This window comes from Pristiophorus japonicus, chromosome 14, assembly GCF_044704955.1.
Source record: "Pristiophorus japonicus isolate sPriJap1 chromosome 14, sPriJap1.hap1, whole genome shotgun sequence".
NCBI lineage: Eukaryota > Metazoa > Chordata > Chondrichthyes > Pristiophoridae > Pristiophorus > Pristiophorus japonicus.
The window spans coordinates 79,816,312-80,104,669 of NC_091990.1; the positions used below are offsets into that span (position 1 = coordinate 79,816,312).

At 48.5% G+C, this 288,358-nt stretch overlaps 1 protein-coding gene across 2 annotated transcripts; it reads left to right on the top strand.

Moving 5' to 3' along the window:
• The first annotated feature begins 8,920 nt into the window (after positions 1-8,920).
• On the top strand, positions 8,921-130,714 carry LOC139279419 (CD82 antigen-like). 2 transcript variants are annotated; one of them, XM_070898529.1, is made up of 9 exons: positions 8,945-9,097; positions 33,225-33,304; positions 47,804-47,876; positions 53,941-54,065; positions 57,902-57,976; positions 105,871-105,978; positions 106,962-107,123; positions 113,471-113,554; positions 130,032-130,714. In XM_070898529.1, the coding sequence occupies exons 2-9, from the start codon at positions 33,242-33,244 to the stop codon at positions 130,107-130,109; spliced, it is 768 nt and encodes a 255-aa protein (XP_070754630.1). In that variant the 5' UTR covers positions 8,945-9,097; positions 33,225-33,241; the 3' UTR covers positions 130,110-130,714. The 2 variants fall into 2 exon arrangements, with proteins under 2 accessions (XP_070754631.1, XP_070754630.1); XM_070898530.1 differs by lacking the exon at positions 106,962-107,123 and having other exon boundaries at positions 8,921-9,097.
• Positions 130,715-288,358: the final 157,644 nt, after the last annotated feature.

Here is a 288,358-nt window from a genome sequence, read left to right on the forward strand (position 1 = left end):
CTCTCTCTCCATCTATCGATGACCGTGTCGCTCTCCAACCATCGATGTCCGGGTGTCGCTCCATCTGTCGATGACCGGGTGCCTCTCTCCATCTGTCGATGACCGGGTCACTCTGTCCATCTATCGATGACCGGGTCACTCTGTCCATCCGTCGATGACCGGGTCTCTCTCCAACCATCGATGACCGGGTCTCTCTCTCCATCCATCGATGACCGGGTCTCTCTCTCCATCTATCGATGACCGGGTCTCTCTCCAACCATCGATGACCGGGTGTCTCTCCATCCATCGATGACTGGGTCTCTCTCTCCATCCGTCGATGACCGAGTCTCTCTCTCCATCCGTCGATGACCGGGTGTCTCTCTCCATCTGTCGATGACCGGGTCACTCTGTCCATCTATCGATGACCGGGTCACTCTGTCCATCCATCGATGACCGGGTCTCTCTCTATCCATCGGTGACTGGGTCTCTCTCCAACCATCGATGACCAGGTCTCTTTCCATCAATCGATGACCGGGTCTCTCTCTCCATCCATCGATGACCGGGACTCTCTCTCCTTCCATCGATGACCGGGTCTCTCTCCCATCCATCGATGACCGGGTCTCTCTCCATCCATCGATGCCCGGGTCTCTCTCCATCCATCGATGACCGGGTCTCTCTCTCTTCATCGATGACCTGGTCTCTCTTTCCATCCGTAGATGACTGGGTCTCTCTTCATCCATCGATGACCAGGTCTCTCTCTCCATCCATCGATGACCGGGTCTCGCTCTCCATCCATCGATGACCGGGTCTCTCTCCATCCATCGATGACCGGGTCTCTCTCCATCCATCGATGACCAGGTCTCTCTCTCCAACCATCGATGACCAGGTCTCTCTCCATCAATCGATGACCGGGTCTCTCTCTCCATCCATCGATGACCGGGACTCTCTCTCCTTCCATCGATGACCGGGTCTCTCTCCCATCCATCGATGACCGGGTCTCTCTCCATCCATCGATGCCCGGGTCTCTCTCCATCCATCGATGACCGGGTCTCTCTCTCTTCATCGATGACCTGGTCTCTCTTTCCATCTGTCGATGACTGGGTCTCTCTTCATCCATCGATGACCAGGTCTCTCTCTCCATCCATCGATGACCGGGTCTCGCTCTCCATCCATCGATGACCGGGTCTCTCTCCATCCATCAATGACCGGGTCTCTCTCCATCCATCGATGACCGGGTCTCTCTCCATCCATCGATGACCAGGTCTCTCTCTCCATCCATCGATGACCGGGTCTCTCTCTCCATCCATCGATGACCGGGTCTCTCTCTCCATCCATCGATGACCAGGTCTCTCTACATCCATCGATGACCTGGTCTCTCTCTTCCATCCATCGATGACCGGGTCACTCTCCATCTATCGATGACCGGGTCTCTCTGCATCCATCCATGAATGGGTCTCTCTCCAACCATCGATGACCGGGTCTCTCTCCAACCATCGATGACCGGGTCTCTCTCTCCATCCATTGATGACCGGGTCTCTCTCTCCATCTATCGATGACCGTGTCTCTCTCCAACCATCGATGACCGGGTGTCTCTCCATCCGTCGATGACCGGGTGTCTCTCTCCATCTGTCAATGACCGGGTCACTCTGTCCATCTATCGATGACCGGGTCACTCTGTCCATCCGTCGATGACCGGGTCTCTCTCTATCCATCGGTGACTGGGTCTCTCTCCAACCATTGATGACCAGGTCTCTCTCCATCAATCGATGACCGGGTCTCTCTCTCCATCCATCGATGACCGGGTCTCTCTCCAACCATCAATGATTAGGTCTCTCTCCATCCATCGATGACCGGGTCTCTCTCCAACCATCGATGACCGGGTCTCTCTCTTCCATCCATCGATGACCGCTGGTCACTCTCCATCTATCGATGACCGGGTCTCTCTCTCCATCCATCGATGACCGGGTCTCTCTCCATCCATCGATGACTGGCTCTCTCTGCAACCATCGATGACTGGGTCTCTCTCTCCAACCATCGATGACTGGGTCTCTCTCTCCAACCATCGATCACCAGGTCTCTCTCCATCCATCGATGACCTGGTCTCTCTCTTCCATCCATCGATGACCGGGTCTCTCTCTCCATCCATCGATGCCCGGGTCTCTCTCCATCCATCGATGACCGGGTCTCTCTCTCTTCATCGATGACCTGATCTCTCTTTCCATCCATCGATGACTGGGTCTCTCTTCATCCATCGATGACCAGGTCTCTCTCTCCATCCATCGATGACCGGGTCTCGCTCTCCATCCATCGATGACCGGGTCTCTCTCTCCATCCATCGATGACCGGGTCTCTCTCTCCATCCATCGATGACCAGGTCTCTCTCCATCCATCGATGACCTGGTCTCTCTCTTCCATCCATCGATGACCGGGTCACTCTCCATCTATCGATGACCGGGTCTCTCTGCATCCATCCATGAACGGGTCTCTCTCCAACCATCGATGACCGGGTCTCTCTCCAACCATCAATGACCGGGTCTCTCTCTCCATCCATTGATGACCGGGTCTCTCTCTCCATCTATCGATGACCGTGTCTCTCTCCAACCATCGATGACCGGGTGTCTCTCCATCCGTCGATGACCGGGTGTCTCTCTCCATCTGTCGATGACCGGGTCACTCTGTCCATCTATCGATGACCGGGTCACTCTGTCCATCTGTCGATGACCGGGTCTCTCTCTATCCATCGGTGACTGGGTCTCTCTCCAACCATTGATGACCAGGTCTCTCTCCATCAATCGATGACCAGGTCTCTCTCTCCATCCATCGATGACCGGGTCTCTCTCCAACCATCAATGATTAGGTCTCTCTCCATCCATCGATGACCGGGTCTCTCTCCAACCATCGATGACCGGGTCTCTCTCTTCCATCCATCGATGACCGCTGGTCACTCTCCATCTATCGATGACCGGGTCTCTCTCTCCATCCATCGATGACCGGGTCTCTCTCCATCCATCGATGACTGGCTCTCTCTGCAACCATCGATGACTGGGTCTCTCTCTCCAACCATCGATGACTGGGTCTCTCTCTCCAACCATCGATCACCAGGTCTCTCTCCATCCATCGATGACCTGGTCTCTCTCTTCCATCCATCGATGACCGGGTCTCTCTCTCCATCCATCGATGACCGGGTCTCTCTCTCCATCCATCGATGACTGGGTCTCTCTCCATCCATCGATGACCGGGTCTCTCTCTCTCCCTCCATCGATGACCAGTCTCTCTCTCTCCCTCCATCGATGACCGGTTCTCTCTCTCTCCCTCCATCGATGACCTGGCCTCTCTCTATCCAGCGGTGATTGAGGCTCTCCTCCTCCAGCAGGCGGTTAGTACAATGGCTGTGGCCGCTCTGACCTCTCTTCCTTCCACAAAATGGACCTCTGACCATCCCAATTCCTGTTCCCAGCCAGGCCTCGGATCACTTACCATCTCACTGAAGGGCGCTGCTCAGCGACGAGCTTACGGCCCATATCTCGCCATAGGCAATTGGGTTCATACAGCTGTGCCTGGTCTCCTCTAATCTTGGAGCCCCTTGCCACAGTCCTGTTACAGAATATACTACAGTGTTAGTCCTGTTACAGGATATACCAGTATTACTGTTGTTACAGGATATACCAGTGTTACTGTCCTGTTACAGGACATGCCACATTAGTACAGTGTATTGCCAGGAAGTCTTGTTGCTCCTTCAGATATCGATGCAACATTCTACACTCTTGTCTTTTGTGTTACGCCAGAACCCGAGACTTCTGTGGCTCCGTTCCTGGAATTGAGCCCACTGGAACATGTGATCATTGGCTGTCAGGTCTCTTTAAATTGAGGTGGTTACACCGTCCCACTTATAGTTAGGTTTTATGTTGGCAGTAATCTGTGGCTGACTGAATTGTGATAAATTGATTTGACAGAAGCAGTAATAGAAGGCAGAAAATACAATTTTATACTCTGATTATTCCTGGCATTGAGTTTTGAGTTTTAGCTCCCTCATGATGCATGGCCCTGCATGGAATCAGTCACACAGGCTCGTGCCAGCAAATGTTATTTAGATGGGATTCATGTGCAAATGAAAACACATCATCAGGATTACTGCGATTTGTCAATAGACAAGCCCACACATGTAGAACTGCCCTGACACATTCAGATTCCACATTGTCTTCCATTGTACAAAGTTAGCAGCTTTCAGACAAAAGAAGATTTGCATTTATTTAGTGCCTTTCATGACCACCGGATGTCCCAAACTGCTTTACAGCCAACTAAGTACCTTTTGGAGTGTAGTCACTATTGCAATGGGGGAAATGCGGCAGCCAACTTGTGCACAGCAAGCTCCCACAAACAGCAATATGATAACGACCAGATAATCTGTTTTAGTGATGTTGATTGAGGAATAAATATTGGCCAGGAAATGAGATAACTTCCCTGCTCTTCTTCAAAATAGTGCCATGCGATCTTTTACGTTCCCCTGAAACAGCAGACGAGGCCTCGATTTAACGTCTCATCCAAAAGACAGAACCTCCAACAGTGCAGCACTCCCTCAGCACTGCACTGGGAGTGTCAGCCTAGATTTATGTGCTCGAGTCGATGGAGTGGGATTCAAACCCACAACCTTCTGACTCAGAAGCGACTGTGCTACTCACTGAGCCACAGCTGACAAAGAGCCTGCAGTTCACAGCGTATAAGATTCTGAAGGGACTGGACAGGTTAGATGCGGGAAGAATGCTCCCGATGTTGGGGAAGTCCAGAACCAGGGGACATAGTCTTAGGCTAAGGGATAGGCCATTTAGGACTGAGATGAGGAGAAACTTCTTCACTCAGAGAGTTGTTAACCTGTGGAATTCCCTGCCGCAGAGAGTTGCTGATGCCAATTCATTGGATATATTCAAGAGGGAGTTACGGCTATGGGGATCAAGAGGTATGGAGAGAAAGCAGGAAAGGGGTACTGAGGGAATGATCAGCCATGATCTTATTGAATGGCGGTGCAGGCTCGAAAGGCCGAATGGCCTACTCCTGCACCTAGTTTCTATGTTTCTATGTTTTTACCAGTGTCTGGTGTACAATGCTTAGTCTACAGAGAATGTCAAATGCTGGTAAAAAATAGATTGCTCATGTTTATTCTACACAGTTTGCCAGTGCCTCATGTATACACCCTGCTTGGTGCAGAGTGCCTGTGACTGAGATAGAGTGTCGATGCTTGGTGCAAAATGCCAGTGACAGATGCAGCGTGCCAGTGCTTGGTGCAGCGTGCCTGAGATAGAGATAGAGTGGCAGAGAGAGATACAGAGTACCAGTGAGCGATACAAAGTGCCAGTGATTGAGATACAGAGTGCCAGTGATTGAGGTACAGAGTGCCAGTAACAGATACAGAGTGCCAGTGTTTGGAGTACAGAGTGACAGTGATTGAGATACAGAGTGCCAGTGATTGAGATACAGAGTGCCAGTAACAGATACAGAGTGCCAGTGATTGAGATACAGAGTGCCAGTGTTTAAGATAGAATGTCAGTGATTGAGATACAGAGTGCCAGTGATTGAGATACAGAGTGCCAGTGTATGGAGTACAGAGTGACAGTGATTGAGATACAGAGTGCCAGTGATTGAGATACAGAGTGCCAGTAACAGATACAGAGTGCCAGTGATTGAGATACAGAGTGCCAGTGATTGGAGTACAGGGCCACACCAGGAGACACCTTCTATGTCAGGCAGTCTGAGGCACACAAGGGTCAGGGAAGTAACAACCAGTTTGCATGAGACGCTCCCTGTGGACAGGAGGCACCAGCTGGTGGCAGCACACCAGCTCCCATGGAGTGACAGAGTGCCGAGATACCCACGTGGGCACCGGGCCCCTCATGGTGTTTGTTACCGGCCCGCAGTCAGTACTCAGGTGGTATCTGAGCTCAGAAACATCACCACTTGCATCAGTGACAGCTATCCAGGAACCAGCCCCGTTGTGAGGCAGCCCTACCTGTGAAGGAGGAAAATCAATGGGTGAAGTTCTGTGTAACCATGGCGACTGACCCCGCTGCAGCAGAGACGCTCGGCCTGGGCACTGGGCCTTCTCCACCTGCGAGTAAAGTGCATCATCCCGGGGATGTACACACACTGACCCCCCCCGCCCCACCCCGCCCCATTCACAGTCCATGTAGACACACTGCCCCCATTCACAGTCCGTGTACACACACTGCCCCCATTCAGAGTCCGTGTACACACACTGCTCCCATTCACAGTCCGTGTCCACACACTGCTCCCATTCACAGTCAGTGTACACACACTTCCCCCATTCACAGTCCGTGTACACACACTGCCCCTATTCACAGTCCGTGTGCAAACACTGCTCCCATTCACAGTCCGTGTGCACACACTGCTCCCATTCACAGTCCGTGTACACACACTGCTCCCATTCACAGTCAGTGTACACACTGCTCCCATTCACAGTGTACACACACTGTACTTTCACTGCATCCTCTCCGTGCATCTCTCCTTCAGTTTCTCTCCCTCTCTCTCTCCCTCTCCCTCTCTCTCTCTCTCTCTCTCTCTGGGGGTTGGATCTGCTGCTGTCTCTCTGTCACTTTTCCTCTGTCTCAGACACTCTTTCCCCTCGCCCGTCTCTCCCTCCACCCATCTCTCGCTCTGTCTGTCAATTCTTCACTCTCACCTCATTCTGTCTCTCTCCCTCTATGTTTTTCACCTTGCTTTCTCTGTGTCACTCACCATTTCCATCTCAGTTTCTCTGTCTGCTAAGTATTTTTCTCCCTTTTTCTGCATCTGCTCATTTTCTCTCAATGGCTCCTCTCCTTTCTTCTCTCTCTCCCTTGCACGCTCCCTTTCTTTCTCTCTGCCTGTCTCTTGTTCGCTCCCTCCCTCCACCACTGTCTCCCCCTCCCTCTGACCCTTACTTTCTCTGCCTTTCACTCTCTGTCCCGCTCTCTCCCCTGCCTTTCTCTCTCTCTCCCCTCCCTTTCTCTCTGCCTTCCCTCTCCTCTCTATGTCTCCTCCCTCTCTCTTCCGTCTCTCCCTCCTACACTCCCTCCTCGCTCTCTCTTTCTCTCCTCCCTCTCTCCCTCAGTTCCTCTCTCTCTCCCATTGCTCCTCCCTACCCTCTCTCTCTCTCTCTCTCTCTCTTCCCCCTCTTCATCCCTTCCCTCCCTCCCTCACTCTTCCGCCAACCCCCTCTCTCCCTCCCTCGCTCACTCTTCCGCCAACCCCCTCTCTCCCTCCCTCGCTCACTCTTCCATTCCCCCCTCTCAGTCCTTCTCTTTCTCTGCTCCCTCCCTCTCCCCACCCTCCCCCCCTTTCTCTCTCCTCCCACCCTCTCTCCTCTTTACCCCGCTCTCTCTCGCTCTCTCTCTACTCCCTCTCTCTCTACCCCCTCCCCCCGCTCTACCTGTCCTCTTCTCTAGCTCGCTCCCTCCCTTTCCCCTTCCCTATCTCCCTCCCTTGCCCCCTCTCGATCTCCCTACCCCTCCCTATCTCCCTCCCCATTTCTCTACCCTCTTTCTCTATTCCCTCCCTACTCTCTCTTTCAACTCCCTCCCCTCCCTTTCTCCCTCCCTCCTCCTCCACTCTCTCCCTCCCCTTCCCTCTTTCAACTCCTTCCCCCCTCCCTCCCTCTCCACCTCTCCCCCTCCCTCCCTCCCCTTCCCACTCGCTCCTTCTTTCATTCTCTCCCTCCCTCTCTCCCTCACTCTCTTTCTCCCTCTCCCTCACTCACCCTCGCTCACTCGCTCACTCTCTCCTCCTCCCTCACTGACTCGCTCCCCTTCCCTCACTCACTCTCACTCCCTCGCCCTTTCTCTGTCTCTCTCCCTCACCCTCTCTCCCTCACCCTCCCTCTCCCTCACTCATTCTCTCCCTCCCTCTCTCACTCGCTCCCTCTCTCACTCGCTCCCTCACTCTCCCTCAGTCTCTCCCTCCCTCGCTCCCCTTCCCTCACTCACTCTCTCCTTCCCTCACTCTCTCTCTCCTTCCCTCTCCCTTTCTCTGCCTCTCCCTCCCTCACCCTCTCTCTTCCTCATTCTCTCCCGCTCCCTCCCTCACTCTCTCCCTCACTCTCCCCCCACCCCCACTCCCCCCTCACTGTCTTCCTCCCTCACACTCTCTCACTCCCCCTCATTCTCTCCCTCACTTTCTCCCTCCCTCACTCTCCCCATCCCTCACTCCTTCTCTCCCCCCTCACTCCTTCTCTCCCCCTCACTCCCTCCCCCACTCTCCCTCCCTCACCCACTCCCTCCCTCTCTCCCCCTCACTCACCCTCCCACTCACTCTCTTCCTCACTCCCCCTCACTCTCTCTCTCTCTCTCCCTCACTCTGCCCATCCCTCTCTCCCTCACTCACTCCCTCACTCACTCACTCCCTCCCCCTGTAGGTTGGATACGGTGCCTCTCTCTCACTCTTTCCCTAACTCCCTCTCTCTCCCCTTCCCTCACTCCCTCTCCCCCTTGCTCACTCTCTCCCTCCCTCTCTCCCTCTCTCTCCCTCCCTCAATCACGCCCCTCTCTCACCCACTCCCCCTCCCTCAATCTCGCCCCTCCCTCACCCACTCCCCCTCCCTCAATCTCGCCCCTCCCTCAATCTCTCCCCTCCATCACTCCCTCTCCCCTCCTTCACTCTCTCCCTCCCTCACTCTCCCCCTCTTTCCCTCCCTCCTTCTCCCCCTCACTCTCTCCCTCCTTCTCCCCCTCACTCAATCCCTCTCTCAATCCATCTCCCCCTCATTCCCTCCCACTCCCTCTTCCCCTAACTCAAACTCTCTCCCCCTCCCTCCCTCTCCCTCAATCTCTCTCCCCCTCCCTCACTCACTCCCTCTCACTCTCCCCCTCTCCCTCTTTCTCCCCCTCTCCCTATAGGTTGGATGCGATGCCCCTCTCTCTTTCTCTCTCCCTCCCACACTCACACTCACTCCCTCTCCCTCTCTCTCTGTCACTCTCTCCCTCCCCCTGTAGGTTGGATGCGGTGCCTCTCTCTCTCTCTGGGGAAGTAGCTGTGTGTCCGTTCCTCGGCGCTGCTCCGATCTCCGTCAGTTGCCTGTCGTGTCCCGGCCCGGCCCGGAGCGGAGCGGCTCTCGGCTCTCGCTGCCCGCTCGGTAAGTGCTCTCCCTCTCTGCCTCTCTCTTCCCCTGCCGCAGCTCGCAGTGTGCGGCGCTCCGCTCGGCTCTGCTCTGCCGGGCGGCCCGGGTTCGTGTCGTCCCTCGCCCCGTCCCACCGCAACATCGGGAGAGTTCACGGGACAGCGCTCAGTGCAGCGTCCCGGGATCAGACCGGGATCTCCCAGGGTCAGTGGTATCAGACCGGGATCTCCCAGGGTCAGTCGGGCTCAGACCGGGGTCAGTGGGATCAGACCGGGATCTCCCAGGGTCAGTCGGGATCTCCCAGGGTCACTGGGATCAGACTAGGATCTCCCAGAGTTACTGGGACCAGACTGGGAAATCACAGGCCCATCCTTGGGTCACTGAGCTGAAACTGGGATATTCTGGGGTCATGAGCTCAGACCAGGATATCTCAATATAGAGGTCAACACTAAGATATTGTAGGATTACTGGGTGAGACCGGGGTATTCGAGGGTTATGGGGGCAATATAGGGTTTTCCTAAAGTTGTAGAAATAACCTAGGGTCAATGGGAGCAGACGGGAATGTGGTAGGGTCATGGGGTTAGACGGGAATAGCCAAGGGCCACTGAGGTCAGACCGCGGGGTCAGACCAAGATAGTCTGGGGTCATGGGGACAGACCAATATAGTCTAGGGTCATGGGGTCAGACCAAGATAGTCTGGGGTCATGGGGTCAGACCAAGATGTCATGGGGTCAGAACAAAATACCCTGGGGTCATGGGATCAGACCACGATAGTCTAGGTCCTTCGGATCAGATCTGGACAGCCAGAGGTCATGGGGTCTGAATGAGTTATCCTATGGTCATGGGACCAGAACAGGATATATATGGGTCACTGGGATTAAACAGGGAATATCCAAAAAGTAAAGGAATCCGACAGGGATATTCTAGGATCTCTGGGACTAGATCAGGATATCCTAATGCCCTGGGACCAAAATAAAATCATCAGGGCTCAACGAAAGCAGGCTGGGATCAGCCAGTGATATTTTAAAATCATGAGAATAGGCCAGGATATCCTAAAGTCATAGGATTAGACTGGAATATCCTAGGATCACTGGCATCAGATAGGGATAACGTAGTGTTATCAATCTGATCAAGCATTGGGATCACTGGGATTTTACTGGGATATCCTCGGATCAAACTAGGATATCCTAGTGTTATGTGATCAAAGCAGGAAATCACAGGGTCAAGGCATCGTACCGGGTTAATGCTGACAGTGTGTGGGATATTGTAGGCTCATGGGATCAGTAATAGCTCTGACACACTTCACACACTGGGCGTTAACCCTGATACACTTCACACACTGGGCGTTAACCCTGACAAACTTCACACATTGGGCGTTAACCCTGACACACTTCACACACTGGGCGTTAACCCTGACACACTTCACACACTGGGCATTAACCCTGACACACCTCACACACTGGGCGTTAACCCTGACACACCACACACACTGGACATTAACCCTGACACACTTCACACACTCGGCATTAACCCTGACACATTTCACACACTGGGCATTAACCCTGACACACTTCACACACTGGGCGTTAACCCTGACACACTTCACACACTCGGCATTAACCCTGACTCACTTCACACACTGGGCATTAACCCTGACACACTTCACACACTGGGCGTTAACCCTGACACACTTCACACACTGGGCGTTAACCCTGACACACTTCACACAGTCTATCAGGTGCAAGTTGTTTGCAGGGTATCTTTGTGAGGAATATTCACCTTTTGCTGGGACAGGGCTGGGTCCTTTGTGACAATGAATTGCCGTGTGTTTTGTTCATACTCTTTGCCTTGGTGAGAATTCCTTGGCCTGGTCTTGGGGTTGTTTTTGTGTCTGATGATTGGATTGTCGGTGGAGAATCGGTGGTGAATATATGGGAACTGTGCAGTTCAATGCGAGGCGAGTTTTAGAATCACAATATTAAGATATCCAGCACCAATAATCTCAATAAACGAACTGTGTGAGAAGAGTGGACGGAAGTTCAATGTCAGCAACTGTATGGAGTGGAACAGGGAACAACAAAGAGAGAGGATGAGAAGGTGCACACACATGATGTCCCTGCTGTCAACCATTCACTGCAAGTGTTGCATTACTGGGAAGCAGTGCTGAAGCTGACAGTGACAGAGCGGTGAGATCAGTGAATGATTCTACCCTTGTGCACACCACTTGTGTCGTGTTGTGGACTGTGTTTCCAAAGGGCATACCTGTTTTATATAAAGGATGTTGTGTGGTGTGCGACTGTAGATTTGGGGAGAGTTGAGAAGCACGGATGATGTGTATGTAAGGGTCTGTCTGACTTGAACCAAGCACAGGCGTAGGGGACACAGGGCTCATTTTTCTTCCATCCCCTGCTAACCAATACCTAAGTGCTCTGTATAGATTCTGGTTATTGAGTCTATGACCAGCTCTGCAATTCACAATTCTCCCAAAGGTGCCAAAGATTATGGAAGCTGGAAAATCTTGGTCCCAAGTTGGACTAACCCCCTTGTCCCTCCTCACACAAGGCAACGCCTCCCATCACGTCCCTGCTCACCAGGGTAAGTCCTTGGACACCGTCACCAGAAAGCTCCTCGGCGCTCGGCTGCCAAACGTTTGCCGAAGTTCTGCTGCCCCGAGGAAATTCCCAGCGGGTATTTTCCCAAAGCTGGGGTCTAATCCCTGATGTTCCATTGAAGAACAGAAACCCAATTGGGCAAGTCCAGGGCAGCCACAAGAAACCTGAATTTCTCCATGAGAGATTTGTTCATGGAAAAGTTAACAGCCAAGGCAACAAGGAAGTCTTGATTCCCCGGAATCTTTCCGTCAGTCCATCTACTCTCCTTCCTCATTTATCTCAGCTATTCCTGTCACCCGGAGTGCCCCATCTGACAGGAGTAAGACCCTCCTTTGAGGATGAGGGCACTGGATCATGAAGGGTTAAGAGTCATATTGCAGGAGAGGTGAACTCGGACAGTAGGTAGTGATTAGATGACACCAAGGCTGGGTTTGACAGCTTGCTGACTGTCGGGAAGTGGGTGAAGGAAATGAGGCATAACACAGTGCAGCAGTCCCAGAATGGAATCAGTTAAAGTCGTTCAGTTTTGATTTCCACACAGAACTGAGGGGAGAATGTAGAGAACAGGGAGGATATGGAGGACGGGGTATTTGCAGTTTGGATTGAACAACAGAGGAAGGTTCAGAGGAACACTGACCAAGTATGAATAAAATAGAGACAAATGTTGCAAAGGAGAGAGAGGTAGGAGGCTGGAGGTGAGAGATTTCTGAACAAAAAGACACATTTTATGTTATTCTGCCCAGGAATGTGAGGGAGATGTTAGACTGGCTCCCTCAGATTAGGAAAAGCACGCAAACTTTAGATGACTTTAGGCTTTATAGAGAATTCCGATAAATGAATGTCCCTTTTTCCAACAGCCATGTCGATCCCCTCAGATAAACACAACGGATCCTACACCATGCCTTGTTTTTATTAAAACCTCGATGACATTATCCCAGGGTCAGTGCCTTCCACAGACCAGCTGTGAGAACCAGTTCCCAGGCGCTCATTCAGCAGACTTCAAGGACTCCATCCACCAAATTGCCCCAACGTAGTCACCATGTCTTTAATCAAATGTGCCTTCACCTACATTGGTTTCGTCATCATCCCCATCATAGGCAGTCCCTCGAGTCGAGGATGACTTGCTTCCACGTCAAAAAGTTTACAGGTGTTTCAATGAAGGTCTTAATATTCCGGATCCCGAACTAAACCTTGAAGGGTGGAAGATGCCTGTGCGTGGATTTTTTTTAACGTGTGATGGCCATTGCATACCAGCCACCACATGGGCTTGACAGAGCTAGGTCTTGGTCCAGTGGCAAGGATTACCCCAAACGACTGGAGACCAGCTCTGCTGCACGGAACTAGTGTGCACACATATCGCAGTGTGGGCTGACCCGTGCTGCCCCTGGGCCCTCGCCTCTTCTGGGCCCCGAACTCGCACCTCTCCTGGGCCCCGATCACGTCCCTCTACAATCTCTTGCCGCTCCTTCGCCCCGACCTCGCCGCTCCTGCTGTAGCTGCCCATGCTCCAATCACCGACCTGGATCTTGGTGACGTTCCTCTTCGCTGCCTTTGCTCGTGCTGGTCCCTGCAGTGATAGGCCGCCAAGCTGCTTCTTCCGCTCCCCGGCCTGCTCCGATGGTGATCTCTGCAATAGATGTGTGGTTGATGTAAAACTAACCAGTAGGGGTGTGTAGTGTTACAAGAGTGGAAATGGAACCTGGTTGAAGAATAACATAGGGAAATAATAACAACAGAAGCGAGGTCTGGAGCGGGAGCAGACTGAAAGCTGAAAGTTGCCGTGAGCCCTGTTGAGGCCTTAAGTAAGGCCCCGGACCCTTTAGCAGATAAGGTGCTGGATCCTGGGGCAGGATTACTGCTATGGGAAATGAGCAGGACAATGGGACTAATTGGATGGCTCTTTCAAAGAGCCAGTACAGGCACGATGGGACGAATGGCCTTCTTCTGAGCTGTATCATTCTGCCTCTTGGCACCTTGAGTCAGCTTCCCTTTTAAGTCTCTTTCTCTCTTTGTTTCATTCTTTTTCATCTTTCTGGGCTTCATAAATAAACAGAGACCATAAAATTGGCCTAACCCGTGAATTATAAAACTTTAGGAATAACGTCCTTGCTTCAGTATGAAATCACTGGGCAAAATAAACAGGTATTTTCTCCCAGTAGAGTTTCTGCCAATTCTGGAGAAGGCAATGAACTGTCTATTTTAAAACAAGAACCTCTCTTTGTTGCAGTGACACTAAAAACCTAGGGAGTATTTTCCACCTTCACATTGGTTTCATTTCCTACTAGACTGTCAAACCTACCATTCCTGTAACCTCCTGATAGCATATCCAATACATAACAATATCTTGCTGGACACAGTACAACTGAAGTGCTAGATAATGCTATTTGCCTAAATTTGATTGCCGTGTGTTGACAATGTATGCCATCAAAGTGCTTCCCTTGTATTGTGCCATGAATGCACTCTAGCAGTGAACCTAGTGCTGCTTTTACGCGATTTACCGTCTTTTAATCCCTCCATGGCCTTGCTGCTCTGTATAGAGGATTGGCTAACTAACAGAAAACAGAGAGTCGGGATAAATGAGTCATTTTCCGGTTGGAAAACAGTGACTAGTGGGTTGCCGCAGGGATCGGTGCTGGGTCCTCAACTATTTACAATCTATATTAATGACTTGGATGAAGGGACCGAGTGTAATGTAGCCAAGTTTGCTGATGATACAAAGATGGGTGGGAAAGCAAATTGTGAGGACACAAAAAATCTACGAAGGGATATAGACAGGCTAAGTGAGTGGGCAAAAATTTGGCAGATGGAGTATAATGTGGGAAAATGTGAGGTTATCCACTTTGGCAGAAAAATAGAAAAGCAAGTTATAATTTAAATGGAGAAAAATTGCAAAGTGCTGCAGTACAGAGAGACCTGGGGGTTAGAATGCAGATACAGCAAGTGATCAGGAAGGCAAATGGAATGTTGGCCTTTATTGCAAGGGGGATAGAGTATAAAAGCAGGGAAGTCCTGCTACAACTGTACAGGGTATTGGTGAGGCCACACCTGGAGTACTGCGTACAGTTTTGGTCTCTGTATTTCAAGAGGGATATACTTGCATTGGAAGCTGTTCAGAGAAGGTTCTGGAGATGAGGGAGTTAACTTATGAGGAAAGGTTGAGTAGGTTGGGCCTATACTTATTGGAATTCAGAAGAATGAGAGGTGATCTTATCAAAACATATAAGATTATGAGGGGGCTTGGCAAGGTGGATGCAGAGAGGCTGTTTCCACTGATGGGGGAGACTAGAACTAGAGGGCAGGATCTTAGAATAAAGGGCCGCCCATTTAAAACTGAGATGAGGAGGAATTTCTTCTCTCAGAGGGTTGTAAATCTGTGGAATTCTCTGCCCCAGAGAGCTGTGGAGGCTGGGTCAATGAATATATTTAAGGCGGAGATAGACAGTTTTTTGAGTGACAAAGGGTTATGGGGAGCGGGCAGGGAAGTGGAGCTGAGTCCATGATCAGATCAGCTATGATTTTATGAAATGGCGGAGCAGGCTCGAGGGGCTAGGTGGCCTACTCCTGCTCCTATTTCTTCTGTTCTTATGGATCTCCTCCATCTCTGCTACCCCATCCCAAATTCTCTATTCCTCTGACTTTGACCTCATACCCTTCCTATGCCCCACCAGTAATGACCATGCCTTCAGCTGAGTAGTCACCATACTGTGGAATTCCCTTCCTAAACCCTGCACCTCCCTCATCCCCTTTAAGACCTTCCATATAAGCCTTCGATTTGACCAACCTTCTGCTCACCTGCCCTAATACTGCCTTCTTTGGCTTGACGTCCATTTTTTTCTTATGGCCCTATGAAGCACCTTGGGATGTTTTTCCATGGCAACGTTGCTACCTTGAGCCACCCTGCTCGGCACCTGGTGAATGTCATCTCTCAGGGTGCAGTGATTGGATTTCTGCTGCCCCGTTGGGTAATGGGTGTCGCTGCTACAGCAACTGCTACTTGTGCGTTAACCACCTTGTATGCTTTCCCTTTGCGGAAAGAACATGTCGATTCTTTAAACTGCAGCAACAGATGATGCCCCGCTCACAAATGACTGCGCTCCCAATACGGCTCATTTGAACCGAACCTCGGCTGTAAAGCAGCAGATTTGGGATGGGTGTCCGTTTGACACACCGCCAACGTTCCCGTTAAGCTGCCTACCACGCAGCTGTCTGGAGGGCCTAAAGCCTTACAATAGGAGAAACCGCGCGTGTGCGGAAATTCAAATGGGCTACACAACCCGTTAAAGGGGCCACACACCCAAAAAACTACTGGGAATATTGCAGACCGCCCAATTTTACTCTCCATTGAAGTCATCGGCCTCCGAACCAATCTTTTCAGTTTCCCACTGGGAGGGAGAGATTAAACTCAGCCCTAATGAGTGGCATTATTTGTCACACAGCGATTGGCTGCAGTGGAAGTGGCTTCACATATAAATTCGATAATGATCAGCTGAGGATTTTGGGCAACATTATTAAAGGTCTAGATTATGAAGAATAGAACATAAGAAATAGGAACAGGAGTAGGCCATTTGGCCCCTCGAGCCTGCTCCGCCATTCAATAAGATCATGGCTGATCTGATTTTGGCCCACTCCCCATAACCCTTGACTCCCCTATCGTTCAAAAATCTGTCTATCTCCAACTTAAATATATTCAATGACCCAGCCTCCACAGCTCTCTGGGGTAGAGAATTCCACAGATTTACAACCCTCTGAGAGAAGAAATTCCTCCTCATTTCTGCTTTAAATTGGTGACCCCTTATTCTGAAACTAACCCCATGAGGGGAAACATCCTCTCTGCATCTACCCTGTCAAGCCCCCCCAGAATTTCATAAATTTCAATAAGATCATCTCTCATTCTTCCAAACACCATGAGTACAGGCCCAACCTGCTCAACCTTTCTTCATATGACAACCCGTTCATCTCAGGAATCAATCTCGTCAACCTTCTCTGAACTGTCTCCAATGCAAGTATATCCTTCCTTAAATAAGGAGACCAAAACTGTACGCAGTACTCCAGATGTGGCCTCACCAATACCCTGTTCAGTTGTAGCAGGACTTCTCTGCTTTTATACTCTATCCCCCTTGCAATAAAGGCCAACATTCCATTCACCTTCCTGATTACTTGCTGTACCTGCATACAAACTTTTTGTGTTTCATGTACAAGGTCCCCCAGATCCCTCTGTACCTCAGCATTTTGTAATCTCTCCCCATTTAAATAATAATTTGCTTTTTTATTTTTCCTACCAAAGTAGATAACTTCACATTTTCCCACATTATACTCCATCTGCCAATTTTTTGCCCACTCACTTCACCTGTCTACATCCATTTGCAGATTCTTTGCGTCCTCCTCACAACTTGCTTTCCCACCTATCTTTGTATCATCAGCAAATTTGGCTACATTACACTCGGTCCCTTCATCCAAGTCATTAATATAGATTGTAAATGGTTGAGGACCCAGCACTGATCCCTGTGGCACCAGACTGTCAATTTTTTGTTAGTTGGCCAATCCTCTATCGATGCTAATATATTCCCCCCAATCCCGTGAGCTTTTATCTTGTACAGTAATTTTTTATGTGACACTTTATTGAATGCCTTCTGGAAATCCAACTACACCACATCCACTGGTTCCCTCTTATCCACCCTGCTCATTACATCCTCAAAGAACTCCAGCAAATTTGTCAAAAATGATTTCACTTTCATAAAACCATACTGACTCTGCTTGACTGCATTATGATTCATTAATGTCCTGCTATTACTTCCTTAATAATGGACTCCAGCATTTTCACAGATGTTAGATTAACTGATCTAAGTTTCCTGCTTTCTGTCTCCCTCATTAAATACATTACGGTTTTCCAATCCGCCGGGATTTCTCCAGAATCCAGGGAATTTTGGTAAATTACAACCAATGCATCCACTATCTCTGCAGCCACTTCTTTTAAGACCCTAGGGTGCAGGCCATCAGGTCCAGGGGACTTGTCCACCTTTAGTCCCATTAGTTTGCCTAATACTTTATCTCTAGTGATAGTGATTGTTTTAATTCCCCCCCACCCCACACAATAGCCCCTTGATTATCAATTTTTGGGATGCTTTTAGTGTCTTCCGCCGAATGGTCCAAGTGAATTGAGCACATAGAAACATAGAAAATAGGTGTAGGAGTAGGCCATTCGGCCCTTCTAGCCTGCACCGCCATTCAATGAGATCATGGCTGAACATGCAACTTCAGTACCCCATTCCTGCTTTCTCGCCATACCCCTTGATCCCCTAGTAGTAAGGACTTCATCGAACTCCTTTTTGAATATATTTAGTTAATTGGCCTCAACAACTTTCTGTGGTAGAGAATTCCACAGGTTCACCACTCTCTGGGTGAAGAAGTTTCTCCTCATCTTGGTCCTAAATGGCTTACCCCTTATCCTTAGACTGTGACCCCTGGTTCTGGACTTCCCCAACATTGGGAATATTCTTCCTGCATCTAACCTGTCTAAACCGATCAGAATTTTAAACGTTTCTATGAGGTCCCCTCTCATTCTTCTGAACTCCAGTGAATACAAGCCCAATTGATCCAGTCTTTCTTGATAGGTCAGTCGCGCCATCCCGGGAATCAGTCTGGTGAACCTTCGCTGCACTCCCTCAATAGCAAGAATATCCTTCCTCAGGTTAGGATACCAAAACTGTACACAATACTCCAGGTGTGGCCTCACCAAGGCCCTGTACAACTGTAGCAACACCTCCCTGCCCCTGTACTCAAATCCCCTCGCTATGAAGGCCAACATGCCATTTGCTTTCTTAACCGCATGCTGTACCTGCATGCCAACCTTCAATGACTGATGTACCATGACACCCAGGTCTCGTTGCACCTCCCCTTTTCCTAATCTGTCACCGTTCAGATAATAGTCTGTCTCTCTGGTTTTACCACCAAAGTGGATAACCTCACATTTATCCACATTATACTTCATCTGCCATGCATTTGCCCACTCACCTAACCTATCCAAGTCGCTCTGCAGCCTCATAGCATCCTCCTCGCAGCTCACACTGCCACCCAACTTAGTGTCATCCGCAAATTTGGAGATACTACATTTAATCCCCTCGTCTAAATCATTAATATACAGTGTAAACAGCTGGGACCCCAGCACAGAACCTTGCGGTACCCCACTAGTCACTGCCTGCCATTCTGAAAAGTCCCCATTTACTCCTACTCTTTGCTTCCTGTCTGACAACCAGTTCTCAATCCATGTCAGCACACTACCCCCAATCCCATGTGCTTTAACTTTGCACATTAATCTCTTGTGTGGGACCTTGTCGAAAGCCTTCTGAAAGTCCAAATATACCACATCAACTGATCCTCCCTTGTCCACTCTACTGGAAACATCCTCAAAAAATTCCAGAAGATTTGTCAAGCATGATTTCCCTTTCACAAATCCATGCTGACTTGGACCTATCATGTCACCTCTTTCCAAATGCGCTGCTATGACATCCTTAATAATTGATTCCATCATTTTACCCACTACCGATGTCAGGCTGACCGGTCTATAATTCCCTGTTTTCTCTCTCCCTCCTTTTTTAAAAAGTGGGGTTACATTGGCTACCCTCCACTCGATCGGAACTGATCCAGAGTCAATGGAATGTTGGAAAATGACTGTCAATGCATCCGCTATTTCCAAGGCCACCTCCTTAAGTACTCTGGGATGCAGTCCATCAGGCCCTGGGGATTTAGCGGCCTTCAATCCCATCAATTTCCCCAACACAACTTCCCGACTAATAAGGATTTCCCTCAGTTCCTCTTCCTTACTAGACCCTCTGACCCCTTTTATATCCGGAAGGTTGTTTGTGTCCTCCTTAGTGAATACCGAACCAAAGTACTTGTTCAATTGGTCCGCCATTTCTTTGTTCCCCGTTATGACTTCCCCTGATTCTGACTGCAGGGGACCTACGTTTGTCTTTACTAACCTTTTTCTCTTTACATATCTATAGAAACTTTTGCAATCCGTCTTAATGTTCCCTGCAAGCTTCTTCTCGTACTCCATTTTCCCTGCCCTAATCAAATCCTTTGTCCTCCTCTGCTGAGTTCTAAATTTCTCCCAGTCCCCGGGTTTGCTGCTATTTCTGGCCAATTTGTATGCCACTTCCTTGGCTTTAATACTATCCCTGATTTCCCTTGATAGCCACGGTTGAGCCACCTTCCCTTTTTTATTTTTACGCCAGACAGGAATGTACAATTGTTGTAGTTCATCCATGCAGTCTCTAAATGTCTGCCATTGCCCATCCACAATCAACCCCTCAAGTATCATTCGCCAATCTATCCTAGCCAATTCACGCCTCATACCTTCAAAGTTAGCCTTCTTTAAGTTCTGGACCATGGTCTCTGAATTAACTGTTTCATTCTCCATCCTAATGCAGAATTCCACCATATTATGGTCACTCTTCCCCAAGGGGCCTCGCACAACGAGATTGCTAATTAATCCTCTCTCATTACACAGCACCCAGTCTAAGATGGCCTCCCCCCTAGTTGGTTTCTCGACATATTGGTCTAGAAAACCATCCCTTATGCATTCCAGGAAATCCTCCTCCACCGTATTGCTTCCAGTTTGGTTAGCCCAATCTATGTGCATATTAAAGTCACCCATTATAACTGCTGCACCTTTATTGCATACACCCCTAATTTCCTGTTTGATGCCCTCCCCAACATCACTACTACTGTTTGGAGGTCTGTACACAACTCCCACTAACGTTTTTTACCCTTTGGTGTTCTGCAGCTCTACCCATATAGATTCCACATCATCCAAGCTAATGTCCTTCCTAACTATTGCATTAATCTCCTCCTTAACCAGCAATGCTACCCCACCTCCTTTTCATTTTATTCTATCTTTCCTGAATGTTGAATACCCCTGGATGTTGAGTTCCCAGCCCTGATCATCCTGGAGCCATGTCTTTGTAATCCCAATCACATCATATTTGTTAACATCTATTTGCATTGTTGAGTGTGGCAAGAAGATCAGAAACCAGAGCACAAAGGGAAATCAGGGGGTGATTTTCACCCAAGGGGCAATAAACTGTGGGGCAAGGCACCAGGGAGGGACAGTGAAGGGGGCAGTGTACATGGGCCAAGGGATAACTAAGTGTGTTTGTAGTGAGATGCGATTGAGGGACACGGTGAGAATGTGGGTCGCTGGATTCATCCATTAAAGAAGTGCAAAAGTGTTGAGCTAAATTACATTTGCTCTTCCTGACAGCCTGGTGTTGTGACGGTAAGTGAGAGTGGACAGGGCTCTCTAATGGCGGGAGCCTCATACGATGGATCAGTGCATCACTCCCTGCTGCTCATAAGAACATAAGAAATAGGAGCAGGAGTAGGCCATTTGGCCCCACGAGCCTGCTCCAACATTCAATAAGATCATGGCTGATCTGACCATGGACTCATCTCCACTTCCCTGCCTGCTCCCCATAACCCTTTACTCCCTTATTGCTCAAAAATCTGTCTCTCTGCCTTAAATATATTCAATGACGCAGCCTCCACAGCTCTCTGGTGCAGAGAACTCCACAGATTTACGACCCTCTGAGAGAAGAACTTCCTCCTCATCTCAGTTTTAAATGGGCGACCCCTTATTCTGAAGCTATGCCCCCTAGTTCTAGATTCCCCCACAAGGGAAACATCCTCTCTGGATCAGGGGGAGCTACATGTGGCATGGCCCACCATTTAATATTCTTTAGCTGCATATGAACCACATTATCTGAGAAGATTCAGCTGTCGGAAAGTTTGCTTTTAATATACTCAGTTATGTGCTTCCTGCCCCTTGAACGTTCCCTGATATTCTGCAATAACTCTCCCCGGGCTGTAAACACTCTCTTCCTGTTGTGATATTTCAGTAATGTAGGGGCTTCCTCTCCTGCCCACTTCCTGTTGCTCTCTGTTGCAGATTTCACATCTTCCTGGGTCCCTGGGGTAGATGTTACTCATCTGTTGTGGTTCCCCCCTCCCCCTGCACGCATTGACCTCACCAGGCTCTGCGCACCAGCTGTCTGTACCCTGCCCCACAACCCCTGACTCTCTATCGTTGCACGCATTCCTCTCTCTTCTCATTTCACTGCTTTCTTTTCAACCGCGCCTGTCAGTGCCTTGTTCTGTCAGTGTTCTATATACAATGTTCTGGGCTAGAACATGTCTGGTTCTATCAGTGTTCTATATGCAGTTTCTGGGCTAGAACATGATTGGTTCTATCAGTGTTCTATATACAGTGCTCTGGTCTAGAACATGCCTGATTCTATCAGTGTTCTATATACAGTGTTCTGGGCGAGAACATGTCTGGTTCTATCAGTGTTCTATATACAGTGCTCTGGGCTAGAACATGCCTGGTTCTATCAGTGTTCTATATACAGTGTTCTGGGCTCAGCCTGTGGGTTATCACACGTCCGGTTCACAGCCTTGGCTGTGGCTTTGCAGGTGTTGCAGCACTGACCAGCTCGATCAGCTCCGCTGGGCGGGCCACATTGTCCGCATGCCAGACACGAGACTCCCAAAGCAAGCGCTCTACTCAGAACTCGTCCATGGCAAACGAGCCAAAGGCGGGCAGAGGAAACGTTTCAAGGACACCCTCAGTGCGACATCCCCACTGACACCCGGGAGTCCCTGGCCAAAGACCGCCCTAAGTGGAGGAAGTGCATTCGGGAGGGCGCTGAGCTCCTCGAGTATCGTCGCCGAGATCATGCAGAAATCAAGCGCAGACAGTGGAAGGAGTGTGCAGCAAACTAGTCCCACCTACCCTTTCCCTCAACGACTATCTGTCCCACCTGTGACAGGGACCATGGTTCTCGTATTGGACTGTACAGCCACCTAAGAACTCATGCCAAGAGTGGAAGCAAGTCTTCCTCGACCCCGAGGGACTGCCTACGATGATGATGGGGGGAAGGGCTGATAAGTCCTTTAGAGGGAGGGGACCCTGCTGTGTGAATTAGTGGATGACTTGTTGTTGCTTCGTACGATGGGAGAAGCTTATTATGGGATGCCTAGTTTGGCTCTCCATTCAAGGGCCTCCTGAGATGCCGAGTGGAGAAATGAGGTGCCTCCCGCAACAGATCTCAGTGAGTGGGTCGATGTGAGGTGTTCCAGGGTCTGGGACCCACAGATCTCAGTGAGTGGGTTGATGTGAGGTGTTCCAGTGTCTTGGACCCACAGATCTCAGTGGGCCGGTCGATGTGAGGTGTTCCAGTGTCTGGGGGACACAGATCTCAGTGGGCCAGTCGATGTGAGGTGTTCCAGGGGTCTGGGACCCACAGATCTCAATGGGCCGGTCGATGTGAGGTATTCCAAGGTCTGGGACCTACAGATCTCAGTGGGCGGGTCGATGTGAGGTGTTCCAGGGTCTGGGACCCACAGATCCCAGTGGGCCGGTCGATGTGAGGTGTTCCAGGGTCTGGGACCCACAGATCTCAGTGGGCCGGTCGATGTGAGGTGTTCCAGTGTCTGGGACCCACAGATCTCCGTGGGCAGGTCGATGTGAGGTGTTCCAGCGTCTGGGACACACAGATCTCAGTGGGCCGGTCGATGTGAGGTGTTCCAGGGTCTGGGACCCACAGATCTCAGTGGGCCGGTCGATGTGAGGTGTTCCAGTATCTGGGACACACAGATCTCAGTGGGCCGGTTGATGTGAGGTGTTCCAGGGTCTGGGACACACAGATCTCAGTGGGCTGGTCGATGTGAGGTGTTCCAGGGTCTGGGACACACAGATCTCAGTGGGCCGGTCGATGTGAGGTGTTCCAGGGTCTGGGACACACAGATCTCAGTGGGCTGGTCGATGTGAGGTGTTCCAGGGTCTGGGACCCACAGATCTCAGTGGGCCGGTGGATGTGAGGTGTTCCAGTGTCTGGGACACACAGATCTCAGTGGGCCGGTCGATGTGAGGTGTTCCAGTGTCTGGGACACACAGATCTCAGTGGGCCGGTGGATGTGAGGTGTTCCAGTGTCTGGGACACACAGATCTCAGTGGGCCGGTCGATGTGAGGTGTTCCAGTATCTGGGACACACAGATCTCAGTGGGCCGGTCGATGTGAGGTGTTCCAGGGTCTGGGACACACAGATCTCAGTGGGCTGGTCGATGTGTTCCAGGGTCTGGGACACACAGATCTCAGTGGACCGGTCGATGTGAGGTGTTCCAGGGTCTGGGACCCACAGATCTCAGTGGGCCGGTCGATGTGAGGTGTTCCAGTGTCTGGGACACACAGATCTCAGTGGGCCGGTCGATGTGAGGTGTTCCAGTGTCTGGGACACACAGATCTCAGTGGGCCGGTCGATGTGAGGTGTTCCAGTATCTGGGACACACAGATCTCAGTGGGCCGGTCGATGTGAGGTGTTCCAGGGTCTGGGACACACAGATCTCAGTGGGCTGGTCGATGTGTTCCAGGGTCTGGGACACACAGATCTCAGTGGACCGGTCGATGTGAGGTGTTCCAGGGTCTGGGACCCACAGATCTCAGTGGGCCGGTCGATGTGAGGTGTTCCAGTGTCTGGGACACACAGATCTCAGTGGGCCGGTCAATGTGAGATGTTCCAGGGGTCTGGGTCCCACAGATCTCAGTGGGCCGGTCGACGTGAGGTGTTCCAGGGTCTGAGACACACAGATCTCTGTGGGCCGGTCGATGTGAGGTGTTCCAGTGTCTGGGACTCAGTGTCACAGTCACACTTTGGGCCGTCTCTCACCGTCCACGTGTGGGGCAGTTGGGCACAGCGTCCGTGCCATGTGCGGATTGGGCTGAGCACTGCCCACGGCCTTCGAGGGAGGTGGAGGCCAGGGACCTGTGCTGCTGGTTCAGTGATGGGGTGCTGGTTATTTATGTTGTGTGTACCCCCACGATTCCCTCTGTCTGGACAGTGGGTTGATCCCAGCTGTCTGAATATTGGCCGCTGTTTCCCACAATGGCCGACGTGATTCTAAGCACTTTGGTGCTGGGTTTTTCAAGTCTTGCCGAATGGGAAGGTCGATGTTGCTCACGACCTTTTCCATCTCATGGAGCATCGAAGGGCAGTTGCGGCAATGTGGGACGGCACCAGGAGATGCTCGGTTAGCGTGGACATGAGCATCCCTGACACTGCCCTCATGGTGGTCTTTTTCTGCACGCCCACCATCTTTGTGTGGCGGCTGCAGGACCCTGAGGCAGAGCGGTATTTTACAGCAAAGTAGGGCCACTGTTGCGGTGCCAAGTGTTCTGGCTGTGCTCCCCCATGATGTTACAGTGCGTTTCCGGACCAGGTTTACCATGGTTTACCTGTTGAGCGGTGTTGGTGAGATGGGGCCGATGGTGAGAGTCCTGCCCAGCGGGCGCCCACGTATGTTGGGTGGTGTTCATGAGTAAGTCCCCTTGCGCAGAAGGAAACATTGCATTCTTTCCCGGCGATTATGTCGTTCAGCTGGAATGCTGACACAAACGTTTCCGGAGTGGGACGGAGACGCCAGGTCTGGAAGTAGCGGTGCAGTAGGTCCAGGTCGCTTGTTAGCGTCCAACTTGCTTCCTCTGGAATTGCTGCCTGCGTCAGTAGCGTGATGTCATTGGCATAGCCGAATTTGTGGGATTTGGTGCAGGGCATGTCTGCCATGTAGATGCTGACAAGGCCAGTGTGAGCACCAACCCCTGTGGCAGACCGATGTTGAGTGTCTCTGTTCGGCTGGTCTTGTCACCAAGATATACGCAGAACGTACAGTGACTCATGTTGATAAGCCTGAGGGTCTTGCGACACTGGATGATAATTGAAAGCTTCAGTAGCAGGCCTTTGCACCAGACAGTGTGGTAGGCCGATGACCAGTCTATGAAGGCAGCTCCAGTCTCCAGCTGCCTCTGGAACCCGGCTCCAATGTTGGTAGTGAGTTCAAGGCCCTGGTCAGGGCATCTTCTTCCCTCTCTGAAGCCGCCTGCTCATTTGGGAGGGCAGCTTCTAAAGCAGGTTTTACCCAGGTAAGGACGAGCCATTAAGCCACCATGTTGAGCGTAGACTGAAGGGCGATGGGGCCGCAGCTTTTGGGATCACTGGATGGTTTACCCGGCTTTAGGATGGCAGCGATTTTGGAATGGCGCCAGACTTCGGGGATTACCCCAGTGTCGGGGATGTTGGCAGTGAGATTGACAAGCCCCATCTGTCCATTTGGGCCCTGGTTGTTGAGAAATTCCAGACGTGGTTGCTGTCAGTGCTGTGTCCACCTGACCCACGGTGAAGGCCAGCTGACAGGTGGTATGTGGAGCTGTTTCTTGCCGAGAGATTGAGCAGCGCTTTCACTCTGCGTTTGTTCTCGGTGGCAGTCGTCACCTTTGCGTCGATCGGGAGGCAGACCGCAATGGCGGCTGCGCTGACCTTTGGCTCGTCGTGTTGCGGCAGTGAGGCAGTGCCAAGTCGCCGAGTTGAGGGAACCAGGTCCCAGTGAGGTCTCGCCATCGGGTTAACCGGCCGTCGTCCAAGGTATCAACGAGTACTGCTGGTGTGTCAGGGTCTTGAGTGACATCGAACTGTGGCGGCTGTCCCTCGCTCTCCCAGGACCAGCACGATATTCCTGCCTGTAGCCGCTCTCCCAGGACCAGCACGGTATTCCTGCCTGTAGCCGCTCTCCCAGGACCAGCACGGTATTCCTGCCTGTAGCCGCTCTCCCAGGACCAGCACAGTATTCCTGACTGCAGTCGCTCTCCCAGGACCAGCAAGGTATTCCTGCCTGTAGCCTGCTGGATGCATCTGGCAGCTCGCACTTTCAGAAGTGGAGCCACACGACCGTCGTCGTTTGAGCATTCTTCGGACTGAGGGTGGGCCAGGATGCCTTACGGAAGTTCCATTTTGGTTTGGGAGCAGAGGCAACAAGGGCCACCTCGATCCCTACAGGTGCGATGCTGGGTCGGTGTTGTGAGGGGGCAAGTTCTCCAGAACCTTGCGGCAGCAGGTGAGCTGACCTTTGCTGCCTCTGGTTGTGAAGCAGGGGCCTGCTACGTGCTCCCTCCGCCAGCCAGCAGGGAAAGGTGCCTGGTCTTTTGGCATCGCAGTGAGATGGACATCAGGGGTGTGGCGACACGTGGTCCCCCTGTGTGTGCGCCAGCTCACCGAGAACATGCCAGCTAATATCATCAAGAGACGAGTGGACCCCTGAAAGCGGCCTCCCGGTCTGAAAAGCCTGAAACACTGAGGGACTGATTTGGAACAGCTCCCAGAGGCGTAGGCAGTGATCTGTGACACTTTGACTGCTTGTTCTCCCAGCGACAAAATGAGATCGGAGGAGGGATGAAATGAAAATGGGGCTGGAGTCTGATCCACTATATCCACATGTTCCCTCCTCCGTCTCTTGCGGGCCTGGCTGAATTAGTCCTTGATCATTCTGCAATCTTACTGTGACATCCAATCTCTTATTGTTTTTAACTGTGTGTGTACCACTTTATACAAAAGCTGCCTGAAGTTCTGTGCTGAAGGTGAAACCTCGTTAACATGAGAGAGGCGTCAAAGATCACAGAGAATGAACATAGAGACTGAATGTGGAGCACGGACTGAACTCAGACTGAACACGGAGCACGGGCTGAACTCAGACTGAACACGGAGCACGGGCTGAACTCAGACTGAATGTGGAGCACGGACCGAACTCAGACTGAACACGGAGCACGGACTGAACTCTGACTGAACACGGAGCACGGACTGGTGTTATACTGGTGCCAGTGATATTATATCAAATGAGGTGGTGTGACAATCTGAAGATTAATGTGAGAGGTGGCTGGAGGGCAGGAGAGGTTACTGGAGTCAGCAGTTCAAGCGGAAAAATGCAAAGTGATACATGTGAAAGGAGTTTCCCGCCCAACAGTGACAGTAGAGTGTGGGACTGTAGATTGGGGAGTGTAGACCTTGGTTTGTTCTCCACTTTCTAATTGGCGAGAGATGAACTCTGGTAAGACGGAAGCGACGATTATTGTTATTTCAGTTATTTCACGTATACACAGTGACAGTGGCAATTGTACAGTATTTGAAACTGCTCCAGTGTTTCTCAATATAAATAACCCCAACAACACATGTAATGTTGTCCCACATAGTGCACACAACATTCACGTTCTGTTTCAATTCCTTTGGGGGCAGATCCTTAGGGATGCATCATGAAAGATGGTTTCTGTTAGATGTGACTCAGCAACAAGGGGTCAGAGAGTGAGGAATGTGACGAAATAATGAAGGGGACAGTTAGAAGGATTTATATCACCCAGAGATATTATACCACGAAATCCTTTACACACGTGACTATTGAGGCATTGTTTAAAAGGGGAATTGAATAAGTGTTTGTAAAGGACGAATATAAAAGGTTACAGGACGGAAGCAGTTCGTTTCAGATGAAGATTGTGCACTGACTAATTGTGCTGAGAATTACTCCCTTTGACACTTGTTAGCAATAGCCCCCCCAAATATTGTCACCCAGCAATCAGACAAGCACCGACAATCAACCCACGTTATATAACGGACCCTTCAATTGATCAAAGGCCAACGGGAGCTAGCTGATGCAATGAGGCTCTGCCCCGTGTACAGAGGGAGGTTGTATATTTATACACATGCACAAGCTAACCAGTAAACCCCTTCACTTCGCACTTCACAGCAAACTAGTCACGTGCCACCGCTTTGACTGCTCTATAATAAGTTGAAATATAGAATTCTTATACATTGAAAGTGAATAGATCCTCTGACTCCGAGAGACAGACAGAAAGGTGCGGAACACAGTGCCCAATCCCCAGGAACACATTTACTGCATGGCTGGAGATTCAGTGCTTGGCTCCAGCTGCCGGATTGAAAATGGGCGACCTTTGTACCCGAGCCATTCAACCCCAGAAACAGAGCGAGACGCATTGTGTGCTGAATTATAAAGAACACTGGTGCCTGAATGTGTACTGTGCTCTCTGGCTGTGGTGTACCGCAGGGAGTAATACTTAACAACAAGTGCCTCACTTTCCACGAGTTCACTCATGCTCCATTCCCGCCTCCCCCCCTCGCCCCCTCCTGACAGCAATGCCCCTGGGCTGGCACACATTGGCCCTGGCACTACACCAACACCTTGCCCACGTTGCTATTTTCATGCCAATGTAGGCAGTGAACACGGCAACTCAACTATGCAGGGCTCCACAATTGGGCCCAACCCTGTTCTTACTCAACAAATACAAAAGCAAAATACTGCGAATGCTGGAATCTGGAATAAAAGTGAAAATGCTGGAAATCTCAGCGGGTCGGGCAGCATCTGTGGAGAGACAAATGGAGTTAACGTTTCAGGTCGATGACCCTTCGTCATAGTTCGAACGTTCTGAGGAAAGGTCATCGACCCGAAACGTTAACTCTGCTTCCTCTCCCTGACCTGCTGAAATTTCCAGCATTTCCTGTTCTTACTTTTTAAACCATAGAGCAGCACCTCACCACACTGGTTACTGCACCGAGACTGACAGCTCTGGTCTCCATTCTCCCCCTCCCCCCATTGCCCCAGCTCTAGACTCCCCCACCCCCATTGCCCCAGCCCTGCTCTCCCCCTCCCCCCATTGCCCCAGCCCTGCTCCCCTCCATTGCCCCAGCTCTGCTCCCCCTCCCCCATTGCCCCAGCCCTGCTCTCCCCCTCCCCCATTGCCCCAGCCCTGCTCTCCCCCTCCCCCCCATGACCCCAGTCCTGCACTCCCCCTCCCCCCCATTACCCCAGTCCTGCTCTCCCCCTCCCCCCATTGCCCAGCCCTGCTCTCCCCCTCCCTCCCATTGCCCCAGCCCTGCTCTCCCCTTCCCCCATTGCCCCCACCACTAACAGCACAAACCAGGGTCCAACCTGCCGGTATGGTGGTGAATTTACCCCTGGAGCTCTGTGGATAATGTGGTGTGGTGAAGATTTGGACAGTGGGTGTGAGTAGGAAAGGATTAATTTTGCTATTATTCCATGCGGGGGGGAGTCAGTTGAAGGGTTTTGGTTCTTTCGAATTGCGATGCTGTCCGTGGGTTTGTGTGAAGTGGCTGGAGATGGTTTTCCGATGCAGTGAGCTGCTGTGGGCCTCAGTAATATTCAGTACCATGTGATGCAGTTTATTTAACTTCCTGTGTGAGTTTCATGCACTGTTTACCTTACAAGGTCTGTTGGTTTAAAACCCTTTTCTAACAGTCATTACCATTTTGATGGTGGTTGGCTGCTAGGTTTCACTGCAGTAAACACAGTAATAGTGAGGTGACCTTGACAGGGGCCTGCTGTGTCCTTGACACGGTTAACCATCCTCGGGTTAGTCAGTGTCTGAAGGGAAAGGTGCACAGCATGGTCGCCAGGGGAGCTCGGTTGCTATGGAGAAAGGCAGTGAGGAGAGTCCCCCGGGATTTGTGCTGGGATTGATAACAAACACGGCACAGTCGGCCAAATCATAACTTGGAGTAGATTCCTCGAGCGGTAATTTGTCAGAGCGCATTGCCCGCCCCCCTTTGAGACCGCTCGCATAAACCCCCCCTCACAGAAACACACCCCCACAGAACCCCCCCGTTACAGAACCACCCGTTTCAGAAACCCCCCTCACATACCCCCCCCCCCACATAAACCCCCCCTCCCCTCGGAGAAACCCCTCCTCACAGAAACCCCCCCTCAAAGAACAGCCCCCTTACAGAATCCCCCTCACAGAAACCCCTCCCCCCCACACACATAACCCCCCCTCACATAACCCCCCCCGCCCCTCCCCAGAAACGGCCGGTTAGAGAAAGGGCTGCGGATAGACAAGAATGGACCCAGGCGAGTGCAGTCCCACCCAGCTGGATAGCAGAGGAGAGGCGTTGGAAGAGGAATTTGAGGTCACCCTTGTCAAAGGCTGCAGACAGGCAGAGAGGGACGAGGAGAGATAGTTACCATGGTCACAGCACAGGATGTCATTTGTCACTTTGATAAAGGCCATTTCAGTACTGTGGCTGAGGCAGAAACCTGATTAGAGGGATTCAAAGAGGGAATTCGAGGAAGTATAGGCATGGATTTGGGAGGCGACAACACATTTAAGGATTTTGGAGAGGAAAGGGAGGTTAGAGATGGGGTGGTAGTTTGCAAGGATGGAGGGGTCAGGAGCGGGTCTTTTGAGGAGGGCGGTGATGACGGCAGATTTGAAGGAGAGGGGGACAGTACCTGAGGAGAGGGAACCGTTAACAATATCAGATAACATGGGGGCCAGGAAGGGAAGTTGGGTGGTCAGTAGTTTGGTGGGATTAGGGTTGAGGGAACAGGAAGTGGGTCTGATGGACAGGGTGAGTTCAGAGAGGGCATGAGAGAAGATTGGAGAGAAAGATGTGGGTTCAGGGCGAGAGCAGAGGGGAACCTTAGGGGAAGTTTGGCCGGGTGGGCTAGTGGAAGCGGCAGGGCCAGCTGAATAGATGGTCTCAATCTTAGAGACAACAAAGTCCATGAGCTCCTCACACTTGTTGGAGGTACATGTAGAGGAGGCAGAGGAGAGGGGCTTAAGAAGGGGCTTAGAGGAGGCAGAGGAGAGGGGCTGAAGAAGATGGCTTGTACTGGAGAAGAGAAGAGAAGCCAGGGATTATCTTTGCATTCCACTTGGAATAGTGAACACTTTTGGCAGCGGAGAGCAGGGCCCGATAATGCTTTACGTGATCCAGCCAGAACTGGTACTCCTGGAGTGGGCCAGACAGGGGTGTCTGACCCTGTCTGATACTCCTGGAGTGGGCTAGACAGGAGTGTCTGTCTGTGATACTCCTGGAGAGGGCTAGACAGGAGTGTCTGGCCCTGTCTGATGCTCCTGGAGTGGGCTAGACGGGAGTGTCTGTCTCTGATACTCCTGGAGTGGGCTAGACGGGAGTGTCTGGCCCTGTCTGATGCTCCTGGAGTGGGCTAGACGGGAGTGTCTGTCTCTGATACTCCTGGAGAGGGCTCGACAGGAGTGTCTGGCCCTGTCTGATGCTCCTGGAGTGGGCTAGACGGGAGTGTCTGTCTCTGATTCTCCTGGAGTGAGCTAGACGGGAGTGTCTGTCTCTGATACTCCTGGAGTGGGCTAGACAGGAGTGTCTGGCCCTGTCTGTGGTATTGGGGTTGGATTTGTGAGCTGGTTTGCAGACTTGGAGTTGTTGATAATCTCGGTGGTGTAAGTGTCTGGGATTATGCTCTGCACCAGCTTTGCCTTGGTTGCAGTCTCAGTGAAAGAGTCAGAGTGTGAAGTGTGAAGGTTCAGGGGGATGCAGGTTGGCTTGAGACCAGCCGGTGTAACCGTGCCTCCGGTCTCACAACAAACACAAACAAATGGCTGCCAAGATCTGTCTGTCTGAGGTACACGACGTGTTGCCTGATCACAGCGACCTGGAACCTGGAGTTCTTCATTCATGGGACCTGGTCGAGAGTCGGGGAATGAAATGTTTCATTGTGGCCAAAATACAGCCAATAGTGGCGAGTCTGGTCAGTCAGCATATGGGGGCCGTGCTTAACAAACTGCTTCACAACGTTCCGGGTCCCAAGAGCTCAGGCCCCTCCTCCCAGGTCCCAAGGCCCCTCCTCCTAGGTCCCGAGGCCTCCCCTCCCGGGTCACGGAGGCCTAACCCCCTCTCCCTCCCTCCGCCGTCCAGTGCTGAGAGCCCAGGACTCTTTTTCCCCCCCCCCCGACCCAAGTCCCGAGGCTCCTCTCCCAGGTCCCAAGGCCCCTCCTCCCAGGCCCCCAGATCCCGAGGCCTCTCCCCCAGATCTCGGGGGAGGGGCCTAACCCCCCCGTCTGGTGCTGAGAGCCCTGGTCCCTCCTCCTAGGTCACGGGGGCCTAACCCTCCACCCCTCGCTCCTCCGTCCGGTGCTGAGCGCCCAGGATGCTTCCCCCTGCCCAGCCGGCCCCCCAGGTCCCGATGCCCCTCCTCCCTCTGGTGCTGGGCTGAGGCCGGCCCTGCTCTGGTGCAGCAGGTTAAGGGTCGCCCAGTGGGGTTAAGGGTCGCCCAGTGGTGGGGTTAAAGGCGGGCCAGTGGTGGGGTTAACGGTTCGCCCAGTGGTGGGGTTAAGGGTCGGCCAGTGGTGGGGTTAAGGGTCACCCAGTGGTGGGGTTAAGGGTCAGCCAATGGTGGGGTTAAGGGTCGCCCAATGGTGGGGTTAAGGGTCACCCAGTGGGGTTAAGGGTCGCCCAGTGGTGGGGTTAAAGGTGGCCCAGTGGTGGGGTTAAGGGTCACCCAATGGTGGGGTTAAGGGTCGCCCAATGGTGGGGTCAAGGGTCACCCAGTGAGGTCAAGGGTCACCCATTGAGGTTAAGGGTCGCCCAGTGGGGTTAAGAGTCGTCCAGTGGGGTTAAGGGCTTCCCAGTGGGGTTAAGGGCTGCCCAGTGGTGGGGTTAAAGGTGGCCCAGTGGTGGGGTTAAGGATCTCACTATGTGCTGAGTCTAGTTGCCCTTTCCACTATCTGCCTGTGGTGCGGGTAAATCTCCACACTCCTACACCTCACTGGCCAGCATCATATCATTTCAACCTCATTTCAAACATTAGGAGGTGTAGAGATTGGCACCATTCTGTAATAAGTCTCCCTTACGTTCTCTCCACACAGGCCATAGACTGAGCAAAATGGGGAAAGGCTGCATCAAAGCCACCAAGTACTTCCTTTTCCTCTTCAATCTCCTCTTCTTTGTGAGTATGCTGTTTGTTTTTTGGACATTTACCTGAACCTATGGTGAATCAAGACCACATTTAACATTCATGGAATTAACAAACACGAGAGTTTCCCAGGTTATCTGCAGACTCTGAGATTCTGCACCATGGTTTGCTCACATATTCTCCTCCCTGCAGGAATTGTCTCACCTCCAATGTCAGACCTGCTGAGTACATTGCCTGGTGATGGGGGAGACAAATGGGGAGGGGAGAGGGATGGTGAGGGGGGGAGGGATGGTGAGGGGGGGAGGGATGGTGAGGGGGGGAGGGATGGGGACGGGGGAGGGATGGGGAGGGGAGAGGGATGGAGATGGGGGAACGGATGGGGAGGGATCACTATGCTTCCTGTGGCAGATATAAAGAACAGAGCCCACAGTATTCCCAGACTTCAGCTGCTGGACAATGCACCCTCTTTGTATTAAGCCAATAAACGTAGAATTACAGGGCAATTACATAAGAGAAACAGGCCGCTCGCCCCCAACCAGACTGTTGGTGTTTATCCTCCACACCAGCAGGATCCTAACCCCCAGGGGACTAAGTGTTCCCCCGCCCCCCCACCCCCCATCGGGACTGAGTGTGTGTCCGCCCCCCACCACCCACGGGACTGAGCCCCCCCCCCTCCTCCCCCGGGACTGAGTGTGTGTCCGCCCCCACCACCTCCCCCGGGACTGAGGCCCCCCCTCCAGCCCCGGGACTGAGTGTGTGTCCGTTCCCCCCCCCCCCCCCACTCCCCTCCTCCTCGGGACTGAGTGTGTGTCCACCCCCTCACCCCCTCCTCCCCCGGGACTGAGGACCCCCCTCATCCCCCGGGACTGAGTGTGTGTCCGCCGCTCCCCCCACCCCTCCTCCCCCGGGACTGAGGCCCCCCCTCATCCCCCGGGACTGAGTGTGTGTCTGCTGCTCCCCCCAACCCTCCTCCCCCGGGACTGAGGCCCCCCCCTCCTCCCCCGGGACTGAGTGTGTGTCCGCCCCCACCTCCTCCCCCAGGACTGAAAGTGTGTCCGCCACCCCCCCCCCCCCCCCCCCCCCCCCCCCCCCCCGCTCCTCCCCCGGGACTGCGTGTGTGTCCGCCCCCCCCACCTCCTCCCCCGGGACTGAGGCTGCCCCCTCCTCCCCCGGGACTGAGGCCCACCTCCACCCCCGGGACTGAGTGTGTGTCCGCCTCCACCCCCCCCATCCCCCGGGACTGAGTGCCCTCCCCTCCTCCCCCGGGACAGAGTGTGTGCCACCTCCGCCCCACCCCCCTCTCCCCCGGGACTGAGTGCCCCCCTCCTCCCCCGGGACTGAGTGTCTCCCCCCTCCCCCGGGACTGAGCCCCCCCCTTCTCCCCCGGGACTGAGCCCAACCCCCGGTACTGAGTGCCCCCCCCCCTCCCCCGGGACTGAGTGTCTCCCCCCCGTCCCCCGGGACTGAGCCCTCCCCCCTCCCCCCGGACTGAGCCCACCCTCCCCCCGGGACTGAGTGTGTGTGTCCCTCCCCCGGGACTGAGTGTGTGTCCGCCCCCCACCACCTCCTCCCCCGGGACTGAGGCCCCCCCCCTCCTCCCCCGGGACTGAGGCCCCCCCCCCTCCTCCCCCGGGACTGAGGCCCCACCTCCTCCCGCGGGACTGAGTGTGTGTCCGCCCCCCCCACCTCCTCCCCTGGGACTGAGGCCCCCCCTCCTCCCCCGGGACTGAGTGTGTGTCCGCCTCCGCCCCATCCCCCTTCCACCGGGACTGAGCCCCCCCTCCTCCCCCGGGACTGAGTGTGTGCCGCCTCCGCCCCATCCCCCCTCCCCCGGGACTGAGTGCCCCCCCGCTCCCCCGGGACTGAGTGTCTCCCCCCCTCTCCCGGGACTGAGCGTGTGTCCGCTCCCCCACCTCCTCGCCCAGGACTGAGTGTGTGTCCGCCCCCCCCCACCTACTCCCCTGGGACTGAGGTTCCCCCTCCTCCCACGGGACTGAGTGTGTGTCCGCCCCCCCCCCCCACCTACTCCCCTGGGACTGAGGTTCCCCCTCCTCCCACGGGACTGAGTGTGTGTCCGCCCCCCCCACCTCCTCCCCCGGGACTGAAGCCCCCCCTCCTCCCCCGGGACTGAGTGTGTGTCCGCCGCCCCCCACACCCCTCCTCCCCCGGGACTGAGCCCCCACTCCTCCCCCGGGATGAGTGTGTGTCCGCCCTCCCCACCTCCTCCCCTGGGACTGAGGCCCCCCGCTCCTCCCCCGGGACTGAGTGTGTGTCCGCCCCCCCCACGTCCTCCCCCGGGACTGAAGCCCCCCCTCCTCCCCCGGGACTGAGTGTGTGTCTGCCCCCACCTCCTCCCCCGGGACTGAGTGGGTGTCCGCCCTCCCCCCCCCCCCCACTCCTCCTCCCCCGGGACTGAGGCCCCCTCTTCCCCCGGGACTGAGTGTGTGTCCGCCCCCCCCACCTCCTCCCCGGGACTGAGGCTGCCCCCTCCTCCCCCGGGACTGAGGCCCACCTCCACCCCCGGGACTGAGTGTGTGTCGCCTCCACCCCCCCATCCCCCGGGACTGAGTGCCCTCCCCTCCTCCCCCGGGACAGAGTGTGTGCCACCTCCGCCCCACCCCCCTCCCCCGGGACTGAGTGCCCCCCTCCTCCCCCGGGACTGAGTGTCTCCCCCCTCCCCCGGGACTGAGCCCCCCCCTTCTCCCCCCCGGGACTGAGCCCAACCCCCGGTACTGAGTGCCCCCCCCCCTCCCCCGGGACTGAGTGTCTCCCCCCCGTCCCCCGGGACTGAGCCCTCCCCCCTCCCCCCGGACTGAGCCCACCCTCCCCCCGGGACTGGAGTGTGTGTGTCCCTCCCCCGGGACTGAGTGTGTGTCCGCCCCCCACCACCTCCTCCCCCGGGACTGAGGCCCCCCCCCTCCTCCCCGGGACTGAGGCCCCCCCCCCTCCTCCCCCGGGACTGAGGCCCCACCTCCTCCCGCGGGACTGAGTGTGTGTCCGCCACCCCCACCTCCTCCCCTGGGACTGAGGCCCCCCCTCCTCCCCCGGGACTGAGTGTGTGTCCGCCTCCGCCCCATCCCCCTTCCACCGGGACTGAGCCCCCCCTCCTCCCCCGGGACTGAGTGTGTGCCGCCTCCGCCCCATCCCCCCTCCCCCGGGACTGAGTGCCCCCCCGCTCCCCCGGGACTGAGTGTCTCCCCCCCTCTCCCGGGACTGAGCGTGTGTCCGCTCCCCCACCTCCTCGCCCAGGACTGAGTGTGTGTCCGCCCCCCCCCACCTACTCCCCTGGGACTGAGGTTCCCCCTCCTCCCACGGGACTGAGTGTGTGTCCGCCCCCCCCCCCCACCTACTCCCCTGGGACTGAGGTTCCCCCTCCTCCCACGGGACTGAGTGTGTGTCCGCCCCCCCCACCTCCTCCCCCGGGACTGAAGCCCCCCCTCCTCCCCCGGGACTGAGTGTGTGTCCGCCGCCCCCCACACCCCTCCTCCCCCGGGACTGAGCCCCCACTCCTCCCCCGGGATGAGTGTGTGTCCGCCCTCCCCACCTCCTCCCCTGGGACTGAGGCCCCCCGCTCCTCCCCCGGGACTGAGTGTGTGTCCGCCCCCCCCACGTCCTCCCCCGGGACTGAAGCCCCCCCTCCTCCCCCGGGACTGAGTGTGTGTCTGCCCCCACCTCCTCCCCCGGGACTGAGTGGGTGTCCGCCCTCCCCCCCCCCCCCACTCCTCCTCCCCCGGGACTGAGGCCCCCCTCTTCCCCCGGGACTGAGTGTGTGTCCGCCCCCCCCACCTCCTCCCCCGGGACTGAGTGTGTGTCCGCCCCCCCAACCTCCTCCCCCGCCCAACCTCCTCCCCCGGGACTGAGGCCCCCCCTCCTCCCCCAGTACTGAGTGTGTGTCCGCCCCCCCCCCCCCCACCTACTCCCCTGGGACTGAGGTTCCCCCTCCTCCCACGGGACTGAGTGTGTGTCCGCCCCCCCCACCTCCTCCCCCGGGACTGAAGCCCCCCCTCCTCCCCCGGGACTGAGTGTGTGTCCGCCGCCCCCCCCCACCCCTCCTCCCCCGGGACTGAGCCCCCACTCCTCCCCCAGGACTGAAAGTGTGTCCGCCTCCGCCCCCCCCCATCCCACGGGACTGAGTGCCCTCCCCTCCTTCCCCGGGACAGAATGTGTGCCGCCTCCGCCCCATCCCCCCTCCCCCGGGACTGGGTGCCCCCCCCCTCCCCCGGGACTGAGCCCTCCCTCCTCCCCCGGGACTGAGCCCCCCCCTTCTCCCCCGGGACTGAGTGCCCCCCCCCCCCTCCTGCCCCCGGACTGAGCCCACCCTCCCCCCGGGACTGAGTGTCTCCCCCCTCCCCCGGGACTGAGCCCCCCCCTTCTCCCCCGGGACTGAGCCCAACCCCCGGTACTGAGTGCCCCCCCCCCCTCCCCCGGGACTGAGTGTCTCCCCCCCGTCCCCCGGGACTGAGCCCTCCCCCCTCCCACCGGACTGAGCCCACCCTCACCCCGGGACTGAGTGTGTGTGTCCCTCCCCCGGGACTGAGTGTGTGTCCGCGCCCCACACCTCCTCCCCTGGGACTGAGGCCCCCCCTCCTCCCCCGGGACTGAGTGTGTGTCCGCTCCCCCCACCTCTTCCCCCGGGACTGAGTGCCCTCCCCTCCTCCCCCGGGACTGAGTGTGTGCCGCCTCCGCCCCATCCCCCCTCCCCCGGGACTGAGTGCCCCCCCGCTCCCCCGGGACTGAGTGTCTCCCCCCCTCCCGCGGGACTGAGCGTGTGTCCGCTCCCCCACCTCCTCCCCCAGGACTGAGTGTGTGTCCGCCCCATCCCCCACCTACTCCCCTGGGACTGATGTTCCCCCTCCTCCCCCGGGACTGAGTGTGTGTCCGCCCCCCCCACCTCCTCCCCCGGGACTGAGTGTGTGTCCGCACCCCCCCCCCCCAACCCCTCCTCCCCCGAGACTGAGGCCTCCCCTCCTCCCCCGGGACTGAGGCCCCCCTCCTCCCCCGGGACTGAGTGTGTGTCCGCCCCCCCCACCTCCTCCCCCGGGACTGAGGCCCCCCCTCCTCCCCCGGGACTGAGTGTGTGTCCGCCGCCCCCCCCCACCCCTCCTCCCCCGGGACTGAGCCCCCCCTCCTCCCCCGGGACTGAGTGTGTGTCCGCCTCCGCCCCCCCCCATCCCCCGGGACTGAGTGCCCTCCCCTCCTTCCCCGGGACAGAATGTGTGCCGCCTCCGCCCCATCCCCCCTCCCCCGGGACTGAGTGCCCCGTCCCTGCCCCGGGACTGAGTGTCTCCCCCCCACCTCCCCCGGGACTGAGCCCTCCCTCCTCCCCCGGGACTGAGCCCCCCCCTTCTCCCCCGGGACTGAGCCCCTCCCCCGGGACTGAGTGGCCCCCCCCCCCTTCCTGCCCCCGGACTGAGCCCACCCTCCCCTCGGGACTGAGTGTGTGTCCCCCTCCCCCGGGACTGTGTGTGTGTCCGCCCCCCCCCCCCCACCCCTCCTCCCCCGGGACTGAGGACCCCCTCATCCCCTGGGACTGAGAGTGTGTCCGCCCCCCCCCACCTCCTCCCCCGGGACTGAGGTCCCCCCCTCCTCCCCCGGGACTGAGGCCCTCCTCCCCCGGGACTGAGGCCCCCCTCATCCCCTGGGACTGAGAGTGTGTCCGCCCCCCCCCCCTCCTCCCCCGGGACTGAGGCCCCCCCCTCGTCCCCCGGGACTGAGGCTCCTCCCTCGGGACTGAGGCCCCACCTCCTCCCGCGGGACTGAGTGTGTGTCCGCCGCCCCCCCCACCCCTCCTCCTCCGGGACTGAGCCCCCCCTCCTCCCTCGGGACTGAGCCCCCCCCTTCTCCCCCCGGACTGAGTGTGTCCCCCCCCTCCCCCGGGATTGAGTGTGTGTCCACCCCCCCCCACCTCCTATCCCGGGACTGAGGCCCCACCTCCTCCCCCGGGACTGTGTGTGTGTCCGCCGCCCCCCCCACCCCTCCTCCCCCGGGACTGAGCCCCCCCATCTCCCCCGGGATGAGTGTGTGTCCGCCCCCCCCACCTCCTCCCCCGAGACTGAGGCCCCCCCTCCTCCCCCGGGACTGAGTGTGTGTCCGCCCCCCCCCACCCCTCCTGCCCCGGGACTGAGGCCCCCCCTCCTCCCCCGGGACTGAGTGTGTGTCCGCCCCCCCCACCTCCTCCCCTGGGACTGAGGCCCCTCCTCCTCGCCCGGGACTGAGTGTGTGTCCGCCCCCCCCCACCCCTCCTCCCCTGGGACTGAGGTTCCCCCTCCTCCCCCGGGACTGAGTGTGTGTCCGCCCCCCCCACCTCCTCCCCTGGGACTGAGGCCCCTCCTCCTCGCCCGGGACTGAGTGTGTGTCCGCCGCCCCCCCCACCCCTCCTCCCCCGGGACTGAGTGTGTGTCCGCCTCCGCCTCATCCCCCCTCCACCGGGACGGAGTGCCCCCTCCTCCCCCGGGACTGAACCCCCCCCCTTCTCCCCCCGGACTGAGTGTGTCCCTCCCTCCCCCGGGACTGAGTGTGTGTCCGCCCCCCCCCCCACCTCCTCCCCCGGGACTGAGTGTGTGTCCGCCCCCCCCCCCACCTCCTCCCCCGGGACTGAGGCCCCCCCTCCTCCCCCGGGACTGAGTGTGTGTCCGCCGCCTCCCCCACCCCTCCTCCCCCGGGACTGAGGCCCCCCCTCCTGCCCCGGGACTGAGCCCCCCCGGGACTGAGTGTGTGTCCGCCTCCCCCACCTCCTACCCGGGACTGAGTGTGTTTGCCCCCCCCACCCCTCCTCCCCCGGGACTGAGGCCCCCCCTCCTGCCCCGGGACTGAGTGTGTGTCCGCCTCCCCCACCCCTCCTGCCCCGGGACTGAGGCCCCCCCTCCTCCCCCGGGACTGAGTGTGTGTCCGCCCCCCCCACCTCCTCCCCCGGGACTGAGGCCCCCCCTCCTCCCCCGGGACTGAGTGTGTGTCCGCCTCCGCCCCCCCCACCCTCCCCCAGAACTGAGTGCCCCCCCCCACTCCCCCGGGACTGAGTGTCTCCCCCCCTTTTCCCGGGACTGAGCCCTCCCTCCTCCCCCGGGACTGAGCACCCCCTTCCTCCCCCGGGACTGAGCCCCTCCCCCGGGATTGAGTGCCCCCCCCTCCTCCCCCCGGACTGAGCCCACCTTCCCCCCGGGACTGAGTGTGTGTCCGCCCCCCCCAGCTCATCCCCCGGGACTGAGCCCCCCCTTCCTCCCCCGGGACTGAGTGTGTGTCCCCCCTCCCCCTGGACTGAGTCCCCCTCTCCCGGGACTGAGTGTCCCCTCCCACTTCCCCCGGGACTGAGCCCCCCCCCCCCCACCCGGGACTGAGCCCCTCCCCCGGGACTGAGTGCCCCCCACTCCTCCCCCGGGGCTGAGCCCCTCCCCCGGGACTGAGTGCCCCCCACTCCTCCCCCGGGACTGAGCCCCTCCCGTGGGACTGAGTGTCCCCACCCCACCTCCTCCCCCAGGACTGAGCCCCCCCGTCCTCCCCCATGACTGAGTACACTGGCATCGATCCAACAATGTGGAAAACTGCTCAAGTATATACCATCCACAAAAAGCAGGACAAATCCAATCCGGCCAATTATCGCCCCATCCGTCTACTCTCAATCATCAGCAAAGTGATTGAAGGTGTTGTTGACAGTGCTATCAAGTGGCACTTACTCACCAATAACCTGGTCACCGATACGCAGTTTGGTTTCCGCCAGGACCACTCGGCTCCAGACCTCATTACAGCCTTGGTCCAAACATGGACAAAAGAGCTGAATTCCAGAGGTGAGATGAGAGTGACTGCCCCTAACATCAAGGCAGCATTTGACCGAGTGTGGCATCAAGGAGCCCTAGTAAAAGTGAAGTCAATGGGAATCAGGGGGAAGTCATACCCAGCACAAAGGACGATGGTTGTGGTGGTTGGAGGTCAATCGTCTCAGCTCCAGGACATCGCTGCACGAGTTCCTCAGGGCAGTGTCCTTGGCCCAACAATCTTCAGCTGCTTCATCAATAACCTTCCCTCCATCATAAGGTCAGAAGTGGGGATGTTCGCTGATGATTGCACAGTGTTCAGTGCCATTCGCAACTCATCAGATAATGAAGCAGTCCATGCCCGCATGCAACAGGATCGAGACGACATTCAGGCTTGGGCTGCTAAGTGGCAAGTAACATTCACCGGCGCACAAGTGCCAGGCAATGACTATCTCCAAGAAGTGAGAATTTAACTTCTTGATATTCAACGACATTACCATCGCCGAATCCCCCACCATCAATATCCTGGGGTCACCGTTGACTAGAAACTTAACTGGACCAGCCACATAAATACTGTGGCCACAAGAGCAGGTCAGAGGCTGGGTATTCTGCGGCAAGTGTCTCACCTCCTGACTCCCCAAAGCCTTTCCACCATCTACAAGGCACAAGTCAGGAGTGTGATGGAATACTCTCCACTTGCCTGGATGAGTGCAGCTCCAACAACATTCAAGAAGCTCGACACCATCCAGGACAAAGCAGCCCGCTTGATAGGCACCTCATCCACCACCTTAAACATTCACTCCCTCCACCACCGGCGCACCGTGGCTGCAGTGTGTATCATCTACAAGATGCACTGCAGCAACTCGCCAAGGCTTCTTCGGCAGCATCTCCCAAACCCGTGACCTCTACCACCTAGAAGGACAAGGGCAGCAGGGCACATGGGAACACCATCACCTCCAAGTTCCCCTCCAAGTCACAGACCATCCTGATTTTAAAATATATCGTCGTTCCTTCATCGTCGCTGGTTCAAAATCCTGGAACTCCCTCCCGAACAGCACTGTGAGAGCACCTTCACCACACGGACTGCAGCGGTTCAAGAAGGCGGCTCACCACCACCTTCTCAAGGGCAATTAGGGATGGGCAATAAATGTCGGCCTGCCAGCATTGCCCACATCCCAGGAACAATATTTTTTAAAGTCCCTGGGGGGAACATGGACATTGACACTCAGACCCTGGGGGGGGTGGGTATTAGACACTCAGTCCTGTGGGGGGGGACACGGTATTAGACACTGACACTCAGTCCCTTGATGGAGAGGGGGGGGTTATTAGACACTGACACTCAGTCCCTGGGGGGTATTAGACACTGACACTCAGTCCCTGGGGGGTTATTAGACACTGACACTCAGTTCCGGTGGGGGGGGTATTAGACACTGACCCTCAGTCCCTGGGAGGTATTACACACTGACTCTCAGTCCAGGGGGGGTGGGTATTAGACACTGACAGTCAGTCCCTGGGGGGCGCGTATTAGACACTGACACTCAGTTCCGGTGGGGGGGGTATTAGACACTGACTCTCCCCAGGGACTGAGTGTCCATCTCAGTGTTTCTCCTTGGTACGAGTTGCAATGTCTGGATGCATGCTGAAGGTGACCTGTTGCAGTGTCCCACATATAGAATCCACTGTTGGGGAAGGTTGTTTACTAAAGGAGGAGCTAAGAATATTAGCGAGTATAATTCATTCAAAATAATGCTCTTTGTAAGGTGTGAGAATAACGTGAGGACAGAATGTGTACAGAATGCCTGTGGAGACCTGCATTCCCTCAGCACACACCACACGTGATGTCTGACAGAGAAACACACACTGTGGAAACTGGCTGTCACAGCCCATTCCTCACTGAATATACATCTGCTTCGTATTAAGGGAGGGGTTCGGCTCCAGACAAATATCCCTTCCCTGCGGGAGCAACACAGTGGGAGCTGTGGGTGGGGGCGAGTGACGGATGGGGGAGAGTGGATAGAAGTGACGGGGGTGGGGGGAGAGTAGTAGGGGGGGGGAGAGTGATGGGGGGAGAGAGTGAGGGGGGTGAGTGAGGAGGGGAGAGTGAGAAGAGGGGGAGAGAGTGAGGGTGTATGAGAGTGAGGAGTGGGGAGAGTGAGGGGGAGAGAGTGAGGTGGGAGAGTGGATAGAAGTGGGGGACGTGGCTGGAGGAGTAGAGTGAGGGGTAGAGAGTGAGGGGGGAGAGTGAGTGGGGTGAGAATTAAAGGGGGGGAGAGTGAGGGGATGAGAGTGGAGGGGGGACATGGTTGGAGGGGGAGAGTGAGGGGAGTTAGATTGAGGGGAAGAGAGTGAGTGGGTGGAGATTGAGGAGAGGGGGTGAGGGGGGGGAGAGTGAGGGGGAGAGTGAGGAGGGAGTGAGGGGGAGTGGGAGGGGAGAGTAAGGGGGAGTGGGAGGGGAGAGTGAGGGAGGGAGTGAGGGGGAGTGGGAGGGATGAGTGAGGGGGAGAGTGAGCACGGGGGGAAATAAGGGGGAAGTGAGGGGGAGAGAGTGAGGAGGGAGAGAGTGAGTGAGGAGGGAGAGAATGAGGAGGGAGAGAATGAGGGGGGAGTGAGGTAGGAGAAGAGTGAGGGGGCAGAGTGAGGAGAGGGGAGAGTGAGGTGGGAGAGGGGGGGGAGAGTGAGGAGGGGCAGAGTAAGGGGCGGTAGTGAGGGGATGAGAGTGAGGGGGTGGGGGATAGCTCGACTGGGGGCAATGTGTACGTGGGACTTTTCCCAAGCAGCCCAATGTGATTGGATTGAACCTGGTCGGGAGCAATGTGGGAATTGCCTTCTTGTAATTGGAAAATAAAGAATATTGCTGTTAAATGACAGATCCTAGGGTTTTGTGATTTGAGTAAAGAACGCTCTCGATGCAGACTCAGGATCTATTCATCCCCAAGTCCCAGTCAGTCCCACACTGACTGTATCTATGGGGATACACTCAGTCCCACACTGACTGTATCTATGGGAATACACTCAGTCCCACACTGACTGTATCTATGGGGATACACTCCGTCCCACACTGACTGTATCTATGGGGATACACTCAGTCCCACACTGACTGTAACTATGGGTATACACTCAGTCCCACAATGACTGTATCTATGGGATACGCTCAGTCTCACACTGACTGTATCTATGGGATACACTCAGTCCCACACTGACTATATCTATGGGGATACACTCAGTCTCACACTGACTGTATCTATGGGGTTACACTCAGTCCAACACTGACTGTATCTATGGGGATACACTCAGTCCCACACTGACTGTATCTGTGGGGATACACTCAGTCCCACACTGACTGTATCTATGGGGATACACTCAGTCCCACACTGACTGTATCTATGGGATACACTCAGTCCCACACTGACTGTATCTATGGGGATAAACTCAGTCTCACACTGACTGTATCTATGCGGATACACTTAGTCCCACACTGACTATATCTATGGGATACACTCAGTCCCACACTGACTGTATCTATGGGACACACTCAGTCCCACACTGTATCTATGGGATACACTCAGTCCCACACTGACTGTATCGATGGGGATGCACTCAGTCTCACACTGACTGTATCTATGGGATACACTCAGTTCCACATTGACTGTATCTATGGGGATAAACTCAGTCTCACACTGACTGTATCTATGGGGATACACTCAGTCCCACACTGACTGTATCTATGGGATACACTCAGTCCCACACTGACTGTATCTGTGGGGATACACTCAGTCTCACACTGACTGTATCTGTGGGGATACACTCAGTCCCACACTGACTGTATCTATGGGGATGCACTCAGTCCCACACTGACTGTATCTATGGGATACACGCAGTCCCACACTGACTGTATCTGTGGGGATACACTCAGTCCCACACTGACTCTATCTATGGGGATACACTCAGTCCCACACTGACTGTATCTATGGGATACACTCAGTCCCACACTGACTATATCTATGGGGATACACTCAGTCTCACACTGACTGTATCTATGGGGTTACACTCAGTCCAACACTGACTGTATCTATGGGGATACACTCAGTCCCACACTGACTGTATCTGTGGGGATACACTCAGTCCCACACTGACTGTATCTATGGGGATACACTCAGTCCCACACTGACTGTATCTATGGGATACACTCAGTCCCACACTGACTGTATCTATGGGGATAAACTCAGTCTCACACTGACTGTATCTATGCGGATACACTTAGTCCCACACTGACTATATCTATGGGATACACTCAGTCCCACACTGACTGTATCTATGGGACACACTCAGTCCCACACTGTATCTATGGGATACACTCAGTCCCACACTGACTGTATCGATGGGGATGCACTCAGTCTCACACTGACTGTATCTATGGGATACACTCAGTTCCACATTGACTGTATCTATGGGGATAAACTCAGTCTCACACTGACTGTATCTATGGGGATACACTCAGTCCCACACTGACTGTATCTATGGGAATACACTCAGTCCCACACTGACTGTATCTATGGGGATACACTCCGTCCCACACTGACTGTATCTATGGGGATACACTCAGTCCCACACTGACTGTAACTATGGGTATACACTCAGTCCCACAATGACTGTATCTATGGGATACGCTCAGTCTCACACTGACTGTATCTATGGGATACACTCAGTCCCACACTGACTATATCTATGGGGATACACTCAGTCTCACACTGACTGTATCTATGGGGTTACACTCAGTCCAACACTGACTGTATCTATGGGGATACACTCAGTCCCACACTGACTGTATCTGTGGGGATACACTCAGTCCCACACTGACTGTATCTATGGGGATACACTCAGTCCCACACTGACTGTATCTATGGGATACACTCAGTCCCACACTGACTGTATCTATGGGGATAAACTCAGTCTCACACTGACTGTATCTATGCGGATACACTTAGTCCCACACTGACTATATCTATGGGATACACTCAGTCCCACACTGACTGTATCTATGGGACACACTCAGTCCCACACTGTATCTATGGGATACACTCAGTCCCACACTGACTGTATCGATGGGGATGCACTCAGTCTCACACTGACTGTATCTATGGGATACACTCAGTTCCACATTGACTGTATCTATGGGGATAAACTCAGTCTCACACTGACTGTATCTATGGGGATACACTCAGTCCCACACTGACTGTATCTATGGGATACACTCAGTCCCACACTGACTGTATCTGTGGGGATACACTCAGTCTCACACTGACTGTATCTATGGGGATACACTCAGTCCCACACTGACTGTATCTATGGGGATGCACTCAGTCCCACACTGACTGTATCTATGGGATACACGCAGTCCCACACTGACTGTATCTGTGGGGATACACTCAGTCCCACACTGACTCTATCTATGGGGATACACTCAGTCCCACACTGACTGTATCTATGGGATACACTCAGTCCCACACTGACTATATCTATGGGGATACACTCAGTCTCACACTGACTGTATCTATGGGGTTACACTCAGTCCAACACTGACTGTATCTATGGGGATACACTCAGTCCCACACTGACTGTATCTGTGGGGATACACTCAGTCCCACACTGACTGTATCTATGGGGATACACTCAGTCCCACACTGACTGTATCTATGGGATACACTCAGTCCCACACTGACTGTATCTATGGGGATAAACTCAGTCTCACACTGACTGTATCTATGCGGATACACTTAGTCCCACACTGACTATATCTATGGGATACACTCAGTCCCACACTGACTGTATCTATGGGACACACTCAGTCCCACACTGTATCTATGGGATACACTCAGTCCCACACTGACTGTATCGATGGGGATGCACTCAGTCTCACACTGACTGTATCTATGGGATACACTCAGTTCCACATTGACTGTATCTATGGGGATAAACTCAGTCTCACACTGACTGTATCTATGGGGATACACTCAGTCCCACACTGACTGTATCTATGGGATACACTCAGTCCCACACTGACTGTATCTGTGGGGATACACTCAGTCTCACACTGACTGTATCTGTGGGGATACACTCAGTCCCACACTGACTGTATCTATGGGGATGCACTCAGTCCCACACTGACTGTATCTATGGGATACACGCAGTCCCACACTGACTGTATCTGTGGGGATACACTCAGTCCCACACTGACTCTATCTATGGGGATACACTCAGTCCCACACTGACTGTATCTATGGGATACACTCAGTCCCACACTGACTGTATCTATGGGGATAAACTCAGTCTCACACTGACTGTCTCTATGCGGATACACTCAGTCCCACACTGACTGTATCTATGGGGATACACTCAGTCTCACACTGACTGTATCTATGGGATACACTCAGTCTCACACTGACTGTATCTATGGGATACACTCAGTTCCACACTGACTGTATCTGTGGGGATACACTCAGTCCCACACTGACTGTATCTATGGGGATACACTCAGTCCCACACTGACTGTATCTATGGGATACACTCAGTCCCACACTGACTCTCCCCTCTATAGGGATACAGTAAAAATGTGAGGGTCGCTGCACTGATCAATGACCGGCCCACCAGTGGGACCTTTTCTGGAGAAAATCACACCATTGGGGACCCCTTTGAAAGGGGCCTTTGTTCCTGAATGCCCCACCTTTAAACAGTCGTTTGCTCTTGATTGTGATGGATCTAACTGTTTTGTGGATTGTTTTTACAGATTCTGGGAGCAGTTATCCTCGGCTTTGGGTTGTGGATTCTCCTCGATAAAACTAGTTTTATTGCTGTCTTGCGTGAGTATCTGCAGTAATACCTGCTCCCTCTGACAGTGGAGGTGGTGTGGACTTGAAGGGAACCAATAAGAGTTATGGAGATCCACTCAGACACCCTTTTCCGTTTTGAGCATGGGGCTGGGTAATTTCAGCACTGCTATCCTTGGCTCATCTCTCCTACAGATATCACCAGCTTTCCAATCTGCAGCCACTGACATTCGAGCACGTGGTTTTGAGACAGTTCCTGTCTCTCTCCAGTTACTGGAGTGGATTTGAGGTTTGGTGCGGGATAGGATATGGGTAACTGAAGTTTATGGAGGCTGGGGATCCGGGAGGAAGTCATTGGAATAGTCCTACCATAGCTGTTCTTGTATGTGAAGCCTTGGGCCCTGCACCTTTGAGACTGCTTTTAGTAACCCTGATATCGAGATTAAATATCATCAGTACCTGAACATATCCAGGACACATCATATCCAGGGCACATTTACCCCGACCTGGCAGTCTGTGGCTTGTGTGTAAGTCACTGTCAGTTTCCAGATATGTAGTGTAACACACTGAGGAGCTGTTTCCTTTTGTTAACCTGTTACACTCGGCTGTAAATGTGGGTTTATTCCACTACACTTGACCAGGTTGGAGTACGCTGGCGGTGATAGGACAGGGTGTGAGAGTGAGGAGGGTGTGTGGGGAGGCGATGCTGTTCATCTCTATCAAGAGCAGCAGTGGGTAAATGCTCTTCATGTCCCTTCCTCTGCCTCCTACATCAACTGTGCACTGCTCCCAAATCATGCATGAGACAGTGATGGTCATTACACTGAGTTTAATCAGAGTCCAGAGGATTCCAGGCTGGGCCTCATGAGGAGTGAAGGCTGGGGATGGTGCATGGCAGCTATCAGGAGACTGCCCCTCATAAACACGCTTCACGATGACATGCAAGCCATGATTCTTACCAACGGATCCATCACAGACCCAATACAAGTGCACTGTTGGCGCGAATACACGACCTCATCTCTCTCATCTGGAGGGAGGAGAGCATGCCGGGAGATCTCAGAGGTGCAGTGCTCGTGACCATCTTTAAAAAAGGGGACAAGTCCGACTGCGTCAACTACAGAGGAATCTCCCTGTTATCAGCTACTGGGAAAGTCGTCGCTCGAGTCCTCCTCAATCGTCTTCTCCCTGTGGCTGAGGAGCTCCTCCCGGAGTCACAGTGCGGATTTCGTCCCCTACGGGGCACAACGGACATGATCTTTGCAGCGCGATAGCTGCAGGAAAAATGCAGGTAGCAAAGCCAGCCCTTATACATAGCCTTCTTCGACCTTTCAAAGGCCTTTGACACTGTCAAACGCAAGGGTCTATGGAGCGTCCTCCTCCGTTTTGGATGGCCCCAAAAGTTCGTCACCATCCTCTGCCGGCTCCACGATGATATGCAGGCCATGTTCCTTACTAACGGATCCATTATAGACCCAATCCACGTCCGGACCGGGATCAAACACGGCTGCGTCATCACCCCAACCCTCTTCTCAATCTTCCTCACTGCCGTGCTCCACCTCACTGTCAACAAGTGCCCCGCTAGAGTGGAACTAAACTACAGAACCAGTGGGAAGCTGTTTAACCTTCGCCATCCCAGGCCAGGTCCAAGACCACTCCAACCTCTGTCATCGAGCTACAGTACGCGGTCAACATATTTACTGAGGCGTAGGAAAGCATAGGCCTTACGCTAAACACCCGTAAGACAAAGGTCCTCCACCAGCCTGTCCTCGCCGCACAGCACTGTCCCCAGACATCAAGATCCACGGCGCGGCCCTGCACAACGTGGACCATTTCCCATACCTCGGGAGCCTCATCAACAAGAGCAAACATTGACGACAAGATCCAACACCGCCTCCAGTGCGCCAGTGCAGCCTTCGGCCACCTGAGGAAAAGAGTGTTTGAAAACCAGGCCCTCAAAACTGCCACCATGGTCTACAGGGCTGTAGTGATACCCGCCCTCCTGTATGGCTCAGGGACATGGACCATGTACAGTAGACACATCAAGTCGCTGGAGAAATACCACCAACGATGCCTCCGCAAGATCCTACAAATCCCATGGGAGGACAGACGCACCAACATTAATGTGCTCGACCAGGCCAACATCCCCAGCATTGAAGCACTGACCACACTTGATCAGCTCCACTGAGCAGGCCACATTGTCCGCATGCCAGACACGAGACTCCCAAAGCAAGCGCTCTACTTGGAACTCCTTCACGGCAAACGAGCCAAAGGTGGGCAGAGGAAACGTTACAGGGACACCCTCAAAGCCTCCCTGATAAAGTACAACATCCCCACTGATACCTGGGAGACCCTGGCCAAAGTCCGCCCTAAGTGGAGGACGTGCATCCAGCAGGGCGCTGAGCACCTTGAGTCTCATCGCCGAGAGCATGCAGAAACCAAGCGCAGGCAGTGGAAAGAGCGTGCGGCAAACCTGTCCCACCCACCCCTTCCCTCAATTACTATCTGTCCCACCTGTGACAGGGACTGTGATATCGCTGGCGATAGCTTCTTCTGTAAAAGGTGACAAGACGACATGGCATGCGATCATTGCATGATATCATTGTTAGGTACTGTCACAGAGACTGATACAACACATAACTGACAGATGTAATCATGATTATTATGATTATTATCATTCTTTACCTAAAGACCACGGGCTTTGAGTAAAACATTCCTGGAAAAGTGCAAGATCTCACACCTGCTGATAGTCACTCATGACTGTTACAAATCAAATTATATAAATACATAAGTACATGTAAATCAATGTAATACTTACTCTTGCGGATCCCACAAGGTCGTTCCATCGTTTGCGGCATTGGTTGCCCTCACGCACCTCGTTGATCGCCGACGAGACTACTCTGTTATCTCGGTCCATATTCTCTGGTAGGCCTTTGGGGTGGGCTTCCCAGTGTCAAGTCACCTCAGCGTGACTCGACCTCCTGCAGGAGGGAGGCATTTGCCCCGTCCGAGAACCTCCTGGCTCTTTTGCGCCCTCCAATGTGCTCCTCTCCCACCTCACTGCTCTCTCCAGCGGTCAATCTCCACAGTGTGCTAAGATGCCTCCTCCTCTCCCTCCATTATAGGGCAAATTCGGTCAAATATGTGGCTGGTAACACCTACTTGCTGTGAAGCTCTAAAGTCTCCCTCCTTCCTCCCAAAGCAGCCACACCATGCCCAGACACGCCTTCAGTCCCTCTGAGCTCCCTCTCTCTCCATCTCTTCTGTGCATGTCATGGCGACCCTTGACCTTCTGAATCGCGGGAATCGAGCGTTGCCATGTCGTTGCTAAGGACGGCCACACGTTTACGGCAGAAGGTCAAAAAAATTTAACGCTACTGCCCATTTGATATCACTCGCCGTAACACCCATTTTCAAAAATGTAAACTAGGTGTTTTGAGAATGGGTGAGAAGCCGGCGATCTGAAAACCCTTTTTTATCATCCATGTTGAAAATAACGCCCATTTTTGGCGGGGCAATAAGCTCAAAAGTGGAGGTTCTAGCCCATGGACTCCTCAAAGCACTGGAGCAGTATCACCAATGCTGCCTCCGCAAGATCCTGCAAATCCATTGGCAGGATAGGCACACCGTCAGTGTTCTCACTCAGGCCAACATCCCCAGCATTGAGGCACTGATCACGCTCGACCAGCTCCATTGGACGGGCCACATTTTCCGCATGCCTGATATTGGACTGCTGGACTCCTGAAACAAGCGCTCAACCCCGAGCTATGTCACGGCAGGAGGACAGAGAAAGCATTTCAAGGACACCCTCAAAGGCTCCTTGAAAAAATGCAAGATCCCCACCGACACCTGGGAATCCCTGGGCCAAGAGCGCTCAAAGTGGAGAAGCATCCGGGAAGGTGCCGAACACCTCGAGTCTCTTCGCCGGGAGCACGTGGAAGCCAAGTGCAAACAGCGGAAGGAGCGCACAACAACCCAAGCACCCCACCCACCCGTCCCTCCAACCACTGACTGCCCCACCTGTGACAGAGAATGTAGGTCCCACATTGGTCTCATCCGTCACCTTCGAACTCATATTAGTGTGGAAGCAAATCATCGTCAACTCCGAGTGACTGCTTAAGAAGAAAACTCACAACAGCTTGTTGAAAAGTTTTATTCACTGCAGATCACTCTCCCTACTGCCAGCCCTTACTGGCAGGTGTCTCTCTAGGAATCAGTGTCGGTTGGCTTCACGCCACCTCTTTCAACAAGAGCAGAAAGCGTAGGAGGAATCGGGCCCAAATCATTGGACAGGAGGAGGGCAGCCTTTTACAGACATGAGTATAAAGGGCATGGTGATCAAACCCATGGGTTAAAAACGAGAAAACACTCCGAGTATACACATGCTCAAGTTAGATATGTATTCTAGTACATAGAAACTTAAAATGGTCATAATTATAATAACTCACTGTATAAACTCGTCAGGTCATTCGGGGAAAGGGCAAAAAACTGCCAATGCTGGAGATCTGAAATAAAAACAGAAAATGGTGGAAATACTCAGCGGGTCAGGCAGCATCGGGGAAGAGAGAAACAGAGTTAGCATTATTTGATGAAAGATGATTTGTTTCTCTCCACAGATGCCCCGTGTTTGCAACAGTTTCAGTGTATAGGCCATTGTAAGAACTCACTTCACTGTTGTACAATGGATGGGGGTCCCAGCTGTTTGCAGTTGGCCCAGTTCTGGGCTCATGTCAGCTGGACTATTGGTGTCAGCTTGGCTCAGTCGATAGAACTCTCAGTTCTGGGTCAGAGGTTACAGGTTCAAGCCCCACTGCAGGCGTTTGAGCTCATTCACAAGACTGGCTTGGTGCTGCACTGTCGGAGATGCTGCCTTTCCGATATGTTAAATTGAATTCTCTCCGGTAAATACTGAAGATCCAAAGCCACTATTTGAAGAAGAACAGGGAAGTTATCCCAGTGTTCCTTCCTCAACTAATCCTACCAAAAACATATTAACTGATCAGTCACCTCATTCTTATTTGTGGGATCTTGCTGTCCACTGTTTTGGTGTACATGATAACAATAACTGCTTCTGTTGTTTCCTGCTTTTTTCCTTGCTGGTGGAAGGTGGAAGAATGTGTGATGGGGAAAGAACACACCAGCAGCTGTTGGCAGCATTTTTGGTGTTAATTTGGGGAATGTGGCACTGAAGGGATATGGCCCAGTAGAGCTGTTGGGATGGGGAGGGCGTAGAACTGTTGGGGTTGGGAGGGGCATAGAGTTGTTGGGATGGGGACGGGCATAGAGCTGTTGGGATGGGGGGGGCGTAGAGCTGTTGGGATGGGGAGGGACGTAAAGCTGTTGGGATGGGGAGGGGCATAGAGCTGTTGGGATGGGGGGGCGTAGAGCTGTTGGGATGGGGAGGGGCTTAGAGCTGTTGGGATGGGGAGGGGCATAGAGCTGTTAGGATGGGGGGCGTAGAGTTGTTGGGATGGGGAGGGGCTTGGAGCTGTTGGGATGGGGGGGCGTAGAGCTGTTGGGATAGGTGGCTGTAGAGCTGTTGGGATAGGGAGGGGCTTAGAGCTGTTGTGATGGGGGGTGTAGAGCTGTTGGAATGGGGGGGGGGCGTAGGATGGGGGGAGGGGACCCATAGTGCTGTTGGGATGGGGGGAGGGGACCTATAGTGCTGTTGGGACGGGGGGAGGGAATCCGTAGTGCTGTTGGGATGGTGGGGGGAGTAGAGTTGTTGGAATGGGGGGGGGGGCGCAGAGCTATTGGGATGGGGGGGAGCATAGAGCTGGTAGAGCTGTTGGGATGGGGGTGGGGGGGCTGTAAAGCTGTTGGGATGCAGCGAGACCTGTTGGAAATGTTCCTGACTTTGTTTTAACTGATCTGTGACCCATTACATAGGACATAATGGACAATATGATTGAGCCAGAAATAATTGGCGTCAGTAAGCTTGGGTTTTTCAAGTGTGAAGGTTGTGAGAGACGGATGGACTGAGTATTGAGGTAGTTCCCTAGGATTGAGGTCCTGGGATGGAATGAGATGGATGGAGTCAATGAATCTTGATTTGAGCTGCTGTGTGCAAGCAATAAATCTATATTTATTTTCTTCCCAGAATCATCATCATCAGCATTGAAGATTGGCTCTTACATCCTGTTGGGAGTGGGCTCGGTAACAATGCTGATGGGATTCCTCGGCTGCCTCGGAGCTGTTAATGAGGTCAAATGCCTCTTGGGATTGGTGAGTCTGGACTAAAAGGTGCAGGATATTGATTTATCAAATGATAAAATGGAGTGTTAACTATGCAGTGCCCAAACATAGAAACTAGGTGCAGGAGTAGGCCATTCGGCCCTTCGAGCCCATTCAATATGATCATGGCTGATCATTCCCTCAGGACCCTTTTCCTGCTTTCTCTCCATACCCCTTGATCCCTTTAGCCGTAAGGGCCACGTCTAACTCCCTTTTGAATGTATCTAATGAACTGCCATCAACAACTCTCTGCGATTGAGAATTCCACAGGTTTACAATTCTCTGAGTGAAGAAGTTTCTCCTCATCTCGGTCGTAAATGGCCTACCCCTTATCCTTAGACTGTGGCCCCTGGTTCTGGACTTCCCCAACATCGGGAACATTCTTCCTGCATCTAACCTGTCCAATCCCATCAGAATTTTATATGTTTCTATGAGAACCCCTCTCATTCTTCTAAATTCCAGTGAATATAAGCCTAGTCGATCCAGTCTTTCTTCATGTGTCAATCCTGGGAATCAGTCTGGTGAACCTTCGCTGCACTCCTTCAATAGCAAGAATGTCCTTCCTCAGATTAGGAGATCAAAACTGTACACAATATTCAAGATGTGGCCTCACCAAGGTGCTGTACAACTGCAGTAAGACCTCCCTGCTCCTATACTCAAATCCCCTAGCTATGAAGGCCAACGTGCCATTTGCCTTCTTCACCGCCTGTCTTACTTGCATGCCAACTTTCAATGACTGATGTACCATGACACCACCTAGGTCTCGTTGCACCTCCCCTTTTCCTAATCTGTCACCATTCAGATAGTATTCTGCCTTCCTGTTTTTGCCACCAAAGTGGATAACCTCACATTTATCCACATTATACTGCATCTGCCATGCATTTTCCCAATCACCTAACCTGTCCAAGTCACCCTGCAGCCTCTTAGCATCCTCCTCGCAGCTCGCACTGCCACTCGGTTTAGTGTCATCTGCAAACTTGGAAATATTACATTCAATTCCTTCATCTAAATCATTAATGTATATGGTAAATAGCTGTGGTCCCAGCACTGAGCCCTGCGGTACCCCACTAGTCACTGCCTGCCATTCTGAAAAGGACCCGTTTATTCCTACTCTTTGCTTCCTGTCTGCCAACCAGTTCTCTGTCTATGTCAGTACGTTACCCCCAATACTGTGTGCTTTAATTTTTCCCATTAATTTCTTGTGTGGAACCTTGTCAAAAGCCTTTTGAAAATCCAAATACACGACATCCACTGGTTCTCCCTTGTCCACTCTACTAGTTACATCCTCAAAAAATTCCAGAAGATTTGTCAGGCATGATTTCCCTTTCATAAATCCATGCTGACATGGACCGATCCTGTCACTGCTTTCCAAATGCGCTGCTATTACATCTTTAATAATTGATTCCAACATTTTCCCCACCACCGATGTCAGGCTAACTGGTCTATAATTCGGTGTTTTCTTTCTCCCTCCTTTTTTAAAAAGTGGGGTTACATTAGCTACCTTCCAATTCATAGGAACTGATCCAGAGTCTATAGAATGTTGGAAAATGACCTCCAATGCATCCACTATTTCTTGGGCTACTTCCGTAAGTATTCTGGGATGCAGACTATCAGGCCCTGGGGATTTATCGGCCTTCAATCCCATCAATTTCCCCAACACAATTTCCTGACTAATAAGGATTTCCTTCAGTTCCTCCTTCTCGCTAGACCCTCAGTCCCCTAGTATGTCCGGAAGGTTATTTGTATCTTCCTTAGTGAAGACAGAACCAAAGTATTTGTTCAATTGGTCTGCCATTTCTTTGTTCCCCATTATAAATTCACCTGATTCTGACTGCAAGGGACCTACATTTGTCTTCACTAATCGTTTTCTCTTCAGATACCTATAGAAGCTTTTGCAGTCAGTTTTTATGTTCCCTGTAAGCTTACTCTCATACTCTACTTTCCCCCTCCTAATTAAACCATTTGTCCTCCTCTGCTGAATTCTAAATTTCTCCTAGTCCTCAGGTTTGCTGCTTTTTCTGGCCAATTTATTCACCTCTTCCTTGGATTTAACACTATCCCTAATTTCTCTTGTTAGTCACGGTTGAGCCACCTTCCCCATTTTATTTTTATGCCAGACAGGGATGTACAATTGTTGAAGTTCATCCATGTGATTTTTAAATGTCTGCCATTGTCTATCTACCATCAACCCTTTAACTATCATTCACCAGTCTATCCTAGCCAATTCACGTCTCATACCATCGAAGTTACCTTTCTTTAAGTTCAGGACTCTAGTCTATGAATTAACTGTGTCACTCTCCATCTTAATGAAGAATTCTACCATATTATGGTCACTCTTCCCCAAGGGACCTCGCACAACAAGATGCTGACTTATTGTATCAATGCTGAACTGAGAGCATGAGAGCAGTTTGTGAGGAACCTTGGTTCAAATGTACATCTGATTGAAGGGCTGAAGGTCTTCGAGACCTACCCTTCATTCTACCCCACGTAAACTTGAGGTGATCCAAAACTTGGCTACCTGTGTCCTAACTCGCACCAAGTCCCATTCACCCATCAACCCTGTGCTCATTGACCTACATTAGCAACACCACGATTTCAAATTCCCATCCTTGTTTTCAAATCGCTTCATGGCCTCGTCCCTCCCTATCTCTCCTCCAGCTCCGAGATGTCTGCGCTCCTCTCATTCTCGTGAACATCCCTGATTATAATCGCTCAACCATCGGTGGCCATGCCTTCTGTTGCCTCGGCCCCAAGCTCTGGAACTCCCTGCCTAAACCTCTCCGCCTCTCTACCTCTCTTTGCTCCTTTAAGACGATCCTTAAAACATACATCTTTGACCAAGCCTTAATTTCTCCTTACGTGGCTTGGTATTAAATCTTTTGTCTCATAATACTCCTGTGAAGCGCCTTGGGACGTTTTACTGTGCTAAACTCGCTATATAAATACAAGTTGTTGTTGTTGTACTGTCACTCATGGAGGACTGGGCGATTTACTTTAAACACTCTCCTAATAGGGCTCAACACCAATAAATACATTCAGCATCAGTGGCTGTATAACCAAGGGTGTTGAGCAAGTCTGCTTTGTGTCTGAAATACAAACCTCTGTATGGGGTGGGTATGGGAGAGTGATGTGATTGAAGTTGCTGCACGGAACATGTTTACTTCAGTGGGAAGTCGTGTACCAACACAGCAAACACAATGCTGGGTTACTAGGTGCTTCGTGGGGGTGAATATCCTCTTGGCTTCTCCCTCACCCCTCAGCATAAACCCTGTCCACAGGAGGAAGCCCCTTCCCCGCTCAGCCCCTTCCCCACGCCTGGCAGGAGGATGGAGCAGGGCCGGGGACAATAATATGGAGGGGCAACGGGAGAACTCCCATGCACAATCATTGCCTTCCGCTCTTCAACATCAGCAGATGGTGAGTGAGAGGAAACGTGATTGAAGTGAAACGGTACTAAATGGGATTGAAACAGTTAATGCTTAGCTTTATTTCAAGATAAATCACTACTGCAGTGCAGGGGAACATAGGTACAAACCAGCAGGAATACTCACTCACACACATACCCCTCCCCACTGTACCAGCAGGAATACATTCTCACACACATACCCCTCCCCATTACACAAGCAGGAATACACACTCACACACACCGCTCCCCACTGTACCGGCAGGAATACACACTCACACACATCACTCCCACTCCCCATTACACCAGCAGGAATATACACTTGCACACACACCCCTCCCCACTGTACCAGCAGGAATATTTATTGCACTGTTACAGCAGCCTGCCGGGGGTTTGATGCTGATGGGCATGTCTTGTGTTTCAGTATTTCATCTGCTTGCTGCTGATCCTGATTGCACAGATCACTGCTGGGGTCCTGATCTACATCCAGAGAGACGGCGTGAGTCATTCCACTGTCTGCACTCAGTTATGTGATGTGTATTGAACTACCTGAATAATACTGGGCGATGTTGGGGAGAGGTTTCAAAGATGGAAGGATATCCAGTTCGACAGCAAAGTGCGGAGCAGTGACAGAAATTTGTGACTACTCCACACCACTGTCTTACCTTCTTCCCCGCTCAATTGTAGCATTTGGTCTCTCACCTCAAACCCGCAGTGGGGGAGGGGGGTAGTGGGGTGACGCCATTTATCAGATTGATCATTCAGCTCGTCAGGTATTTCGGAACGCTATACACTCGGTGGGTCAAAAACATGGGCTGTCCATTTCACACCCGTGCAATTCAGTGATTGACGGGAATCAGCAATCAAACTCATCGCATGTCTCAGCATCTCTTCATGCAATGTCTGACAAATGGTCCTTGATTAATATCACCCGTTATACACTGTGTACAATGTCCTCGATCAATTTCACTGTTACACACTGTGTACAATGACCTCGATCAATATCACCGTTACCCTGTGTACAGTGTCCTCGATCAATATCACCATTACATGTGTACAGTGTCCTCGATCAATATCACCGTTGCACTGTGTACAGTGACCTCAATCAATATCACCATTACACTGTGTACAATGACCTCGATCAATATCACCCATTGCACTGTGTACAGTATTCTCAATCAATATCACTGTTACACTGTGTACAGTGTCCTCGATCAATACCACTGTTACACTGTGTACAGTGTCCTCGATCAATATCACCGTTGCACTGTGTACAGTGACCTCAATCAATATCACCATTACACTGTGTACAATGACCTCGATCAATATCACCCATTGCACTGTGTACAGTATTCTCAATCAATATCATTGTTACACTGTGTACAGTGTCCTTGATCAATACCACTGTTACACTGTGTACAGTGTCCTCAAACAATATCACCCATTACACCGTGTACAGTGACCTCGATCAATATCACCATTACACTGTGTACAGTATCCTCGATCAATATCACTGTTACACTGTGTACAGTGACCTCGATCAATATCACCCGTTACATTGTGTACAGTGTCCTCGACCAATATCAACTTTACACTGTGTACAGTATCCTCGATCAATATCACTGTTTCACTGTGTGCAGTGTCCTCGATCAATATCACCTGTTACATTGTGTACAGTGGCCTCGATCAATAACACCGTTACATTGTGTACAGTGTCCTCGATCAATATCACCATTACACTGTGTACAATGTCCTTGATCAATATCACCCATTACACCGTGTGCAGTGTCCTCGATCAATATCACCATTACACCGTGTACAGTGTCCTCTATCAATATCACCGGTACACCGTGTACAGTGCCCTCGATCAATATCACCGTTACACCGTGTACAGAGACCTCGATCAATAACACCGTTACACTGTGTACAGAGACCTCGATCAATATCACCATTACACTGTGTATAGTGACCTCGATCAATATCATCATTACAGGTTGTACAGTGTCCTCGATCAATATCACCATTACACTGTGTACAGTGACCTCGATCAATATCACTGTTACACTGTGTACAGTGACCTCGATCAATATCACTGTTACACTGTGTACAGTCTCCTCGATGAATATCACCGTTACACTGTGTAGTGTCCTCGATTAATATCACCGTTAGACCGCGTACAGTATCCTCGATCAATATCACCCGTTACACTGTGTACAGTGATCTCGCTCTATTTCACTGTTACACTCTGCAGTGACCTCGATCAATATCACCATTAAACTGTCTACAGAGACCTCAATCAATATCACTGTTACACTGTGTACAGTCTCCTCGATGAATATCACCGTTACATTGTGTGCAGTGTCCTCGATCAATATCACCTGTTACATTTTGTACAGTGTCCTCGATCAATATCACCTGTTACATTGTGTACAGTGTCCTCGATCACTATCACTGTTACACTGTGTACAGTGTCCTTGATTAATATCACTGTTACACTGTGTACAGTGTCCTCAATCAATATCACCATTACAGTGTGCAGTGTCCTCGACCAATATCACCGTTACCCTGTGTACAGTGTCCTCGATCAATATCACCTGTTACACCGTGTACAGTATCCTCGATCAATATCACTGTTACCCTTCGTACAGTGTCCTCGATCAATTTCACTGTTATACTCTCTGCAGTGACCTCGATCAATATCATCGTTACACTGTTTACAGTGACCTCTATCAATATCACCATTACACTGTGTGCAGTGTCTTCGATCAATATCACTGTTACACTGTGTACAGTGTCCTCGATCAATATCACCTGTTACATTGTGTACAGTGTCCTCGATCAATATCACCTGTTACATTGTGTACAGTGTCCTCGATCAATATCAACTGTTACATTGCGTACAGTATCCTCGATCAATATCACAGTTGCACCGTGTACAGTGACCTCGATCAACATCACCCGTTACACTGTGTAAAGTGTACTCGATCAATATCACCGTTACACTGTATACAGTGTCCTCGATCAATTTCATCGTTACACTTTGTACATTGACCTCGATCAATATCACCGTTAACCTGCATACAGTGTCCTCGATCAATATCACCATTACACTGTGTACAGTGTCCTCGATCAATTTCACTGTTACACTGTGTACAGTCTCCTCGATGAATATCACCGTTACATTGTGTGCAGTGTCCTCGATCAATATCACCTGTTACATTTTGTACAGTGTCCTCGATCAATATCACCTGTTACATTGTGTACAGTGTCCTCGATCACTATCACTGTTACACTGTGTACAGTGTCCTTGATTAATATCACTGTTACACTGTGTACAGTGTCCTCAATCAATATCACCATTACAGTGTGCAGTGTCCTCGACCAATATCACCGTTACCCTGTGTACAGTGTCCTCGATCAATATCACCTGTTACACCGTGTACAGTATCCTCGATCAATATCACTGTTACCCTTCGTACAGTGTCCTCGATCAATTTCACTGTTATACTCTCTGCAGTGACCTCGATCAATATCATCGTTACACTGTTTACAGTGACCTCTATCAATATCACCATTACACTGTGTGCAGTGTCTTCGATCAATATCACTGTTACACTGTGTACAGTGTCCTCGATCAATATCACCTGTTACATTGTGTACAGTGTCCTCGATCAATATCACCTGTTACATTGTGTACAGTGTCCTCGATCAATATCAACTGTTACATTGCGTACAGTATCCTCGATCAATATCACAGTTGCACCGTGTACAGTGACCTCGATCAACATCACCCGTTACACTGTGTAAAGTGTACTCGATCAATATCACCGTTACACTGTATACAGTGTCCTCGATCAATTTCATCGTTACACTTTGTACATTGACCTCGATCAATATCACCGTTAACCTGCATACAGTGTCCTCGATCAATATCACCATTACACTGTGTACAGTGTCCTCGATCAATTTCACTGTTACACTGTGTACAGTGACCTCGATCAATATCACCATTACATTATGTACAGTGTCCTCGATCAATATCACTGTTACACTATGTACAGTGTCCTCGATCAATATCACTGTTACACTGTGTACAGTGACCTCGATCAATATCACCGTTACACCGTGTACAGTGACCTCGATCAATATCATCATTACACTGTGTGCAGTGTCCTCGATCAATATCACCATTACACTGTGTGCAGTGTCCTCGATCAATATCACCTGTTACATTGTGTACAGTGTCCTCGATCAGTATGACCTGTTACATTGTGTACAGTGTCCTCGATCAATATCACCTGTTACATTGTGTACAGTGTCCTCGATCACTATCACTGTTACACTGTGTACAGTGTCCTCAATGAATATCACTGTTACACTGTGTACAGTGTCCTCGATCAATATCATCTGTTACATTGTGTACAGTGTCCTCAATCAATATCACCTGTTACATTGCGTACAGTATCCTCGATCAATATCACAGTTGCACCGTGTACAGTGACCTCGATCAACATCACCCGTTACACTGTGTAAAGTGTACTCGATCAATATCACCGTTACATTGTATACAGTGTCCTCGATCAATTTCATCGTTACACTTTGTACATTGACCTCGATCAATATCACCGTTAACCTGCATACAGTGTCCTCGATCAATATCACCATTACACTGTGTACAGTGTCCTCGATCAATTTCACTGTTACACTGTGTACAGTGACCTCGATCAATATCACCGTTACACCGTGTACAGTGACCTCGATCAATATCATCATTACACTGTGTGCAGTGTCCTCGATCAATATCACCATTACACTGTGTGCAGTGTCCTCGATCAATATCACCTGTTACATTGTGTACAGTGTCCTCGATCAATATGACCTGTTACATTGTGTACAGTGTCCTCGATCAATATCACTGTTACACTGTGTACAGTGTCCTCGATCAATATCACCTGTTACACAGTGTACAGTGTCCTCGATCAGTATCACTGTTACATTGTGTAGTGTCTTCGATCAATATCAGCGTTACACCGTGTACAGTATCCTCGATCACTATCACCCGTTACACCGTGTACAGTGACCTCGATCAATATCACCATTACACTGTGTGCAGAGACCTTGATCAATATCACCTGTTACATTGTGTACAGTGTCCTCGATCAATATGACCTGTTACATTGTGTACAGTGTCCTCGATCAATATCACTGTTACACTGTGTACAGTGTCCTCGATCAATATCACCTGTTACATTGTGTACAGTGTCCTCGATCACTATCACTGTTACACTGTGTACAGTGTCCTCAATGAATATCACTGTTACACTGTGTACAGTGTCCTCGATCAATATCACCTGTTACATTGTGTACAGTGTCCTCAATCAATATCACCTGTTACATTGCGTACAGTATCCTCGATCAATATCACAGTTGCACCGTGTACAGTGACCTCGATCAACATCACCCGTTACACTGTGTAAAGTGTACTCGATCAATATCACCGTTACATTGTATACAGTGTCCTCGATCAATTTCATCGTTACACTTTGTACATTGACCTCGATCAATATCACCGTTAACCTGCATACAGTGTCCTCGATCAATATCACCATTACACTGTGTACAGTGTCCTCGATCAATTTCACTGTTACACTGTGTACAGTGACCTCGATCAATATCACCGTTACACCGTGTACAGTGACCTCGATCAATATCATCATTACACTGTGTGCAGTGTCCTCGATCAATATCACCATTACACTGTGTGCAGTGTCCTCGATCAATATCACCTGTTACATTGTGTACAGTGTCCTCGATCAATATGACCTGTTACATTGTGTACAGTGTCCTCGATCAATATCACTGTTACACTGTGTACAATGTCCTTGATCAATATCACCCGTTATACCGTGTTCAGTGACCTCGATCAATATCACCTGTTACACTGTGTACAGTGTCTTCGATCAATATCACTGTTACACTGTGTACAGTCTCCTCGATGAATATCACCGTTACACTGTGTACAGTGACCTCGATCAATATCACTGTTACACTGTGTGCCGTGTCCTCGATCAATATCACCATTACATTGTGTGCAGTATCCTCGATTAATATCACTGTTACACCGTGTACAGTGTCCTCGATCAATATCACCCGTTGCACTGTGTACAGTGTCCTCGATCAATATCACCTGTTAGACCGTGTACAGTATCCTCGATCAATATCACCGTTACACCGTGTACAGTGTCCTCGATCAATATCACCATTACATTGTGTACAGTATCCTCGATCAATATCACAGTTGCACCGTGTACAGTGACCTCGCTCAACATCACCGTTACACTGTGTGCAGTGTACTCGATCAATATCACCGTTACACTATATACAGTGTCTTCGATCAATATCACCATTACACTGTGTACAGTGTCCTCGATCAGTTTCACTGTTACACTGGGTACAGTGACCTCGATCAATATCACCAATACATTGTGTACATTGTACTCGATCGATATCACTGTTACACTATGTACAGTGTCCTCGATCAATATCACTGTTACACTATGTACAGTGTCCTCGATCAATATCACTGTTACACTGTGTACAGTGTCCTCGATCAGTATCACCATTACATTGTGTACAGTATCCTTGATTAATATCACTGTTACACCGTGTACAGTGTCCTCGATCAATATCACCCGTTGCACTGTGTACAGTGTCCTCGATCAATATCACCTGTTACATTGTGTACAGTGTCCGCAATCAATATCACCGTTACACTGTGTACAGTGCCCTCGATCAATATCACCTGTTACACTGTGTACAGTGTCCTCGATCAATTTCACCGTTACACTGTGTACAGTGTCCTCAATCAATATCACTGTTACACTGTGTACAGTGTTCTCGATCAATATCACCATTACACTGTGAACAGTATCTGCGATCAATATCACCGTTACACTGTGTACAGTGTCCTAGATCAATATCACTGTTACACTGTGTACAGTGTCCTAGATTAATATCACTGTTACACTGTGTGCAGTGTCCTCGATCAATATCACCTGTTACATTGTGTACAGTGGCCTTGATCAATAACACAGTTACATTGTGTACAGTGTGCTCGATCAATGTCACTGTTACACCGTGTACAGTGACCTCGATCAATATCACCGTTACACTGTGTACAAGTGTCCTCGATCAATATCACCGTTACACCGCATACAGAGACCTCGATCAATAACACCGCTACACTGAGTACAGAGACCTCGATCAATATCACCATTACACTGTGTACAGTAGACTCGGTCAATATCACTGTTACTCCATGTACAGTGTCCTCGATCAATTTCACTGCTACACTGTGTACAATGTCATCGATCAATATCACCGTTACACCGTGTACAGTGTCCTCGATCAATATCACCCGTTGCACTGTGTACAGTGTCCTCGATCAATATCACCTGTTAGACCGTGTACAGTATCCTCGATCAATATGACCGTTACACCGTGTACAGTGTCCTCGATCAATATCACCATTACATTGTGTACAGTATCCTCGATCAATATCACAGTTGCACCGTGTACAGTGACCTCGCTCAACATCACCGTCACACTGTGTGCAGTGTACTCGATCAATATCACCGTTACACTATATACAGTTTCCTCGATCAATATCACCATTACACTGTGTACAGTGTCCTCGATCAGTTTCACTGTTACACTGTGTACAGTGACCTCGATCAATATCACCAATACATTGTGTACATTGTACTCGATCAATATCACCGTTACACTATGTACAGTGTCCTCGATCAATATCACTGTTACACTGTGTACAGTGTCCTCGATCAGTATCACCATTACATTGTGTACAGTATCCTTGATTAATATCACTGTTACACCGTGTACAGTGTCCTCGATCAATATCACCCGTTGCACTGTGTACAGTGTCCTCGATCAATATCACCTGTTACATTGTGTAGAGTGTCCGCAATCAATATCACCGTTACACTGTGTACAGTGTCCTCGATCAATATCACCTGTTACACTGTGTACAGTGTCCTCGATCAATTTCACCGTTACACTGTGTACAGTGTCCTCAATCAATATCACTGTTACACTGTGTACAGTGTTCTCGATCAATATCACCATTACACTGTGAACAGTATCTGCGATCAATATCACCGTTACACTGTGTACAGTGTCCTAGATCAATATCACTGTTACACTGTGTACAGTGTCCTAGATCAATATCACTGTTACACTGTGTGCAGTGTCCTCGATCAATATCACCTGTTACATTGTGTACAGTGGCCTTGATCAATAACACAGTTACATTGTGTACAGTGTGCTCGATCAATGTCACTGTTACACCGTGTACAGTGACCTCGATCAATATCACCGTTACACTCTGTACAGTGTCCTCGATCAATATCACCGTTACACCGCATACAGAGACCTCGATCAATAACACCGCAACACTGAGTACAGAGACCTCGATCAATATCACCATTACACTGTGTACAGTAGACTCAGTCAATATCACTGTTACTCCATGTACAGTGTCCTCGATCAATTTCACTGCTACACTGTGTACAATGTCATCGATCAATATCACCGTTACACCGTGTACAGTGTCCTCGATCAATAGCACCGTTACACCGTGTACAGAGACCTCGATCAATAACACCGTTACACTGTGTGCAGAGACCTCGATCAATATCACCATAACACTGCGTGCAGTGACCTCAATCAATATCACCATGACAGAGTGTACAGTATCCTCGATCAATATCACCATTACACTGTGTACAGTGTCCTCGATCAATATCACCAATACACTGTGTACAGTGACCTCGATCAATATCACTGTTACACTGTGTACAGTATCCTCGATCAATATCACCGTTACACCGTGTACAGTGTCCTCGATCAATATCAACATGACATTGTGTACAGTATCCTCGATTAATATCACTGTTACACCGTGTACAGTGTCCTCGATCAATATCACCCGTTGCACTGAGTACAGTGTCCTCGATCAATATCACCTGTTATATTGTGTACTGTGTCCTCGATCAATATCACCGTTACACTGTGTACAGTGTCCTCGATCAATATCACCGTTACATTGTGTACAGTGTCCTTGATCAATATCACTGTTCCACTGTGTGCAGTGTCCTCGATCAATATCACCTGTTACATTGTGTACAGTGGTCTTGATCAATAACACCGTTACATTGTGTACAGTGTGCTCGATCAATGTCACTGTTACACTGTGTATAGAGACCTCGATCAATATCACCATTACACTGTGTACAATGTCCTCGATCAATATCACCCGTAACACCGTGTGCAGTGACCTCGATCAATATCACCATTACACTATGTACAGTGTCCTCGATCAATATCACCACTGCACTGTGTACAGTATCCGAGATCAATTTTACCTTTACACCGTGTACAGTGTCCTCGATCAATATCACCGTTACACTGTGTACAGTATCCTCGGTCAATATCACTGTTACACCGTGTACAGTGTCCTCGATCAATTTCACTGTTACACTGTGTACAATGTCATCGATCAATATCACCGTTACACCGTGTACAGAGACCTCGATCAATAACACCGTTACACTGTGTACAGCGACCTCGATCAATATTACCATAACACTGCGTACAGTGACCTCGATCAATATCACCATGACAGAGTGTACAGTGTCCTCGATCAATATCACCATTACACTGTGTACAGTGTCCTCGATCAATATCACCACTGCACTGTGTACAGTGACCTCGATCAATATCACTGTTACACTGTGTACAGTGTCCTCGATCAATATCACCTGTTACACAGTGTACAGTGTCCTCGATCAGTATCACTGTTACACTGTGTACAGTGTCCTCGATCAATATCACCGTTACACTGTATACAGTGTCCTCGATCAATTTCATCGTTACACTTTGTACATTGACCTCGATCAATATCACCGTTAACCTGCATACAGTGTCCTCGATCAATATCACCATTACACTGTGTACAGTGTCCTCGATCAATATCACCATTACACTGTGTACAGAGACCTTGATCAATATCACCATTACACTGTGTACAATGTCCTCGATCAATATCACCCATTACACCATTAAAATGTCTACAGTGTCCTCGATCAATATCACCAATACACTGTGTGCAGTGACCTCGATCAATATCACCATTACACTGTGTAATGTGCTCGATCAATATCACCTGTTACATTGTGTACAATGACCTCAATCAATATCACCATTACACTGTGTGCAGAGACCTTGATCAATATCACCATTACACTGTGTACAATGTTCTTGATCAATATCACCCGTTATATCGTGTTCAGTGACCTCGATCAATATCACCGTTACACTGTGTCCAGTGTCTTCGGTCAATATCACCGTTACACCGTGTACAGTATCCTCGATCAATATCACCCGTTACACTGTGTACAGTGATCTCGCTCTATTTCACTGTTACACTCTGTGCAGTGACCTCGATCAATATCACCATTAAACTGTGTACAGAGACTTCGATCAATATCACTGTTACACTGTGTACAGTCTCCTCGATGAATATCACCGTTACATTGTGTACAGTGTCCTCGATCAATATTACTGTTACACTGTGTACAGTCTCCTCGATCAATTACACTATTACACTGTGTACAGTGACCTCGATCAATATCACTGTTACACTGTGTGCCGTGTCCTCGATCAATATCACCATTACATTGTGTACAGTATCCTCGATTAATATCACTGTTACACCGTGTACAGTGTCCTCGATCAATATCACCCGTTGCACTGTGTACAGTGTCCTCGATCAATATCACCTGTTACACCGTGTACAGTATCCTCGATCAATATCACCGTTACACCGTGTACAGTGTCCTCGATCAATATCACCATTACATTGTGTACAGTGTCCTCGATCAATTTCACTGTTACACTGTGTACAGTGACCTCGATCAATATCACCAATACATTGTGTACATTGTCCTCGATCAATATCACTGTTACACTATGTACAGTGTCCTCGATCAATTACACTGTTACACTGTGTACAGTGTCCTCGATCAGTATCACCTGTTACATTGTATACAGTGTCCTCGATCAATATCACTGCTACACCGTGTACAGTGACCTCGATCAATATCACCGTTACACTGTGTACAGTGTCCTCGATCAATATCACCGTTACATTGTGTACAGTGTCCTCGATCAATATCACCGTTACACCGTGTACAGTGTCCTCGATCAATATCACCATTATATTGTGTACAGTATCCTCGATTCATATCACTGTTACACCGTGTACAGTGTCCTCGATCAATATCACCCGTTGCACTGTGTGCAGTGTCCTCGATCAATATCACCTGTTACATTGTGTACAGTGTCCTCGCTCAATATCACCTGTTACACTGTGTACAGTGTCCTCGATCAATTACACTGTTACACTGTGTACAGTGTCCTCGATCAGTATCACCTGTTACATTGTGTACAGTGTCCTCGATCAATATCACTGCTACACTGTGTACAGTGTCCTCGATCAATATCACCTGTTACACAGTGTGCAGTGTCCTCGATGAGTATCACTGTTACACTGTGTACCGTGTCCTCGATCAATATTACCCGTTACACCGTGTACAGTGACCTCGATCAATATCACCGTTACACTGTGTACAGTGTCCTCGATCAATATCACCGTTACACTGTGTACAGTGTCCTCGATCAATATCACCTGTTGCACTGTGTACAGTGTCCTCGATCAATATCACCGTTACACTGTGTACAGTGTCCTCAATCAATATCACTGTTACACTGTGTAAAGTGTTCTCGATCAATATCACCATTACACTGTGAACAGTATCTGCGATCAATATCAGCGTTACACTGTGTACAGTGTCCTAGATCAATATCACTGTTACACTGTGTACAGTGTCCTAGATCAATATCACTGTTACACTGTGTGCAGTGTCCTCGATCAATATCACCTGTTACATTGTGTACAGTGGCCTTGATCAATAACACAGTTACATTGTGTACAGTGTGCTCGATCAATGTCACTGTTACACCGTGTACAGTGACCTCGATCAATATCACCGTTACACTGTGTACAGTGTCATCGATCAATATCACCGTTACACCGTATACAGTGTCCTCGATCTATATCACCGTTACACCGCATACAGAGACCTCGATCAATAACACCGTTACATTGTGTACAGTGTCCTAGATCAATATCACTGTTACACTGTGTGCAGTATCCGAGATCAATTTTACCTTTACACCGTGTACAGTGTCCTCGATCAATATCACCGTTACACTGTGTACAGTATCCTCGGTCAATATCACTGTTACACCGTGTACAGTGTCCTCGATCAATTTCACTGTTACAGTGTGTACAATGTCATCGATCAATATCACCGTTACACCGTGTACAGTGTCCTCGATCAATAGCACCGTTACACCGTGTACAGAGACCTCGATCAATAACACCGTTACACTGTGTACAGAGACCTCGATCAGTATTACCATAACACTGCATACAGTGACCTCGATCAATATCACCATTACAGAGTGTACAGTGTCCTCGATCAATATCACCATTACACTGTGTACAGTGTCCTCGATCAATATCACCAGTGCACTGTGTACAGTGACCTCGATCAATATCACTGTTACACTGTGTACAGTGTCCTCGATCAATATCACGGTTACACTGTGCACAGTATCCTCGATCAATATCACCGTTACACCGTGTACAGTGTCCTCGATCAATATCACCATTACACTGTGTACAGTATCCTCGATTAATATCATTGTTACACCGTGTACAGTGTCCTTGATCAATATCACCCGTTGCACTGAGTACAGTGTCCTCGATCAATATCACCTGTTACATTGTGTACAGTGTCCTCGATCAATATCACCATTACACTATGTGCAGTGTTCTCTATCAATATCACCGTTACATTGTGTACAGTGTCCTCGATCAATATCACTGTTACACTGTGTGCAGTGTCCTCGATCAATATCACCATTACAATGTGTACAATGTTCTCGATCAATATCACCGTTACAATGTGTACAATGTTCTCGATCAATATCACCGTTACACTGTGTACAGTGTCCTCGATCAATTTCACTGTTAGTGTGTACAGTGTCCTCGATCAATTTTACTTCCATTGTGTGCAGTGACCTCAATCAATATCACTACTACAATGTGTACAGTATCCTCGATCAATATCACCATTACAATGTGTACAGTGTTCTCGATCAATATCACCATTGCACTGTGTACAGTGTCCTCGATCAATATCACTGTTACACTGTGTGCAGTGTCCTCGATCAATATCACTGTTACACTGTGTGCAGTGACCTCGATCAATATCACTGTTACACTGTGTACAGTGTCATCGATCAATATCACCATTACACTGTGTACAATGTCCTCGATCAATATTACCGTTGCACTGTGTACAGTGTCCTCGATCAATATCACCATTACACTGTGTACAGAGACCTCGATCAATATCACCGTTACACCGTGTACAGTGACCTCGATCAATATCACCCAAACACCGTGTACAGTGACCTCGATCAATATCACCATTACACTATGTACAGTGTCCTCGATCAATATCACCGTTACACTGTGTACAGTATCCTCGATCAATATCACCGTTACACTGTGTACAGTGCCCTCGATCAATATCACCATGACATTGTGCACAGCATCCTCGATTAATATCACTGTTACACCGTGTACAGTGTCCTCGATCAATATCACCCGTTGCACTGTGTACAGTGTCCTCGATCAATATCACCTGTTACATTGTGTACAGTGTCCTCGATCAATATCACCGTTACACTGTGCACAGTGTCCTCGATCAAAATCACCTGCTACACTGTGTACAGTGTCCTCGATCAATATCACCATTACACTATGTACAGTGTCCTCGATCAATATCACCGTTACACTGTGTGCAGTGTACTCGATCAATATCACCGTTACACTATATACAGTGTCCTCGATCAATATCACCATTACACTGTGTACAGTGTCCTCGATCAGTTTCACTGTTACACTGTGTACAGTGACCTCGATCAATATCACCAATACATTGTGTACATTGTACTCGATCAATTTCACTGTTACACTATGTACAGTGTCCTCGATCAATATCACTGTTACACTGTGTACAGTGTCCTCGATCAGTATCACCATTACATTGTGTACAGTATCCTTGATTAATATCACTGTTACACCGTGTACAGTGTCCTCGATCAATATCACCCGTTGCACTGTGTACAGTGTCCTCGATCAATATCACCTGTTACATTGTGTACAGTGTCCGCAATCAATATCACCGTTACACTGTGTACAGTGTCCTCGATCAATATCACCTGTTACATTGTGTACAGTGGCCTTGATCAATAACACAGTTACATTGTGTACAGTGTGCTCGATCAATGTCACTGTTACACCGTGTACAGTGACCTCGATCAATATCACCGTTACACTGTGTACAGTGTCCTCGATCAGTTTCACTGTTACACTGTGTACAGTGACCTCGATCAATATCACCAATACATTGTGTACATTGTACTCGATCAATATCACTGTTACACTATGTACAGTGTCCTCGATCAATTTCACCGTTACACTGTGTACAGTGTCCTCAATCAATATCACTGTTACACTGTGTACAGTGTTCTCGATCAATATCACCATTACACTGTGAACAGTATCTGCGATCAATATCACCGTTACACTGTGTACAGTGTCCTAGATCAATATCACTGTTACACTGTGTACAGTGTCCTAGATCAATATCACTGTTACACTGTGTGCAGTGTCCTCGATCAATATCACCTGTTACATTGTGTACAGTGGCCTTGATCAATAACACAGTTACATTGTGTACAGTGTGCTCGATCAATGTCACTGTTACACCGTGTACAGTGACCTCGATCAATATCACCGTTACACTGTGTACAGTGTCCTCGATCAATATCACCGTTACACCGCATACAGAGACCTCGATCAATAACACCGCTACACTGAGTACAGAGACCTCGATCAATATCACCATTACACTGTGTACAGTAGACTCGGTCAATATCACTGTTACTCCATGTACAGTGTCCTCGATCAATTTCACTGCTACACTGTGTACAATGTCATCGATCAATATCACCGTTACACCGTGTACAGTGTCCTCGATCAATATCGCCCGTTGCACTGTGTACAGTGTCCTCGATCAATATCACCTGTTAGACCGTGTACAGTATCCTCGATCAATATCACCGTTACACCGTGTACAGTGTCCTCGATCAATATCACCATTACATTGTGTACAGTATCCTCGATCAATATCACAGTTGCACCGTGTACAGTGACCTCGCTCAACATCACCGTCACACTGTGTACAGAGACCTCGATCAATATCACCATAACACTGCGTACAGTGACCTCGATCAATATCACCATTACAGAGTGTACAGTATCCTCGATCAATATCACCATTACACTGTGTACAGTGTCCTCGATCAATATCACCAATACACTGTGTACAGTGACCTCGATCAATATCACTGTTACACTGTGTACAGTATCCTCGATCAATATCACCGTTACACCGTGTACAGTGTCCTCGATCAATATCAACATGACATTGTGTACAGTATCCTCGATTAATATCACTGTTACACCGTGTACAGTGTCCTCGATCAATATCACCCGTTGCACTGTGTACAGTGTCCTCGATCAATATCACCTGTTACATTGTGTACAGTGTCCTCGATCAATATCACCGTTACACTGTGTACAGTGTCCTCGATCAATATCACCGTTACATTGTGTACAGTGTCCTCGATCAATATCACCCGTAACACCGTGTGCAGTGACCTCGATCAATATCACCATTACACTATGTACAGTGTCCTCGATCAATATCACCGTTACACTGTGTACAGTATCGTCGATCAATATCACCGTTACACCGTGTACAGTGCCCTCGATCAATATCTCCATTACACCGTGTGCAGTATCCGAGATCAATTTTACCTTTACACCGTGTACAGTGTCCTCGATCAATATCACCGTTACACTGTGTACAGTATCCTCGGTCAATATCACTGTTACACCGTGTACAGTGTCCTCGATCAATTTCACTGTTACACTGTGTACAGTGTCCTCGATCAATATCACCGTTACACCGTGTACAGAGACCTCGATCAATAACACCGTTACACTGTGTACAGCGACCTCGATCAATATTACCACGACAGAGTGTACAGTGTCCTCGATCAATATCACCATTACACTGTGTACAGTGTCCTCGATCAATATCACCACTGCACTGTGTACAGTGACCTCGATCAATATCACTGTTACACTGTGTACAGTGTCCTCGATCAATATCACCTGTTACACAGTGTACAGTGTCCTCGATCAGTATCACTGTTACACTGTGTACAGTGTCCTCGATCAATATCACCGTTACACTGTATACAGTGTCCTCGATCAATTTCATCGTTACATTTGGACATTGACCTCGATCAATATCACCGTTAACCTGCATACAGTGTCCTCGATCAATATCACCATTACACTGTGTACAGTGTCCTCGATCAATATCACCATTGCACTGTGTACAGAGACCTTGATCAATATCACCATTACACTGTGTACAATGTCCTCGATCAATATCACCCATTACACCATTAAAATGTCTACAGTGTCCTCGATCAATATCACCAATACACTGTGTGCAGTGACCTCGATCAATATCACCATTACACTGTGTAATGTGCTCGATCAATATCACCTGTTACATTGTGTACAATGACCTCAATCAATATCACCATTACACTGTATGCAGAGACCTTGATCAATATCACCATTACACTGTGTACAATGTTCTTGATCAATATCACCCGTTATACCGTGTTCAGTGACCTCGATCAATATCACCGTTACACTGTGTCCAGTGTCTTCGGTCAATATCACCGTTACGCCGTGTACAGTATCCTCGATCAATATCACCCGTTACACTGTGTACAGTGATCTTGCTCTATTTCACTGTTACACTCTGTGCAGTGACCTCGATCAATATCACCATTAAACTGTGTACAGAGACTTCGATCAATATCACTGTTACACTGTGTACAGTCTCCTCGATGAATATCACCGTTACATTGTGTACAGTGTCCTCGATCAATATTACTGTTACACTGTGTACAGTCTCCTCGATCAATTACACTATTACACTGTGTACAGTGACCTCGATCAATATCACTGTTACACTGTGTGCCGTGTCCTCGATCAATATCACCATTACATTGTGTACAGTATCCTCGATTAATATCACTGTTACACCGTGTACAGTGTCCTCGATCAATATCACCCGTTGCACTGTGTACAGTGTCCTCGATCAATATCACCTGTTACACCGTGTACAGTATCCTCGATCAATATCACCGTTACACCGTGTACAGTGTCCTCGATCAATATTACCATTACATTGTGTACAGTGTCCTCGATCAATTTCACTGTTACACTGTGTACAGTGACCTCGATCAATATCACCGTTACACTGTGTACAGTGTCCTCGATCAATATCACCGTTACATTGTGTACAGTGTCCTCGATCAATATCACCGTTACACCGTGTACAGTGTCCTCGATCAATATCACCATTACATTGTGTACAGTATCCTCGATTCATATCACTGTTACACCGTGTACAGTGTCCTCGATCAATATCACCATTACACTGTGTACAGTGTCCTCGATCAATATCACTGTTACACTGTGTACAGTGTCCTCGATCAATATCACCTGTTACACAGTGTACAGTGTCCTCGATCAGTATCACTGTTACACTGTGTACAGTGTCCTCGATCAATATCACCGTTACACTGTATACAGTGTCCTCGATCAATTTCATCGTTACATTTGGAAATTGACCTCGATCAATATCACCGTTAACCTGCATACAGTGTCCTCGATCAATATCACCATTACACTGTGTACAGTGTCCTCGATCAATATCACCATTACACTGTGTACAGAGACCTTGATCAATATCACCATTACACTGTGTACAATGTCCTCGATCAATATCACCCATTACACCATTAAAATGTCTACAGTGTCCTCGATCAATATCACCAATACACTGTGTGCAGTGACCTCGATCAATATCACCATTACACTGTGTAATGTGCTCGATCAATATCACCTGTTACATTGTGTACAATGACCTCAATCAATATCACCATTACACTGTGTGCAGAGACCTTGATCAATATCACCATTACACTGTGTACAATGTTCTTGATCAATATCACCCGTTATACCGTGTTCAGTGACCTCGATCAATATCACCGTTACACTGTGTCCAGTGTCTTCGGTCAATATCACCGTTACACCGTGTACAGTATCCTCGATCAATATCACCCGTTACACTGTGTACAGTGATCTCGCTCTATTTCACTGTTACACTCTGTGCAGTGACCTCGATCAATATCACCATTAAACTGTGTACAGAGACTTCGATCAATATCACTGTTACACTGTGTACAGTCTCCTCGATGAATATCACCGTTACATTGTGTACAGTGTCCTCGATCAATATTACTGTTACACTGTGTGCCGTGTCCTCGATCAATATCACCATTACATTGTGTACAGTATCCTCGATTAATATCACTGTTACACCGTGTACAGTGTCCTCGATCAATATCACCCGTTGCACTGTGTACAGTGTCCTCGATCAATATCACCTGTTACACCGTGTACAGTATCCTCGATCAATATCACCGTTACACCGTGTACAGTGTCCTCGATCAATATCACCATTACATTGTGTACAGTGTCCTCGATCAATTTCACTGTTACACTGTGTACAGTGACCTCGATCAATATCACCAATACATTGTGTACATTGTCCTCGATCAATATCACTGTTACACTATGTACAGTGTCCTCGATCAATTACACTGTTACACTGTGTACAGTGTCCTCGATCAGTATCACCTGTTACATTGTGTACAGTGTCCTCGATCAATATCACTGCTACACCGTGTACAGTGACCTCGATCAATATCACCGTTACACTGTGTACAGTGTCCTCGATCAATATCACCGTTACATTGTGTACAGTGTCCTCGATCAATATCACCGTTACACCGTGTACAGTGTCCTCGATCAATATCACCATTACATTGTGTACAGTATCCTCGATTCATATCACTGTTACACCGTGTACAGTGTCCTCGATCAATATCACCCGTTGCACTGTGTACAGTGTCCTCGATCAATATCACCTGTTACATTGTGTACAGTGTCCTCGATCAATATCACCGTTACACTGTGTACAGTGTCCTCGCTCAATATCACCTGTTACACTGTGTACAGTGTCCTCGATCAATTACACTGTTACACTGTGTACAGTGTCCTCGATCAGTATCACCTGTTACATTGTGTACAGTGTCCTCGATCTATATCACCGTTACACCGCATACAGAGACCTCGATCAATAACACCGTTACACTGTGTACAGTGTCCTAGATCAATATCACTGTTACACTGTGTGCAGTATCCGAGATCAATTTTACCTTTACACCGTGTACAGTGTCCTCGATCAATATCACCGTTACACTGTGTACAGTATCCTCGGTCAATATCACTGTTACACCGTGTACAGTGTACTCGATCAATTTCACTGTTACAGTGTGTACAATGTCATCGATCAATATCACCGTTACACCGTGTACAGTGTCCTCGATCAATAGCACCGTTACACCGTGTACAGAGACCTCGATCAATAACACCGTTACACTGGGTACAGAGACCTCGATCAATATTACCATAACACTGCGTACAGTGACCTCGATCAATATCACCATTACAGAGTGTACAGTGTCCTCGATCAATATCACCATTACACTGTGTACAGTGTCCTCGATCAATATCACCACTGCACTGTGTACAGACCTCGATCAATATCACTGTTACACTGTGTACAGTGTCCTCGATCAATATCACCGTTACACTGTGCACAGTATCCTCGATCAATATCACCGTTACACCGTGTACAGTGTCCTCGATCAATATCACCATTACACTGTGTACAGTATCCTCGATTAATATCATTGTTACACCGTGTACAGTGTCCTTGATCAATATCACCCGTTGCACTGAGTACAGTGTCCTCGATCAATATCACCGTTACATTGTGTACAGTGTCCTCGATCAATATCACTGTCACACTGTGTACAGTGTCCTCGATCAATATCACTGTTACACTGTGTACAGTGTCCTCGATCAATATCACCATTACAATGTGTACAATGTTCTCGATCAATATCACCGTTACACTGTGTACAGTGTCCTCGATCAATTTCACTGTTAGTGTGTACAGTGTCCTCGATCAATTTTACTTCCATTGTGTGCAGTGACCTCAATCAATATCACCATTACAATGTGTACAGTGTTCTCGATCAATATCACCATTGCACTGTGTACAGTGTCCTCGATCAATATCACTGTTACACTGTGTGCAGTGTCCTCGATCAATATCACTGTTACACTGTGTGCAGTGACCTCGATCAATATCACTGTTACACTGTGTACAGTGTCATCGATCAATATCACCATTACACTGTGTACAATGTCCTCGATCAATATCACCGTTACACTGTGTACAGTGTCCTCGATCAATATCACCGTTACACTGTGTACAGTGTCCTCGATCAATATCACCATTACACTGTGTACAGAGACCTCGATCAATATCACCGTTACACTGTGTACAGTGTCCTCGATCAATATCACCATTACACTATGTACAGTGTCCTCGATCAATATCACCCGTTGCACTGTGTACAGTGTCCTCGATCAATATCACCTGTTACATTGTGTACAGTGTCCTCGATCAATATCACCGTTACACTGTATACAGTGTCCTCGATCAATTTCATCGTTACACTTTGTACATTGACCTCGATCAATATCACCGTTAACCTGCATACAGTGTCCTCGATCAATATCACCATTACACTGTGTACAGTGTCCTCGATCAATATCACCATTACACTGTGTACAGAGACCTTGATCAATATCACCCATTACACCATTAAAATGTCTACAGTGTCCTCGATCAATATCACCAATACACTGTGTGCAGTGACCTCGATCAATATCACCATTACACTGTGTAATGTGCTCGATCAATATCACCTGTTACATTGTGTACAATGACCTCGATCAATATCACCATTACACTGTGTGCAGAGACCTTGATCAATATCACCATTACACTGTGTACAATGTCCTTGATCAATATCATCCGTTATACCGTGTTCAGTGACCTCGATCAATATCACCGTTACACTGTGTACAGTGTCTTCGGTCAATATCACCGTTACACCGTGTACAGTATCCTCGATCAATATCACCCGTTACACTGTGTACAGTGATCTCGCTCTATTTCACTGTTACACTCTGTGCAGTGACCTCGATCAATATCACCATTAAACTGTGTACAGAGACTTCGATCAATATCACTGTTACACTGTGCACAGTCTCCTCGATGAATATCACCGTTACATTGTGTACAGTGTCCTCGATCAATATCACTGTTACACTGTGCACAGTCTCCTCGATCAATTACACTATTACACTGTGTACAGTGACCTCGATCAATATCACTGTTACACTGTGTGCCGTGTCCTCGATCAATATCACCATTACATTGTGTACAGTATCCTCGATTAATATCACTGTTACACCGTGTACAGTGTCCTCGATCAATATCACCCGTTGCACTGTGTACAGTGTCCTTGATCAATATCACCTGTTACACCATGTACAGTATCCTCGATCAATATCACCATTACATTGTGTACAGTATCCTCGATTAATATCACTGTTACACCGTGTACAGTGTCCTCGATCAATATCACCCGTTGCACTGTGTACAGTGTCCTCGATCAATATCACCTGTTACATTGTGTACAGTGTCCTCGATCAATATCACCGTTACACTGTGTACAGTGTCCTCGATCAATATCACGTGTTACATTGTGTACAGTGTCCTCGATCAATATCACCTGTTACATTGCGTACAGTATCCTCGATCAATATCACAGTTGCACCGTGTACAGTGACCTCGATCAACATCACCCATTACACTGTGTACAGTGTACTCGATCAATATCACCGTTACACTGTATACAGTGTCCTCGATCAGTTTCATCGTTAAACTGTGTACATTGTCCTCGATCAATATCACCGTTAACCTGCATACAGTGTCCTCGATCAATATCACCATTACACTGTGTACAGTGTCCTCGATCAATTTCACTGTTACACTGTGTACAGTGACCTCGATCAATATCACCAATACATTGTGTACATTGTCCTCGATCAATATCACTGTTACACTATGTAAAGTGTCCTCGATCAATTACAGTGTTACACTGTGTACAGTGTCCTCGATCAGTATCACCTGTTACATTGTGTACAGTGTCCTCGATCAATATCACTGCTACACTGTGTACAGTGTCCTCGATCAATATCACCTATTACACAGTGTACAGTGTCCTCGATCAGTATCACTGTTACACTGTGTACCGTGTCCTCGATCAATATTACCCGTTACACCGTGTACAGTGACCTCGATCAATATCACCGTTACACTGTGTACGGTGTCCTCGATCAATATCACCGTTACATTGTGTACAGTGTCCTCGATCAGTATCACCGTTACACCGTGTACAGTGTCCTCGATCAATATCACCATTAGATTGTGTACAGTATCCTCGATTAATATCACTGTTACACCGTGTAGTGTGTCCTCGATCAATATCACCCGTTGCACTGTGTACAGTGTCCTCGATCAATATCACCTGTTACATTGTGTACATTGACCTCGATCAATAGCACCCTTACACCGTGTACAATGTCCTCGATCAATATCACCCATTACACTATGTATACTGTCCTCGATCAATATCACCGTTATACCGTGTACAGTGTCCTCGATCAATATCACCGTTACACCGTGTACAGTGACCTCGATCAATATCAGCCTTACACCGTGTACAGTGACCTCGATCAATATCACCGTTACACCGTGTACAGTGACCTCGATCAATATCACCATTACATTGTGTACAGTATCCTCGATTAATATCACTGTTACACCGTGTACAGTGTCCTCGATCAATATCACCCGTTGCACTGTGTACAGTGTCCTCGATCAATATCACCTGTTACATTGTGTACAGTGTCCTCGATCAATATCACCGTTACACTGTGTACAGTGTCCTCGATCAATATCACTGTTACACTGTGTACAGTGACCTCGATCAATATCACCATTACATTGTGTGCAGTGTCCTCGATCAATATCACCTGTTACATTGTGTACAGTGTCCTCGATCACTATCACTGTTACACTGTGTACAGTGTCCTCGATCAGTATCACCTGTTACATTGTGTACAGTGTCCTCGATCAATATCACTGCTACACTGTGTACAGTGTCCTCGATCAATATCACCTGTTACACAGTGTACAGTGTCCTCGATCAGTATCACTGTTACACTGTGTACCGTGTCCTCGATCAATATTACCCGTTACACCGTGTAAAGTGACCTCGATCAATATCACTGTTACACTGTGTACAGTGTCCTCGATCAATATCACCATTACATTGTGTACAGTATCCTTGATTAATATCACTGTTACACCGTGTACAGTGTCCTCGATCAATATCACCCGTTGCACTGTGTACAGAGACCTCGATCAGTATCACCGTTACACCGTGTACAGTGACCTCGATCAATAGCACCCTTACACCGTGTACAATGTCCTCGATCAATAACACACATTACACTATGTATACTGTCCTCGATCAATATCACCGTTACACTGTGCACAGTATCCTCGATCAATATCACCGTTACACCGTGTACAGTGTCCTCGATCAATATCACCATTACACTGTGTACAGTATCCTCGATTAATATTACTGTTACACCGTGTACAGTGTCCTTGATCAATATCACCCGTTGCACTGAGTACAGTGTCCTCGATTAATATCACCTGTTACATTGTGTACAGTGTCCTCGATCAATATCACCATTACACTATGTACAGTGTCCTCGATCAATATCACTGTTACACTGTGTGCAGTGTCCTCGATCAATATCACCTGTTACATTGTGTACAGTGGCCTTGATCAATAACACCGTTACATTGTGTACAGTGTGCTCGATCAATGTCACTGTTACACTGTGTACAGTGTCCTCGATCAATATCACTGTTACACTGTGTACAGTGTCCTCGATCAATATCACCGTTACACTGTGCACAGTATCCTCGATCAATATCACCGTTACATTGTGTACAGTGTCCTCGATCAATATCACCATTACACTGTGTACAGTATCCTCGATTAATATCACTGTTACACCGTGTACAGTGTCCTTGATCAATATCACCCGTTGCACTGAGTACAGTGTCCTCGATCAATATCACCTGTTACATTGTGTAGAGTGTCCTCGATCACTATCACTGTTACACTGTGTACAGTATCCTCGATCAATATCACTGTTACACTGTGTACATTGTCCTCGATCAATATCAGCGTTATACTGTGTACAGTATCCTCGATCAATTTCACTTTACACTGTGTACCGTGTCCTCGGTCAATATTACCATGAGTGTTCAGTGTCCTCGATCAATATCACCATTACAATGTGTACAATGTTCTCGATCAATATCACCGTTACACTGTGTACAGTGTCCTCGATCAATTTCACTGTTAGTGTGTACAGTGTCCTCGATCAATTTCACTTCCATTGTGTGCAGTGACCTCAATCAATATCACTATTACAATGTGTACAGTATCCTCGATCAATATCACCATTACAATGTGTACAGTGTTCTCGATCAATATCACCATTGCACTGTGTACAGTGTCCTCGATCAATATCACTGTTACACTGTGTGCAGTGTCCTCGATCAATATCACTGTTACACTGTGTGCAGTGACCTCGATCAATATCACTGTTACACTGTGTACAGACACCTAGATCAATATCACCTGTCACATTGTGTACAGTGTCATCGATCAATATCACCATTACACTGTGTACAGAGACCTCGATCAATATGGCCATTACACTGTGTACAATGTCCTCGATCAATATCACACGTTACACCGTGTACAGTGTCCTCGATCAATATCACCATTACACTGTGTACAGAGACCTCGATCAATATCACCGTTACACCATGTACAGTGACCTCGATCAATATCACCTAACACCGTGTACAGTGACCTCGATCAATATCACCCATTACACTGTGTACAATGTCTTCGATCAATATCACCTGTTACATTGTGTACAGTGTCCTCGATCAATATCACCATTACACTGTGCACAGAGACCTCGATCAGTATCACCGTTACACTGTGTACAGTGACCTCGATCAATAGCACCCTTGCACCGTGTACATTGTCCTCGATCAGTATCACCCATTACACTATGTACACTGTCCTCGATCAATATCACCGTTATACCGTGTACAGTGTCCTCGATCAATATCACCGTTACACCGTGTACAGTGACCTCGATCAATATCACCGTTACACCGTGTACAGTGACCTCGATCAATATCACTGTTACACTGTGTACAGTGACCTCGATCAATATCACCATTACATTGTGTGCAGTGTCCTCGATCAATATCACCTGTTACATTGTGTACAGTGTCCTCGATCACTATCACTGTTACACTGTGTACAGTGGCCTTGATCAATATCACCTGTTACATTGTGTGCAGTGTCCTTGATCAATATCACCTGTTACATTGTGTACAGTGTCCTCGATCACTATCACTGTTACACTGTGTACAGTGTCCTCAATCAATATCACTGTTACACTGTGTACATTGTCCTCGATCAATTTCAGCGTTATACTGTGTACAGTATCCTCGATCAATTTCACTTTACACTGTGTACCGTGTCCTCGATCAATTTCACTTTGCACTGTGTACCGTGTCCTCGATCAATATTACCATTAGTGTGCAGTGTCCTCGATCAATATCACCGTTACCCTGTGTACAGTGTCCTTGATCAATATCACCAATACACTATGTACAGTGTCCTCGATCAATATCACCGTTACATTGTGTACAGTGTCCTCGATCAATATCACTGTTACACTGTGTGCAGTGTCCTCGATCAATATCACCTGTTACATTGTGTACAGTGGCCTTGATCAATAACACCGTTACATTGTATACAGTGTGCTCGATCAATGTCACTGTTACACTGTGTACAGTGTCCTCGATCAATATCACTGTTACACTGTGTACAGTGTCCTCGATCAATATCACCATTACAATGTGTACAATGTTCTCGATCAATATCACCGTTACACTGTGTACAGTGTCCTCGATCAATTTCACTGTTAGTGTGTACAGTGTCCTCGATCAATTTCACTTCCATTGTGTGCAGTGACCTCAATCAATATCACTATTACAATGTGTACAGTATCCTCGATCAATATCACCATTACAATGTGTACAGTGTTCTCGATCAATATCACCATTGCACTGTGTACAGTGTCCTCGATCAATATCACTGTTACACTGTGTGCAGTGTCCTCGATCAATATCACTGTTACACTGTGTGCAGTGACCTCGATCAATATCACTGTTACACTGTGTACAGACACCTAGATCAATATCACCTGTCACATTGTGTACAGTGTCATCGATCAATATCACCATTACACTGTGTACAGAGACCTCGATCAATATGACCATTACACTGTGTACAATGTCCTCGATCAATATCACACGTTACACCGTGTACAGAGACCTCGATCAATATCACCATTACACTGTGTACAATGTCCTCGATCAATATCACCGTTACACTGTGTACAGTGTCCTCGATCAATATCACCATTACACTGTGTACAGAGACCTCGATCAATATCACCGTTACAGCGTGTACAGTGACCTCGATCAATATCACCTAACACCGTGTACAGTGACCTCGATCAATATCACCCATTACACCGTGTACAATGTCCTCGATCAATAGCACCCATTACACTATGTACAGTGTCCTCGATCAATATCACCGTTATACCGTGTACAGTGTCCTCGATCAATATCACCGTTACACCGTGTACAGTGACCTCGATCAATATCACCCTTGCACCTTGTACAGTGACCTCGATCAATATCACCCTTACACCGTGTACAGTGACCTCGATCAATATCACCGTTACACCGTGTACAGTGACCTCGATCAATATCACTGTTACACTGTGTACAGTGACCTCGATCAATATCTCCATTACATTGTGTGCAGTGTCCTCGATCAATATCACCTGTTACATTGTGTACAGTGTCCTCGATCACTCACTGTTACACTGTGTACCGTGTCCTTGATCACTATCACTGTTACACTGTGTACAGTGTCCTTGATCAATATCACCTGTTACATTGTGTGCAGTGTCCTTGATCAATATCACCTGTTACATTTTGTACAGTGTCCTCGATCAATATCACCTGTTACATTGTGTACAGTGTCCTCGATGAATATCACCATTGCACCATGTACAGTGTCTTCGATCAATATTACCGTTACACCGTGTACAGTGTCCTCTATCAATATCATCGTTACACCGTATACAGAGACCTCAATCAATAACACCGTTACACTGTGTTCAGAGACCTCGATCAATATCACCATTACACTATGTACAGTGTCCTCGATCAATATCACCGTTACACTGTGTACAGTATCCTCGATCAATATCACCTTTACACCGTGTACAGTGTCCTCGATTAATATCACCTGTTACATTGTGTACAGTGTCCTCGATCAATATCACCGTTACACTGTGTACAGTGTCCTCGATCAAAATCACCTGTTACACTGTGTACAGTGTCCTCGATCAATATCACCGTTACACTGTATACAGTGTCCTCGATCAATTTCATCGTTACACTTTGTACATTGACCTCGATCAATATTACCGTTAACCTGCATACAGTGTCCTCGATCAATATCACACGTTACACCGTGTACAGAGACCTCGATCAATATCACCATTACACTGTGTACAATGTCCTCGATCAATATCACCGTTACACTGTGTACAGTGTCCTCGATCAATATCACCATTACACTGTGTACAGTGACCTCGATCAATATCACCGTTACACCGTGTACAGTGACCTCGATCAATATCACCCTAACACCGTGTACAGTGAACTCGATCAATATCACCGTTACACCGTGTACAGTGACCTCGATCAATATCACTGTTACACTGTGTACAGTGACCTCGATCAATATCACCATTACATTGTGTGCAGTGTCCTCGATCAATATCACCTGTTACATTGTGTACAGTGTCCTCGATCACTATCACTGTTACACTGTGTACAGTGACCTCGATCAATATCACCCTTACACCGTGTACAGTGACCTCGATCAATATCACCATTACATTGTGTGCAGTGTCCTCGATCAATATCGCCTGTTACATTGTGTACAGTGTCCTCGATCACTATCACTGTTACACTGTGTACAGTGTCCTTGATCACTATCACTGTTACACTGTGTACAGTGTCCTTGATCAATATCACCTGTTACATTGTGTGCAGTGTCCTTGATCAATATCACCTGTTACCTTTTGTACAGTGTCCTCGATCAATATCACCTGTTACATTGTGTACAGTGTCCTCGATCACTATCACTGTTACACTGTGTACAGTGTCCTTGATCAATATCACCTGTTACATTGTGTACAGTGTCCTCGATCAATATCACTGTTACACTGTGTACATTGTCCTCGATCAATATCAGCGTTACACTGTGTACAGTATCCTCGATCAATTTCACTTTACACTGTGTACCGTGTCCTCGATCAATTTCACTTTACACTGTGTACCGTGTCCTCGATCAATATTACCATTAGTGTGCAGTGTCCTCGATCAATATCACCGTTACCCTGTGTACAGTGTCCTTGATCAATATCACCGTTACATTGTGTGCAGTGTCCTCGATCAATATCACTGTTACACTGTGTGCAGTGTCCTCGATCAATATCACCTGTTACATTGTGTACAGTGGCCTTGATCAATAACACCGTTACATTGTGTACAGTGTGCTCGATCAATGTCACTGTTACACTGTGTACAGTGTCCTCGATCAATATCACTGTTACACTGTGTACAGTGTCCTCGATCAATATCACCATTACAATGTGTACAATGTTCTCGATGAATATCACCGTTACACTGTGTACAGTGTCCTCGATCAATTTCACTGTTAGTGTGTACAGTGTCCTCGATCAATTTCACTTCCATTGTGTGCAGTGACCTCAATCAATATCACCATTACAATGTGTACAGTATCCTCGATCAATATCACCATTGCACTGTGTACAGTGTCCTCGATCAATATCACTGTTACACTGTGTGCAGTGTCCTCGATCAATATCACTGTTAGACTGTGTGCAGTGACCTCGATCAATATCACTGTTACACTGTGTACAGAGACCTAGATCAATATCACCTGTCACATTGTGTACAGTGTCATCGATCAATATCACCATTACACTGTGTACAGAGACCTCGATCAATATGACCATTACACTGTGTACAATGTCCTCGATCAATATCACACGTTACACCGTGTACAGAGACCTCGATCAATATCACCATTACACTGTGTACAATGTCCTCGATCAATATCACCGTTACACTGTGTACAGTGTCCTCGATCAATATCACCGTTACACTGTGTACAGTGTCCTCGATCAATATCACCATTACACTGTGTACAGAGACCTCGATCAATATCACCGTTACAACGTGTACAGTGACCTCGATCAATATCACCCTAACACCGTGTACAGTGACCTCGATCAATATCACCCATTACACCGTGTACAATGTCCTCGATCAATATCACCGTTACACCGTGTCCAGTGTCCTCGATCAATATCACCGTTACACCGTGCACAGTGACCTCGATCAATATCACCCTTACACCGTGTACAGTGACCTCAATCAATATCACTGTTACATTGTGTAGTGTCCTCGATCAATATCACCGTTACACTGTGTACAGTGTCCTCGATCAATATCACCTGTTACACCGTGTACAGTGACCTCGATCAATATCACCGTTACACTGTGTACAGTGTCCTCGATCAATATCACCGTTACACCGTGTACAGTGACCTCGATCAATATCACCCTTACACCGTGTACAGTGACCTCAATCAATATCACTGTTACATTGTGTAGTGTCCTCGATCAATATCACCATTGCACCTTGTACAGTGTCCTCGATCAATATCACCGTTACACCGCATACAGAGACCTCGATCAATATCACCATTACACTGTGTACAGTATACTCGGTCAATATCACTGTTACACCATGTACAGTGTCCTCGATCAATATCACCATTACACCGTGTGCAGTATCCTCAATCAATATCACTGTTACACTGTGTACAGTCTCCTCGATGAATATCACCGTTACATTGTGTACAGTGTCCTCGATCAATATCACTGTTACACTGTGTACAGTCTCCTCGATCAATTACACTATTACACTGTGTACAGTGACCTCGATCAATATCACCGTTACATTGTGTACAGTGTCCTCGATCAATATCACCATTGCACTCTGTACCGTATCCTCGATTAATATCACTGTTACACCGTGTACGGTGACCTCGATCAATATCACCTGTTACATTGTGTACTGTGTCCTCGATCAATGTCACCTGTTACATTGTGTACAGTGTCCTCGATCAAGATCACTGTTACACTGTGTAGTGTCCTCGATCAATATCAGCATTACACTGTGTACAGTATCCTCGATCAATGTCACTGTTACACTCTGTATAGTGTCCTCGATCAATATCACTGTTACACTGTGCATAGTGCCCTCGATCAATATCACCATTACACTATGTTCAGTGTCCTCGATCAATATCACCATTACACTGTGTACAGTGTCCGCCATCAATATTACTGTTACATTGTGTACAGTGTCCTCGATTAATATCACCTGTTACATTGTGTACAGTGTCCTCGATCACTATCACTGTTACACTGTGTACAGTGTCCTTGATCAATATCACCTGTTACATTGTGTACAGTGTCCTCGATCAATATCACTGTTACACTGTGTACATTGTCCTCGATCAATATCAGCGTTACACTGTGTACAGTATCCTCGATCAATTTCACTTTACACTGTGTACCGTGTCCTCGATCAATTTCACTTTACACTGTGTACCGTGTCCTCGATCAATATTACCATTAGTGTGCAGTGTCCTCGATCAATATCACCGTTACCCTGTGTACAGTGTCCTTGATCAATATCACCGTTACATTGTGTGCAGTGTCCTCGATCAATATCACTGTTACACTGTGTGCAGTGTCCTCGATCAATATCACCTGTTACATTGTGTACAGTGGCCTTGATCAATAACACCGTTACATTGTGTACAGTGTGCTCGATCAATGTCACTGTTACACTGTGTACAGTGTCCTCGATCAATATCACTGTTACACTGTGTACAGTGTCCTCGATCAATATCACCATTACAATGTGTACAATGTTCTCGATGAATATCACCGTTACACTGTGTACAGTGTCCTCGATCAATTTCACTTCCATTGTGTGCAGTGACCTCAATCAATATCACCATTACAATGTGTACAGTATCCTCGATCAATATCACCATTGCACTGTGTACAGTGTCCTCGATCAATATCACTGTTACACTGTGTGCAGTGTCCTCGATCAATATCACTGTTAGACTGTGTGCAGTGACCTCGATCAATATCACTGTTACACTGTGTACAGAGACCTAGATCAATATCACCTGTCACATTGTGTACAGTGTCATCGATCAATATCACCATTACACTGTGTACAGAGACCTCGATCAATATGACCATTACACTGTGTACAATGTCCTCGATCAATATCACACGTTACACCGTGTACAGAGACCTCGATCAATATCACCATTACACTGTGTACAATGTCCTCGATCAATATCACCGTTACACTGTGTACAGTGTCCTCGATCAATATCACCGTTACACTGTGTACAGTGTCCTCGATCAATATCACCATTACACTGTGTACAGAGACCTCGATCAATATCACCGTTACAACGTGTACAGTGACCTCGATCAATATCACCCTAACACCGTGTACAGTGACCTCGATCAATATCACCCATTACACCGTGTACAATGTCCTCGATCAATATCACCGTTACACCGTGTCCAGTGTCCTCGATCAATATCACCGTTACACCGTGCACAGTGACCTCGATCAATATCACCCTTACACCGTGTACAGTGACCTCAATCAATATCACTGTTACATTGTGTAGTGTCCTCGATCAATATCACCATTGCACCTTGTACAGTGTCCTCGATCAATATCACCGTTACACCGCATACAGAGACCTCGATCAATATCACCGTTACACTGTGTACAGTATACTCGGTCAATATCACTGTTACACCATGTACAGTGTCCTCGATCAATATCACCATTACACCGTGTGCAGTATCCTCAATCAATATCACTGTTACACTGTGTACAGTCTCCTCGATGAATATCACCGTTACATTGTGTACAGTGTCCTCGATCAATATCACTGTTACACTGTGTACAGTCTCCTCGATCAATTACACTATTACACTGTGTATAGTGTCCTCGATCAATATCACTGTTACACTGTGCATAGTGCCCTCGATCAATATCACCATTACACTATGTTCAGTGTCCTCGATCAATATCACCATTACACTGTGTACAGTGTCCGCCATCAATATTACTGTTACATTGTGTACAGTGTCCTCGATTAATATCACCTGTTACACCGTGTACAGTGTCTTCGATCAATATCACCATTACACTATGTACAGTGTCCTCGATCAATATCACAATTACACCATGTACAGTGACCTCGATCAATATCACTGTTACACTGTGTACAGTGACCTCGATCAATATCACTGTTACACTGTGTACAGTTTCCTCGATCAATATCACCCTTACACCGTGCACAGTGTCCTCGATCAGTATCACCTGTTACATTGTGTACAGTGTCCTCGATCAATATCACTGTTACACTGTGTACAGTGTCCTCGATCAATATCACCATTACACTATGTACACTGTCCTCGATCTATATCACCTGTTACACTGTGTACAGTGTCCTCGATCAATATCACCGTTACATTGTGTACAGTGACCTCGATCAATAGCACTGTTACACCGTGTACAGTGTCCTCGATCAGTATCACCTGTTACATTGTGTACAGTGTCCTCGATCAATATCACCGTTACATTGTGTACAGTTTCCTCGATCAATATCACCCTTACACCGTGCACAGTGTCCTCGATCAGTATCACCTGTTACATTGTGTACAGTGTCCTCGATCAATATCACTGTTACACTGTGTACAGTGTCCTCGATCAATATCACCATTACACTATGTACACTGTCCTCGATCTATATCACCTGTTACACTGTGTACAGTGTCCTCGATCAATATCACCGTTACATTGTGTACAGTGACCTCGATCAATAGCACTGTTACACCGTGTACAGTGTCCTCGATCAATATCACCATTACACTGTGTAGTATCATCGATCAATTTCACTCGTTACACTTTGTACAGTGACCTCGATCAATATCACCATTACACTGTATGCAGTGACCGCGATCAATTTCACCGTTACACTGTGTACAGTGTCCTCGATCAATATCACCATCACAGTATGTACAGTGACCTCGATCAATTTCACCGTTACACTGTGTACAGTGTCCTCAATCAATATCACCATTACACTGTGTAGTGTCGTCGATCAATTTCACTCGTTACACTGTGTACAGTATCCTTGATCAATATCAGCATTACACTGTGTACAGTATCCTCGATCAATATCACTGTTACACTGTGTACACTGTCCTCGATAAATATCACCATTACACTGTGTAGTGTCCTCGATCAATTTTACTCGTTACACTGTGTACAGTGACCTCAATCAATATCACCGTTACACTGTGTACAGTGTCCTCGATCAATTTCACCATTACACCATGTACAGTGACCTCGATCAATATCACCATTACACCGTGTACAGTGTCCTCGATCAATATCACCGTTACATTGTTTACAGTGACCTTGATCAATATCACCTGTTACACTTTGTACAGTGACCTCGATCAATTTCACTGTTACACCGTGTACAGTGTCCTCGATCAATATCACTGCTACACTGTGTACAGTGTCCTCGAACAATATCACTGTTACACTGTGTACAGTGTCCTCGATCAATATCACTGTTACATTGTGTACAGTGTCCTCGATCAATATCACTGTTACACTGTGAAGTGTCCTCGATCAATATCAGCGTTACACTGTGTGCAGTATCCTCGATCAATTTCACTGTCACACTGTGTATAGTGACCTCGATCAATTTCACTGTGAGACTTTGTACAGTGTCCTCGATCAATATCACCTGTTACATTGTGTACTGTGACCTCGATCAGTATCACCATTACACGGTGAACAGTGTCCTCGATCAATATCACCTGTTACATTGTGTACTGTGACCTCGATCAGTATCACCATTACACGGTGAACAGTGTCCTCGATCAATATCACCTGTTACATTGTGTTCAGTGTCCTCGATCAATATCACTGTTACACTCTGTACAGTGTCCTCGATCTATTTCACCGTTACACTGTGTACAGTGTCGTCGATCAATATCACTGTTACACTGTGTACAGTGTCCTCGATCAATTTCACGTTACACCATGTACAGTGTCCTCGATCAATATCACTGTTACACTATGTATAGTGACCTCGATTAATATCACTGTTACACTGTGTACAGTTTCCTCGATCAATATCACCCTTACACCTTGTACAGTGACCTCGATCAATATCACTGTTACACCGTGTACAGTGTCCTCGATCAATTTCACCGTTACACTGTGTACAGTTTCCTCGATCAATATCACCCTTACACCTTGTACAGTGTCCTCGATCAATTTCACTGTTACACTGTGTACAGTTTCCTCGATCAATATCACCCTTACACCTTATATAGTGACCTCGATCAATATCACTGTTACACTGTGTACAGTGACCTCGATCAATATCACTGTTACACTGTGTACAGTTTCCTCGATCAATATCACCCTTACACCGTGCACAGTGTCCTCGATCAGTATCACCTGTTACATTGTGTACAGTGTCCTCGATCAATATCACTGTTACACTGTGTACAGTGTCCTCGATCAATATCACCATTACACTATGTACAGTGTCCTCGATCAATATCACCATTACACTATGTACACTGTCCTCGATCTATATCACCTGTTACACTGTGTACAGTGTCCTCGATCAATATCACCGTTACATTGTGTACAGTGACCTCGATCAATAGCACTGTTACACCGTGTACAGTGTCCTCGATCAATATCACCATTACACTGTGTAGTGTCATCGATCAATTTCACTCGTTACACTTTGTACAGTGACCTCGATCAATATCACCATTACACTGTATGCAGTGACCGCGATCAATTTCACCGTTACACTGTGTACAGTGTCCTCGATCAATATCACCATCACAGTATGTACAGTGACCTCGATCAATTTCACCGTTACACTGTGTACAGTGTCCTCAATCAAAAACACCATTACACTGTGTAGTGTCGTCGATCAATTTCACTCGTTACACTGTGTACAGTATCCTTGATCAATATCAGCATTACACTGTGTACAGTATCCTCGATCAATATCACTGTTACACTGTGTACACTGTCCTCGATAAATATCACCATTACACTGTGTAGTGTCCTCGATCAATTTTACTCGTTACACTGTGTACAGTGACCTCAATCAATATCACCGTTACACTGTGTACAGTGTCCTCGATCAATTTTACTCGTTACACTGTGTACAGTGACCTCAATCAATATCACCGTTACACTGTGTACAGTGTCCTCGATCAATTTCACCGTTACACTGTGTACAGTGTCCTCAATCAATATCACCATTACACTGTGTAGTGTCGTCGATCAATTTCACTCGTTACACTGTGTACAGTATCCTTGATCAATATCAGCATTACACTGTGTACAGTATCCTCGATCAATATCACTGTTACACTGTGTACACTGTCCTCGATAAATATCACCATTACACTGTGTAGTGTCCTCGATCAATTTTACTCGTTACACTGTGTACAGTGACCTCAATCAATATCACCGTTACACTGTGTACAGTGTCCTCGATCAATTTCACCGTTACACTGTGTACAGTGACCTCGATCAATTTCACCGTTACACTGTGTACAGTGACCTCGATCAATATCACCATTACACTGTGTGCAGTATCCTTGATCAATATCACCATTGCACTGTGTACAGTGACCTCGATCACTCGTGTTTCAGAATAAGGGGCCGCCCATTTAAAACAGCGATCAGGAGGAATTTCTTCTCTGAGGGTCGTAAATCTGTGGAATTCTCTACCCCAGAGAGCTGTGCAGGCTGGGTCTTGAATATATTTAAAGTGGAGATAGACAGATTTTTCAAAGATAAGGGGCCTGAACTTGGTGGGAATTCCACCCATCTGTCGCCCAGGTCCCGCCCGGCAGGACATTCCTCGGTGAATTACTGTCGGTACAACTTCCAGCCGCCCGTGCATGCCGGAGGCTAAAAAACAGGGATTTTCCTCGTGCACGATCCTCTAAGATCGTGCTCCTGTCTGCCAGGAGGACCACTGAGAAAAAGATGGTGTGAGCTGGCCGTGAATCAGGCGGCAGGGAGAATCACTCAGAGTGCTGCAGTGCTGCACACCCCGGGTAGTGTCCTATGCTGCACCATTGTCAGAGGCTCAGTATTAGTTCTGTGATCGACCTGAAGCTGCACAGAATGAGTTCAGACATGGAAATGAAAAGTTCTCCGTTGAAGGGCAGGTGTGGTAGAGGAAGCGGCAATGAGTTCCGAGAGATGGCAAGTGCTCCATGGAGATGCCCCACAAGAGTTTTTAGACCATTGCAGGAAGAACAGAGTTATTGAGAGAATGTGAGTGCACAGATGGGATGAGCTGTCAGAGTAAATAGGTGAAAACGCGAGCATGTGATGCTCTGGCAGGTCACAGCATGTGATAGTGAGAACAGCATCAGCTCAAGTATCGAAGACGGAAAAAGATATATAATGGACTGCATGGTCACTGAGGAAGATGTGATATCAGGGGTGGGACTTCGCGATGGTGGACCTAAGGAAAAGTGAACTGAAGCACAAGCCTTAATGTTAGCCCTGCAAGTAGTGCAACTGTCTTTCATTCAATGCACCGATGACCCTTACTTGTGTATTACAATCACCTAATGACAGGATCCATTAATCATTTGCATCATATGTGGAGGGCAAGAGATTCCTCATACAGCAGTACACCTGAAGGAGATCTGTCTTTTTCTCATGACACACCCGAGATAATGTAAAAATGAGACACTGACCAAGAGTGGGTGAACAATGTGACTGTATTGAATAGTGCAGCATGCTAAAGTGACACAACATGCAAACAATTGCATCCAACAAATGTACAGTTGTTCCGAGACCAGTCACGTGACATTGACAACGAACCATGTGAAACAACAGCCACAACTTAATGAGGCATAAAGAACATCTCCTCCACCAACACCCCACCCCTACCCCTACCTCTTCCCCCCGATGTGAAGCCCATCGTCCTCTTCATGGTTCGGCCTTCACCACGACAAGCCACAACCCTGCTCCTCACCGCCTCTGCTACATCACCTTGTGCAGGAGGGCAGCCGGAGCATCGCTGACGTGTTGATCTTGGAGAGAAGGTAGGGGGTGAGATCTATCTGCCTCGATGGTGTGGGCTCGGGGGGTTGCATGACATGGCCAGAAGCGATCGCTTGCCTCATCACCTCAACATGCTGCTCAGCAAAGGTGGCGATGCTGGCAGCTATCCCAGCCATGGTCTGCAGCAGATCTCCACCTAGGTCAAGTTGGTCCTCGACAGTGGGATCATTTCCTGAATTGCTGCGAGCCATCCTCCATCCTCATCGGATTGTTGCATCATCCTGGGTGCTTGCGGCTTGGTAGCTTTTCCGGCACGGCCTCTGCGTTTCCCACCACTTGTTCCTGCTTCGTCTGACTCCAATCCAAGAAGTCAGACCCCGACACCGATGTTTGCCGGACAGGTGGCACACATGTCAGAAGGCTGGAGTCCTCCTCTTCCACCTCCTCAACCTCAAGTGGTTCGAAGACCAGCCTGTCTTCCCTTCTCTCCCTCCTGGTCTTTGTGGCGGTGGGTGCGGTGGATATGGGAGCTCTTGGGGGGGGGGGGGGGGGGGGGGGGGGTGTTGTTGGAGGAAGGAGCTGGTGTGTTGGGCTGGTGACAGCGTCGAGGTGGGAGACGTTGGTGTCACACTCAGCCTGTGTGTGCCAGAGGTGGATGCGCTGCATTGCTCGGTGCTGTCCGATTCAACGTCTGCAAGTAGAGGACACCATTTCAGTGTACAGCAGGGGGGTGGGGATGGTCAAGCTGACATGTGAGCCATAACATTTCACATTCTTACTTCAAGGAGCTCTATCGCTACATGAGCACACCATTAATGGCTGGCACACTGTGTGATAAAAGGCATTTGACTTAACATTGCATGACCTTTCATGACATGAGTGTGATGCAGACCGGAGTTTAGTATTAGCTTACCGTGCTCTAGCACGGGGTCTGCATCACTTTTTGTGGTGGTACAGCGGGGGAAGCCCCCTGACTTTTTCGAACCTACAAGCACACTTCGGGGGTGGCTGCTGGGAGACAAGGGATACCCACTTCAAACATGGCTAATGACACCCATCAGAAACCTGAACACTGAAGCCCAACAGCGCTACAATGAATGCCTTATGACCATCGGATGTGTGGTGAAACAACATGTGCTTCAGGTGCCTGGACAGATCTGGAGACACCCCGCAGTACACACCCATCAAAGTTTCCAGCATGGTCGTGGTGTGCTGTGCTCTGCAACATTGCTCAGCTGCGAGTTTTGTACCTTCGAGAGGAACAAGGCACAGACTGCAGATCCTCTTCATATGATTCTGAGGAGGGGGAAGGTGATGAAGGTAATTCAGCACCAGCTGCTCACACTGCTGCCCTTATTAATGCAAGATTCACTGAGGTTACAGCAGTGGACTGATGTAAAAAGCACATGCAACAGGCAATCTTACCACCATTCCCCCACCTCCTCCATTGTCATCAATACAAAGCTGTCCTGCAAACAACCAACCACCCCTTGAACATCCCCCATTGCTCCCCATCAATTCAGGTCTTCCCATTCATCTTCAAACAAGGGCAAACGCGACTTGCCACCCAGCACTCAAGAATAGACAAGACGGGAAAGTGGTGCAAAGGAATAAATTTGATGTGATTCTAGTAAAGAACAGAAACTTAACAGCACAGCATTTTCTCATATAGCCATGTGTAATGTCTCAAGAGTCTTGTTACTGTAAACTGTGTTGGGTGTAAACCTGATCCATCTTTATTCACGCCCAAAGAACCCGCGTGACATGGTACCCGTGCTTATATACACCCATGACCGCGCACACACGCATGCAGCCCGATGACCTCCGACAGTAGTGCCCTCTGGTGTCTGATGACCCCAGACATCAACACATAACAACATCTCCTTTCAAGATCTTAATATCAGTCTTTTTACAAATTAAGACGGTCTGGGACTTTCTGCTCACGAGTTGATCGTCTCAGTTTAACTTCAGTTCCAAGCGAGCGTTCTGAGTCAGTTGTGACTGAAGGCTGAGTAACCGATCTGATGGGAGTGGTAATGACCACATCAGAGACTGAAGGTTCAGGTTCAGGAATGACAGCAGAGTCCTCTGATGAATGAACATGGTTGGTTGGTCACTGACTGCATCTTCCTCAAATGGTTCCAGTTCATCCGTGTGCCACAGTTTTATCTGATCAACATGTTTCCTGCATGTTTGCACATTCTTGAGCAGGACAATAAACACTCTGTTACCCTCCTTGGCTGTAACAGTTCTGGCGATCCACTTTGGACTTTGACCAGAATTCAGTACATAAACCGGATCGTTAACAGAAATATCACATGACACAGCAGCATGATCACGATACCATTGCTGACTTTGACGTCTGTTTTCAACACGATCATTCAAATCAGGATGAACAAGAGAAAGCTTGGTCTTGAGATTTCTCTTCATCAGTAGCAGCAGGGGAAACCCCAGTAAGGGTATGAGGTCATGTCTTGTAACTGAGCAATATACATGACAAATGAGTCTGCAGTGAACACTGAGTTACACGTTTCATACTCTGCTTGATTGTTTGAACAGCACGCTCTGCTTGACCATTAGAAGCAGATTTGAATGGTGCTGACCTCAGATGTCTAATACCATTGAGCTTCATGAACTCCTGAAGCTCAAGACTTGTGAAACAAGATCCATTGTCGCTCACAATAATGTCAGATCACCATCATAGGCAGTCCCTCGGAATCGAGGAAGACTTGCTTCCACTCCTGAAGTGAATTCTTTGGTGGCTGAACAGTCCAAAACGAGAGCCACAGACTCTGTCACAGGTGGGACAGATAGTCGTTGAGGGAAGGGGTGGGTGGGATTGGTTTGCTGCATGCTCTTTCCACTGTCTGCGCTTGATTTCTGCATCCTGTCGGCATTGAGACTCGAGGTGCTCAGTGCCCTCTTGGATGCATTTCCTCCACTTAGTGCGGTCTTGGGCCAGGGACTCCCAGGTGTCAGTGGGGATGTTGCACTTTATCAGGCTGGTTTTGAGGGGGTCCTTGTAGCGTTTCCACTGTCCACCTTTGGCTCGTTTGCCATGAAGGAACTCCAAGTAGAGCACTTGCTTTGGGAGCATGCGGACTATGTGGCCTGCCCAGTGGAGCTAATCGAGTGTGGTCAATGTTTCAATGCTGGGGATGTTAGCCTGAATGAGGACGCTGATGTTGGTGCACCTGTCCTCCCAGGGGATTTGTAGGATCTTGCTGGGACATTGTTGATGATATTTCTCCGCAACTTGAGGTGTCTACTGTACATGGTCCATGTCTCTGAGCCATACAGGAGGGCAGGTATTACTACAGACCTGCAGACCATGAGCTTGGTGGCAGTTTTGAGGACCTGGTCTTCAAACACTCTTTTCCTCAGGCGGCCGAAGGCTGCACTGGCGCACTGGAGATGGTGTTGGATCTCGTCGTCGATGCCTGCTCTTGTTGATAGGAGGCTCCCGAGATACGGGAAGTGGTCCACGGTGTCCAGGACCGTGCCGTGGATCTTGATGACTGGGGGGTAGTGCTGTGCGGTGAGGACAGGCTGGTGGAGGACCTTTGTCTTACGGATGTTTAGCGTAAGGCCCATGCTTTCGTACGCCTCAGTAAATACGTCGACTATGTCCTGGAGTTCATCCGCATACTGTAGCTCGACAACAGAGGTTGGGGGTGGTCTTGGATCTGGCCTGGCAACGGCGCAGGTTGAACAGGTTCCCACTGGTTCTCTCACTCCCGCGGGGAGCTTGTTGACTGTGAGGTCGAGCAATGTCAGGTAAGCCACGAGTAGCAAACATGACACAAAGGCTCTCAATCGTGCCTGTAGATGTACTGGATGACATAATGATACACTCTATCCACTTTGAATATGCATCTACCACAACAAAAAACATTTTTCCCAGGAAAGGACCCACAAAATCAACGTGGATCCTCGACCATGGTTTAGATGGCCACGACCAAAGACTCAGCGAAGATTCCGCTGGTACTTTACTTAGCTGCATGCAAGTATTGCACTGATGCACACATGATTCCAGATTAGAGTCAATTCCATTCCATACACGAGACCTAGCAATGGCTTTCATCATGACAATACCGGGATGAGTGCTATGTAGTTCACGTACAAATTTTTCTCTACCTTTCTTAAGCATGATGACACGATTACCCCACAGTAAACAATCTGTCTGAATGGACAGCTCATCTTTGCGACGGTTGTAAGATTTGGTCTCATCATACATCTCCATAGGTATTGCAGACCAATCACCACTGAGGACACAACCTTTCACAACCGATAAGATAGGGTCATGGCTAGTCCAGATCCTAACTTGTTGAGCAGTGACAGGAATTCCTTCACTCTCAAAAGCATCCATTACTAACAGTAGATCTGCAGGTTGAGGCGTCTCCATCTCAGGTATGGGCAAAGGCAGATGACTCAGTGCATCAGCACAATTCTCAGTGCCAGGTCTATGACGAATTACATAATTATAGGCAGACAATGTCAACGCCCACCTCTGAATATGGGACGATGCATTGGTATTAATACCTTTGTTTTCAGAAAACTTGTGATCCATTTCGAGTTCAAAACGAAGATCAAACAGGTACTGATGCATCTTTTTGACTCCATACACACAGGCCAAAGCTTCTTTTTCTATCATGCTGTAAGCTCTTTCTGCTTTTGATAAACTTCTCGAAGCATACGCAACAGGTTGTAGCTTACCCGACTCATTTGCTTGTTGGAGTACACAGTTAACCCCATATGATGAAGCATTACAGGCCAATCCAAGATGCTTACACGGATCATAATGGACAAAGCAGATTCTTAGCTTTCTCAAAAGCTCTATCTTGAGACACACCCCGAACCCAGTTGTCACCTTTTCTGAATAGCATGTGCACTGGCTCCAATAAAGTGCTCAGTCTGGGTAAGAAATTACCGAAGTAGTTGAGTAGCCCAAGGAACGAATGCAGCTCCGTCACATTCTGAGGCCTGGGTGCATTTTTGATGGCCTTGGTTTTCGAATCAGTAGGCCTGATGCCATCAGCAGAAACCTTCATCCCCAGAAATTCAACTTCAGGTGCCATGAAGACACACTTCGAGCGTTTCAGCCTGAGTCCCACTTTGTTCAGACGATGTAGGACTTCTTCAAAATTGTTCAGATGTTCAGCAAGGTCGTGACCTGTGACCGCAATGCCATCTTGAAACATGACAGTTCTAGGAACGGACTTCAGTAGACTCTCCATATTCCTCTGAAATATGGCTGCAGCCGAACGAATTCCAAAAGGACACCTGTTGTCGACAAACATTCCTTTATGGATGTTGATGCAGGTGAGTTTCTTTGAATTGCCGACAAGCTCCTGTGTCATATAGGCTGACGTCAGATCTAGCTTAGTGAACGACTTTCCACCAGCTAGCATGGCGAACAGGTCGTTAGCCTTCGGTAACGGATACTGATCCTGTTTCGAAAATCGGTTAATCGTAACCTTGTAGTCTCCACAAATCCTGACAGTGCCATCACACTTCAACACAGAACCAATCAGATTGGCCCACTCGTTAAACTCGACCTGTGATATGACCCCTTCACGTTGGAGCCTGCCAAGCTCAATTTCAACCTTCTCCCTCATCATGTAGGGAACAGACCGAGCTTTATGATAGACAGACCTTGCATCAGAATTCAGGTGAATCTGCACCTTGGCTCCAGTAAAATTACCAATGCCCGGTTCAAACAAAGAAGGAAACTTCTTCAACACTTGAGCACACGAAGTGTCATCCATCGAGGGCAACGATTTGACATCATTCCAGTTCAGCTTGATTTTCTTGAGCCAATTCCTGCCGAACAGCATTGGACCATTACCTGGGACGATCCATAATGGTAGATCTTGAATCACACCATTATATGGCACCTTGACTACTGCACTACCAATCACCGATATGAGTTCCTTAGTGTAAGTACGCAACTTGGCATTGACTGGACTCAGCTTAGGCTTCACAGCCTCAGTGTCCCACAGCTTGTCGAATGTCCTTTGGCTCATTATCGACTGACTCGCACCGTATCCAGCTCCATTGATACAGGCACGCCATTCAGCTTCACATTAACAATTATCGGCTGGCTCTTTGCCAATAACGAATACAGATCATACACTTCCTCCTCGGGTTGTGTATCCGGGCCAGCACTGGACTGGTCATCATCAACAATGTGATGAGCGGCAGCACGCTTGCTCAGTTATGGGCACATTCTCTGAAGATGCCCCACTTTCGAACAGCCATTACAGGAGTATTGTTTAAACCGACACTGATGAGGCCGATGATTGCCCCCACAACGCCAACAGGGTGAAATCAGATTCATACCAGTTGTCGGACTTTGAGCAGCTACAGGTTTCACATAAGCGGTCGAGTAGGCCCTGCCATAAACAGCTCTGCCAGAATGCGACACAATCTTGTTTACAGTACCTGCCGTGGAGCTCCAACTCTTCGATGATATCTGCCTCAAATTATCATCAGTCGTTATGCATGCCTGGGCAGTCGCGATGGTCTTTCTTAAATCCAGCTTCTCTTCGGTCAATAACTTCCGAAGAATCACATCGTGGTTGATGCCTATCATGAAGAAATCTTTCAACATGACTTCCAACATGTTCCCGAACTTACATGGCTCAGCAAGACGTCGTAGGTCGGCGACAAATCCCGACACATCCTGGCCCTCAGCCCGAACATGCGTGTAGAAGCGATAGCAGGAGATGATGATCCCCTATTTTGGCTTAAGATGGTCACACACCAAAACACACAAATTCTCGTACTCTTTGTCCGTTGGACGTCAAGGCGAGAGAAGGTTCTTCATGAGGCCGTAAACTTTCTGACCACAAACGGTGAGGAAAACCGCCCTGCGCCGAACTGCGTCAGCCTCTCCCTGCATTTTGTTGGCCACAAAATATTGATCAATGAAATCGGCCCAATCCTTGCCATCCACAAATTCGTGAAGAATTCCAACTGTGCCCATTGAACATGCGAAGGTTCTTAATTTACCTTGTTGCCAAATGTAATGACTCGAGAGTCTTGTTACTGTAAACTGCATCAGGTGTAAACCTGATCCATCTTTATCCATGTGACATAGTACCCGTGCTTACATACACCCGTGACCACGCACACGCGCATGCAGCCCGATGACCTCTGACAGTAGTGCCCTCTGGTGTCTGGTGACCCCAGGCATCAATACATAACACCATGTGCATCCCCTTGTGCAACTGCAAAGCCATACTCTCCCTTTTCCTACAACTGCTCTGTCGTGCAATCCCTTGGCTAGAGCAGAGGTAGAGGCAGGCTGCTCAGATCCCTGCTCTGACTGCTGAGATGCTCTTGGCTGACAGCTTCAGGCATATTTTTGGAGCCAGTGAGGGCCCCGCCAAAGACTGCTCCACCTGCCCCTGTGCAGAGGCAGACTCTCCCACCGGGACATGAGGCAACCTGTGGGTTACTGAGGGATCATGGGGGGAGGGGCAATGGCTGAGAAGTGGAAGTACTTTGAGTGGAGACCTCACTTCCATGTCCCCCTTTGCCATCATCCCTCTCATGGTCCAGCCGCATTTCACTGCTACCACTGCTGGAGAGCTCTTTGGTGCAGATCAGGGCAGCATTGTAAGGCCAAGGCTAAGCTATCTGTCATCCTATTTAAGGTGGCAGATATGTTGGCATCCAGAGTCTGCCCAAGCCATGGTCAAGGCATGCGTGGACTCACATGATATCCGCGTTTGATGTTTCACGGAGTTGGCTACTCTCTCCATGCGAGAAGACATAATCGCAATGCCCCACTCATACTTGAGGCAGGCTCCTCCAATCTCTCTGCAGTTATGGGAGTGTGCCTCTCAGTGCATCACACAGTCCCTGCTGCTGCTCCTTTTCATTGAGGTCGCCCAGGGTACAGCATCTGTCCAGCTGAGCAGAGCCTGGAGGGGGCTGTGCCTTCTGACACGGACTGCATTGCTATCCCCGCCACCACCATTCGCTCTTGCTCTCTTGTGAACTATGAGTCAGCAGGTGAAATCCCAACGACCTCACTGCTGGTTGCACTGAAGTGTGAGTATGTGAGTCCTGGTAAGCATGAGTCCTGTCATGGTGCATCCTCAGTGGGAATCAGCTCCTCGAGTAATTGTCATCCACGAGGCTCATGGATACCTGCTGCATGCAGGAAGGCCCTGTGGGAGATAAAAGATATAAATTAGTACTGGCATGGTAAGAATATTGCAAGTTCTCATTATGACGATAATATTTCATTCGCTGTTAAAATCACGTCAGCATGGCTGAGTGTGGGTCGGTGATATTTAATTCTGTCAACAGGTAGCTGGGAGGTTGCTGTCCCCGGTGGCCAGTCACACCAAGACTGCTGATCTCCAGCGCCTCCTCCTTTGCAGGTGTTTGCTGGGAAATGTGTGGAGGACCACTTCCGGTTCTCTCCCTCTCCCTGGTGTGCTGTGCAATGGGGAAAGACAGACCTATGAGTGAGTGTAATGGCATGTGTTCAGCTGATGGATGCAGTGCCTTTGGTGAGGGTTAATACTGTGTCCCTCAATCACATCTCACTACAAACACACTGAGCTATCCCTTGGCCCATGTACACTTCCCCCTTAACTGTCCCTCCCTGGTGCCTTGCTCCACAGTTTATTGCCCCTTGGGTGAAAATCACTCCCTGATTTCCCTTTTGTGCTCCGGTTTCTGATCCTCTCGCTACACTTAACAATGTGCTCAATTCACGTGGACCATTCTTCATAATCTTCACCTGTGATAATGTTGCTCCAACATTGCAAAATAACTTGGTATTCTCTTGAGTTTTTATTATATCTGATTTACTGAATGAAGAGGGGGCATCACTGACCCACTCACTGACCCTTCACATTGCTGCACAAGTTCTCTTTTTCCTGTGTCACAGATGGTGAATGGGGGAATGGAAATATGGGATTGGGGAATGGGAATTGAGGAAGGGAATGGGGAAGGGGATTGGGAATGGGGGTGGGAATGGGGAAGGGGATGGCGAATGGGGGTGGGAATGGGGAAGGGGATTGGGAAGGGGCAGATTCTGTAGCCCACCCTCCCCCACACATTGGGAGGAGGAACCCGAGGCGTATTCTAACCCGCTACCGTCAGAACTGATGGGACTGGTTGCAGTCAGCTCATGTGGGGATCTTTACATCTCCAACAGCTTTTCTCCATATGTTAATCCTTGAATAAGGTCCCAGTATTTGGAATGTCAGTCTCTGCACTTCCTGTTTTGTCTCCCGCTTACTGCTGAAAATGATCCAAAAAAAAAGAAAGACTTACAGTTATATACAGCAGCGATTATATCCCTTAACTGCCTCCGGGTACTCCATGAATACAGAACTCTGAAATGCAACAGCTCATTTGTGCACAATAAGATCACACAAACAGCAGTGAGATAAATGAGCAATTAGCCCGCACTTTTTATGGTGCTCGTTGAAGGAAGAATGTTCCAGAAAACCAGGAGAACTTCCTCAAATTGTGTCACGGGATCTTTAGAGAGTGATTCTCCTCCGCGATTTCCCCCTTAGATCAGGGGAGCTGGTGGGGGACCGTGACTGAATACATGGGTGTGGAGGCCTGTTCCTGCCTCTCTGCCCAATGAGGGTATCCTGCATCTCCATGGCCGATCCCCCCAACATACAACAGGAGCAAGGGAGGGGGCGGGCCTGGGTCTTTGGTAATTTTCCTCCTGGGGAAAATTTGTCCCTCCATGTATGCAGGAGCCTTTGTTGTGGTTAACATTTCTGGCTAACATCTGGCTTCTGATGAACAGTCGTTGAGCTGAAACATTAACCCTAATGTCCTCTCCATACATTCTGCCGACGCTCCCAGCACGTTACAGCAAACAGGCCACTTGGCCCAACTTGGCTACGCTGATGTACTCCACACAATCCTCCTCCTACTCCGAGCCCGATCAGTACATCCTCCTCCTATCCTTGCAATTAGCACGGCCCTTTGATCTGGGACCCGCTGGCCGCAAACTCCAGCTGCCCCATTGGGTGGGTTCGCTGGCCAAGGGCAAAGCTTTGCTGGCGGCTGTACATAATCCCACCGCTGGGCTGGACTGGATATTTCACAGCAGTCAGCGCATGACTGCACAGGACAGTCCAGAGACACAGCACATGAACCTGAATCACCGAGAGTGGCACTCTGGTCCCTGCACTACTCCCAGGACCGAGCCGGTTACTTCACCGGGCTGGTTTCCAGGGGCTTCTCCTGGGGATCAGCCCAACAGCTTCATCATTGTCGCTCAGTACCCTGTGGCTCCAGTGACTTCCTCCAAATCACCAGTCGACATGGGGACAATTCATTCCTCCTCTGGTCCTTGCCTGGCCTGGCTCGCAATGCTCTTGATTACAATTTATCCATGGAAACAATCTGCTCTCCACACAGCTCAAGTCGGAGATAGCCGAGATCATCCATCAAATGATCATCAACTACAACCCACAGGAAAACACAGGGAAAAGCTTTGGGACCACCTGGGATTACATCCAGAGGAAAGTGAGTAACAGATATAACCCCAACCCCCCCCCGCAGTGTGTCACTATAACCCCCCCCCCTCCCGTGTGTCACTGTAACCTCCGCCCCCGCCCCCCCCTCGGTGTGTCACTATAACCCCCCCGGTGTCTCACAATAACTCCCCCCCGCCCCCGGTGTGTCACTACAACCCCCCCCGGTGTGTCACTATAACCCCCCCCCCCCCCAGTGTGTCACTATAACCCCTCCCCCGGTGTGTCACTATAAACCCCCCCACCCCCCTGGTGTGTCACTATAACTTCCCCCCCTACCCCCCGGTGTGTCACAATAACCCCCCCCGGTGTGTCACTATAACCCCCCCCCCTCAGTGTGTCACTATAACCCCCCCCCACCCCCGGTGTGTCACTACAACCCCCCCCCCGGTGTGTCACTACAACCCCCCCAAGTGTGTCACTATAACCCCCCCCCCCCCCCCAGTGTGTCACTATAACCCCCCCCCGGTGTGTCACTATAACCCCCCCCCGCCCCTGGTGTATCACTATAACCCCCCCCACCACACCCCTGGTGTGTCACTATAACCCCCCCCCCCCCCTGCAATGTTTCACAATAGCCCCACCCCCCCCGGTGTGTCACTATAACCCCCCCCCCACCATCCGCAATGTGTCACAATAACTCCCCCCCTCGGTGTGTCACTATAACCCCCCCCACCCCCGCAATGTGGCACAATAACCCCCTCCCCCTCCGCGGTGTGTCACTATAACCCCCCCCCCTCGGTGTGTCACTATAACCCCCCCCCCCCCGCAATGTGGCACAATAACCCCCCCCCCCCCTCCGCGGTGTGTCACTATAACCCCCTCCCCTCGGTGTGTCACTATAACCGCCCCCCCCTCGGTGTGTCACGATAACCCCCCCCCCGCCCCGTGTGTCACTATAACCCCGTGGCCCGACATGTTGTGTGCTGGGGATGTATTGGGCCGGATTCCCACACAGGATGTTTGTCCCTGTAGCTCGAGTGTTGCGGCTGGACTGGGCCTTGGAACTGGACGGAGAATGTGATCATACGGAACAGCTCGGTGACACTTACCCCCTGCTCCTGTCACAAGAGGTTGGCGAACGACAGTGTGCCTGAGACGGGCTTCTGTGAGGGTGATGACAATGTACACGGAGCGGTGAGTGGTCCCTGCTGTCTCACCCAGCAATCTCACCGCGCTCCTCACACATTCCACATCAATGGGGGCACCAATCAGTGACTGGCCGGGCTCGGCCCCGCCCACAAGAGGCGCGCGCTCCCCGGGGGACTGACGTCATGGCGGTGACCCAGGGTAGGCCCAGCCGCTGATTACAGACACAACCCAAGTACGTCGCCAATGGATGTCCCTTCTCCCGCACACAGAGGCTTCAAAATCCCCGTCCCCACCTCCCCTCCCCTCCCCATCCTCCCCCTCCCCCTCCCCACATCTCCCCTCCCCCTCCCCACATCTCCCCTCCCCCTCCCCACATCTCCCCTCCCCCTCCCCATCTCCCCTCCCCCTCCCCACACCTCCCCTTCCCCTCCACACATCTCCCCTCCCCCTCCCCACCTCCCCTGCCCTCCCCACATCTCCCCTCCCCTCCCCACATCTCCCCTCCCCCTCCCCACATCTTCCCTACCCCTCACCACATCTCCCCTCCACGCATCTCTCCTCCCCCTCCCCACATCTCCCCTCCCCCTCACCCACAACCCTCCCCCACATCCCCATCTCCCCTCCCCCACATTCCCTCCCTCACCTCCACTCCCCCACCACCATAACCCTCCCCTCTCCATTTCCCCTCCCCCACCCCCCCAACCCTCCCTCACCACCCTCCCCTCCCCTACAAACCTCTCCTCCCCACCCCACCCCCTCCCCATCTCCCCACCCCCCCTCCACCATCTCCCCCCCCCCCCCCTACACCATCTCCCCTCCCCCTCCCCACAACCCTCCCCCTCACCATTTTCTGGTCGTTCTTTGTAGCTGAAGTGAAAATGATGTCGTGAGATTGACCTTTCACCTTCCCGCCCAGGTGTGGTCCAGCCTCTGATTACAGTCACAACCCAGGTACGCCGCCAATGGATGTCCCTTCCCCCGCACACAGAGGCTTCAAAACCACCCTCCCCTCACCCTCCCCCCACCCTCCCCCTCCCCTCCCCACATCTCTCCTCCCCCTTCCCCTCCCCATATCTCCTCTCCCCCTCCCCACATCTCCCCTCCCCCTCCCCACATCTCCCCTCCCCCTGCCCATCTCCCCTCCCCACATCTCCCCTCCCCCTCCCCACATCTCCCCTCCCCCTCCCCACATCTCCCCTCCCCCTCCACACCTCCCCTCCCCACATCTCCCCTCCCCCTCCCCACATCTCCCCTGCACCTCCCTATCTCCCCTCCCCCTCCCCACATCTCCCCTACCCCTCCCCACATCTCCCCTCCCCGCTCCCCACATCTCCCCTCCCCGCTCCCCACATCTCCCCTCCTCACATCTCCCCTCCCCACATCTTCCCTTCCCCTCCTCACTTCCCCACCCCCTCCCCACTTCCCCTCCCCCTCCCCACATCCCCTCCCCCTCCCCACATCCCCTCCCCCTCCCCACATCTCCCCTCCCCACATCTCCCCCCCCCCACTCCCCACATCTCCCCTCCCCCTCACCCACCACCCTCCCTTTCCCCACAACCCTCCCCCACATCCCCATCTCCCCTCCCCCACATTCCCTCCCTCACCTCCACTCCCCCACCACCATAACCCTCCCCTCTCCATTTCCCCTCCCCCACCCCACAACCCTCCCTCACCACCCTCCCCTCCCCTACAAACCTCTCCTCCCCTCCCCATCTCCCCCCCCCCCCCTCCACCATCTCCCCTCCCCTCCCCACAACCCTCCCCCTCACCATTTTCTGGTCGTTCTTTGTAGCTGAGGTGAAAATGATGTTGTGAGATTGACCTTTCACCTTCCCGCCCAGGTGTGGTCCAGCCTCTGATTACAGACACAACCCAGGTTCCTCACCACTCGATGCCCCATCTCCAACACACAGACAGTGACTTCAAATCTTAACAACCACCTCCACCCTTCCACCAAACTCCACCTTCCAGCAAAATCCACCACCCTCAAACCGCTTTGGCCACCTGAGACCTCCTCCAACTTCAAACCTCCTCACTCACCTCCACCTCCATGTAACAGGCCCATTCCAGGCAGCATTGGGATCATCGCTGATATTAGCCAGTCAGCTGTGTGCAGAAACATTAACCCTTTACGGATACTGTCACTGCTTTGTCGAGTGGACGATGTGACTACCTACGCGGACTGCAGTCATACTGCAGGTTGCACTCTCTAGTGTCAGCTCCCTGTGATGGAGCCAGTGCTCACAGTCCACCAGCCCATTGACACTTGATCCTGGGAGATCATGACTATCCTCTGCAGCCAAGACTGTGATCCATGGCTGGTATCCCGGGATCCACCAGAATAACCACTGAGTTCCCCACTGACACACTGAAGCAACACTTTGGTGCCTCGATCGCCCTGTGTCCAGCATGACCTTCCCTGCCAACATCATCCTTCACAAGTCCCACTAGCTGTTCCTGCCCTGTGTGCTCTCTCTCGCCTGACTCACTCATTAACCCTTTCTGAGTGGGTGCCTGTAGGCACAGTGAGTGAATGGCACTAGACCAGAGTGCATTGAGTGAGTGAAATGGGAGCGTCACAGCCAGAGCACAGATACGTGCCCAGAACTCCCCCACCCTCACAGAGTCCCGCACTTTCCAACACTGCTGCCAAGCTGCTTCACCTGAGAACAGTCTGCATTTGCCCTGCAACCATCCGAGTCCCAAATATTGAGAGCAGGCACAGAACGTTTATAATATACAGCAACATTCGACAGGAAGTGCCAAGAGAATCCAGTTCCCCTTTTCCCCAACACTGACTCAAATCTATACTCCGATGAAGTATTCCTGAGTGCTGAGGGGTTGATTCTGGAGTAGCCGGGATGGTTGCCCTGGAACACTGGGAACCTGTGGTTATTCCCCTCTCCGGGGTAACCTGGGGCCAGTCACAAGGGGCCAGGCCTGAGTCTGAGGGTGAAGGCCTTAAGGACACAGATTCAGTGCCCCTCTCTGGAGAGAGAGTTATATCGGTGCCACACAACTTTCTCACACTCTCAGTCTCCAGAGGATCTGTTGCTCGTGGGAAACTGTGTGCAATATGTTGCAGATGCTGGTAATGTACTCTTGGCACATTATCTGAGCGCTCTGGGTGCAAGGCGCCTGTAGTCTGCCCGTGACATCGATCACTAATTGTTATTATTTTGCCGACTGGGCCCCTGGAGTCTGGGTACCAAGGCTCCTGTAACAGTGCAATGTGATAAGCATCTTTCTCAGCTCCAAATACCCAGTCCTCACTGTATCGAACATCAGCAATGTGCAGCAGGTAACCCAGGACCCTCCTTTCCCCAATACTGTTGCTTCACTCACAGTTATAACATCGGGCAGCAGTTGGTGAACTCATTGCCAACATCTGCTCTCACTTCCCTGAGCCCCAGACTTGCACAGACTGCCTTCGCAGCCACAGCCTTCTGCTTAAAGGGGAAATGGCCGACGACCAGAGGCGAGGAGGGGCTGGTCCACCTCTGTCTCCCAAAGCCCCCACGGACATTGGTCAGCGACGTCACAACCGCCTGCTGCGGTACGTGATACGGAGGTGTACACTTCCTTGTGTACACTTCCTCGTGTACGTGATACGGAGGTGTGCGTAGGGATGTTTGGACCCAAGGGAGACTCGGTGGCCTCACACAGCAAGACGGTTGTCAGGTCTGTTGTCAGAAGCTTTTGCCACTGATGAAATGTGCAGAACCATTTTGTCCGAACTCTCTGCCAACCTTCGAGGGGCAGCTGGACTGGTTCCTGGTGGGGGCATGGACCACACCTGAGAAACGTGTCTGATCGGGATGCTCCAGGCTCCTTGGGGCAGCGGGTCGATCCCTGTCCGTCCTGTCGGTATGTCTGTAACCGTGGGGAAAGTTCCTGAGTGACAGAGTCAGGGAACGGTGAGAGTGCAGTGAGGGCGCCTGCATATCCGGGAAAGTGAGTTGGGTTTGTTATTAGAGGGAGTCTCATGTCAGAACTGGTTTGTTAGTGTGTTGGAGTCACCTTTATGTGCCAGGAAATGTGTCTGGCAGCTGCCACAACTCAGTTCCCAGGTTCTGAGGGAGACACAGCCTCAGTGGAGCATGGCCAAGGTGTCCCAATGGAGACCACTGTCAGCCCGTCAGACAGACAGGAGGGCCTGGGTACCAGCGCAGAGGTGTCGCAGTGTCAGCTCAGCCAGGCACATCTGCAGTAGTCCTGAACCCCCTCAAGGCAGCGGAACAGGGGAGGCCTAAGGGTGGCTCCGTAGATATCTGTGGCCAAGGCAGCAAGATTAAACCAAATTAAATTTTTAAAATACTTAAATATATATCCAGCTGTGGAGAGTCCGTCTCGGGCATGACAAACTTTCTGTCAGCGAAAGATGAGCTTTCGTTTGTGTGCGTGTGTGAGCGGGCGTGCACGTGTGAGCGTGTTTGAGTGGGTGTGCGAGTGTGAGTGGGTGTGCGAGCCTGTGCGAGCACGTGTGAGTGTGTGTGAATGAATGTGCTTGTGTGTGAGCATGTGCATATGTGGATGTGTGTGTGTGAGTGGGTGTGCAAGTGTGATCAGGTGCGAGTGCGTGTGTGAGTGTGAGCGGGTGTGCAAATGTCAGTGCGTGTGAGTGGGCGTGTGAGAGCCAGTGCATGTGTAAGCGTGTGTGAGCGGGCGTGCGTGTGTGAGCATGTATGTGGGTGTGCGTGTGGTGAACACGTGTGTGTGAGAGTGTGTGCATGGGTGAGCAGGCGTGTGTGTGTGTGCGGGCGGGCTTGTGTGTGAGCATGTGTGAGCAGTGTGTGAGCAGGTGTGTGAGCGCGTGTATGTATGTGCGCACATGTGTGTGGTGAACGTGTGTATGTGTGAGCATGTGTGCGTACGCATGTGTGCGTATGTGAGTGCGTTGCGTGTGTGAGCATGTGTGAGCGTGAGAGCTTGTGCGTGTGTGAATAAGCATGCATGTGTGTGCGTGTGTGAGTGCATGTGCATGTGTGCGCGTGTGAGCTTGTGTGTATGAATGAGCGTGCATGTGTGTACGTGCATGAGTGTGTGTGCGTGTGTGAGCGGGAATGCATGTGTGAGAGGGTATGCATGTGTGAGTGCGAGTGCATGCACGTGAGTGTGTATGAGAGCATGTGCGTATGTGAGAGTGTGAGTGCATGTGAGCACCTGTTTGAGAGTGTGCATGTGTGAATGCATGTGTCTGAGCGCGCGTGCATGTGTGAGCATGTTTGAGCAGGTGTGCGAGTGTGAGTGCGTGTTTGAGTGAGTGTGAGAGCCTGTGTGAGCGTGTGCGGGTGTGTGAGTGTGAATGCATGCAAGTGTGAGCAGGCATGCGAGTGCGTGTGTGAGCGGGTGTGTGAGTGTCAGTGCGTGTGCGTGTGTGTGTGTGTGTGTGAGAGTCTGTGCGATGGTGAACACGTGTGTGTGTGTGTGAGCGCCTGTGTGTGCGTTTGTGCGTTTGTGAGCATGCGTGCGTTTGTGAGCATGTGTACGAGTGTGAGCGCGTATGTGAGCGGGCGTGACAGTGTGAGTGTGTGTATGAGCACGTGTGAGCGCGTTTGCATGTGTGAGCGCGTGTGCATGCACATGTGAGCATGTATGAGAGCGTGTGTGGGAGAGTGTGTAAGGGATGTGTGCGGGCGGTAACCGAGGCGGAGCTTCCTGCGCCCGCCATTTCAATGCCTCGCCCATTCCGTTAAAGGGGCGGGACGCTGCGAGCTGTGCTGACCTTTGAAAGCCTCCCTGGGCCACCATGTGCCGTGGCATGAGCCGGTCACCGAGACGGAGTGCCAGGCTACACGATGGCGGCCGGACCCCCAGGGAAGGAGCGCCGAACGGCCCGACCGTTGGAGGGGAAATAAAAGCTGGCGACGCGCGGCAACGTGCACTTCCCTGTCAGGTTCACCCCGCGATGGGTGACCGGCCCGGATCGCGATAAGCGAGGCTGCTGCTGGCAACGTCCACGGACAATATCGCCACGCGGTGGAAAGGGGTCGCCGTGCACGGCAATGACGTTATTATCGCCGGCGCAGAGCCCTGGGCGCCTCCGCTAACTTCCGTCCTATTTCGTGGGAGCCGGCAACCCTCCCCACTTATTTAGCTTCCTGTTAGTGCCCCCGGAGGTGTTAACAGCAGGTGCAGGACAGAGGAATTTCGGCCCCGATGTCTGTCAGAGCGCGGATATACATCTGTCTCCCTGTGTGAGCAGTGTGTTTATAGGGAGGGGGTGTTGTGTGTTAGTGGGCTGCTTTGTGCCTGAATCTCATGTCCGCACCATCATTTTGTTGCTGGTTTGCGCTCTTTGAGGGAGTGAATTTGGCCCAAAATCTCTGCAGTGTGGTGGGCGTACACAGATGGAGTCATGTACTAATACTTGTCCCTTCTCTTTAATGAAGGGTTGCATTTCAAGTGTTGAAGAATGGCTTCAAAGCAACGTGGGCATTATCTTCGGTGTGTGTATTGGCGTGGCCGTGATTGAGGTAGGCAAATGTTCATCAACGCACATCTTTACGTTTCAACTCCTCTTCACATCCCTCACGCCTGTGGTTAAATAAGAGTCAAAATAAAAGGGGAGGCAAAAGATCACAGTCACGCTCATCAATGTCTCGCTCCTGCCCAGCCTCCGTGCTGTGCTCATATTCAGCCCAGTTGGTAACAAGCTAAAAAACGTCAGCCTTTCTAAACATTACTCAGCTGCTTTGAACTAGTACTTGCAGCTGCCAATCGGTCTCTCTCCTCCAGCTCACAAACAACTTCCTCAATTTGCTGATGGATATAAAGTTACACAAATAGAATCATTCCCCCGCAGCTGAAGGTCTCTCAGCTTGAAGTGAAGGTTTTAATATGTGTTTGCTGAACAAGCGAGGGTGTCTGACTGGCAGAGGGGGAGGAAGAGGAGGAAGATAGATAGGGAGAGAGAAGGGGAGGAAGGTGCAGGCAGACAGAGAGGAGAGGGAGGAGGGGAGAGAGACACAGAGAGAGGATGAAAGGGGGAGGGAGAGGGTGAAAGGGTGGGGGGAGGGAAGGAGAGAGGGTGAAAGGGGAAGGAGAGTGTGATATATTCACAGAGCACAGCACACACAGCTCCTAACATGGCAGACAGCTCTCTCGGAAGCCTCCGGAACGCTGCTGCTTCTGTTTAATTATTAACTCTGCAGTTGCAGTACACAATACGTCCACATCCACAATGTGGAGCTACAAACATTACAAGCTTACAGACATTACACTTCTCCCTCCTTAATGAAGAAGTTATTATAACAAACAACATACATAACTTGCATGTTTGTACATAACACAGGATTATAGACTTATTTTTTTCCATATTTACAAATTTAACTTTACCACTTGTTTTCTGTTTCGAAGAGGATACCTTCGCTCTCGAACAGAACCTTCCAAACATGGTGTCAAATTTACTCTCATTCGCGGCTCATCCTGAGGAACGTTTTCCTCCACGGAATTTCCTTAATTTTCATTTGAACTCACTCTAACTTCAGGCACTTTGTTTTCCTGACTCGGACTCGGACTTAAATTCTGATTTTCTCTTGCATTTGTTTCCAGTACATTGGATTTAGGATTTGCTACTGGTATATCAAAACTACCTGATGAGCCAGAAATAATTGAATCATTCCCACCTTCAACTCCTTCCATGACTGTAGGTAAAATATGATCAATATGAACAAACCTAACCTGTCCATTATCAAACATCTTGACCAAATATGTGCGAGAACCACATATCTTCACCACTCTTCCCAGTAACCACTTTAACCATTTATGGTGATGGTTCTTCACTCTCACCTTCTGGTTTAATTTCACACCTCTCTCTTTTACTCTACCTCTATCATGATTCTCTTTCTGTCTTAATCTTCTTCGGACTGTGCCAAATTTGGTTTTAACAACGAGAATCTGGTTCGTGGCTGTCGTTTGAGAAACAACTCTGCTGGTGTTCTACCAGTAGTTGTATGAGGAGTATTACGATACGTAATCAAAAAATTAGCCAATTTGTGATCCAATGTCGTTTCTTTGGATTTGGATCTAATATTTGTTTTATGAGGGCATGTTTTACAATTTGTACAGTGCGCCCTGCTGCACCATTCGAAGCAGGATGGTATGGTGGAACCTTGGTATGTTTCTCACCATTTTTGCTCATGAACTGCAAATTCTTCTGTACAAAATTGTGGTCCATTATCAGAAACAATTTCTTCAGGGAGGCCAAACAAAGAAAATAATCTTCGCAAAATGTCCAATGTTTTACTTGTTGTTATTTTCCACATTGGAAACACCTCAACCCACTTCGAATGGCTATCAATCATAATGAACAATTGTTGTCCTTCTCACTCAGCAAAATCAATATGTAGCCTTTGCCACACTCTGGGAGCCATTTCCATGGCTGTAATGGTACTGGTGGTGGTTGCTTGCTTACTGATTGACATGTCGTACACTGACTCACGATGTACTCTATATCTTTATCAAGACCTGGCCACCAGAAATAACTGTGTGCAAAACTCTTGGTCAAGCACATTCCCAGGTGCTGGTCATGAAGGTCTCCTAATAATTTGGAGCTAAATTTATTTGGTATAACCACTCTTGCACCCCACATGATACAATCTTTATCGACTGATAATTCATTCCTACGAATGAAGAATGGATGAATATCTTTGTCTGTTACCTGGTTTGGCCATCCATTTGCAATATACTCATACACCTTTGACATCACTGGGTCACGTTTGGTTGCTCTACCAATCTCTTCAGCTGTGACTGGCAGTTTATCAATGTATGAAAAATAAAACACTTTTTCCTTATCGGGTGTAACTTGTGATGGGGAAGGCAATCTAGACATAGCATCAGCATTACTGTGATCAGCTGATCATCTGTATTCAATATCATATGTATATGCTGACAAAATCAAAGCCCATCCCTGCATTCGGGCTGCAGCTAATGTTGGAACTGGGGACTTTGGATGGAGGATTGCTGTTAGGGACTTATGGTCTGTAACGATGGTAAACTTACGGCCATACAAGTATTTGTGGAACTTCTTGACTCCAAAAATTAGTGCCAAAGCTTCCCTTTCAATTTACGCATAATTACTCTCACTGGTACTGAGAGTGCGTGAAGCAAAAGCAATTGGTCTCTCCTCCCCACTACGTAATACATGAGAGATCACTGCCCCAACTCCATACGGAGAGGCATCACATGCTAGCTTAATCTCCTTAGATATGCTATAGTGAACTAACATGGTGCTCTCTACCAATTTGCTTTTACACTTCTTGAATGCTGTATCGCGTTCTTTTGACCACTTCCAATGGACCTGTTTTTTCATTAGTTCATTCAGTGGATGTAATACTGTAGCTAAATTTAGTAGGAACTTCCCACAATAGTTCAAAAGACCCAAAAATGATCGAAGTTCAGTGACATTCCTGGGAGTGGGTGCATTTCTGATTGCATCCAGCTTTCCCATGGTTGGATGTAAACCATCTTTGTCTACTCTGTATCCTAAGTACTCGACTGAGTTTTTAAATAACTCACACTTACATAGAAACATAAAAAATAGGTGCAGGAGTAGGCCATTCGGCCCTTCGAGCCTGCACCACCATTCAATAAGATCATGACTGATCATTCACCTCAGTACCCCTTTCCTGCTTTCTCTCCACACCCCTTGATCCCTTTAGCTGTAAGGGCCATATCTAACTCCCTCTTGAATATATCCAATGAACTGGCATCAACAACTCTCTGCGGTAGGGAATTCCACAGGTTAACAACTCTCTGAGTGAAGAAGTTTCTCCTCATCTCAGCCCTAAATGGCCTACCCCTTATCCTTCGACTATGTCCCCTGATTCTGGACTTCCCCAACATCGGGAAGATTCTTCCTGCATCTAACCTGTCCAGTCCCGTCAGAATTTTATATGTTTCTATGAGATCCCCTCTCATTCTTCTAAACTCCAGTGAATAAAGGCCCAGTCGATCCAGTCTCTCCTCATATGTCAGTCCAGTCATCCCGGGAATCAGTCTGGTGAACCTTCACTGCACTCCCTCAATAGCAAGAACATCCTTCCTCAGATTAGGAGACCAAAACTGAACACAATATTCCAGGTGAGGCCTCACCAAGACCCTGTACAACTGCAGTAAGACCTCTCTGCTCCTATACTCAAATCCCCTAGCTATGAAGGCCAACATACCATTTGCCTTCTTCACCGCCTGCTGTACCTGCATGCCAACTTTCAATGGCTGATGTACCATGACACTCAGGTCTCGTTGCACCTCCCCTTTTCCTAATCTGCCGCCAGACACTCGTACTCTGTGCTTCTCTAGCCGTTTGAGGACTTCATTCAAGATGTTATTATGAATTTGCCCATTTGGTACTGAAATTAATATGTCATCCAAATAACATACTACCCCTTCAATATCTTGCAAAATCTGATTCATCACCCCTTGGAATATGGCAGGGGCGGAAGACACTCCAAATGGTAGCCTATTAAATTGATATAGGCCTTGATGAGTATTTATCATCAAACATGACTTGGACTCCTCATCTAGTTCAAGCTGTAAGTAGGCATTTGTAAGATCCAGTTTTGAGAAGTTCTGACCACCTGTCAGTGTTGTGAACAAATCTTCTATATTCGCCAATGTATTGGGGACATTACCCTCTAGAACCTGGTTTACGGTTACTTTATAATCACCACACAATCTTACCTTACCATCAGACTTAGGTACAACAACAATGGGTGTAACCCAATTACATCGATCTATCGTACAAATAATGTTCTCTGTCTCTAGTCTTTTGAGTTCTTGCTCAACTTTCTCCTTGAGTGCAAATGGTACGGAATGTGGCTTGTAGTAAACCGATCTAACGTCCTTCTGTATCTTGACACTCGCCTTGAAGCCTTGGATCGGACTGCCCATTTCGCTGAACATCTTCGGATACTTCTTGATAACCTCATCCGTTGATGAAAATCTCGCTTCCACACAGAAAATCTTACTCCAATCCAGCTTCAGTGAACTCAACCAATTTCTTCCTAGTAAGGCAGACTTATCTCCTTTCACTACTATGAGAGGCAAGTTCTGAAATTGATCTTTATATTTCACCAGTACGGTGATACGACCTACCACAGGAATTTTCTCTCCCGAGTAGCCTCGCAGCTCTATCTTGGATTTCTCCAATGGGAAATCACACAATTTGTCGAGGTACAGTGACTCCGGTCCGACACTCACGGATGCACCCATGTCGATTTCCATTGGTATTTTGAATCCTGCAACATCTATGTGGATTTTGATACCTCCCGAATCGCTGTCCGTTAACCTTGTGCTCCTGATGACGTGTAACTCTAACATCTCCCTGTCCTGTCGCCATTCTTCTGTGCTATGTAGTCTCTGGGGATTTCTACTCATAGCTTTTAACGCTGGACTCTGTCGGCATGCCTTCGCAAGATGCCCAGTCTTCCTGCAGAAGAAACACTCTGCCTTCACATTTGGACAACTTTGAGCAATGTGTTGTCCCAGGCACCTATAGCATGACTTCGAAACTCTGTTAGAATTTCCAGTTTCTGAGACTTTGGGCCCCCACCACCTTTTACTTTGAACCTGCAGGTGATTTACCTCGGTTGACTGACGACCGTAATTATTATGAAATTCTCGGGAATATTGTTCGGCCATGCCCATCGATCTCGCTGTCTGACAAGCAATCTCAAAAATCAAGTCATCCGTCGTCAATAACTTTGATCGCATATTTTTCACCCCACAAACAAAGCAGTCCAGCAATGCTCGGTTTTGAAAGTTTCTGAAATTACAGTGAATAGATAGCTTTTTTAATGCTACAATGTAATCACTGATACATTCATCAGTCTTTTGATTTTATATAAAGCAAAACAATAGCTTTCAGCAATTTTTAACAGTTTGGGATTATAGTGTTGCTCCAGCTTCATTAAAATCTCTTTAAGCGTTGTGTCCTTTGGCTCGTCAGGCACAAGCAGATTTATCACTGTTTCATACAATGCCGGTCCAGCTTCCAACAAGAAAATTGCTCTCTTACGTTCCAATATTGCCTGATTCTGGACTGCATTGTCTGGAACTTCTATTATATTATTTGCAGTGAAATACATTTCTAGCCGATCCACATACGCTTTAAAACGTTCCTGGTCGTGTCTATATTCCCCCAAATGTCCCATTACTGCTGCGGGTACTGCCATTTTAATTTCTAGCTGTTCACACAGTGTGCTGTATTTTCCCTCGCATATTGTAGCTTTTTCCAAAGACAGAGAAGCTCTCAAAGTCTCTCTGTCGGCTGGCTGAGTCCTTCCCCAACAAAATTTCAGCTTTAAATCATCCGAAAATCCCACCTCGCTGCCAAATGTGATATATTCACAGAGCACAGCACACACAGCTTCTAACATGGCAGACAGTTCTCTCAGACGCATCCGGAACACTGCTGCTTCTGTTTAATTATTAACTCTGTAGGAGCTACCAACATTACAAGCTCACAGACATTACAGAGAGGGAAGGAGAGAGAGGGTGAAAGGGGAGGGAGAGGGAAAGAGAAAGAGAGAGGGAGTGGGAAGGAGAGTGAGGGAAGGAGAGAGAGGATGAAAGGGTAGTGAGAGGGTGAAAGGGGGAGGGATTGGGAAGGAGAGAAAGAGAGAGAGAGAGAGGGGGAGGGAGAGGGAAGGGGAGAGAGAGAGAGAGAGGGAGGGTGAAAGGGAAGGGAGAGGGAGAGACAAACCTCATGGCCTTGCTGGGGTCAGTGAAGTCCTGTGTGATTCTTGTCTGCAATCAGTTGCTGGCCTGTCCACGCTGGAGACAGTCTGTGTAATTAGGTACATGACAGGGCGCTCTATAAATGCAAGTCTTTCTCCTTCCGTCCCCCAAATGGGCAGGCTCAACAGTGATGGAAATGACTGACCCTGAGGTCAGCATTGCTGGGGTTGGTGACTGTGCTCTCGCCCTGTCGCACTTCCGGTAATGATTGCACTCCCGCAGGAACACAAAATCCCACCTGAAATGTCGACACTTCTGACATCAGCTTTGAGTCGATGAGCTGGGTATCACCGCTGTGGGACTGCTGTTACAACAAGCCCACTGTGTACTTGACTCGACTCTCTGCGGCCCACTTTCTCAGCTTCCAGGTGAAGGAACAATGTGTGAGATTTGCTCTGAGCTCCTGTAACAAACTAAGGAGTTTGGGAAGCTGAAGGAGGCGATATGGGAGAATTGTTGGGATATGTGATGCTATGCCTGATGCTCCAGCATAGACTCTCACTGCATCTTCCCACAGCTCCTGCACTACAACACTCCCCATGGGCTGACTCCAGCTTAAAGCTCAGCAGCCAGGAGATCTCCACGCCCTGTCTGGGGGCGGTAACACCCTCGAGGCGCGAGTTCCTGCCTCAGGCGCCGAAGGCCCGGCCCACTTGTGAAATTGGGGTTACCGCCCCAAGAGGAAGTAGAGTGCGCAAAAACACTCAACTTCTCTGGGGTGCGAAGGGGGCAAAAACAAAGAGAACGGGGTACAGCGCTACGCACTGGGACATGTAGAAGGGGCCCTATCTGAACCACCGGAGAGCAGGGGTCCGTACCATCGGCCAGATCGCAGCACGGACTCCGGGATCGAGGAGGCAACGGGCCACGGCAGGTAAGTCGGTCGATTCTTTAGGGGAAAGAGGGAGCTGTTCCATTGGGACGGGTTCACTTGAACCGTGCTGGGACCAATGTCCTGGCGAATTGAATAACTACGGCTGTAGAGAGGGCTTTGAACTAAATAGTGGGGGTGAGGGTTCAGGTGAGCAGAAATTTTAAAGTCAAAGAGAAAGGAGAAGGCAATCGTGCAGGGTAATGATGGGGGTAATGATAACCAGAGTGTGACAGGAAGGGATAGAGTGTATACACGTAAGAACATAAGAAATAGGAGCAGGAGTAGGCCATACGGCCCCTCGAGCCTGCTCCTCCATTTAATACGATCATGGTTGATCCAATCATAGACTCAGGTCCACTTCGCTGCCCGCTTCCCATAACCCCTTATTCCCCCTGTCTATTTCTGTCTTAAATATATTCAATGTCCCAGCTTTCACAGCTCTCTGTTGCAGTGAATTCCACAGATCCACAACCCTCTGAGAGAAGAAATTTCTCCTCATCTCTGTTTTAAATGGGTGGCCCCATATTCTAAGATCGTGCCCTCTAGTTCTAGTCTCCCCCATCAGTGGAAACATCCTCTCTGCATCCACCTTGTCAAGCCCCCTCATAATCTTATACGTTTCGATAAGATCACACCTCAATCTTCTCAATTACAATGAGTAGAGGCCCAACCTACTCAACCTTTCCTCATAAGTCAACCCCCTCATCCCCGGAATCAACCTGTGAACCTTCTCTGAACTGCCTCCAAAGCAAGTATATCCTTTTGTAAATATGGAAACCAAAACTGCACGCAGTATTCCAGGTGTGGCCTCACCAATACCCTGTATAACTGTAGCAAGACTTCCCTGCTTTTATACTCCACTGATTCCATTGGCCTTCCTGATCACTTGCTGTACCTGCATACTAACCTTTTGTGTTTCATGCAGAAGTACCCCCAGGTCCTGCTGTACTGCAGCATTTTTCAATCTTTCTCCATTTAAATAATAACTTGCTCTTTGATATTTTCTGCCAAAGTGCATGACCTCACGCTTTCCAACATTATACTCCATCTGCCAAACTTAGCCTGTCTATGTCCTTTTGGAGATTTTTTGTGTCCTCCTCACACATTGCTTTTCCTCCCATCTTTGTATCGTCAGTAAACTTGGCTATGCTACACTCGATCTCTTCTTCCAAGTCGTTAATATAGATTGTAAATAGTTGGGGGCCCAGCACTGATCCCTGTGGCACCCAACTAGTTACTAATTGCCAACCAGAGAATGAACCATTTATCCCAACTCTCTGTTTTCTGTTCGTTAGCCAATCCTCTATTCATGCTAATATATTACCCCCAACCCCGTGAACTTTTATCTTGTGCAGTAACCTTTTATGTGGCATCTTGTCAAATGCCTTCTGGAAATCCAAATACACCACATCCACTGGTTCCCTTTTATCTATCCTGTTTGTTACATCATCAAAGAGTTCCAGCAAATGCGTCAAACATGACTTCCCCTTCATAAATCCATGCTGACTCTGCCTGACTGAATTATGCTTTTCCAAATGTCCTACTACTGCTTCTTTAATAATGAACTCCAACATTTTCCCAACCACAGATGTTAGGTTAACTGATCTATAGTTCCCTGCTTTTTGTCTGCCTCCTTTTTTAAATAGGGGCATTACATTTGCAGTTTTCCAATCTGCTGGGACCTCCCCAGAATCCAGGGAATTTTGCTAAATTACAACCAATGCACCCACTATCCCTGCCGGTACTTCTCTTAAGATCCTAGGATGTAAGCCATCAGGTCCAGGGGATTTATCCGCCTTTAGTCCCATTATCTTACTGAGTACCACCTCCTTAGTGATTGCAATTGTGTTAAGTTCCTCCCCCCCATAGCCCCTTGCCTATCCACTGTCGGAATATTGTTGTGTCCTCTACTGTAAAGACTGATACAAAATATTTGTTCAGAGTTTCTGCCATCTCCATGTTCCCCATCACGAATTCCACAGTCTCATCCTCTAAGGGACCAACATTTACTTGAGCCACTCTTTTCCTTTTTATATACCTGTAGAAACTCTTGCTATCTATTTTTATATTTCATGCTAGTTTACTTTCATAGTCTATCTTCCCTTTCTTAATTTTTTTTTAGTCATTCTTTGCTGGCTTTTAAAAGCCTCCCAATCTTCTTCCTCCTACTAGTTTTGGCCATTTTGTATGCCTTTGTTTTTAATTGGATAGCATCCTTTATTACTTCAGTTAGCCACGGATGGCTATATTTTCTCTTACACCCTTTCCTCCTCACTGAAATATATTTTTCTTGAGAGTTGTGAAATATCTCCTTACATGTACACCACTGTTCATCAACCATCCTACACTTTGATCTATTTTTCCAGTCCACTTTAGCCAAATCTGCCCTCATACCTTCATAGTCTACTTTATTTAAGCTTATTTAAGGGAAAATGGAGTATGAGAAGAAGCTTGCAGGGAACATTAAGACGGATTGCAAAAGTTTCGATAGATATGTAAAGAGAAAAAGGTTAGTAAAGACAAACGTAGGTCCCCTGCAGTCAGAATCAGGGGAAGTCATAACGGGGAACAAAGAAATGGCGGACCAATTGAACAAGTACTTTGGTTCGGTATTCACGAAGGAGGACACGAACAACCTTCCGGTTATAAAAGGGGTCGGGGGGTCTAGTAAGGAGGAGGAACTGAGGGAAATCCTTATTAGCCGGGAAATTGTGTTGGGGAAATTGATGGGATTGAAGGCCGCTAAATCCCCAGGGCCTGATGGACTGCATCCCAGAGTACTTAAGGAGGTGGCCTTGGAAATAGTGGATGCGTTGACAGTCATTTTCCAACATTCCATTGACTGGATCAGTTCCTATGGAGTGGAGGGTAGCCAATGTAACCCCACTTTTTAAAAAAGGAGGGAGAGAGAAAACAGGGAATTATAGACCGGTCAGCCTGACATCGGTAGTGGGTAAAATGATGGAATCAATTATTAAGGATGTCATAGCAGTGCATTTGGAAAGAGGTGACATGATAGGTCCAAGTCAGCATGGATTTGTGAAAGGGAAATCATGCTTGACAAATCTTCTGGAATTTTTTGAGGATGTTTCCAGTAGAGTGGATAAGGGAGAACCAGTTGATGTGGTATATTTGGACTTTCAGAAGGCATTCGACAAGGTCCCACACAAGAGATTGATGTGCAAAGTTAGAGCACATGGGATTGGGGGTAGTGTACTGACATGGATTGAGAACTGATTGTCAGACAGGAAGCAAAGAGTAGGAGTAAATGGGGACTTTTCAGAATGGCAGGCAGTGACTAGTGGGGTACCGCAAGGTTCTGTGCTGGGGCCCCAGCTGTTTACACTGTACATTAATGATTTAGATGAGGGGATTAAATGTAGTATCTCCAAATTTGTGGATGACACTAAGTTGGGTGGCAGTGTGAGCTGCGAGGAGGATGCTGTGAGGCTGCAGAGCGACTTGGATAAGTTAGGTGAGTGGGCAAATGCATGGCAGATGAAGTATAATGTGGATAAATGTGAGGTTATCCACTTTAGTGGTAAAAACAGAGAGACAGACTATTATCTGAATGGTGACAGATTAGGAAAAGGGGAGGTGCAAAGAGACCTGGGTGTCATGGTACATCAGTCATTGAAGGTTGGCATGCAGGTGCAGCAGGCGGTTAAGAAAGCAAATGGCAAGGGGATTTGAGTACAGGGGCAAGGAGGTGTTGCTACAGTTGTACAGGGCATTGGTGAGGCCACACCTGGAGTATTGTGTACAGTTTTGGTCTCCTAACCTGAGGAAGGACATTCTTGCTATTGAGGGAGTGCAGCGAAGGTTCACCAGACTGATTCCCGGGATGGCGGGACTGACCTATCAAGAAAGACTGGATCAACTGGGCTTGTATTCACTGGAGTTCAAAAGAATGAGAGGGGACCTCATAGAAACATTTAAAATTCTGACGGGGTTAGACAGGTTAGATGCAGGAAGAATGTTCCCAATGTTGGGGAAGTCCAGAACCAGAGGTCACAGTCTAAGGATAAGGGGTAAGCCATTTAGGACCGAGATGCGGAGGAACTTCTTCACCCAGAGAGTGGTGAACCTGTGGAATTCTCTACCACAGAAAGTTGTTGAGGCCAATTCACTAAATATATTCAAAAAGGAGTTAGATGAGGTCCTTACTACTAGGGGGATCAAGGGGTATGGCGAGAAAGCAGGAATGGGGTACTGAAGTTGAATGTTCAGCCATGAACTCATTGAATGGCGGTGCAGGCTAGAAGGGCCGAATGGCCTATCCTGCACCTATTTTCTATGTTTCTATGTTTCTATGTTTCTTAGTACGCTGGTTAGAGATCCAACTTTCTCATCCTCCATCTGAATTTGAAATTCAATCATGCTATGATCACTCATTCCTAGGGGATCCTTTACTCGGAGATTGTTTATTAATCCTTTCTCATTACACAGGACCAGATCTAAGGTAGCCTGCCCCTGGTTGGTTCCATTACATACTGCTCAAGGAACCCATCCCTTATGCACTCGATGAACTTTTCCTCAAGGCTACCCTGACCAACTTGATTTGTCCAATCAATTTGGAGGTTAAAATCACCCACGATTATTGCTGTTCCCTTTTTACAAGCCCCCACTATTTTGGATGGTGGTAAGAGTGCATCAGAAAGTGGGGTCAGAGCAGGGAAAAACAGGAGAAATAAAAAATTAAAAGCTCTTTATCTGAATGCACACAGCATTCGTAACAAGATAGATGAGTTGACGGCACAATTAGAAATAAATGGGTATGATCTGATAGCTATTGCAGAGAGTTGGTTGCAGGGTGACCAAGGCTGGGAACTGAACATTCAGGGGTATTTTACATTACAGAAGGATAGGCAGAAAGGAAAAGGAGGTGGGGTAGCTCTGTTAATAAAGGATGAGATCAGTGCAGTAGTGAGAAATGATATTGACTCAGAAGATCAAGATGTAGAATCAGTTTGGGTGGAGATAAGAAATAATAAGGGAAAGAAGTCACTGGTGGGAGTAGTCTACACGCCCCCTAACTGTAGTTATGTAGGAAAACAGTGGCAAACTTTTAAGGAGATATGTCATAACTCTCAGTAAAAATATATTCCAGTGAGAAAGAAAGACTCTAAGAGAATGATGAATCATCCGTGGCTAACAAGGAAGCTAAGGATGGTATCAGATTGAAAACAAAGACATACAGTGTTGCGAAGATTAGTAGTAGACCAGAGGATTGGGAAATTTTTAGAAACCAGCAAATGACAACTAAAAAAAAAAATAAAGCGAGAGAAGATAGATTATGAGAATAAACTAGCAAGAAATATAAAAACAGACAGTAAGAGCTTCTACATGTATATAAAAAGGAAGAGAAAGGCTAAACTAAATGTTGGTCCCTTAGAGGATGAGTCTGGGGAATTAATGGGAAACATGGAAATGACAGAAATTTTGAGCAAATATTTTGTATTGGCCTTCACGGTAGAAGACACTAAAAGCATCCCAATAATAATAATAGATGATCAAGGGGCTATAGGGAGAGGGGAAACTTAAAACAATCATCATCACTGGAGAAAAAGTATGAGGCAAACTAAAAGTGGACAAGTCCCCTGGACCTGATGGCCTACATCCTAGGGTCTTAAAAGAAGTGGCAGCAGAGAAAGTGGATGCATTGGTGGTAATCTGTCAAAATTCCCTGGATTCTGGAGAGGTCCCAGTGGATTGGAAAACAGCAAATGTAACGCCCCTATTTAACAAAGGAGGGAGGTAGAAAGCAAGAAACTACAGACCAGTTAGCCTAACATCTGTCATTGGGAAATTGCTGGAGTCCATTAATAAGGATGTAGTAGCAGGACATTTAGAAAATCATAATACAATTAAGCAGAGTCAGCATGGTTTTATGGAAGGGAAATCATGTTTGACAAATTTGCTGGAGTTCTTTGATGATGTAACGAGCAGGGTGGATAAAGGGGGAACCAGTGGATGTGGTGCATTTGGATTTCCAGAAGGCATTCGATAAGGTGCCACATAAAAGGTTACTGCACAAGATAAGAGCTCACGGGGTTGGGGGTAATATATTAGCATAATAAAGAATTGACTAACTAACAGAAAACAGAGAGTTGGGATAAATAGGTCATTTTCAGGTTGTCAAACTGTAAGTAGTGCGGTGCCACAGGGATCGGTGTTGGGTCTTCAACTATTTACAATCTATATTAATGACTTGGATGAAGGGACCGAGTGTAATGAAGCCAAGTTTGCTGATACAAAGATAGGTGGGAAAGCAAGTTGTGAAGAGGACACATAAAATCTGCAAACGAATATAGACATGTTAAGTAAGTGGGAAAAAATTAGCAGTGGCATATAATGTGGGAAAATGTGAAATAATCCACTTTGGTAGGAAGAATAAAAAAGCAAATTATTATTTAAAGGGAGAGAAACTACAAAATGCTACAAGACAGAGGGATCTGGGGATCCTTGTACATGAAACACAAAAAGTTAGTATGCAGGTACAGCAAGTAATCAGGAAGGCAAATGGAATGTTGGCCTTTATTGCAAGCGGGATAGAGTATAAAAGCAGAGAAGTCTTGCTACAACTGTACAGGGCATTGGTGAGACCACACCTGGAGTACTGCGTCCAGTTTTGTTCTTATTTAAGGAGGGATATACTTGCATTGGAAGCAGTTCAGAGAAGGTTCACTAGGTAGATTCCTGAAATGAGGGGGTTGCCTTATGATGATAGAAACATAGAAAATAGGTGCCGGAGTAGGCCATTCGGCCCTTCGAGCCTGCACCGCCATTCAATAAGATCATGGCTGATCATTCCCTCAGTACCCCTTTCCTGCTTTCTCTCCATACCCCTTGATCCCCTTAGCCGTAAGGGCCATATCTAACTCCCTCTTGAATATATCCAATGAACTGGCATCAACAACTCTCTGCGGCAGCGAATTCCACAGGTTAACAACTCTCTGAGTGAAGAAGTTTCTCCTCATCCAAGTCCTAAATGGTCTACCCCTTATCCTAAGACTATGTCCCCTAGTTCTGAACTTCCCCAAAATCGGGAACATTCTTCCCGCATCTAACCTGTCCAGTCCTGTCAGAATCTTATACGTTTCTATGAGATCCCCTCTCATCCTTCTAAACTCCAGTGAATAAAGGCCCAGTTGATCCAGTCTCTCCTCATATGACAGTCCAGCCATCCCTGGAATCAGTCTGGTGAACCTTCGCTGCACTCCCTCAATAGGTTGAGTAGGTTGGGCCTATACTCATTGGAGTTTAGAAGAATGAGAGATGATCTTATTGAAACATATAAGATACTGAGGGGGCTGGAGAGGATAGATGCAGAGAGGATGTTTCCCTTCGTGGGGGCATAGTTTCAGAATAAGGGGTCATGACCCTTTGGAATTCTCTACCCCAGAGAGCTGTTGAGGTTGGGTCATTGAATATATTTAAGGTATAGAGATAGACATATTTTTGAATGATAGGGGAGTCAAGGGTTATGGTGCAGGAAAATGGAGTTGAGGCCAAGATCAGATCAGCCATGCTCTTACTGAATGGCGGAGCAGGCTTGACGAGCTAAATGGCCGACTTCTGCTCCTATTTCTTATATACAACAGGGGAACTATCTACAGTGCACCTACTGCACCCTGGTACATATACACTCGGAGAATCCCCTACTGCACCCTGGTACATATACACTCGGGGAACCCCCTACTGCACCCTGGTACATATACACTCGGGGAACCCCCTACTGCAGCCTGGTACATATACACTCGGGGAACCCCCTACTGCACCCTGGTACATATACACTCGGGGAACCCCCTACTGCACCCTGGTACATATACACTCGGGGAACCCCCTACTGCACCCTGGTACATATACACTCGGGGAACCCCCTACTGCACCCTGGTACATATACACTCGGGGAACCCCCTACTGCAACCTGGCACATATACACTCGAGGAGCCCCCTACAATGCACCCTGGTACATATACACTCGGGAAGGCCCTACTGCACCCTGGCACATATACACTCAGGGAACCACTGACTGTATCCTGGTGCATATACATTCGGGAAACCACCTACACTGCACCTACCACACCCGGCAAAGTCACACTCGGGGGGATTACTACATTACACCTCCCACACCCAAACCACCTATGCTGCACACCTATACCCTTTGAACCCCATGACTCTTGCTGTTGCTGAGACATATCTTCTGGCCTTGTCACAAAACCCAACCATATTATATCTCTTACAATAAGTGTCAACATTGTCCCAGATCTATTACAGTTCCTTCTGGGTTAGCCAATAGGAACTTCTCAAATCTCATCATGATTCCACTGATAAAACTCCTCTGTGCACTGCCCAACAATGTATCTGTTTCTTCTGACAGACAATTCTCTACAGATAGTCTAAGCTAATACTGCAGTGCTGCACTGAGGGCTGAATTATCAGGTTGGTGGAGGACCTTTGTCTTACGGATGTTTAGTGCAAGGCTCATGCTTTTGTACGCCTCGGTGAAGATGTTGACGATGGCTTGGAGTTCGGCCTCTGAGTGAGCGCACTCAGAGGCCGCTGGGCAAGGCCACATCGTCCGCATGCCTGACACGAGACTCCCAAGCGTTCTAATTGGAGCTCCAACACCGGCAAGCAAGCCTCAGGTGGGTAGAGGAAATGCTTCAAGAACACCCTCAAAGCCTCCTTGATAAAAGTGCAACATCCCCACCGGCACCTGGGAATCCCTGGCCAAAGACTGCCCAAAGTGAAGGAAGAGCATCCGGAAGGCGCTGAGCGTCTTGAGTCTCGTTGCCGAGAGCATGCAGAAACCAAGCGCAGGCAGTGGAAGGAGCGTGCGGCAAACCAGACTCCCCACCCATCTTTTCTTGCAACCACTGTCTGCCCCACCTGTGACAGACTGTAATTCTCATATTGAACTGTACAGTCACCTGAGAACTCACTTTTAGAGTGGAAGCAAGTCTTCCTCGATTCCGAGGGACTGCCTATGATGATGATGCGGATGATGATGAATTATCAGAGATGCTGACCTTTGGTTGAGTTGTTACACTGAAGTCCCATCAACCTGATACAGTGGCCATTCACAATTGCATGGCACTACTGGAAGAGCAGGGAGTTCTCCCAGCGACCTGACAAACATTGATCCCTTGAACAACATCATCAAAAACTTCTCATTCATCTCATTGCTTTTGTGGGACATTGTGAGTGCACAATAGCTGTTGAATTTGTCTACATAGGTCATTGCAAGTCATTTGTTGTATGAGACTTTGAGATGTATGATAAACTGCCATATTTCTTTCCAGTAAAGAATATTGTGTTTTCTATATTTTCAGTTGCTCGGAATGATCCTCTCAATGTGTCTGTGTAAGAACGTGGATGAAGAAGACTATAGTAAAGTCCCTAAGTACTGAGGTATTTGAGTTACCCTCTCCCTGTACACCAATGGTACATCCTGATGTGCGTATCATGCATCAGTGACCAACCACAGTACAATGGATTTGATTGTTCAATCTATGTATTCGCTTCACTGCTTGTTAACTTTGCCTTATATACTTCAGCACTTTAGTACTATTATTAAAACTGTTGATCAGTATACATTTTGTAAAGATGACATTTTCCACTTTTAGAGAACATTTAGCATGGTATCTTTTTAGGGAGGAATTGTTATAAAGGTTTGAGCACGCATTGATCATTATTCTGAGTTTTTGTTAAATCTCTGCATTAAAAGTTGGGGCTAGAATGATGGAATGTGCCTTTGGAATGTGTGTGTGCTCAGTGTCGCAGTGTGACTGCTCCACTGTGGGTAAGCAGTCAGAGAAGGGCTTTGAATTAACAAAACTTGTAGAACTGATGTCCCTACTCTTCCTGCAGCCTATCCAAAGGCTCTGTGAATCTCTCTTTAAAACCCCAATATTTTCTGCCTGTTTTTTAAATGTATTTTGAATCATTGTCTTAAAAAATATACCACAAACTGTCGGAATTTTCATTGCCCAATAAATATTTTTCAAAAAATATACCATGTTTCATAGAACATGAACTGGGTTTGTTTTTAGAGAACACACTGCATGAAGTACAATTCAATGTTGATGTTTCATTTTATAGAAAAATGTATTGGTATAGAAGGATTTGATTATAAAATAGTTGTGACATTGGGTGAAAAGAGCTGGATAATAGAAAGGTTGAGTTTAATTGTGACACTGAGTTGATCCCTTATCAAAAGAATTTCATGAGATTATTACAATGACCCCCATCCATGGCAGTAAATGACACTAACAGTACTGTTAGCTTGGCATCCCATTTCCCAAACAAGCCCTTGACTTGCCACATGTTATCCATATAAATGCTTAGCTTGGATCCATATTTATGTTGGTCTCATGTCTCAAAAAGTCCATGGCTTAGCTACAATTTCCCATACAAACATTGAGCTTGGCCCAGTTTCTTGGCTTGGCTCCCACTTTCCATTCAGACACTTAGCTTGCCACCAGTTTCTCAAATAAGCCCTTTATGTAACTCCCAATTCGCCATCAAATGCTTGTCTTGGCTCCCATTGTCAAAATAAATACTTTGCTCCTGTTTGCCAAAAGACCACAGGCTGAGCTCTGTTTTTTCATTATACATGCCAAAAAAACCACCTTTGGTGAGCTTCAGACTGTCAAAGCTCCAGGTACAGTTTTTGATTTTGCTTTTACTATAAACTGGCGACACAGAGAGTAAAACCAGAGGCAGCCAAAGAGCCTGACTGTTGCCAGCTGCTGTCACCCATTACTAATTGCTCAAATCCAGCATGGGGGGGTGATCTTCAAAAGCATCTCAGAAAAATAGCCAAAAGGTTTTATACATTGATTATATTATCTTTTTATTCCAATTGTTGATTATTAAAATTCTTCTGATGTGCAATTTTCCTGTTGGTTCCTGTGGATTTAAATATTATTGAACCTACTTTCTGAATGGGTAATGAACTTATTGACCAAGTGCCGGGCAGTACCTGCCTTGTACCCCACGACCCATTGTTTGGGATAGACTTTGGTCTGGGCCTGTATTCAGTTTGTGATCAGCACACGCCCAATCCAAGAGTCCCAAGGATCGATGGAATTCAGTCTTTGAGCCACAGTAGCAGACTCGGGGAGTACTACCCGCACCTACTGCCTTGTCCTTCTGGATAATGGAGGTCACAGGTTTGGCAGGTGCTGTCGAAGAAGTGATGGAAAGTTGCTGCAGTGCATCCTGCAGCTAGTATACACTGCACTGGTGGTGGGAGTGAATGTTTAAGGTCGCGGATGGGGTGCCGATCAAGTGGACTGCTTTACCTAGAATCACAGAAGTTTACAGCACGGAAGGAGGCCATTTCAGCCCATCCAGTCTGTGCCTGCCAACAAGAGGCTATCCAGCCTAATCCCACTTTGCAGCTCTAGGTCCGTAACCCTGCAGGTTACGGCACTTCGAGTGCAATTCCAAGTACTTGTTAAATGTGGTGAGGGTTTCTGTCTCTACCACCCTTTTAGGCAGTGAGTTCCAGACCCCCACAACCCTCTGCGTGAAGAATCTCCCCTCAAATCCCCTCTAAACCTTCTACCAATGAATTTAAATTTATGGCCCCTGGTTGTTGACCCCTCTGCAAAGCGAAATAGGCCCTTGCTATCCACTCTATCTAGGCCTCTCATAATTTTATACACCTCAATGAGGTCTCCCCTCAGCCTCCTTTATTCCAATGAAAACAAACCTAGCCTATCCAATCTGTCCTCATAGCTAAGATTCTCCACTCCCGGCAACATCCTCGTAAATCTCCTCTGTACCCTCTCCACTGCAATCACGTCCTTTCTGTAATGCAGTGACCAGAACTGCATGCAGTACTCCAGCTGTGGCCTAACCAGTGTTTTATACAGTTCAAGCATAACACCCCTGCTCTTATATTCTATGCCTCGGATAATAAAGGCAAGGCTTCTTAACCACCTTATCTACCTGACCTGCTACTTTCAGGGATCTGTGAACATGTACTCTAAGGTCCCTTTGTTCTGTACACTTCTCAGTATCCTACCACTTAATGTGTATTCCTTTTCAGTAAGACATCAGTAAGACAAAGGTCCTCCACCAGCCTATTCTCACCGCACAGCACTGTCCCCCAGTCATCAAGATCCATGGCGCGGCCCTGGACAACGTGGACCATTTCCTATATCTCGGGAGCCTCCTGTCAAGAAGAGCAGACATTGACGATGAGATCCAAAACCGCCTCCAGTGCGCCAGTGCAGCCTTTGGCCACCTGAGGAAAAGAGTGTTTGAAGACCAGGCCCTCAAAACTGCCACCAAGCTCATGGTCTACAGGGCTGTAATAATACCCGCCCTCCTGTATGGCTCAGAAACATGGACCATGTACAGCAGACACCTCAAGTCGCTGGTGAAATACCACCAATGATGTCTCCGCAAGATCCTGAAAATCTTCTGGGAGGACAGATGCACCGTTAGTGTCCTCGACCAGGCCGACATCCCCAGCATCGAAGCACTGACCACACTTGATCAGCTCCGCTGAGCAGGCCACATTGTCTGCATGTCCGACACGAGACTCCCAAAGCAAGCGATCTACTCGGAACTCCTTCACGGCAAATGAGCCAAAAGTGGGTATCGGAACCATTACAAGGATACCCTCAAAGCCTCCCTGATAAAGTGCATCATCCCCACTGACACCTGGGAGTCCCTGGCCAAAGACCGCCCTAAGTGGAGGAGATGCATCTGGCTGAGCACCTCGGGTTTCGTCGCCGAGAGCAAGCAGAAACCAAGCGCAGGCAGCGGAAAGACCGTGCGACAAATCAGTCCCACCCACCCCTTCCCTCAACCACTGTCTGTTCCACCTGTGACAGAGACTGTGGTTCTCGTATTGGACTGTTCAGTCACCTAAGGACTCATGTTAAGAGTGGAAGCACGTCTTCCTCGATTCCGAGGAACTGCCTATGATGATTCCCTTTCCTTGTTAGCTCTCCCCAAATGCATTACCTCAAACTGCTCGGGATTAAATTCCATTTGCCACTGTTCTGCCCACCAGTTGCTTGATATCTTCCTGCAGTCTGCAGCTTTCTTCTTCATTATCAACCTCACAGCCGAATTTAGTATCATCTGCAAACTTCTTAATCATACACCCTATATTCAAGTCCAGATCATTGATGTATATCACAAAAAGCAAGGACCTAGTACTGAGCCCTGCAGAACCCCAGTAGAAACAGCCTTCCAGTCACAAAAAAATCCATCAACCATTACCTTTGCTTCCTGCCTCTGAGCCAATGTTGGATCCAACTTGCCACTTTGCCCTGGATCCCATGGGCTTTTACTTTTGTGACTATTCTGCCATGTGGGACCTTATCAAAAGCTTTGCTAAAATCCATATACACTACATCATACGCTCTGCCCTCATCGACCCTCCTGGTTACCTCCTCAAAAAATTCAATCAAGTTAGTCAGACATGACCTTCCCTTAACAAATCCATGCTGACTGTCCTTGATTAATCCGTGTCTTTCTAAGTGAAGTTTTATCCTGTCCTACAGGATTTTTTCCAATAATTTTCCCACCACTCAGGTTAGGCTGACTGGCCTGTAATTATTCAGTCTATCCTGTCCTCCCTTCTTAAACAAAGGTACCACATTCCTCCAGTCCTCTGGCACCACACCTGAAGCCAGAGAGGACTGGAAAATGATGGTCAAAGCCTCTGCTATTTCCTCTTTTGCTTCACTTAACAGCCTGGGATACATTTCATCTGGACCTGGGGACTTATCCACTTTCAAAACTGCCAAACCCTTTAATACCTCCTTTTTCACTATGTTTATTTCATTTAATATTTCACACTCCTCCTCCTCGATGGTAGTGTCTGCATTGCTCCTCTCTTTTGTGAGAGATCTCTGTAAGATGCTCTGTTGTCGAGCACCTTGAGTGTTGTTGCAGCTGCACCCATCCAGACAAGTGGAGAGTATTGCATCACACTCCTGACTTATGCCTTGTAGTGGAAAGGTTTTGCGGAGTCAGGAGGTGAGCCAGTTGCCACACAGCATCTGACCTGCTCCAGTAGCCATGGTATTTATGTGGCTTCTCTAATTGAGTTTCTGGTCAATGGTGAGCCCTAGGATGTTGATGGGGGTGGTGTGGAGGGAGCGTTTGGTATTCATTGTTATGGGGAAGTGGTTATGCTCTCTCCTATTGGATAGCCATTGCCTCTCTCCTTTATAGGAATACTTCTGCTTGGGCTCCGTGGGGGAGCCCACTCCTCCCATTTGGTGTTATACCTGTTATCGCTTGTTAAGAACAGTCAGATGGGCAACAATGATGCACGATGAGGCCTGCCAATGAAAATGGTTCAGGTCTCCCATTGGAGCCATTGTGCGGGTGGTACGATTGCTCCACCCACAGTCTGCTCAATGTGTACCCAACCCGAAAAGCAGTCCCATGGTGTTAAGATTAGTCAAAAAGAATAAGCTTCTTGACAAGTTCTTAATATTCGTATGTTCTTATGACATCTGACAAGTGTTTTTAAAATACTCAAGCGCAAGACATGTCAACATTTACAATAACATTTTTATTAATTAATACATTGCAAAATGTTTTTTTGTAGAAGAATAAATGGACACATGGCTGCCATGGGTGAAATAGAGCCAGTTGCCTCTCCAAGTCAATGTTTTATTGGATTTTTATTTGAATCTGAATCCTTGGGAGTCATAAAAAATAAAATACATATAACAAGATATCAAAGATGTCATTACAAAATAGATATATGTTCAACAACTACAGCTAATGAAGAGGCAAGCCAAAAGTTGGACAAATCATTCTGGAGCCAAAACCTATAAGTCCCAGGGGATTCCCAATCATCTCTGCCAGCCCTAATCCCTGATGGAGCACTGCAGTCAGGAAATCTCTCTGCAACATTGGCACAATGGAGCAGTATAGTTGGCGCAGGTATGGTTGATCCAGAATTCCTCTGGCAAATCAAGAGACTTTTACTGTCATTTTGGAATACATTTTCATCCTTTCTTTAAACACATTCATAAGTCTATTACATATTTTTTGTCCACAAGCTGTAGCTTTTAAGGTCCCGATATAACAAAAATAATTGATTAGTAAATAGTAAAAGTCCACTAAAACAAGTTAAAACTCAACATATTTGCACAAAAGATACTTTGCACAAAAAATTTGCATAATGATTATTGTACAACAGATTTGCTGAATACCTCTTGGATTCGAGAAGTAGAGAAAGTTGCGAAGATCAAACAAAAGCGGCTTCTGGTGTTTCTGCAGAAATTACATTGTCCGTGCAGAAATCAACAACATGCACAACACCAGTGTAAATGCATTGCATTGGCTCCGCAGAATTGAACCTTTACCTGTAAAAACAGAAAATAAAACTTGGGGATTACTGTGAAAGATTCACTGAAACTGAACTCTCCTAATATTGAAACACAGATGTTTTAGGAGGAGGCCTTTGAGCTCTCTCAGGGGTTGATTTTACACATGCCTATTTTCCTGCTTTCTCTCAAAAACTTTTCCTATTCTTCAAATGATTATCTAGTACCTTTGAATGGTGGCGATGAAATTGGTCTTGGGCGGTAGCGCAAAACAGACGCTAACAAAGCAGAAACATAGAAACATAGAAAATAGGTGCAGGAGTAGGCCATTCGGCCCTTCTAGCCTGCACCGCCATTCAATGAGTTCATGGCTGAACATACAAATTCAGTACCCCCTTCCTGCTTTCTCGCCATACCCCTTGATCCCCCTCGTAGTAAGGACTTCATCTAACTCCCTTTTGAATATATTTAGTGAATTGGCCTCAACTACTTTCTGTGGTAGAGAATTCCACAGGTTCACCACTCTCTGGGTGAAGAAGTTTCTCCTCATCTCGGTCCTAAATGGCTTACCCCTTATCCTTAGACTGTGACCCCTGGCTGTGGACTTCCCCAACATTGGGAACATTCTTCCTGCAGCCAACCTGCCTAAACCCGTCAGAATTTTAAACGTTTCTATGAGGTCCCCTCTCATTCTTCTGAACTCCAGAAGACTGTTTTACACCCCACCCGGCTTTGTCTTCCAAGAGCTGCCAATTTAATATCGCCCGCTTTGCTCTACTCCCCGAGACCAATACCCCCGCTCTATTCCATTTAGCATTTTCCCTGTTATGTATGTGAACCTCACCTGTGTGTAAGACTTGCCACTAGGGGGCACACCTGTGGGAGACCTATGGGTCACCTGTGTACCCTGGTGCAAGCAGGTATAAAAGGCAGTCCATCACGCTGCATCTCACTTTAGAGTTAGATTAAAGAGACCAAGGTCACAATGGTTTGAGCTTACAACACAGTCTCGTGGAGTTATTCTGAACTTAACATTCCCCATTCTGCTACAACTTTGCCTGAAAAAGTTTCTATTGATCTGGTCCTATCTGTTGCTTGTCTGGAGAGTTTCAAGCTGCCACCCAGGTGTAAAACTGACCTTGCGGTTGAAGTACAAACTGCTCAATTTTCATTTTCATTGATTTCAAAACAGGTGGCAAGTGGAAAATCTACCCGTAAGTCTGGAGTCCTCAGTTTATATACCAATGGAAATAATCTATCCAAGTCAACCTTATCTATTCTTGATATCATTTTCAATTAATCCATCAAATTTTACTTGGTTTTCTCAGTTCAAGCTATAATTGTTCTTCGTAACTCAGCGACCTTATCACTGGTGTTCTCCTGGTCAATTTGCATGGAACGTCTCCTGAATAATTATATGCTTCCTATAGCAAGGAGCCCAAAACTGCACACAGTGCTCCAGAGGTAAAGACTACAACCTTCTTCTGTATTCAACTCCTCAAAACAAATCCCAAAACCCAAATGCCTTCTTAATTTTGTTAATTTTTCATCACATTTTGTATATCTGTACATCTAGATCCTTTACATTGATGAATGTAAAGAACTACCAACCAGACCATGCAGTCAAATGTGCCATAATCAGAATGGAACCTACAACTGCAGCTGTCACTCTAGTTTTCTGCTGCACAATGATGGACACAGCTGCAAAGTGACAGGTGCTGAGCGTGTTCTCCTTGTATCCATTCACTAAGTTGTCCTGCTATATGGATTGCACAGTGCAAAAAAGGATATTCTTTCTGTTATTGCAAACAACGCTATCTTCTCCCTGTACTATATCTGGAAGGAACAAGTAATCTTCTGCGTTGACATTTATTCTGAAAGTATAAAGTGGATGAAACTAGATCAACAAGATAAGGGAACATCTAGATCCTTTTGTCTCTTCACTGCATTTAGCAGTTTACATCAACAACTTACATTTACATAGCATGCTAATGCAGAAAATTATTCCAAAGTGCTTCTCAGTAACATTCAAAAAAATGAATGCTGAATCCAACAAAGGTGATATTAGGAGGGACGACAAAAATCTTTGTTAAACAGGTAGGTTTTAAGGAGGTTCTTAGAGGAGGAGTTTCGAATTAGAGGAATTTATGGAGAGAATTCTAGAGTGTAGAGCCTAGGCATCGGAAGGTATTGACGACAATGTTAGGGTGAAGGTGGGGGGAAGGTGCATGAGGCCAGTCAGAGAAATGGAGAGTTTGGGGCAATGGAAGGTTATATGGCTGGATGAGGTTAGAGATACTTATTTTATTCATTCATGGGGTGTGGGCATCCCATAGGGTGCTGACAAAGCTAATATTTTTTGCCTCTCCCGAATTGCCCTTGAGAAGGTGGTGGTGAGCTGAGTGGCTTGTGAGGTCATTGCAGTGGGCCTGGAGTCACATAAGCCAGACGGCAGACTTCCTTCCCTGAAGGACATTAATGAACCAGTTGGTTTTCTATGTCAACCTGGGAGTTTCTTGGTCATCATTAGAGACTAACATTTTATTCCAAGTGTATTTGATTAACTGAATTCAAATTCCCAAGCTGCTGTGGTGAGATCTGAACTCGCGTCACGTGGATCATTAGTCCAGGCCCTGGATCAATAGTCCAGTTACATAACAACTATGACACCATTCGCATTTAGAGAGTGGTAAGGGAGGGTCAAAGTTATGAAGAAATTTATACAAGAGAATGGAAATTTAAAACTTGAGCATTGGAGAACTAGGAGTCGATTTAGGTCAGCAAAGATGGATAAGCAGGACTTATTGCCGGAAGTTTTACCTGCCAATTCATTGGCAGTGGGAGAGCCCTGGAGCACGAGGGGAACCTGTACGTTTCAGTAGCGCATTTGGCAGTGGCTTTTTAACCAAGTCACTGCATTTGCGTAGGGTTCCCCAAACAATTATCGTAAGTGGGCGTGATGACATCATGCATGGGTCCAATTCAGCTCAGGTATTTACAACTGCAAAGCTGACAGGTGGAGGTTGGTGGACATTGGAGAAGTCTTGCTGGGAGAGACATTGCTGTGAGAAATTTCCGGGAGAGAAATTGTTCGGAGAGACATCGTTGGGAGATATTGCAGGAATACATTGTTCGGAGAGACATCGCTGGGAGAGACATTGCTGGGAGAGACAAATCTGGGACAGACATTGCTGGGGGAGACATATCTGGGAGAGACATTGCTGGGAGAGACATTGCTGGGGGAGACATTGCTGGGAGAGACATTGCTGGGAGAGACATTGCTGCGGGAGACATATCTGGGAGAGACATTGTTGGGAAAGACATATCTGGGAGAGACAATGCTGGGGGAGATATCTCTGGGAGAGACATTGCTGGGAAAGACATATCTGGGAGAGACATTGCTGGGGGAGAAATTGCTGGGAGAGACATTGCTGGGAGAGACATTGCTGGGGGAGACATCTCTGGGAGAGACATTGCTGGGAAAGACATATCTGGGAGAGATATTGATGGGAGAGACATTGCTGGGGGAGACATTGCTGGGAGATACATTGCTGTGGGAGACATTGCTGGGAGAGGCATTGTTGGGATAGACATTGCTGGGAGAGACATTGCTGGGAGCTACATTGTTGGGAGAGACATTGCTGGGAGAGACATTGTTGGGGGAGACATGCTTGTTAATGACATTGTTGGGGGAGACATTGTTGGGAGAGATATTGTTGGGAGAGACATTGTTGGGAGAGACATTTCTGGGAGATACATTGTTGGTAGAGCCATTGCTGGAGAGCCATTGTTGGTTGAGATATTGTTCGCAGAGACATTGTTGGGAGAGACATTGCTGGGGGAGACATTGCTGGGGGAGACATTGTTGAGGGAGACATTGCTGGAAGAGACTTTGTTTGGAGAGACATTGTTGGGAGAGACATTGTTGGGAGATACATATCTTGGAAAGACATTGCTGGAAGAGTCATTGTTGGGAGAGACATTGTTGGGAGAGACATTGCTGGGAGAGACATTGTTGGGAAAGACATTGTTGGGAGAGACATTGCAGGGGGAGACATTGTTGTGAGAAAATTGTGGGAGGCATTGCGGGAGAGACATTGTTGGGAGAGACATTGCTTGGATAGACATTGTTGGGAGAGACATTGTCGGGAGAGACATTGTTGGGGGAGACATTGCTGGGGGAGACATTGTTGGGAGAGACAATGTTGGGAGAGACATTGTTGGGAGAGACATTGTTGGGAGAGACATTGCTGGGAGACATTGTTGGGCGAGACATTGCTGGGATAGACATTGTTGGGAGAGACATTGCTGGGAGAGACATTGTTGGGAGCGACATTGTTGAGGGAGACATTGTTGGGAGAGACATTGTTGGGAGAGACATTGCTGGGAGAGACATTGTTGGGAGAGTCATTGTTGGGAGAGCCATTGTTGGGGGAGACATTGCTGGGAGAGACATTGCTGCGGGAGACGTATCTGGGAGAGACATATCTGGGAGAGACACATGTGGGAGAGACATTGCTGGGAGAGACATTGCTGGGGGAGACATATCTGGGAGAGACATTGTTGGGAAAGACATATCTGGGAGAGACAATGCTGGGGGAGATATCTCTGGGAGAGACATTGCTGAGAAAGACATATCTGGGAGAGACATTGCTGGGGGAGAAATTGCTGGGAGAGACATTGCTGGGAGAGACATTGCTGGGGGAGACATCTCTGGGAGAGACATTGCTGGGAAAGACATATCTGGGAGAGATATTGATGGGAGAGACATTGCTGGGGGAGAAATTGCTGGGAGATACATTGCTGTGGGAGACATTGCTGGGAGAGGCATTGTTGGGATAGACATTGCTGGGAGAGACATTGCTGGGAGCTACATTGTTGGGAGAGACATTGTTGGGAGAGACATTGTTGGGAGAGACATTGTTGGGAGAGACATTGTTGGGGGAGACATTGTTGTTAATGAAATTGTTGGGGGAGACATTGTTGGGAGAGATATTGTTGGGAGAGACATTGTTGGGAGAGACATTTCTGGGAGATACATTGTTGGTAGAGCCATTGCTGGAGAGCCATTGTTGGTTGAGATATTGTTCGCAGAGATATTGTTGGGAGAGACATTGCTGGGGGAGACATTGCTGGGGGAGACATTGTTGAGGGAGACATTGCTGGAAGAGACTTTGTTTGGAGAGACATTGTTGGGAGAGACATTGTTGGGAGATACATATCTTGGAAAGACATTGCTGGAAGAGTCATTGTTGGGAGAGACATTGTTGGGAGAGACATTGCTGGGGGAGAAATTGCTGGAGAGACACTGTTGAGGGAGACATTGCTGGGAGAGACATTGTTTGGAGAGACATTGTTGGGAGAGACATTGTTGGGAAAGACATTGTTGGGAGAGACATTGCAGGGGGAGACATTGTTGTGAGAAAATTGTGGGAGGCATTGCGGGAGAGACATTGTTGGGAGAGACATTGCTTGGATAGACATTGTTGGGAGAGACATTGTCTGGAGAGACATTGTTGGGGGAGACATTGCTGGGGGAGACATTGTTGGGAGAGACAATGTTGGGAGAGACATTGTTGGGAGAGACATTGTTGGGAGAGACATTGCTGGGAGACATTGTCGGGTGAGACATTGCTGGGATAGACATTGTTGCGAGAGACATTGCTGGGAGAGACATTGTTGGGAGCGACATTGTTGAGGGAGACATTGTTGGGAGAGACATTGTTGGGAGAGACATTGTTGGGAGAGACATTGTTGGGAGAGTCATTGTTGGGAGAGCCATTGTTGGGGGAGACATTGCTGGGAGAGACATTGCTGCGGGAGACGTATCTGGGAGAGACATATCTGGGAGAGACATATGTGGGAGAGACATTGCTGGGAGAGACATTGCTGGGGGAGACATTTCTGGGAGAGACATTGTTGGGAAAGACATATCTGGGAGAGACATTGCTGGGGGAGATATCTCTGGGAGAGACATTGCTGGGAAAGACATATCTGGGAGAGACATTGCTGGGGGAGAAATTGCTGGGAGAGACATTGCTGGGAGAGACATTGCTGGGGGAGACATCTCTGGGAGAGACATTGCTGGGAAAGACATATCTGGGAGAGACATTGATGGGAGAGACATTGCTGGGGGAGACATTGCTGGGAGATACATTACTGTGGGAGACATTGCTGGGAGAGGCATTGTTGGGACAGACATTGCTGGGAGAGACATTGCTGGGAGATACATTGTTGGGAGAGACATTGCTGGGAGAGACATTGTTGGGAGAGACATTGGTGGGAGAGACATTGTTGGGGGAGACATTGTTGTTAATGACATTGTTGGGGGAGACATTGTTGGGAGAGATATTGTTGGGAGAGACATTGTTGGGAGAGACATTGCTGGGAGATACATTGTTGGTAGAGCCATTGCTGGAGAGCCATTGTTGGTTGAGATATTGTTCGCAGAGACATTGTTGGGAGAAACATTGCTGGGGGAGACATTGCTGGGGGAGACATTGTTGAGGGAGACATTGCTGGAAGAGACTTTGTTTGGAGAGACATTGTTGGGAGAGACATTGTTGGGAGATACATATCTTGGAAAGACATTGCTGGAAGTCATTGTTGGGAGAGACATTGTTGGGAGAGACATTGCTGGGGAGACATTGCTGGGGGAGACATTGTTGAGGGAGACATTGCTGGAAGAGACTTTGTTTGGAGAGACATTGTTGGAAGAGACATTGTTGGGAGATACATATCTTGGAAAGACATTGCTGGAAGAGTCATTGTTGGGAGAGACATTGTTGGGAGAGACATTGCTGGGGAGACATTGCTGGGGGAGACATTGTTGAGGGAGACATAGCTGGGAGAGACATTGTTTGGAGAGACATTGTTGGGAGAGACATTGTTGGGAAAGACATTGTTATGAGAGACATTGCAGGGTGAGACATTGTTGTGAGAAAATTGTGGGAGGCATTGCGGGAGAGACATTGTTGGGAGAGACATTGCTGCGGGAGACATATCTGGGAGAGACATATCTGGGAGAGACATATGTGGGAGAGACATTGCTGGGAGAGACATTGCTGGGGGAGACATCTCTGGGAGAGACATTGTTGGGAAAGACATATCTGGGAGAGACATTGCTGGGGAGATATCTCTGGGAGAGACATTGCTGGGAAAGACATATCTGGGAGAGACATTGCTGGGGGAGAAATTGCTGGGAGAGACATTGCTGGGAGAGACATTGCTGGGGGAGACATCTCTGGGAGAGACATTGCTGGGAAAGACATATCTGGGAGAGATATTGATGGGAGAGACATTGCTGGGGGAGACATTGCTGGGAGATACATTGCTGTGGGAGACATTGCTGGGAGAGGCATTGTTGGGATAGACATTGCTGGGAGAGACATTGCTGGGAGCTACATTGTTGGGAGAGACATTGCTGGGAGAGACATTGCTGGGGGAGACATTGTTGAGGGAGACATAGCTGGGAGAGACATTGTTTGGAGAGACATTGTTGGGAGAGACATTGTTGGGAAAGACATTGTTATGAGAGACATTGCAGGGTGAGACATTGTTGTGAGAAAATTGTGGGAGGCATTGCGGGAGAGACATTGTTGGGAGAGACATTGCTGCGGGAGACATATCTGGGAGAGACATTGTTGGGAAAGACATATCTGGGAGAGACATTGCTGGGGAGATAACTCTGGGAGCGACATTGCTGGGAAAGACATATCTGGGAGAGACATTGCTGGGGGAGAAATTGCTGGGAGAGACATTGCTGGGAGAGACATTGCTGGGGGAGACATCTCTGGGAGAGACATTGCTGTGAAAGACATATCTGGGAGAGATATTGATGGGAGAGACATTGCTGGGGGAGACATTGCTGGGAGATACATTGCTGTGGGAGACATTGCTGGGAGAGGCATTGTTGGGATAGACATTGCTGGGAGAGACATTGCTGGGAGCTACATTGTTGGGAGAGACATTGCTGGGAGAGAAATTGTTGGGAGAGACATTGTTGGGAGAGACATTGTTGGGGGAGACATTGTTGTTAATGACATTGTTGGGGGAGACATTGTTGGGAGAGATATTGTTGGGAGAGACATTATTGGGAGAGGCATTTCTGGGAGATACATTGTTGGTAGAGCCATTGCTGGAGAGCCATTGTTGGTTGAAATATTGTTCGCAGAGACATTGTTGGGAGAGACATTGCTGGGGGAGACATTGCTGGGGGGGACATTGTTGAGGGAGACATTGCTGGAAGAGACTTTGTTTGGAGAGACATTGTTGGGAGAGACATTGTTGGGTGATACATATCTTGGAAAGACATTGCTGGAAGAGTCATTGTTGGGAGAGACATTGTTGGGAGAGACATTGCTGGGGGAGACATTGCTGGGGGAGACATTGTTGAGGGAGACATTGCTGGGAGAGACATTGTTTGGAGAGACATTGTTGGGAGAGACATTGTTGGGAAAGACATTGTTGGGAGAGACATTGCAGGGGGAGACATTGTTGTGAGAAAATTGTGGGAGGCATTGCGGGAGAGACATTGTTGGGAGAGACATTGCTTGGATAGACATTGTTGGGAGAGACATTGTCGGGAGAGACATTGTTGGGGGAGACATTGCTGGGGGAGACATTGTTGGGAGAGACAATGTTGGGAGAGACATTGTTGGGAGAGACATTGTTGGGAGAGACATTGCTGGGAGAGCCATTGTTGGGGGAGACATTGCTGGGAGAGACAATGCTGCGGGAGACGTATCTGGGAGAGACATATCTGGGAGAGACATATGTGGGAGAGGCATTTCTGGGAGAGACATTGCTGGGGGAGACATCTCTGGGAGAGACATTGTTGGGAAAGACATATCTGGGAGAGACATTGCTGGGGGAGAAATTGCTGGGAGAGACATTGCTGGGAGAGACATTGCTGGGGGAGACATCTCTGGGAGAGACATTGCTGGGAAAGACATATCTGGGAGAGACATTGATGGGAGAGATATTGCTGGGGGAGACATTGCTGGGAGATACATTACTGTGGGAGACATTGCTGGGAGAGGCATTGTTGGGACAGACATTGCTGGGAGAGACATTGCTGGGAGATACATTGTTGGGAGAGACATTGCTGGGAGAGACATTGTTGGGAGAGACATTGTTGGGAGAGACATTGTTGGGGGAGACATTGTTGTTAATGACATTGTTGGGGGAGACATTGTTGGGAGAGATATTGTTGGGAGAGACATTGTTGGGAGAAACATTGCTGGGAGATACATTGTTGGTAGAGCCATTGCTGGAGAGCCATTGTTGGTTGAGATATTGTTCGCAGAGACATTGTTGGGAGAGACATTGCTGGGGGAGACATTGCTGGGGGAGACATTGTTGAGGGAGACATAGCTGGGAGAGACATTGTTTGGAGAGACATTGTTGGGAGAGACATTGTTGGGAAAGACATTGTTATGAGAGACATTGCAGGGTGAGACATTGTTGTGAGAAAATTGTGGGAGGCATTGCGGGAGAGACATTGTTGGGAGAGACATTGCTGCGGGAGACATATCTGGGAGAGACATTGTTGGGAAAGACATATCTGGGAGAGACATTGCTGGGGAGATAACTCTGGGAGCGACATTGCTGGGAAAGACATATCTGGGAGAGACATTGCTGGGGGAGAAATTGCTGGGAGAGACATTGCTGGGAGAGACATTGCTGGGGGAGACATCTCTGGGAGAGACATTGCTGTGAAAGACATATCTGGGAGAGATATTGATGGGAGAGACATTGCTGGGGGAGACATTGCTGGGAGATACATTGCTGTGGGAGACATTGCTGGGAGAGGCATTGTTGGGATAGACATTGCTGGGAGAGACATTGCTGGGAGCTACATTGTTGGGAGAGACATTGCTGGGAGAGAAATTGTTGGGAGAGACATTGTTGGGAGAGACATTGTTGGGGGAGACATTGTTGTTAATGACATTGTTGGGGGAGACATTGTTGGGAGAGATATTGTTGGGAGAGACATTATTGGGAGAGGCATTTCTGGGAGATACATTGTTGGTAGAGCCATTGCTGGAGAGCCATTGTTGGTTGAAATATTGTTCGCAGAGACATTGTTGGGAGAGACATTGCTGGGGGAGACATTGCTGGGGGGGACATTGTTGAGGGAGACATTGCTGGAAGAGACTTTGTTTGGAGAGACATTGTTGGGAGAGACATTGTTGGGTGATACATATCTTGGAAAGACATTGCTGGAAGAGTCATTGTTGGGAGAGACATTGTTGGGAGAGACATTGCTGGGGGAGACATTGCTGGGGGAGACATTGTTGAGGGAGACATTGCTGGGAGAGACATTGTTTGGAGAGACATTGTTGGGAGACATTGTTGGGAAAGACATTGTTGGGAGAGACATTGCAGGGGGAGACATTGTTGTGAGAAAATTGTGGGAGGCATTGCGGGAGAGACATTGTTGGGAGAGACATTGCTTGGATAGACATTGTTGGGAGAGACATTGTCGGGAGAGACATTGTTGGGGGAGACATTGCTGGGGGAGACATTGTTGGGAGAGACAATGTTGGGAGAGACATTGTTGGGAGAGACATTGTTGGGAGAGACATTGCTGGGAGAGCCATTGTTGGGGGAGACATTGCTGGGAGAGACAATGCTGCGGGAGACGTATCTGGGAGAGACATATCTGGGAGAGACATATGTGGGAGAGGCATTTCTGGGAGAGACATTGCTGGGGGAGACATCTCTGGGAGAGACATTGTTGGGAAAGACATATCTGGGAGAGACATTGCTGGGGGAGAAATTGCTGGGAGAGACATTGCTGGGAGAGACATTGCTGGGGGAGACATCTCTGGGAGAGACATTGCTGGGAAAGACATATCTGGGAGAGACATTGATGGGAGAGATATTGCTGGGGGAGACATTGCTGGGAGATACATTACTGTGGGAGACATTGCTGGGAGAGGCATTGTTGGGACAGACATTGCTGGGAGAGACATTGCTGGGAGATACATTGTTGGGAGAGACATTGCTGGGAGAGAAATTGTTGGGAGATACATTGTTGGGAGAGACATTGTTGGGGGAGACATTGTTGTTAATGACATTGTTGGGGGAGACATTGTTGGGAGAGATATTGTTGGGAGAGACATTGTTGGGAGAAACATTGCTGGGAGATACATTGTTGGTAGAGCCATTGCTGGAGAGCCATTGTTGGTTGAGATATTGTTCGCAGAGACATTGTTGGGAGAGACATTGCTGGGGGAGACATTGCTGGGGGAGACATTGTTGAGGGAGACATTGCTGGAAGAGACTTTGTTTGGAGAGACATTGTTGGGAGAGACATTGTTGGGAGATACATATCTTGGAAAGACATTGCTGGAAGAGTCATTGTTGGGAGAGACATTGTTGGGAGAGACATTGCTGGGGAGACATTGCTGGGGAGACATTGTTGAGGGAGACATTGCTGGGAGAGACATTGTTTGGAGAGACATTGTTGGAAGAGACATTGTTGGGAAACACATTGTTGGGAGAGACATTGCAGGGTGAGACATTGTTGTGAGAAATTTTTGGGAGGCATTGCGGGAGAGACATTGTTGGGAGAGACATTGCTGCGGGAGACATATCTGGGAGAGACATATCTGGGAGAGACATATGTGGGAGAGACATTGCTGGGAGAGACATTGCTGGGGGAGACATCGTTGAGGGAGACATTGCTGGGAGGGACATTGTTTGGAGAGACATTGTTGGGAGAGACATTGTTGGGAAAGACATTGTTGGGAGAGACATTGCAGGGGGAGACATTGTTGTGAGAAAATTGTCGGAGGCATTGCGGGAGAGACATTGTTGGGAGAGACATTGCTTGGATAGACATTGTTGGGAGAGACATTGTCGGGAGAGACATTGTTGGGGGAGACATTGTTGGGAGAGACATTGCTGGGAGAGCCATTGTTGGGGGAGACATTGCTGGGAGAGACAATGCTGCGGGAGACGTATCTGGGAGAGACATATCTGGGAGAGACATATGTGGGAGAGGCATTTCTGGGAGAGACATTGCTGGGGGAGACATCTCTGGGAAAGACATATCTGGGAGAGACATTGATGGGAGAGACATTGCTGGGGGAGACATTGCTGGGAGATACATTACTGTGGGAGACATTGCTGGGAGAGGCATTGTTGGGACAGACATTGCTGGGAGAGACATTGCTGGGAGATACATTGTTGAGAGAGACATTGCTGGGAGAGACATTGTTGGGAGAGACATTGTTGGGAGAGACATTGTTGGGGGAGACATTGTTGTTAATGACATTGTTGGGGGAGACATTGTTGGGAGAGATATTGTTGGGAGAGACATTGTTGGGAGAGACATTGCTGGGAGATACATTGTTGGTAGAGCCATTGCTGGAGAGCCATTGTTGGTTGAGATATTGTTCGCAGAGACATTGTTGGGAGAGACATTGCTGGGGGAGACATTGCTGGGGGAGACATTGTTGAGGGAGACATTGCTGGAAGAGACTTTGTTTGGAGAGACATTGTTGGGAGAGACATTGTTGGGAGATACATATCTTGGAAAGACATTGCTGGAAGAGTCATTGTTGGGAGAGACATTGTTGGGAGAGACATTGCTGGGGAGACATTGCTGGGGGAGACATTGTTGAGGGAGACATTGCTGGAAGAGACTTTGTTTGGAGAGACATTGTTGGGAGAGACATTGTTGGGAGATACATATCTTGGAAAGACATTGCTGGAAGAGTCATTGTTGGGAGAGACATTGTTGGGAGAGACATTGCTGGGGAGACATTGCTGGGGGAGACATTGTTGAGGGAGACATTGCTGGGAGAGACATTGTTTGGAGAGACATTGTTGGGAGAGACATTGTTGGGAAACACATTGTTGGGAGAGACATTGCAGGGTGAGACATTGTTGTGAGAAAATTGTGGGAGGCATTGCGGGAGAGACATTGTTGGGAGAGACATTGCTGCGGGAGACATATCTGGGAGAGACATATCTGGGAGAGACATATGTGGGAGAGACATTGCTGGGAGAGACATTGCTGGGGGAGACATCTCTGGGAGAGACATTGTTGGGAAAGACATATCTGGGAGAGATATTGCTGTGGAGATATTTCTGGGAGAGACATTGCTGGGAAAGACATATCTGGGAGAGACATTGCTGGGGGAGAAATTGCTGGGAGAGACATTGCTGGGAGAGACATTGCTGGGGGAGACATCTCTGGGAGAGACATTGCTGGGAAAGACATATCTGGGAGAGATATTGATGGGAGAGACATTGCTGGGGGAGACATTGCTGGGAGATACATTGCTGTGGGAGACATTGCTGGGAGAGGCATTGTTGGGATAGACATTGCTGGGAGAGACATTGCTGGGAGATCCATTGTTGGGAGAGACATTGCTGGGCGAGACATTGTTGGGAGAGACATTGTTGGGAGAGACATTGTTGGGGGAGACATTGTTGTTAATGACATTGCTGCGGGAGACATTTCTGGGAGATACATTGTTGGTAGATCCATTGCTGGAGAGCCATTGCTGGTTGAGATATTGTTCGCAGAGACATTGTTGGGAGAGACATTGCTGGGGGAGACATTGCTGGGGGAGACATTGTTGAAGGAGACATTGCTGAAAGAGACTTTGTTTGGAGAGACATTGTTGGGAGAGACATTGTTGGGAGAGACATTGTTGGGAAAGACATTGTTATGAGAGACATTGCAGGGTGAGACATTGTTGTGAGAAAATTGTGGGAGGCATTGCGGGAGAGACATTGTTGGGAGAGACATTGCTGCGGGAGACATATCTGGGAGAGACATTGTTGGGAAAGACATATCTGGGAGAGACATTGCTGGGGAGATAACTCTGGGAGCGACATTGCTGGGAAAGACATATCTGGGAGAGACATTGCTGGGGGAGAAATTGCTGGGAGAGACATTGCTGGGAGAGACATTGCTCGGGGAGGCATCTCTGGGAGAGACATTGCTGTGAAAGACATATCTGGGAGAGATATTGATGGGAGAGACATTGCTGGGGGAGACATTGCTGGGAAATACATTGCTGTGGGAGACATTGCTGGGAGAGGCATTGTTGGGATAGACATTGCTGGGAGAGACATTGCTGGGAGCTACATTGTTGGGAGAGACATTGCTGGGAGAGAAATTGTTGGGAGAGACATTGTTGGGAGAGACATTGTTGGGGGAGACATTGTTGTTAATGACATTGTTGGGGGAGACATTGTTGGGAGAGATATTGTTGGGAGAGACATTATTGGGAGAGGCATTTCTGGGAGATACATTGTTGGTAGAGCCATTGCTGGAGAGCCATTGTTGGTTGAAATATTGTTCGCAGAGACATTGTTGGGAGAGACATTGCTGGGGGAGACATTGCTGGGGGGGACATTGTTGAGGGAGACATTGCTGGAAGAGACTTTGTTTGGAGAGACATTGTTGGGAGAGACATTGTTGGGTGATACATATCTTGGAAAGACATTGCTGGAAGAGTCATTGTTGGGAGAGACATTGCTGGGGGAGACATTGCTGGGGGAGACATTGTTGAGGGAGACATTGCTGGGAGAGACATTGTTTGGAGAGACATTGTTGGGAGAGACATTGTTGGGAAAGACATTGTTGGGAGAGACATTGCAGGGGGAGACATTGTTGTGAGAAAATTGTGGGAGGCATTGCGGGAGAGACATTGTTGGGAGAGACATTGCTTGGATAGACATTGTTGGGAGAGACATTGTTGGGAGAGACATTGTTGGGGGAGACATTGCTGGGGGAGACATTGTTGGGAGAGACAATGTTGGGAGAGACATTGTTGGGAGAGACATTGTTGGGAGAGACATTGCTGGGAGAGCCATTGTTGGGGGAGACATTGCTGGGAGAGACAATGCTGCGGGAGACGTATCTGGGAGAGACATATCTGGGAGAGACATATGTGGGAGAGGCATTTCTGGGACAGACATTGCTGGGGGAGACATCTCTGGGAGAGACATTGTTGGGAAAGACATATCTGGGAGAGACATTGCTGGGGGAGAAATTGCTGGGAGAGACATTGCTGGGAGAGACATTGCTGGGGGAGACATCTCTGGGAGAGACATTGCTGGGAAAGACATATCTGGGAGAGACATTGATGGGAGAGATATTGCTGGGGGAGACATTACTGGGAGATACATTACTGTGGGAGACATTGCTGGGAGAGGCATTGTTGGGACAGACATTGCTGGGAGAGACATTGCTGGGAGATACATTGTTGGGAGAGACATTGCTGGGAGAGACATTGTTGGGAGAGACATTGTTGGGAGAGACATTGTTGGGGGAGACATTGTTGTTAATGACATTGTTGGGGGAGACATTGTTGGGAGAGATATTGTTGGGAGAGACATTGTTGGGAGAAACATTGCTGGGAGATACATTGTTGGTAGAGCCATTGCTGGAGAGCCATTGTTGGTTGAGATATTGTTCGCAGAGACATTGTTGGGAGAGACATTGCTGGGGGAGACATTGCTGGGGGAGACATTGTTGAGGGAGACATAGCTGGGAGAGACATTGTTTGGAGAGACATTGTTGGGAGAGACATTGTTGGGAAAGACATTGTTATGAGAGACATTGCAGGGTGAGACATTGTTGTGAGAAAATTGTGGGAGGCATTGCGGGAGAGACATTGTTGGGAGAGACATTGCTGCGGGAGACATATCTGGGAGAGACATTGTTGGGAAAGACATATCTGGGAGAGACATTGCTGGGGAGATAACTCTGGGAGCGACATTGCTGGGAAAGACATATCTGGGAGAGACATTGCTGGGGGAGAAATTGCTGGGAGAGACATTGCTGGGAGAGACATTGCTGGGGGAGACATCTCTGGGAGAGACATTGCTGTGAAAGACATATCTGGGAGAGATATTGATGGGAGAGACATTGCTGGGGGAGACATTGCTGGGAGATACATTGCTGTGGGAGACATTGCTGGGAGAGGCATTGTTGGGATAGACATTGCTGGGAGAGACATTGCTGGGAGCTACATTGTTGGGAGAGACATTGCTGGGAGAGAAATTGTTGGGAGAGACATTGTTGGGAGAGACATTGTTGGGGGAGACATTGTTGTTAATGACATTGTTGGGGGAGACATTGTTGGGAGAGATATTGTTGGGAGAGACATTATTGGGAGAGGCATTTCTGGGAGATACATTGTTGGTAGAGCCATTGCTGGAGAGCCATTGTTGGTTGAAATATTGTTCGCAGAGACATTGTTGGGAGAGACATTGCTGGGGGAGACATTGCTGGGGGGGACATTGTTGAGGGAGACATTGCTGGAAGAGACTTTGTTTGGAGAGACATTGTTGGGAGAGACATTGTTGGGTGATACATATCTTGGAAAGACATTGCTGGAAGAGTCATTGTTGGGAGAGACATTGTTGGGAGAGACATTGCTGGGGGAGACATTGCTGGGGGAGACATTGTTGAGGGAGACATTGCTGGGAGAGACATTGTTTGGAGAGACATTGTTGGGAGAGACATTGTTGGGAAAGACATTGTTGGGAGAGACATTGCAGGGGGAGACATTGTTGTGAGAAAATTGTGGGAGGCATTGCGGGAGAGACATTGTTGGGAGAGACATTGCTTGGATAGACATTGTTGGGAGAGACATTGTCGGGAGAGACATTGTTGGGGGAGACATTGCTGGGGGAGACATTGTTGGGAGAGACAATGTTGGGAGAGACATTGTTGGGAGAGACATTGTTGGGAGAGACATTGCTGGGAGAGCCATTGTTGGGGGAGACATTGCTGGGAGAGACAATGCTGCGGGAGACATATCTGGGAGAGACATATCTGGGAGAGACATATGTGGGAGAGGCATTTCTGGGAGAGACATTGCTGGGGGAGACATCTCTGGGAGAGACATTGTTGGGAAAGACATATCTGGGAGAGACATTGCTGGGGGAGAAATTGCTGGGAGAGACATTGCTGGGAGAGACATTGCTGGGGGAGACATCTCTGGGAGAGACATTGCTGGGAAAGACATATCTGGGAGAGACATTGATGGGAGAGATATTGCTGGGGGAGACATTGCTGGGAGATACATTACTGTGGGAGACATTGCTGGGAGAGGCATTGTTGGGACAGACATTGCTGGGAGAGACATTGCTGGGAGATACATTGTTGGGAGAGACATTGCTGGGAGAGACATTGTTGGGAGAGACATTGTTGGGAGAGACATTGTTGGGGGAGACATTGTTGTTAATGACATTGTTGGGGGAGACATTGTTGGGAGAGATATTGTTGGGAGAGACATTGTTGGGAGAAACATTGCTGGGAGATACATTGTTGGTAGATCCATTGCTGGAGAGCCATTGTTGGTTGAGATATTGTTCGCAGAGACATTGTTGGGAGAGACATTGCTGGGGGAGACATTGCTGGGGGAGACATTGTTGAGGGAGACATTGCTGGAAGAGACTTTGTTTGGAGAGACATTGTTGGGAGAGACATTGTTGGGAGATACATATCTTGGAAAGACATTGCTGGAAGAGTCATTGTTGGGAGAGACATTGTTGGGAGAGACATTGCTGGGGAGACATTGCTGGGGGAGACATTGTTGAGGGAGACATTGCTGGAAGAGACTTTGTTTGGAGAGACATTGTTGGGAGAGACATTGTTGGGAGATACATATCTTGGAAAGACATTGCTGGAAGAGTCATTGTTGGGAGAGACATTGTTGGGAGAGACATTGCTGGGGAGACATTGCTGGGGGAGACATTGTTGAGGGAGACATTGCTGGGAGAGACATTGTTTGGAGAGACATTGTTGGAAGAGACATTGTTGGGAAAGACATTGTTGGGAGAGACATTGCAGGGTGAGACATTGTTGTGAGAAATTTTTGGGAGGCATTGCGGGAGAGACATTGTTGGGAGAGACATTGCTGCGGGAGACATATCTGGGAGAGACATATCTGGGAGAGACATATGTGGGAGAGACATTGCTGGGAGAGACATTGCTGGGGGAGACATCTCTGGGAGAGACATTGTTGGGAAAGACATATCTGGGAGAGACATTGCTGTGGAGATATCTCTGGGAGAGACATTGCTGGGAAAGACATATCTGGGAGAGACATTGCTGGGGGAGAAATTGCTGGGAGAGACATTGCTGGGAGAGACATTGCTCGGGGAGACATCTCTGGGAGAGACATTGCTGGGAAAGACATATCTGGGAGAGATATTGATGGGAGAGACATTGCTGGGGGAGACATTGCTGGGAGATACATTGCTGTGGGAGACATTGCTGGGAGAGGCATTGTTGGGATAGACATTGCTGGGAGAGACATTGCTGGGAGATCCATTGTTGGGAGAGACATTGCTGGGAGAGACATTGTTGGGAGAGACATTGTTGGGAGAGACATTGTTGGGGGAGACATTGTTGTTAATGACATTGTTGGGGGAGACATTGTTGGGAGAGATATTGTTGGGAGAGACATTGTTGGGAGAGACATTTCTGGGAGATACATTGTTGGTAGATCCATTGCTGGAGAGCCATTGTTGGTTGAGATATTGTTCGCAGAGACATTGTTGGGAGAGACATTGCTGGGGGAGACATTGCTGGGGGAGACATTGTTGAAGGAGACATTGCTGGAAGAGACTTTGTTTGGAGAGACATTGTTGGGAGAGACATTGTTGGGAGATACATATCTTGGAAAGACATTGCTGGAAGAGTCATTGTTGGGAGAGACATTGTTGGGAGAGACATTGCTGGGGGAGACATTGCTGGGGGAGACATTGTTGAGGGAGACATTGCTGGGAGAGACATTGTTTGGAGAGACATTGTTGGGAGAGACATTGTTGGGAAAGACATTGTTGGGAGAGACATTGCAGGGGGAGACATTGTTGTGAGAAAATTGTCGGAGGCATTGCGGGAGAGACATTGTTGGGAGAGACATTGCTTGGATAGACATTGTTGGGAGAGACATTGTCGGGAGAGACATTGTTGGGGGAGACATTGCTGGGGGAGACATTGTTGGGAGAGACAATGTTGGGAGAGACATTGTTGGGAGAGACATTGTTGGGAGAGACATTGCTGGGAGAGCCATTGTTGGGGGAGACATTGCTGGGAGAGACAATGCTGCGGGAGACGTATCTGGGAGAGACATATCTGGGAGAGACATATGTGGGAGAGGCATTTCTGGGAGAGACATTGCTGGGGGAGACATCTCTGGGAAAGACATATCTGGGAGAGACATTGATGGGAGAGACATTGCTGGGGGAGACATTGCTGGGAGATACATTACTGTGGGAGACATTGCTGGGAGAGGCATTGTTGGGACAGACATTGCTGGGAGAGACATTGCTGGGAGATACATTGTTGAGAGAGACATTGCTGGGAGAGACATTGTTGGGAGAGACATTGTTGGGAGAGACATTGTTGGGGGAGACATTGTTGTTAATGACATTGTTGGGGGAGACATTGTTGGGAGAGATATTGTTGGGAGAGACATTGTTGCGAGAGACATTGCTGGGAGATACATTGTTGGTAGAGCCATTGCTGGAGAGCCATTGTTGGTTGAGATATTGTTCGCAGAGACATTGTTGGGAGAGACATTGCTGGGGGAGACATTGCTGGGGGAGACATTGTTGAGGGAGACATTGCTGGAAGAGACTTTGTTTGGAGAGACATTGTTGGGAGAGACATTGTTGGGAGATACATATCTTGGAAAGACATTGCTGGAAGAGTCATTGTTGGGAGAGACATTGTTGGGAGAGACATTGCTGGGGAGACATTGCTGGGGGAGACATTGTTGAGGGAGACATTGCTGGAAGAGACTTTGTTTGGAGAGACATTGTTGGGAGAGACATTGTTGGGAGATACATATCTTGGAAAGACATTGCTGGAAGAGTCATTGTTGGGAGAGACATTGTTGGGAGAGACATTGCTGGGGAGACATTGTTGGGGGAGACATTGCTGGGGGAGACATTGTTGGGAGAGACAATGTTGGGAGAGACATTGTTGGGAGAGACATTGTTGGGAGAGACATTGCTGGGAGAGCCATTGTTGGGGGAGACATTGCTGGGAGAGACAATGCTGCGGGAGACGTATCTGGGAGAGACATATCTGGGAGAGACATATGTGGGAGAGGCATTTCTGGGAGAGACATTGCTGGGGGAGACATCTCTGGGAAAGACATATCTGGGAGAGACATTGATGGGAGAGACATTGCTGGGGGAGACATTGCTGGGAGATACATTACTGTGGGAGACATTGCTGGGAGAGGCATTGTTGGGACAGACATTGCTGGGAGAGACATTGCTGGGAGATACATTGTTGAGAGAGACATTGCTGGGAGAGACATTGTTGGGAGAGACATTGTTGGGAGAGACATTGTTGGGGGAGACATTGTTGTTAATGACATTGTTGGGGGAGACATTGTTGGGAGAGATATTGTTGGGAGAGACATTGTTGGGAGAGACATTGCTGGGAGATACATTGTTGGTAGAGCCATTGCTGGAGAGCCATTGTTGGTTGAGATATTGTTCGCAGAGACATTGTTGGGAGAGACATTGCTGGGGGAGACATTGCTGGGGGAGACATTGTTGAGGGAGACATTGCTGGAAGAGACTTTGTTTGGAGAGACATTGTTGGGAGAGACATTGTTGGGAGATACATATCTTGGAAAGACATTGCTGGAAGAGTCATTGTTGGGAGAGACATTGTTGGGAGAGACATTGCTGGGGAGACATTGCTGGGGGAGACATTGTTGAGGGAGACATTGCTGGAAGAGACTTTGTTTGGAGAGACATTGTTGGGAGAGACATTGTTGGGAGATACATATCTTGGAAAGACATTGCTGGAAGAGTCATTGTTGGGAGAGACATTGTTGGGAGAGACATTGCTGGGGAGACATTGCTGGGGGAGACATTGTTGAGGGAGACATTGCTGGGAGAGACATTGTTTGGAGAGACATTGTTGGGAGAGACATTGTTGGGAAACACATTGTTGGGAGAGACATTGCAGGGTGAGACATTGTTGTGAGAAAATTGTGGGAGGCATTGCGGGAGAGACATTGTTGGGAGAGACATTGCTGCGGGAGACATATCTGGGAGAGACATATCTGGGAGAGACATATGTGGGAGAGACATTGCTGGGAGAGACATTGCTGGGGGAGACATCTCTGGGAGAGACATTGTTGGGAAAGACATATCTGGGAGAGACATTGCTGTGGAGATATTTCTGGGAGAGACATTGCTGGGAAAGACATATCTGGGAGAGACATTGCTGGGGGAGAAATTGCTGGGAGAGACATTGCTGGGAGAGACATTGCTGGGGGAGACATCTCTGGGAGAGACATTGCTGGGAAAGACATATCTGGGAGAGATATTGATGGGAGAGACATTGCTGGGGGAGACATTGCTGGGAGATACATTGCTGTGGGAGACATTGCTGGGAGAGGCATTGTTGGGATAGACATTGCTGGGAGAGACATTGCTGGGAGATCCATTGTTGGGAGAGACATTGCTGGGCGAGACATTGTTGGGAGAGACATTGTTGGGAGAGACATTGTTGGGGGAGACATTGTTGTTAATGACATTGCTGCGGGAGACATTTCTGGGAGATACATTGTTGGTAGATCCATTGCTGGAGAGCCATTGCTGGTTGAGATATTGTTCGCAGAGACATTGTTGGGAGAGACATTGCTGGGGGAGACATTGCTGGGGGAGACATTGTTGAAGGAGACATTGCTGAAAGAGACTTTGTTTGGAGAGACATTGTTGGGAGAGACATTGTTGGGAGAGACATTGTTGGGAAAGACATTGTTATGAGAGACATTGCAGGGTGAGACATTGTTGTGAGAAAATTGTGGGAGGCATTGCGGGAGAGACATTGTTGGGAGAGACATTGCTGCGGGAGACATATCTGGGAGAGACATTGTTGGGAAAGACATATCTGGGAGAGACATTGCTGGGGAGATAACTCTGGGAGCGACATTGCTGGGAAAGACATATCTGGGAGAGACATTGCTGGGGGAGAAATTGCTGGGAGAGACATTGCTGGGAGAGACATTGCTCGGGGAGGCATCTCTGGGAGAGACATTGCTGTGAAAGACATATCTGGGAGAGATATTGATGGGAGAGACATTGCTGGGGGAGACATTGCTGGGAGATACATTGCTGTGGGAGACATTGCTGGGAGAGGCATTGTTGGGATAGACATTGCTGGGAGAGACATTGCTGGGAGCTACATTGTTGGGAGAGACATTGCTGGGAGAGAAATTGTTGGGAGAGACATTGTTGGGAGAGACATTGTTGGGGGAGACATTGTTGTTAATGACATTGTTGGGGGAGACATTGTTGGGAGAGATATTGTTGGGAGAGACATTATTGGGAGAGGCATTTCTGGGAGATACATTGTTGGTAGAGCCATTGCTGGAGAGCCATTGTTGGTTGAAATATTGTTCGCAGAGACATTGTTGGGAGAGACATTGCTGGGGGAGACATTGCTGGGGGGGACATTGTTGAGGGAGACATTGCTGGAAGAGACTTTGTTTGGAGAGACATTGTTGGGAGAGACATTGTTGGGTGATACATATCTTGGAAAGACATTGCTGGAAGAGTCATTGTTGGGAGAGACATTGTTGGGAGAGACATTGCTGGGGGAGACATTGCTGGGGGAGACATTGTTGAGGGAGACATTGCTGGGAGAGACATTGTTGGGAGAGACATTGCTTGGATAGACATTGTTGGGAGAGACATTGTCGGGAGAGACATTGTTGGGGGAGACATTGCTGGGGGAGACATTGTTGGGAGAGACAATGTTGGGAGAGACATTGTTGGGAGAGACATTGTTGGGAGAGACATTGCTGGGAGAGCCATTGTTGGGGGAGACATTGCTGGGAGAGACAATGCTGCGGGAGACGTATCTGGGAGAGACATATCTGGGAGAGACATATGTGGGAGAGGCATTTCTGGGAGAGACATTGCTGGGGGAGACATATCTGGGAGAGACATTGTTGGGAAAGACATATCTGGGAGAGACATTGCTGGGGGAGAAATTGCTGGGAGAGACATTGCTGGGAGAGACATTGCTGGGGGAGACATCTCTGGGAGAGACATTGCTGGGAAAGACATATCTGGGAGAGACATTGATGGGAGAGATATTGCTGGGGGAGACATTGCTGGGAGATACATTACTGTGGGAGACATTGCTGGGAGAGGCATTGTTGGGACAGACATTGCTGGGAGAGACATTGCTGGGAGATACATTGTTGGGAGAGACATTGCTGGGAGAGACATTGTTGGGAGAGACATTGTTGGGAGAGACATTGTTGGGGGAGACATTGTTGTTAATGACATTGTTGGGGGAGACATTGTTGGGAGAGATATTGTTGGGAGAGACATTGTTGGGAGAAACATTGCTGGGAGATACATTGTTGGTAGAGCCATTGCTGGAGAGCCATTGTTGGTTGAGATATTGTTCGCAGAGACATTGTTGGGAGAGACATTGCTGGGGGAGACATTGCTGGGGGAGACATTGTTGAGGGAGACATTGCTGGAAGAGACTTTGTTTGGAGAGACATTGTTGGGAGAGACATTGTTGGGAGATACATATCTTGGAAAGACATTGCTGGAAGAGTCATTGTTGGGAGAGACATTGTTGGGAGAGACATTGCTGGGGAGACATTGCTGGGGGAGACATTGTTGAGGGAGACATTGCTGGAAGAGACTTTGTTTGGAGAGACATTGTTGGGAGAGACATTGTTGGGAGATACATATCTTGGAAAGACATTGCTGGAAGAGTCATTGTTGGGAGAGACATTGTTGGGAGAGACATTGCTGGGGAGACATTGCTGGGGGAGACATTGTTGAGGGAGACATTGCTGGGAGAGACATTGTTTGGAGAGACATTGTTGGAAGAGACATTGTTGTTAATGACATTGCTGCGGGAGACATTTCTGGGAGATACATTGTTGGTAGATCCATTGCTGGAGAGCCATTGCTGGTTGAGATATTGTTCGCAGAGACATTGTTGGGAGAGACATTGCTGGGGGAGACATTGCTGGGGGAGACATTGTTGAAGGAGACATTGCTGAAAGAGACTTTGTTTGGAGAGACATTGTTGGGAGAGACATTGTTGGGAGAGACATTGTTGGGAAAGACATTGTTATGAGAGACATTGCAGGGTGAGACATTGTTGTGAGAAAATTGTGGGAGGCATTGCGGGAGAGACATTGTTGGGAGAGACATTGCTGCGGGAGACATATCTGGGAGAGACATTGTTGGGAAAGACATATCTGGGAGAGACATTGCTGGGGAGATAACTCTGGGAGCGACATTGCTGGGAAAGACATATCTGGGAGAGACATTGCTGGGGGAGAAATTGCTGGGAGAGACATTGCTGGGAGAGACATTGCTCGGGGAGGCATCTCTGGGAGAGACATTGCTGTGAAAGACATATCTGGGAGAGATATTGATGGGAGAGACATTGCTGGGGGAGACATTGCTGGGAGATACATTGCTGTGGGAGACATTGCTGGGAGAGGCATTGTTGGGATAGACATTGCTGGGAGAGACATTGCTGGGAGCTACATTGTTGGGAGAGACATTGCTGGGAGAGAAATTGTTGGGAGAGACATTGTTGGGAGAGACATTGTTGGGGGAGACATTGTTGTTAATGACATTGTTGGGGGAGACATTGTTGGGAGAGATATTGTTGGGAGAGACATTATTGGGAGAGGCATTTCTGGGAGATACATTGTTGGTAGAGCCATTGCTGGAGAGCCATTGTTGGTTGAAATATTGTTCGCAGAGACATTGTTGGGAGAGACATTGCTGGGGGAGACATTGCTGGGGGGGACATTGTTGAGGGAGACATTGCTGGAAGAGACTTTGTTTGGAGAGACATTGTTGGGAGAGACATTGTTGGGTGATACATATCTTGGAAAGACATTGCTGGAAGAGTCATTGTTGGGAGAGACATTGTTGGGAGAGACATTGCTGGGGGAGACATTGCTGGGGGAGACATTGTTGAGGGAGACATTGCTGGGAGAGACATTGTTGGGAGAGACATTGCTTGGATAGACATTGTTGGGAGAGACATTGTCGGGAGAGACATTGTTGGGGGAGACATTGCTGGGGGAGACATTGTTGGGAGAGACAATGTTGGGAGAGACATTGTTGGGAGAGACATTGTTGGGAGAGACATTGCTGGGAGAGCCATTGTTGGGGGAGACATTGCTGGGAGAGACAATGCTGCGGGAGACGTATCTGGGAGAGACATATCTGGGAGAGACATATGTGGGAGAGGCATTTCTGGGAGAGACATTGCTGGGGGAGACATCTCTGGGAGAGACATTGTTGGGAAAGACATATCTGGGAGAGACATTGCTGGGGGAGAAATTGCTGGGAGAGACATTGCTGGGAGAGACATTGCTGGGGGAGACATCTCTGGGAGAGACATTGCTGGGAAAGACATATCTGGGAGAGACATTGATGGGAGAGATATTGCTGGGGGAGACATTGCTGGGAGATACATTACTGTGGGAGACATTGCTGGGAGAGGCATTGTTGGGACAGACATTGCTGGGAGAGACATTGCTGGGAGATACATTGTTGGGAGAGACATTGCTGGGAGAGACATTGTTGGGAGAGACATTGTTGGGAGAGACATTGTTGGGGGAGACATTGTTGTTAATGACATTGTTGGGGGAGACATTGTTGGGAGAGATATTGTTGGGAGAGACATTGTTGGGAGAAACATTGCTGGGAGATACATTGTTGGTAGAGCCATTGCTGGAGAGCCATTGTTGGTTGAGATATTGTTCGCAGAGACATTGTTGGGAGAGACATTGCTGGGGGAGACATTGCTGGGGGAGACATTGTTGAGGGAGACATTGCTGGAAGAGACTTTGTTTGGAGAGACATTGTTGGGAGAGACATTGTTGGGAGATACATATCTTGGAAAGACATTGCTGGAAGAGTCATTGTTGGGAGAGACATTGTTGGGAGAGACATTGCTGGGGAGACATTGCTGGGGGAGACATTGTTGAGGGAGACATTGCTGGAAGAGACTTTGTTTGGAGAGACATTGTTGGGAGAGACATTGTTGGGAGATACATATCTTGGAAAGACATTGCTGGAAGAGTCATTGTTGGGAGAGACATTGTTGGGAGAGACATTGCTGGGGAGACATTGCTGGGGGAGACATTGTTGAGGGAGACATTGCTGGGAGAGACATTGTTTGGAGAGACATTGTTGGAAGAGACATTGTTGGGAAAGACATTGTTGGGAGAGACATTGCAGGGTGAGACATTGTTGTGAGAAATTTTTGGGAGGCATTGCGGGAGAGACATTGTTGGGAGAGACATTGCTGCGGGAGACATATCTGGGAGAGACATATCTGGGAGAGACATATGTGGGAGAGACATTGCTGGGAGAGACATTGCTGGGGGAGACATCTCTGGGAGAGACATTGCTGGGGGAGACATCTCTGGGAGAGACATTGCTGGGGGAGACATATCTGGGAGAGACATTGCTGGGGGAGAAATTGCTGGGAGAGACATTGCTGGGAGAGACATTGCTGGGGGAGACATCTCTGGGAGAGACATTGCTGGGAAAGACATATCTGGGAGAGATATTGATGGGAGAGACATTGCTGGGGGAGACATTGCTGGGAGATACATTGCTGTGGGAGACATTGCTGGGAGAGGCATTGTTGGGATAGACATTGCTGGGAGAGACATTGCTGGGAGATCCATTGTTGGGAGAGACATTGCTGGGAGAGACATTGTTGGGAGAGACATTGTTGGGAGAGACATTGTTGGGGGAGACATTGTTGTTAATGACATTGTTGGGGGAGACATTGTTGGGAGAGATATTGTTGGGAGAGACATTGTTGGGAGAGACATTTCTGGGAGATACATTGTTGGTAGATCCATTGCTGGAGAGCCATTGTTGGTTGAGATATTGTTCGCAGAGACATTGTTGGGAGAGACATTGCTGGGGGAGACATTGCTGGGGGAGACATTGTTGAAGGAGACATTCTGGAAGAGACTTTGTTTGGAGAGACATTGTTGGGAGAGACATTGTTGGGAGATACATATCTTGGAAAGACATTTCTGGAAGAGTCATTGTTGGGAGAGACATTGTTGGGAGAGACATTGCTGGGGGAGACATTGCTGGGGGAGACATTGTTGAGGGAGACATTGCTGGGAGAGACATTGTTTGGAGAGACATTGTTGGGAGAGACATTGTTGGGAAAGACATTGTTGGGAGAGACATTGCAGGGGGAGACATTGTTGTGAGAAAATTGTCGGAGGCATTGCGGGAGAGACATTGTTGGGAGAGACATTGCTTGGATAGACATTGTTGGGAGAGACATTGTCGGGAGAGACATTGTTGGGGGAGACATTGCTGGGGGAGACATTGTTGGGAGAGACAATGTTGGGAGAGACATTGTTGGGAGAGACATTGTTGGGAGAGACATTGCTGGGAGACATTGTTGGGCGAGACATTGCTGGGATAGACATTGTTGGGAGAGACATTGCTGGGAGAGACATTGTTGGGAGCGACATTGTTGAGGGAGACATTGTTGGGAGAGACATTGTTGGGAGAGACATACTTGGGAGAGACATTGTTGCGAGAGACATTGCTGGGAGACATATTGTTCGGAGACATTGCTGGGAGAGGCATTGTTGGGAGAGACATTGTTGGGAGAGACATTGTTGGGAGAGACATTGTTGGGAGAGACATATCTGGGAGAGACATTGTTGCGAGAGACATTGCTGGGAGACATATTGTTCGGAGACATTGCTGGGAGAGGCATTGTTGGGAGAGACATTGTTGGGAGAGACATTGTTGGGAGAGACATTGCTGGAAGAGACATTGTTGGGAGAGACATTGTTGGGAGAGACATATCTGGGAGAGACATTGCTGGGAGAGACATTGTTGGGAGAGACAGTGTTGGGAGAGACATTGTTGGGAGAGACATATCTGGGAGAGACATTGTTGGTACAGCCATTGTGGGAGAGACATTGTTGGTTGAGATATTTTTCGCAGAGACATTTTTGGGAGGGACATTGCTGGGGGAGACATTGCTGGAGGAGACATTGTTGAGGGAGACATTGCTGGGAGAGACATTGTTTGGAGAGACATTGTTGGGGGAGACATTGTTAGGAGAGACATTGCTGGGAGAGACATTGTTGGGAGAGACATTGCTTGGAGTGACATTGTTGGGGGAGACATTGTTGGGAGAGACATTGTTGGGAGAGACATATCTGGGAGAGACATTGTTGGTAGAGCCATTGCTGGGAGAGACATTGTTGGTTGAGATATTTTTCGCAGAGACATTGTTGGGAGGGACATTGCTGGGGGAGACATTGCTGGGAGAGACATTGTTTGGAGAGACATTGTTGGTGGAGACATTGTTAGGAGAGACATTGCTGGGACAGACATTGTTGGGAGAGACATTGCTTGGAGTGACATTGTTGGGGGAGACATTGTTGGGAGAGATATTGCTGGGAGAGGCATTGCTGGCAGAAGCATTGCTGGGAGAGACATTGTTGGGAGAGACTTTGCTGGGAGACATATTGTTCGGAGACATTGCTGGGAGAGACATTGTTGGGAGAGACATTGCTGGGAGAGACATTGCTGGGAGAGCCATTGTTGCGAGAGACATTGCTGGGAGACATTGTTGGGAGAGACATTGCTGGGAGAGACATTGTTGGGAGCGACATTGCTGGGAGATACATTGTTGGTAGAGCCATTGCTGGAGAGCCATTGTTGGTTGAGATATTGTTCGCAGATACATTGTTGGGAGAGACATTGCTGGGGGAGACATTGCTGGGGGAGACATTGTTGAGCGAGACATTGCTGGGAGAGACTTTGTTTCGAGAGACATTGTTGGGAGAGACATTGTTGGGAAAGACATTGTTGGGAGAGACATTGCAGGGGGAGACATTGTTGTGACAAAATTGTGGGAGGCATTGCGGGAGAGACATTGTTGGGAGAGACATTGTTGAGGGAGACATTGTTGGGAGAGACATTGTTGGGAGAGTCATTGTTGGGGGAGACATTGTTGGGAGAGACATTGCTGGGAGAGACATTGTTGGGAGAGACATTGTTGGGAGAGACATATCTGGGAGAGACATTGTTGCGAGAGACATTGCTGGGAGACATATTGTTCGGAGACATTGCTGGGAGAGGCATTGTTGGGAGAGACATTGTTGGGAGAGACATTGTTGGGAGGGACATTGTTGGGAGAGACATATCTGGGAGAGACATTGTTGCGAGAGACATTGCTGGGAGACATATTGTTCGGAGACATTGCTGGGAGAGGCATTGTTGGGAGAGACATTGTTGGGAGAGACATTGTTGGGAGAGACATTGCTGGAAGAGACATTGTTGGGAGAGACATTGTTGGGAGAGACATATCTGGGAGAGACATTGCTGGGAGAGACATTGTTGGGAGAGACAGTGTTGGGAGATACATTGTTGGGAGAAACATATCTGGGAGAGACATTGTTGGTAGAGCCATTGCTGGGAGAGACATTGTTGGTTGAGATATTTTTCGCAGAGACATTGTTGGGAGGGACATTGCTGGGGGAGACATTGCTGGAGGAGACATTGTTGAGGGAGACATTGCTGGGAGAGACATTGTTTGGAGAGACATTGTTGGGGGAGACATTGTTAGGAGAGACATTGCTGGGAGAGCCATTGTTGGTTGAGATATTGTTCGCAGAGACATTGTTGGGAGAGATATTGCTGGGGGAGACATTGTTGAGGGAGACATTGCTGGAAGAGACTTTGTTTGAAGAGACATTGTTGGGAGAGACATTGTTGGGAGATACATATCTTGGAAAGACATTGCTGGAAGAGTCATTGTTGGGAGAGACATTGTTGGGAGATACATTGCTGGGGAGACATTGCTGGGGGAGACATTGTTGAGGGAGACATTGCTGGAAGAGACTTTGTTTGGAGAGACATTGTTTGGAGAGACATTGTTGGGAGATACATATCTTGGTAAGACATTGCTGGAAGAGTCATTGTTGGGAGAGACATTGTTGGGAGAGACATTGCTGGGGGAGACATTGCTGGGGGAGACATTGTTGAGGGAGACATTGTTTGGAGAGACATTGTTTGGAGAGACATTGTTGGGAAAGACATTGTTGGGAGAGACATTGCAGGGGGAGACATTGTTGTGACAAAATTGTGGGAGGCATTGCGGGAGAGACATTGTTGGGAGAGACATTGTTGAGGGAGACATTGTTGGGAGAGACATTGTTGGGAGAGTCATTGTTGGGGGAGACATTGTTGGGAGAGACATTGCTGGGAGAGACATTGTTGGGAGAGACATTGTTGGGAGAGACATATCTGGGAGAGACATTGTTGCGAGAGACATTGCTGGGAGACATATTGTTCGGAGACATTGCTGGGAGAGGCATTGTTGGGAGAGACATTGTTGGGAGAGACATTGTTGGGAGAGACATTGTTGGGAGAGACATATCTGGGAGAGACATTGTTGCGAGAGACATTGCTGGGAGACATATTGTTCGGAGACATTGCTGGGAGAGGCATTGTTGGGAGAGACATTGTTGGGAGAGACATTGTTGGGAGAGACATTGCTGGAAGAGACATTGTTGGGAGAGACATTGTTGGGAGAGACATATCTGGGAGAGACATTGCTGGGAGAGACATTGTTGGGAGAGACAGTGTTGGGAGAGACATTGTTGGGAGAGACATATCTGGGAGAGACATTGTTGGTACAGCCATTGTGGGAGAGACATTGTTGGTTGAGATATTTTTCGCAGAGACATTTTTGGGAGGGACATTGCTGGGGGAGACATTGCTGGAGGAGACATTGTTGAGGGAGACATTGCTGGGAGAGACATTGTTTGGAGAGACATTGTTGGGGGAGACATTGTTAGGAGAGACATTGCTGGGAGAGACATTGTTGGGAGAGACATTGCTTGGAGTGACATTGTTGGGGGAGACATTGTTGGGAGAGACATTGTTGGGAGAGACATATCTGGGAGAGACATTGTTGGTAGAGCCATTGCTGGGAGAGACATTGTTGGTTGAGATATTTTTCGCAGAGACATTGTTGGGAGGGACATTGCTGGGGGAGACATTGCTGGGAGAGACATTGTTTGGAGAGACATTGTTGGTGGAGACATTGTTAGGAGAGACATTGCTGGGACAGACATTGTTGGGAGAGACATTGCTTGGAGTGACATTGTTGGGGGAGACATTGTTGGGAGAGATATTGCTGGGAGAGGCATTGCTGGCAGAAGCATTGCTGGGAGAGACATTGTTGGGAGAGACTTTGCTGGGAGACATATTGTTCGGAGACATTGCTGGGAGAGACATTGTTGGGAGAGACATTGCTGGGAGAGACATTGCTGGGAGAGCCATTGTTGCGAGAGACATTGCTGGGAGACATTGTTGGGAGAGACATTGCTGGGAGAGACATTGTTGGGAGCGACATTGCTGGGAGATACATTGTTGGTAGAGCCATTGCTGGAGAGCCATTGTTGGTTGAGATATTGTTCGCAGATACATTGTTGGGAGAGACATTGCTGGGGGAGGCATTGCTGGGGGAGACATTGTTGAGCGAGACATTGCTGGGAGAGACTTTGTTTCGAGAGACATTGTTGGGAGAGACATTGTTGGGAAAGACATTGTTGGGAGAGACATTGCAGGGGGAGACATTGTTGTGACAAAATTGTGGGAGGCATTGCGGGAGAGACATTGTTGGGAGAGACATTGTTGAGGGAGACATTGTTGGGAGAGACATTGTTGGGAGAGTCATTGTTGGGGGAGACATTGTTGGGAGAGACATTGCTGGGAGAGACATTGTTGGGAGAGACATTGTTGGGAGAGACATATCTGGGAGAGACATTGTTGCGAGAGACATTGCTGGGAGACATATTGTTCGGAGACATTGCTGGGAGAGGCATTGTTGGGAGAGACATTGTTGGGAGAGACATTGTTGGGAGGGACATTGTTGGGAGAGACATATCTGGGAGAGACATTGTTGCGAGAGACATTGCTGGGAGACATATTGTTCAGAGACATTGCTGGGAGAGGCATTGTTGGGAGAGACATTGTTGGGAGAGACATTGTTGGGAGAGACATTGCTGGAAGAGACATTGTTGGGAGAGACATTGTTGGGAGAGACATATCTGGGAGAGACATTGCTGGGAGAGACATTGTTGGGAGAGACAGTGTTGGGAGATACATTGTTGGGAGAAACATATCTGGGAGAGACATTGTTGGTAGAGCCATTGCTGGGAGAGACATTGTTGGTTGAGATATTTTTCGCAGAGACATTGTTGGGAGGGACATTGCTGGGGGAGACATTGCTGGAGGAGACATTGTTGAGGGAGACATTGCTGGGAGAGACATTGTTTGGAGAGACATTGTTGGGGGAGACATTGTTAGGAGAGACATTGCTGGGAGAGCCATTGTTGGTTGAGATATTGTTCGCAGAGACATTGTTGGGAGAGATATTGCTGGGGGAGACATTGTTGAGGGAGACATTGCTGGAAGAGACTTTGTTTGAAGAGACATTGTTGGGAGAGACATTGTTGGGAGATACATATCTTGGAAAGACATTGCTGGAAGAGTCATTGTTGGGAGAGACATTGTTGGGAGATACATTGCTGGGGAGACATTGCTGGGGGAGACATTGTTGAGGGAGACATTGCTGGAAGAGACTTTGTTTGGAGAGACATTGTTTGGAGAGACATTGTTGGGAGATACATATCTTGGTAAGACATTGCTGGAAGAGTCATTGTTGGGAGAGACATTGTTGGGAGAGACATTGCTGGGGGAGACATTGCTGGGGGAGACATTGTTGAGGGAGACATTGTTTGGAGAGACATTGTTTGGAGAGACATTGTTGGGAGAGACATTGTTGGGAAAGACATTGTTGGGAGAGACATTGCAGGGGGAGACATTGTTGTGAGAAAATTGTGGGAGGCATTGCGGGAGAGACATTGTTGGGAGAGACATTGCTTGGATAGACATTGTTGGGAGAGACATTGTCGGGAGAGACATTGTTGGGGGAGACATTGCTGGGGGAGACATTGTTGGGAGAGACAATGTTGGGAGAGACAATTTTGGGAGAGACATTGTTGGGAGAGACATTGCTGGGAGACATTGTTGGGCGAGACATTGCTGGGATAGACATTGTTGGGAGAGACATTGCTGGGAGAGACATTGTTGGGAGCGACTTTGTTGAGGGAGACATTGTTGGGAGAGACATTGTTGGGAGAGACATACTTGGGAGAGACATTGTTGGGAGAGTCATTGTTGGGAGAGCCATTGTTGGGGGAGACATTGCTGGGAGAGACATTGCTGCGGGAGACGTATCTGGGAGAGACATATCTGGGAGAGACATGTGGGAGAGACATTGCTGGGAAAGACATTGCTGGGGGAGACATCTCTGGGAGAGACATTGTTGGGAAAGACATATCTGGGAGAGACATTGTTGGGGGAGATATCTCTGGGAGAGACATTGCTGGGAAAGACATATCTGGGAGAGACATTGCTGGGGGAGAAATTGCTGGGAGAGACATTGCTGGGAGAGACATTGGTGGGGGAGACATCTCTGGGAGAGACAGTGTTGGGAGAGTCATTGTTGGGGGAGACATTGTTGGGAGAGACATTGCTGGGAGAGACATTGCTGGGAGAGCCATTGTTGGGAGAGACATTGCTGGGAGACATTGTTGGGAGAGACATTGCTGGGAGAGACATTGTTGGGAGCGACATTGCTGGGAGATACATTGTTGGTAGAGCCATTGCTGGAGAGCTATTGTTGGTTGAGATATTGTTCGCAGAGACATTGTTGGGAGAGACATTGCTGGGGGAGACATTGCTGGGGGAGACATTGTTGAGCGAGACATTGCTGGGAGAGACTTTGTTTGGAGAGACATTGTTGGGAGAGACTTTGTTTGGAGAGACATTGTTGGGAGAGACATTGCTGGGAGAGACATTGTTGGGAGAGACATTGTTGGGAGAGACATTGTTGGGGGAGACATTGTTGTTAATGACATTGTTGGGGGAGACATTGTTGGGAGAGATATTGTTGGGAGAGACATTGTTGGGAGAGACATTGCTGGGAGATACATTGTTGGTAGGGCCATTGCTGGAGAGCCATTGTTGGTTGAGATATTGTTCGCAGAGACATTGTTGGGAGAGACATTGCTGGGGGAGACATTGCTGGGGGAGACACTGTTGAGGGAGACATTGCTGGAAGAGACATTGTTTGGAGAGACATTGTTGGGAGAGACATTGTTGGGAGATACATATCTTGGAAAGACATTGCTGGAAGAGTCATTGGTGGGAGAGACATTGTTGGGAGAGACATTGCTGGGGAGACATTGCTGGGGGAGACATTGTTGAGGGAGACATTGCTGGGAGAGACATTGTTTGGAGAGACATTATTGGGAGAGACATTGTTGGGAAAGACATTGTTGGGAGAGACATTGCAGGGTGAGACATTGTTGTGAGAAAATTGTGGGAGGCATTGCGGGAGAGACATTGTTGGGAGAGACATTGCTTGGATAGATATTGTTGGGAGAGACATTGTTGGGAGAGACATTGTTGGGGGAGACATCACTGGGAGAGACAATGTTGGGAGAGACATTGTTGGGAGAGACATTGTTGGGAGAGGCATTGCTGGGAGACATTGTTGGGAGAGACATTGCTGGGATAGACATTGTTGGGAGAGACATTGCTGGGAGAGACATTGTTGGGAGAGACATTGTTGAGGGAGACATTGTTGGGAGAGACATTGTTGGGGGAGACATTGTTGGGAGACACATTGTTGGGAGAGTCATTGTTGGGGGAGACATTGTTGGGAGAGACATTGCTGGGAGAGACATTGCTGGGAGAGCCATTTTTCGGAGAGACATTGCTGGGAGACATTGTTGGGAGAGACATTGCTGGGAGAGACATTGTTGGGAGCGACATTGCTGGGAGATACATTGTTGGTAGAGCCATTGCTGGAGAGCCATTGTTGGTTGAGATATTGTTCGCAGATACATTGTTGGGAGAGACATTGCTGGGGGAGACATTGCTGGGGGAGACATTGTTGAGCGAGACATTGCTGGGAGAGACTTTGTTTCGAGAGACATTGTTGGGAGAGACATTGTTGGGAAAGACATTGTTGGGAGAGACATTGCAGGGGGAGACATTGTTGTGACAAAATTGTGGGAGGCATTGCGGGAGAGACATTGTTGGGAGAGACATTGTTGAGGGAGACATTGTTGGGAGAGACATTGTTGGGAGAGTCATTGTTGGGGGAGACATTGTTGGGAGAGACATTGCTGGGAGAGACATTGTTGGGAGAGACATTGTTGGGAGAGACATATCTGGGAGAGACATTGTTGCGAGAGACATTGCTGGGAGACATATTGTTCGGAGACATTGCTGGGAGAGGCATTGTTGGGAGAGACATTGTTGGGAGAGACATTGTTGGGAGAGACATTGTTGGGAGAGACATATCTGGGAGAGACATTGTTGCGAGAGACATTGCTGGGAGACATATTGTTCGGAGACATTGCTGGGAGAGGCATTGTTGGGAGAGACATTGTTGGGAGAGACATGTTGGGAGAGACATTGCTGGAAGAGACATTGTTGGGAGAGACATTGTTGGGAGAGACATATCTGGGAGAGACATTGCTGGGAGAGACATTGTTGGGAGAGACAGTGTTGGGAGATACATTGTTGGGAGAAACATATCTGGGAGAGACATTGTTGGTAGAGCCATTGCTGGGAGAGACATTGTTGGTTGAGATATTTTTCGCAGAGACATTGTTGGGAGGGACATTGCTGGGGGAGACATTGCTGGAGGAGACATTGTTGAGGGAGACATTGCTGGGAGAGACATTGTTTGGAGAGACATTGTTGGGGGAGACATTGTTAGGAGAGACATTGCTGGGAGAGCCATTGTTGGTTGAGATATTGTTCGCAGAGACATTGTTGGGAGAGACATTGCTGGGGGAGACATTGTTGAGGGAGACATTGCTGGAAGAGACTTTGTTTGGAGAGACATTGTTGGGAGAGACATTGTTGGGAGATACATATCTTGGAAATACATTGCTGGAAGAGTCATTGTTGGGAGAGACATTGTTGGGAGATACATTGCTGGGGAGACATTGCTGGGGGAGACATTGTTGAGGGAGACATTGCTGGAAGAGACTTTGTTTGGAGAGACATTGTTGGGAGAGACATTGTTGGGAGATACATATCTTGGAACGACATTGCTGGAAGAGTCATTGTTGGGAGAGACATTGTTGGGAGAGACATTGCTGGGGAGACATTGCTGGGGGAGACATTGTTGAGGGAGACATAGCTGGGAGAGACATTGTTTGGAGAGACATTATTGGGAGAGACATTGTTGGGAAAGACATTGTTATGAGAGACATTGCAGGGTGAGACATTGTTGTGAGAAAATTGTGGGAGGCATTGCGGGAGAGACATTGTTGGGAGAGACATTGCTGCGGGAGACATATCTGGGAGAGACATATCTGGGAGAGACATATGTGGGAGAGACATTGCTGGGAGAGACATTGCTGGGGGAGACATCTCTGGGAGAGACATTGTTGGGAAAGACATATCTGGGAGAGACATTGCTGGGGAGATATCTCTGGGAGAGACATTGCTGGGAAAGACATATCTGGGGGAGACATTGCTGGGAGATACATTGCTGTGGGAGACATTGCTGGGAGAGGCATTGTTGGGATAGACATTGCTGGGAGAGACATTGCTGGGAGCTACATTGTTGGGAGAGACATTGCTGGGAGAGACATTGCTGGGGGAGACATTGTTGGGAGAGACATTGTTGGGGGAGACATTGTTGTTAATGACATTGTTGGGGGAGACATTGTTGGGAGAGATATTGTTGGGAGAGACATTGTTGGGAGAGACATTTCTGGGAGATACATTGTTGGTAGATCCATTGCTGGAGAGCCATTGTTGGTTGAGATATTGTTCGCAGAGACATTGTTGGGAGAGACATTGCTGGGGGAGACATTGCTGGGGGAGACATTGTTGAAGGAGACATTGCTGGAAGAGACTTTGTTTGGAGAGACATTGTTTGGAGAGACATTGTTGGGAGATACATATCTTGGTAAGACATTGCTGGAAGAGTCATTGTTGGGAGAGACATTGTTGGGAGAGACATTGCTGGGGGAGACATTGCTGGGGGAGACATTGTTGAGGGAGACATTGTTTGGAGAGACATTGTTTGGAGAGACATTGTTGGGAGAGACATTGTTGGGAAAGACATTGTTGGGAGAGACATTGCAGGGGGAGACATTGTTGTGAGAAAATTGTGGGAGGCATTGCGGGAGAGACATTGTTGGGAGAGACATTGCTTGGATAGACATTGTTGGGAGAGACATTGTCGGGAGAGACATTGTTGGGGGAGACATTGCTGGGGGAGACATTGTTGGGAGAGACAATGTTGGGAGAGACAATTTTGGGAGAGACATTGTTGGGAGAGACATTGCTGGGAGACATTGTTGGGCGAGACATTGCTGGGATAGACATTGTTGGGAGAGACATTGCTGGGAGAGACATTGTTGGGAGCGACTTTGTTGAGGGAGACATTGTTGGGAGAGACATTGTTGGGAGAGACATACTTGGGAGAGACATTGTTGGGAGAGTCATTGTTGGGAGAGCCATTGTTGGGGGAGACATTGCTGGGAGAGACATTGCTGCGGGAGACGTATCTGGGAGAGACATATCTGGGAGAGACATGTGGGAGAGACATTGCTGGGAGAGACATTGCTGGGGGAGACATCTCTGGGAGAGACATTGTTGGGAAAGACATATCTGGGAGAGACATTGCTGGGGGAGATATCTCTGGGAGAGACATTGCTGGGAAAGACATATCTGGGAGAGACATTGCTGGGGGAGAAATTGCTGGGAGAGACATTGCTGGGAGAGACATTGGTGGGGGAGACATCTCTGGGAGAGACAGTGTTGGGAGAGTCATTGTTGGGGGAGACATTGTTGGGAGAGACATTGCTGGGAGAGACATTGCTGGGAGAGCCATTGTTGGGAGAGACATTGCTGGGAGACATTGTTGGGAGAGACATTGCTGGGAGAGACATTGTTGGGAGCGACATTGCTGGGAGATACATTGTTGGTAGAGCCATTGCTGGAGAGCTATTGTTGGTTGAGATATTGTTCGCAGAGACATTGTTGGGAGAGACATTGCTGGGGGAGACATTGCTGGGGGAGACATTGTTGAGCGAGACATTGCTGGGAGAGACTTTGTTTGGAGAGACATTGTTGGGAGAGACTTTGTTTGGAGAGACATTGTTGGGAGAGACATTGCTGGGAGAGACATTGTTGGGAGAGACATTGTTGGGAGAGACATTGTTGGGGGAGACATTGTTGTTAATGACATTGTTGGGGGAGACATTGTTGGGAGAGATATTGTTGGGAGAGACATTGTTGGGAGAGACATTGCTGGGAGATACATTGTTGGTAGGGCCATTGCTGGAGAGCCATTGTTGGTTGAGATATTGTTCGCAGAGACATTGTTGGGAGAGACATTGCTGGGGGAGACATTGCTGGGGGAGACACTGTTGAGGGAGACATTGCTGGAAGAGACTTTGTTTGGAGAGACATTGTTGGGAGAGACATTGTTGGGAGATACATATCTTGGAAAGACATTGCTGGAAGAGTCATTGTTGGGAGAGACATTGTTGGGAGAGACATTGCTGGGGAGACATTGCTGGGGGAGACATTGTTGAGGGAGACATTGCTGGGAGAGACATTGTTTGGAGAGACATTATTGGGAGAGACATTGTTGGGAAAGACATTGTTGGGAGAGACATTGCAGGGTGAGACATTGTTGTGAGAAAATTGTGGGAGGCATTGCGGGAGAGACATTGTTGGGAGAGACATTGCTTGGATAGATATTGTTGGGAGAGACATTGTTGGGAGAGACATTGTTGGGGGAGACATCACTGGGAGAGACAATGTTGGGAGAGACATTGTTGGGAAAGACATTGTTGGGAGAGACATTGCAGGGTGAGACATTGTTGTGAGAAAATTGTGGGAGGCATTGCGGGAGAGACATTGTTGGGAGAGACATTGCTTGGATAGATATTGTTGGGAGAGACATTGTTGGGAGAGACATTGTTGGGGGAGACATCACTGGGAGAGACAATGTTGGGAGAGACATTGTTGGGAGAGACATTGTTGGGAGAGGCATTGCTGGGAGACATTGTTGGGAGAGACATTGCTGGGATAGACATTGTTGGGAGAGACATTGCTGGGAGAGACATTGTTGGGAGAGACATTGTTGAGGGAGACATTGTTGGGAGAGACATTGTTGGGGGAGACATTGTTGGGAGAGACATTGTTGGGAGAGTCATTGTTGGGGGAGACATTGTTGGGAGAGACATTGCTGGGAGAGACATTGCTGGGAGAGCCATTTTTCGGAGAGACATTGCTGGGAGACATTGTTGGGAGAGACATTGCTGGGAGAGACATTGTTGGGAGCGACATTGCTGGGAGATATATTGTTGGTAGAGCCATTGCTGGAGAGCCATTGTTGGTTGAGATATTGTTCGCAGATACATTGTTGGGAGAGACATTGCTGGGGGAGACATTGCTGGGGGAGACATTGTTGAGCGAGACATTGCTGGGAGAGACTTTGTTTCGAGAGACATTGTTGGGAGAGACATTGTTGGGAAAGACATTGTTGGGAGAGACATTGCAGGGGGAGACATAGTTGTGACAAAATTGTGGGAGGCATTGCGGGAGAGACATTGTTGGGAGAGACATTGTTGAGGGAGACATTGTTGGGAGAGACATTGTTGGGAGAGTCATTGTTGGGGGAGACATTGTTGGGAGAGACATTGCTGGGAGAGACATTGTTGGGAGAGACATTGTTGGGAGAGACATATCTGGGAGAGACATTGTTGCGAGAGACATTGCTGGGAGACATATTGTTCGGAGACATTGCTGGGAGAGGCATTGTTGGGAGAGACATTGTTGGGAGAGACATTGTTGGGAGAGACATTGTTGGGAGAGACATATCTGGGAGAGACATTGTTGCGAGAGACATTGCTGGGAGACATATTGTTCGGAGACATTGCTGGGAGAGGCATTGTTGGGAGAGACATTGTTGGGAGAGACATTGTTGGGAGAGACATTGCTGGAAGAGACATTGTTGGGAGAGACATTGTTGGGAGAGACATATCTGGGAGAGACATTGCTGGGAGAGACATTGTTGGGAGAGACAGTGTTGGGAGATACATTGTTGGGAGAAACATATCTGGGAGAGACATTGTTGGTTGAGATATTTTTCGCAGAGACATTGTTGGGAGGGACATTGCTGGGGGAGACATTGCTGGAGGAGACATTGTTGAGGGAGACATTGCTGGGAGAGACATTGTTTGGAGAGACATTGTTGGGGGAGACATTGTTAGGAGAGACATTGCTGGGAGAGCCATTGTTGGTTGAGATATTGTTCGCAGAGACATTGTTGGGAGAGACATTGCTGGGGGAGACATTGCTGGGGGAGACATTGTTGAGCGAGACATTGCTGGGAGAGACTTTGTTTCGAGAGACATTGTTGGGAGAGACATTGTTGGGAAAGACATTGTTGGGAGAGACATTGCAGGGGGAGACATTGTTGTGACAAAATTGTGGGAGGCATTGCGGGAGAGACATTGTTGGGAGAGACATTGTTGAGGGAGACATTGTTGGGAGAGACATTGTTGGGAGAGTCATTGTTGGGGGAGACATTGTTGGGAGAGACATTGCTGGGAGAGACATTGTTGGGAGAGACATTGTTGGGAGAGACATATCTGGGAGAGACATTGTTGCGAGAGACATTGCTGGGAGACATATTGTTCGGAGACATTGCTGGGAGAGGCATTGTTGGGAGAGACATTGTTGGGAGAGACATTGTTGGGAGAGACATTGTTGGGAGAGACATATCTGGGAGAGACATTGTTGCGAGAGACATTGCTGGGAGACATATTGTTCGGAGACATTGCTGGGAGAGGCATTGTTGGGAGAGACATTGTTGGGAGAGACATTGTTGGGAGAGACATTGCTGGAAGAGACATTGTTGGGAGAGACATTGTTGGGAGAGACATATCTGGGAGAGACATTGCTGGGAGAGACATTGTTGGGAGAGACAGTGTTGGGAGATACATTGTTGGGAGAAACATATCTGGGAGAGACATTGTTGGTAGAGCCATTGCTGGGAGAGACATTGTTGGTTGAGATATTTTTCGCAGAGACATTGTTGGGAGGGACATTGCTGGGGGAGACATTGCTGGAGGAGACATTGTTGAGGGAGACATTGCTGGGAGAGACATTGTTTGGAGAGACATTGTTGGGGGAGACATTGTTAGGAGAGACATTGCTGGGAGAGCCATTGTTGGTTGAGATATTGTTCGCAGAGACATTGTTGGGAGAGACATTGCTGGGGGAGACATTGTTGAGGGAGACATTGCTGGAAGAGACTTTGTTTGGAGAGACATTGTTGGGAGAGACATTGTTGGGAGATACATATCTTGGAAAGACATTGCTGGAAGAGTCATTGTTGGGAGAGACATTGTTGGGAGATACATTGCTGGGGAGACATTGCTGGGGGAGACATTGTTGAGGGAGACATTGCTGGAAGAGACTTTGTTTGGAGAGACATTGTTGGGAGAGACATTGTTGGGAGATACATATCTTGGAACGACATTGCTGGAAGAGTCATTGTTGGGAGAGACATTGTTGGGAGAGACATTGCTGGGGAGACATTGCTGGGGGAGACATTGTTGAGGGAGACATAGCTGGGAGAGACATTGTTTGGAGAGACATTATTGGGAGAGACATTGTTGGGAAAGACATTGTTATGAGAGACATTGCAGGGTGAGACATTGTTGTGAGAAAATTGTGGGAGGCATTGCGGGAGAGACATTGTTGGGAGAGACATTGCTGCGGGAGACATATCTGGGAGAGACATATCTGGGAGAGACATATGTGGGAGAGACATTGCTGGGAGAGACATTGCTGGGGGAGACATCTCTGGGAGAGACATTGTTGGGAAAGACATATCTGGGAGAGACATTGCTGGGGAGATATCTCTGGGAGAGACATTGCTGGGAAAGACATATCTGGGGGAGACATTGCTGGGAGATACATTGCTGTGGGAGACATTGCTGGGAGAGGCATTGTTGGGATAGACATTGCTGGGAGAGACATTGCTGGGAGCTACATTGTTGGGAGAGACATTGCTGGGAGAGACATTGCTGGGGGAGACATTGTTGGGAGAGACATTGTTGGGGGAGACATTGTTGTTAATGACATTGTTGGGGGAGACATTGTTGGGAGAGATATTGTTGGGAGAGACATTGTTGGGAGAGACATTTCTGGGAGATACATTGTTGGTAGATCCATTGCTGGAGAGCCATTGTTGGTTGAGATATTGTTCGCAGAGACATTGTTGGGAGAGACATTGCTGGGGGAGACATTGCTGGGGGAGACATTGTTGAAGGAGACATTGCTGGAAGAGACTTTGTTTGGAGAGACATTGTTTGGAGAGACATTGTTGGGAGATACATATCTTGGTAAGACATTGCTGGAAGAGTCATTGTTGGGAGAGACATTGTTGGGAGAGACATTGCTGGGGGAGACATTGCTGGGGGAGACATTGTTGAGGGAGACATTGTTTGGAGAGACATTGTTTGGAGAGACATTGTTGGGAGAGACATTGTTGGGAAAGACATTGTTGGGAGAGACATTGCAGGGGGAGACATTGTTGTGAGAAAATTGTGGGAGGCATTGCGGGAGAGACATTGTTGGGAGAGACATTGCTTGGATAGACATTGTTGGGAGAGACATTGTCGGGAGAGACATTGTTGGGGGAGACATTGCTGGGGGAGACATTGTTGGGAGAGACAATGTTGGGAGAGACAATTTTGGGAGAGACATTGTTGGGAGAGACATTGCTGGGAGACATTGTTGGGCGAGACATTGCTGGGATAGACATTGTTGGGAGAGACATTGCTGGGAGAGACATTGTTGGGAGCGACTTTGTTGAGGGAGACATTGTTGGGAGAGACATTGTTGGGAGAGACATACTTGGGAGAGACATTGTTGGGAGAGTCATTGTTGGGAGAGCCATTGTTGGGGGAGACATTGCTGGGAGAGACATTGCTGCGGGAGACGTATCTGGGAGAGACATATCTGGGAGAGACATGTGGGAGAGACATTGCTGGGAGAGACATTGCTGGGGGAGACATCTCTGGGAGAGACATTGTTGGGAAAGACATATCTGGGAGAGACATTGCTGGGGGAGATATCTCTGGGAGAGACATTGCTGGGAAAGACATATCTGGGAGAGACATTGCTGGGGGAGAAATTGCTGGGAGAGACATTGCTGGGAGAGACATTGGTGGGGGAGACATCTCTGGGAGAGACAGTGTTGGGAGAGTCATTGTTGGGGGAGACATTGTTGGGAGAGACATTGCTGGGAGAGACATTGCTGGGAGAGCCATTGTTGGGAGAGACATTGCTGGGAGACATTGTTGGGAGAGACATTGCTGGGAGAGACATTGTTGGGAGCGACATTGCTGGGAGATACATTGTTGGTAGAGCCATTGCTGGAGAGCTATTGTTGGTTGAGATATTGTTCGCAGAGACATTGTTGGGAGAGACATTGCTGGGGGAGACATTGCTGGGGGAGACATTGTTGAGCGAGACATTGCTGGGAGAGACTTTGTTTGGAGAGACATTGTTGGGAGAGACTTTGTTTGGAGAGACATTGTTGGGAGAGACATTGCTGGGAGAGACATTGTTGGGAGAGACATTGTTGGGAGAGACATTGTTGGGGGAGACATTGTTGTTAATGACATTGTTGGGGGAGACATTGTTGGGAGAGATATTGTTGGGAGAGACATTGTTGGGAGAGACATTGCTGGGAGATACATTGTTGGTAGGGCCATTGCTGGAGAGCCATTGTTGGTTGAGATATTGTTCGCAGAGACATTGTTGGGAGAGACATTGCTGGGGGAGACATTGCTGGGGGAGACACTGTTGAGGGAGACATTGCTGGAAGAGACTTTGTTTGGAGAGACATTGTTGGGAGAGACATTGTTGGGAGATACATATCTTGGAAAGACATTGCTGGAAGAGTCATTGTTGGGAGAGACATTGTTGGGAGAGACATTGCTGGGGAGACATTGCTGGGGGAGACATTGTTGAGGGAGACATTGCTGGGAGAGACATTGTTTGGAGAGACATTATTGGGAGAGACATTGTTGGGAAAGACATTGTTGGGAGAGACATTGCAGGGTGAGACATTGTTGTGAGAAAATTGTGGGAGGCATTGCGGGAGAGACATTGTTGGGAGAGACATTGCTTGGATAGATATTGTTGGGAGAGACATTGTTGGGAGAGACATTGTTGGGGGAGACATCACTGGGAGAGACAATGTTGGGAGAGACATTGTTGGGAGAGACATTGTTGGGAGAGGCATTGCTGGGAGACATTGTTGGGAGAGACATTGCTGGGATAGACATTGTTGGGAGAGACATTGCTGGGAGAGACATTGTTGGGAGAGACATTGTTGAGGGAGACATTGTTGGGAGAGACATTGTTGGGGGAGACATTGTTGGGAGAGACATTGTTGGGAGAGTCATTGTTGGGGGAGACATTGTTGGGAGAGACATTGCTGGGAGAGACATTGCTGGGAGAGCCATTTTTCGGAGAGACATTGCTGGGAGACATTGTTGGGAGAGACATTGCTGGGAGAGACATTGTTGGGAGCGACATTGCTGGGAGATACATTGTTGGTAGAGCCATTGCTGGAGAGCCATTGTTGGTTGAGATATTGTTCGCAGAGACATTGTTGGGAGAGACATTACTGGGGGAGACATTGCTGGGGGAGACATTGTTGAGCGAGACATTGCTGGGAGAGACTTTGTTTGGAGAGACATTGCTGGGAGAGACATTGCTTGGATAGACATTGTTGGGAGAGGCATTTTTGGGGGAGACATTGTTGGGGGAGACATTGCTGGGGGAGACATTATTGGGAGAGACAATGTTGGGAGAGACATTGTTGCGAGAGCCATTGTTGAGAGAGGCATTGCTGGGAGAGACATTGTTGGGAGCGACATTGCTGGGAGAGACATTGTTGGGAGAGACATTGTTGAGGGAGACATTGTTGGGAGAGACATTGTTGGGAGAGTCATTGTTTGGGAGACATTGTTGGGAGAGACATTGCTGGGAGAGACATTGTTGGGAGAGACATTGTTGGGAGAGACATATCTGGGAGAGACATTGTTGCGAGAGACATTGCTGGGAGACATATTGTTCGGAGACATTGCTGGGAGAGGCATTGTTGGGAGAGACATTGTTGGGAGAGACATTGTTGGGAGAGACATTGCTGGAAGAGACATTGTTGGGAGAGACATTGTTGGGAGAGACATATCTGGGAGAGACATTGCTGGGAGAGACATTGGTGGGAGAGACATTGTTTGGAGAGACATTGTTGGGGGAGACATTGTTAGGAGAGACATTGGTGGGAGAGACATATCTGGGAGATACATTGTTGGTAGAGCCATTGCTGGGAGAGACATTGTTGGTTGAGATATTTTTCGCAGAGACATTGTTGGGAGGGACATTGCTGGGGGAGACATTGCTGGAGGAGACATTGTTGAGGGAGACATTGCTGGGAGAGACATTGTTTGGAGAGACATTGTTGGGGGAGACATTGTTAGGAGAGACATTGCTGGGAGAGACATTGTTGGGAGAGATATTGCTTGGAGTGACATTGTTGGGGGAGACATTGTTGGGAGAGATATTGCTGGGAGAGGCATTGCTGGCAGAAGCATTGCTGGGAGAGACATTGTTGGGAGAGACATTGCTGGGAGACATATTGTTCGGAGACATTGCTGGGAGAGACATTGTTGGGAGAGACTTTGTTGCGAGAGACATTGCTGGGAGAGATATTGTTGGGAGAGACATTGTTGGGAGATACATATTTTGGAAAGACATTGCTGGAAGAATAATTGTTGGGAAAGACAGTGTTGGAAGAGACATTGTTGGGAGAGACATTGTTGGGAGAGACATTGTTGGGAGAGATATTGCTTGGAGTGACATTGTTGGGGGAGACATTGTTGGGAGAGATATTGCTGGGAGAGGCATTGCTGGCAGAAGCATTGCTGGGAGAGACATTGCTGGGAGAGACATTGTTGGGAGAGACATTGTTGGGAGAGACATTGTTGGGAGAGTCATTGTTGGGGGAGACATTGTTGGGAGAGACATTGCTGGGGGAGACATTGTTGGGAGAGACATTGTTGGGAGAGACATTGTTGGGAGAGACATTGCTGGGAGAGAAATTGCTGGAAGATACATTGCTGGGAGAGACATTGCTTGGAGAGACATTGTTGGGAGAGACATTGTGGTGGGAGGCATTGCTGGGAGAGACATTGTTGGGAGAGACAGTGTTGGGAGAGACATTGTTGGCAGAGACATATCTGGGAGAGACATTGTTGGGAGAGACCGTGTTGGGAGAGACATTGTTGGCAGAGACATTGTTGGGGGAGACATTGTTAGGAGAGACATTGCTGGGAGAGACATTGTTGGGAGAGACATTGCTTGGAGTGACATTGTTGGGGGAGACATTGTTGGGAGAGATATTGCTGGGAGAGGCATTGCTGGCAGAAGCATTGCTGGGAGAGACATTGCTGGGAGAGACATTGTTGGGAGAGACATTGTTGGGAGAGACATTGTTGGGAGAGTCATTGTTGGGGGAGACATTGTTGGGAGAGACATTGCTGGGAGAGACATTGTTGGGAGCGACATTGCTGGGAGAGACTTTGTTTGGAGAGACATTGTTGGGAGAGACATTGTTGGGAAAGACATTGTTGGGAGAGACATTGCAGGGGGAGACATTGTTGTGACAAAATTGTGGGAGGCATTGCGGGAGAGACATTGTTGGCAGAGACATTGCTTGGATAGACATTGTTGGGAGAGGCATTTTTGGGGGAGACATTGTTGGGGGAGACATTGCTGGGGGAGACATTATTGGGAGAGACAATGTTGGGAGAGACATTGTTGCGAGAGCCATTGTTGAGAGAGGCATTGCTGGGAGAGACATTGTTGGGAGCGACATTGCTGAGAGAGACATTGTTGGGAGTGACATTGTTGAGGGAGACATTGTTGGGAGAGACATTGTTGGGAGAGTCATTGTTGGGGAGACATTGTTGGGAGAGACATTGCTGGGAGAGACATTGTTGGGAGAGACATTGTTTGGAGAGACATATCTGGGAGAGACATTGTTGCGAGAGACATTGCTGGGAGACATATTGTTCGGAGACATTGCTGGGAGAGGCATTGTTGGGAGAGACATTGTTGGGAGAGACATTGTTGGGAGAGACATTGCTGGAAGAGACATTGTTGGGAGAGACATTGTTGGGAGAGACATATCTGGGAGAGACATTGCTGGGAGAGACATTGGTGGGAGAGACATTGTTTGGAGAGACATTGTTGGGGGAGACATTGTTAGGAGAGACATTGGTGGGAGAGACATATCTGGGAGATACATTGTTGGTAGAGCCATTGCTGGAAGAGACATTGTTGGTTGAGATATTTTTCGCAGAGACATTGTTGGGAGGGACATTGCTGGGGGAGACATTGCTGGAGGAGACATTGTTGAGGGAGACATTGCTGGGAGAGACATTGTTTGGAGAGACATTGTTGGGGGAGACATTGTTAGGAGAGACATTGCTGGGAGAGACATTGTTGGGAGAGACATTGCTTGGAGTGACATTGTTGGGGGAGACATTGTTGGGAGAGATATTGCTGGGAGAGGCATTGCTGGCAGAAGCATTGCTGGGAGAGACATTGTTGGGAGAGACATTACTGGGAGACATATTTTTCGGAGACATTGCTGGGAGAGACATTGTTGGGAGAGACTTTGTTGCGAGAGACATTGCTGGGAGAGATATTATTGGGAGAGACATTGTTGGGAGATACATATTTTGGAAAGACATGGCTGGAAGAATAATTGTTGGGAAAGACAGTGTTGGGAGAGACATTGTTGGGAGAGACATTGTTGGGAGAGACATTGTTGGGAGAGATATTGTTGGGGGAGACATTGCTGGGGTAGAAATTGTTGGGAGAGACATTGTTGGGAGAGACATTGCTGGGGGAGACATTGTTGGGAGAGACATTGTTGGGAGAGACATTGCTGGGAGAGAAATTGCTGGGAGATACATTGCTGGGAGAGACATTGCTTGGAGTGACATTGTTGGGAGAGACATTGTGGTGGGAGGCATTGCTGGGAGAGACATTGTTGGGAGAGACAGTGTTGGGAGAGACATTGTTGGCAGAGACATATCTGGGAGAGACATTGTTGGGAGAGACAGTGTTGGGAGAGACATTGTTGGCAGAGACATTGTTGGGGGAGACATTGTTAGGAGAGACATTGCTGGGAGAGACATTGTTGGGAGAGACATTGCTTGGAGTGACATTGTTGGGGGAGACATTGTTGGGAGAGATATTGCTGGGAGAGGCATTGCTGGCAGAAGCATTGCTGGGAGAGACATTGCTGGGAGAGACATTGTTGGGAGAGACATTGTTGGGAGAGACATTGTTGGGAGAGTCATTGTTGGGGGAGACATTGTTGGGAGAGACATTGCTGGGAGAGACATTATTGGGAGAGACAATGTTGGGAGAGACATTGTTGGGAGAGACATTGCTGGGAGAGCCATTTTTCGGAGAGACATTGCTGGGAGACATTGTTGGGAGAGACATTGCTGGGAGAGACATTGTTGGGAGCGACATTGCTGGGAGATACATTGTTGGTAGAGCCATTGCTGGAGAGCCATTGTTGGTTGAGATATTGTTCGCAGAGACATTGTTGGGAGAGACATTACTGGGGGAGACATTGCTGGGGGAGACATTGTTGAGCGAGACATTGCTGGGAGAGACTTTGTTTGGAGAGACATTGCTGGGAGAGACATTGCTTGGATAGACATTGTTGGGAGAGGCATTTTTGGGGGAGACATTGTTGGGGGAGACATTGCTGGGGGAGACATTATTGGGAGAGACAATGTTGGGAGAGACATTGTTGCGAGAGCCATTGTTGAGAGAGGCATTGCTGGGAGAGACATTGTTGGGAGCGACATTGCTGGGAGAGACATTGTTGGGAGAGACATTGTTGAGGGAGACATTGTTGGGAGAGACATTGTTGGGAGAGTCATTGTTGGGGAGACATTGTTGGGAGAGACATTGCTGGGAGAGACATTGTTGGGAGAGACATTGTTGGGAGAGACATATCTGGGAGAGACATTGTTGCGAGAGACATTGCTGGGAGACATATTGTTCGGAGACATTGCTGGGAGAGGCATTGTTGGGAGAGACATTGTTGGGAGAGACATTGTTGGGAGAGACATTGCTGGAAGAGACATTGTTGGGAGAGACATTGTTGGGAGAGACATATCTGGGAGAGACATTGCTGGGAGAGACATTGGTGGGAGAGACATTGTTTGGAGAGACATTGTTGGGGGAGACATTGTTAGGAGAGACATTGGTGGGAGAGACATATCTGGGAGATACATTGTTGGTAGAGCCATTGCTGGGAGAGACATTGTTGGTTGAGATATTTTTCGCAGAGACATTGTTGGGAGGGACATTGCTGGGGGAGACATTGCTGGAGGAGACATTGTTGAGGGAGACATTGCTGGGAGAGACATTGTTTGGAGAGACATTGTTGGGGGAGACATTGTTAGGAGAGACATTGCTGGGAGAGACATTGTTGGGAGAGATATTGCTTGGAGTGACATTGTTGGGGGAGACATTGTTGGGAGAGATATTGCTGGGAGAGGCATTGCTGGCAGAAGCATTGCTGGGAGAGACATTGTTGGGAGAGACATTGCTGGGAGACATATTGTTCGGAGACATTGCTGGGAGAGACATTGTTGGGAGAGACTTTGTTGCGAGAGACATTGCTGGGAGAGATATTGTTGGGAGAGACATTGTTGGGAGATACATATTTTGGAAAGACATTGCTGGAAGAATAATTGTTGGGAAAGACAGTGTTGGAAGAGACATTGTTGGGAGAGACATTGTTGGGAGAGACATTGTTGGGAGAGATATTGTTGGGGGAGATATTGCTGGGGTAGAAATTGTTGGGAGAGACATTGTTGGGAGAGACATTGCTGGGGGAGACATTGTTGGGAGAGACATTGTTGGGAGAGACATTGTTGGGAGAGACATTGCTGGGAGAGAAATTGCTGGGAGATACATTGCTGGGAGAGACATTGCTTGGAGAGACATTGTTGGGAGAGACATTGTGGTGGGAGGCATTGCTGGGAGAGACATTGTTGGGAGAGACAGTGTTGGGAGAGACATTGTTGGCAGAGACATATCTGGGAGAGACATTGTTGGGAGAGACAGTGTTGGGAGAGACATTGTTGGCAGAGACATTGTTGGGGGAGACATTGTTAGGAGAGACATTGCTGGGAGAGACATTGTTGGGAGAGACATTGCTTGGAGTGACATTGTTGGGGGAGACATTGTTGGGAGAGATATTGCTGGGAGAGGCATTGCTGGCAGAAGCATTGCTGGGAGAGACATTGCTGGGAGAGACATTGTTGGGAGAGACATTGTTGGGAGAGACATTGTTGGGAGAGTCATTGTTGGGGGAGACATTGTTGGGAGAGACATTGCTGGGAGAGACATTGTTGGGAGCGACATTGCTGGGAGATACATTGTTGGTAGAGCCATTGCTGGAGAGCCATTGTTGGTTGAGATATTGTTTGCAGAGACATTGTTGGGAGATACATTGCTGGGGGAGACATTGCTGGGGGAGACATTGTTGAGCGAGACATTGCTGGGAGAGACTTTGTTTGGAGAGACATTGTTGGGAGAGACATTGTTGGGAAAGACATTGTTGGGAGAGACATTGCAGGGGGAGACATTGTTGTGACAAAATTGTGGGAGGCATTGCGGGAGAGACATTGTTGGCAGAGACATTGCTTGGATAGACATTGTTGGGAGAGGCATTTTTGGGGGAGACATTGTTGGGGGAGACATTGCTGGGGGAGACATTATTGGGAGAGACAATGTTGGGAGAGACATTGTTGCGAGAGCCATTGTTGAGAGAGGCATTGCTGGGAGAGACATTGTTGGGAGCGACATTGCTGAGAGAGACATTGTTGGGAGTGACATTGTTGAGGGAGACATTGTTGGGAGAGACATTGTTGGGAGAGTCATTGTTGGGGAGACATTGTTGGGAGAGACATTGCTGGGAGAGACATTGTTGGGAGAGACATTGTTTGGAGAGACATATCTGGGAGAGACATTGTTGCGAGAGACATTGCTGGGAGACATATTGTTCGGAGACATTGCTGGGAGAGGCATTGTTGGGAGAGACATTGTTGGGAGAGACATTGTTGGGAGAGACATTGCTGGAAGAGACATTGTTGGGAGAGACATTGTTGGGAGAGACATATCTGGGAGAGACATTGCTGGGAGAGACATTGGTGGGAGAGACATTGTTTGGAGAGACATTGTTGGGGGAGACATTGTTAGGAGAGACATTGGTGGGAGAGACATATCTGGGAGATACATTGTTGGTAGAGCCATTGCTGGAAGAGACATTGTTGGTTGAGATATTTTTCGCAGAGACATTGTTGGGAGGGACATTGCTGGGGGAGACATTGCTGGAGGAGACATTGTTGAGGGAGACATTGCTGGGAGAGACATTGTTTGGAGAGACATTGTTGGGGGAGACATTGTTAGGAGAGACATTGCTGGGAGAGACATTGTTGGGAGAGACATTGCTTGGAGTGACATTGTTGGGGGAGACATTGTTGGGAGAGATATTGCTGGGAGAGGCATTGCTGGCAGAAGCATTGCTGGGAGAGACATTGTTGGGAGAGACATTACTGGGAGACATATTTTTCGGAGACATTGCTGGGAGAGACATTGTTGGGAGAGACTTTGTTGCGAGAGACATTGCTGGGAGAGATATTGTTGGGAGAGACATTGTTGGGAGATACATATTTTGGAAAGACATTGCTGGAAGAATAATTGTTGGGAAAGACAGTGTTGGAAGAGACATTGTTGGGAGAGACATTGTTGGGAGAGACATTGTTGGGAGAGATATTGTTGGGGGAGATATTGCTGGGGTAGAAATTGTTGGGAGAGACATTGTTGGGAGAGACATTGCTGGGGGAGACATTGTTGGGAGAGACATTGTTGGGAGAGACATTGTTGGGAGAGACATTGCTGGGAGAGAAATTGCTGGGAGATACATTGCTGGGAGAGACATTGCTTGGAGAGACATTGTTGGGAGAGACATTGTGGTGGGAGGCATTGCTGGGAGAGACATTGTTGGGAGAGACAGTGTTGGGAGAGACATTGTTGGCAGAGACATATCTGGGAGAGACATTGTTGGGAGAGACAGTGTTGGGAGAGACATTGTTGGCAGAGACATTGTTGGGGGAGACATTGTTAGGAGAGACATTGCTGGGAGAGACATTGTTGGGAGAGACATTGCTTGGAGTGACATTGTTGGGGGAGACATTGTTGGGAGAGATATTGCTGGGAGAGGCATTGCTGGCAGAAGCATTGCTGGGAGAGACATTGCTGGGAGAGACATTGTTGGGAGAGACATTGTTGGGAGAGACATTGTTGGGAGAGTCATTGTTGGGGGAGACATTGTTGGGAGAGACATTGCTGGGAGAGACATTGTTGGGAGCGACATTGCTGGGAGATACATTGTTGGTAGAGCCATTGCTGGAGAGCCATTGTTGGTTGAGATATTGTTTGCAGAGACATTGTTGGGAGAGACATTGCTGGGGGAGACATTGCTGGGGGAGACATTGTTGAGCGAGACATTGCTGGGAGAGACTTTGTTTGGAGAGACATTGTTGGGAGAGACATTGTTGGGAAAGACATTGTTGGGAGAGACATTGCAGGGGGAGACATTGTTGTGACAAAATTGTGGGAGGCATTGCGGGAGAGACATTGTTGGCAGAGACATTGCTTGGATAGACATTGTTGGGAGAGGCATTTTTGGGGGAGACATTGTTGGGGGAGACATTGCTGGGGGAGACATTATTGGGAGAGACAATGTTGGGAGAGACATTGTTGCGAGAGCCATTGTTGAGAGAGGCATTGCTGGGAGAGACATTGTTGGGAGCGACATTGCTGAGAGAGACATTGTTGGGAGTGACATTGTTGAGGGAGACATTGTTGGGAGAGACATTGTTGGGAGAGTCATTGTTGGGGAGACATTGTTGGGAGAGACATTGCTGGGAGAGACATTGTTGGGAGAGACATTGTTTGGAGAGACATATCTGGGAGAGACATTGTTGCGAGAGACATTGCTGGGAGACATATTGTTCGGAGACATTGCTGGGAGAGGCATTGTTGGGAGAGACATTGTTGGGAGAGACATTGTTGGGAGAGACATTGCTGGAAGAGACATTGTTGGGAGAGACATTGTTGGGAGAGACATATCTGGGAGAGACATTGCTGGGAGAGACATTGGTGGGAGAGACATTGTTTGGAGAGACATTGTTGGGGGAGACATTGTTAGGAGAGACATTGGTGGGAGAGACATATCTGGGAGATACATTGTTGGTAGAGCCATTGCTGGAAGAGACATTGTTGGTTGAGATATTTTTCGCAGAGACATTGTTGGGAGGGACATTGCTGGGGGAGACATTGCTGGAGGAGACATTGTTGAGGGAGACATTGCTGGGAGAGACATTGTTTGGAGAGACATTGTTGGGGGAGACATTGTTAGGAGAGACATTGCTGGGAGAGACATTGTTGGGAGAGACATTGCTTGGAGTGACATTGTTGGGGGAGACATTGTTGGGAGAGATATTGCTGGGAGAGGCATTGCTGGCAGAAGCATTGCTGGGAGAGACATTGTTGGGAGAGACATTACTGGGAGACATATTTTTCGGAGACATTGCTGGGAGAGACATTGTTGGGAGAGACTTTGTTGCGAGAGACATTGCTGGGAGAGATATTGTTGGGAGAGACATTGTTGGGAGATACATATTTTGGAAAGACATGGCTGGAAGAATAATTGTTGGGAAAGACAGTGTTGGGAGAGACATTGTTGGGAGAGACATTGTTGGGAGAGACATTGTTGGGAGAGATATTGTTGGGGGAGACATTGCTGGGGTAGAAATTGTTGGGAGAGACATTGTTGGGAGAGACATTGCTGGGGGAGACATTGTTGGGAGAGACATTGTTGGGAGAGACATTGCTGGGAGAGAAATTGCTGGGAGATACATTGCTGGGAGAGACATTGCTTGGAGTGACATTGTTGGGAGAGACATTGTGGTGGGAGGCATTGCTGGGAGAGACATTGTTGGGAGAGACAGTGTTGGGAGAGACATTGTTGGCAGAGACATATCTGGGAGAGACATTGTTGGGAGAGACAGTGTTGGGAGAGACATTGTTGGCAGAGACATTGTTGGGGGAGACATTGTTAGGAGAGACATTGCTGGGAGAGACATTGTTGGGAGAGACATTGCTTGGAGTGACATTGTTGGGGGAGACATTGTTGGGAGAGATATTGCTGGGAGAGCCATTGTTGGTTGAGATATTGTTCGCAGAGACATTGTTGGGAGAGACATTGCTGGGGGAGACATTGCTGGGGGAGACATTGTTGAGCGAGACATTGCTGGGAGAGACTTTGTTTCGAGAGACATTGTTGGGAGAGACATTGTTGGGAAAGACATTGTTGGGAGAGACATTGCAGGGGGAGACATTGTTGTGACAAAATTGTGGGAGGCATTGCGGGAGAGACATTGTTGGGAGAGACATTGTTGAGGGAGACATTGTTGGGAGAGACATTGTTGGGAGAGTCATTGTTGGGGGAGACATTGTTGGGAGAGACATTGCTGGGAGAGACATTGTTGGGAGAGACATTGTTGGGAGAGACATATCTGGGAGAGACATTGTTGCGAGAGACATTGCTGGGAGACATATTGTTCGGAGACATTGCTGGGAGAGGCATTGTTGGGAGAGACATTGTTGGGAGAGACATTGTTGGGAGAGACATTGTTGGGAGAGACATATCTGGGAGAGACATTGTTGCGAGAGACATTGCTGGGAGACATATTGTTCGGAGACATTGCTGGGAGAGGCATTGTTGGGAGAGACATTGTTGGGAGAGACATTGTTGGGAGAGACATTGCTGGAAGAGACATTGTTGGGAGAGACATTGTTGGGAGAGACATATCTGGGAGAGACATTGCTGGGAGAGACATTGTTGGGAGAGACAGTGTTGGGAGATACATTGTTGGGAGAAACATATCTGGGAGAGACATTGTTGGTAGAGCCATTGCTGGGAGAGACATTGTTGGTTGAGATATTTTTCGCAGAGACATTGTTGGGAGGGACATTGCTGGGGGAGACATTGCTGGAGGAGACATTGTTGAGGGAGACATTGCTGGGAGAGACATTGTTTGGAGAGACATTGTTGGGGGAGACATTGTTAGGAGAGACATTGCTGGGAGAGCCATTGTTGGTTGAGATATTGTTCGCAGAGACATTGTTGGGAGAGACATTGCTGGGGGAGACATTGTTGAGGGAGACATTGCTGGAAGAGACTTTGTTTGGAGAGACATTGTTGGGAGAGACATTGTTGGGAGATACATATCTTGGAAAGACATTGCTGGAAGAGTCATTGTTGGGAGAGACATTGTTGGGAGATACATTGCTGGGGAGACATTGCTGGGGGAGACATTGTTGAGGGAGACATTGCTGGAAGAGACTTTGTTTGGAGAGACATTGTTGGGAGAGACATTGTTGGGAGATACATATCTTGGAACGACATTGCTGGAAGAGTCATTGTTGGGAGAGACATTGTTGGGAGAGACATTGCTGGGGAGACATTGCTGGGGGAGACATTGTTGAGGGAGACATAGCTGGGAGAGACATTGTTTGGAGAGACATTATTGGGAGAGACATTGTTGGGAAAGACATTGTTATGAGAGACATTGCAGGGTGAGACATTGTTGTGAGAAAATTGTGGGAGGCATTGCGGGAGAGACATTGTTGGGAGAGACATTGCTGCGGGAGACATATCTGGGAGAGACATATCTGGGAGAGACATATGTGGGAGAGACATTGCTGGGAGAGACATTGCTGGGGGAGACATCTCTGGGAGAGACATTGTTGGGAAAGACATATCTGGGAGAGACATTGCTGGGGAGATATCTCTGGGAGAGACATTGCTGGGAAAGACATATCTGGGGGAGACATTGCTGGGAGATACATTGCTGTGGGAGACATTGCTGGGAGAGGCATTGTTGGGATAGACATTGCTGGGAGAGACATTGCTGGGAGCTACATTGTTGGGAGAGACATTGCTGGGAGAGACATTGCTGGGGGAGACATTGTTGGGAGAGACATTGTTGGGGGAGACATTGTTGTTAATGACATTGTTGGGGGAGACATTGTTGGGAGAGATATTGTTGGGAGAGACATTGTTGGGAGAGACATTTCTGGGAGATACATTGTTGGTAGATCCATTGCTGGAGAGCCATTGTTGGTTGAGATATTGTTCGCAGAGACATTGTTGGGAGAGACATTGCTGGGGGAGACATTGCTGGGGGAGACATTGTTGAAGGAGACATTGCTGGAAGAGACTTTGTTTGGAGAGACATTGTTTGGAGAGACATTGTTGGGAGATACATATCTTGGTAAGACATTGCTGGAAGAGTCATTGTTGGGAGAGACATTGTTGGGAGAGACATTGCTGGGGGAGACATTGCTGGGGGAGACATTGTTGAGGGAGACATTGTTTGGAGAGACATTGTTTGGAGAGACATTGTTGGGAGAGACATTGTTGGGAAAGACATTGTTGGGAGAGACATTGCAGGGGGAGACATTGTTGTGAGAAAATTGTGGGAGGCATTGCGGGAGAGACATTGTTGGGAGAGACATTGCTTGGATAGACATTGTTGGGAGAGACATTGTCGGGAGAGACATTGTTGGGGGAGACATTGCTGGGGGAGACATTGTTGGGAGAGACAATGTTGGGAGAGACAATTTTGGGAGAGACATTGTTGGGAGAGACATTGCTGGGAGACATTGTTGGGCGAGACATTGCTGGGATAGACATTGTTGGGAGAGACATTGCTGGGAGAGACATTGTTGGGAGCGACTTTGTTGAGGGAGACATTGTTGGGAGAGACATTGTTGGGAGAGACATACTTGGGAGAGACATTGTTGGGAGAGTCATTGTTGGGAGAGCCATTGTTGGGGGAGACATTGCTGGGAGAGACATTGCTGCGGGAGACGTATCTGGGAGAGACATATCTGGGAGAGACATGTGGGAGAGACATTGCTGGGAGAGACATTGCTGGGGGAGACATCTCTGGGAGAGACATTGTTGGGAAAGACATATCTGGGAGAGACATTGCTGGGGGAGATATCTCTGGGAGAGACATTGCTGGGAAAGACATATCTGGGAGAGACATTGCTGGGGGAGAAATTGCTGGGAGAGACATTGCTGGGAGAGACATTGGTGGGGGAGACATCTCTGGGAGAGACAGTGTTGGGAGAGTGATTGTTGGGGGAGACATTGTTGGGAGAGACATTGCTGGGAGAGACATTGCTGGGAGAGCCATTGTTGGGAGAGACATTGCTGGGAGACATTGTTGGGAGAGACATTGCTGGGAGAGACATTGTTGGGAGCGACATTGCTGGGAGATACATTGTTGGTAGAGCCATTGCTGGAGAGCTATTGTTGGTTGAGATATTGTTCGCAGAGACATTGTTGGGAGAGACATTGCTGGGGGAGACATTGCTGGGGGAGACATTGTTGAGCGAGACATTGCTGGGAGAGACTTTGTTTGGAGAGACATTGTTGGGAGAGACTTTGTTTGGAGAGACATTGTTGGGAGAGACATTGCTGGGAGAGACATTGTTGGGAGAGACATTGTTGGGAGAGACATTGTTGGGGGAGACATTGTTGTTAATGACATTGTTGGGGGAGACATTGTTGGGAGAGATATTGTTGGGAGAGACATTGTTGGGAGAGACATTGCTGGGAGATACATTGTTGGTAGGGCCATTGCTGGAGAGCCATTGTTGGTTGAGATATTGTTCGCAGAGACATTGTTGGGAGAGACATTGCTGGGGGAGACATTGCTGGGGGAGACACTGTTGAGGGAGACATTGCTGGAAGAGACTTTGTTTGGAGAGACATTGTTGGGAGAGACATTGTTGGGAGATACATATCTTGGAAAGACATTGCTGGAAGAGTCATTGTTGGGAGAGACATTGTTGGGAGAGACATTGCTGGGGAGACATTGCTGGGGGAGACATTGTTGAGGGAGACATTGCTGGGAGAGACATTGTTTGGAGAGACATTATTGGGAGAGACATTGTTGGGAAAGACATTGTTGGGAGAGACATTGCAGGGTGAGACATTGTTGTGAGAAAATTGTGGGAGGCATTGCGGGAGAGACATTGTTGGGAGAGACATTGCTTGGATAGATATTGTTGGGAGAGACATTGTTGGGAGAGACATTGTTGGGGGAGACATCACTGGGAGAGACAATGTTGGGAGAGACATTGTTGGGAGAGACATTGTTGGGAGAGGCATTGCTGGGAGACATTGTTGGGAGAGACATTGCTGGGATAGACATTGTTGGGAGAGACATTGCTGGGAGAGACATTGTTGGGAGAGACATTGTTGAGGGAGACATTGTTGGGAGAGACATTGTTGGGGGAGACATTGTTGGGAGAGACATTGTTGGGAGAGTCATTGTTGGGGGAGACATTGTTGGGAGAGACATTGCTGGGAGAGACATTGCTGGGAGAGCCATTTTTCGGAGAGACATTGCTGGGAGACATTGTTGGGAGAGACATTGCTGGGAGAGACATTGTTGGGAGCGACATTGCTGGGAGATACATTGTTGGTAGAGCCATTGCTGGAGAGCCATTGTTGGTTGAGATATTGTTCGCAGAGACATTGTTGGGAGAGACATTACTGGGGGAGACATTGCTGGGGGAGACATTGTTGAGCGAGACATTGCTGGGAGAGACTTTGTTTGGAGAGACATTGCTGGGAGAGACATTGCTTGGATAGACATTGTTGGGAGAGGCATTTTTGGGGGAGACATTGTTGGGGGAGACATTGCTGGGGGAGACATTATTGGGAGAGACAATGTTGGGAGAGACATTGTTGCGAGAGCCATTGTTGAGAGAGGCATTGCTGGGAGAGACATTGTTGGGAGCGACATTGCTGGGAGAGACATTGTTGGGAGAGACATTGTTGAGGGAGACATTGTTGGGAGAGACATTGTTGGGAGAGTCATTGTTTGGGAGACATTGTTGGGAGAGACATTGCTGGGAGAGACATTGTTGGGAGAGACATTGTTGGGAGAGACATATCTGGGAGAGACATTGTTGCGAGAGACATTGCTGGGAGACATATTGTTCGGAGACATTGCTGGGAGAGGCATTGTTGGGAGAGACATTGTTGGGAGAGACATTGTTGGGAGAGACATTGCTGGAAGAGACATTGTTGGGAGAGACATTGTTGGGAGAGACATATCTGGGAGAGACATTGCTGGGAGAGACATTGGTGGGAGAGACATTGTTTGGAGAGACATTGTTGGGGGAGACATTGTTAGGAGAGACATTGGTGGGAGAGACATATCTGGGAGATACATTGTTGGTAGAGCCATTGCTGGGAGAGACATTGTTGGTTGAGATATTTTTCGCAGAGACATTGTTGGGAGGGACATTGCTGGGGGAGACATTGCTGGAGGAGACATTGTTGAGGGAGACATTGCTGGGAGAGACATTGTTTGGAGAGACATTGTTGGGGGAGACATTGTTAGGAGAGACATTGCTGGGAGAGACATTGTTGGGAGAGATATTGCTTGGAGTGACATTGTTGGGGGAGACATTGTTGGGAGAGATATTGCTGGGAGAGGCATTGCTGGCAGAAGCATTGCTGGGAGAGACATTGTTGGGAGAGACATTGCTGGGAGACATATTGTTCGGAGACATTGCTGGGAGAGACATTGTTGGGAGAGACTTTGTTGCGAGAGACATTGCTGGGAGAGATATTGTTGGGAGAGACATTGTTGGGAGATACATATTTTGGAAAGACATTGCTGGAAGAATAATTGTTGGGAAAGACAGTGTTGGAAGAGACATTGTTGGGAGAGACATTGTTGGGAGAGACATTGTTGGGAGAGATATTGTTGGGGGAGATATTGCTGGGGTAGAAATTGTTGGGAGAGACATTGTTGGGAGAGACATTGCTGGGGGAGACATTGTTGGGAGAGACATTGTTGGGAGAGACATTGTTGGGAGAGACATTGCTGGGAGAGAAATTGCTGGAAGATACATTGCTGGGAGAGACATTGCTTGGAGAGACATTGTTGGGAGAGACATTGTGGTGGGAGGCATTGCTGGGAGAGACATTGTTGGGAGAGACAGTGTTGGGAGAGACATTGTTGGCAGAGACATATCTGGGAGAGACATTGTTGGGAGAGACCGTGTTGGGAGAGACATTGTTGGCAGAGACATTGTTGGGGGAGACATTGTTAGGAGAGACATTGCTGGGAGAGACATTGTTGGGAGAGACATTGCTTGGAGTGACATTGTTGGGGGAGACATTGTTGGGAGAGATATTGCTGGGAGAGGCATTGCTGGCAGAAGCATTGCTGGGAGAGACATTGCTGGGAGAGACATTGTTGGGAGAGACATTGTTGGGAGAGACATTGTTGGGAGAGTCATTGTTGGGGGAGACATTGTTGGGAGAGACATTGCTGGGAGAGACATTGTTGGGAGCGACATTGCTGGGAGATACATTGTTGGTAGAGCCATTGCTGGAGAGCCATTGTTGGTTGAGATATTGTTTGCAGAGACATTGTTGGGAGAGACATTGCTGGGGGAGACATTGCTGGGGGAGACATTGTTGAGCGAGACATTGCTGGGAGAGACTTTGTTTGGAGAGACATTGTTGGGAGAGACATTGTTGGGAAAGACATTGTTGGGAGAGACATTGCAGGGGGAGACATTGTTGTGACAAAATTGTGGGAGGCATTGCGGGAGAGACATTGTTGGCAGAGACATTGCTTGGATAGACATTGTTGGGAGAGGCATTTTTGGGGGAGACATTGTTGGGGGAGACATTGCTGGGGGAGACATTATTGGGAGAGACAATGTTGGGAGAGACATTGTTGCGAGAGCCATTGTTGAGAGAGGCATTGCTGGGAGAGACATTGTTGGGAGCGACATTGCTGAGAGAGACATTGTTGGGAGTGACATTGTTGAGGGAGACATTGTTGGGAGAGACATTGTTGGGAGAGTCATTGTTGGGGAGACATTGTTGGGAGAGACATTGCTGGGAGAGACATTGTTGGGAGAGACATTGTTTGGAGAGACATATCTGGGAGAGACATTGTTGCGAGAGACATTGCTGGGAGACATATTGTTCGGAGACATTGCTGGGAGAGGCATTGTTGGGAGAGACATTGTTGGGAGAGACATTGTTGGGAGAGACATTGCTGGAAGAGACATTGTTGGGAGAGACATTGTTGGGAGAGACATATCTGGGAGAGACATTGCTGGGAGAGACATTGGTGGGAGAGACATTGTTTGGAGAGACATTGTTGGGGGAGACATTGTTAGGAGAGACATTGGTGGGAGAGACATATCTGGGAGATACATTGTTGGTAGAGCCATTGCTGGAAGAGACATTGTTGGTTGAGATATTTTTCGCAGAGACATTGTTGGGAGGGACATTGCTGGGGGAGACATTGCTGGAGGAGACATTGTTGAGGGAGACATTGCTGGGAGAGACATTGTTTGGAGAGACATTGTTGGGGGAGACATTGTTAGGAGAGACATTGCTGGGAGAGACATTGTTGGGAGAGACATTGCTTGGAGTGACATTGTTGGGGGAGACATTGTTGGGAGAGATATTGCTGGGAGAGGCATTGCTGGCAGAAGCATTGCTGGGAGAGACATTGTTGGGAGAGACATTACTGGGAGACATATTTTTCGGAGACATTGCTGGGAGAGACATTGTTGGGAGAGACTTTGTTGCGAGAGACATTGCTGGGAGAGATATTGTTGGGAGAGACATTGTTGGGAGATACATATTTTGGAAAGACATGGCTGGAAGAATAATTGTTGGGAAAGACAGTGTTGGGAGAGACATTGTTGGGAGAGACATTGTTGGGAGAGACATTGTTGGGAGAGATATTGTTGGGGGAGACATTGCTGGGGTAGAAATTGTTGGGAGAGACATTGTTGGGAGAGACATTGCTGGGGGAGACATTGTTGGGAGAGACATTGTTGGGAGAGACATTGCTGGGAGAGAAATTGCTGGGAGATACATTGCTGGGAGAGACATTGCTTGGAGTGACATTGTTGGGAGAGACATTGTGGTGGGAGGCATTGCTGGGAGAGACATTGTTGGGAGAGACAGTGTTGGGAGAGACATTGTTGGCAGAGACATATCTGGGAGAGACATTGTTGGGAGAGACAGTGTTGGGAGAGACATTGTTGGCAGAGACATTGTTGGGGGAGACATTGTTAGGAGAGACATTGCTGGGAGAGACATTGTTGGGAGAGACATTGCTTGGAGTGACATTGTTGGGGGAGACATTGTTGGGAGAGATATTGCTGGGAGAGGCATTGCTGGCAGAAGCATTGCTGGGAGAGACATTGCTGGGAGAGACATTGTTGGGAGAGACATTGTTGGGAGAGACATTGTTGGGAGAGTCATTGTTGGGGGAGACATTGTTGGGAGAGACATTGCTGGGAGAGACATTATTGGGAGAGACAATGTTGGGAGAGACATTGTTGGGAGAGACATTGCTGGGAGAGCCATTTTTCGGAGAGACATTGCTGGGAGACATTGTTGGGAGAGACATTGCTGGGAGAGACATTGTTGGGAGCGACATTGCTGGGAGATACATTGTTGGTAGAGCCATTGCTGGAGAGCCATTGTTGGTTGAGATATTGTTCGCAGAGACATTGTTGGGAGAGACATTACTGGGGGAGACATTGCTGGGGGAGACATTGTTGAGCGAGACATTGCTGGGAGAGACTTTGTTTGGAGAGACATTGCTGGGAGAGACATTGCTTGGATAGACATTGTTGGGAGAGGCATTTTTGGGGGAGACATTGTTGGGGGAGACATTGCTGGGGGAGACATTATTGGGAGAGACAATGTTGGGAGAGACATTGTTGCGAGAGCCATTGTTGAGAGAGGCATTGCTGGGAGAGACATTGTTGGGAGCGACATTGCTGGGAGAGACATTGTTGGGAGAGACATTGTTGAGGGAGACATTGTTGGGAGAGACATTGTTGGGAGAGTCATTGTTGGGGAGACATTGTTGGGAGAGACATTGCTGGGAGAGACATTGTTGGGAGAGACATTGTTGGGAGAGACATATCTGGGAGAGACATTGTTGCGAGAGACATTGCTGGGAGACATATTGTTCGGAGACATTGCTGGGAGAGGCATTGTTGGGAGAGACATTGTTGGGAGAGACATTGTTGGGAGAGACATTGCTGGAAGAGACATTGTTGGGAGAGACATTGTTGGGAGAGACATATCTGGGAGAGACATTGCTGGGAGAGACATTGGTGGGAGAGACATTGTTTGGAGAGACATTGTTGGGGGAGACATTGTTAGGAGAGACATTGGTGGGAGAGACATATCTGGGAGATACATTGTTGGTAGAGCCATTGCTGGGAGAGACATTGTTGGTTGAGATATTTTTCGCAGAGACATTGTTGGGAGGGACATTGCTGGGGGAGACATTGCTGGAGGAGACATTGTTGAGGGAGACATTGCTGGGAGAGACATTGTTTGGAGAGACATTGTTGGGGGAGACATTGTTAGGAGAGACATTGCTGGGAGAGACATTGTTGGGAGAGATATTGCTTGGAGTGACATTGTTGGGGGTGACATTGTTGGGAGAGATATTGCTGGGAGAGGCATTGCTGGCAGAAGCATTGCTGGGAGAGACATTGTTGGGAGAGACATTGCTGGGAGACATATTGTTCGGAGACATTGCTGGGAGAGACATTGTTGGGAGAGACTTTGTTGCGAGAGACATTGCTGGGAGAGATATTGTTGGGAGAGACATTGTTGGGAGATACATATTTTGGAAAGACATTGCTGGAAGAATAATTGTTGGGAAAGACAGTGTTGGAAGAGACATTGTTGGGAGAGACATTGTTGGGAGAGACATTGTTGGGAGAGATATTGTTGGGGGAGATATTGCTGGGGTAGAAATTGTTGGGAGAGACATTGTTGGGAGAGACATTGCTGGGGGAGACATTGTTGGGAGAGACATTGTTGGGAGAGACATTGTTGGGAGAGACATTGCTGGGAGAGAAATTGCTGGGAGATACATTGCTGGGAGAGACATTGCTTGGAGAGACATTGTTGGGAGAGACATTGTGGTGGGAGGCATTGCTGGGAGAGACATTGTTGGGAGAGACAGTGTTGGGAGAGACATTGTTGGCAGAGACATATCTGGGAGAGACATTGTTGGGAGAGACAGTGTTGGGAGAGACATTGTTGGCAGAGACATTGTTGGGGGAGACATTGTTAGGAGAGACATTGCTGGGAGAGACATTGTTGGGAGAGACATTGCTTGGAGTGACATTGTTGGGGGAGACATTGTTGGGAGAGATATTGCTGGGAGAGGCATTGCTGGCAGAAGCATTGCTGGGAGAGACATTGCTGGGAGAGACATTGTTGGGAGAGACATTGTTGGGAGAGACATTGTTGGGAGAGTCATTGTTGGGGGAGACATTGTTGGGAGAGACATTGCTGGGAGAGACATTGTTGGGAGCGACATTGCTGGGAGATACATTGTTGGTAGAGCCATTGCTGGAGAGCCATTGTTGGTTGAGATATTGTTTGCAGAGACATTGTTGGGAGATACATTGCTGGGGGAGACATTGCTGGGGGAGACATTGTTGAGCGAGACATTGCTGGGAGAGACTTTGTTTGGAGAGACATTGTTGGGAGAGACATTGTTGGGAAAGACATTGTTGGGAGAGACATTGCAGGGGGAGACATTGTTGTGACAAAATTGTGGGAGGCATTGCGGGAGAGACATTGTTGGCAGAGACATTGCTTGGATAGACATTGTTGGGAGAGGCATTTTTGGGGGAGACATTGTTGGGGGAGACATTGCTGGGGGAGACATTATTGGGAGAGACAATGTTGGGAGAGACATTGTTGCGAGAGCCATTGTTGAGAGAGGCATTGCTGGGAGAGACATTGTTGGGAGCGACATTGCTGAGAGAGACATTGTTGGGAGTGACATTGTTGAGGGAGACATTGTTGGGAGAGACATTGTTGGGAGAGTCATTGTTGGGGAGACATTGTTGGGAGAGACATTGCTGGGAGAGACATTGTTGGGAGAGACATTGTTTGGAGAGACATATCTGGGAGAGACATTGTTGCGAGAGACATTGCTGGGAGACATATTGTTCGGAGACATTGCTGGGAGAGGCATTGTTGGGAGAGACATTGTTGGGAGAGACATTGTTGGGAGAGACATTGCTGGAAGAGACATTGTTGGGAGAGACATTGTTGGGAGAGACATATCTGGGAGAGACATTGCTGGGAGAGACATTGGTGGGAGAGACATTGTTTGGAGAGACATTGTTGGGGGAGACATTGTTAGGAGAGACATTGGTGGGAGAGACATATCTGGGAGATACATTGTTGGTAGAGCCATTGCTGGAAGAGACATTGTTGGTTGAGATATTTTTCGCAGAGACATTGTTGGGAGGGACATTGCTGGGGGAGACATTGCTGGAGGAGACATTGTTGAGGGAGACATTGCTGGGAGAGACATTGTTTGGAGAGACATTGTTGGGGGAGACATTGTTAGGAGAGACATTGCTGGGAGAGACATTGTTGGGAGAGACATTGCTTGGAGTGACATTGTTGGGGGAGACATTGTTGGGAGAGATATTGCTGGGAGAGGCATTGCTGGCAGAAGCATTGCTGGGAGAGACATTGTTGGGAGAGACATTACTGGGAGACATATTTTTCGGAGACATTGCTGGGAGAGACATTGTTGGGAGAGACTTTGTTGCGAGAGACATTGCTGGGAGAGATATTGTTGGGAGAGACATTGTTGGGAGATACATATTTTGGAAAGACATTGCTGGAAGAATAATTGTTGGGAAAGACAGTGTTGGAAGAGACATTGTTGGGAGAGACATTGTTGGGAGAGACATTGTTGGGAGAGATATTGTTGGGGGAGATATTGCTGGGGTAGAAATTGTTGGGAGATACATTGTTGGGAGAGACATTGCTGGGGGAGACATTGTTGGGAGAGACATTGTTGGGAGAGACATTGTTGGGAGAGACATTGCTGGGAGAGAAATTGCTGGGAGATACATTGCTGGGAGAGACATTGCTTGGAGAGACATTGTTGGGAGAGACATTGTGGTGGGAGGCATTGCTGGGAGAGACATTGTTGGGAGAGACAGTGTTGGGAGAGACATTGTTGGCAGAGACATATCTGGGAGAGACATTGTTGGGAGAGACAGTGTTGGGAGAGACATTGTTGGCAGAGACATTGTTGGGGGAGACATTGTTAGGAGAGACATTGCTGGGAGAGACATTGTTGGGAGAGACATTGCTTGGAGTGACATTGTTGGGGGAGACATTGTTGGGAGAGATATTGCTGGGAGAGGCATTGCTGGCAGAAGCATTGCTGGGAGAGACATTGCTGGGAGAGACATTGTTGGGAGAGACATTGTTGGGAGAGACATTGTTGGGAGAGTCATTGTTGGGGGAGACATTGTTGGGAGAGACATTGCTGGGAGAGACATTGTTGGGAGCGACATTGCTGGGAGATACATTGTTGGTAGAGCCATTGCTGGAGAGCCATTGTTGGTTGAGATATTGTTTGCAGAGACATTGTTGGGAGAGACATTGCTGGGGGAGACATTGCTGGGGGAGACATTGTTGAGCGAGACATTGCTGGGAGAGACTTTGTTTGGAGAGACATTGTTGGGAGAGACATTGTTGGGAAAGACATTGTTGGGAGAGACATTGCAGGGGGAGACATTGTTGTGACAAAATTGTGGGAGGCATTGCGGGAGAGACATTGTTGGCAGAGACATTGCTTGGATAGACATTGTTGGGAGAGGCATTTTTGGGGGAGACATTGTTGGGGGAGACATTGCTGGGGGAGACATTATTGGGAGAGACAATGTTGGGAGAGACATTGTTGCGAGAGCCATTGTTGAGAGAGGCATTGCTGGGAGAGACATTGTTGGGAGCGACATTGCTGAGAGAGACATTGTTGGGAGTGACATTGTTGAGGGAGACATTGTTGGGAGAGACATTGTTGGGAGAGTCATTGTTGGGGAGACATTGTTGGGAGAGACATTGCTGGGAGAGACATTGTTGGGAGAGACATTGTTTGGAGAGACATATCTGGGAGAGACATTGTTGCGAGAGACATTGCTGGGAGACATATTGTTCGGAGACATTGCTGGGAGAGGCATTGTTGGGAGAGACATTGTTGGGAGAGACATTGTTGGGAGAGACATTGCTGGAAGAGACATTGTTGGGAGAGACATTGTTGGGAGAGACATATCTGGGAGAGACATTGCTGGGAGAGACATTGGTGGGAGAGACATTGTTTGGAGAGACATTGTTGGGGGAGACATTGTTAGGAGAGACATTGGTGGGAGAGACATATCTGGGAGATACATTGTTGGTAGAGCCATTGCTGGAAGAGACATTGTTGGTTGAGATATTTTTCGCAGAGACATTGTTGGGAGGGACATTGCTGGGGGAGACATTGCTGGAGGAGACATTGTTGAGGGAGACATTGCTGGGAGAGACATTGTTTGGAGAGACATTGTTGGGGGAGACATTGTTAGGAGAGACATTGCTGGGAGAGACATTGTTGGGAGAGACATTGCTTGGAGTGACATTGTTGGGGGAGACATTGTTGGGAGAGATATTGCTGGGAGAGGCATTGCTGGCAGAAGCATTGCTGGGAGAGACATTGTTGGGAGAGACATTACTGGGAGACATATTTTTCGGAGACATTGCTGGGAGAGACATTGTTGGGAGAGACTTTGTTGCGAGAGACATTGCTGGGAGAGATATTGTTGGGAGAGACATTGTTGGGAGATACATATTTTGGAAAGACATGGCTGGAAGAATAATTGTTGGGAAAGACAGTGTTGGGAGAGACATTGTTGGGAGAGACATTGTTGGGAGAGACATTGTTGGGAGAGATATTGTTGGGGGAGACATTGCTGGGGTAGAAATTGTTGGGAGAGACATTGTTGGGAGAGACATTGCTGGGGGAGACATTGTTGGGAGAGACATTGTTGGGAGAGACATTGCTGGGAGAGAAATTGCTGGGAGATACATTGCTGGGAGAGACATTGCTTGGAGTGACATTGTTGGGAGAGACATTGTGGTGGGAGGCATTGCTGGGAGAGACATTGTTGGGAGAGACAGTGTTGGGAGAGACATTGTTGGCAGAGACATATCTGGGAGAGACATTGTTGGGAGAGACAGTGTTGGGAGAGACATTGTTGGCAGAGACATTGTTGGGGGAGACATTGTTAGGAGAGACATTGCTGGGAGAGACATTGTTGGGAGAGACATTGCTTGGAGTGACATTGTTGGGGGAGACATTGTTGGGAGAGATATTGCTGGGAGAGGCATTGCTGGCAGAAGCATTGCTGGGAGAGACATTGCTGGGAGAGACATTGTTGGGAGAGACATTGTTGGGAGAGACATTGTTGGGAGAGTCATTGTTGGGGGAGACATTGTTGGGAGAGACATTGCTGGGAGAGACATTGCTGGGAGAGACATTGTTGGGAGAGACATTGTTGGGAGAGACATTGTTGGGTGAGACATTGCTGGGAGACATATTGTTCGGAGACATTGCTGGGAGAGAAATTGTTGGGAGAGACATTGTTGGGAGAGACATTGCTGGAAGAGACATTGTTGGGAGAGACATTGTTGGGAGAGACATATCTGGGAGAGACATTGCTGGGAGAGACATTGTTGGGAGAGACAGTGTTGGTAGAGACATATCTGGGAGAGATATTGTTGGTAGAGCCATTGCTGGGAGAGACATTGTTGGTTGAGTTATTGTTCGCAGAGACATTCTTGGGAGAGACATTGCTGGGGGAGACATTGCTGGGGGAGACATTGTTGAGGGAGACATTGCTGGGAGAGACATTGTTTGGAGAGACATTGTTGGGGGAGACATTGTTAGGAGAGACATTGCTGGGAGAGACATTGTTGGGGGAGACCTCATTGGGAGATATATTGCTGGGAGAGGCATTGCTGGGAGAAGCATTGCTGGGAGAGACATTGTTGAGAGAGACATTGTTGGGAGAGATATTGTTGGGGGAGACATTGCTGGGGAAGAAATTGTTGGGAGAGACATTGTTGGGAGAGACATTGCTGGGAGAGACATTGTTTGGAGAGGCATTGTTGGGAGAGACATTATTGGGGGAGACATTGTTGGGATAGACATTTCTGGGAGAGACATTGTTGGGAGAGACATTGCTGGGAGAGACATTGTTGGGAGAGACAGTGTTGGGAGAGACATTGTTGGGAGAGACATATCTGGGAGAGACATTGTTGGTAGAGCCATTGCTGGGAGAGACATTGTTGGTTGAGATATTTTTCGCAGAGACATTGTTGGGAGGGACATTGCTGGGGGAGACATTGCTGGAGGAGACATTGTTGAGGGAGACATTGCTGGGAGAGACATTGTTTGGAGAGACATTGTTGGGGGAGACATTGTTAGGAGAGACATTGCTGGGAGAGACATTGTTGGGAGAGACATTGCTTGGAGTGACATTGTTGGGGGAGACATTGTTGGGAGAGATATTGCTGGGAGAGGCATTGCTGGCAGAAGCATTGCTGGGAGAGACATTGTTGGGAGAGACTTTGCTGGGAGACATATTGTTCGGAGACATTGCTGGGAGAGACATTGTTGGGAGAGACATTGCTGGGAGAGACATTGTTGGGAGAGACATATCTGGGAGAGACATTGCTGGGAGAGACATTGTTGGGAGAGACAGTGTTGGGAGAGACATTGTTGGGAGAGACATATCTGGGAGAGACATTGTTGGTAGAGCCATTGCTGGGAGAGACATTGTTGGTTGAGATATTTTTCGCAGAGACATTGTTGGGAGGGACATTGCTGGGGGAGACATTGCTGGAGGAGACATTGTTGAGCGAGACATTGCTGGGAGAGACTTTGTTTCGAGAGACATTGTTGGGAGAGACATTGTTGGGAAAGACATTGTTGGGAGAGACATTGCAGGGGGAGACATTGTTGTGACAAAATTGTGGGAGGCATTGCGGGAGAGACATTGTTGGGAGAGACATTGTTGAGGGAGACATTGTTGGGAGAGACATTGTTGGGAGAGTCATTGTTGGGGGAGACATTGTTGGGAGAGACATTGCTGGGAGAGACATTGTTGGGAGAGACATTGTTGGGAGAGACATATCTGGGAGAGACATTGTTGCGAGAGACATTGCTGGGAGACATATTGTTCGGAGACATTGCTGGGAGAGGCATTGTTGGGAGAGACATTGTTGGGAGAGACATTGTTGGGAGAGACATTGTTGGGAGAGACATATCTGGGAGAGACATTGTTGCGAGAGACATTGCTGGGAGACATATTGTTCGGAGACATTGCTGGGAGAGGCATTGTTGGGAGAGACATTGTTGGGAGAGACATTGTTGGGAGAGACATTGCTGGAAGAGACATTGTTGGGAGAGACATTGTTGGGAGAGACATATCTGGGAGAGACATTGCTGGGAGAGACATTGTTGGGAGAGACAGTGTTGGGAGAGACATTGTTGGGAGAGACATATCTGGGAGAGACATTGTTGGTACAGCCATTGCTGGGAGAGACATTGTTGGTTGAGATATTTTTCGCAGAGACATTTTTGGGAGGGACATTGCTGGGGGAGACATTGCTGGAGGAGACATTGTTGAGGGAGACATTGCTGGGAGAGACATTGTTTGGAGAGACATTGTTGGGGGAGACATTGTTAGGAGAGACATTGCTGGGAGAGACATTGTTGGGAGAGACATTGCTTGGAGTGACATTGTTGGGGGAGACATTGTTGGGAGAGACATTGTTGGGAGAGACATATCTGGGAGAGACATTGTTGGTAGAGCCATTGCTGGGAGAGACATTGTTGGTTGAGATATTTTTCGCAGAGACATTGTTGGGAGGGACATTGCTGGGGGAGACATTGCTGGGAGAGACATTGTTTGGAGAGACATTGTTGGTGGAGACATTGTTAGGAGAGACATTGCTGGGAGCGACATTGTTGGGAGAGACATTGCTTGGAGTGACATTGTTGGGGGAGACATTGTTGGGAGAGGCATTGCTGGCAGAAGCATTGCTGGGAGAGACATTGTTGGGAGAGACTTTGCTGGGAGACATATTGTTCGGAGACATTGCTGGGAGAGACATTGTTGGGAGAGACATTGCTGGGAGAGACATTGCTGGGAGAGCCATTGTTGCGAGAGACATTGCTGGGAGACATTGTTGGGAGAGACATTGCTGGGAGAGACATTGTTGGGAGCGACATTGCTGGGAGATACATTGTTGGTAGAGCCATTGCTGGAGAGCCATTGTTGGTTGAGATATTGTTCGCAGATACATTGTTGGGAGAGACATTGCTGGGGGAGACATTGCTGGGGGAGACATTGTTGAGCGAGACATTGCTGGGAGAGACTTTGTTTCGAGAGACATTGTTGGGAGAGACATTGTTGGGAAAGACATTGGTGGGAGAGACATTGCAGGGGGAGACATTGTTGTGACAAAATTGTGGGAGGCATTGCGGGAGAGACATTGTTGGGAGAGACATTATTGAGGGAGACATTGTTGGGAGAGACATTGTTGGGAGAGTCATTGTTGGGGGAGACATTGTTGGGAGAGACATTGCTGGGAGAGACATTGTTGGGAGAGACATTGTTGGGAGAGACATATCTGGGAGAGACATTGTTGCGAGAGACATTGCTGGGAGATATATTGTTCGGAGACATTGCTGGGAGAGGCATTGTTGGGAGAGACATTGTTGGGAGAGACATTGTTGGGAGAGACATTGTTGGGAGAGACATATCTGGGAGAGACATTGTTGCGAGAGACATTGCTGGGAGACATATTGTTCGGAGACATTGCTGGGAGAGGCATTGTTGGGAGAGACATTGTTGGGAGAGACATTGTTGGGAGAGACATTGCTGGAAGAGACATTGTTGGGAGAGACATTGTTGGGAGAGACATATCTGGGAGAGACATTGCTGGGAGAGACATTGTTGGGAGAGACAGTGTTGGGAGAGACATTGTTGGGAGAAACATATCTGGGAGAGACATTGTTGGTAGAGCCATTGCTGGGAGAGACATTGTTGGTTGAGATATTTTTCGCAGAGACATTGTTGGGAGGGACATTGCTGGGGGAGACATTGCTGGAGGAGACATTGTTGAGGGAGACATTGCTGGGAGAGACATTGTTTGGAGAGACATTGTTGGGGGAGACATTGTTAGGAGAGACATTGCTGGGAGAGCCATTGTTGGTTGAGATATTGTTCGCAGAGACATTGTTGGGAGAGACATTGCTGGGGGAGACATTGTTGAGGGAGACATTGCTGGAAGAGACTTTGTTTGGAGAGACATTGTTGGGAGAGACATTGTTGGGAGATACATATCTTGGAAAGACATTGCTGGAAGAGTCATTGTTGGGAGAGACATTGTTGGGAGATACATTGCTGGGGAGACATTGCTGGGGGAGACATTGTTGAGGGAGACATTGCTGGAAGAGACTTTGTTTGGAGAGACATTGTTGGGAGAGACATTGTTGGGAGATACATATCTTGGAACGACATTGCTGGAAGAGTCATTGTTGGGAGAGATATTGTTGGGAGAGACATTGCTGGGGAGACATTGCTGGGGGAGACATTGTTGAGGGAGACATAGCTGGGAGAGACATTGTTTGGAGAGACATTATTGGGAGAGACATTGTTGGGAAAGACATTGTTATGAGAGACATTGCAGGGTGAGACATTGTTGTGAGAAAATTGTGGGAGGCATTGCGGGAGAGACATTGTTGGGAGAGACATTGCTGCGGGAGACATATCTGGGAGAGACATATCTGGGAGAGACATATGTGGGAGAGACATTGCTGGGAGAGACATTGCTGGGGGAGACATCTCTGGGAGAGACATTGTTGGGAAAGACATATCTGGGAGAGACATTGCTGGGGAGATATCTCTGGGAGAGACATTGCTGGGAAAGACATATCTGGGGGAGACATTGCTGGGAGATACATTGCTGTGGGAGACATTGCTGGGAGAGGCATTGTTGGGATAGACATTGCTGGGAGAGACATTGCTGGGAGCTACATTGTTGGGAGAGACATTGCTGGGAGAGACATTGCTGGGGGAGACATTGTTGGGAGAGACATTGTTGGGGGAGACATTGTTGTTAATGACATTGTTGGGGGAGACATTGTTGGGAGAGATATTGTTGGGAGAGACATTGTTGGGAGAGACATTTCTGGGAGATACATTGTTGGTAGATCCATTGCTGGAGAGCCATTGTTGGTTGAGATATTGTTCGCAGAGACATTGTTGGGAGAGACATTGCTGGGGGAGACATTGCTGGGGGAGACATTGTTGAAGGAGACATTGCTGGAAGAGACTTTGTTTGGAGAGACATTGTTTGGAGATACATTGTTGGGAGATACATATCTTGGTAAGACATTGCTGGAAGAGTCATTGTTGGGAGAGACATTGTTGGGAGAGACATTGCTGGGGGAGACATTGCTGGGGGAGACATTGTTGAGGGAGACATTGTTTGGAGAGACATTGTTTGGAGAGACATTGTTGGGAGAGACATTGTTGGGAAAGACATTGTTGGGAGAGACATTGCAGGGGGAGACATTGTTGTGAGAAAATTGTGGGAGGCATTGCGGGAGAGACATTGTTGGGAGAGACATTGCTTGGATAGACATTGTTGGGAGAGACATTGTCGGGAGAGACATTGTTGGGGGAGACATTGCTGGGGGAGACATTGTTGGGAGAGACAATGTTGGGAGAGACAATTTTGGGAGAGACATTGTTGGGAGAGACATTGCTGGGAGACATTGTTGGGCGAGACATTGCTGGGATAGACATTGTTGGGAGAGACATTGCTGGGAGAGACATTGTTGGGAGCGACTTTGTTGAGGGAGACATTGTTGGGAGAGACATTGTTGGGAGAGACATACTTGGGAGAGACATTGTTGGGAGAGTCATTGTTGGGAGAGCCATTGTTGGGGGAGACATTGCTGGGAGAGACATTGCTGCGGGAGACGTATCTGGGAGAGACATATCTGGGAGAGACATGTGGGAGAGACATTGCTGGGAGAGACATTGCTGGGGGAGACATCTCTGGGAGAGACATTGTTGGGAAAGACATATCTGGGAGAGACATTGCTGGGGGAGATATCTCTGGGAGAGACATTGCTGGGAAAGACATATCTGGGAGAGACATTGCTGGGGGAGAAATTGCTGGGAGAGACATTGCTGGGAGAGACATTGCTGGGGGAGACATCTCTGGGAGAGACAGTGTTGGGAGAGTCATTGTTGGGGGAGACATTGTTGGGAGAGACATTGCTGGGAGAGACATTGCTGGGAGAGCCATTGTTGGGAGAGACATTGCTGGGAGACATTGTTGGGAGAGACATTGCTGGGAGAGACATTGTTGGGAGCGACATTGCTGGGAGATACATTGTTGGTAGAGCCATTGCTGGAGAGCTATTGTTGGTTGAGATATTGTTCGCAGAGACATTGTTGGGAGAGACATTGCTGGGGGAGACATTGCTGGGGGAGACAGTGTTGAGCGAGACATTGCTGGGAGAGACTTTGTTTGGAGAGACATTGTTGGGAGAGACTTTGTTTGGAGAGACATTGTTGGGAGAGACATTGCTGGGAGAGACATATCTGGGAGAGACATTGCTGGGAGAGACATTGTTGGGAGAGACAGTGTTGGGAGAGACATTGTTGGGAGAGACATATCTGGGAGAGACATTGTTGGTACAGCCATTGCTGGGAGAGACATTGTTGGTTGAGATATTTTTCGCAGAGACATTTTTGGGAGGGACATTGCTGGGGGAGACATTGCTGGAGGAGACATTGTTGAGGGAAACATTGCTGGGAGAGACATTGTTTGGAGAGACATTGTTGGGGGAGACATTGTTAGGAGAGACATTGCTGGGAGAGCCATTGTTGGGAGAGACATTGCTTGGAGTGACATTGTTGGGGGAGACATTGTTGGGAGAGACATTGTTGGGAGAGACATATCTGGGAGTGACATTGTTGGTAGAGCCATTGCTGGGAGAGACATTGTTGGTTGAGATATTTTTCGCAGAGACATTGTTGGGAGGGACATTGCTGGGGGAGACATTGCTGGGAGAGACATTGTTTGGAGAGACATTGTTGGTGGAGACATTGTTAGGAGAGACATTGCTGGGAGAGACATTGTTGGGAGAGACATTGCTTGGAGTGACATTGTTGGGGGAGACATTGTTGGGAGAGATATTGCTGGGAGAGGCATTGCTGGCAGAAGCATTGCTGGGAGAGACATTGTTGGGAGAGACTTTGCTGGGAGACATATTGTTCGGAGACATTGCTGGGAGAGACATTGTTGGGAGAGACATTGCTGGGAGAGACATTGCTGGGAGAGCCATTGTTGCGAGAGACATTGCTGGGAGACATTGTTGGGAGAGACATTGCTGGGAGAGACATTGTTGGGAGCGACATTGCTGGGAGATACATTGTTGGTAGAGCCATTGCTGGAGAGCCATTGTTGGTTGAGATATCGTTCGCAGATACATTGTTGGGAGAGACATTGCTGGGGGAGACATTGCTGGGGGAGACATTGTTGAGCGAGACATTGCTGGGAGAGACTTTGTTTCGAGAGACATTGTTGGGAGAGACATTGTTGGGAAAGACATTGTTGGGAGAGACATTGCAGGGGGAGACATTGTTGTGACAAAATTGTGAGAGGCATTGCGGGAGAGACATTGTTGGGAGAGACATTGTTGAGGGAGACATTGTTGGGAGAGACATTGTTGGGAGAGTCATTGTTGGGGGAGACATTGTTGGGAGAGACATTGCTGGGAGAGACATTGTTGGGAGAGACATTGTTGGGAGAGACATATCTGGGAGAGACATTGTTGCGAGAGACATTGCTGGGAGACATATTGTTCGGAGACATTGCTGGGAGAGGCATTGTTGGGAGAGACATTGTTGGGAGCGACATTGTTGGGAGAGACATTGTTGGGAGAGACATATCTGGGAGAGACATTGTTGCGAGAGACATTGCTGGGAGACATATTGTTCGGAGACATTGCTGGGAGAGGCATTGTTGGGAGAGACATTGTTGGGAGAGACATTGTTGGGAGAGACATTGCTGGAAGAGACATTGTTGGGAGAGACATTGTTGGGAGAGACATATCTGGGAGAGACATTGCTGGGAGAGACATTGTTGGGAGAGACAGTGTTGGGAGAGACATTGTTGGGAGAAACATATCTGGGAGAGACATTGTTGGTAGAGCCATTGCTGGGAGAGACATTGTTGGTTGAGATATTTTTCGCAGAGACATTGTTGGGAGGGACATTGCTGGGGGAGACATTGCTGGAGGAGACATTGTTGAGGGAGACATTGCTGGGAGAGACATTGTTTGGAGAGACATTGTTGGGGGAGACATTGTTAGGAGAGACATTGCTGGGAGAGCCATTGTTGGTTGAGATATTGTTCGCAGAGACATTGTTGGGAGAGACATTGCTGGGGGAGACATTGTTGAGGGAGACATTGCTGGAAGAGACTTTGTTTGGAGAGACATTGTTGGGAGAGACATTGTTGGGAGATACATATCTTGGAAAGACATTGCTGGAAGAGTCATTGTTGGGAGAGACATTGTTGGGAGATACATTGCTGGGGAGACATTGATGGGGGAGACATTGTTGAGGGAGACATTGCTGGAAGAGACTTTGTTTGGAGAGACATTGTTGGGAGAGACATTGTTGGGAGATACATATCTTGGAACGACATTGCTGGAAGAGTCATTGTTGGGAGAGACATTGTTGGGAGAGACATTGCTGGGGAGACATTGCTGGGGGAGACATTGTTGAGGGAGACATAGCTGGGAGAGACATTGTTTGGAGAGACATTATTGGGAGAGACATTGTTGGGAAAGACATTGTTATGAGAGACATTGCAGGGTGAGACATTGTTGTGAGAAAATTGTGGGAGGCATTGCGGGAGAGACATTGTTGGGAGAGACATTGCTGCGGGAGACATATCTGGGAGAGACATATCTGGGAGAGACATATGTGGGAGAGACATTGCTGGGAGAGACATTGCTGGGGGAGACATCTCTGGGAGAGACATTGTTGGGAAAGACATATCTGGGAGAGACATTGCTGGGGAGATATCTCTGGGAGAGACATTGCTGGGAAAGACATATCTGGGGGAGACATTGCTGGGAGATACATTGCTGTGGGAGACATTGCTGGGAGAGGCATTGTTGGGATAGACATTGCTGGGAGAGACATTGCTGGGGGAGACATTGTTGGGAGAGATATTGTTGGGAGAGACATTGTTGGGAGAGACATTTCTGGGAGATACATTGTTGGTAGATCCATTGCTGGAGAGCCATTGTTGGTTGAGATATTGTTCGCAGAGACATTGTTGGGAGAGACATTGCTGGGGGAGACATTGCTGGGGGAGACATTGTTGAAGGAGACATTGCTGGAAGAGACTTTGTTTGGAGAGACATTGTTTGGAGAGACATTGTTGGGAGATACATATCTTGGTAAGACATTGCTGGAAGAGTCAATGTTGGGAGAGACATTGTTGGGAGAGACATTGCTGGGGGAGACATTGCTGGGGGAGACATTGTTGAGGGAGACATTGTTTGGAGAGACATTGTTTGGAGAGACATTGTTGGGAGAGACATTGTTGGGAAAGACATTGTTGGGAGAGACATTGCAGGGGGAGACATTGTTGTGAGAAAATTGTGGGAGGCATTGCGGGAGAGACATTGTTGGGAGAGACATTGCTTGGATAGACATTGTTGGGAGAGACATTGTCGGGAGAGACATTGTTGGGGGAGACATTGCTGGGGGAGACATTGTTGGGAGAGACAATGTTGGGAGAGACAATTTTGGGAGAGACATTGTTGGGAGAGACATTGCTGGGAGACATTGTTGGGCGAGACATTGCTGGGATAGACATTGTTGGGAGAGACATTGCTGGGAGAGACATTGTTGGGAGTGACTTTGTTGAGGGAGACATTGTTGGGAGAGACATTGTTGGGAGAGACATACTTGGGAGAGACATTGTTGGGAGAGTCATTGTTGGGAGAGCCATTGTTGGGGGAGACATTGCTGGGAGAGACATTGCTGCGGGAGACGTATCTGGGAGAGACATATCTGGGAGAGACATGTGGTAGAGACATTGCTGGGAGAGACATTGCTGGGGGAGACATCTCTGGGAGAGACATTGTTGGGAAAGACATATCTGGGAGAGACATTGCTGGGGGAGATATCTCTGGGAGAGACATTGCTGGGAAAGACATATCTGGGAGAGACATTGCTGGGGGAGAAATTGCTGGGAGAGACATTGCTGGGAGAGACATTGCTGGGGGCGACATCTCTGGGAGAGACAGTGTTGGGAGAGTCATTGTTGGGGGAGACATTGTTGGGAGAGACATTGCTGGGAGAGACATTGCTGGGAGAGCCATTGTTGGGAGAGACATTGCTGGGAGACATTGTTGGGAGAGACATTGCTGGGAGAGACATTGTTGGGAGCGACATTGCTGGGAGATACATTGTTGGTAGAGCCATTGCTGGAGAGCTATTGTTGGTTGAGATATTGTTCGCAGAGACATTGTTGGGAGAGACATTGCTGGGGGAGACATTGCTGTGGGAGACATTGTTGAGCGAGACATTGCTGGGAGAGACTTTGTTTGGAGAGACATTGTTGGGAGAGACTTTGTTTGGAGAGACATTGTTGGGAGAGACATTGCTGGGAGAGACATTGTTGGGAGAGACATTGTTGGGAGGGACATTGTTGGGGGAGACATTGTTGTTAATGACATTGTTGGGGGAGACATTGTTGGGAGAGATATTGTTGGGAGAGACATTGTTGGGAGAGACATTGCTGGGAGATACATTGTTGGTAGAGCCATTGCTGGAGAGCCATTGTTGGTTGAGATATTGTTCGCAGAGACATTGTTGGGAGAGACATTGCTGGGGGAGACATTGCTGGGGGAGACACTGTTGAGGGAGACATTGCTGGAAGAGACTTTGTTTGGAGAGACATTGTTAGGAGAGACATTGTTGGGAGATACATATCTTGGAAAGACATTGCTGGAAGAGTCATTGTTGGGAGAGACATTGTTGGGAGAGACATTGCTGGGGAGACATTGCTGGGGAAGACATTGTTGAGGGAGACATTGCTGGAAGAGACTTTGTTTGGAAAGACATTGTTGGGAGAGACATTGTTGGGAGATACATATCTTGGAAAGACATTGCTGGAAGAGTCATTGTTGGGAGAGACATTGTTGGGAGAGACATTGCTGGGGAGACATTGCTGGGGGAGACATTGTTGAGGGAGACATTGCTGGGAGAGACATTGTTTGGAGAGACATTGTTGTGAGAAAATTGTGGGAGGCATTGCGGGAGAGACATTGTTGGGAGAGACATTGCTTGGATAGATATTGTTGGGAGAGACATTGTTGGGAGAGACATTGTTGGGGGAGACATCACTGGGAGAGACAATGTTGAGAGAGACATTGTTGGGAGAGACATTGTTGGGAGAGGCATTGCTGGGAGACATTGTTGGGAGAGACATTGCTGGGATAGACATTGTTGGGAGAGACATTGCTGGGAGAGACATTGTTGGGAGAGATATTGTTGGGAGAGACATTGTTGGGAGAGACATTTCTGGGAGATACATTGTTGGTAGATCCATTGCTGGAGAGCCATTGTTGGTTGAGATATTGTTCGCAGAGACATTGTTGGGAGATACATTGCTGGGGGAGACATTGCTGGGGGAGACATTGTTGAAGGAGACATTGCTGGAAGAGACTTTGTTTGGAGAGACATTGTTTGGAGAGACCTTGTTGGGAGATACATATCTTGGTAAGACATTGCTGGAAGAGTCATTGTTGGGAGAGACATTGTTGGGAGAGACATTGCTGGGGGAGACATTGCTGGGGGAGACATTGTTGAGGGAGACATTGTTTGGAGAGACATTGTTTGGAGAGACATTGTTGGGAGAGACATTGTTGGGAAAGACATTGTTGGGAGAGACATTGCAGGGGGAGACATTGTTGTGAGAAAATTGTGGGAGGCATTGCGGGAGAGACATTGTTGGGAGAGACATTGCTTGGATAGACATTGTTGGGAGAGACATTGTCGGGAGAGACATTGTTGGGGGAGACATTGCTGGGGGAGACATTGTTGGGAGAGACAATGTTGGGAGAGACAATTTTGGGAGAGACATTGTTGGGAGAGACATTGCTGGGAGACATTGTTGGGCGAGACATTGCTGGGATAGACATTGTTGGGAGAGACATTGCTGGGAGAGACATTGTTGGGAGCGACTTTGTTGAGGGAGGCATTGTTGGGAGAGACATTGTTGGGAGAGACATACTTGGGAGAGACATTGTTGGGAGAGTCATTGTTGGGAGAGCCATTGTTGGGGGAGACATTGCTGGGAGAGACATTGCTGCGGGAGACGTATCTGGGAGAGACATATCTGGGAGAGACATGTGGGAGAGACATTGCTGGGAGAGACATTGCTGGGGGAGACATCTCTGGGAGAGACATTGTTGGGAAAGACATATCTGGGAGAGACATTGCTGGGGGAGATATCTCTGGGAGAGACATTGCTGGGAAAGACATATCTGGGAGAGACATTGCTGGGGGAGAAATTGCTGGGAGAGACATTGCTGGGGGAGACATCTCTGGGAGAGACAGTGTTGGGAGAGTCATTGTTGGGGGAGACATTGTTGGGAGAGACATTGCTGGGAGAGACATTGCTGGGAGAGCCATTGTTGGGAGAGACATTGCTGGGAGACATTGTTGGGAGAGACATTGCTGGGAGAGACATTGTTGGGAGCGACATTGCTGGGAGATACATTGTTGGTAGAGCCATTGCTGGAGAGCTATTGTTGGTTGAGATATTGTTCGCAGAGACATTGTTGGGAGAGACATTGCTGGGGGAGACATTTCTGGGGGAGACATTGTTGAGCGAGACATTGCTGGGAGAGACTTTGTTTGGAGAGACATTGTTGGGAGAGACTTTGTTTGGAGAGACATTGTTGGGAGAGACATTGCTGGGAGAGACATTGTTGGGAGAGACATTGTTGGGAGAGACATTGTTGGGGGAGACATTGTTGTTAATGACATTGTTGGGGGAGACATGTTGGGAGAGATATTGTTGGGAGAGACATTGTTGGGAGAAACATTGCTGGGAGATACATTGTTGGTAGAGCCATTGCTGGAGAGCCATTGTTGGTTGAGATATTGTTCGCAGAGACATTGTTGGGAGAGACATTGCTGGGGGAGACATTGCTGGGGGAGACACTGTTGAGGGAGACATTGCTGGAAGAGACTTTGTTTGGAGAGACATTGTTGGGAGAGACATTGTTGGGAGATACATATCTTGGAAAGACATTGCTGGAAGAGTCATTGTTGGGAGAGACATTGTTGGGAGAGACATTGCTGCGGAGACATTGCTGGGGAAGACATTGTTGAGGGAGACATTGCTGGAAGAGACTTTGTTTGGAAAGACATTGTTGGGAGAGACATTGTTGGGAGAGACATTGCTGGGGAGACATTGCTGGGGGAGACATTGTTGAGGGAGACATTGCTGGGAGAGACATTGTTTGGAGAGATATTATTGGGAGAGACATTGTTGGGAAAGACATTGTTGGGAGAGACATTGCAGGGTGAGACATTGTTGTGAGAAAATTGTGGGAGGCATTGCGGGAGAGACATTGTTGGGAGAGACATTGCTTGGATAGATATTGTTGGGAGAGACATTGTTGGGAGAGACATTGTTGGGGGAGACATCACTGGGAGAGACAATGTTGGGAGAGACATTGTTGGGAGAGACATTGTTGGGAGAGGCATTGCTGGGAGACATTGTTGGGAGAGACATTGCTGGGATAGACATTGTTGGGAGAGACATTGCTGGGAGAGACATTGTTGGGAGAGACATTGTTGAGGGAGACATTGTTGGGTGAGACATTGTTGGGGGAGACATTGTTGGGAGAGACATTGTTGGGAGAGTCATTGTTGGGGGAGACATTGTTGGGAGAGACATTGCTGGGAGAGACATTGCTGGGAGAGCCATTGTTCGGAGAGACATTGCTGGGAGACATTGTTGGAAGAGACATTGCTGGGAGAGACATTGTTGGGAGCCACATTGCTGGGAGATACATTGTTGGTAGAGCCATTGCTGGAGAGCCATTGTTGGTTGAGATATTGTTCGCAGAGACATTGTTGGGAGAGACATTGCTGGGGGAGACATTGCTGGGGGAGACATTGTTGAGCGAGACATTGCTGGGAGAGACTTTGTTTGGAGAGACATTGCTGGGAGAGACATTGCTTGGATAGACATTGTTGGGAGAGGCATTTTTGGGGGAGACATTGTTGGGGGAGACATTGCTGGGGGAGACATTATTGCGAGAGACAATGTTGGGAGAGACATTGTTGCGAGAGCCATTGTTGAGAGAGGCATTGCTGGGAGAGACATTGTTGGGAGCGACATTGCTGGGAGAGACATTGTTGGGAGAGACATTGTTGAGGGAGACATTGTTGGGAGAGACATTGTTGGGAGAGTCATTGTTGGGGAGACATTGTTGGGAGAGACATTGCTGGGAGAGACATTGTTGGGAGAGACATTGTTGGGAGAGACATATCTGGGAGAGACATTGTTGCGAGAGACATTGCTGGGAGACATATTGTTCGGAGACATTGCTGGGAGAGGCATTGTTGGGAGAGACATTGTTGGGAGAGACATTGTTGGGAGAGACATTGCTGGAAGAGACATTGTTGGGAGAGACATTGTTGGGAGAGACATATCTGGGAGAGACATTGCTGGGAGAGACATTGGTGGGAGAGACATTGTTTGGAGAGACATTGTTGGGGGAGACATTGTTAGGAGAGACATTGGTGGGAGAGACATATCTGGGAGATACATTGTTGGTAGAGCCATTGCTGGGAGAGACATTGTTGGTTGAGATATTTTTCGCAGAGACATTGTTGGGAGGGACATTGCTGGGGGAGACATTGCTGGAGGAGACATTGTTGAGGGAGACATTGCTGGGAGAGACATTGTTTGGAGAGACATTGTTGGGGGAGACATTGTTAGGAGAGACATTGCTGGGAGAGACATTGTTGGGAGAGATATTGCTTGGAGTGACATTGTTGGGGGAGACATTGTTGGGAGAGATATTGCTGGGAGAGGCATTGCTGGCAGAAGCATTGCTGGGAGAGACATTGTTGGGAGAGACATTGCTGGGAGACATATTGTTCGGAGACATTGCTGGGAGAGACATTGTTGGGAGAGACTTTGTTGCGAGAGACATTGCTGGGAGAGATATTGTTGGGAGAGACATTGTTGGGAGATACATATTTTGGAAAGACATTGCTGGAAGAATAATTGTTGGGAAAGACAGTGTTGGAAGAGACATTGTTGGGAGAGACATTGTTGGGAGAGACATTGTTGGGAGAGATATTGTTGGGGGAGATATTGCTGGGGTAGAAATTGTTGGGAGAGACATTGTTGGGAGAGACATTGCTGGGGGAGACATTGTTGGGAGAGACATTGTTGGGAGAGACATTGTTGGGAGAGACATTGCTGGGAGAGAAATTGCTGGGAGATACATTGCTGGGAGAGACATTGCTTGGAGAGACATTGTGGTGGGAGGCATTGCTGGGAGAGACATTGTTGGGAGAGACAGTGTTGGGAGAGACATTGTTGGCAGAGACATATCTGGGAGAGACATTGTTGGGAGAGACAGTGTTGGGAGAGACATTGTTGGCAGAGACATTGTTGGGGGAGACATTGTTAGGAGAGACATTGCTGGGAGAGACATTGTTGGGAGAGACATTGCTTGGAGTGACATTGTTGGGGGAGACATTGTTGGGAGAGATATTGCTGGGAGAGGCATTGCTGGCAGAAGCATTGCTGGGAGAGACATTGCTGGGAGAGACATTGTTGGGAGAGACATTGTTGGGAGAGACATTGTTGGGAGAGTCATTGTTGGGGGAGACATTGTTGGGAGAGACATTGCTGGGAGAGACATTGTTGGGAGCGACATTGCTGGGAGATACATTGTTGGTAGAGCCATTGCTGGAGAGCCATTGTTGGTTGAGATATTGTTTGCAGAGACATTGTTGGGAGAGACATTGCTGGGGGAGACATTGCTGGGGGAGACATTGTTGAGCGAGACATTGCTGGGAGAAACTTTGTTTGGAGAGACATTGTTGGGAGAGACATTGTTGGGAAAGACATTGTTGGGAGAGACATTGCAGGGGGAGACATTGTTGTGACAAAATTGTGGGAGGCATTGCGGGAGAGACATTGTTGGCAGAGACATTGCTTGGATAGACATTGTTGGGAGAAGCATTTTTGGGGGAGACATTGTTGGGGGAGACATTGCTGGGGGAGACATTATTGGGAGAGACAATGTTGGGAGAGACATTGTTGCGAGAGCCATTGTTGAGAGAGGCATTGCTGGGAGAGACATTGTTGGGAGCGACATTGCTGGGAGAGACATTGTTGGGAGAGACATTGTTGAGGGAGACATTGTTGGGAGAGACATTGTTGGGAGAGTCATTGTTGGGGAGACATTGTTGGGAGAGACATTGCTGGGAGAGACATTGTTGGGAGAGACATTGTTGGGAGAGACATATCTGGGAGAGACATTGTTGCGAGAGACATTGCTGGGAGACATATTGTTCGGAGACATTGCTGGGAGAGGCATTGTTGGGAGAGACATTGTTGGGAGAGACATTGTTGGGAGAGACATTGCTGGAAGAGACATTGTTGGGAGAGACATTGTTGGGAGAGACATATCTGGGAGAGACATTGCTGGGAGAGACATTGGTGGGAGAGACATTGTTTGGAGAGACATTGTTGGGGGAGACATTGTTAGGAGAGACATTGGTGGGAGAGACATATCTGGGAGATACATTGTTGGTAGAGCCATTGCTGGAAGAGACATTGTTGGTTGAGATATTTTTCGCAGAGACATTGTTGGGAGGGACATTGCTGGGGGAGACATTGCTGGAGGAGACATTGTTGAGGGAGACATTGCTGGGAGAGACATTGTTTGGAGAGACATTGTTGGGGGAGACATTGTTAGGAGAGACATTGCTGGGAGAGACATTGTTGGGAGAGACATTGCTTGGAGTGACATTGTTGGGGGAGACATTGTTGGGAGAGATATTGCTGGGAGAGGCATTGCTGGCAGAAGCATTGCTGGGAGAGACATTGTTGGGAGAGACATTGCTGGGAGACATATTGTTCGGAGACATTGCTGGGAGAGACATTGTTGGGAGAGACTTTGTTGCGAGAGACATTGCTGGGAGAGATATTGTTGGGAGAGACATTGTTGGGAGATACATATTTTGGAAAGACATGGCTGGAAGAATAATTGTTGGGAAAGACAGTGTTGGGAGAGACATTGTTGGGAGAGACATTGTTGGGAGAGACATTGTTGGGAGAGATATTGTTGGGGGAGACATTGCTGGGGTAGAAATTGTTGGGAGAGACATTGTTGGGAGAGACATTGCTGGGGGAGACATTGTTGGGAGAGACATTGTTGGGAGAGACATTGCTGGGAGAGAAATTGCTGGGAGATACATTGCTGGGAGAGACATTGCTTGGAGAGACATTGTTGGGAGAGACATTGTGGTGGGAGGCATTGCTGGGAGAGACATTGTTGGGAGAGACAGTGTTGGGAGAGACATTGTTGGCAGAGACATTGTTGGGGGAGACATTGTTAGGAGAGACATTGCTGGGAGAGACATTGTTGGGAGAGACATTGCTTGGAGTGACATTGTTGGGGGAGACATTGTTGGGAGAGATATTGCTGGGAGAGGCATTGCTGGCAGAAGAATTGCTGGGAGAGACATTGCTGGGAGAGACATTGATGGGAGAGACATTGTTGGGAGAGACATTGTTGGGAGAGTCATTGTTGGGGGAGACATTGTTGGGAGAGACATTGCTGGGAGAGACATTGCTGGGAGAGACATTGTTGGGAGAGACATTGTTGGGAGAGACATTGTTGGGTGAGACATTGCTGGGAGACATATTGTTCGGAGACATTGCTGGGAGAGAAATTGTTGGGAGAGACATTGTTGGGAGAGACATTGCTGGAAGAGACATTGTTGGGAGAGACATTGTTGGGAGAGACATATCTGGGAGAGACATTGCTGGGAGAGACATTGTTGGGAGAGACAGTGTTGGTAGAGACATATCTGGGAGAGATATTGTTGGTAGAGCCATTGCTGGGAGAGACATTGTTGGTTGAGTTATTGTTCGCAGAGACATTCTTGGGAGAGACATTGCTGGGGGAGACATTGCTGGGGGAGACATTGTTGAGGGAGACATTGCTGGGAGAGACAATGTTTGGAGAGACATTGTTGGGGGAGACATTGTTAGGAGAGACATTGCTGGGAGAGACATTGTTGGGGGAGACCTCATTGGGAGATATATTGCTGGGAGAGGCATTGCTGGGAGCAGCATTGCTGGGAGAGACATTGTTGAGAGAGACATTGTTGGGAGAGATATTGTTGGGGGAGACATTGCTGGGGAAGAAATTGTTGGGAGAGACATTGTTGGGAGAGACATTGCTGGGAGAGACATTGTTTGGAGAGGCATTGTTGGGAGAGACATTGTTGGGGAGACATTGTTGGGAGAGATGTTGCTGGGAGAGACATTGTTGGGAGAGACATAGCTGGGAGAGACATTGTTGGGAGAGACATTGTTGGGAGAGACATTGCTTGGATAGATATTGTTGGGAGAGACATTGTTGGGAGAGACATTGTTGGGGGAGACATTGTTGGGAGCGACATTGCTGGGAGATACTTTGTTGGGAGAGACATTGTTGAGGGAGACATTGTTGGGAGAGACATTGTTGGGAGAGTCATTGTTAGGGGAGACATTGTTGGGAGAGACATTGCTGGGAGAGACATTGCTGGGAGAGCCATTGTTGGGAGAGACATTGCTGGGAGACATTGTTGGGAGAGACATTGCTGGGAGAGACATTGTTGGGAGCGACATTGCTGGGAGATACATTGTTGGTAGAGCCATTGCTGGAGAGCCATTGTTGGTTGAGATATTGTTCGCAGAGACATTGTTGGGAGAGACATTGCTGGGGGAGACATTGCTGGGGGAGACATTGTTGAGCGAGACATTGTTGAGCGAGACTTTGCTGGGAGAGACTTTGTTTGGAGAGACATTGTTGGGAGAGACATTGTTGGGAAAGACATTGTTGGGAGAGACATTGCAGGGGGAGACATTGTTGTGACAAAATTGTGGGAGGCATTGCGGGAGAGACATTGTTGGGAGAGACATTGCTTGGATAGACTTTGTTGGGAGAGGCATTGTTAGGGGAGACATTGTTGGGGGAGACATTGCTGGGGGAGTCATTATTGGGAGAGACAATGTTGGGAGAGACATTGTTGGGAGAGCCATTGTTGGGAGAGGCATTGCTGGGAGAGACATTGTTGGGAGCGGCATTGCTGGGAGAGACTTTGTTGGGAGAGACATTGTTGAGGGAGACATTGTTGGGAGAGACATTGTTGGGAGATTCATTATTGGGGGAGACATTGTTGGGAGAGACATTGCTGGGAGAGACATTGTTGGGAGAGACATTGTTGGGAGAGACATTGCTGGAAGAGACATTGTTGGGAGAGACATTGTTGGGGGAGACATTGTTGGGGGAGACATTGCTGGGGGAGACATTATTGGGAGAGACAATGTTGGGAGAGACATTGTTGGGAGAGCCATTGTTGGTAGAGGCACTGTTGGGAGAGACATTGTTGGGAGCGACATTGTTGGGAGAGACATTGTTGAGGGAGACATTGTTGGGAGAGACATTGTTGGGAGAGTCATTGTTGGGGGAGACATTGTTGGGAGAGACATTGCTGGGAGAGACATTGTTGGGAGAGACATTGTTGGGCGAGACATATCTGGGAGAAACATTGTTGAGAGAGACAGTGTTGGGAGAGACATTGTTGGCAGAGACATTGTTGGGGGAGACATTGTTAGGAGAGACATTGCTGGGAGAGACATTGTTGGGAGAGACATTGCTTGGAGTGACATTGTTGGGGGAGACATTGTTGCGAGTGATATTGCTGGGAGAGGCATTGCTGGGGGAGACATTGCTGGGGGAGACATTGTTGAGCGAGACATTGCTGGGAGAGACTTTGTTTCGAGAGACACTGTTGGGAGAGACATTGTTGGGAAAGACATTGTTGGGAGAGACATTGCAGGGGGAGACATTGTTGTGACAAAATTGTGGGAGGCATTGCGGGAGAGACATTGTTGGGAGAGACATTGTTGAGGGAGACATTGTTGGGAGAGACATTGTTGGGAGAGTCATTATTGGGGGAGACATTGTTGGGAGAGACATTGCTGGGAGAGACATTGTTGGAAGAGACATTGTTGGGAGAGACATATCTGGGAGAGACATTGTTGCGAGAGACATTGCTGGGAGACATATTGTTCGGAGACATTGCTGGGAGAGGCATTGTTGGGAGAGACATTGTTGTGAGAGACATTGTTGGGAGAGACATTGTTGGGAGAGACATATCTGGGAGAGACATTGTTGCGAGAGACATTGCTGGGAGACATATTGTTCGGAGACATTGCTGGGAGAGGCATTGTTGGGAGAGACATTGTTGGGAGAGACATTGTTGGGAGAGACATTGCTGGAAGAGACATTGTTGGGAGAGACATTGTTGGGAGAGACATATCTGGGAGAGACATTGCTGGGAGAGACATTGTTGGGAGAGACAGTGTTGGGAGAGACATTGTTGGGAGAGACATATCTGGGAGAGACATTGCTGGGAGAGACATTGTTGGGAGAGACAGTGTTGGGAGAGACATTGTTGGGAGAGACATATCTGGGAGAGACATTGTTGGTAGAGCCATTGCTGGGAGAGACATTGTTGGTTGAGATATTTTTCGCAGAGACATTGTTGGGAGGGACATTGCTGGGGGAGACATTGCTGGAGGAGACATTGTTGAGGGAGACATTGCTGGGAGAGACATTGTTTGGAGAGACATTGTTGGGGGAGACATTGTTAGGAGAGACATTGCTGGGAGAGACATTGTTGGGAGAGACATTGCTTGGAGTGACATTGTTGGGGGAGACATTGTTGGGAGAGATATTGCTGGGAGAGGCATTGCTGGCAGAAGCATTGCTGGGAGAGACATTGTTGGGAGACATATTGTTCGGAGACATTGCTGGGAGAGACATTGTTGGGAGAGACATTGCTGGGAGAGACATTGCTGGGAGAGCCATTGTTGGGAGAGACATTGCTGGGAGACATTGTTGGGAGAGACATTGCTGGGAGAGACATTGTTGGGAGCGACATTGCTGGGAGATACATTGTTGGTAGAGCCATTGCTGGAGAGCCATTGTTGGTTGAGATATTGTTCGCAGAGACATTGTTGGGAGAGACATTGCTGGGGGAGACATTGCTGGGGGATACATTGTTGAGCGAGACATTGCTGGGACAGACTTTGTTTCGAGAGACACTGTTGGGAGAGACATTGTTGGGAAAGACATTGTTGGGAGAGACATTGCAGGGGGAGACATTGTTGTGACAAAATTGTGGGAGGCATTGCGGGAGAGACATTGTTGGGAGAGACATTGTTGAGGGAGACATTGTTGGGAGAGACATTGTTGGGAGAGTCATTATTGGGGGAGACATTGTTGGGAGAGACATTGCTGGGAGAGACATTGTTGGAAGAGACATTGTTGGGAGAGACATATCTGGGAGAGACATTGTTGCGAGAGACATTGCTGGGAGACATATTGTTCGGAGACATTGCTGGGAGAGGCATTGTTGGGAGAGACATTGTTGTGAGAGACATTGTTGGGAGAGACATTGTTGGGAGAGACATATCTGGGAGAGACATTGTTGCGAGAGACATTGCTGGGAGACATATTGTTCGGAGACATTGCTGGGAGAGGCATTGTTGGGAGAGACATTGTTGGGAGAGACATTGTTGGGAGAGACATTGCTGGAAGAGACATTGTTGGGAGAGACATTGTTGGGAGAGACATATCTGGGAGAGACATTGCTGGGAGAGACATTGTTGGGAGAGACAGTGTTGGGAGAGACATTGTTGGGAGAGACATATCTGGGAGAGACATTGTTGGTAGAGCCATTGCTGGGAGAGACATTGTTGGTTGAGATATTTTTCGCAGAGACATTGTTGGGAGGGACATTGCTGGGGGAGACATTGCTGGAGGAGACATTGTTGAGGGAGACATTGCTGGGAGAGACATTGTTTGGAGAGACATTGTTGGGGGAGACATTGTTAGGAGAGACATTGCTGGGAGAGACATTGTTGGGAGAGACATTGCTTGGAGTGACATTGTTGGGGGAGACATTGTTGGGAGAGATATTGCTGGGAGAGGCATTGCTGGCAGAAGCATTGCTGGGAGAGACATTGTTGGGAGACATATTGTTCGGAGACATTGCTGGGAGAGACATTGTTGGGAGAGACATTGCTGGGAGAGACATTGCTGGGAGAGCCATTGTTGGGAGAGACATTGCTGGGAGACATTGTTGGGAGAGACATTGCTGGGAGAGACATTGTTGGGAGCGACATTGCTGGGAGATACATTGTTGGTAGAGCCATTGCTGGAGAGCCATTGTTGGTTGAGATATTGTTCGCAGAGACATTGTTGGGAGAGACATTGCTGGGGGAGACATTGCTGGGGGATACATTGTTGAGCGAGACATTGCTGGGACAGACTTTGTTTCGAGAGACATTGTTGGGAGAGACATTGTTGGGAAAGGCATTGTTGGGAGAGACATTGCAGGGGGAGACATTGTTGTGACAAAATTGTGGGAGGCATTGCGGGAGAGACATTGTTGGGAGAGACATTGCATGGATAGACATTGTTGGGAGAGGCATTGTTTGGGGAGACATTGTTGGGGGAGACATTGCATGGATAGACATTGTTGGGAGAGGCATTGTTGGGGGAGACATTGTTGGGGGAGACATTGCTGGGGGAGACATTATTGGGAGAGACAATGTTGGGAGAGACATTGTTGGGAGAGCCATTGTTGGGAGAGGCATTGTTGGGATAGACATTGTTGGGAGCGACATTGTTGGGAGAGACATTGTTGAGGGAGACATTGTTGGGAGAGACATTGTTGGGAGAGTCATTGTTGGGGGAGACATTGTGGGAGAGACATTGCTGGGAGAGACATTGTTGGGAGAGACATTGTTGGGAGAGACATATCTGGGAGAAACATTGTTGGGAGAGACAGTGTTGGGAGAGACATTGTTGGCAGAGACATTGTTGGGGGAGACATTGTTAGGAGAGACATTGCTGGGAGAGACATTGTTGGGAGAGACATTGCTTGGAGTGACATTGTTGGGGGAGACATTGTTGCGAGAGATATAGCTGGGAGAGGCATTGCTGGGGGAGACATTGCTGGGGGAGACATTGTTGAGCGAGACATTGCTGGGAGAGACTTTGTTTCGAGAGACATTGTTGGGAGAGACATTGTTGGGAAAGACATTGTTGGGAGAGATATTGCAGGGGGAGACATTGTTGTGACAAAATTGTGGGAGGCATTGCGGGAGAGACATTGTTGGGAGAGACATTGTTGAGGGAGACATTGTTGGGAGAGACATTGTTGGGAGAGTCATAGTTGGGGGAGACATTGTTGGGAGAGACATTGCTGGGAGAGACATTCTTGGGAGAGACATTGTTGGGAGAGACATATCTGGGAGAGACATTGTTGCGAGAGACATTGCTGGGAGACATATTGTTCGGAGACATTGCTGGGAGAGGCATTGTTGGGAGAGACATTGTTGGGAGAGACATTGTTGGGAGAGACATTGCTGGAAGAGACATTGTTGGGAGAGACATTGTTGGGAGAGACATATCTGGGAGAGACATTGCTGGGAGAGACATTGTTGGGAGAGACAGTGTTGGGAGAGACATTGTTGGGAGAGACATATCTGGTAGAGACATTGTTGGTAGAGCCATTGCTGGGAGAGACATTGTTGGTTGAGATATTTTTCGCAGAGACATTGTTGGGAGGGACATTGCTGGGGGAGACATTGCTGGAGGAGACATTGTTGAGGGAGACATTGCTGGGAGAGACATTGTTTGGAGAGACATTGTTGGGGGAGACATTGTTAGGAAAGACATTGCTGGGAGAGACATTGTTGGGAGAGACATTGCTTGGAGCGACATTGTTGGGGGAGACATTGTTGGGAGAGATATTGCTGGGAGAGGCATTGCTGGCAGAAGCATTGCTGGGAGAGACATTGTTGGGAGAGACATTGCTGGGAGACATATTGTTCGGAGACATTGCTGGGAGAGACATTGTTGGGAGAGACATTGCTGGGAGAGACATTGCTGGGAGAGCCATTGTTGGGAGAGACATTGCTGGGAGACATTGTTGGGAGAGACATTGCTGGGAGAGACATTGTTGGGAGCGATATTGCTGGGAGATACATTGTTGGTAGAGCCATTGCTGGAGAGCCATTGTTGGTTGAGATATTGTTCGCAGAGACATTGTTGGGAGAGACATTGCTGGGGGAGACATTGCTGGGGGATACATTGTTGAGCGAGACATTGCTGGGAGAGACTTTGTTTCGAGAGACATTGTTGGGAGAGACATTGTTGGGAAAGACATTGTTGGGAGAGACATTGCAGGGGGAGACATTGTTGTGACAAAATTGTGGGAGGCATTGCGGGAGAGACATTGTTGGGAGAGACATTGCATGGATAGACATTGTTGGGAGAGGCATTGTTGGGGGAGACATTGTTGGGGGAGACATTGCATGGATAGACATTGTTGGGAGAGGCATTGTTGGGGAAGACATTGTTGGGGGAGACATTGCTGGGGGAGACATTATTGGGAGAGACAATGTTGGGAGAGACATTGTTGGGAGAGCCATTGTTGGGAGAGGCATTGTTGGGATAGACATTGTTGGGAGCGACATTGTTGGGAGAGACATTGTTGAGGGAGACATTGTTGGGAGAGACATTGTTGGGAGAGTCATTGTTGGGGGAGACATTGTGGGAGAGACATTGCTGGGAGAGACATTGTTGGGAGAGACATTGTTGGGAGAGACATATCTGGGAGAAACATTGTTGGGAGAGACAGTGTTGGGAGAGACATTGTTGGCAGAGACATTGTTGGGGGAGACATTGTTAGGAGAGACATTGCTGGGAGAGACATTGTTGGGAGAGACATTGCTTGGAGTGACATTGTTGGGGGAGACATTGTTGCGAGAGATATAGCTGGGAGAGGCATTGCTGGGGGAGACATTGCTGGGGGAGACCATGTTGAGCGAGACATTGCTGGGAGAGACTTTGTTTCGAGAGACATTGTTGGGAGAGACATTGTTGGGAAAGACATTGTTGGGAGAGATATTGCAGGGGGAGACATTGTTGTGACAAAATTGTGGGAGGCATTGCGGGAGAGACATTGTTGGGAGAGACATTGTTGAGGGAGACATTGTTGGGAGAGACATTGTTGGGAGAGTCATTGTTGGGGGAGACATTGTTGGGAGAGACATTGCTGGGAGAGACATTCTTGGGAGAGACATTGTTGGGAGAGACATATCTGGGAGAGACATTGTTGCGAGAGACATTGCTGGGAGACATATTGTTCGGAGACATTGCTGGGAGAGGCATTGTTGGGAGAGACATTGTTGGGAGAGACATTGTTGGGAGAGACATTGCTGGAAGAGACATTGTTGGGAGAGACATTGTTGGGAGAGACATATCTGGGAGAGACATTGCTGGGAGAGACTGTTGGGAGAGACAGTGTTGGGAGAGACATTGTTGGGAGAGACATATCTGGTAGAGACATTGTTGGTAGAGCCATTGCTGGGAGAGACATTGTTGGTTGAGATATTTTTCGCAGAGACATTGTTGGGAGGGACATTGCTGGGGGAGACATTGCTGGAGGAGACATTGTTGAGGGAGACATTGCTGGGAGAGACATTGTTTGGAGAGACATTGTTGGGGGAGACATTGTTAGGAAAGACATTGCTGGGAGAGACATTGTTGGGAGAGACATTGCTTGTAGTGACATTGTTGGGGGAGACATTGTTGGGAGAGATATTGCTGGGAGAGGCATTGCTGGCAGAAGCATTGCTGGGAGAGACATTGTTGGGAGAGACATTGCTGGGAGACATATTGTTCGGAGACATTGCTGGGAGAGACATTGTTGGGAGAGACATTGCTGGGAGAGACATTGCTGGGAGAGCCATTGTTGGGAGAGACATTGCTGGGAGACATTGTTGGGAGAGACATTGCTGGGAGAGACATTGTTGGGAGCGATATTGCTGGGAGATACATTGTTGGTAGAGCCATTGCTGGAGAGCCATTGTTGGTTGAGATATTGTTCGCAGAGACATTGTTGGGAGAGACATTGCTGGGGGAGACATTGCTGGGGGATACATTGTTGAGCGAGACATTGCTGGGAGAGACTTTGTTTCGAGAGACATTGTTGGGAGAGACATTGTTGGGAAAGACATTGTTGGTAGAGACATTGCAGGGGGAGACATTGTTGTGACAAAATTGTGGGAGGCATTGCGGGAGAGACATTGTTGGGAGAGACATTGCATGGATAGACATTGTTGGGAGAGGCATTGTTGGGGGAGACATTGTTGGGGGAGACATTGCATGGATAGACATTGTTGGGAGAGGCATTGTTGGGGAAGACATTGTTGGGGGAGACATTGCTGGGGGAGACATTATTGGGAGAGACAATGTTGGGAGAGACAATGTTGGGAGAGCCATTGTTGGGAGAGGCATTGTTGGGAGAGACATTGTTGGGAGCGACATTGTTGGGAGAGACATTGTTGATGGAGACATTGTTGGGAGAGACATTGTTGGGAGAGTCATTGTTGGGGGAGACATTGTTGGGAGAGACATTGCTGGGAGAGACATTGTTGGGAGAGACATTGTTGGGAGAGACATTGTTGGCAGAGACATTGTTGGGGGAGACATTGTTAGGAGAGACATTGCTGGGAGAGACATTGTTGGGAGAGACATTGCTTGGAGTGACATTGTTGGGGGAGATATTGTAGCGAGAGATATTGCTGGGAGAGGCATTGCTGGGGGAGACATTGCTGGGGGAGACATTGTTGAGCGAGACATTGCTGGGAGAGACTTTGTTTCGAGAGACATTGTTGGGAGAGACATTGTTGGGAAAGACATTGTTGGGAGAGACATTGCAGGGGGAGACATTGTTGTGACAAAATTGTGGGAGGCATTGCGGGAGAGACATTGTTGGGAGAGACATTGTTGAGGGAGACATTGTTGGGAGAGACATTGTTGGGAGAGTCATTGTTGGGGGATACATTGTTGGGAGAGACATTGTTGGGAGAGACATTGTTGGGAGAGACATTGTTGGGAGAGACATATCTGGGAGAGACATTGTTGCGAGAGACATTGCTGGGAGACATATTGTTCGGAGACATTGCTGGGAGAGGCATTGTTGGGAGAGACATTGTTGGGAGAGACATTGTTGGGAGAGACATTGTTGGGAGAGACATATCTGGGAGAGACATTGTTGCGAGAGACATTGCTGGGAGACATATTGTTCGGAGACATTGCTGGGAGAGGCATTGTTGGGAGAGACATTGTTGGGAGAGACATTGTTGGGAGAGACATTGCTGGAAGAGACATTGTTGGGAGAGACATTGTTGGGAGAGACATATCTGGGAGAGACATTGCTGGGAGAGACATTGTTGGGAGAGACAGTGTTGGGAGAGACATTGTTGGGAGAGACATATCTGGGAGAGACATTGTTGGTAGAGCCATTGCTGGGAGAGACATTGTTGGTTGAGATATTTTTCGCAGAGACATTGTTGGGAGGGACATTGCTCGGGGAGACATTGCTGGAGGAGACATTGTTGAGGGAGACATTGCTGGGAGAGACATTGTTTGGAGAGACATTGTTGGGGGAGACATTGTTAGGAGAGACATTGCTGGGAGAGACATTGTTGGGAGAGACATTGCTTGGAGTGACATTGTTGGGGGAGACATTGTTGGGAGAGATATTGCTGGGAGAGGCATTGCTGGCAGAAGCATTGCTGGGAGAGACATTGTTGGGAGACATATTGTTCGGAGACATTGCTGGGAGAGACATTGTTGGGAGAGACATTGCTGGGAGAGACATTGCTGGGAGAGCCATTGTTGGGAGAGACATTGCTGGGAGACATTGTTGGGAGAGACATTGCTGGGAGAGACATTGTTGGGAGCGACATTGCTGGGAGATACATTGTTGGTAGAGCCATTGCTGGAGAGCCATTGTTGGTTGAGATATTGTTCGCAGAGACATTGTTGGGAGAGACATTGCTGGGGGAGACATTGTTGAGCGAGACATTGCTGGGACAGACTTTGTTTCGAGAGACATTGTTGGGAGAGACATTGTTGGCAAAGACATTGTTGGGAGAGACATTGCAGGGGGAGACATTGTTGGGAGAGGCATTATTGGGGGAGACATTGTTGGGGGAGACATTGCTGGGGGAGACATTATTGGGAGAGACAATGTTGGGAGAGACATTGTTGGGAGAGCCATTTTTGGGAGAGGCATTGTTGGGAGAGACATTGTTGGGAGCGACATTGTTGGGAGAGACATTGTTGAGGGAGACATTGTTGGGAGAGACATTGTTGGGAGAGTCATTGTTGGGGGAGACATTGTTGGGAGAGACATTGCTGGGAGAGACATTGTTGGGAGAGACATTGTTGGGAGAGACATATCTGGGAGAAACATTGTTGGGAGAGACAGTGTTGGGAGAGTCATTGTTGGGGGAGACATTGTTAGGAGAGACATTGCTGGGAGAGACATTGTTGGGAGAGACATTGCTTGGAGTGACATTGTTGGGGGAGACATTGTTGCGAGAGATATTGCTGGGAGAGGCATTGCTGGCAGAAGCATTGCTGGGAGAGACATTGCTGGGAGAGACATTGTTGGGAGAGACATTGCTGGGAGAGACATTGTTGGGAGAGACATTGTTGGGAGAGACATTGTTGGGAGAGACATTGTTGGGTGAGACATTGCTGGGAGACATATTGTTCGGAGACATTGCTGGGAGAGAAATTGTTGGGAGAGACATTGTTGGGAGAGACATTGCTGGAAGAGACATTGTTGGGAGAGACATTGTTGGGAGAGACATATCTGGGAGAGACATTGCTGGGAGAAACATTGTTGGGAGAGACAGTGTTGGGAGAGACATATCTGGGAGAGACATTGTTGGTAGAGCCATTGCTGGGATAGACACTGTTGGTTGAGTTATTGTTCGCAGAGACATTGTTGGGAGATACATTGTTGGTAGAGCCATTGCTGGGAGAGACATTGTTGGGAAAGATATTGTTCACAGAGACATTGTTGGGAGAGACATTGCTGGGGGAGACATTGCTGGGAGAGACATTGTTGAGGGAGACATTGTTGGGAGAGACATTGTTGGGAGAGTCATTATTGGGGGAGACATTGTTGGGAGAGACATTGCTGGGAGAGACATTCTTGGGAGAGACATTGTTGGGAGAGACATATCTGGGAGAGACATTGTTGCGAGAGACATTGCTGGGAGACATATTGTTCGGAGACATTGCTGGGAGAGGCATTGTTGGGAGAGACATTGTTGGGAGAGACATTGTTGGGAGAGACATTGCTGGAAGAGACATTGTTGGGAGAGACATTGTTGGGAGAGACATATCTGGGAGAGATATTGCTGGGAGAGACATTGTTGGGAGAGACAGTGTTGGGAGAGACATTGTTGGGAGAGACATATCTGGGAGAGACATTGTTGGTAGAGCCATTGCTGGGAGAGACATTGTTGGTTGAGATATTTTTCGCAGAGACATTGTTGGGAGGGACATTGCTGGGGGAGACATTGCTGGAGGAGACATTGTTGAGGGAGACATTGCTGGGAGAGACATTGTTTGGAGAGACATTGTTGGGGGAGACATTGTTAGGAGAGACATTGCTTGGAGTGACATTGTTGGGGGAGACATTGTTGGGAGAGATATTGCTGGGAGAGGCATTGCTGGCAGAAGCATTGCTGGGAGAGACATTGTTGGGAGAGACTTTGCTGGGAGACATATTGTTCGGAGACATTGCTGGGAGAGACATTGTTGGGAGAGACATTGCTGGGAGAGACATTGCTGGGAGAGCCATTGTTGGCAGAGACATTGCTGTGAGGCATTGTTGGGAGAGACATTGCTGGGAGAGACATTGTTGGGAGCGACATTGCTGGGAGATACATTGTTGGTAGAGCCATTGCTGGAGAGCCATTGTTGGTTGAGATATTGTTCGCAGAGACATTGTTGGGAGAGACATTGCTGGGGGAGACATTGCTGGGGGAGAAATTGTTGAGGGAGACATTGCTGAGAGAGACTTTGTTTCGGGAGACATTGTTGGGAGAGACATTGTTGGGAAAGATATTGTTGGGAGAGACATTGCAGGGGGAGACATTGTTGTGAGAAAATTGTGGGAGGCATTGCGGGAGAGACATTGTTGGGAGAGACATTGCATGGATAGACATTGTTGGGAGAGGCATTGTTGGGGGAGACATTGCTGGGGGAGACATTATTGGGAGAGACAATGTTGGGAGAGACATTGTTGTGAGAGCCATTGTTGGGAGAGGCATTGTTGGGAGAGACATTGTTGGGAGCGACATTGCTGGGAGAGACATTGTTGGGAGAGACATTGTTGAGGGAGACATTGTTGGGAGAGACATTGTTGGGAGAGTCATTGTTGGGAGAGACATTGTTGGGAGAGACATATCTGGGAGAGACATTGTTGCGAGAGACATTGCTGGGAGACATATTGTTCGGAGACATTGCTGGGAGAGGCATTGTTGGGAGAGACATTGTTGGGAGAGACATTGTTGGGAGAGACATTGTTGGGAGAGACATATCTGGGAGAGACATTGTTGCGAGAGACATTGCTGGGAGACATATTGTTCGGAGACATTGCTGGGAGAGGCATTGTTGGGAGAGACATTGTTGGGAGAGACATTGTTGGGAGAGACATTGCTGGAAGAGACATTGTTGGGAGAGACATTGTTGGGAGAGACATATCTGGGAGAGACATTGCTGGGAGGGACATTGTTGGGAGAGACAGTGTTGGGAGAGACATTGTTGGGAGAGACATATCTGGGAGATACATTGTTGGTAGAGCCATTGCTGGGAGAGACATTGTTGGTTGAGATATTTTTCGCAGAGACATTGTTGGGAGAGACATTGCTGGGAGAGACATTGTTGGGAGAGACATTGTTGGGAGAGACATATCTGGGAGAAACATTGTTGGGAGAGACAGTGTTGGGAGAGACATTGTTGGCAGAGACATTGTTGGGGGAGACATTGTTAGGAGAGACATTGCTGGGAGAGACATTGTTGGGAGAGACATTGCTTGGAGTGACATTGTTGGGGGAGACATTGTTGCGAGAGATATTGCTGGGAGAGGCATTGCTGGGGGAGACATTGCTGGGGGAGACATTGTTGAGCGAGACATTGCTGGGAGAGACTTTGTTTCGAGAGACATTGTTGGGAGAGACATTGTTGGGAAAGACATTGTTGGGAGAGATATTGCAGGGGGAGACATTGTTGTGACAAAATTGTGGGAGGCATTACAGGAGAGACATTGTTGGGAGAGACATTGTTGAGGGAGACATTGTTGGGAGAGACATTGTTGGGAGAGTCATTGTTGGGGGAGACATTGTTGGGAGAGACATTGCTGGGAGAGACATTGTTGGGAGAGACATTGTTGGGAGAGACATATCTGGGAGAGACATTGTTGCGAGAGACATTGCTGGGAGACATATTGTTCGGAGACATTGCTGGGAGAGGCATTGTTGGGAGAGACATTGTTGGGAGAGACATTGTTGGGAGAGACATTGTTGGGAGAGACATATCTGGGAGAGACATTGTTGCGAGAGACATTGCTGGGAGACATATTGTTCGGAGACATTGCTGGGAGAGGCATTGTTGGGAGAGACATTGTTGGGAGAGACATTGTTGGGAGAGACATTGCTGGAAGAGACATTGTTGGGAGAGACATTGTTGGGAGAGACATATCTGGGAGAGACATTGCTGGGAGAGACATTGTTGGGAGAGACAGTGTTGGGAGAGACATTGTTGGGAGAGACATATCTGGGAGAGACATTGTTGGTAGAGCCATTGCTGGGAGAGACATTGTTGGTTGAGATATTTTTCGCAGAGACATTGTTGGGAGGGACATTGCTGGGGGAGACATTGCTGGAGGAGACATTGTTGAGGGAGACATTGCTGGGAGAGACATTGTTTGGAGAGACATTGTTGGGGGAGACATTGTTAGGAAAGACATTGCTGGGAGAGACATTGTTGGGAGAGACATTGCTTGGAGTGACATTGTTGGGGGAGACATTGTTGGGAGAGATATTGCTGGGAGAGGCATTGCTGGCAGAAGCATTGCTGGGAGAGACATTGTTGGGAGAGACATTGCTGGGAGACATATTGTTCGGAGACATTGCTGGGAGAGACATTGTTGGGAGAGACATTGCTGGGAGAGACATTGCTGGGAGAGCCATTGTTGGGAGAGACATTGCTGGGAGACATTGTTGGGAGAGACATTGCTGGGAGAGACATTGTTGGGAGCGATATTGCTGGGAGATACATTGTTGGTAGAGCCATTGCTGGAGAGCCATTGTTGGTTGAGATATTGTTCGCAGAGACATTGTTGGGAGAGACATTGCTGGGGGAGACATTGCTGGGGGATACATTGTTGAGCGAGACATTGCTGGGAGAGACTTTGTTTCGAGAGACATTGTTGGGAGAGACATTGTTGGGAAAGACATTGTTGGGAGAGACATTGCAGGGGGAGACATTGTTGTGACAAAATTGTGGGAGGCATTGCGGGAGAGACATTGTTGGGAGAGACATTGCATGGATAGACATTGTTGGAAGAGGCATTGTTGGGGGAGACATTGTTGGGGGAGACATTGGATGGATAGACATTGTTGGGAGAGGCATTGTTGGGGAAGACATTGTTGGGGGAGACATTGCTGGGGGAGACATTATTGGGAGAGACAATGTTGGGAGAGACATTGTTGGGAGAGCCATTGTTGGGAGAGGCATTGTTGGGAGAGACATTGTTGGGAGTGACATTGTTGGGAGAGACATTGTTGATGGAGACATTGTTGGGAGAGACATTGTTGGGAGAGACATTGTTGGGAGGGACATTGCTGGGGGAGACATTGCTGGAGGAGACATTGTTGAGCGAGACATTGCTGGGAGAGACTTTGTTTCGAGAGACATTGTTGGGAGAGACATTGTTGGGAAAGACATTGTTGGGAGATACATTGAAGGGGGAGACATTGTTGTGACAAAATTGTGGGAGGCATTGCGGGAGAGACATTGTTGGGAGAGACATTGTTGAGGGAGACATTGTTGGGAGAGACATTGTTGGGAGAGACATTGTTGGGAGAGACATTGTTGGGAGAGACATTGCTGGAAGAGACATTGTTGGGAGAGACATTGTTGGGAGAGACATATCTGGGAGAGACATTGCTGGGAGGGACATTGTTGGGAGAGACAGTGTTGGGAGAGACATTGTTGGGAGAGACATATCTGGGAGATACATTGTTGGTAGAGCCATTGCTGGGAGAGACATTGTTGGTTGAGATATTTTTCGCAGAGACATTGTTGGGAGAAACATTGCTGGGAGAGACATTGTTGGGAGAGACATTGTTGGGAGAGACATATCTGGGAGAAACATTGTTGGGAGAGACAGTGTTGGGAGAGACATTGTTGGCAGAGACATTGTTGGGGGAGACATTGTTAGGAGAGACATTGCTGGGAGAGACATTGTTGGGAGAGACATTGCTTGGAGTGACATTGTTGGGGGAGACATTGTTGCGAGAGATATTGCTGGGAGAGGCATTGCTGGGGGAGACATTGCTGGGGGAGACATTGTTGAGCGAGACATTGCTGGGAGAGACTTTGTTTCGAGAGACATTGTTGGGAGAGACATTGTTGGGAAAGACATTGTTGGGAGAGATATTGCAGGGGGAGACATTGTTGTGACAAAATTGTGGGAGGCATTGCGGGAGAGACATTGTTGGGAGAGACATTGTTGAGGGAGACATTGTTGGGAGAGACATTGTTGGGAGAGTCATTGTTGGGGGAGACATTGTTGGGAGAGACATTGCTGGGAGAGACATTGTTGGGAGAGACATTGTTGGGAGAGACATATCTGGGAGAGACATTGTTGCGAGAGACATTGCTGGGAGACATATTGTTCGGAGACATTGCTGGGAGAGGCATTGTTGGGAGAGACATTGTTGGGAGAGACATTGTTGGGAGAGACATTGTTGGGAGAGACATATCTGGGAGAGACATTGTTGCGAGAGACATTGCTGGGAGACATATTGTTCGGAGACATTGCTGGGAGAGGCATTGTTGGGAGAGACATTGTTGGGAGAGACATTGTTGGGAGAGACATTGCTGGAAGAGACATTGTTGGGAGAGACATTGTTGGGAGAGACATATCTGGGAGAGACATTGCTGGGAGAGACATTGTTGGGAGAGACAGTGTTGGGAGAGACATTGTTGGGAGAGACATATCTGGGAGAGACATTGTTGGTAGAGCCATTGCTGGGAGAGACATTGTTGGTTGAGATATTTTTCGCAGAGACATTGTTGGGAGGGACATTACTGGGGGAGACATTGCTGGAGGAGACATTGTTGAGGGAGACATTGCTGGGAGAGACATTGTTTGGAGAGACATTGTTGGGGGAGACATTGTTAGGAAAGACATTGCTGGGAGAGACATTGTTGGGAGAGACATTGCTTGGAGTGACATTGTTGGGGGAGACATTGTTGGGAGAGATATTGCTGGGAGAGGCATTGCTGGCAGAAGCATTGCTGGGAGAGACATTGTTGGGAGAGACATTGCTGGGAGACATATTGTTCGGAGACATTGCTGGGAGAGACATTGTTGGGAGAGACATTGCTGGGAGAGACATTGCTGGGAGAGCCATTGTTGGGAGAGACATTGCTGGGAGACATTGTTGGGAGAGACATTGCTGGGAGAGACATTGTTGGGAGCGATATTGCTGGGAGATACATTGTTGGTAGAGCCATTGCTGGAGAGCCATTGTTGGTTGAGATATTGTTCGCAGAGACATTGTTGGGAGAGACATTGCTGGGGGAGACATTGCTGGGGGATACATTGTTGAGCGAGACATTGCTGGGAGAGACTTTGTTTCGAGAGACATTGTTGGGAGAGACATTGTTGGGAAAGACATTGTTGGGAGAGACATTGCAGGGGGAGACATTGTTGTGACAAAATTGTGGGAGGCATTGCGGGAGAGACATTGTTGGGAGAGACATTGCATGGATAGACATTGTTGGAAGAGGCATTGTTGGGGGAGACATTGTTGGGGGAGACATTGCATGGATAGACATTGTTGGGAGAGGCATTGTTGGGGAAGACATTGTTGGGGGAGACATTGCTGGGGGAGACATTATTGGGAGAGACAATGTTGGGAGAGACATTGTTGGGAGAGCCATTGTTGGGAGAGGCATTGTTGGGAGAGACATTGTTGGGAGCGACATTGTTGGGAGAGACATTGTTGATGGAGACATTGTTGGGAGAGACATTGTTGGGAGAGTCATTGTTGGGGGAGACATTGTTGGGAGAGACATTGCTGGGAGAGACATTGTTGGGAGAGACATTGTTGGGAGAGACATATCTGGGAGAAACATTGTTGGGAGAGACAGTGTTGGGAGAGACATTGTTGGCAGAGACATTGTTGGGGGAGACATTGTTAGGAGAGACATTGCTGGGAGAGACATTGTTGGGAGAGACATTGCTTGGAGTGACATTGTTGGGGGAGATATTGTAGCGAGAGATATTGCTGGGAGAGGCATTGCTGGGGGAGACATTGCTGGGGGAGACATTGTTGAGCGAGACATTGCTGGGAGAGACTTTGTTTCGAGAGACATTGTTGGGAGAGACATTGTTGGGAAATACATTGTTGGGAGAGACATTGCAGGGGGAGACATTGTTGTGACAAAATTGTGGGAGGCATTGCGGGAGAGACATTGTTGGGAGAGACATTGTTGAGGGAGACATTGTTGGGAGAGACATTGTTGGGAGAGTCATTGTTGGGGGAGACATTGTTGGGAGAGACATTGCTGGGAGAGACATTGTTGGGAGAGACATTGTTGGGAGAGACATATCTGGGAGAGACATTGTTGCGAGAGACATTGCTGGGAGACATATTGTTCGGAGACATTGCTGGGAGAGGCATTGTTGGGAGAGACATTGTTGGGAGAGACATTGTTGGGAGGGACATTGTTGGGAGAGACATATCTGGGAGAGACATTGTTGCGAGAGACATTGCTGGGAGACATATTGTTCGGAGACATTGCTGGGAGAGGCATTGTTGGGAGAGACATTGTTGGGAGAGACATTGTTGGGAGAGACATTGCTGGAAGAGACATTGTTGGGAGAGACATTGTTGGGAGAGACATATCTGGGAGAGACATTGCTGGGAGAGACATTGTTGGGAGAGACAGTGTTGGGAGAGACATTGTTGGGAGAGACATATCTGGGAGAGACATTGTTGGTAGAGCCATTGCTGGGAGAGACATTGTTGGTTGAGATATTTTTCGCAGAGACATTGTTGGGAGGGACATTGCTCGGGGAGACATTGCTGGAGGAGACATTGTTGAGGGAGACATTGCTGGGAGAGACATTGTTTGGAGAGACATTGTTGGGGGAGACATTGTTAGGAGAGACATTGCTGGGAGAGACATTGTTGGGAGAGACATTGCTTGGAGTGACATTGTTGGGGGAGACATTGTTGGGAGAGATATTGCTGGGAGAGGCATTGCTGGCAGAAGCATTGCTGGGAAAGACATTGTTGGGAGACATATTGTTCGGAGACATTGCTGGGAGAGACATTGTTGGGAGAGACATTGCTGGGAGAGACATTGCTGGGAGAGCCATTGTTGGGAGAGACATTGCTGGGAGACATTGTTGGGAGAGACATTGCTGGGAGAGACATTGTTGGGAGCGACATTGCTGGGAGATACATTGTTGGTAGAGCCATTGCTGGAGAGCCATTGTTGGTTGAGATATTGTTCGCAGAGACATTGTTGGGAGAGACATTGCTGGGGGAGACATTGTTGAGCGAGACATTGCTGGGACAGACTTTGTTTCGAGAGACATTGTTGGGAGAGACATTGTTGGCAAAGACATTGTTGGGAGAGACATTGCAGGGGGAGACATTGTTGGGAGAGGCATTATTGGGGGAGACATTGTTGGGGGAGACATTGCTGGGGGAGACATTATTGGGAGAGACAATGTTGGGAGAGACATTGTTGGGAGAGCCATTGTTGGGAGAGGCATTGTTGGGAGAGACATTGTTGGGAGCGACATTGTTGGGAGAGACATTGTTGAGGGAGACATTGTTGGGAGAGACATTGTTGGGAGAGTCATTGTTGGGGGAGACATTGTTGGGAGAGACATTGCTGGGAGAGACATTGTTGGGAGAGACATTGTTGGGAGAGACATATCTGGGAGAAACATTGTTGGGAGAGACAGTGTTGGGAGAGTCATTGTTGGGGGAGACATTGTTAGGAGAGACATTGCTGGGAGAGACATTGTTGGGAGAGACATTGCTTGGAGTGACATTGTTGGGGGAGACATTGTTGCGAGAGATATTGCTGGGAGAGGCATTGCTGGCAGAAGCATTGCTGGGAGAGACATTGCTGGGAGAGACATTGTTGGGAGAGACATTGCTGGGAGAGACATTGTTGGGAGAGACATTGTTGGGAGAGACATTGTTGGGAGAGACATTGTTGGGTGAGACATTGCTGGGAGACATATTGTTCGGAGACATTGCTGGGGGAGAAATTGTTGGGAGAGACATTGTTGGGAGAGACATTGCTGGAAGAGACATTGTTGGGAGAGACATTGTTGGGAGAGACATATCTGGGAGAGACATTGCTGGGAGAAACATTGTTGGGAGAGACAGTGTTGGGAGAGACATATCTGGGAGAGACATTGTTGGTAGAGCCATTGCTGGGATAGACACTGTTGGTTGAGTTATTGTTCGCAGAGACATTGTTGGGAGATACATTGTTGGTAGAGCCATTGCTGGGAGAGACATTGTTGGGAAAGATATTGTTCACAGAGACATTGTTGGGAGAGACATTGCTGGGGGAGACATTGCTGGGAGAGACATTGTTGAGGGAGACATTGTTGGGAGTGACATTGTTGGGAGAGTCATTATTGGGGGAGACATTGTTGGGAGGGACATTGCTGGGAGAGACATTGTTGGGAGAGACATTGTTGGGAGAGACATATCTGGGAGAGACATTGTTGCGAGAGACATTGCTGGGAGACATATTGTTCGGAGACATTGCTGGGAGAGGCATTGTTGGGAGAGACATTGTTGGGAGAGACATTGTTGGGAGAGACATTGCTGGAAGAGACATTGTTGGGAGAGACATTGTTGGGAGAGACATATCTGGGAGAGATATTGCTGGGAGAGACATTGTTGGGAGAGACAGTGTTGGGAGAGACATTGTTGGGAGAGACATATCTGGGAGAGACATTGTTGGTAGAGCCATTTCTGGGAGAGACATTGTTGGTTGAGATATTTTTCGCAGAGACATTGTTGGGAGGGACATTGCTGGGGGAGACATTGCTGGGAGAGACATTGTTTGGAGAGACATTGTTGGGGGAGACATTGTTAGGAGAGACATTGCTTGGAGTGACATTGTTGGGGGAGACATTGTTGGGAGAGATATTGCTGGGAGAGGCATTGCTGGCAGAAGCATTGCTGGGAGAGACATTGTTGGGAGAGACTTTGCTGGGAGACATATTGTTCGGAGACATTGCTGGGAGAGACATTGTTGGGAGAGACATTGCTGGGAGAGACATTGCTGGGAGAGCCATTGTTGGCAGAGGCATTGCTGGGAGACATTGTTGGGAGAGACATTGCTGGGAGAGACATTGTTGGGAGCGACATTGCTGGGAGCTACATTGTTGGTAGAGCCATTGCTGGAGAGCCATTGTTGGTTGAGATATTGTTCGCAGAGACATTGTTGGGAGAGACATTGCTGGGGGAGACATTGCTGGGGGAGAAATTGTTGAGGGAGACATTGCTGAGAGAGACTTTGTTTCGGGAGACATTGTTGGGAGAGACATTGTTGGGAAAGATATTGTTGGGAGAGACATTGCAGGGGGAGACATTGTTGTGAGAAAATTGTGGGAGGCATTGCGGGAGAGACATTGTTGGGAGAGACATTGCATGGATAGACATTGTTGGGAGAGGCATTGTTGGGGCAGACATTGTTGGGGGAGACATTGCTGGGGGAGACATTATTGGGAGAGACAATGTTGGGAGAGACATTGTTGTGAGAGCCATTGTTGGGAGAGGCATTGTTGGGAGAGACATTGTTGGGAGCGACATTGCTGGGAGAGACATTGTTGGGAGAGACATTGTTGAGGGAGACATTGTTGGGAGAGACATTGTTGGGAGAGTCATTGTTGGGAGAGACATTGTTGGGAGAGACATATCTGGGAGAGACATTGTTGCGAGAGACATTGCTGGGAGACATATTGTTCGGAGACATTGCTGGGAGAGGCATTGTTGGGAGAGACATTGTTGGGAGAGACATTGTTGGGAGAGACATTGTTGGGAGAGACATATCTGGGAGAGACATTGTTGCGAGAGACATTGCTGGGAGACATATTGTTCGGAGACATTGCTGGGAGAGGCATTGTTGGGAGAGACATTGTTGGGAGAGACATTGTTGGGAGAGACATTGCTGGAAGAGACATTGTTGGGAGAGACATTGTTGGGAGAGACATATCTGGGAGAGACATTGCTGGGAGGGACATTGTTGGGAGAGACAGTGTTGGGAGAGACATTGTTGGGAGAGACATATCTGGGAGATACATTGTTGGTAGAGCCATTGCTGGGAGAGACATTGTTGGTTGAGATATTTTTCGCAGAGACATTGTTGGGAGGGACATTGCTGGGGGAGACATTGCTGGAGGAGACATTGTTGAGGGAGACATTGCTGGGAGAGACATTGTTTGGAGAGACATTGTTGGGGGAGACATTGTTAGGAGAGACATTGCTGGGAGAGACATTGTTGGGAGAGACATTGCTTGGAGTGACATTGTTGGGGGAGACATTGTTGGGAGAGATATTGCTGGGAGAGGCATTGCTGGCAGAAGCATTGCTGGGAGAGACATTGTTGGGAGAGACATTGTTGGGAGAGACAGTGTTGGGAGAGACATTGTTGGGAGAGACATATCTGGGAGAGACATTGTTGGAAGAGCCATTGCTGGGAGAGATATTGTTGGTTGAGATATTTTTCGCAGAGACATTGTTGGGAGGGACATTGCTGGGGGAGACATTGCTGGAGGAGACATTGTTGAGGGAGACATTGCTGGGAGAGACATTGTTTGGAGAGACTTTGTTGGGGGAGACATTGTGAGGAGAGACATTGCTGGGAGAGACATTGTTGGGAGAGACATTGCTTGGAGTGACATTGTTGGGGGAGACATTGTTGGGAGAGATATTGCTGGGAGAGGCATTGCTGGCAGAAGCATTGCTGGGAGAGACATTGTTGGGAGAGACATTGCTGGGAGACATATTGTTCGGAGACATTGCTGGGAGAGACATTGTTGGGAGAGACATTGCTGGGAGAGACATTGTTGGGAGAGACATTGCTGGGGGAGACATTGCTGGGGGAGACATTGTTGAGCGAGACATTGCTGGGAGAGACTTTGTTTGGAGAGACATTGTTGGGAGAGACATTGTTGGGAAAGACATTGTTGGGAGAGACATTGCAGGGGGAGACATTGTTGTGACAAAATTGTGGGAGGCATTGTGGGAGAGACATTGTTGGGAGAGACATTGCATGGATAGACATTGTTGGGAGAGGCATTGTTGGGGGAGACATTGTTGGGGGAGACATTGCTGGGGGAGACATTATTGGGAGGGACAATGTTGGGAGAGACATTGTTGGGAGAGCCATTGTTGGGAGAGGCATTGTTGGGAGAGACATTGTTGGGAGCGACATTGTTGGGAGAGACATTGTTGAGGGAGACATTGTTGGGAGAGACATTGTTGGGAGAGTCATTGTTGGGGGAGACATTGTTGGGAGAGACATTGCTGGGAGAGACATTGTTGGGAGAGACATTGTTGGGAGAGACATATCTGGGAGAAACATTGTTGGGAGAGACAGTGTTGGGAGAGTCATTGTTGGGGGAGACATTGTTAGGAGAGACATTGCTGGGAGAGACATTGTTGGGAGAGACATTGCTTGGAGTGACATTGTTGGGGGAGACATTGTTGCGAGAGATATTGCTGGGAGAGGCATTGCTGGCAGAAGCATTGCTGGGAGAGACATTGCTGGGAGAGACATTGTTGGGAGAGACATTGCTGGGAGAGACATTGTTGGGAGAGACATTGTTGGGAGAGACATTGTTGGGAGAGACATTGTTGGGTGAGACATTGCTGGGAGACATATTGTTCGGAGACATTGCTGGGAGAGAAATTGTTGGGAGAGACATTGTTGGGAGAGACATTGCTGGAAGAGACATTGTTGGGAGAGACATTGTTGGGAGAGACATATCTGGGAGAGACATTGCTGGGAGAAACATTGTTGGGAGAGACAGTGTTGGGAGAGACATATCTGGGAGAGACATTGTTGGTAGAGCCATTGCTGGGATAGACACTGTTGGTTGAGTTATTGTTCGCAGAGACATTGTTGGGAGATACATTGTTGGTAGAGCCATTGCTGGGAGAGACATTGTTGGGAAAGATATTGTTCACAGAGACATTGTTGGGAGAGACATTGCTGGGGGAGACATTGCTGGGAGAGACATTGTTGAGGGAGACATTGTTGGGAGAGACATTGTTGGGAGAGTCATTATTGGGGGAGACATTGTTGGGAGAGACATTGCTGGGAGAGACATTGTTGGGAGAGACATTGTTGGGAGAGACATATCTGGGAGAGACATTGTTGCGAGAGACATTGCTGGGAGACATATTGTTCGGAGACATTGCTGGGAGAGGCATTGTTGGGAGAGACATTGTTGGGAGAGACATTGTTGGGAGAGACATTGCTGGAAGAGACATTGTTGGGAGAGACATTGTTGGGAGAGACATATCTGGGAGAGATATTGCTGGGAGAGACATTGTTGGGAGAGACAGTGTTGGGAGAGACATTGTTGGGAGAGACATATCTGGGAGAGACATTGTTGGTAGAGCCATTTCTGGGAGAGACATTGTTGGTTGAGATATTTTTCGCAGAGACATTGTTGGGAGGGACATTGCTGGGGGAGACATTGCTGGGAGAGACATTGTTTGGAGAGACATTGTTGGGGGAGACATTGTTAGGAGAGACATTGCTTGGAGTGACATTGTTGGGGGAGACATTGTTGGGAGAGATATTGCTGGGAGAGGCATTGCTGGCAGAAGCATTGCTGGGAGAGACATTGTTGGGAGAGACTTTGCTGGGAGACATATTGTTCGGAGACATTGCTGGGAGAGACATTGTTGGGAGAGACATTGCTGGGAGAGACATTGCTGGGAGAGCCATTGTTGGCAGAGGCATTGCTGGGAGACATTGTTGGGAGAGACATTGCTGGGAGAGACATTGTTGGGAGCGACATTGCTGGGAGATACATTGTTGGTAGAGCCATTGCTGGAGAGCCATTGTTGGTTGAGATATTGTTCGCAGAGACATTGTTGGGAGAGACATTGCTGGGGGAGACATTGCTGGGGGAGAAATTGTTGAGGGAGACATTGCTGAGAGAGACTTTGTTTCGGGAGACATTGTTGGGAGAGACATTGTTGGGAAAGATATTGTTGGGAGAGACATTGCAGGGGGAGACATTGTTGTGAGAAATTTGTGGGAGGCATTGCGGGAGAGACATTGTTGGGAGAGACATTGCATGGATAGACATTGTTGGGAGAGGCATTGTTGGGGCAGACATTGTTGGGGGAGACATTGCTGGGGGAGACATTATTGGGAGAGACAATGTTGGGAGAGACATTGTTGTGAGAGCCATTGTTGGGAGAGGCATTGTTGGGAGAGACATTGTTGGGAGCGACATTGCTGGGAGAGACATTGTTGGGAGAGACATTGTTGAGGGAGACATTGTTGGGAGAGACATTGTTGGGAGAGTCATTGTTGGGAGAGACATTGTTGGGAGAGACATATCTGGGAGAGACATTGTTGCGAGAGACATTGCTGGGAGACATATTGTTCGGAGACATTGCTGGGAGAGGCATTGTTGGGAGAGACATTGTTGGGAGAGACATTGTTGGGAGAGACATTGTTGGGAGAGACATATCTGGGAGAGACATTGTTGCGAGAGACATTGCTGGGAGACATATTGTTCGGAGACATTGCTGGGAGAGGCATTGTTGGGAGAGACATTGTTGGGAGAGACATTGTTGGGAGAGACATTGCTGGAAGAGACATTGTTGGGAGAGACATTGTTGGGAGAGACATATCTGGGAGAGACATTGCTGGGAGGGACATTGTTGGGAGAGACAGTGTTGGGAGAGACATTGTTGGGAGAGACATATCTGGGAGATACATTGTTGGTAGAGCCATTGCTGGGAGAGACATTGCTGGTTGAGATATTTTTCGCAGAGACATTGTTGGGAGGGACATTGCTGGGGGAGACATTGCTGGAGGAGACATTGTTGAGGGAGACATTGCTGGGAGAGACATTGTTTGGAGAGACATTGTTGGGGGAGACATTGTTAGGAGAGACATTGCTGGGAGAGACATTGTTGGGAGAGACATTGCTTGGAGTGACATTGTTGGGGGAGACATTGTTGGGAGAGATATTGCTGGGAGAGGCATTGCTGGCAGAAGCATTGCTGGGAGAGACATTGTTGGGAGAGACATTGTTGGGAGAGACAGTGTTGGGAGAGACATTGTTGGGAGAGACATATCTGGGAGAGACATTGTTGGAAGAGCCATTGCTGGGAGAGATATTGTTGGTTGAGATATTTTTCGCAGAGACATTGTTGGGAGGGACATTGCTGGGGGAGGCATTGCTGGAGGAGACATTGTTGAGGGAGACATTGCTGGGAGAGACATTGTTTGGAGAGACTTTGTTGGGGGAGACATTGTGAGGAGAGACATTGCTGGGAGAGACATTGTTGGGAGAGACATTGCTTGGAGTGACATTGTTGGGGGAGACATTGTTGGGAGAGATATTGCTGGGAGAGGCATTGCTGGCAGAAGCATTGCTGGGAGAGACATTGTTGGGAGAGACATTGCTGGGAGACATATTGTTCGGAGACATTGCTGGGAGAGACATTGTTGGGAGAGACATTGCTGGGAGAGACATTGTTGGGAGAGACATTGCTGGGGGAGACATTGCTGGGGGAGACATTGTTGAGCGAGACATTGCTGGGAGAGACTTTGTTTGGAGAGACATTGTTGGGAGAGACATTGTTGGGAAAGACATTGTTGGGAGAGACATTGCAGGGGGAGACATTGTTGTGACAAAATTGTGGGAGGCATTGCGGGAGAGACATTGTTGGGAGAGACATTGCATGGATAGACATTGTTGGGAGAGGCATTGTTGGGGGAGACATTGTTGAGGGAGACATTGTTGGGAGAGACATTGTTGGGAGAGTCATTATTGGGGGAGACATTGTTGGGAGAGACATTGCTGGGAGAGACATTGTTGGGAGAGACATTGTTGGGAGAGACATATCTGGGAGAGACATTGTTGCGAGAGACATTGCTGGGAGACATATTGTTCGGAGACATTGCTGGGAGAGGCATTGTTGGGAGAGACATTGTTGGGAGAGACATTGTTGGGAGAGACATTGCTGGAAGAGACATTGTTGGGAGAGACATTGTTGGGAGAGACATATCTGGGAGAGATATTGCTGGGAGAGACATTGTTGGGAGAGACAGTGTTGGGAGAGACATTGTTGGGAGAGACATATCTGGGAGAGACATTGTTGGTAGAGCCATTTCTGGGAGAGACATTGTTGGTTGAGATATTTTTCGCAGAGACATTGTTGGGAGGGACATTGCTGGGGGAGACATTGCTGGGAGAGACATTGTTTGGAGAGACATTGTTGGGGGAGACATTGTTAGGAGAGACATTGCTTGGAGTGACATTGTTGGGGGAGACATTGTTGGGAGAGATATTGCTGGGAGAGGCATTGCTGGCAGAAGCATTGCTGGGAGAGACATTGTTGGGAGAGACTTTGCTGGGAGACATATTGTTCGGAGACATTGCTGGGAGAGACATTGTTGGGAGAGACATTGCTGGGAGAGACATTGCTGGGAGAGCCATTGTTGGCAGAGGCATTGCTGGGAGACATTGTTGGGAGAGACATTGCTGGGAGAGACATTGTTGGGAGCGACATTGCTGGGAGATACATTGTTGGTAGAGCCATTGCTGGAGAGCCATTGTTGGTTGAGATATTGTTCGCAGAGACATTGTTGGGAGAGACATTGCTGGGGGAGACATTGCTGGGGGAGAAATTGTTGAGGGAGACATTGCTGAGAGAGACTTTGTTTCGGGAGACATTGTTGGGAGAGACATTGTTGGGAAAGATATTGTTGGGAGAGACATTGCAGGGGGAGACATTGTTGTGAGAAATTTGTGGGAGGCATTGCGGGAGAGACATTGTTGGGAGAGACATTGCATGGATAGACATTGTTGGGAGAGGCATTGTTGGGGCAGACATTGTTGGGGGAGACATTGCTGGGGGAGACATTATTGGGAGAGACAATGTTGGGAGAGACATTGTTGTGAGAGCCATTGTTGGGAGAGGCATTGTTGGGAGAGACATTGTTGGGAGCGACATTGCTGGGAGAGACATTGTTGGGAGAGACATTGTTGAGGGAGACATTGTTGGGAGAGACATTGTTGGGAGAGTCATTGTTGGGAGAGACATTGTTGGGAGAGACATATCTGGGAGAGACATTGTTGCGAGAGACATTGCTGGGAGACATATTGTTCGGAGACATTGCTGGGAGAGGCATTGTTGGGAGAGACATTGTTGGGAGAGACATTGTTGGGAGAGACATTGTTGGGAGAGACATATCTGGGAGAGACATTGTTGCGAGAGACATTGCTGGGAGACATATTGTTCGGAGACATTGCTGGGAGAGGCATTGTTGGGAGAGACATTGTTGGGAGAGACATTGTTGGGAGAGACATTGCTGGAAGAGACATTGTTGGGAGAGACATTGTTGGGAGAGACATATCTGGGAGAGACATTGCTGGGAGGGACATTGTTGGGAGAGACAGTGTTGGGAGAGACATTGTTGGGAGAGACATATCTGGGAGATACATTGTTGGTAGAGCCATTGCTGGGAGAGACATTGTTGGTTGAGATATTTTTCGCAGAGACATTGTTGGGAGGGACATTGCTGGGGGAGACATTGCTGGAGGAGACATTGTTGAGGGAGACATTGCTGGGAGAGACATTGTTTGGAGAGACATTGTTGGGGGAGACATTGTTAGGAGAGACATTGCTGGGAGAGACATTGTTGGGAGAGACATTGCTTGGAGTGACATTGTTGGGGGAGACATTGTTGGGAGAGATATTGCTGGGAGAGGCATTGCTGGCAGAAGCATTGCTGGGAGAGACATTGTTGGGAGAGACATTGTTGGGAGAGACAGTGTTGGGAGAGACATTGTTGGGAGAGACATATCTGGGAGAGACATTGTTGGAAGAGCCATTGCTGGGAGAGATATTGTTGGTTGAGATATTTTTCGCAGAGACATTGTTGGGAGGGACATTGCTGGGGGAGGCATTGCTGGAGGAGACATTGTTGAGGGAGACATTGCTGGGAGAGACATTGTTTGGAGAGACTTTGTTGGGGGAGACATTGTGAGGAGAGACATTGCTGGGAGAGACATTGTTGGGAGAGACATTGCTTGGAGTGACATTGTTGGGGGAGACATTGTTGGGAGAGATATTGCTGGGAGAGGCATTGCTGGCAGAAGCATTGCTGGGAGAGACATTGTTGGGAGAGACATTGCTGGGAGACATATTGTTCGGAGACATTGCTGGGAGAGACATTGTTGGGAGAGACATTGCTGGGAGAGACATTGTTGGGAGAGACATTGCTGGGGGAGACATTGCTGGGGGAGACATTGTTGAGCGAGACATTGCTGGGAGAGACTTTGTTTGGAGAGACATTGTTGGGAGAGACATTGTTGGGAAAGACATTGTTGGGAGAGACATTGCAGGGGGAGACATTGTTGTGACAAAATTGTGGGAGGCATTGCGGGAGAGACATTGTTGGGAGAGACATTGCATGGATAGACATTGTTGGGAGAGGCATTGTTGGGGGAGACATTGTTGGGGGAGACATTGCTGGGGGAGACATTATTGGGAGGGACAATGTTGGGAGAGACATTGTTGGGAGAGCCATTGTTGGGAGAGGCATTGTTGGGAGAGACATTGTTGGGAGCGACATTGTTGGGAGAGACATTGTTGAGGGAGACATTGTTGGGAGAGACATTGTTGGGAGAGTCATTGTTGGGGGAGACATTTTTGAGAGAGACATTGCTGGGAGAGACATTGTTGGGAGAGACATTGTTGGGAGAGACATATCTGGGAGAGATATTGTTGCGAGAGACATTGCTGGGAGACATATTGTTCGGAGACATTGCTGGGAGAGGCATTGTTGGGAGAGACATTGTTGGGAGAGACATTGTTGGGAGAGACATTGCTGGAAGAGACATTGTTGGAAGAGACATTGTTGGGAGAGACAGTGTTGGGAGAGACATTGTTGGGAGAGACATATCTGGGAGAGACATTGTTGGTAGAGCCATTGCTGGGAGAGACATTGTTGGTTGAGATATTTTTCGCAGAGACATTGTTGGGAGGGACATTGCTGGGGGAGACATTGCTGGAGGAGACATTGTTGAGGGAGACACTGCTGGGAGAGACATTGTTTGGAGAGACATTTTTGGGGGAGACATTGTTAGGAGAGACATTGCTGGGAGAGACATTGTTGGGAGAGACATTGCTTGGAGTGACATTGTTGGGGGAAACATTGTTGGGAGAGATATTGCTGGGAGAGGCATTGCTGGCAGAAGCATTGCTGGGAGAGACATTGTTGGGAGAGACATTGCTGGGAGACATATTGTTCGGAGACATTGCTGGGAGAGACATTGTTGGGAGAGACATTGTTGCGAGAGACATTGCTGGGAGAGATATTGTTGGGAGAGACATTGTTGGGAGATACATATTTTGGAAAGACATTGCTGGAAGAATAATTGTTGAGAAAGACAGTGCTGTGAGAGACATTGTTGGGAGAGACATTGTTGGGAGAGATATTGTTGGGGGAGACATTGCTGGGGAAGAAATTATAGGGAGAGACATTGTTGGGTGAGACATTGCTGGGGGAGACATTGTTGGGAGAGACATTGTTGGGAGAGACATTGCTGGGAGAGAAATTGCTGGGAGATACATTGCTGGGAGAGACATTGCTTGGAGAGACATTGTTGGGAGAGACATTGTTGTGGGATGCATTGCTGGGAGAGACATTGTTGGGAGAGACAGTGTTGGGAGAGACATTGTTGGCAGAGACATATCTGGGAGAGACATTGTTGGGAGAGACAGTGTTGGGAGAGACATTGTTGGCAGAGACATTGTTGGGGGAGACATTGTTAGGAGAGACATTGCTGGGAGAGACATTGTTGAGAGAGACATTACTTGGAGTGACATTGTTGGGGGAGACATTGTTGGGAGAGATATTGCTGGGAGAGGCATTGCTGGCAGAAGCATTGCTGGGAGAGACATTGTTGGGAGAGACATTGCTGGGAGACATATTGTTCGGAGACATTGCTGGGAGAGACATTGTTGGGAGAGACATTGTTGCGAGAGACATTGCTGGGAGAGATATTGTTGGGAGAGACATTGTTGGGAGATACATATCTTGGAAAGACATTGCTGGAAGAGTCATTGTTGGGAGAGAAAGTGTTGGGAGAGACATTGTTGGGAGAGACATATCTGGGAGAGACATTGTTGGTAGAGCCATTGCTAGGAGACATATTGTTCGCAGAGACATTGTTGGGAGAGACATTGCTGGGGGAGACATTGCTGGGGGAGACATTGTTGAGGGAGACATTGCTGGGAGAGACATTGTTTGGAGAGACATTGTTGGGAGAGACATATCTGGGAGAGACACTGTTGGTAGAGCCATTGCTGGGAGACATATTGTTCGCAGAGACATTGTTGAGGGAGTCATTGTTGGGAGAGACATTGTTGGGAGAGTCATTGTTAGGGGAGACATTGTTGGGAGAGACATTGCTGGGAGAGACATTGCTGGGAGACCCATTGTTGGGAGAGACATTGCTGGGAGACATTGTTGGGAGAGACATTGCTGGGAGAGACATTGTTGGGAGCGACATTGCTGGGAGATACATTGTTGGTAGAGCCATTGCTGGAGAGCCATTGTTGGTTGAGATATTTTTCGCAGAGACATTGTTGGGAGAGACATTGCTGGGGGAGACATTGCTGGGAGAGACATTGTTGAGGGAGACATTGTTGGGAGAGACATTGTTTGGAGAGTCATTATTGGGGGAGACATTGTTGGGAGAGACATTGCTGGGAGAGACATTGTTGGGAGAGACATTGTTGGGAGAGACATATCTGGGAGAGACATTGTTGCGAGAGACATTGCTGGGAGACATATTGTTCGGAGACATTGCTGGGAGAGGCATTGTTGGGAGAGACATTGTTGGGAGAGACATTGTTGGGAGAGACATTGCTGGAAGAGACATTGTTGGGAGAGACATTGTTGGGAGAGACATATCTGGGAGAGATATTGCTGGGAGAGACATTGTTGGGAGAGACAGTGTTGGGAGAGACATTGTTGGGAGAGACATATCTGGGAGAGACATTGTTGGTAGAGCCATTGCTGGGAGAGACATTGTTGGTTGAGATATTGCTTGGAGTGACATTGTTGGGGGAGACATTGTTGGGAGAGATATTGCTGGGAGAGACATTGTTGGGAGAGACATTGCTGGAAGAGACATTGTTGGGAGAGACATTGTTGGGAGGGACATTGCTGGGGGAGACATTGCTGGAGGAGACATTGTTGAGGGAGACATTGCTGGGAGAGACATTGTTTGGAGAGACATTGTTGGGGGAGACATTGTTAGGAGAGACATTGCTGGGAGAGACTTTGTTGGGAGAGACATTGCTTGGAGTGACATTGTTGGGGGAGACATTGTTGGGAGAGATATTGCTGGGAGAGGCATTGCTGGCAGAAGCATTGCTGGGAGAGACATTGTTGGGAGAGACTTTGCTGGGAGACATATTGTTCGGAGACATTGCTGGGAGAGACATTGTTGGGAGAGACATTGCTGGGAGAGACATTGCTGGGAGAGCCATTGTTGGGAGAGACATTGCTGGGAGACATTGTTGGGAGAGACATTGCTGGGAGAGACATTGTTGGGAGCGACATTGCTGGGAGATACATTGTTGGTTGAGCCATTGCTGGAGAGCCATTGTTGGTTGAGATATTGTTCGCAGAGACATTGTTGGGAGAGACATTGCTGGGGGAGACATTGCTGGGGGAGAAATTGTTGAGGGAGACATTGCTGGGAGAAACATTGTTGGGAAAGACATTGTTGGGAGAGACATTGCAGGGGGAGTCATTGTTGGGAGAGTCATTGTTGAGGGAGACATTGTTGGGAGAGACAATGTTGGGAGAGACATTGCATGGATAGACATTGTTGGGAGAGGCATTGTTGGGGGAGACATTGTTGGGGGAGACATTGCTGGGGGAGACTTTATTGGGAGAGACAATGTTGGGAGAGACATTGTTGTGAGAGCCATTGTTGGGAGAGGCATTGTTGGGAGAGACATTGTTGGGAGCGACATTGCTGGGAGAGACATTGTTGGGAGAGACATTTTTGAGGGAGACATTGTTGGGAGAGACATTGTTGGGAGAGTCATTGTTGGGGGAGACATTGTTGGGAGAGACTTTGCTGGGAGAGACATTTTTGGGAGAGACATTGTTGGGAGAGACATATCTGGGAGAGACATTGTTGCGAGAGACATTGCTGGGAGACATATTGTTCGGAGACATTGCTGGGAGAGGCATTGTTGGGAGAGACATTGTTGGGAGAGACATTGTTGGGAGAGACATTGTTGGGAGAGACATATCTGGGAGAGACATTGTTGCGAGAGACATTGCTGGGAGACATATTGTTCGGAGACATTGCTGGGAGAGGCATTGTTGGGAGAGACATTGTTGGGAGAGACATTGTTGGGAGAGACATTGCTGGAAGAGACATTGTTGGGAGAGACATTGTTGGGCGAGACATATCTGGGAGAGACATTGCTGGGAGAGACATTGTTGGGAGAGACAGTGTTGGGAGAGACATTGTTGGGAGAGACATATCTGGGAGAGACATTGTTGGTAGAGCCATTGCTGGGAGAGACATTGTTGGTTGAGATATTTTTCGCAGCGACATTGTTGGGAGGGACATTGCTGGGGGAGACATTGCTGGAGGAGACATTGTTGAGGGAGACATTGCTGGGAGAGACATTGTTTGGAGAGACATTGTTGGGGGAGACGTTGTTAGGAGAGACTTTGCTGGGAGAGACATTGTTGGGAGAAACATTGCTTGGAGTGACATTGTTGGGGGAGACATTGTTGGGAGAGATATTGCTGGGAGAGGCATTGCTGGCAGAAGCATTGCTGGGAGAGACATTGTTGGGAGAAACATTGCTGGGAGAGACTTTGCTGGGAGATATATTGTTGGGAGAGACAGTGTTGGGAGAGACATTGTTGGGAGAGACATATCTGGGAGAGACATTGTTGGTAGAGCCATTGCTGGGAGAGACATTGTTGGTTGAGATATTTTTCGCAGAGACATTGTTGGGAGGGACATTGCTGGGGGAGACATTGCTGGAGGAGACATTGTTGAGGGAGACATTGCTGGGAGAGACATTGTTTGGAGAGACATTGTTGGGGGAGACATTGTTAGGAGAGACATTGCTGGGAGAGACATTGTTGGGAGAGACATTGCTTGGAGTGACATTGTTGGGGGAGACATTGTTGGTAGAGATATTGCTGGGAGAGGCATTGCTGGCAGAAGCATTGCTGGGAGAGACATTGTTGGGAGAGACATTGCTGGGAGACATATTGTTCGGAGACATTGCTGGGAGAGACATTGTTGGGAGAGACATTGCTGGGAGAGACATTGCTGGGAGAGCCATTGTTGGGAGAGACATTGCTGGGAGACATTGTTGGGAGAGACATTGCTGGGAGAGACATTGTTGGGAGCGACATTGCTGGGAGATACATTGTTGGTAGAGCCATTGCTGGAGAGCTATTGTTGGTTGAGATATTGTTCGCAGAGACATTGTTGGGAGAGACATTGCTGGGAGAGACTTTGTTTGGAGAGACATTGTTGGGAGAGACATTGTTGGGAAAGACATTGTTGGGAGAGACATTGCAGGGGGAGACATTGTTGTGATAAAATTGTGGGAGGCATTGCGGGAAAGACATTGTTGGGAGAGACATTGCATGGTTAGACATTGTTGGGAGAGGCATTGTTGGGGGAGACATTGTTGGGGGAGACATTGCTGGGGGAGACATTATTGGGAGGGACAATGTTGGGAGAGATATTGTTGGGAGAGCCATTGTTGGGAGTGATATTGTTGGGAGAGACATTGTTGGGAGCGACATTGTTGGGAGAGACATTGTTGAGGGAGACATTGTTGGGAGAGACATTGTTGGGAGAGTCATTGTTGGGGGAGCCATTGTTGAGAGAGACATTGCTGGGAGAGACATTGTTGGGAGAGACATTGTTGGGAGAGACATATCTGGGAGAGACATTGTTGCGAGAGACATTGCTGGGAGACATATTGTTCGGAGACATTGCTGGGAGAGGCATTGTTGGGAGAGACATTGTTGGGAGAGACATTGTTGGGAGAGACATTGCTGGAAGAGACATTGTTGGAAGAGACATTGTTGGGAGAGACAGTGTTGGGAGAGACATTGTTGGGAGAGACACATCTGGGAGAGACATTGTTGGTAGAGCCATTGCTGGGAGAGACATTGTTGGTTGAGATATTTTTCGCAGAGACATTGTTGGGAGGGACATTGCTGGGGGAGACATTGTTAGGAGAGACATTGCTGGGAGAGACATTGTTGGGAGAGACATTGCTTGGAGTGACATTGTTGGGGGAGACATTGTTGGGAGAGATATTGCTGGGAGAGGCATTGCTGGCAGAAGCATTGCTGGGAGAGACATTGTTGGGAGAGACATTGCTGGGAGAGCCATTGTTGGGAGAGACATTGCTGGGAGACATTGTTGGGAGAGACATTGCTGGGAGAGACATTGTTGGGAGCGACATTGCTGGGAGATACATTGTTGGTAGAGCCATTGCTGGAGAGCTATTGTTGGTTGAGATATTGTTCGCAGAGACATTGTTGGGAGAGACATTGCTGGGAGAGACTTTGTTTGGAGAGACATTGTTGGGAGAGACATTGTTGGGAAAGACATTGTTGGGAGAGACATTGCAGGGGGAGACATTGTTGTGATAAAATTGTGGGAGGCATTGCGGGAAAGACATTGTTGGGAGAGACATTGCATGGTTAGACATTGTTGGGAGAGGCATTGTTGGGGGAGACATTGTTGGGGGAGACATTGCTGGGGGAGACATTATTGGGAGGGACAATGTTGGGAGAGATATTGTTGGGAGAGCCATTGTTGGGAGAGATATTGTTGGGAGAGACATTGTTGGGAGCGACATTGTTGGGAGAGACATTGTTGAGGGAGACATTGTTGGGAGAGACATTGTTGGGAGAGTCATTGTTGGGGGAGCCATTGTTGAGAGAGACATTGCTGGGAGAGACATTGTTGGGAGAGACATTGTTGGGAGAGACATATCTGGGAGAGACATTGTTGTGAGAGACATTGCTGGGAGACATATTGTTCGGAGACATTGCTGGGAGAGGCATTGTTGGGAGAGACATTGTTGGGAGAGACATTGTTGGGAGAGACATTGCTGGAAGAGACATTGTTGGAAGAGACATTGTTGGGAGAGACAGTGTTGGGAGAGACATTGTTGGGAGAGACACATCTGGGAGAGACATTGTTGGTAGAGCCATTGCTGGGAGAGACATTGTTGGTTGAGATATTTTTCGCAGAGACATTGTTGGGAGGGACATTGCTGGGGGAGACATTGTTAGGAGAGACATTGCTGGGAGAGACATTGTTGGGAGAGACATTGCTTGGAGTGACATTGTTGGGGGAGACATTGTTGGGAGAGATATTGCTGGGAGAGGCATTGCTGGCAGAAGCATTGCTGGGAGAGACATTGTTGGGAGAGACATTGCTGGGAGAGATATTGTTGGGGGAGACATTGCTGGGGAAGAAATTGTAGGGAGAGACATTGCTGGGAGAGACATTGCTGGGAGAGATATTGTTGGGGGAGACATTGCTGGGGAAGAAATTGTAGGGAGAGACATTGTTGGGAGAGACATTGCTGGGGGAGACATTGTTGGGAGAGATATTGTTGGGAGAGACATTGCTGGGAGAGAAATTGCTGGGAGATACATTGCTGGGAGAGACATTGCTTGGAGAGACATTGTTGGGAGAGACATTGTTGTGGGAGGCATTGCTGGGAGAGACATTGTTGGGAGAGACAGTGTTGGGAGAGACATTGTTGGCAGAGACATATCTGGGAGAGACGTTGTTGAGAGAGACAGTGTTGGGAGAGACATTGTTGGCAGAGACATTGTTGGGGGAGACATTGTTAGGAGAGACATTGCTGGGAGAGACATTGTTGAGAGAGACATTGCTTGGAGTGACATTGTTGGGGGAGACATTGTTGGGAGAGATATTGCTGGGAGAGGCATTGCTGGCAGAAGCATTGCTGGGAGAGACATTGTTGGGAGAGACATTGCTGGGAGACATATTGTTCGGAGACATTGCTGGGAGAGACATTGTTGGGAGAGACATTGTTGCGAGACACATTGCTGGGAGAGATATTGTTGGGAGAGACATTGTTGGGAGATACATATCTTGGAAAGACATTGCTGGAAGAGTCATTGTTGGGAGAGACAGTGTTGGGAGAGACATTGTTGGGAGAGACATATCTGGGAGAGACATTGTTGGTAGAGCCATTGCTGGGAGACATATTGTTCGCAGAGACATTGTTGGGAGAGACATTGCTGGGGGAGACATTGCTGGGGGAGACATTGTTGAGGGAGACATTGCTGGGAGAGACATTGTTTGGAGAGACATTGTTGGGAGAGACATTGTTGGGAAAGACATTGTTGGGAGAGACATTGCAGGGGGAGACATTGTTGTGAGAAAATTGTGGGAGGCATTGCGGGAGAGACATTGTTGGGAGAGACATTGCTTGGATAGACATTGTTGGGAGAGACATTGTTGGGAGATACATTGTTGGGGAGACATTGCTGGGGGAGACATTGTTGGGAGAGACATTGCTGGGAGAGGCATTGTTGGGAGCGACACTGTTGAGGGAGACATTGTTGGGAGAGACATTGTTGGGAGAGACATTGTTGGGAGAGACATTGTTGGGAGAGTCATTGTTGGGGGAGACATTGTTGCGAGAGACATTGCTGGGAGAGACATTGTTGGGAGAGACATTGTTGGGAGAGACATTATTGGGAGAGACATATCTGGGAGAGACATTGTTGGGAGAGACATTGCTGGGAGACATATTGTTCGGAGACATTGCTGGGAGAGAAATTGTTGGGAGAGACATTGTTGGGAGAGACATTGCTGGAAGAGACATTGTTGGGAGAGACATTGTTGGGAGAGACATATCTGGGAGAGACATTGTTGGGAGAGACAGTGTTGAGAGAGACAGTGTTGGGAGAGACATATCTGGGAGAGACATTGTTGGTAGAGCCATTGCTGGGAGAGACATTGTTGGTTGAGATATTGTTCGCAGAGACATTGTTGGGAGAGACATTGCTGGAGGAGACATTGCTGGGGGAGACATTGTTGAGGGAGACATTGCTGGGAGAGACATTGTTTGGAGTGACATTGTTGGGAAAGACATTGTTGGGAGAGACATTGCAGGGGGAGACATTGTTGTGAGAAAATTGTGGGAGGCATTGCGGGAGAGACATTGTTGGGAGAGACATTGCTTGGATAGACATTGTTGGGAGAGACATTGTTGGGAGAGACATTGCTGGGAGACATTGTTGGGAGAGAAATTGCTGGGAGAGACATATCTGGGAGAGACGTTGTTGAGAGAGACAGTGTTGGGAGAGACATTGTTGGCAGAGACATTGTTGGGGGAGACATTGTTAGGAGAGACATTGCTGGGAGAGACATTGTTGAGAGAGACATTGCTTGGAGTGACATTGTTGGGGGAGACATTGTTGGGAGAGATATTGCTGGGAGAGGCATTGCTGGCAGAAGCATTGCTGGGAGAGACATTGTTGGGAGAGACATTGCTGGGAGACATATTGTTCGGAGACATTGCTGGGAGAGACATTGTTGGGAGAGACATTGTTGGGAGAGACATTGCTGGAAGAGACATTGTTGGGAGAGACATTGTTGGGAGAGACATATCTGGGAGAGACATTGCTGGGAGAGACATTGTTGGGAGAGACAGTGTTGAGAGAGACATTGTTGGGAGAGACATATCTGGGAGAGACATTGTTGGTAGAGCCATTGCTGGGAGAGACATTGTTGGTTGAGATATTTTTCGCAGAGACATTGTTGGGAGGGACATTGCTGGGGGAGACATTGCTGGAGGAGACATTTTTGAGGGAGACATTGCTGGGAGAGACATTGTTTGGAGAGACATTGTTGGGGGAGACATTGTTAGGAGAGACATTGCTGGGAGAGACATTGCTGGGAGAGACATTGTTGGGAGAGACATTGCTTGGAGTGACATTGTTGGGGGAGACATTGTTGGGAGAGATATTGCTGGGAGAGGCATTGCTGGGAGAGACATTGTTGGGAGAGACATTGCTGGGAGACATATTCTTCGGAGACTTTGCTGGGAGAGACATTGTTGGGAGAGACATTGCTGGGAGAGACATTGCTGGGAGAGCCATTGTTGGGAGAGACATTGCTGGGAGACATTGTTGGGAGAGACATTGCTGGGAGAGACATTGTTGGGAGCGACATTGATGGGAGATACATTGTTGGTAGAGCCATTGCTGGAGAGCCATTGTTGGTTGAGATATTGTTCGCAGAGTCATTGTTGGGAGAGACATTGCTGGGGAGACATTGCTGGGGGAGACATTTTTGAGCGAGACATTGCTGGGAGAGACTTTGTTTGGAGAGACATTGTTGGGAGAGACATTGTTGGGAAAGACTTTGTTGGGAGAGACATTGCAGGGGGAGACATTGTTGTGACAAAATTGTGGGAGGCATTGCGGGGGAGACATTGTTGGGAGAGACATTGCATGGATAGAAATTGTTGGGAGAGGCATTGTTGGGGGAGACATTGTTGGGGGAGACATTGCTGGGGGAGACATTATTGGGAGAGACAATGTTGGGAGAGACATTGTTGGGAGAGCCATTGTTGGGAGAGGCATTGTTGGGAGAGACATTGTTGGGAGCGACATTGCTGGGAGAGACATTGTTGGGAGAGACATTGTTGAGGGAGACATTGTTGGGAGAGACATTGTTGGGAGAGTCATTGTTGGGGGAGACATTGTTGGGAGAGACATTGCTGGGAGAGACATTGTTGGGAGAGACATTGTTGGGAGAGACATATCTGGGATAGACATTGTTGCGAGAGACATTGCTGGGAGACATATTGTTCGGAGACATTGCTGGGAGAGGCATTGTTGGGAGAGACATTGTTGGGAGAGACATTGCTGGAAGAGACATTGTTGGGAGAGACATTGTTGGGAGAGACATATCTGGGAGAGACATTGCTGGGAGAGACATTGTTGGGAGAGACAGTGTTGGGAGAGACATATCTGGGAGAGACATTGTTGGTAGAGCCATTGCTGGGAGAGACATTGTTGGTTGAGATATTGTTCGCAGAGACTTTGTTGGGAGAGACATTGCTGGGGGAGACATTGCTGGGGGAGACATTGTTGAGGGAGACATTGCTGGGAGAGAAATTGTTTGGAGAGACATTGTTGGGGGAGACATTGTTAGGAGAGACATTGCTGGGAGAGACATTGTTGGGGGAGACATCATTGGGAGATATATTGCTGGGAGAGGCATTGCTGGGAGAAGCATTGCTGGGAGAGACATTGCTGGGGGAGACATTGCTGGGGGAGACATTGTTGAGGGAGACATTGCTGGGAGAGACATTGTTTGGAGAGACATTGTTGGGGGAGACATTGTTAGGAGAGACATTGCTGGGAGAGACATTGTTGGGGGAGACATCATTGGGAGATATATTGCTGGGAGAGGCATTGCTGGGAGAAGCATTGCTGGGAGAGACATTGCTGGGGGAGACATTGCTGGGGGAGACATTGTTGAGGGAGACATTGCTGGGAGAGACATTGTTTGGAGAGACATTGTTGGGGGAGACATTGTTAGGAGAGACATTGCTGGGAGCGACATTGTTGGGGGAGACATCATTGGGAGATATATTGCTGGGAGAGGCATTGCTGGGAGAAGCATTGCTGGGAGAGACATTGTTGGGAGAGACATTGCTTGGAGTGACATTGTTTGGGGAGACGTTGCGAGAGTTATTGCTGGGAGAGGCATTGCTGACAGAAGCATTGCTGGGAGAGACATTGTTGGGAGAGACATTGCTGGGAGATATATTGTTTGGAGATATTGCTGGGAGAGATATTGTTGGGAGAGATATTGTTGCGAGAGACATTGTTGGGAGAGACAGTGTTGGGAGAGACATTGTTGGGAGAGACATATCTGGGAGAGACATTGTTGGTAGAGCCATTGGTGGGAGACATATTGTTCGCAGAGACATTGTTGGGAGAGACATTGTTGGGAAAGACATTGTTGGGAGAGACATTGCAGGGGGAGACATTGTTGTGAGAAAATTGTCGGAGGCATTGCGGGAGAGACATTGTTGGGAGAGACATTGCTTGGATAGACATTGTTGGGAGAGACATTGTTGGGAGAGAAATTGTTGGGGGAGACATTGCTGGGGGAGACATTGTTGGGAGAGACAATGTTGGGAGAGACATTGTTGGGAGAGACATTGTTGGGAGAGACATTGCTGGGAGACATTGTTGGGAGAGACATTGCTGGGATAGACATTGTTGGGAGAGACATTGCTGGGAGAGTCATTGTTGGGAGAGACATTGTTGAGGGAGACATTGTTGGGAGAGACATTGTTGGGAGAGACATTGTTGGGAGAGACATTGTTGGGAGAGTCATTGTTGGGGGAGACATTGTTGGGAGAGACATTGCTGGGAGAGACATTGCTAGGAGAGACATTGTTGGGAGAGACATTGTTGGGAGAGACATTATTGGGAGAGACATATCTGGGAGAGACAGTGTTGGGAGAGACATTGCTGGGAGACATATTGTTCGGAGACATTGCTGGGAGAGAAATTGTTGGGAGAGACATTGTTGGGAGAGACATTGCTGGAAGAGACATTGTTGGGAGAGACATTGTTGGGAGAGACATATCTGGGAGAGACATTGCTGGGAGAGACATTGTTGGGAGAGACAGTGTTGGGAGAGACATATCTGGGAGAGACATTGTTGGTAGAGCCATTGCTGGGAGAGACATTGTTGGTTGAGATATTGTTCGCAGAGACTTTGTTGGGAGAGACATTGCTGGGGGAGACATTGCTGGGGGAGACATTGTTGAGGGAGACATTGCTGGGAGAGACATTGTTTGGAGAGACATTGTTGGGGGAGACATTGTTAGGAGAGACATTGCTGGGAGAGACATTGTTGGGGGAGACATCATTGGGAGATATATTGCTGGGAGAGGCATTGCTGGGAGAAGCATTGCTGGGAGAGACATTGCTGGGGGAGACATTGCTGGGGGAGACATTGTTGAGGGAGACATTGCTGGGAGAGACATTGTTTGGAGAGACATTGTTGGGGGAGATATTGTTAGGAGAGACATTGCTGGGAGAGACATTGTTGGGGGAGACATCATTGGGAGATATATTGCTGGGAGAGGCATTGCTGGGAGAAGCATTGCTGGGAGAGACATTGTTGGGAGAGACGTTGTTGGGAGAGATATTGTTGGGGGAGACATTGCTGGGGAAGAAATTGTTGGGGGAGACATTGTTGGGAGAGACATTGCTGGGAGAGACATTGTTGGGAGAGGCATTGTTGGGAGAGATATTGTTGGGAGAGACATTGTTGGGAGAGACGTTGCTGGGAGAGACATTGTTGGGAGAGACATAGCTGGGAGAGACATTGTTGGGAGAGACATAGCTGGGAGAGACATTGTTGGGAGAGACATTGTTGGGAGAGACCGTGTTGGGAGAGACATTGTTGGGAGAGACATATCTGAGAGACATTGTTGGGAGAGACATTGCTGGGAGACATATTGTTCGGAGACATTGCTGGGAGAGACATTGTTGGGAGAGACATTGTTGGGAGAGAAATTGCTGGAAGAGACGTTGTTGGGAGAGACATTGTTGGGAGAGACATAACTGGGAGAGACATTGCTGGGAGAGACATTGTTGGGAGAGACAGTGTTGGGAGAGACATTGTTGGGAGAGACATATCTGGGAGAGACATTGTTGGTAGAACCATTGCTGGGAGAGACATTGTTGGTTGAGATATTTTTCGCAGAGACATTGTTGGGAGGGACATTGCTGGGGGAGACATTGCTGGAGGAGACATTGTTGAGGGAGACATTGCTGGGAGAGACATTGTTTGGAGAGACATTGTTGGGGGAGACATTGTTAGGAGAGACATTGCTGGGAGATACATTGTTGGGAGAGACATAGCTTGGAGTGACATTGTTGGGGGAGACATTGTTGGGAGAGATATTGCTGGGACAGGCATTGCTGGCAGAAGCATTGCTGGGAGAGACATTGTTGGGAGAGACATTGCTGGGAGACATATTGTTCGGAGACATTGCTGGGAGAGACATTGTTGGGAGAGACATTGTTGGGAGAGACATTGCTGGAAGAGACATTGTTGGGAGAGACATTGTTGGGCGAGACATATCTGGGAGAGACATTGCTGGGAGAGACATTGTTGTGAGAGACAGTGTTGAGAGAGACATTGTTGGGAGAGACATATCTGGGAGAGACATTGTTGGTAGAGCCATTGCTGGGAGAGACATTGTTGGTTGAGATATTTTTCGCAGAGACATTGTTGGGAGGGACATTGCTGGGGGAGACATTGCTGGAGGAGACATTTTTGAGGGAGACATTGCTGGGAGAGACATTGTTTGGAGAGACATTGTTGGGGGAGACATTGTTAGGAGAGACATTGCTGGGAGAGACATTGTTGGGAGAGACATTGCTTGGAGTGACATTGTTGGGGGAGACATTGTTGGGAGAGATATTGCTGGGAGAGGCATTGCTGGGAGAAGCATTGCTGGGAGAGACATTGCTGGGGGAGACATTGCTGGGGGAGACATTGTTGAGGGAGACATTGCTGGGAGAGACATTGTTTGGAGAGACATTGTTGGGGGAGATATTGTTAGGAGAGACATTGCTGGGAGAGACATTGTTGGGGGAGACATCATTGGGAGATATATTGCTGGGAGAGGCATTGCTGGGAGAAGCATTGCTGGGAGAGACATTGTTGGGAGAGACGTTGTTGGGAGAGATATTGTTGGGGGAGACATTGCTGGGGAAGAAATTGTTGGGGGAGACATTGTTGGGAGAGACATTGCTGGGAGAGACATTGTTGGGAGAGGCATTGTTGGGAGAGATATTGTTGGGAGAGACATTGTTGGGAGAGACGTTGCTGGGAGAGACATTGTTGGGAGAGACATAGCTGGGAGAGACATTGTTGGGAGAGACATAGCTGGGAGAGACATTGTTGGGAGAGACATTGTTGGGAGAGACCGTGTTGGGAGAGACATTGTTGGGAGAGACATATCTGAGAGACATTGTTGGGAGAGACATTGCTGGGAGACATATTGTTCGGAGACATTGCTGGGAGAGACATTGTTGGGAGAGACATTGTTGGGAGAGAAATTGCTGGAAGAGACGTTGTTGGGAGAGACATTGTTGGGAGAGACATAACTGGGAGAGACATTGCTGGGAGAGACATTGTTGGGAGAGACAGTGTTGGGAGAGACATTGTTGGGAGAGACATATCTGGGAGAGACATTGTTGGTAGAACCATTGCTGGGAGAGACATTGTTGGTTGAGATATTTTTCGCAGAGACATTGTTGGGAGGGACATTGCTGGGGGAGACATTGCTGGAGGAGACATTGTTGAGGGAGACATTGCTGGGAGAGACATTGTTTGGAGAGACATTGTTGGGGGAGACATTGTTAGGAGAGACATTGCTGGGAGATACATTGTTGGGAGAGACATAGCTTGGAGTGACATTGTTGGGGGAGACATTGTTGGGAGAGATATTGCTGGGACAGGCATTGCTGGCAGAAGCATTGCTGGGAGAGACATTGTTGGGAGAGACATTGCTGGGAGACATATTGTTCGGAGACATTGCTGGGAGAGACATTGTTGGGAGAGACATTGTTGGGAGAGACATTGCTGGAAGAGACATTGTTGGGAGAGACATTGTTGGGCGAGACATATCTGGGAGAGACATTGCTGGGAGAGACATTGTTGTGAGAGACAGTGTTGAGAGAGACATTGTTGGGAGAGACATATCTGGGAGAGACATTGTTGGTAGAGCCATTGCTGGGAGAGACATTGTTGGTTGAGATATTTTTCGCAGAGACATTGTTGGGAGGGACATTGCTGGGGGAGACATTGCTGGAGGAGACATTTTTGAGGGAGACATTGCTGGGAGAGACATTGTTTGGAGAGACATTGTTGGGGGAGACATTGTTAGGAGAGACATTGCTGGGAGAGACATTGTTGGGAGAGACATTGCTTGGAGTGACATTGTTGGGGGAGACATTGTTGGGAGAGATATTGCTGGGAGAGGCATTGCTGGGAGAAGCATTGCTGGGAGAGACATTGTTGGGAGAGACATTGCTGGGAGTGACATTGTTTGGGGAGACGTTGCGAGAGATATTGCTGGGAGAGGCATTGCTGACAGAAGCATTGCTGGGAGAGACATTGTTGGGAGAGACATTGCTGGGAGACATATTGTTTGGAGATATTGCTGGGAGAGATATTGTTGGGAGAGATATTGTTGCGAGAGACATTGTTGGGAGAGACAGTGTTGGGAGAGACATTGTTGGGAGAGACATATCTGGGAGAGACATTGTTGGTAGAGCCATTGGTGGGAGACATATTGTTCGCAGAGACATTGTTGGGAGAGACATTGTTGGGAAAGACATTGTTGGGAGAGACATTGCAGGGGGAGACATTGTTGTGAGAAAATTGTCGGAGGCATTGCGGGAGAGACATTGTTGGGAGAGACATTGCTTGGATAGACATTGTTGGGAGAGACATTGTTGGGAGAGAAATTGTTGGGGGAGACATTGCTGGGGGAGACATTGTTGGGAGAGACAATGTTGGGAGAGACATTGTTGGGAGAGACATTGTTGGGAGAGACATTGCTGGGAGACATTGTTGGGAGAGACATTGCTGGGATAGACATTGTTGGGAGAGACATTGCTGGGAGAGACATTGTTGGGAGAGACATTGTTGAGGGAGACATTGTTGGGAGAGACATTGTTGGGAGAGACATTGTTGGGAGAGAGATTGTTGGGAGAGTCATTGTTGGGGGAGACATTGTTGGGAGAGACATTGCTGGGAGAGACATTGCTAGGAGAGACATTGTTGGGAGAGACATTGTTGGGAGAGACATTATTGGGAGAGACATATCTGGGAGAGACAGTGTTGGGAGAGACATTGCTGGGAGACATATTGTTCGGAGACATTGCTGGGAGAGAAATTGTTGGGAGAGACATTGTTGGGAGAGACATTGCTGGAAGAGACATTGTTGGGAGAGACATTGTTGGGAGAGACATATCTGCGAGAGACATTGCTGGGAGAGACATTGTTGGGAGAGACAGTGTTGGGAGAGACATATCTGGGAGAGACATTGTTGGTAGAGCCATTGCTGGGAGAGACATTGTTGGTTGAGATATTGTTCGCAGAGACTTTGTTGGGAGAGACATTGCTGGGGGAGACATTGCTGGGGGAGACATTGTTGAGGGAGACATTGCTGGGAGAGACATTGTTTGGAGAGACATTGTTGGGGGAGACGTTGCTGGGAGAGACATTGTTGGGAGAGACATAGCTGGGAGAGACATTGTTGGGAGAGACATAGCTGGGAGAGACATTGTTGGGAGAGACATTGTTGGGAGAGACAGTGTTGGGAGAGACATTGTTGGGAGAGACATATCTGAGAGACATTGTTGGGAGAGACATTGCTGGGAGACATATTGTTCGGAGACATTGCTGGGAGAGAAATTGTTGGGAGAGACATTGTTGGGAGAGACATTGCTGGAAGAGACATTGTTGGGAGAGACATTGTTGGGAGAGACATATCTGGGAGAGACATTGCTGGGAGAGACATTGTTGGGAGAGACAGTGTTGGGAGAGACATATCTGGGAGAGACATTGTTGGTAGAGCCATTGCTGGGAGAGACATTGTTGGTTGAGATATTGTTCGCAGAGACTTTGTTGGGAGAGACATTGCTGGGGGAGACATTGCTGGGGGAGACATTGTTGAGGGAGACATTGCTGGGAGAGACATTGTTTGGAGAGACATTGTTGGGGGAGACATTGTTAGGAGAGACATTGCTGGGAGAGACATTGTTGGGGGAGACATCATTGGGAGATATATTGCTGGGAGAGGCATTGCTGGGAGAAGCATTGCTGGGAGAGACATTGCTGGGGGAGACATTGCTGGGGGAGACATTGTTGAGGGAGACATTGCTGGGAGAGACATTGTTTGGAGAGACATTGTTGGGGGAGATATTGTTAGGAGAGACATTGCTGGGAGAGACATTGTTGGGGGAGACATCATTGGGAGATATATTGCTGGGAGAGGCATTGCTGGGAGAAGCATTGCTGGGAGAGACATTGTTGGGAGAGACGTTGTTGGGAGAGATATTGTTGGGGGAGACATTGCTGGGGAAGAAATTGTTGGGGGAGACATTGTTGGGAGAGACATTGCTGGGAGAGACATTGTTGGGAGAGGCATTGTTGGGAGAGATATTGTTGGGAGAGACATTGTTGGGAGAGACGTTGCTGGGAGAGACATTGTTGGGAGAGACATAGCTGGGAGAGACATTGTTGGGAGAGACATAGCTGGGAGAGACATTGTTGGGAGAGACATTGTTGGGAGAGACCGTGTTGGGAGAGACATTGTTGGGAGAGACATATCTGAGAGACATTGTTGGGAGAGACATTGCTGGGAGACATATTGTTCGGAGACATTGCTGGGAGAGACATTGTTGGGAGAGACATTGTTGGGAGAGAAATTGCTGGAAGAGACGTTGTTGGGAGAGACATTGTTGGGAGAGACATAACTGGGAGAGACATTGCTGGGAGAGACATTGTTGGGAGAGACAGTGTTGGGAGAGACATTGTTGGGAGAGACATATCTGGGAGAGACATTGTTGGTAGAACCATTGCTGGGAGAGACATTGTTGGTTGAGATATTTTTCGCAGAGACATTGTTGGGAGGGACATTGCTGGGGGAGACATTGCTGGAGGAGACATTGTTGAGGGAGACATTGCTGGGAGAGACATTGTTTGGAGAGACATTGTTGGGGGAGACATTGTTAGGAGAGACATTGCTGGGAGATACATTGTTGGGAGAGACATAGCTTGGAGTGACATTGTTGGGGGAGACATTGTTGGGAGAGATATTGCTGGGACAGGCATTGCTGGCAGAAGCATTGCTGGGAGAGACATTGTTGGGAGAGACATTGCTGGGAGACATATTGTTCGGAGACATTGCTGGGAGAGACATTGTTGGGAGAGACATTGTTGGGAGAGACATTGCTGGAAGAGACATTGTTGGGAGAGACATTGTTGGGCGAGACATATCTGGGAGAGACATTGCTGGGAGAGACATTGTTGTGAGAGACAGTGTTGAGAGAGACATTGTTGGGAGAGACATATCTGGGAGAGACATTGTTGGTAGAGCCATTGCTGGGAGAGACATTGTTGGTTGAGATATTTTTCGCAGAGACATTGTTGGGAGGGACATTGCTGGGGGAGACATTGCTGGAGGAGACATTTTTGAGGGAGACATTGCTGGGAGAGACATTGTTTGGAGAGACATTGTTGGGGGAGACATTGTTAGGAGAGACATTGCTGGGAGAGACATTGTTGGGAGAGACATTGCTTGGAGTGACATTGTTGGGGGAGACATTGTTGGGAGAGATATTGCTGGGAGAGGCATTGCTGGGAGAAGCATTGCTGGGAGAGACATTGTTGGGAGAGACATTGCTGGGAGTGACATTGTTTGGGGAGACGTTGCGAGAGATATTGCTGGGAGAGGCATTGCTGACAGAAGCATTGCTGGGAGAGACATTGTTGGGAGAGACATTGCTGGGAGACATATTGTTTGGAGATATTGCTGGGAGAGATATTGTTGGGAGAGATATTGTTGCGAGAGACATTGTTGGGAGAGACAGTGTTGGGAGAGACATTGTTGGGAGAGACATATCTGGGAGAGACATTGTTGGTAGAGCCATTGGTGGGAGACATATTGTTCGCAGAGACATTGTTGGGAGAGACATTGTTGGGAAAGACATTGTTGGGAGAGACATTGCAGGGGGAGACATTGTTGTGAGAAAATTGTCGGAGGCATTGCGGGAGAGACATTGTTGGGAGAGACATTGCTTGGATAGACATTGTTGGGAGAGACATTGTTGGGAGAGAAATTGTTGGGGGAGACATTGCTGGGGGAGACATTGTTGGGAGAGACAATGTTGGGAGAGACATTGTTGGGAGAGACATTGTTGGGAGAGACATTGCTGGGAGACATTGTTGGGAGAGACATTGCTGGGATAGACATTGTTGGGAGAGACATTGCTGGGAGAGACATTGTTGGGAGAGACATTGTTGAGGGAGACATTGTTGGGAGAGACATTGTTGGGAGAGACATTGTTGGGAGAGAGATTGTTGGGAGAGTCATTGTTGGGGGAGACATTGTTGGGAGAGACATTGCTGGGAGAGACATTGCTAGGAGAGACATTGTTGGGAGAGACATTGTTGGGAGAGACATTATTGGGAGAGACATATCTGGGAGAGACAGTGTTGGGAGAGACATTGCTGGGAGACATATTGTTCGGAGACATTGCTGGGAGAGAAATTGTTGGGAGAGACATTGTTGGGAGAGACATTGCTGGAAGAGACATTGTTGGGAGAGACATTGTTGGGAGAGACATATCTGCGAGAGACATTGCTGGGAGAGACATTGTTGGGAGAGACAGTGTTGGGAGAGACATATCTGGGAGAGACATTGTTGGTAGAGCCATTGCTGGGAGAGACATTGTTGGTTGAGATATTGTTCGCAGAGACTTTGTTGGGAGAGACATTGCTGGGGGAGACATTGCTGGGGGAGACATTGTTGAGGGAGACATTGCTGGGAGAGACATTGTTTGGAGAGACATTGTTGGGGGAGACGTTGCTGGGAGAGACATTGTTGGGAGAGACATAGCTGGGAGAGACATTGTTGGGAGAGACATAGCTGGGAGAGACATTGTTGGGAGAGACATTGTTGGGAGAGACAGTGTTGGGAGAGACATTGTTGGGAGAGACATATCTGAGAGACATTGTTGGGAGAGACATTGCTGGGAGACATATTGTTCGGAGACATTGCTGGGAGAGAAATTGTTGGGAGAGACATTGTTGGGAGAGACATTGCTGGAAGAGACATTGTTGGGAGAGACATTGTTGGGAGAGACATATCTGGGAGAGACATTGCTGGGAGAGACATTGTTGGGAGAGACAGTGTTGGGAGAGACATATCTGGGAGAGACATTGTTGGTAGAGCCATTGCTGGGAGAGACATTGTTGGTTGAGATATTGTTCGCAGAGACTTTGTTGGGAGAGACATTGCTGGGGGAGACATTGCTGGGGGAGACATTGTTGAGGGAGACATTGCTGGGAGAGACATTGTTTGGAGAGACATTGTTGGGGGAGACATTGTTAGGAGAGACATTGCTGGGAGAGACATTGTTGGGGGAGACATCATTGGGAGATATATTGCTGGGAGAGGCATTGCTGGGAGAAGCATTGCTGGGAGAGACATTGCTGGGGGAGACATTGCTGGGGGAGACATTGTTGAGGGAGACATTGCTGGGAGAGACATTGTTTGGAGAGACATTGTTGGGGGAGATATTGTTAGGAGAGACATTGCTGGGAGAGACATTGTTGGGGGAGACATAATTGGGAGATATATTGCTGGGAGAGGCATTGCTGGGAGAAGCATTGCTGGGAGAGACATTGTTGGGAGAGACGTTGTTGGGAGAGATATTGTTGGGGGAGACATTGCTGGGGAAGAAATTGTTGGGGGAGACATTGTTGGGAGAGACATTGCTGGGAGAGACATTGTTGGGAGAGGCATTGTTGGGAGAGATATTGTTGGGAGAGACATTGTTGGGAGAGACGTTGCTGGGAGAGACATTGTTGGGAGAGACATAGCTGGGAGAGACATTGTTGGGAGAGACATAGCTGGGAGAGACATTGTTGGGAGAGACATTGTTGGGAGAGACATAGCTGGGAGAGACATTGTTGGGAGAGACATTGTTGGGAGAGACAGTGTTGGGAGAGACATTGTTGGGAGAGACATATCTGAGAGACATTGTTGGGAGAGACATTGCTGGGAGACATATTGTTCGGAGACATTGCTGGGAGAGAAATTGTTGGGAGAGACATTGTTGGGAGAGACATTGCTGGAAGAGACATTGTTGGGAGAGACATTGTTGGGAGAGACATATCTGGGAGAGACATTGCTGGGAGAGACATTGTTGGGAGAGACAGTGTTGGGAGAGACATATCTGGGAGAGACATTGTTGGTAGAGCCATTGCTGGGAGAGACATTGTTGGTTGAGATATTGTTCGCAGAGACTTTGTTGGGAGAGACATTGCTGGGGGAGACATTGCTGGGGGAGACATTGTTGAGGGAGACATTGCTGGGAGAGACATTGTTTGGAGAGACATTGTTGGGGGAGACATTGTTAGGAGAGACATTGCTGGGAGAGACATTGTTGGGGGAGACATCATTGGGAGATATATTGCTGGGAGAGGCATTGCTGGGAGAAGCATTGCTGGGAGAGACATTGCTGGGGGAGACATTGCTGGGGGAGACATTGTTGAGGGAGACATTGCTGGGAGAGACATTGTTTGGAGAGACATTGTTGGGGGAGATATTGTTAGGAGAGACATTGCTGGGAGAGACATTGTTGGGGGAGACATAATTGGGAGATATATTGCTGGGAGAGGCATTGCTGGGAGAAGCATTGCTGGGAGAGACATTGTTGGGAGAGACGTTGTTGGGAGAGATATTGTTGGGGGAGACATTGCTGGGGAAGAAATTGTTGGGGGAGACATTGTTGGGAGAGACATTGCTGGGAGAGACATTGTTGGGAGAGGCATTGTTGGGAGAGATATTGTTGGGAGAGACATTGTTGGGAGAGACGTTGCTGGGAGAGACATTGTTGGGAGAGACATAGCTGGGAGAGACATTGTTGGGAGAGACATAGCTGGGAGAGACATTGTTGGGAGAGACATTGTTGGGAGAGACCGTGTTGGGAGAGACATTGTTGGGAGAGACATATCTGAGAGACATTGTTGGGAGAGACATTGCTGGGAGACATATTGTTCGGAGACATTGCTGGGAGAGACATTGTTGGGAGAGACATTGTTGGGAGAGAAATTGCTGGAAGAGACGTTGTTGGGAGAGACATTGTTGGGAGAGACATAACTGGGAGAGACATTGCTGGGAGAGACATTGTTGGGAGAGACAGTGTTGGGAGAGACATTGTTGGGAGAGACATATCTGGGAGAGACATTGTTGGTAGAACCATTGCTGGGAGAGACATTGTTGGTTGAGATATTTTTCGCAGAGACATTGTTGGGAGGGACATTGCTGGGGGAGACATTGCTGGAGGAGACATTGTTGAGGGAGACATTGCTGGGAGAGACATTGTTTGGAGAGACATTGTTGGGGGAGACATTGTTAGGAGAGACATTGCTGGGAGATACATTGTTGGGAGAGACATAGCTTGGAGTGACATTGTTGGGGGAGACATTGTTGGGAGAGATATTGCTGGGACAGGCATTGCTGGCAGAAGCATTGCTGGGAGAGACATTGTTGGGAGAGACATTGCTGGGAGACATATTGTTCGGAGACATTGCTGGGAGAGACATTGTTGGGAGAGACATTGTTGGGAGAGACATTGCTGGAAGAGACATTGTTGGGAGAGACATTGTTGGGCGAGACATATCTGGGAGAGACATTGCTGGGAGAGACATTGTTGTGAGAGACAGTGTTGAGAGAGACATTGTTGGGAGAGACATATCTGGGAGAGACATTGTTGGTAGAGCCATTGCTGGGAGAGACATTGTTGGTTGAGATATTTTTCGCAGAGACATTGTTGGGAGGGACATTGCTGGGGGAGACATTGCTGGAGGAGACATTTTTGAGGGAGACATTGCTGGGAGAGACATTGTTTGGAGAGACATTGTTGGGGGAGACATTGTTAGGAGAGACATTGCTGGGAGAGACATTGTTGGGAGAGACATTGCTTGGAGTGACATTGTTGGGGGAGACATTGTTGGGAGAGATATTGCTGGGAGAGGCATTGCTGGGAGAAGCATTGCTGGGAGAGACATTGTTGGGAGAGACATTGCTGGGAGTGACATTGTTTGGGGAGACGTTGCGAGAGATATTGCTGGGAGAGGCATTGCTGACAGAAGCATTGCTGGGAGAGACATTGTTGGGAGAGACATTGCTGGGAGACATATTGTTTGGAGATATTGCTGGGAGAGATATTGTTGGGAGAGATATTGTTGCGAGAGACATTGTTGGGAGAGACAGTGTTGGGAGAGACATTGTTGGGAGAGACATATCTGGGAGAGACATTGTTGGTAGAGCCATTGGTGGGAGACATATTGTTCGCAGAGACATTGTTGGGAGAGACATTGTTGGGAAAGACATTGTTGGGAGAGACATTGCAGGGGGAGACATTGTTGTGAGAAAATTGTCGGAGGCATTGCGGGAGAGACATTGTTGGGAGAGACATTGCTTGGATAGACATTGTTGGGAGAGACATTGTTGGGAGAGAAATTGTTGGGGGAGACATTGCTGGGGGAGACATTGTTGGGAGAGACAATGTTGGGAGAGACATTGTTGGGAGAGACATTGTTGGGAGAGACATTGCTGGGAGACATTGTTGGGAGAGACATTGCTGGGATAGACATTGTTGGGAGAGACATTGCTGGGAGAGACATTGTTGGGAGAGACATTGTTGAGGGAGACATTGTTGGGAGAGACATTGTTGGGAGAGACATTGTTGGGAGAGAGATTGTTGGGAGAGTCATTGTTGGGGGAGACATTGTTGGGAGAGACATTGCTGGGAGAGACATTGCTAGGAGAGACATTGTTGGGAGAGACATTGTTGGGAGAGATATTATTGGGAGAGACATATCTGGGAGAGACAGTGTTGGGAGAGACATTGCTGGGAGACATATTGTTCGGAGACATTGCTGGGAGAGAAATTGTTGGGAGAGACATTGTTGGGAGAGACATTGCTGGAAGAGACATTGTTGGGAGAGACATTGTTGGGAGAGACATATCTGCGAGAGACATTGCTGGGAGAGACATTGTTGGGAGAGACAGTGTTGGGAGAGACATATCTGGGAGAGACATTGTTGGTAGAGCCATTGCTGGGAGAGACATTGTTGGTTGAGATATTGTTCGCAGAGACTTTGTTGGGAGAGACATTGCTAGGGGAGACATTGCTGGGGGAGACATTGTTGAGGGAGACATTGCTGGGAGAGACATTGTTTGGAGAGACATTGTTGGGGGAGACATTGTTAGGAGAGACATTGCTGGGAGAGACATTGTTGGGGGAGACATCATTGGGAGATATATTGCTGGGAGAGGCATTGCTGGGAGAAGCATTGCTGGGAGAGACATTGCTGGGGGAGACATTGCTGGGGGAGACATTGTTGAGGGAGACATTGCTGGGAGAGACATTGTTTGGAGAGACATTGTTGGGGGAGATATTGTTAGGAGAGACATTGCTGGGAGAGACATTGTTGGGGGAGACATCATTGGGAGATATATTGCTGGGAGAGGCATTGCTGGGAGAAGCATTGCTGGGAGAGACATTGTTGGGAGAGACGTTGTTGGGAGAGATATTGTTGGGGGAGACATTGCTGGGGAAGAAATTGTTGGGAGAGACATTGTTGGGAGAGACATTGCTGGGAGAGACATTGTTGGGAGAGGCATTGTTGGGAGAGATATTGTTGGGAGAGACATTGTTGGGAGAGACGTTGCTGGGAGAGACATTGTTGGGAGAGACATAGCTGGGAGAGACATTGTTGGGAGAGACATAGCTGGGAGAGACATTGTTGGGAGAGACATTGTTGGGAGAGACAGTGTTGGGAGAGACATTGTTGGGAGAGACATATCTGAGAGACATTGTTGGGAGAGACATTGCTGGGAGACATATTGTTCGGAGACATTGCTGGGAGAGACATTGTTGGGAGAGACATTGTTGGGAGAGACATTGTTGGGAGAGAAATTGCTGGAAGAGACGTTGTTGGGAGAGACATTGTTGGGAGAGACATAACTGGGAGAGACATTGCTGGGAGAGACATTGTTGGGAGAGACAGTGTTGGGAGAGACATTGTTGGGAGAGACATATCTGGGAGAGACATTGTTGGTAGAACCATTGCTGGGAGAGACATTGTTGGTTGAGATATTTTTCGCAGAGACATTGTTGGGAGGGACATTGCTGGGGGAGACATTGCTGGAGGAGACATTGTTGAGGGAGACATTGCTGGGAGAGACATTGTTTGGAGAGACATTGTTGGGGGAGACATTGTTAGGAGAGACATTGCTGGGAGAGACATTGTTGGGAGAGACATAGCTTGGAGTGACATTGTTGGGGGAGACATTGTTGGGAGAGATATTGCTGGGACAGGCATTGCTGGCAGAAGCATTGCTGGGAGAGACATTGTTGGGAGAGACATTGCTGGGAGACATATTGTTCGGAGACATTGCTGGGAGAGACATTGTTGGGAGAGACATTGTTGGGAGAGACATTGCTGGAAGAGACATTGTTGGGAGAGACATTGTTGGGAGAGACATATCTGGGAGAGACATTGCTGGGAGAGACATTGTTGGGAGAGACAGTGTTGAGAGAGACATTGTTGGGAGAGACATATCTGGGAGAGACATTGTTGGTAGAGCCATTGCTGGGAGAGACATTGTTGGTTGAGATATTTTTCGCAGAGACATTGTTGGGAGGGACATTGCTGGGGGAGACATTGCTGGAGGAGACATTTTTGAGGGAGACATTGCTGGGAGAGACATTGTTTGGAGAGACATTGTTGGGGGAGACATTGTTAGGAGAGACATTGCTGGGAGAGACATTGTTGGGAGAGACATTGCTTGGAGTGACATTGTTGGGGGAGACATTGTTGGGAGAGATATTGCTGGGAGAGGCATTGCTGGCAGAAGCATTGCTGGGAGAGACATTGTTGGGAGAGACATTGCTGGGAGACATATTGTTCGGAGACATTGCTGGGAGAGACATTGTTGGGGGAGACATTGCTGGGAGAGACATTGCTGGGAGAGCCATTGTTGGGAGAGACATTGCTGGGAGACATTGTTGGGAGAGACATTGCTGGGAGAGACATTGTTGGTTGAGATATTGTTCGCAGAGTCATTGTTGGGAGAGACATTGCTGGGGGAGACATTGCTGGGGGAGACATTGTTGAGCGAGACATTGCTGGGAGATACTTTGTTTGGAGAGACATTGTTGTGAGAGACATCGTTGGGAAAGACATTGTTGGGAGAGACATTGCAGGGGGAGACATTGTTGTGACAAAATTGTGGGAGGCATTGCGGGAGAGACATTGATGGGAGAGACATTGCATGGATAGACATTGTTGGTAGAGGCATTGTTGGGGGAGACATTGTTGGGGGAGACATTGCTGGGGGAGACATTATTGGGAGAGACAATGTTGGGAGAGACATTGTTGGGAGAGCCATTGTTGGGAGAGGCATTGTTGGGAGAGACATTGTTGGGAGACATATTGTTCGCAGAGACATTGTTGGGAGATACATTGCTGCGGGAGACATTGCTGGGGGAGACATTGTTGAGGGAGACATTGCTGGGAGAGACATTGTTTGGAGAGACATTGTTGGGAGAGACATTGTTGGGAAATACATTGTTGGGAGAGACATTGCAGGGGGAGACATTGTTGTGAGAAAATTGTCGGAGGCATTGCGGGAGAGACATTGTTGGGAGAGACATTGCTTGGATAGACATTGTTGGGAGAGACATTGTTGGGAGAGAAATTGTTGGGGGAGACATTGCTGGGGGAGACATTGTTGGGAGAGACAATGTTGGGAGATACATTGTTGGGAGAGACATTGTTGGGAGAGACATTGCTGGGAGACATTGTTGGGAGAGACATTGCTGGGATAGACATTGTTGGGAGAGACATTGCTGGGAGAGACATTGTTGGGAGAGACATTGTTGAGGGAGACATTGTTGGGAGAGACATTGTTGGGAGAGACATTGTTGGGAGAGTCATTGTTGGGGGAGACATTGTTGGGAGAGACATTGCTGGGAGAGACATTGCTGGGAGAGACATTGTTGGGAGAGACATTGTTGGGAGAGACATTATTGTGGGAGACATATCTGGGAGAGACAGTGTTGGGAGAGACATTGCTGGGAGACATATTGTTCGGAGACATTGCTGGGAGAGAAATTGTTGGGAGAGACATTGTTGGGAGAGACATTGCTGGAAGAGACATTGTTGGGAGAGACATTGTTGGGAGAGACATATCTGGGAGAGACATTGCTGGGCGAGACATTGTTGGGAGAGACAGTGTTGGGAGAGACATATCTGGGAGAGACATTGTTGGTAGAGCCATTGCTGGGAGAGACATTGTTGGTTGAGATATTGTTCGCAGAGACTTTGTTGGGAGAGACATTGCTGGGGGAGACATTGCTGGGGGAGACATTGTTGAGGGAGACATTGCTGGGAGAGACATTGTTTGGAGAGACATTGTTGGGGGAGACATTGTTAGGAGAGACATTGCTGGGAGAGACATTGTTGGGGGAGACATCATTGGGAGATATATTGCTGGGAGAGGCATTGCTGGGAGAAGCATTGCTGGGAGAGACATTGCTGGGGGAGACATTGCTGGGGGAGACATTGTTGAGGGAGACATTGCTGGGAGAGACATTGTTGGGAGAGACGTTGCTGGGAGAGACATTGTTGGGAGAGACATAGCTGGGAGAGACATTGTTGGGAGAGACATAGCTGGGAGAGACATTGTTGGGAGAGACATTGTTGGGAGAGACAGTGTTGGGAGAGACATTGTTGGGAGAGACATATCTGAGAGACATTGTTGGGAGAGACATTGCTGGGAGACATATTGTTCGGAGACATTGCTGGGAGAGACATTGTTGGGAGAGACATTGTTGGGAGAGAAATTGCTGGAAGAGACGTTGTTGGGAGAGACATTGTTGGGAGAGACATAACTGGGAGAGATATTGCTGGGAGAGACATTGTTGGGAGAGACAGTGTTGGGAGAGACATTGTTGGGAGAGACATATCTGGGAGAGACATTGTTGGTAGAAACATTGCTGGGAGAGACATTGTTGGTTGAGATATTTTTCGCAGAGACATTGTTGGGAGGGACATTGCTGGGGGAGACATTGCTGGAGGAGACATTGTTGAGGGAGACATTGCTGGGAGAGACATTGTTTGGAGAGACATTGTTGGGGGAGACATTGTTAGGAGAGACATTGCTGGGAGATACATTGTTGGGAGAGACATAGCTTGGAGTGACATTGTTGGGGGAGACATTGTTGGGAGAGATATTGCTGGGACAGGCATTGCTGGCAGAAGCATTGCTGGGAGAGACATTGTTGGGAGAGACATTGCTGGGAGACATATTGTTCGGAGACATTGCTGGGAGAGACATTGCTGGAAGAGACATTGTTGGGAGAGACATTGTTGGGAGAGACATATCTGGGAGAGACATTGCTGGGAGAGACATTGGTGGGAGAGACATTGTTTGGAGAGACATTGTTGGGGGAGACATTGCTGGAGGAGACATTTTTGAGGGAGACATTGCTGGGAGAGACATTGTTTGGAGAGACATTGTTGGGGGAGACATTGTTAGGAGAGACATTGCTGGGAGAGACATTGTTGGGAGAGACATTGCTTGGAGTGACATTGTTGGGGGAGACATTGTTGGGAGAGATATTGCTGGGAGAGGCATTGCTGGCAGAAGCATTGCTGGGAGAGACATTGTTGGGAGAGACATTGCTGGGAGACATATTGTTCGGAAACATTGCTGGGAGAGACATTGTTGGGAGAGACATTGCTGGGAGAGACATTGCTGGGAGAGCCATTGTTGGGAGAGACATTGCTGGGAGACATTGTTGGGAGAGACATTGCTGGGAGAGACATTGTTGGGAGCGACATTGCTGGGAGATACATTGTTGGTAGAGCCATTGCTGGAGAGCCATTGTTGGTTGAGATATTGTTCGCAGAGTCATTGTTGGGAGAGACATTGCTGGGGGAGACATTGCTGGGGGAGACATTGTTGAGCGAGACATTGCTGGGAGAGACTTTGTTTGGAGAGACATTGTTGTGAGAGACATTGTTGGGAAAGACATTGTTGGGAGAGACATTGCAGGGGGAGACATTGTTGTGACAAAATTGTGGGAGGCATTGCGGGAGAGACATTGATGGGAGAGACATTGCATGGATAGACATTGTTGGTAGAGGCATTGTTGGGGGAGACATTGTTGGGGGAGACATTGCTGGGGGAGACATTATTGGGAGAGACAATGTTGGGAGAGACATTGTTGGGAGAGCCATTGTTGGGAGAGGCAATGTTGGGAGAGACATTGTTGGGAGCGACATTGCTGGGAGAGACATTGTTGGGAGAGACATTGTTGAGGGAGACATTGTTGGGAGAGTCATTGTTGGGGGAGACATTGTTGGGAGAGACATTGCTGGGAGAGACATTGTTGGGAGAGACATTGTTGGGAGAGACATATCTGGGAGAGACATTGTTGCGAGAGACATTGCTGGGAGACATATTGTTCGGAGACATTGCTGGGAGAGGCATTGTTGGGAGAGACATTGTTGGGAGAGACATTGTTGGGAGAGACATTGCTGGAAGAGACATTGTTGGGAGAGACATTGTTGGGAGAGACATATCTGGGAGAGACATTGCTGGGAGAGACATTGTTGGGAGAGACAGTGTTGGGAGAGACATTGTTGGGAGAGACATATCTGGGAGAGACATTGTTGGTAGAGCCATTGCTGGGAGAGACATTGTTGAGGGAGACATTGCTGGGAGAGACATTGTTTGGAGAGACATTGTTGGGAGAGACATTGTTGGGAAAGACATTGTTGGGAGAGACATTGCAGGGGGAGACATTGTTGTGAGAAAATTGTGGGAGGCATTGCGGGAGAGACATTGTTGGGAGAGACATTGCTTGGATAGACATTGTTGGGAGAGACATTGTTGGGAGAGACATTGTGGGGGAGACATTGCTGGGGGAGACATTGTTGGGAGAGATAATGTTGGGAGAGACATTGTTGGGAGAGACATTGTTGGGAGAGACATTGCTGGGAGACATTGTTGGGAGAGACTTTGCTGGGATAGACATTGTTGGGAGAGACATTGCTGGGAGAGGCATTGTTGGGAGCGACACTGTTGAGGGAGACATTGCTGGGAGAGACATTGTTGGGAGAGACATTGTTGGGAGAGACATTGTTGGGAGAGTCATTGTTGGGGGAGACATTGTTGGGAGAGACAATGCTGGGAGAGACATTGTTGGGAGAGACATTGTTGGGAGAGACATTATTGGGAGAGACATATCTGGGAGAGACATTGTTTGGAGAGACATTGCTGGGAGACATATTGTTCGGAGACATTGCTGGGAGAGAAATTGTTGGGAGAGACATTGTTGGGAGAGACATTGCTGGAAGAGACATTGTTGGGAGAGGCATTGTTGGGAGAGACATATCTGGGAGAGACATTGCTGGGAGAGACATTATTGGGAGAGACAGTGTTGGGAGAGACATATCTGGGAGAGACATTGTTGGTAGAGCCATTGCTGGGAGAGACATTGTTGGTTGAGATATTGTTCGCAGAGACATTGTTGGGAGAGACATTGCTGGAGGAGACATTGCTGGGGGAGACATTGTTGAGGGAGACATTGCTGGGAGAGAAATTGTTTGGAGAGACATTGTTGGGGGAGACATTGTTAGGAGAGACATTGCTGGGAGAGACATTGTTGGGGGAGACATCATTGGGAGATATATTGCTGGGAGAGGCATTGCTGGGAGAAGCATTGCTGGGAGAGACATTGCTGGGGGAGACATTGCTGGGGGAGACATTGTTGAGGGAGACATTGCTGGGAGAGAAATTGTTTGGAGAGACAATGTTGGGGGAGACATTGTTAGGAGAGACATTGCTGGGAGCGACATTGTTGGGGGAGACATCATTGGGAGATATATTGCTGGGAGAGGCATTGCTGGGAGAAGCATTGCTGGGAGAGACATTGTTGGGAGAAACATTTTTGGGAGAGACATATCTGGGAGAGACATTGCTCGGAGAGACATTGTTGGGAGAGACAATGCTTGGAGTGACATTGTTTGGGGAGACATTGTTGCGAGAGATATTGCTGGGAGAGGCATTGCTGACAGAAGCATTGCTGGGAGAGACATTGTTGGGAGAGACATTGCTGGGAGACATATTGTTTGGAGACATTGCTGGGAGAGATATTGTTGGGAGAGACATTGTTGCGAGAGACATTGTTGGGAGAGACAGTGTTGGGAGAGACATTGTTGGGAGAGACATATCTGGGAGAGACATGGTTGGTAGAGCCATTGCTGGGAGACATATTGTTCGCAGAGACATTGTTGGGAGATACATTGCTGCGGGAGACATTGCTGGGGGAGACATTGTTGAGGGAGACATTGCTGGGAGAGACATTGTTTGGAGAGACATTGTTGGGAGAGACATTGTTGGGAAAGACATTGTTGGGAGAGACATTGCAGGGGGAGACATTGTTGTGAGAAAATTGTCGGAGGCATTGCGGGAGAGACATTGTTGGGAGAGACATTGCTTGGATAGACATTGTTGGGAGAGACATTGTTGGGAGAGACATTGTTGGGGGAGACATTGCTGGGGGAGACATTGTTGGGAGAGACAATGTTGGGAGAGACATTGTTGGGAGAGACATTGTTGGGAGAGACATTGTTGGGAGAGACATTGTTGAGGGAGACATTGTTGGGAGAGACATTGTTGGGAGAGACATTGTTGGGAGAGTCATTGTTGGGGGAGACATTGTTGGGAGAGACATTGCAGGGAGAGACATTGCTGGGAGAGACATTGTTGGGAGAGACATTGTTGGGAGAGACATTATTGGGAGAGGCATATCTGGGAGAGACATTGTTGGGAGAGACATTGCTGGGAGACATATTGTTCGGAGACATTGCTGGGAGAGAAATTGTTGGGAGAGACATTGTTGGGAGAGACATTGCTGGAAGAGACATTGTTGGGAGAGACATTGTTGGGAGAGACATATCTGGGAGAGACATTGCTGGGAGAGACATTGTTGGGAGAGACAGTGTTGGGAGAGACATATCTGGGAGAGACATTGTTGGTAGAGCCATTGCTGGGAGAGACATTGTTGGTTGAGATATTGTTCGCAGAGACTTTGTTGGGAGAGACATTGCTGGGGGAGACATTGCTGGGGGAGACATTGTTGAGGGAGACATTGCTGGGAGAGAAATTGTTTGGAGAGACATTGTTGGGGGAGACATTGTTAGGAGAGACATTGCTGGGAGAGACATTGTTGGGGGAGACATCATTGGGAGATATATTGCTGGGAGAGGCATTGCTGGGAGAAGCATTGCTGGGAGAGACATTGCTGGGGGAGACATTGCTGCGGGAGACATTGTTGAGTGAGACATTGCTGGGAGAGACATTGTTTGGATAGACATTGTTGGGGGAGACATTGTTAGGAGAGACATTGCTGGGAGAGACATTGTTGGGGGAGACATCATTGGGAGATATATTGCTGGGAGAGGCATTGCTGGGAGAAGCATTGCTGGGAGAGACATTGCTGGGGGAGACATTGCTGGGGGAGACATTGTTGGGGGAGACATTGCTGGGAGAGACATTGTTTGGAGAGACATTGTTGGGGGAGACATTGTTAGGAGAGACATTGCTGGGAGCGACATTGTTGGGGGAGACATCATTGGGAGATATATTGCTGGGAGAGGCATTGCTGGGAGAAGCATTGCTGGGAGAGACATTGTTGGGAGAGACATTTTTGGGAGAGACATATCTGGGAGAGACATTGCTGGGAGAGACATTGTTGGGAGAGACATTGCTTGGAGTGACATTGTTTGGGGAGACATTGTTGCGAGAGATATTGCTGGGAGAGGCATTGCTGACAGAAGCATTGCTGGGAGAGACATTGTTGGGAGAGACATTGCTGGGAGACATATTGTTTGGAGATATTGCTGGGAGAGATATAGTTGGGAGAGACATTGTTGCGAGAGACATTGTTGGGAGAGACAGTGTTGGGAGAGACATTGTTGGGAGAGACATATCTGGGAGAGACATTGTTGGTAGAGCCATTGCTGGGAGACATATTGTTCGCAGAGACATTGTTGGGAGATACATTGCTGCGGGAGACATTGCTGGGGGAGACATTGTTGAGGGAGACATTGCTGGGAGAGACATTGTTTGGAGAGACATTGTTGGGAGAGACATTGTTGGGAAATACATTGTTGGGAGAGACATTGCTGGGGGAGACATTGTTGGGAGAGACAATGTTGGGAGAGACATTGCTGGGAGAGACATTGTTGGGAGAGACATTGTTGAGGGAGACATTGTTGGGAGAGACATTGTTGGGAGAAAATTGTCGGAGGCATTGCGGGAGAGACATTGTTGGGAGAGACATTGCTTGGATAGACATTGTTGGGAGAGACATTGTTGGGAGAGACATTGTTGGGGGAGACATTGCTGGGGGAGGCATTGTTGGGAGAGACAATGTTGGGAGAGACATTGTTGGGAGAGACATTGTTGGGAGAGACATTGCTGGGAGACATTGTTGGGAGAGACATTGCAGGGATAGACATTGTTGGGAGAGACATTTCTGGGAGAGACATTGTTGGGAGAGACATTGTTGAGGGAGACATTGTTGGGAGAGACATTGTTGGGAGAGACATTGTTGGGAGACACATTGTTGGGAGAGTCATTGTTGGGGGAGACATTGTTGGGAGAGACATTGCTGGGAGAGATATTGCTGGGAGAGACATTGTTGGGAGAGACATTGTTGGGAGAGACATTATTGGGAGAGACATATCTGGGAGAGACATTGTTGGGAGAGACATTGCTGGGAGACATATTGTTCGGAGACATTGCTGGGAGAGAAATTGTTGGGAGAGACATTGTTGGGAGAGACATTGCTGGAAGAGACATTGTTGGGAGAGACATTGTTGGGAGAGACATATCTGGGAGAGACATTGCTGGGAGAGACATTGTTGGGAGAGACAGTGTTGGGAGAGACATATCTGGGAGAGACATTGTTGGTAGAGCCATTGCTGGGAGAGACATTGTTGGTTGAGATATTGTTCGCAGAGACTTTGTTGGGAGAGACATTGCTGGGGGAGACATTGCTGGGGGAGACATTGTTGAGGGAGACATTGCTGGGAGAGACATTGTTTGGAGAGACATTGTTGGGGGAGACATTGTTAGGAGAGACATTGCTGGGAGAGACATTGTTGGGGGAGACATCATTGGGAGATATATTGCTGGGAGAGGCATTGCTGGGAGAAGCATTGCTGGGAGAGACATTGCTGTGGGAGACATTGCTGGGGGAGACATTGTTGAGGGAGACATTGCTGGGAGAGACATTGTTTGGAGAGACATTGTTGGGGGAGATATTGTTAGGAGAGACATTGCTGGGAGAGACATTGTTGGGGGAGACATCATTGGGAGATATATTGCTGGGAGAGGCATTGCTGGGAGAAGCATTGCTGGGAGAGACATTGTTGGGAGAGACATTGTTGGGAGAGATATTGTTGGGGGAGACATTGCTGGGGAAGAAATTGTTGGGAGAGACATTGTTGGGAGAGACATTGCTGGGAGAGACATTGTTGGGAGAGGCATTGTTGGGAGAGATATTGTTGGGAGAGACATTGTTGTGAGAGACGTTGCTGGGAGAGACATTGTTGGGAGAGACATAGCTGGGAGAGACATTGTTGGGAGAGACATTGTTGGGAGAGACATTGTTGGGAGAGACATATCTGAGAGACATTGTTGGGAGAGACATTGCTGGGAGACATATTGTTACGGAGACATTGCTGGGAGAGACATTGTTGGGAGAGACATTGTTGGGAGAGACATTGTTGGGAGAGACATAACTGGGAGAGACATTGCTGGGAGAGACATTGTTGGGAGAGACAGTGTTGGGGGAGACATTGTTAGGAGAGACATTGCTGGGAGAGACATTGTTGGGAGAGACATTGCTTGGAGTGACATTGTTGGGGGAGACATTGTTGGGAGAGATATTGCTGGGAGAGGCATTGCTGGCAGAAGCATTGCTGGGAGAGACATTGTTGGGAGAGACATTGCTGGGAGACATATTGTTCGGAACATTGCTGGGAGAGACATTGTTGGGAGAGACATTGTTGGGAGAGACATTGCTGGAAGAGACATTGTTGGGAGAGACATTGTTGGGAGAGACAGATCTGGGAGAGACATTGCTGGGAGAGACATTGTTTGGAGAGACAGTGTTGAGAGAGACATTGTTGGGAGAGACATATCTGGGAGAGACATTGTTGGTAGATCCATTGCTGGGAGAGACATTGTTGGTTGAGATTTTTTTCGCAGAGACATTGTTGGGAGGGACATTGCTGGGGGAGACATTGCTGGAGGAGACATTGTTGAGGGAGACATTGCTGGGAGAGACATTGTTTGGAGAGACATTGTTGGGGGAGACATTGTTAGGAAAGACATTGCTGGGAGAGACATTGTTGGGAGAGACATTGCTTGGAGTGACATTGTTGGGGGAGACATTGTTGGGAGAGATATTGCTGGGAGAGGCATTGCTGGCAGAAGCATTGCTGGGAGAGACATTGTTGGGAGAGACATTGCTGGGGGAGACATTTCTGGGGGAGACATTGTTGAGGGAGACATTGCTGGGAGAGACATTGTTTGGAGAGACAGTGTTGGGGGAGACATTGTTAGGAGAGACATTGCTGGGAGAGACATTGTTGGGGGAGACATCATTGGGAGATATATTGCTGGGAGAGGCATTGCTGGGAGAAGCATTGCTGGGAGAGACATTGCTGGGGGAGACATTGCTGGGGGAGACATTGTTGAGGGAGACATTGCTGGGAGAGACATTGTTTGGAGAGACATTGTTGGGGGAGACATTGTTAGGAGAGACATTGCTGGGAGCGACATTGTTGGGGGAGACATCATTGGGAGATATATTGCTGGGAGAGGCATTGCTGGGAGAAGCATTGCTGGGAGAGACATTGTTGGGAGAGACATTTTTGGGAGAGACATATCTGGGAGAGACATTGTTGGGAGAGACATTGTTGGGAGAGACATTGCTTGGAGTGACATTGTTTGGGGAGACATTGTTGCGAGAGATATTGCTGGGAGAGGCATTGCTGACAGAAGCATTGCTGGGAGAGACATTGTTGGGAGAGACATTGCTGGGAGACATATTGTTTGGAGATATTGCTGGGAGAGATATAGTTGGGAGAGACATTGTTGCGAG

What these genes read in the sequence shown, in the direction of transcription:
- LOC139279419 (XM_070898529.1), top strand. Translation starts at nt 33,242, where the DNA reads ATGGGGAAAGGCTGCATCAAAGCCACCAAGTACTTCCTTTTCCTCTTC. An exon ending in TCTTCAATCTCCTCTTCTTT is followed by an intron (nt 33,305 to 47,803) that starts GTGAGTATGCTG and finishes TTGTTTTTACAG; the next exon opens with ATTCTGGGAGCAGTTATCCT. An exon ending in TCAAATGCCTCTTGGGATTG is followed by an intron (nt 54,066 to 57,901) that starts GTGAGTCTGGAC and finishes CTTGTGTTTCAG; the next exon opens with TATTTCATCTGCTTGCTGCT.